The 257803-nt window shown below is 43.5% G+C and overlaps 7 protein-coding genes and 3 long non-coding RNA genes across 19 annotated transcripts; 3 read left to right on the forward strand and 7 right to left on the reverse strand.

Annotated features, from left to right (window-relative positions):
* Window positions 1-19390: 19390 nt before the first annotated feature.
* CRISPLD2 (cysteine rich secretory protein LCCL domain containing 2) lies at window positions 19391-47785 on the reverse strand. The gene is made up of 15 exons (XM_052686782.1): window positions 47407-47785; window positions 43134-43456; window positions 37970-38088; window positions 36139-36271; window positions 35915-36030; window positions 34276-34376; window positions 32961-33119; window positions 31966-32026; window positions 31296-31362; window positions 30259-30389; window positions 30080-30123; window positions 29340-29412; window positions 28881-28956; window positions 24846-24979; window positions 19391-22759 (listed from the first exon to the last, which is right to left on the reverse strand). The coding sequence occupies exons 2-15, from the start codon at window positions 43374-43376 to the stop codon at window positions 22705-22707; spliced, it is 1512 nt and encodes a 503-aa protein (XP_052542742.1). The 5' UTR covers window positions 43377-43456; window positions 47407-47785; the 3' UTR covers window positions 19391-22704.
* A 1175-nt stretch (window positions 47786-48960) lies between these two features.
* On the reverse strand, window positions 48961-50247 carry LOC128082568 (uncharacterized). The gene is made up of 2 exons (XR_008207725.1): window positions 50060-50247; window positions 48961-49318 (listed from the first exon to the last, which is right to left on the reverse strand). It is a non-coding gene; the product is annotated as an uncharacterized LOC128082568 (long non-coding RNA).
* A 2305-nt stretch (window positions 50248-52552) lies between these two features.
* USP10 (ubiquitin specific peptidase 10) lies at window positions 52553-96784 on the reverse strand. Its single transcript, XM_052686777.1, has 14 exons — window positions 96648-96784; window positions 80823-80891; window positions 78253-78298; window positions 73253-74278; window positions 68913-69004; window positions 68439-68548; window positions 67951-68006; window positions 66446-66549; window positions 65649-65748; window positions 64468-64648; window positions 60393-60558; window positions 57112-57256; window positions 56074-56139; window positions 52553-53704 (listed from the first exon to the last, which is right to left on the reverse strand). The coding sequence occupies exons 1-14, from the start codon at window positions 96666-96668 to the stop codon at window positions 53517-53519; spliced, it is 2370 nt and encodes a 789-aa protein (XP_052542737.1). The 5' UTR covers window positions 96669-96784; the 3' UTR covers window positions 52553-53516.
* A 98-nt stretch (window positions 96785-96882) lies between these two features.
* LOC128082567 (uncharacterized) lies at window positions 96883-100790 on the forward strand. The gene is made up of 3 exons (XR_008207724.1): window positions 96883-97875; window positions 99601-99737; window positions 100122-100790. It is a non-coding gene; the product is annotated as an uncharacterized LOC128082567 (long non-coding RNA).
* A 651-nt stretch (window positions 100791-101441) lies between these two features.
* Window positions 101442-118483, reverse strand: KLHL36 (kelch like family member 36). 4 transcript variants are annotated; one of them, XM_052686779.1, is made up of 6 exons: window positions 116352-116695; window positions 115809-115887; window positions 110637-111710; window positions 109667-109824; window positions 104098-104680; window positions 101442-102832 (listed from the first exon to the last, which is right to left on the reverse strand). In XM_052686779.1, exons 1-5 carry the CDS (start codon window positions 116693-116695, stop codon window positions 104125-104127), a joined length of 2211 nt encoding a protein of 736 aa, XP_052542739.1. In that variant the 3' UTR covers window positions 101442-102832; window positions 104098-104124. The 4 variants fall into 4 exon arrangements, with proteins under 4 accessions (XP_052542739.1, XP_052542740.1, XP_052542738.1 ...); XM_052686780.1 differs by lacking the exon at window positions 116352-116695 and adding an exon at window positions 118202-118483 and having other exon boundaries at window positions 101442-104680; window positions 115809-115890; XM_052686778.1 differs by having other exon boundaries at window positions 101442-104680.
* Window positions 118484-118598: 115 nt separating this feature from the next.
* Window positions 118599-136782, forward strand: COTL1 (coactosin like F-actin binding protein 1). The gene is made up of 4 exons (XM_052686786.1): window positions 118599-118754; window positions 118934-119016; window positions 127713-127870; window positions 135423-136782. Exons 1-4 carry the CDS (start codon window positions 118678-118680, stop codon window positions 135531-135533), a joined length of 429 nt encoding a protein of 142 aa, XP_052542746.1. The 5' UTR covers window positions 118599-118677; the 3' UTR covers window positions 135534-136782.
* LOC128082566 (uncharacterized) lies at window positions 120703-179413 on the reverse strand. The gene is made up of 4 exons (XR_008207723.1): window positions 179328-179413; window positions 171351-171486; window positions 133593-133682; window positions 120703-121284 (listed from the first exon to the last, which is right to left on the reverse strand). It is a non-coding gene; the product is annotated as an uncharacterized LOC128082566 (long non-coding RNA).
* MEAK7 (MTOR associated protein, eak-7 homolog) lies at window positions 179039-190737 on the forward strand. Of its 2 annotated transcripts, none has more exons than XM_052686783.1 (8): window positions 179039-179390; window positions 180593-180769; window positions 183082-183312; window positions 183939-184083; window positions 184682-185119; window positions 185593-185711; window positions 186859-187038; window positions 188265-190737. In XM_052686783.1, the coding sequence occupies exons 2-8, from the start codon at window positions 180602-180604 to the stop codon at window positions 188388-188390; spliced, it is 1407 nt and encodes a 468-aa protein (XP_052542743.1). In that variant the 5' UTR covers window positions 179039-179390; window positions 180593-180601; the 3' UTR covers window positions 188391-190737. The 2 variants fall into 2 exon arrangements, with proteins under 2 accessions (XP_052542743.1, XP_052542744.1); XM_052686784.1 differs by lacking the exon at window positions 179039-179390 and adding an exon at window positions 179476-179556.
* Window positions 190650-216036, reverse strand: ATP2C2 (ATPase secretory pathway Ca2+ transporting 2). Of its 6 annotated transcripts, none has more exons than XM_052686772.1 (27): window positions 212205-216030; window positions 208841-208948; window positions 208239-208355; window positions 206520-206609; window positions 206409-206444; window positions 206266-206327; window positions 205622-205730; window positions 205394-205543; window positions 205223-205291; window positions 204720-204795; window positions 204428-204494; window positions 203089-203213; window positions 200814-200911; window positions 200079-200180; window positions 199159-199248; window positions 198099-198200; window positions 197360-197516; window positions 195830-196000; window positions 195199-195296; window positions 195064-195114; window positions 194555-194721; window positions 193814-193882; window positions 193625-193741; window positions 192925-193072; window positions 192238-192333; window positions 191790-191931; window positions 190650-191121 (listed from the first exon to the last, which is right to left on the reverse strand). In XM_052686772.1, the coding sequence occupies exons 1-27, from the start codon at window positions 212301-212303 to the stop codon at window positions 191009-191011; spliced, it is 2829 nt and encodes a 942-aa protein (XP_052542732.1). In that variant the 5' UTR covers window positions 212304-216030; the 3' UTR covers window positions 190650-191008. The 6 variants fall into 6 exon arrangements, 4 of the variants coding, with proteins under 4 accessions (XP_052542732.1, XP_052542733.1, XP_052542734.1 ...); XM_052686773.1 differs by lacking the exon at window positions 212205-216030 and adding an exon at window positions 209321-209442; XM_052686774.1 differs by lacking the exon at window positions 192238-192333 and having other exon boundaries at window positions 212205-216032.
* Window positions 216037-216732: 696 nt separating this feature from the next.
* WFDC1 (WAP four-disulfide core domain 1) lies at window positions 216733-229488 on the reverse strand. Its single transcript, XM_052686785.1, has 7 exons — window positions 228876-229488; window positions 223234-223429; window positions 222693-222776; window positions 220758-220898; window positions 220334-220375; window positions 219810-219884; window positions 216733-218879 (listed from the first exon to the last, which is right to left on the reverse strand). The coding sequence occupies exons 1-6, from the start codon at window positions 229020-229022 to the stop codon at window positions 219826-219828; spliced, it is 669 nt and encodes a 222-aa protein (XP_052542745.1). The 5' UTR covers window positions 229023-229488; the 3' UTR covers window positions 216733-218879; window positions 219810-219825.
* Window positions 229489-257803: the final 28315 nt, after the last annotated feature.

The following is a 257803-nucleotide window of genomic DNA, read 5'->3' on the forward strand; positions in this document are numbered from 1 at the left end:
TTTTGAAAATAGGATTTTATATAACTCCAAGCCGAATCTGGAAATGAATTTAGTGGCTCTAACATTTTTCTGTATGAGTTCCCCAACTCTTATATTTATCAGCTTGGCCATATGGATTCTGCAGGAGCCACAATAATTTACAGTCTCTGAGGAACTGATTCCACTGTGTTATGTCCATACACTCATGCTGTAAACCTACCAAAGCCATTCATTTTCTTTGCTTAATTTATTGCACCAACCTCTGAAATTCCTCTGGATTCCTTCTAAAGCCTTCAGATAAACAACATAAAACAGAAAAGAAAAAAAAAAAGAAAAAGAAAAGGATGAAGAAGAGGAGCCTGTAATCTTCTAACACAGAATCCTTAAGGTTGGAAAAAGTCACCAAGCCCATCCCCAACCCATCCCACCATGGCCACGTCTCTCAGTGCCGCATCTCTGCAGTTCTTGAGCAACTACAGGGACAGTGACTCCATCACTTCCCTGTCAGTCTGTGCCAATATATGTGACTTGGTTAGAGAAGAAAAGGAGAGGAGATGGATTGCAACCCAAAGGTCATGTTTCTTGGCCCTTTGAAAGCTGTCAGAAGGATTGATAAAGCAAAGTCTACCCTGAAGATAATCATTTCCTATAACAATGACGAAGAACTGGGGATAACACTGGCAACAGAAAAAAGTCTCTTCATCGGGATAAAAGCCAGAACACTGATTTATTGCATGAGGAGGAGAGGATATTTTTTTTAACCAGGCCAATCTGAATCATCATAGAGGCAATAAGTTAAAAATAAAACCGGATCTTACGTCCTTTCTCAGTTTTGCTGGAGTCACTTGAACAGAAATTTGTTTGAACCAAGATGCCTGACATTACAGCTATTTTGAAAAGAAAGAATGTTTTTATTTCAGTTTGGTCAACCCCAGTGAGCTAACTCAGGTTAAAATAGAGGTGAGAAGACAACAAGAACACAGGAACATATGGATTGGGTCAGATCAAAGGGCTGGTGATGCTCAGGGGTCATACAAGCATGGGAGGTAGTGATTAATTCCCAAGCTATTTTCAGCCTTAAGAAACCCACATCTTTAGAAATGCCTGAAGTCAAAGGCCCCAACCAACGTGTTTAATGGGCCTATGCTTCAAAAGATAGCTCAGCCTTCACAATATCCCACAGAAATAAGCTCCTCAGCCTGGTAGAGGATTTGGAGACTAATTACAGCTGCTCTGCTAATTGAAACCCACTGTGTGGGCACCCCAGTTTCTTCAGCTGTAACAGCCCAAAGGTAATTAGGGTTATAGGCTGGGCTTGAATTTAAAACTCTAAACTGATTTGGAGTCCATGTTATCTTTTCTCCTTTTTCTTCATCCTTACTTCATACTTCAGGATGCGGAAATGAGCCAAGCCTAGGACCCTAGCACGTTCCAGGCTCCAATCTCCAGTTTTCACTTGAAATCAAGGGGAAAAAAAGCATAAATTTTTCAAATGGATGGTAACTGTTTATTACTCTACAGTGCACTAAGACTAATCTGGTAGCTGATTTCAAGAAGGATATATGACAGCTTTCTTCCGAGGCTGCATACATCCCTTCACTTTTCTTTCTTTTTCTTTTTAAAAATACTTCTGACAATTTCTTTCTTTGGCTTCTCAGGCCGTATTTTACATGTGTGGGCTAAGGACAGGCCTGGCTACATGGAAGGGTCACCATTCAGGATACAGATTAGGAAATAGAACAGTTTGTCAACATTTGGCCTAGACAAACTTCCAAAATATAAATACAGATGTTTTTATTTAAAAGAGAAAAAGTCCACATTCTCTTAAATGTTGAAGGTTGTTTTCTTTCCAATCTCATTTCTTTTCCCTGAATGTTCGGTACATTGGGTTCCATTGTTATCAAATTGAATCACATTTATGTAACAAAATGCAATTAGGAAATGGAAATAGAAATGGAGAGTCCATTGGTTTTGTGGTTTATTCAAGAAGTTCCTACTTTCAAATTGAGTAGATTTCACTATTTCTGGGAGTATATTCCCAAGTTAGAAGGGAAATAGAAAACCAATTAGAGTGTTATATAGAAGATAACTCATCTACTACCTCTGAGGACCAGACAATTAATCCACTTCCCTCAGAGCCTGACCTGTAAAATGATCAAAAAACATCTTCCACATGGCTGGACTGCTGTGGCTTAACCACAGTTTGCTGTGAGCTCTGATCCTGTGTAAATTGCACAATACCTTGATGAGATCTCACATTTCAGCAGCTCCTGCCTGACTAAAGAGAGTTCTTGTGACCTAGAAAAAATAAGCTAAAGCCCCTACAGTTCCACCTCTGCAACATACCTCTTTGCATCACAGTTCCCAGGCGTGCAGTGGGATCTCACATTACCAAAGCAAACTGCACAATAAATCACGCTTACCACCAAATGCCTGTAGTCCATGCCAACATAAATCATGCTAATAATCTAACAAAAGACTTTCAATGAATGGAATGATACAGCACTTGAACTGCAAGACATCAGTCTAATGTGCATCTCTGGTCTGACACTTTCAGTGACCTTTGGATGCTACCACCTTGACAATACCATACAATGAAAACTTCATGCCCCTGGGCTAATAACCCAATAAACTCACATCTTGTCATTGCTTCCTGTTTTGCAAAGGTTTTTCATATGTCTCTCCCCTAACAAAAGCAAAGGAGTTCATTTGCTATGTGAAGCACAGAGTAGACGATAGCCTTGGTTTGAATAAAGTAAAACCAGTGCTAGTGCTCCAACAAAGGACGTGTTGAGAAGTATAGAATCAGCACTGCGAGGAAAAGGTCTGGGGTAAGACCACCGTTTTATCGAGACAGGTGAAAAAAAGAGAATTCCATAGCTAGAAAAGCTGCATCAGTAGATAGGAAATGTGTGTTTGCATCTAAGATAACAAATACCATTATCAAGAAAACAGGAATCAGGAGCTCTCCACATTCCCAGTGAGGGGCACACAGAGAAATTGTCTCTTCAATGAACAAAACCAAGGTTGAGTATGATGACACATAGCTAGATGGGAGGGGACAGGCAGTGCTCCAGCACACTCTTTAAGGCAGAACAGGTATCTGTCCAACACAACCCAGCTGTACCTGATGGGGACAAGATGTCATGGACCTGGGCGAGGATCCAGAAGCAAATGGCATTTTGCTTCCCTCTGCAGCAAAATCCCCTTTTCTGGAATTTCTCAGTTAAGAGCCCCGAGCACATCGTCAGGCTTAAACAGTCTATGCAACTGATGCGCTGTTAGGATTATTTCCCTCCTTTACATCAAACATCCTGAATGAAGCAATAAATATATATATTAACATGTTCAGTCATCCGCCCCAGAGAAACGCTGCAAAAATTTAATTTTGGCACAGATGCAAAGGCAAACCAACCACAAGTAGAGCATGGCCTGTTTTCTCATGAGGACACTGTTTGCTTTCAATGACATTTTTGTTGTGAGACCATAATAACTGGGATACCTGTCTCGTGGGAGCAGTAGCAATTGACCTGAATGAGCCATGAGTAACATTTTGAGGTTTCTGCCATTGCAGAAAGGCTGGATTGTGTGTTGTGGGAACGTGTAAGCTGAGCACATCAAGTAGCATGACGCCTGAGAGATACTCTGTGGTCAGATTTCAATTAAAAAGTGGTTTTGATCCTCCATAGGATTTTGAGATCCTTTTTTAAAAGGAAATTAAATGTGGATTATAAAAAGGAGGAGACAGGACTACTCAATCTGTAACTTGGAGCTGAAATGTCAGAAGTAAAAACTTACTTTTGAGTGTCTTGCTAACACACACAGACGTTCCGAGGCTTTCAGCTGTTTCAGTTGTCATTGTGCAATCCAATCTGGAAAGAATTATTTATAATTAAAAAAAAAAAAAAAAAAAGCAAAACTAAACAGACTAGTAGCTGCATTTGCTGCAGCAAACACTAAAAGCCAGTATTACAGCATACAGAAGGAATGGCTGGAGGAGTCAAGTCCCCTACCTGGAGAGCAGTGGGTCTTTATACAGTATCCTGATATTGTGCTTAAGAAGCACACTGGCATCAGGGTCGCATTTGCACCCTTATTTACTGAACAGCAGCAAACGATGCCACTGAGGGAAGAGCCTACATTCCCCCAAAGTCTCAGCAGCAAAACTTCCTCTACACTATTGTAAATTTCACCCCAAAAAAATGCTGATTTTATCCCCTGCTGTGCCTTGTGCTTTGCAGGAGCAAAATTCTTGCAACACCTGTGCTTCTGTGATGCCAGGCAAACCTCGGGGGACATACCGAACTCCCAGCACACCAACGGCTCCGTTTTCTTAAAGAGGATGCAAATAACCAAGGATTGATTACATGACATACAACCGTGCTGGGCAATGTTCCCTGAAGCAATCTATCCCCCGTACCCAGATGGGAGCTGCTGCAAAAAGAGGACAGAGGTTGCAGCTAGCAAGTTATAGCAGAGATCTAGGAGACTGTAGATAATATTCCTAAAGCTTTCAGCTCTGTGTGCAGCTGTAGCACAGGAGGCAAACAGAATGTCAGTTGCATTGATAGAGGAATGTAATATAACTGAAAAGATTTGGTTATTACTGTACGAGGAAATTATAAGATCCTGTGCAGAGTATGATTTTGTCATGAAATAATATGGGAAATAAATTATATTGCTTCTCTAAGTTTGAGAAACATTTATTGTCAGAAAGAGTGGTGAGGCATTGGCAAGGGCTGCCTGGAGAGCTGGTGGAGTTACTGTCAATGGAAGCATTCAAAAAAAGAGTAGATTTCACACTGAGTGACATGATTTAGTGGGTATGGTGGGGATGAGTTGACTGTTGGGCTTGGTGAACTTTGAGGCCTTTCCCCACGTTAATTATTCTATGATTCTAAGATAGGAGATATATTCAGGACAATGGTCTTATTTCTAACAGCCTCTGTTAGATGCACCAGCTGCAACATTCAAGACAGTGATGCTTTGTGTCTGCTTGCCTAGTCTGGCTGCCAAAAACTTTCAAGCAAACCCCCAGAAAGTTTCCTGCCCTTCACAGCCACACACCAGCATCACCAGCACTGAAGACTGCTCCGGTGTCCGGCTCTGCAAAGCATCTCTACTTGGAAAAGGTTTCATTGCAATGCTACCAGAAATAGTCCCAAGGTGAACCTCAAAAGATAAACAAAAGGAAGAATCTACTTCTTAACATAAGGTAATGCTCAGGGTCACCTCTGGTGATGTGACCTCAGGTAACTTTCTTACCACTTGCAGACGTCACTCAAGGGACAATATTCCCAAAGCTTCTGAAGCAACAAACTGTGGCCAGCTTTGCTTCACCCTGAGATGCATTTCACGCTTTGCAACACGTAACCCAAATATTTTGCAAACATGACTTCAGCAACTCACCAATGAAAGAGAGGAAAACAAAACACAACTGTCACTAAATCAAGGCCTAATGTTGACTGATGAAAGAGATGACAACTACACTGTGAAGTCAAAAATAGAATAGGCTTTTTGATACACCTCCAAAAGTAGATAGCAAAAAATAACTGTCAGCAAAAACAGAGGCACTCACATTCATGAATGTATGGATTTGGACAGATGTCAAATGTCTGGGTGAGCAACACCCAGTGATTTGTCAACTAAGACTCAGGGATCCGTGCCATAACCACCAAGCCATAGCAAGCCCAGTTACAACACCACCCTGAGGTTCTCAGTGATAAACGTTTCTGCTATCGAGTTGCTTCAGGGAGGGAAGTAAGTCACCAAATGGTGCTCTTCCTGCTGTTAAGTGGCATATTTTAAAAGGCTGGTTGTTCACTGAAAGCCCTAGAAATTGAGCAGTTGTCTGAAACTTTGTGCCTACAAAAACATGGGTGCAGCATTTTAGATACCATTTATATTTTGTGAGGAAATACCTGATAATAATGTATAAAAAGCCAATGGAAATGGACATAGCAGAGGCTAGTTGAAGAGCTTCATGATGTTCTGGTCAAGCTTAAGAACAAGCTTCATCCTTTTCCATTTGACATAAACACAACACATCTTTCAGTACCTAATTATGACAAGAAAGGGAAAAAAAGCAACAAAAACAAGAGTGGATACAGAGACATAGGGCTTTATCAAAGCCTCATTAGAGGGATTTGCTATATTATTTGTTCTGAGTTTTACATATCAATCCCAGTTCTTCCACAGTATGCCACGACTGCCTTCAGCAATTCCACAGTAGCAGAGATTTTACACAATCCATTTGTGTTTTCCAGTACCTTCAGGAAAAAGAACAAAGAGAAAACTGATTGTGATTTTTGAAATAATCCCTATTGCTCTGTATGTTCAAAAGACCAGACCAGATTTCTAGCAGAGAAAAATTCTGCAAACAAGAGAAAGATCTGAAGGAAAACTGAAAGTGAGAAGAAAAATAAACTAAGGAGATCTATTTTATTCAGTTTTAGATCTCAAGTCTTACAGTTGAGCATTATCTGACTACAGACTCGTTCATTTTTGCCAAAGTATTTGGTTGTTTATCTTTTCTGCTCTGTTTGCCATGACATTTCTGGACTGAAAAAGGCTGTCTATCAAATTCATACCTTTCTACTCATTTCTTAACAAAGATCGGCTAATTGCATCATCTCCTCTCCCTGCCAAAGGGAGACTATCATTTTATTTGGCCCACTCCAACTTGTTTTCTGTAAGTCATGATATTTCTGGATGTTTCTGTCTCATTTGAGAAAATAAACTTTGAAAAACAGCATAAAATTTCCACAAACATAAGCTCATTTGAACCTTTAAAATGCTGTGTTCAGACGAGGATATTTCTCTTCACAATTATTACTCAGCATTTACCAGTAGCATATGAAAACAGACTCAGATTTTGTCTAAATCTCCTCAGATTCTATTACAGTGGACTTCAATGTAGCATTTCAAATCCTCAATGAAGAAACTGAGCAAAGCAAATGACAATGTTTGCTGACTTGGGGTATTTTGTTTTGCAGTTGATGCTGTCGCAGTCATACGTTAGAACAGAACATCCAAGAACTTCTCAAACTACCCAGAGTTTAGTTCCTCTACATAAAGAACACAGGAAGTATTTTGTGTTATCACTACTACTTCTATGCTTCCAGCTCGAATAAAGTTGTTTTCTTCCGCATCTCAAGTTTATTGGAGGAATCAAGATTTCTCTAGAAGATCATGTGGTTTTAGAGGATGCATTTGCCCTGTATACAGAGCCATATAGAAATATCCTACCTTCCTTGCATCCCTTCTTCTTGAGGCTTTTTGGAGGCTGCTGTGTGGATATACACTGGCTGTGGGTAATAGCACAGCTAGTGCAATATAATTATTTCTCACCAGACTTTCAAGTCTCAGTGCACATTTGTATTTGATGAGTATTTATTCTGGGAGGCTTTCCTATGTCTGAAGCCTTCTGTAGCTTCTATGTGCAAAGGCAAGACACAAAATGGTGGCTGTACCTCCCCTGCAAGGCGCCAAGCTTCTTTATTCAATTACACACAACTACTTTGAATAATGTGGTCTTGCTTTTTCCTTTGGGAAAGTCTGTTCTGCCCATATCCAAACAGGAACTCTTTGATGCTCATGGGCTGCAATGACACTGAGGCTGCCAAAGCCAACTGTCAAAGTGCAAACAAGAATAGACTCATTTGTCCCACCACAGTGTGCTGTTTGCAGACATTGCCCTCAAAGACATTTTGTTTGGATTCCTCTTTTCCATCAGTTACACAGCCTGGAAGAGAAGCTGGGTTACTCACACCACGGCTAGGTGGCACAGGGTGGCATCCTCTCCCTCTGCTGCTACAGGGCCAACAGCAGATCCACACAAGTCCCTTTGTAATAGCATGGACAGCTGCTGAGATAATGATAACAGGCCATACATACATCAGTGAATGTTTCTGATAGTCACTCATATCATCTCTCACTGATTGTACGAGCTCTGCTTGCATTCCACTGAAGCAGGAGACAGCATGAGCAAGTGGCCTAACACAGAGCTGGGAGAAGGTGAGGGTGTGTGTGAATATGTGAGATGTCTCCTCTCAAACAACTCCAAAACTGAGCCCAACTAGACTGAGCACTCTCTTAGCTCTCACCCATACATGAAGACAAAGCAAAGATGGATCCCTCCACAAAGCACAGAATTTTTGTAATTGTATTTACTGCCTATTGCTGAGCCTTACCTAAATCATTGCATTGAGATTTTAAGTTCAACCTCTGCCGAGGGCCATCATAAAGTGATGCTGAAAGCAAATCCTCAGCACAGGCTAAGCGAGAGTTTTGTTGCTTTTTCTCTTGGCGCTGCATTTGGGATGGCTACACAGACCCCAAGTGCTTCTACCAGGTGCTGGCTGAGCTGTGATCCACTCTGACACATCCTCTCCAGATCACTTCCTTTGGCTCCCAGCCCATCTCACTGTATCTTGCATCCCTATAAGCAATGAGGGGATGCCTCGTTATCACTCCAGTAGTGAGATGCAAATACATGGGCCCTGCTCCCGGGTCACTGAATCCTTGGCTATTTGCCCTTACAAATTACACTCTGCTTGCAGAAATCCCTAAATTCAGTTCTCACTGAGTGCTAGAGTCTAAAAACTTATTCTAAATCGGAAGAGCCAAGAATTTCTGCATCTTGTCATGGTCAGTTCACCTCCATGGGAACTTCCAGCAACTGCTGTGGCCATGGAGGGTTCTAACATCAGCTCCAGCTCTTATGCTTCAAACTCTATGACAAGCACTCTACTCAGCAACAACCATTTGCCATCACGAAAAATAATTTCTGTATAGTCACAGCTTGAACTTTGCATGGCTTGCTTAGAAGAAATAATAATACAGCCTGACCAAACTTTCATGTTTTCTGGAAAGATCTTGAGTTTCAAACCAATTGGGTATCCTAAAACAAACAAAAAAATGCTTGACAAAGAAGGGCTGCTTTTTGAAAGCATCACTGTTTCATATTTCAAAGAGAGAACTGAGAACACTTATGAAGGGTGTAGCTATTTACCAGGCAAGAGTGTTCTTATAAACAAAATAATATGAAACATATCCTCTTTGCTGCTCTGTTTTTTTTTTAATATCTTCCAGTGTATGACCATGTAGGGAGCAGAACAGAAGAGAAAACAGAGTTTCAAGAACTCTATTCCAAGAAGCATGTCACTAGATAAAGAAGGATTGCAATAGATAAAAAGGGTAAAGGACAAATGTGTGACTGAAGTGTATCTTAAATACTCATGACACAAGGTATTGGTTTCGATATCAGTCTCAAGACTTCTGCATGCAATCCAGTTGCAAAAAAAAAAAAGTGAAGAAAAATGAAGGCCAAGAGAAGAGTCCATTCAATGGACAAATGCACACAGGAAATCCTTTAACCTATTTGTCTGTCTCTTCACAGAAATTCAGGTCTAGAACTATGAAAAATACTTTCATGTACAAACTCATCCCTTGCAGATGACTTCCCAACAGTATATGGGGGTATTCATTCTTTCTGTTGAGGTGGAGAGGCTGTGGTGGGGCTTAACAGACAGCAAGGTGAAGCGAAGGAGCTGATTTGTTCTAAAAAAATCCAGAATTAAGTGGATTTCTGTAATTTCACATCTGGAGAACAGCTGAATTTATCCTGTGCTTCATCTGACCGTTTTGCCAGATTTCTGTTGTTATCAAGCTAACTTCTAGAAATAACATAGTAAGTGAGGAGTGATGCATTTGTTGACACTGTCCTCTTGATGCATCATATATCTCAGAGGAGCAAGCAGCCAGTTAGAAGAAATACCACGTGAAGTTTATTTCTGCTTCCAAGCTCATGCAATTCCCTGGGAGAGGACAGCTCTAGCTGAATCCTTGCCACTTTTACAACTGTAACAGCAAACTACCATCAACATGCATAACACATGGCTAAGTCTTGCAAGCCATACCAGGTCATATTCTGGACCTTGGAGAGTGATGAGATTGGTTTTTAGCCTTAATGTCCCAGATATGGGGTTGGGTTTATCATATATATAATATCATACATCTTTGTCTGTAAACACCTGCGGCCAAAAAGGAAAGTAGATACATCAACTCCAATGAGTTTGTGTCAATTTACACCACCACTGATACTGCAAAAGAGGGTTCACTGTGCCTTGAAAAACTGATTGTCCTATGCAAACACCAAACAAGTCATTTACATTTTCAGTCTCACAGCTCATGAGCAAGAACACAGTCTGAGCCATGTACTCAAGTACTGAAAAACTCAAAGCAGAATACCAGTTTTCTTTCATGAAGTTTTTGGGTTTTTTTTAATTGAAACTTTCCTTAAAGATTCTCATTCATTTGGCAAAGAAGTTGAACCAGGATTCCAATCGTATTTATGAGACACTAGAGACCAGTTATACAGATTTTCCAAGATATCAAAACAGACCAAAAGTTTTATCACAAGGAAGAGAAACTGTGTCTAATAAGGATGTGCCTAGATCAGAAATACCTCAGTTTGGTAATTGTCTGCTACTGCCTGAATTCATACCATGAAATGCCAGAAGACAAGGTGGTACATCTGCAAGACAGGTTGGAGGCAAAAAACAACCATCCCCAGACAAACTGAAGAAGTCTGCCAAGCAAAACATGAGTTTTTTTAGTGGTTAGACTGAGTGTGCTCTCATATTCCCATGAGAAAACTAAAATTTTCCAGGGAAAAAATGATTCCTTATTTAAAATGCCATGGAGTTCAAAAGACAGAGATTCAACTTTCCCATCAAAAAATACATAATAAGGAAATGGTTATCCCTCACACCATGTTAATGTGGGCACCAAAGCTCCCTGATGACTTGTACTTCTCTGCCTAGTGCTACACACAGTGGCTACTACATGCTTTCCTATCCACTGATCAAAAATCCAGCTTTCTGTCCCAGTCAGCATGGGGCAAAATAGTGACTAAAGATCTGAGTGCAGGCAACTGTCATAGCCACCACACTCATATCCTGTTCTCTGCAGGCCTTGATTGTGTATTTGGACTACTAAATGCTTTTCCAAGACACTTACCTCTTATTCCTGCCATAAAGCACTCAAAGATTATGCTTTGTGATGGGGTTGCAGCATAAGGCATGACAGCACCCTATTACCCTCTGACTCACTTGCATGAGGGTTGGCATCTAAGCCACCACATTGCCAACTAGAAGGAGTGACTGTGCTCAGGAAAAGGTACTTCCATGCCTTGAGGGTACCATCTGTGCAAGACACTCCATTCAGAGACCAAATGACTCAGTGCCCCAACATTGCTCCACAGCAGCCCACCAACACTCTGCAGTTATTTTAACAATAAGTCTAAAGCAGAAAGCAATAAAATAAATGAGGAAATGATTACCAACACAGTTGCAATTTAGTAAGCGGATGTTATGAAAACGTGCATCATGTGTACGTGAATCAGAGGCAGTGCAGTTTGCAGACCAGTACTTCCTATGACACCTGATGATCTTTTTCTTTACGTGCAATATCCCATAACAAATTGTGACCCTTTAATTAAGGAACCTTGTGGTGAGCCCCTATAACAGATCCCTCTCCACAGCTCTGCAGATGCAGGAGACACTGTTCATACCTTTTCCTCAGTGCCATCTTTAGCTGCACAACCACTATATGCATGAGATTTGATGTCATCTTTCATCCTGCTTTTTCTATGATAGACAGCATTTGTCCTGTAAATACATCTTCATCGGGGTGGCACCACTTCAGAAAATCTGCATTTTCCTAGAAAGGAAAAATGAAGGCTTGACTGTTACACGGCTGCTAATTCAGATCATGAATGCAAGACTGCAATTTGCTCAGTCTTGTTGTGTTTACTTTTCTGGCTGCAGAGAGAAAAAAAAACAAAACCAAAAAAAAACAACATCAAAAAAAAAATAGTAATAACATTTTGTGCCTGTGTTTCCCCATGTCCACTTGTTCACCACTGTGTTCACATGCCAGAGATGAGCAGCTAAACCTGGAGCAGAAATGTAATAACGGGCCCAGACTCTGTCGTAAAATGGTCTCATAAATGATATCCTGACAGTATTTTGTGAGTCTTTCTTTTATTTGTGCCTGGTACAGTGCTGGCTTCCTTTCCCAATCCAAACAGATATGGAAATCTGTATTAATTGTCAGTAGACTCATTAAAAAGGAAATGGTGATTCATTTTTACTTCCTCTTTAGCAGCTTTACTCCCACCTTATTCTCCACAAATGTATTTCCCCAACTGTTAACATGGTGTACTCCCAGAGCACAGCTTGTGCCTGAAAACTTGGAGACCTGTTCTACCTGTCCCTCCCTGCCACCATGGGGAGACAAAGAGAGGGAGGAGTGCAAAATGAGGGAGGATATTCAAGTCCCAAGGGCACAGAGCAGTGGCAGAGGACCATTTGCCTATCAGCAATAAAGAATAAAACTAAGGAAACTGCCGTTGACATAACAGCAGAAGCTGGGTTTTTGTCCAGGCCTGTAATCCATGGCAGTTTTCCAGGTTGTTCATGTCTCGGTGCTATTTGATCAGCTGAGTGAGCTGTTCCACTTCATTTTCTCTGAGGAAGGCCCAGTGGGAAGCCCTCAGTATGAAGCAGTAGAAACAATGACCTTGTTGTCTGCCCAGCCGTCGAGGTGGAAAGCTGCACATTAATTTCCAGAAGCCCAAATGTACGCTCAGGAAGAGCTGGGCTGCTCGTGGCTCTCTACCTCATGAGATATTCCCATTACTTTTCATTTGGGTGAAGCCGTGGTATCTCACAGAAGATGGCTTTCCTCATTGGAGGCAGTGCAAATGGTGACACTCTTCCACATGAAGCATAGAATCAAGGAATCATTCAGGTTGAAAAACAACCAAGAAGGCCACCAAGCCCAACCCCAACTCAACCCCACCATGCCCGCTAACCATGTCACTCAGTGACATCTAGTCTTCCTGAACACCTCCATGGATGATGACCTCACCACCTCCCTAGGGCCAGCCCAAGTCAGTGCATCACCACTCTTTCAGAGACAAATTTTTTCCTAATATCCAACCTGAACCTCCCTTGGAGCAACTTGAGGCCATTTCTCCTCATTCTATTGCCAGTTAACTGGGAGAAAATGCTTTCATGGAAAGGATGACAGGTATTATTTTGCTTACAGTTTCAGCAACAGAAATTCGCCTGTGAGACCTTTCAGTAGTAACTGTCTGGAGCAAGTTTGGAAGACACAGATTTATTTCCTAAACCCCTTGTGGCCCCAGATTAAGAGGGAAGATGAAACCATCTCAATGGGTCTTTACTGGCTTCTCAGTGCCAATGCTGCTCTTAGCTCATTAATGAATATTTACCATAGAGAAACAATGTGCTCTTCCTCTTCACACTGGAAAAAATTTAGGCTCAAAAGCAAAATCTGAGGAGGAATCTCCATTCTCCACCCCAGAAAGGGACCTCCACCTGCATTGCTGCGCCGTACCAGGAAGCTCTAGCCAAGATCTACAGATGGAAGAGCTTACGTGTGCACCAACTGCTCAGAGCAAAAAGTTCCCACAATGACTCCTTACAAAGCTGGAGGCTGGCTGAAAGAAGCTGAAGAACAAGAAACAAGATGGGACTGGGGACCACCTAAGCAGCAGCAGGCACCCTGCCGCCATGCTAGGCCAGCACCGCTAGGCTCAGACAGTGACTGAGCCTTTCATAACCAGCAGAATAAAATACTTTACTTCTGGGAGGAAGAGGAAAATGTGTTTGTGGTGGTTCAAAGCAGTGGGATCACCTCACATCCTGATTTCCACTCACCTCTCTGGTTTTTGGGGACTGGCTTGCGTTCAATGTCCATCACCAAACTGCCCTCAGATTTGACAAAAATGAGGTCTTAGACTCCGGTCTGAGTCTACATCATAGCCCTCCCACTCCGTTCCTCCAAATTTCTTTCTCTTTGACAGCTCTGCCCTGAGATTGCTCCATTTCGGCAGAAAAATTCCTCCCTCCACACCCAGACAACACCTCAGACTCCACCGTGAGCCAGCAAATGCCAACTACGTACCATGGCTAATTAAAAAAAAAAAAAAAACCCTAAAATTTTCCATTAATGTTTCTCAGTGCCAACAAACTTTTAAAAAGCCACACTTTCAAACATTAAAAAAAAAAAAAAAAAAAAAAAAAAAAAAGGCTGAAAGGGCTGTAATTTCAATTAGTAGATGTTGATTTTTTTTGGCATTTTCATCAACAAAAACTACTGTTCTCTTAAAACCACCTCACTTGAAAAAATGAGGAGGGGTTTGCTCTCATTCCATTTCCTTCTTGAATGTGACCAAAGTGCCTTTGGGATGGAGCAGTTGCATAAACTTCACTGAAATGTGTTTATTATTTTATTTTTTTTGTTCCCCAAAGATATGGCTGGCAGTGAGAAACCTCATCTATCTGCAATTTGCAAGTATGGAGCCTCACAGCACTCAGCCAAGCTGCTTTGCTGACCCAGGACCCCAGAACAACTCCAAGGCTGAATCTCAGATGTGAAAGCTTGGCTCACACAAAGCAATAAATAAACAAAATAAGTAAATAAATTAAAAAAAAAAAAAAAGAGGAACATATACCCGGTTCTGTAATACTGCATGTATAAAAGGCCTGTGTCACAAGATACCTGCTAATATCCCCAGTGTATGAATTATTAATATTTAGTACCTGTGACTCAGTAACATTTACTTTAAGAAGTATTTTTATAAAGTTTGGCCAGTTTTCTCGATGTAGGAGTTAATGGAGACTCCTGTTGTTAACGACCAGGGAGTCCTCCCTGAACAAACTTTTCTGGTTGCTGTTCAAACTGGGTTATGGGGTGCTTTTATGGCCCTAAACCTCTGACACTGAGTACTGAGGCTGCCAGCATCTCTACCAATGGCTCTGCTGAGACGCAGCTAATTTTAAATCTGGATTCTCAAGGCAAAGGCAAAACCTCTCTTTTACTGGCAAAACTGTCAGTCGAATGCTGTGTTGAGATTACGGGAACACACTGCAAGAGAGCACACACAATCCCTTTTTTGGATACTTGGCATTAATTTTATCTGATTCACGGATTATATAAGAGAGCAGAGACCTCACACAAGCTCCTTCTCCATCAGCATGAGACTGCCAGGGGGAAGCAGGGATCTCCCTGAACAAAGACTCATAGTCAGGCCACTCTGTGCAAGTGCCACCCCCAGCTGCCAAGGGAACAGAATGTGACCTGATCTAGCAGTTATCCTGAAGAAGAAGGAGCATGTGAGTTTTCTGGAGCTGTATCCTGAGCTGCCCACAATATTAACTAGAGTTGACTTTTAAACTCCTTGTCTTCGTCTAGACCGGAGGGTTGACCTTATAAAAACTCAAGTGCTTTCGTAATTTTATTGCTCTTGTTAAAATGGTTGGCACCCAAACCTCGATTGAGGGTTTGGGATTTCAAAAAAAATCATCTTTTTCTGATAAAGAATCTGTTCCCCGAGAATCTCTTGACTAGCAGTAAGCTCCTCAGCTTCGTGCGTCTGTTTTGCTGTCATGATTTAAGGCAGCTTAATTTCATTCGTGTATTTGGAAAGGCAAACACAGCCTGCTGAGCTGGCCAGATGCCCTCAGACACTTGGGATTGTTTCATGACTCTGAAGATGGGAAAAATATCCACGGTCTTCATCTTCCCATCAAAACCTTGTCCACAGACTGTGCTACATGTCTGGGGCAGGACTGGATCCCTCCACCACATTTTAGCAGTTAAACTCCTCTGCAACAACCAATACTTGGACTTATTTCTACACCCAGTGACACCCCTACATGGATGCCCTAAATTAACACTTGCCAGCACTTCCAATCAGTCTTTCTAGGTTTTTCCACCAGTATTTTACCTCTGAATTGGCAGGAAGAGGCCCAGGGGTCCCTTGGGGAACACACCTCAGGATCCAATGACTCATATTTCTGCTAAAAGACCTTTGGACATGAAAAACAAATGCCCTCTTCCCCTCCTGTAGTATTTTCACAGTTGTCAAGAGTCTTCCACTTTTCCTTTGCTCTCCACCATCCTTAGGGCTTTTTTTTAGCTCTCAGGTCACTTTCTTTGCATCCTCCCATACTTCTTGCAGTCTGTTGTTGTTGTTTTTTTTTTACAGTAGATATCATAGTTCATTAGAGAACTTAACAAAGCTAAACTAAAAGGATTCTCGCACATCTTACAGGCTCCATCCATCCTTGCACATCTCACACAACTGCTTCTTTGGCAGTAGTGTGACGTTGTTAGTGATTATTTATCTCAGTTGGGCTGAGTTACTGCCTTACTTTTTGGTCTCCATCTTTCATAATTCTTTGTATTACTATCCTCTGAGCATCGGGCAGTTTCTGCAGACTGTTTCTCCAACTCTCAGGCTGATCTCTGATTTCCAACCTTATCCTTCAGCACACTCTCCTTCTCAGCACCATGCTTTCCAACCCAGTAGAAATTTAATAACCACAGTCATCTCTGTTCTACTACAAAGATTATTAATGAAAACACTGTTCAGAATCAGGCTGAAATCACATCCACAGAGGATCGCTCTCCATAGACATAAACAGATCAAATGAAAAAGATTCGAACTCTAAGCCACAGAAAATTACTCTTCAGACATACAATTACTGACGCCTCGCATTCATCGGGACCGTATTTTGATTACAAACATGTCAAGTGAGATGGTATACTTCATCCAGTCAATCTGGGTTAGACATTATCCCTTCTGTCCTACTTGCAAGCCTGCTAAGCTGGTAGAAAAGAGAATTAGGCTGCTTTTATGATTTGTTTCTGGCAACAGGCACATCATCACCTGCCCACAGCTCTGCTATCTGCCCAACGCTCTAGGTTTTTCCCTTTTATAGGCTCATCTCTCATTCCTCAGCCTGAGTCGATCAGCTCGCACCATCCTGCAGTGTGTGTTTTCCCTAGTTGCCGAGGAGCAGTGATTACTTTGCTCAGCACAGAGGCATGTCGGGCTCAAGGATGGCTCCTGGGGAATTCCTGGCAGGCACTCCCAGCTTAGAGAAGTTTCACTTTCAAAATTGCCTTGGAAGGCAGCTTTTAGGGGAAGAAAAATAAGGAAAAAAACGAAGAAAAAATTAAAAAAAAACCTGATTCTCTTGCTCATTGGCATAGCTAGAAAAGGTGTTTTCTTAGCTTGCTCTGTTTCATATGTGCAAAAGATGGATGTGCCTTGAAAGAGCAGCTTCTGAAATAAAAACCTGAGGTTCTGCCAGGCACTTCTCAGTGCTGTATGCATTGACACATCCTCTCTTGGGGTCACCCACAGCCCCTAAACCAGAGGAGCTCCGAGCCTCTGAGAAGCAGCACTCATGAGTAAGGCATTCTTAAGCACTCAATTTTTGTTACAAGCCTGTGCTCCCATCTCCTTCAGTTTTTGGCTATAATATTCCACCTGAGCCTCCTGACTTTTAGCTCTCTATAAATAGCTTGTATTCAGTCTGTCACTTAATAGCACTATGAAGTGCTTGGCTACACAGTGGATGAGGGGGAAGCTGCATATAGCACTGGCCTGCTCCCATGGCACTGATGGTGGGAAGCAAACACTGCAGAGAAGAGTGCTGCATAAGGGAGACCTTGTCTGTTGATTTAACTCCATAACCCTATTTTAACCACTGTCAACAAGATATAAGGGAGGTTTCTATTTACACTGAGACTCCTTTACGTTGCTCTATCCACACCCTGAAGTGGCATAAATGTCTTCTAAGTGCCTTAAAGTAGGTCCTTAGTATAAATGAGAACCAACCCTGTCATTTTCAAAATGGCTGTGAAAACACTGCCTGCATCCATCCTATAAATGTCTCTGGGTTTTTGGAAGAACACCCATCCCAAGCCCATGCTATACATAGCCTCTGATGAGCTCTGCACGAGGAGGGACAGGCAGGAAGGCAGGTAACAAGATGTTTCTCCCAGAATGGGGAGCAGGAGAGCCTCTGCACCTTGGAATAAACTTTGAGGCAGCATTTAGCCCCAAATCAGAAGTACAACATAGGAAACCAGGAGTGCCATGTCTCCTTTCGACCTCTACCTTCTCTTGGATCAATGGGGTTTTTCCTCTCCTATCACTTACATTCAGCCTTCCATCTTTTACAACTTCTCCATTAAACCATGGACCTGAACCCTACAGCCAACTGAATGAAAACATATATTTTTCCCTCTTCTGCTCCAAGTGCTCACTTACCTGGCTTGCACACCTGATGTTTGGAATGAGAACACAGCTGCCTGCACTGTCATTCCCACATGGCACTCCCAATCACACCACTGTTTGGTGGATGAGCACTGGATTAAGCATGCTGCTCAAACAAGAGACAACAGTTAGCAAAATCAGAAAGAGCATCACAGTGTCAGGTGTCAATCCACAGAAAATATCAGCCTTCAGTTTTAATACATTGCTCCAGAGGAAAATGAGAAGCTAAATTTTGACCAAAAAAAAAAGTATTGTGGGGCTTTCTGTAGCACTAGCAAATTGGAATTGGAATAACTATCATAATCAGCAAGATGCTCTCTGCAATCCAAGCATTATCATGAGTTTTAATACCTATTTCTGCTTACTATTAATCTTTCCCAGCATAAGAGATTCAGATAAGAGATTTTCACCACAGAGGCAGTCAAGAAAGCAAGCAGAAACTGAGCATGAGCAAGTCCAAATGGACAGTTTGTAATTGTAGATTATCTCTACAACTTTCCTTCTGCAGAAATCACCAGCCCAGCAGTGCTGACAGTTGGTTCAGCTCTACCTGTAGCAGGCCAGCCCTGGACTACTGCAAACACTGCTGTATTTTATGCTGATCTTATTCCATATGTAACAGAAAGTATTTGTTTTCATGGCCCTCATGTCAAGCAGGACTCCCTCCAGTGGCTCAGCCTGCCTTTTTGGTCAGAAGCCATCTGGTGCTCGTTGCTTGGAATCTGAGTTATAAACCTCCCTGTCATCTTATTCTTTTAACCAAGATAGTATTGAATGAGTATGAAACAACTTGGTTTCATTTGTGGGACTGTGGGCACGGACGAGCTCAGAGAAAATTTCCAGAGGAGATCTTAAAAATCTATATACTTTTCCCTTAAAAAAAAAAAAAATTCATTTATTAAGAGTCTGATCAGGAAGAAGAGAGTTCATCTCATTCTTATTTTGCAGAATAACTTCATTAACCACTCTTATCCAACACTTCCATTTACTTCAACTTGTATATTACAGGGATTCAAAAGACAGACATGCAATTTCCTTTACTCCTAGGATGCGAAAAAGGATACGTCTTATTCCTGATAGGGTAAAGATTGACTTTTAAAGGTTTATTTGTTTGTCTGCAGAACAGCCTCCAAATATCTCAATCTAACATCTCCTGGAATTCTAACTCTAGTTCCCAGGATCCCAGCAATCCCAAATAGCTCAGGCTCAGTCTTCTCAATACAACCATTAATGACAAGAGTGGCATTCATTTGGGGGAGGTTTTATTTCACAAATAATTCAGAAATAAAAAGAAAAAGGGGGGAAGGGAGAAGGGAGCGAACAGATATTTTACAATTCTGTATTTAGAAAAAAATATATATAGTTTATAAACAAACACACAGCCCCTCGAAAAACATGCAAAGGCACACAAAAATTTACAAGAAACTTTTATACATAGGAAGTAGTAAAATACATCATTTTTCATAGAAAAAAAAAAAAGCAACTCTATGAACTGGCCCTAAATACATAGACTGCACAACTGACCAAGTACACGATTGGAGGCTCTTCAACCAACTGTTGGCTGAATGACTGCCGATGACTTAAAATGAAGAAGTTAATGGAGCTAGCAGGCCTGAGTGCATGCTGGCAGCTGGGTTAACTAGAACAACTACACAGCATCAGCTTTGCCATGAGTTTAAACAAATGCTTCAGCGTGGCTGCACCCAGGTGCGTTACTTGGCATGTGCTTACCAATCTGCAGAGCTAGGGTCTAAGGAGGAATGTGTCTGGAGATGTAAAGACCTGCTGTGTCTTTAAGCTGCATAGAAATATGTTAGGCTAAGAAATGTTTTGGTATTAGAAGTAAAATCAGTAAATATTTGGCTAAAAACTGGTACTGTCCCACCTATAGGTGAATAGTTAGCACACGTGATTACAAGTGATATATCATTACTGTCTTGGAGGACCTGATCGCACCTAATTCTGGTGGAGGTATGTTTAAATTAATAGCACCCAGGACCTCAAATAATATTTGCGTAGTAAAGTCACAATTTCTCTTTTGTACAACAAATACAAAAATAAACAGACAGACTTAAATTAAGACCAGTTTCTAAAAACCCAAACCAGTTGGCTGAAGATAAAAATATGCAACTTTAACTTGAATTAAGCATTTTAAGATATTTCTGTTGGAATGATAATTCCTACCTTTCTCTTTTTCCATCAGGTAGATACATCCCAAGCTATTTGGACTTGTATGTGCTCTACATTAATCCTCTAGGCTTTTCTTCAAGAGCCCTCACATTTATTTCCACTATTTTACAGCATACACAATTGTCACGGACAACATATTAGAGGTGGGATCCTACACTGGTTTTGAGGCATTTTATGTGCTCTTGCAATCTGCATGAAGTCAGTGGGAAGGAGGCCCCTGGATGCCTAATGTCATCTCTTACACTTTCCACTTCAGTCAATGGCCCTGTGGCTACCATTTGGCCTTTGATGGCCATAGATTCACGCTGCAGCATTTAACGGGCTCGAGCTAGACTGCATACAGCACAATTAATCACAGTGGGCACGAACAGGGAAGCCTTATCTCACTGCCAAGATCTCAAATGCTTCCAATCAGCAGTTTTTCTATGATATGTTCCAGCTGTTTTTAACATCATTTTACCTACTGAGAAAATACAAGTATTACTTCTTCCTACCTAAAGCTGTACACCTTGGAAGGCAATGCCGTAGAAACAAAGGTGAAAGAAAGTCATTTCTCTGTATCTCTCCGAAGGTAGGCCTGCTGTGCAGCCTTTGTGTTCGGAGACAACACAAAGCAGTTACAACTTCTTATTTTGCAAAAGGTCAGATTTCACAGAGAAACCCAACAGAGAGACAAATTAAGTGATAAATGTAATTTCCTCGCTGATTTCACGGCATTTGCACAATTTAAGAAGTGCTTAATTTTTGGTCTGTGTTTTGAAACAGCTTGAAGACATGGCTTTTAGATCTTCCTTGATTAAACTGAACACAGCCTGAGCCTAAGAATGGCTAGGAGACATCTGCCAAGTAGCATGAAGTATTTCCCAATTTGTTATACAATATTACAATCAAGTTAACAAGCAGAGAGACTCTCTGTTTACAAGGACTGAAGAACTAAAGTTTATGTTGCCTTCTCATGAACAGTGAGGTTACTGGATTTTGTGCATCAAAAGACAATCAGCCTTGTGTTTATACCAAGCCTGAAGTAAATTTCTTATGTGAAGCAAAGAATACTCTCTAGCCATAAAGAGTAGCTCAGGCCAGGCTGTTTTCTTGGCTCCTGAAATGCATTTGGATGCGTGCTCAGACATCGCTAACAAAACATTAAATAATGTCATGAAAATACCTATGGGTTTTGCAGAACAGCATCGTGGATGTTAAATGCTCAAGGGTACAGCATTTATACTGAAAGGTGGGATCTATCATTGTCAAAAACAGTGTAAAAAAACTCATCCATCCCAACTTACGTCATATCTTCCAAGTCTCAGAACTGCACACACAACAACAAAGAGCTTCACAAAGGTACAGTGAACATGCTTCCTACGGATGCAATCATTCCTAGCAAAAATAAGATTAACATTGTCTCTACTCTACTACTACAGATAAAACAACCAGCACTGCTGTATAAATACGCTGCATTTAACTGAAATTTTATTGTAAATGGCATGTAATATAATATGAGATGTGCCAGCACAGGAGCCCCAGTTCACTGACTTCTCATGAGTTACCAGACTTGCAAAGTACCTGCAAATGTTTGACCAGCAAACACTAAACCTGCTGTTGCGATTATGGGGTGGCCTCATTTTCTGCAGCAAGGATCTCTGCCACCATCTCATGTCCCACTCCAGTGCCCAGAAATCCCCGACGTCTGGTCGACAGAAACATTCTCTCCCCCTCCATACAACTTGGCCAAGTGCAACACCGCAGCAGCCAACATGGCGGCACCGATGCATCTCACCTCATTAGGAAAATACCAAATGCTCTCTTCTTTTGCACATGAATCACCAAACATAAACAAATCTCAATCTACTCAATCGCAGCCCAACCTCTCCCCAGAAGATGCAGCTTTTAAAACAGTTTCTCATTTCAGAAGGCCCAGCGCATGGACAGTTGCTCACTTCTGAGTCCGTATGTCATCCTGTCCACAGGAGAAGACGCTTCACACTCCAAAAAAGGCATCCAGGGCCAGGTCGAGATCCCTATGGCTGCTGTACATTGAGCCACTGCAGTTCTGTGCAGCACACCTCTCTCTTAAATTGAAAGTAAGAACAGTTTATCATTGCTGAATGCCCCTAGAGGAAAAAAAAATGCAAAACAAAAAGATACAACGCTGAACGGTGCGATGAGATGCAAACAGCTGAGTCAGAACCTGGTGTCCATTTTTTTTCTTTTTTTGTCTTTTTCTTTTTTTTTTTTTTTTTTCTTTTCTAATTCCCTGAAAGAGATTGGCAAGGAGGGTATGTTCAGAGCTGATGCTATCAGAGGAGCTTTCCTGTCTCTGGAGATCAATGGAGAGCTCTCCTGAAGAAACTTGCACCTTCCCTAGGAATTTACTGCTTCACAGCAAAAATTCGGAAAGCATTTCCATCTGAAGGACTCCTCAAGCTGGAAAAAAAGAAAAGAAAAGAAAACGCAATGAACCAAACATAGCATGGTAACTACAGGACGTGTGGTGCAAAAGACCTGCAGTCACCTCTGAATTTCTTTGAGATGCACTGATTCAGTCCCAGTAGGAGCTGCCGCAGGCAGGAGAAAGACAAAGGGTGAGAACGAAGAGGCAGAAATCTATCTGTTCACATCTGGCTTATGGTTTCAACAAAATAAAAAAAAAAAAACAAAAAACACAAAAAAACCTACATTCAAATGCCCACAAAATGGGCTGGGAAGCAAACAGCTCTCTTACAATGCTAGCTTTTATCTGGGGATCATTACGATGCCTATGGTTTGTGCATAAAGAGAAACATGTTTCACCAAAAGCAGTAGTCAATTAGGCTGGCAGGTTCCCAAGACTCATCTGGCCCATCTCCATGTGCCAGCAGTGGGAGCAGAGAGGCAACCAATATGTATTTTCATTTTCCATCTTCAGAGTTGCCCCCCAATAGATGGAGCAAAGGTTTGCTTGTGTTCTTGCCCCTGCTGTGCTGCACAGTTCCAGCAGAAGGGCAAAATGTCCTACCTCCTGCAAAGTGCGTGTACTAACAAGGGTGAAGATTCAGAAGATCTTCCCTTGTACAGAAGTAGATCTTGCCCAGTAGGCAAACCTGTCCACTACCTTTTTGGATGCATATCTTTACCAAATCTTATATCCTACATCCTGAAGTACCAAGTTCTCACCTTGATCTTTGAAATGATTCTACCATCCTGTGGGTTTCACAGCATGGAGATGCTCCTTATCACTGATTGGAAATAACACTTTCCAAATCTTCATACTCATCCCTACTGCTAGAGCATCTTTGGTTTCCCTCACCTCCCAAATCAGCAGCTGGTGCTCACATGATGTGTCACTGCTAAAGGGAGAGTCCATTCTTAGTTTTGCCAGAGCTTTTCATGCAAGGAAGAAGTTCTCTGTTAGTGTAAAAGATAAGCAAAAGAAGGACAAAGGTGGAAGAAAATTCATAGTAACTGTAGTTTTTGTGATGTAAATGCAAACTGAAAGCAAATCTGCCAGACTGCAGATCTGATGATCAAAATGCTGATCTTGGTAGCTAAACTCATATCTTATGCCTAATGCTTTCCTGTCTCAGCTTTTCTGCTTTGGCTTTTCTTTTCTGAGATGCTACACAGCACTTTGTGGTATTCATTGTTAGAATAAAAATATCAAACTTGTTCAGATTGCTTATGATTAATAAAAAAAGGAACCACACAGTGCAGTCAGAACCACGCCAATAGTGAGCAAAACACACAGCAGTGGCAGAAGTTATGTTTTCAAAGACAGAGAAATCAGCACCATCACATCAATGTGTGAAAAAGTGCATCACAAAATGAACCAGAAATAGAAAATGAGGAAGGACTGAAAGAGTTACAGTGACATAGCTGTGATCTCTATGGAGGTGCAGAGTTTTGGAGGCATTGATTTGACATTTTTCACCCAAACACCATGGTTAGACCAGAATAAGCTCTGAAAAATTACAAGGGTAGAAAATCCATCTTCAAAACCTGCCTGATCATCTCTGTAGGTGTTAATTTAGTCATCCTGCTTTTGGTGAGAATTAAGGAAATTAATTAACACGTCCCACAAACCAGAGCTCAATGCAGATCAAAGCACTACCCAGGCTGAACACTGCAGAAACACCCATGTTTATCTTTCAGATAAACAGGTTTGGAAACTTTCTTCTTCAGAATTTACCTCGTAAGCATTGTCCAATACTAACTGCTGGACTAATTACGACAGTGAATCTTAATGATATGGCAAGATGTATAAACAGTGTTGCATCCTTAAATAAAAAATTGCTTAACAGTATTTCACACCCTTCACACTGATCTGAGAGCAGTCTTTCACTTGTGGAAGGTGAGGGCAGGACAACACGCTCTATTTGCTTGAAATATCTTGAAATTCACAGTGATGCTCCTAAGCCGTGTTTCCACCCCAACAGCTTTGCTGGCTGTTATCTGCTGACTTTGACATAAAATTGAACGTACAATCGAACGCACCATTGAGAATAAGAGAAAAGTGCAAAGAAAAATGTCCCACCTCTCAGACTGGACTCCATTCTTTAAGGATCCGACGTAACTTTTCTTCTTTTCTACAGGCATCACATCCACAAAGCCACCTTCTTCATCTGCAATGACCCCTGCGTGCACTGCGCTTTTGCAGATACTGGAGCTCTGAAATATATGCCAGCATTTTCACTTACAAAAATCTGTGTTTTACATCTGGAGATTTACCTTCCTCATTAATATCATGTGTAAGAGGAGAATAAGAAAAGAGTGGAGCCAAAAAGCTATGAAACAATTCTGTCATTCTTAGGGATGGTCATGGGCCAAATCTTGTGGGTCCAGGTCTCAAATGCAGAATTGAAATGGCTGCAAGAAGATCCAGCACTGCTGCAGAGGACAAACAGCTGTTCCTGCAGCAAAGCTATGCCTGGGACACTGTCCAGGGCCAAAGCTGACTCAAGGGCAGATTTCCAGCCAGTGACTTTTTTGTCTGTACCGGAGAAACCACAGTGGTGAGACCTCTTTCCTATTGACCAGCCACCTTGGCACAGCTTATTCACCAGGTCTCTTGAAAAGTAGACACTCTTCCTGCATTAAGCTCAATGACCTCAAATTATCCCAGAGAATTTGTGTTCTTCTTTCTAGGAAAAACAGAATGGCTGCACCCACAGACGCGTAGGCTTTGGGTACCTGGATAGCCCCATTAGTTGTGTAGCCCCGTGTCCCAGTGTCCCACTAGTTGGATAAACCATTGTCCCACAAGGCTACACTGAGCTCAGGGGGATGTTAACACACCCCTGATGAAAAGATTAAGATTTCTCCATCACACTGCTCTCCTCAATGTGCAGAGTCAGAAGAGTAGGAGGAATACAAAACATGAACAAAAGATGACTAAGTTCCCAAAGCATCCAGGAAACAGAGCAAAAGCAGAGGAGGTTTAGGCATAGTATAAAACTTGGCTATCAACTCTCTAAAGGATTTACATACAGCAAGCTGGAGCAACGACAAACAAAAATCAGCTTTGCACAGGGAACTGCAGCAGGTGAAAATCCCAACTCCATAAACTCTCTGATGGCTAAAAACCGAACTACCACAAAACCAGTGCCAAGGGCAAACCTTCCCATCGCTTATGTACAATACAGATCGTTCCTTCTTGCAGCCATATATGGCAGGTTTGCCTTGTCCCCTATATATTTATCACTTTGGATCGCCTATCTCCTGGCAGATCCCCGAGTTTTGAGTGCCAATTTGGTATTTTACTTCTATAAATGGGCAAGGGAACACTCTGTTTAGAAGATACGCTGCAAATTTGCCCAAGTATGCAGTGGGAAATCTGCAAATCTAAAATCGGCTCATAAAATTAAGCTGTCCTGAATCAATTTGCAACACTCTCCACTGGGAGATATCCTAAACGACGTACTTCTGTTTTTTTCCAGGACTTGCTGTTCTGCTGCTTGCTCAAAGCTTTGACCAGAAGGCTTTTTATTGCATTCCCAAATCCTCCTCTTATCACTCTGTTGGATCACTGTCCTTTTCCATCCCAGTCCAAGTTTTGCTTTGATGCATTGCACACAGAGCTTTTGGAAGATGAGTCATTACGAGAATAAAGGTTTTTCCCCTCAAAGACAGAAGTACGACAACAGCACAGACAACGCATGGCTTTGCATGGCGTGGCCCCCTTTACATCTTCATCAACACCCATGCAGGTCTCCTGGGATGCTCTGAGAGCTTTTCCCGCTGAAGTGGACTCTGAAGCAGCCACCATAAAATGACAATACTTCTTTATAGTGGGCCATTAGCAAGAGACTGAGACTGTGCCTTCACCCATAATTTCCTCATTAGTGGGACTGGTTTAATCATTAAGTTCCTATCTCAAGAGGGTTTAGCCACCCAGCTTGGTTAGCACGGGTGATAAACATCTCCTTTGTTATGTAAGTCATCAATCCAGCTAATTGCCACAGAGTTGTGGATAAAGGGCCTTATCTCAAGAGCAGAGAGCCGTTTTCCCTCCCAGATCCATAGGGCTCCTGTGCAGAGATGAGGAGATGTTGCACTCCAGAGTCAGGCAGACCAGCGACAGTGTCTTGCAGAAATTAAAAGCTCTTTTATAGCCCTGATAAAGCTCCCTAGGTGTTCACACAGCTCCAGCATCTCCTTAGAACTGGGCAGCTCTTCAGCACAACCTCATGCTGATAGACACTTCTGTCCTTTCTCCCCCAGTTTTCTAACTCAGAAGCCTCACCATGAGGTTGACCATGCATGGTCATAGAATGGCGTGGCTTGGAAGGGAACTGAAAAGTCATCCAGTTCCAACCCCCCTGCCATGGGCAGTGTTTCCAACCACTGGATCAGGCACTGGATGCTAAGAGGCCAGAGAGCACCTGGAAGAGCACTGATCAGAGGCAGTGCAAAACACATCGTTTTCTTTTAGGTAACTCATTTAATTTGACTCAACTGGAGCACAATTCCCCCAGGGCCATGAAGGTGCCACTCCAGATGTGCACATTTGCAGCCCTGGAGACAAGCACTTGTCCCACCCAGCTCACTGTCTGCTTTAATTACATCTCAGCCAGGGCTGGGGTAAACTCACAGCATCCCTGCCTGGAGAGCATCCTGCTATACCTGCACACAGTGGCAAAAGACTCGGCCCAAATTCCCCCTGCTTCTTTCTCTGGATAGCTTTCCAGCCTGAGCACTCAGCAGTATCCACACCTCCCACCTTTTGCAATACACTTTTTACACCATCCTCAAACTCCTTTATCCTACTGGCTTATTTTTTCCATGTTTCTACTCATTCACCTGAAATCCAAAGTCCTTTCCTCTTTATACCCACAGCACACTATTAGCACAGGAGCCCAGAAAAAAAAAAAAAAAAAAGGTTAACCAAGCCCTCTAAGGAGGGACCAAATAGTCTTTCTCTTCCTCTGTTGTTTTTTTTTTTTTTACACATCCCCCTATCATGGTCCATGACCCAGTTTATGAATCCCCAAGGGGACGGTAGGAAATGGAACTTGGGCTTCATTGAAGGCCACTAATCCTTTTGCGTCAGCACAGATCAGGAAGAAATGCCTGGATGCTGGTCCTCACCTAAAACCCTGTCATTGCAAGCCCTGTTCAGGGGTAATCTGAGGTAGTGAAAGAAAGAGACAACTATTTCCCATTTCCTGCAGGCCAGAGCATGCGAGGAGGGGTAGGGCAACAACTGTACAATGGTTTTCCATGTGAGCAGAACAGTTTGTGCAGCTTGAGTAGAATAAAAAAAAACACATTTTCCCCTAATTATTGTATGATTTCCATAGGAAGTAGTTCTCAGGAATGTGCACAGCTCCACGTTCACCCCACATAGGGAATGTAGGAGCTCACTGGGACCCACGATCAGCCCAAAGCACGCTCCTGAGGCCAGACACCAGCCAGGGAGAGCTGGCATTTCCAAAGGCAATCTTAAGCAGAAAAAAAAAAAAGAGGCACCCGCAGATGGAAAAATGTTGAAACCCAGTTTTTAGAGGCCTAATATTAAGAGATTTCAAGAAAATGACTCTCTGCCTAGTTTTAGCATCAAGTCTCTGCTCATCCCCATGATCAGAGTTTAGAAAAACAAACCAATAAAACCAACTTGCATGCTTTCTTTCCACTGCTCCGTGCTGTGTTCTGACTACTCAAAAACACTGTTCAGCTCCCAGAAAGAGGACAGGAGGGGGAAGATGGACTATTTTTGCCAACAACATACCGTGGCTGAGTATGTAGGGTATATAATATAAGCCCATATGATATAATACCCCATGGTATTTATCTGTAGGTCTCTAAACACTTCAGCAAGACAAGACAAACACTACCACCATTTCACATCCATCACTCCCCAGTCACAGAGAGGTTAAATGACTCATCAAATCCCAGAAGAAGTCATTGACAAACACTGGAAGGGATCCCCAAGCTTTTCTGGTGCCATTTCTTCCTTCATGCACATTGACCCCAAGCCCGCACTGTGATAACCACGACAACTTTTGTTGCAGAGTAACCCCTCCTCAGACATCACATCACACAGTGCCATCAAGGAAAGGAGCATACTCACATCTGCATAAACGTTTGTGCCAAAAACCGGTGCCCAGTAGGATGGCTCATCTTTACAGTGGGCTGGACAATAAATCCTAGAAAACAATTTATTCAGATTTATTCAGGCTCAACAGGAAAGCAAGCTGCATTCTTAGGAGATTTCAAGTGCCTGCATCTGGTCTGCAGGTGGCAACAGTGAATCTAATTATTGGCTCCCCTCAGATGACTTTTGGTAGGTAGTGTAGAGCTTCAAATGGAGGGCATTTGAGGAGTAAAAGAGGGATTCATCTTCCACAGCATTTTCAAAGTGGAGTTCTTATAATTCCCAGACCCTTCCTGACTCATCTGGCCAAAAACCTCCATTCCTGTTGGCTCTCAGATTGGGGATCTCAGCAGCCCTGCTCCCCCTACCACCTCTCCTTCTCCCAAGCAGGGTGGGTTGCAATGGGACACAGGCTTGCTCACAGCACACACTTACCTTGGGCAATGGGTCGCAGGCTTTTTGAACTGGCACAGCTCAGCTACTGTGGTGTAGCAATCCAGTGTCTGTGCTGTGGAAATAAATACAAAGAGGTAAAATTACTAGGCCTAGTAGCCAAATCAAAATTATGATTCTTTGAAGGAGGGAGATTCACTCAAAAATATACAGAACCTGGGGACATTTAAAGAGTAGAACTCTACTGTATTTGTTTATGTACTCATCATAAGAAATTTTTGTAATTATGATGGGTCACACCTACTAACCCATTTCATACATATTTTGTGATTCATTATGCCTTTCCTTACACTTATTACATTAAATACTTTTTTTTTTTTTTTTCCCCCACTTTTTATACACAATTCACATATTAGACTCAGGCTTTCTTATAAGGAAGGCTTATCTTCTATCATATTACTACCAATATCTCACCACATTGCAGCTAATGTTTGGATCTGACCATGATCCATCACCAGAAAATGCTGTTGGAAATAGCCAGTTATGACCATTTTCTGCACCTTCCTTCCTCTTAGATCCCTACAGAAATTTTTAATATGTAACGGTGGAATTGCCCATAAAGGGTGATGGATCATCACCCTTCTGGGGTTTAGCTGTGGTATGGGGCCATTTCACATGATCGCTTAAAATGAAGAAGAGAACTGCATGAATGATATCTTCAAGCACTTCATAAAACTCCAGCAACAACAATTTCCTCTCAACTTGACAAACTCCACACTTACTTGCGACTTTGGAAACCATGAATGCATTGGAAGGTTTATTTTTCCTGCAAAACAAGCAGGGAAAAGTATTAAAAATACACAACATAAATTTACTTGAATCACTGTGAATATATATGAGTAACAAAAAACATTTGCTTGTATTGAAAGCAAATACAAAAACTTGTTCCCAGAGGTCTAACCTGAAAGATTCCACACCGTTCCTGGTAGACTTCACGAAGGCCGGCGTCCTCCCCTTCCTTGTAATATCAACAAGTCCTCCCTTGTTGTCCAAGATGCCATAGTGAATTGCAGCCCGACATATGCTTGATGACTGAGAAGAGCACAGCAAATAATATATGAAATAAATCTCACTCACAGAGCAGCACTGACCAACTGCTCTGCAAAGCATGAAGAAACAAATCACCAAATGCCAAATAGAAAATAACCTGATACAACTCTTTGGAATCTGGTTGTTAAATCTTACTCTCCTAACACAACCTTCATCTATTCCTATTATTACTATTATTTAAGCACAGCTTGGTTGGATGACAAAATATTTTTAAGTAAAAAACCGTACACTTAGATATAATTTAGAAGAAAAGCAGCACTGGAAATTCACAACCAGTATGAAATTTTTCCACTTCTCAACAGAACATTCAAACTCAAGATATTTCTGCTAAAACCACTTGCAGGAGGAGGATATCTGCAATCACACAAGTTGCAGGGCAAAAATATGACTTGTAGTCACAACCCAACTGCGAGAATGGGGAAAGCAACCATAAAATGCATAAATAGCCTTTTATATTCACAACCTTCCTTTGCTCCAAAAGTAGTTTTGATGGGAAAACAGTGCCAGCTCAAGATCCAACAAATCAACCCAGAATATTTCATTGTTTCAGTGTTTGTAGTGTGAAGTTTCTGTTCAGACTGACCACACTAAAAGAGACCCTTAGAAGAGCCTCCTAGTGATCCCCATCCATCGCTTCCCAGGGCTTTTATTGTTAAGGGCATTTACGACAGAATCAAGACTGGAATCACTTTGCCTTTCCAGACAGCTTCTTTTTTCATCACTAAGATGAGGAAAATACAGATAGTCTTTATTAACACCCAAATTATAGCAGCACAACCGGAAAATACAAAAAGCCAAATTACATCAAAATCATTGGCATTTCCCGTTTCTGTTATTACCACTAACTTCCCACAGATTACATCTATAAGCTTTTTTAAAAGTACTTACACTCTCGTAATAAAATGTTCCAAAGATCTTTCCCTTACTGTACAAGCAGCCAGCTGGGCACAGATACCTAGTGAAGATATATATCTTTGAGGGTGGCGAGAAAACAATTCAAGAAAAACAGACTTTGATTCTATTTCATTTAATAGTCATTCCATTCATTTCACGTAACTCTTCCATTTAAAAACAAGATTGCAAAATAACTACTTTTTAGAACAGTTTCTCCACCCTCCTTAAAAAACCCGACCAATATTTAGATTCTGTGGATTTGGTTTTTCTCCAAGTGATAAACTGTCCTGTTCTTTGCAGAAACCTTAACCAGAAGTTCTCAACTGCCTGGGAGGGGACGAGCCATGAATTATTGGTCTGGCTTAGACAGCAGTGGAACGCACAAGAAAGGCTCAGAAGAGATTCTGCCAACATTTATTAAATGATTTTGGACACCTGGAACTGTGGGTCATGATGGCTGCAGAAAAAACTGAGTCACTTTGCAGCTAGGCTTGGCTGAGGGCTTTATATTTAAAAAAAAAAAAAAAAATTAAGGCTTTTTTCAAAGAGATCTATTTAGTTACAAAAATAAATGTAGTATAGGCTACGTCTTGTTTGCATGGACCTCAACATTTTTAGCCCATTTTTTCCTGCACTGCTCCAATAGGTATCAATAAGACATTACCTGTTGCATGTTGAGCCTCTGCATTTGTCTCTCATCTTGGTCTCACAGGTAATGACTTGTGCTGGGGAAAAAAAAAAAAACACAAAAATTTAAATTAAAAACAAACAAACAAACAAAAAACACAGTACAACTTAAAAACATTATGTCATAAGAGGAAAGAGCCCACCACATCCTGCTTTGGGCACCATGCACCTTTCCAAGAAGTCTTTGGTGTAGCAAGGTTAAATCTTAACAGCCCGGAGCTGTTGGTGCCTTTTGATCTAGTTACCTAAAACAGGTGTTTTTGGGAGTATTAACAGCAAAGAAACATTTGGCAGCCAAAGGCTGATTTACAGCCTGAATTCTACAGACACTACTTTTCATTCTCCATTTAATTACAGACTCTCCAGATGCTGGTGGGTAAACTTGTAAAGGATGCATTTGCTTGTCTCACCTTGTTTTCAGAATGACTGGTCTGATGAACTGAACACGACTAAGTACTACCAACAGAGCATATCACTGCAGAAATCATAGAATGGCTTGGGTTGGAAGGCACCTCAAAGATCATCTGGTTCCAACCCCTGTCACAAAAAGTCTTTACAAGCAAGAAATAGAAAGGAAACCAACTAAAATCCCCAGAAAACTGCAAAAAGGGTAAATGCTGAATACATAAAATTGTAAATGAGGAATGAAACCTAAATGAAGAATGAAACTCCTAAATCGACTACTGATATGAAGACATCAATACTTTCTTTAGATGCTCCATCCCTGAAGGTGTTCAGGGCTGGGTTGGATGGGGCTATATGCTATCTGAGGTGCAATCTGATTTGGTGGTTGGCAACCCAGCCCACGTCCAAGGGTCGGAGCTGGATGGCCTTTGAGATCCCTTCCAACCCAACCATTCTGTGGTTCTGGGATCCTTCAAGAGCAGATGAGTATTGCACATTGATGTGCAGGTGGCTTTTCTATGTTTTGCTGCTTACTTCTGAAAGAACAAAAGCAAGAGACTGCCTTACTCATGTAGGAGCTGGAGGTGGTTTTCTTGGGCTTGATGGTTTTGCTGGGCTCATTCTCTGGAGGATGGAACCACACAGGCTTGTGCTCTGCGAGCTGTGGGGTTTCCACTTCGTTGGTCTCATCCGTCTCGGTGATGTAGGGGTCTTCGTAACGATAATCTTGTTAGCAAGGAGAAATTATAAAAAATAATTGCAGTGTTCACATCAAGTGGGAAATCAGATTTCTCTATCAGAATGGAGCTTCAGCCAGTCCTCCAGTGAAGCACAGCTCCTGCATGACCCCCACTGAGTCCCAGCTCGGTTGTCCACGGTGCCTCCATCACTCTCAGATCTCACCCCCCCATAGTGCCCCCATCTTTCACAGCCTCCCACTGCATAACCGACTGCCTGCTGTTGCAGCCCAGCGAGAGGATTTGGGAAATGAAGCCAGAAGAATTCATTCCACTTGGCCATTCCTCTGCAAAACCTTATGCTGTTTTCATTCTCATCAGTGAGGAAGGGGATGATGCAAAGAAATAGATAACAAGGCTCCCAACACAGCATTGACATGATGCACTCCAGTTCCCATCTGAATCCCAATGACCCCCAGCCCCAGGTAGAAAGAAATGAACGCAGCAAAATAACCCTCTGCTTTGGGCAAGCCTCCCAAGCATGGAGCTGCCTGCTTCTAAAATCCCAGCTCTTCATGAAGGAAAACACATGGCAAGGGAAAAAAAAAAAAAAAAAAAAAAAAAAAGCCCCTGATGCATGACCCCAAAAAATCCCACTTGCTCTGAGAGCAGTGCTGCTTCACTGGAGATTTCCCAGCAGCAATAATATTTTTCACTCCGTGTCTATCGACCACTATTCCAACAGAGCTCCTCCTCTCCTCCCAGAGACACGAATCGCTGTGTTTGATTTGCAGCCGTGAAAACCAAAGTGAGGAAAAAAAGTAGGGAAAAAAAAATAAAATAGAAAAGGGAATCGCTCGTCCCTGGCCAGGACCTGCCCACCCACGTCGCCTCCAGTAAGCGCTGGTGGAACATTCCCTTCCCAAACAAACCCTGTGAGGATGGGAGCGCTTCTGCCCACAGCCTGCCAGCCCCAAGCCCTGCCCCAGCTCCAAGCCAAACCCATGCAGCTCCTCCATCCTGCAATCGCTCACATTTTCACATTGAATCCGGACAAATCAGAGCCTTTCAGTTGATGATCTACCATTACACCACGATGCCTAGTTATTGAAGGTGGGTAATTAAAAGCCACGACTGGTCCTAATGAAACGTTTCCAGGTGAAAGCTGGCCCCTGCACAGCACACTGATCCCCAGCCCCACGTACCTTTGTAGCAGAGGTTGTTCTGGCACCCACCCCCGTAGCTGGGGGGGCACTCAGAGCAGGGGCGGCCGTTCTTGTATGGGGCTTCTCCAATCCAGTTGCCTCTGCAAGCACAGGAGCAATGCATGCTCATCAGATAGCCCTCCAAGCCCCACATTCTTCAGCCACTGAGACTAAGGGCACGGGGAAAATGGGTGTTTCTGTTCTCCATGCATAGATAAGTGTGGAAAAGACAGCTTGTCCCCTTTTCCATCCAACACTTGCTTTCAGCAATCCTGTCCGTCCAAGATACCAATCTCCCATCAATATCTGCAGCTCCCATGCAGCAGCACAGGCCAGGCAGGAGCACAACTCTTGCCATTGAGGAGCTGCTCCATTTTCCATCTGGAACCATCCCCAAGAGCAAGGTGCAGAAATCCACACCTCACCCCCTGCACAACTGCACGAGTCTGAGAAGCAGAGCAGCACTGCACCTTCCTTTTTGCCCGGCCCTGCAAATAATATTTCCTCTGAGGCTGCAGAAACATCATCCCAGTCTGGAGCAAAAGAACAAAGAGCAACCAAACAGCCCAGCAAAGCCTTGTGAGGAAAACGGTCTTCCTCATTTCACCTTCAAGATGATGGTTTTAGGAGTTTCCTCTAATGAATAGTGTGAAAAATCACCTTTAAACTCCACTGTGAATACTGTGATTTAGTAAGAAGACGTAGCTCAGCAGATTACTGCTTTTTCTCAAGGAAGTACCCAATAACAGAAGCCCTCCTTGGCCCTCACTGTTGCAAGCATTAGGGGCTGAGGAGGTTAATGGAGCTGGAGCTCAGGCTGTGCCTCTCAACCTTTTGGTTATTGCTCTTTCAGCCGTCTCCACCTATAAGGCTAGATGAGGACAATGCACACAGATGCCAGAGAGAAGAGATTAAGCAAAAATGGCAGAAAGAGAGTATTTTTCCATCCAGCAGGATGGCGTGCAGCGCATCGCAACTTGCAATGGGAATTCTGCAGGAGACAGTGGGATTCCATGCAAGGAGCAGGTTGCTGAATCCCAAACCGCCCAGCAGCATCAGTAGCCAACGTGGGGAGGAGGTTTCAGCAACACACCCACGGGCACTGCCTGGCTTGTGCTGCGAGCTCTGGCTTTGGCTGCTAGCCCTATCTCACACACCTTTTATCTCAGCATCATTCTGCCTTATGACTTCCAGTGGCTCTGAGCCACACACAGCAATTTCCCTATTCTTTTTTTTTTTTTTTTGGTAAGTTTTAAACTGTAAGCAACCCTACTATTCCTTCTGTAGCTGGGGCACAGAGGCCGCTGCTGGAAAGACGGGCAGCAGCATTAATCAGCCCCATCCCTTCCAGCTGCTGAGCCTCGCCTGGCAGCAAGCTCCACTCCAACCTCGCCATCTCCTGCTCTCCTTGCCATGGCAGCAACATCAAAGCTCCAGCCTGGCCCCAGCCCCTCCTTCACTTTTCCAGGCAATGCTCAGCAATGTTGAACCAGCTCCGTGCTGCAGTCTAAAGTAAAAATTTAAAGCCACAAACACCAGTCTAGACTGCCTGAAATCTCTTCCCCAGATCCTGGGCTAGTTAAGTAACCTTCCAGCACAGGGTCTGGGAAAGCAGCAGGGCCCAGCCCATCCGCCTTACTTGGGCGAGTAATTGCAGACCAGGTAGACGGCGTTCTCCCAGATCTCTCCCCAGACATTCATCTGCTTGCAGACGTTCACAGCACAGCCAATCTTGTTTGTTGTGGCCCAGACTATCTGCAAGGACAACGTGCTTATTGAGAACCCGCGAGACACGGGCATGTGTTGCAGTGACACAGGATGCAGAGGGGATGTGGAGTATGGATACAAATGCATCTCTTTTACCTGAGTGTAATGCGTGCACATGGGGCCTGTGCATTTATCTGGGCACCATGGGTTGCACTCATGTGGGTATGGGTACGAGTAATCCTTGACTTCATCATACCAGGATTGGACATGGAAAGCAGGAGAGCGATACCTGGAGGAGCAAAGCACAGGCATGGCTGAGAACACTCACCCCTCAAGTTATCACCAGCCCCTTTGTCATCCAACAGCACTTGTGCACTCCTGGCTTATTGCAAGGCAGCATCTCAGTTTTTAACACAAGCTTTGTGAATTTTACACTACGGTTTCTTAAGGCAAGTTTGTCTCATTGAGAAGGTGTTGCTTAAAAAACTCAGTAACGTGGGGAAAAAAAAACAACATCTCAGTGAAAATGTTAAAGATGATTTCTTCCCCAAAATTCACAGCTCGGTCTGACTTTCTGTATTATTTATAGGTTTGACATGTCCTTCAAACACCGCTGACCTGAGATGTCCTCCTGCCTTTTCCACCCAACTACATAAAACTTCTCGTTTGGCAGAGAGCTGTGTTTTGAAAGTAAACAGAAGTGAAGGTTTGCCAAACAGCTTCACCTGAAAGCCACCATGTACCGACTTCACCACCAGGCCATTTGCTAAATCTGGATGTCCACTAGCAGTTCCTACTATAAGACCTTTGACAGGAAGCAAGATTTTCCCCGTCCCGTCAAACCAAAGGGTAGTGCAGAGCACTTGGGGCTCTGCACGTGCTCCCCACCTTATTGCAGCTATTTCTTCATGCAGCAAGCTCCTGCGTGTGCTGCATGTACTTGGTGCAAACTATGCACAATGATTTGCAATCTGAGGCAGCACTGATGTTGCTTGTGCTGTTCAGGAGAACGTGAATGGTGTTAAAATTATCTGGAGAAATGCGTTGGCATTTTGTATGCTATGTACACAGTGAGCAAGCAGAGCAATCTGCAAATTCTGTCTCGAAGGAGAAGAGCATTTCAAACACTTTTTATTGCTTTCATCAGCTCACATGAAGCAGGCAGCCAGCAATACAAATGATATCATTACCAACTGTAGTTTGCTCTTCCAGCCAACTCTTCATTAAAAATCATTCATTAGAAGTGTTTTAAAAACACAAATCTCATGTCATTAAGTGAATACTTTCCGAATTCTATTTTACAAAAGAGGAAATTGAGGCAATCAAGTTAAGGCCCGTTCCTGAAAGCGCTGAGATAAAACTGATTTCTTTTTCCTCCCAGTGATTGCAGTGGGAGCAAGATTGGATCTACCACCATCAATAACCCATAGCAATCTTGAGCTTCTGTAGGACAGCCAAGAACAGTCTGATCTTTTGATTTTGTTTCCAATGGATTAACCACTCAACTTTCCAATCATTATTTAATTCTGCCAATACAAACGAGCCTGATATTTTTTATATCAGGCCAATTTCACACCAGCAAATTTCCATTACTTTCAACCAAGTTGTACCTGATATACAATAGCATAACTTTATGATCCATTAAAGTTTCCATGCACATACAAAATGTTTGCTTTACAAAGTAGGCTTGGCCTATAAAGACTTAATGACAGGGGCGTAACAATAAGCAAATTTCGCTGTAGGATGAGGAAGCAAATCCCTTTGTAAGTCTTAACTTCATCTTTCCCAGCTAGATTAACAAGTCTAGATTCAAAACCTTCCCCAGGAAGATGAAAAAAATAAATAAATGTGCAAAGTGATTTCAATAAAGACAAATTAAGAGCTGAGCAAATATTTATAGAAAATACAGCAAGAGAAAAATGGAAAGATTTAGATGAGTTCTCAACCAGCAGCAGTGGCTATTAGCGAGGAATTTCCCAGCTCTTACCTGCCCCAGTGAACTGCCAGGTTCTGACCAATGGATCTGATGAGGGCACTGGGCCCATGGTCCCAGATGCACTGCTGAGCCCAGGCGTGGGCTGATCTTTCCAGCTCATCGTCCCAAGTCTACAGGAAGGAAAAGAACAGGTCAGTTCATTCTCTTAAGAGCATTAGATTGAGAGAGTCAACCAGCAGCAATGAGTAGGGAAAGCGAGACTGAAGTACAGCTCATCCCTGGTGCCCAGCCTTGTGATGTCAGCACATTTCAGTGATGTACTCATACCTAAGAACATGTTTTTAAAGACAGCTGCCTACCACAGAAGCACAGGGCTCTACGGGGCCTCTTACTTTTCCTCCTCAACGACATGCTCCTTAGGAAGTACTCTGCATAAGTCAACGTAACAAATAGCTCTGGCAAGACCTCAAGAACTCAACTAGACAATCCACCCTAAAATACAGCGAGACATTCTTGGCGCATGGTTTTCTAACCCAGTCAAAAAATACAGAAATAAATAATCGGACATTCTAGTGTTTTCCTCATGGCACCCATATTTGACACCCGCAAGATTTACAGCACAAAGTGCCTCAGTGTATGATTTTCCATCTGTTAGCCATAACACTGGGACGTTTCCTTGCTCTCCACCCCCTGGGACTCCAACAGTGAATGTGCTCCTGCTCCCCACTACGGACACAGCCCACATCCCTAAACAAGGGATGAGTACATAACTGCTGTGTCAGTATGGGGCAGAACCTCTTGCTCCTATCTCCTCCACCCCTAGTAACTGTTGAGCCAACCGATGGATGCAGCTGAACTCAGAGGTGGCAAAATCCCCAAACTCCTAAGCCAGGATCACCCTCATTAAAACTGACATCAGGTTAGAACTGACAAATCCCACTGAAGCTCCCACTGAGGAAAAGGCCTCAGACGTCACTGAGTATCACCCAGTTACATGCCAAACGAGAGCTCAGATGCTATCCAACAGCAAATACGAAAGCAGTCTCCCTTGGCTTCATTATCCAGGAGTGCATTTGTTTTAGAGGCCAGACTTGCTGGATCTGGTAGACAATGCTCTGAATTCATTGTGTGATCTCTGACAGCTGCTCTATTCAAAGCAGTCCTAGGAGAATAATTTGTTGGGGTTAAAATATCATTGCACATTCCTACAAATAAAACCAAAAGGAAGAGAGACCATTCAGCTCCAGGGCCAGATTACAGCCCCTTCAGATGCTGCAACCAGCTGATCCTTTCCAGTTCCACCTTCTTGCATAAGAAAAGCAACTTCTCATCTCAGCCATATGAAAGGAGCTATCAGAAACCACTGGGAAGGCATTTAGGTTCTCAAACATTTGAAAAATATTGAGTGCTTATACTAAGCAAGCATCGAGCACAGTCTCGGGCAGTTCCAACTGGGATGGGGAATGATAGGAGATTGTTTGTCTCCTGGAGCTTGGTGTGTCTACACCATCTTCAGAAGGTAAAGTTGAGCTCACTGATCAAAGCTAACAGAACCTCTGAGAAGAGCTTATCATTAAGCCTCCTCAGCAAACTGAATTCCAGCAACATCCAGAGCTGCTCTGAGCTCAGCAGCTTGGCTTTGAACTCAGCAGCGGCCAAGCAAATTCTGCAAAACCCCGTGTGGACACAGCTCCGACAGTGGGAATGAAACCATTTTCCATCTCAGCCCTCCAACTCCTTGAAGGTGTATGAGATCCGACCCACCGCATCCACATTTCCAAACCTCTGTTCAGAGCAGACTATTGCAATTGTGCCCAGACACACAGCCTTTTGTGGTCTCCCACTTTGTGCAACAGGCAATGGCCGGCCACAGTCCGCCTTCCCATCCAACACACAAGCCACAGAAACTCTCCCAAGACGTTACACGCTGCTGGGACTTCAGACTTTCTAGCAGAGCCCTATTCCCTGCAGCCACAAAGGCGGAGGCTTCCAAGTCTCCTAATTTAACGCAGAGACTTTATGAGCAATAGGCTATTAAGTGGAAATTGATGTGAACATATGTTACATCTTCCTTTGATGCCTATGAGTAGAATAAATGAGGTTAGACAAAAGACACTCAACAGGCAATCGGGAGGGAGCTGCAGTTTTGCATGGCTTTGTGCTTGGTGAGTAGGGAAGCTCATTTCTGCAGGCGTCAGATTACAAAGCCATCCCATTTAAATTAGAGCTGTTATTTGCCTATTTCTTCTCAGACGCGAATGCGGTCGGGAGCCTGGAATAATTTCAGAGCTTAATAAACATTAAAAAAAATAAATAATAATAATAATAAAAAGATTTCAGACTTTTCCAGCTACACTTGCAGGAATTCTTTCTGCCAATATTCAAAGCAGTATCTATGAAGAACACCAAAGCCAGAGGAACTGTGTGTTCTACACTCAGTTTCTTATACCCCTTCTGCAACAATCTGGCAAAGCAGCTTCTCACTTTTTGGGGAACAAGGTTGCATTCAAATTCTTCCCTTTTTCCACTTAGGCTTTCTGCTATCAGACCACTCTGATCACAAGCAGCTCCCTTGTTTTGAAGACACCCACCAAGCCCATTACTGACTTCTCAAGCAGGGGTTTCTAAGAGCCTGTCGGTACACAAGATCCAAGTGATTTAGTACATGGATTGTCCTTATTCCTGCAGATCTGAAGCTGACTTTCAAAATCTGGTATGCACCATACGCGTAAAATATATACATTGCATCCGTATCTTATAGTGCAATAATCCTATAATGCAATTTAAAGCCTCTACCCTACTGTTAAGAGGAAGAATGAATACCCTGTATACAAAGAACTCTTTTTCTTCCAGCAGTCTGTACTGAGAACAATTTTGTTTTAACCATCTGTCTTTGGGCCTCCACAAGAGGAAAGATTTCTGCCTTTCATCACTGCTGAAAGCCATCTGAAAAGGTCAGGGTGTCTTAGGAACTGTTGCGTTGTTTCTACTCCGGTTTCATTAACAAGGAGTTTGCTATGGTCCTGGCTCCTGCACACCACTCTTGCATACTCCAAAGCCACAATGGAAGAGTTGCTCATAGAGCTGCTGTAGGATTTGAGCAACTGTACTGGGAAGATAAACACTGCTCACGCCTGGCCCATGACAAAGTCTGTATTTCAGTTTCCACCAAGGCTGAATACATGTGCTGGCTGTAAATTGACTATGCAAACCCAGCAGCAAAACTGTTTCTTTCTCCATTCCACCTTTATCCTATCTGCATATGCAGTAACTCTTTTGATCCCCGGGTGAGTCATGGGAGTTACTGTGCATTGCTTCCTTACTAATAGCCTCCTCTGACTGAAGCTCACTCGGCAGTAGAAAAATAGATCTTGTTCCTGGTTTATATTAGCTTCCTTTGTCACTCAAATACATCAGATACAGAACTGGGACATTCACAAAGCAGCGTTTGGAGACTGACAGGCAGTTCTACTTCGTTATCCACAAATCAGAGCAGCATGTCTCCTGTGATGCTCCACGCTGGCTCCAAAGGGAAAGAGAAAAGTTTATATACAGTGCTAAAGACAGACCATCCTCTTAAACAAGTTCAAATGAGAAATGTCCTACGCAGAACAAAGGATTAAAGTGAAATTCACATTCAGAATACACGCTGCATTTCCAAGTAACGTTGGGTAAACACGATGACATGAAAGACTGATTATAGCCTTTCCAAGGAGCACCGCCGTATACCCAGCTTCTTTCTTCGCAGCATATAGGGCCCTTTCATTTGCCCTCAATCGGCCATGAAGCCACTAGAAAAGCACACTGAGCAAAGACAAACATAAAAGCGCGACCGCGCTGCGAGCGTAAATAGCAGTCGGCCAGTGTGCAGCCCGCAACTGCAGCCCTCTCAGATCCTCCGAGCCAACCAAAACACGCTTGGCTTTCTCATGCCTCATGTTTACTCTCTGGAAATTAATCAAATCACCTCTTCTCTGGCAGCATCCTTTGGGCTGCCTGCTGGAGGATGGGCGCCTGCGGAGGAGGAGAGGCACAAGGCAGCGGTTCTTAGAAAGACATGTGATTTCTGACATGGGATGGAGCACCAGCGGTGCAACTGCTCAGGAGAAGCCACTGAAGAGCAATCATCCTTCCCTATTGCCCTCTGCTCGCTCTTCTCTTTTCCTTTTCCCTATAGTCACTACAGGGAGAATTTTCCATTTGCAGTATTCATTTCAGTGCAGCTGGCAAGAGACTTCACATTACAAGTGCTATTTCTCCTACCCTTTTAAACGCGGTCTTAACAAATCATTACTCATCCAATCTGTCAGCAGGAGCATATGGCTGAAGTCAGGCTAGCTTCAGTCATAACTATATTTGCACATTGGGAAAAGGCGCACACAAAAAAAGAAAATTATTTGCCTACATCATTTTCTGGCCCCACAGTATTTGGAGGGCTTGTCTAAAATAGCTCAAAGTAGGGTCTCTGGCATCAGGTGAGAAAAAACTATTCATCTGAATTGTTGACGGTAAAGGCATGTTTCATACCAATACTTCTAAGTTCTCCCTCTGAAGTGGGAGAATCCATTGACCAAACTTTTATTTTGGTTTCTTGAGCTACAGAAAGCCAATAGTGCTGACCCATCCACCTCTCAACTCCCCAGAGCCGTGCCAGCAACTTCCAGGGACTGAGCTCTGCAGATGGAGACAAATAGGAATCACAGAAATAAATGATCAGAGGGATTGGGTTGGAAAGGACCTAAAGACCACATCCTTTAAGCACTGCTGTCCTGAGAGCTGAGCAGATCCCCAGCAGTGTCATGGACGTGCCATCCCAGAACACCAGTCACAACAGTATGAAAGCTCTAACAGGGAAAACACGGGTTAAATTGTAGGGAAAAAATCATGCTTTTATGACATTAAGGTAATGGAAGAACCTGCTGAGGCAAGCTGTGGAATTGCCATCACTGGAGATGTGTCCAGGGCCGGGCCAGACGTTAGTTTATGAATAATGGAACCAGTCCCGAAAATATGCAGCGGATGGACGAGATGACCCTATTGCTGCCTGTTCCAAGCAAAACAACCCAATGATCTAAAGCATCGCTCACTCTGGAATGAAGCAGCACCAGGAAACCTCTCGAGAAAAGCTAGCTTCAGAGGAAATTCTGCACCTCTTGCACTATGACCAAAAAAAAAAAAAGTAGAAATAAAGCCAGGCATCAGAAGCTGTACTCACCATGTATTCCATATTGGAGGCTGATGGATACACTTGACCTCTTAATTTATTGTGGAGCATCAGTATCTCCTGTCGGTCTGAAAACAAAATGGCTCTCTTGGATCTGGAGTGAGCTTCCCCATCCTGATATTTGCTCAAAATGCTCTCCAGGTGACTCGAGTTGGGCAAAATAAAGCAGTGGGCTGCATTTGCCAGGAGCAGGACACATCCAAGAGGCAGGATCCAAGGCAGGGCAGGATCCATGGCTCTTCTACAGCGGGCAGAATTAGAATGAAGGCAGCAGAAGAGTTTCCTTTCAGGGTCTCCAGTGGCTCAGCACAGATCTGGACGTGGGGGAGAAACAGGCAGCGTGAACAGAAGATCTTGGTATGATCCCCACTGAAGAAGCCACACAACACAGATTTTTGCTTTAAAAAGATGCATAAAGTGTTATCATTCTCTTCTAGGACCAGTGGAACAGAGCACCAACGTGGGTAATGGGAATTCAAGTTTCTTTCCCCAGTGGTGTTGGGTTGGGAGCATTGCTTGGGAAGCACTCAGGCACGGTGCTGGGCACTCATCCACAAAAAGCAGTGGGGAGCACCCAGCAAAGCCCATCTGTGACTCTCTGCAGACGCAAAAAGGAGATGTTTGAAGCTATTTCCCCTGAGAGCAGTTGTAAAAGAGGAGAACAGATCTGAATACAAGGGAAAGTATAATTCCCAGGGAGGCGGATCGCCGAGGTCAGAGAGCAGCAGGAGCTATTTGAAGGCCCTGCTCTGCCAATAGACTGCAGCCGAGCAGCTGCCAGACCTCGAGCGAGCGGCTGTTTATGTGAAATGTCATCGTAACTCCGAATGCTCACAGTTCCTGCTGACAAATGACGCACCGGGGTGCTCGCTGACGCTGCCGTAGAGCGTTACAGCAGATGGGAGCATGGCCAGAGGGTGAGCTATGGTGTGGTGAAAAGCAGACGGAGCACCCAGCATCTCTCAAGCAGGAGATTAGGCGTTCCTAGGGCTGACCTGCTCAGTTTGATGGCTGTGTTTCATTCCCATCCACTTTCTGGCAAGATGTTGGATCTGTGAGGCTCCACCTGCCATTTCCCATTAATTCCTCCCTTCCTCTCCCTCCCTTCCCCACATTCTGTCCAATGAAGCTTGCGCAGCTCAGCTGGCTTTATTCAGATCGCAGGCAATTCAGGGAGGAGAGCATGGGCTGCTGTATGGCTATGTGGCCTCTTTAGGAGGGGATCTAAGAGCCTCCAGAACAGAGTTAGAATCATGGAATCATTAGTCTGGAAAAGATCTCTAAGATCATGTAATCCAACCCCAACCCATCCCCACCATGCCCACTAACCATGTCTCTTAGTGCCACATCTCCACACTGAACACCTCCAGGGATGATGGTGCACCACTTCCCTGGGCAGTCTGTGCCGATCCTCACTGCTCTGAGAATAAATTTTTCCAAATATCCAAACCTTATTGTCCACAAGAGGCAATAAGTACCCATGCAGACTGTGTGTGAGCACAGCATCCCTCTCCTTCAGGCTGAAGTTTGGAAGAAAGCTTCCTTATCTCTGCCTTTACGTCAGGATTTGGTTTTGATAACCCCATTACAAAGATGCTGAGAGTGTACCCAGATCATCGGGATCTATCAGAAAAGCTTCAACCCAGTGACACGGGGCTGAATACAGTCCCAAATCCCCTCCTCCCCACAACCAACAGCATCCACAAAGCAGAGCAGCTTTGCTCAGGTGGAGAAACTCTACAGTCATCCAGAAGCCCTGAAAATATGCAGGATGTCTTCACCAAAGAGCAGAAGTCTCTGTAATCAGGCAGAATGAAAACCAGCTTCTATCAGCCTGTCTGCAGGCAGAGCATTAAGCCCTTGCCGTGGTAGAACAACATAGGAATATATTTACTAAGTTTAGGTAACAGCTGATTGCCGTTTCCTGCAGAGCAAGCCCAACACATGCTCCTTGTCCCCAGGCACATCTAAAGACTGGGACGTTTGGTGGCCTGGGGGCAACCCCAGCTTTAAGCTCATTCCTGTCCCAGCCTCGAGTGCTGCCTTCCCCCGACTTTCTAACAGCGGGGCAGCAGAGCCGTCGCTTTGCTAGACTGTCTGACCCAAATCCCAGCAACAGTTCCTACTTTGAGGCACTTCCCTAAGAGTTTAAAAATAGATGCTCTGCCACCACCGTTTACAATGCAGCCATTTAGCACCGGCGATTTTCCCTGCAGCCTGCCCTGTAGGTAGAGCAGGAGGGAACAGGCAGCCAACATATGCTGCTGCTGTACCCCTTCATTTGGCCGGGTGCCCTCAGCTAAACAGGAGCCCGTACCCACCACCCATCTAAGGCAAACACTGAACTTACAGAAAGGGCAGCCTGGAAAGCCAGCTGCTGCTCCATCGCAGAGCCCCAGGACTGAGCCAACATGGCTGGGTTTGACCGGAGCTTTGCAACAAACAGTGCATTATTCCTGGTGATGTTCTTCCCTGCATCTTGCTTTGCACCTTCCCAAAAAGGGGTCATTTGAGCAGCCTTATTCACTTTGGGTGATCAAGACAATTCCCGTGCTTTGGCTGCAGGTGAGGAGCAGGGAACATCCAAGGGGAGGGTGAGGTGATGGGAGCAAAGAGAATCATGGAAGAATGAAGGTTTGAAAAGACCCCTAAGATCCCCAAGTCCAATCCCAACCCACCCCCCCATGCCCACTGTCCCTCAGTGCCACATCTCCACAGTTCTGAAACACCCCCCGAGCCTGTGACTCCACCACACCCCGGGCAGCCCGTGCCAATGCCCAACCACTCGTTTGGAAAAGAATTTTTTCCTAATATCCAACCTGAAAGAGCCGCAGTGCCAAAGGTTAACTGAAAGCAGCAGAGAGATGCTCACATTTCATTGAGTTCAGACATCCATCTGCTCACACCCCCGTCCCCACTCCGACAGCCTCATGCCCAGGTGCAACCAAACACTGGGCCATGTGTCAGAGCTCAGCCAGCCCAGCGCTGGGCAAAGGCTCCAGTCTGCACTAGGAACTCCTCATTAGGGAAGATGAAAAGCATATTTTGCCTTTGGGATGAGATTTGACATTTTTCGGGGAGAATGTTCAGCTGACAGTCAGCTGAGCGAGGCTCTGCTGTTATTTTCAAGGTTTTAGGAGCAGTGTTATGCTTCCCTTTAACTGCACCAGGCTCCTGATGCTGGTGCCAGGGACACATCTGGGAGTGCTCAGAAATGGGTGAGTCGGCAGAAAGCAGCTCCCAAATACTTTGCAAGGCAAATCCGAGCTGGGACAGCAGGAGCTTCTGCTGGGCTCCGAGGAAGTGAAAAAGCAGCACTGGACTTTGGAAAAGAGTATTTATAGAAAGCTATTTCCCCAGCTCAGAGCTGGAGCTGCATGTCACAGGGAACAGAGGAGCTGGGGGCTGGCAGGAGTGCTGCCTTCTGCCTTTCATTACGTCCTTGCCTCACCCTCACACAGCTATTGATCTTCAGCTGCCTCCTGGGGAGCACACAAGTGGGTTCTGCTCCTCCATATGGGAAACACATGCAGTCAAAGCATCCCGAGAGCTGGGAGTGATGTGTGGGACAGGCTGATGCTGCAGTGAAACACAAGGGCTAGCACCAAAAGCAGCAAAGCAGTGGGGGATCTGCCTGGGGTCAAACTGATCCCTGTACAAAAAATTCAAGTGAGGAAGCCACAATGGAATCATAGAATAACCTGGGTTGGAAGGGACCCATAAATCCAACTCCTAATGCACTTCATGCAGGAACTGAGATGCACACATTTAATGCTTTACAGAATGACCCCAGCTTCAAAAGAGGGGGACGACAAGATCCTTGGATTCAGCATCCTCAAGGCCACATGGAAACATCTGGCTCTGCCACTGCAGTCCACTCCCATGCAGCCCCAGTGGCTGAGATTCTATGCAAAACCACATGAAAAACCCACTAGAAACAGACACACCATGTGACAACACCGTGAAATTCCTTCTAGATGGGACTTCAGAGCCACACCATCTCCAGCTCCCTGGAACAGAATGGATGTGCCTATGGGCAGCCAATTAATTCATCATCCCTTATGTTGGTCAGTTTCCCCTCCACACGAACCCTTCCCATTCATTAGAGATAAATGCACATCAGTCCTTCATCAGCCTTTGCAAATCATACACTCAGACGGCTTGATGGAGAAGTTACTCACACTGTGCCAATTCGACTGCATAGAGACCCTCCTTGCATCCAAACACTCACCCCAAACCACAATTCAGATGCATGCAAACTCACCTCGTCGAGCACTTCTTAGGAAGCAGTCGCTCCTCCAAGCTTGCTGCTGGGAAATAAATTATATAGCTGCAATATTTCAGCGAGGAGAGGGAAAGGATGCAGGGAGCCCGGGGAGGTGTGGGGACGCGAGGTCTCGGCTCAGCAGCGAGCACCAACTGCGGTCTCGCAGAGCTCCCCAGTGGTATTTATGCTCTCCAGGCAAAGAGGACACAACTCTGGATCATCCCGTTTGGCAATCGGCCTGTAAAACAGAAGGGGAAAAAAAAAATAGAAAAAAAAGGAGGCAGGAGTAGAGGAGTGTCGCTTTGCATCGCACCGCTGTTGGAAGACACTCATTGGGGCGAGGAAAATTAGGACCGTCCTCCCAAAGGCTGTAACACAACACCCAGCAAGGAGAGGAGGAGGAGGCAGCAGCCCCATATAAGCGAGGTTACGCTCATTCTCTCTTCAAGCAGCTTGCAGGCAGAGCTGCTGCCCAGCCCTGCTCTCTGCCACGGGTATTCAGTGGTGATGAGCTTAGGGAAAAAAAAAAAACAACACCCAGATTAGGGTTTTTTTTTGCATGGGACAGAAGCCAGCTTCGTCCTCTCGCTGCTGGCTCAGCAATTCCCAGCACTCCATGGGAAAAGCCCAGCCATGCCCCAGCCAGGCAGCATCACTCCTTTTCTTCCCCAATTGGGCATCCGCTGAGCAAAGGCAGATTTCTATCCCTCTGAGGTCCGTTTCCAGAGCTCACCCAGCACTGACGTTCCTTGCACACAAATGCAGCTGTCAGCAGGAACAGCAGGAGCAAGCAAAGCACAGTGCAAGCTCACCTCTGCTGCAGGACACCCCAAGAGCCCAGTCAGTCCAAGATCAGCCTCCCAGCATGATCCTTCCCTGCGGTGTCAGCCCACATGCACTGTTGAAACGTGGTTTTATACTCTGAGAAAGGAAATGACTGAGCAAAAGATCTTATTTTTTTCTTCTTCTTCTTTTTTTTTCTTTTAATCAGACAAACAGGAAAAGCAAAGTGGTACCCTGAGTAATTACATAAGTGCATCACAGCACTCTGTGCAGCAGAGTGGGGTGGGATGCTACCACGACAGCACCCAGTCCTTCCTGCATGGTTCTTGGGGATAGAGAATCCTTCCATTCTTCTAAACAACAAATTATTTCTTTATGCAAAACAGCAGCCAATCTGATGTACAGTTTACGGGCTTCCAAGATTTTGCCACTAAGCACAGTTGTTTATCAAAGCTGCTCATTATCACATGAGCAAAGCAGAACGCCCCCCAAAATGAAGCCACATCCACGCCACCGCTGTTGATTTCATCTCATGCACCGTCGTCCCAAGAACTTCTGCAGAAGCAGCAGCAGATTCTCATTGCTTGGGGATCTTCAGCACTGGGTCGTGGCTTTTTACCCCCAGTGCAGCTGGGTCATAGAATCACTGATGGAAAGGGTTTCTGAGATCACCAATCGCACCCCACCATGCCCACTCACCATGTCAGTACCGTATCGCTCACACACATTCCAGTGTCCCCACTCAGTACAACACCAGACCCCTGCTGCTTGCTCTCACAAACGTATTTACTGAGAGTATTTCAGCACAAATTATGGACCGACAGCACACGCTCCATCAATCCCAACAGGCGATTCGGTGCCATTTGGGCAGCTCTCTCCCGTAAGGTTGAGATGCTGTCCCAACTGCGGGCCGTTCTAAGGACAAAACAGGGCTTTGCTTTGACATCTCTGCATCCTCCTGCTGCTCTCTTGCCGCTCCAGCAGTGCTGACTCACGGCCTCTGGAGGTGCTTCTCACCGTGCTTGCCAGAAAGTTGAGTTGCTCATTTAACCTCTCACATAGCAGCAACACAAATTATTTCCAGCTCTCTCAGGAATGCGGTTTTTTGTCATCTACACAAACGTTCCTATCGGAAATTATTCATACAATCATGAAGGCTGGAAAAGACCTCTGCTATCACCAACACACCCCACCATGCCCACGTCCCTCAGTGCCATATCCCCACGTGCACGGACAGTGACTCCATTGCTCCCTGGGCAGCTGTACCACTGCATCACCGCTCTTCCAGGCTAAGAAATTGTTCCTAATATCCAACACAAACCTCTCCCAACCCAATTTGAGGCCTTCACAGTTCTCACCCATCCTATGTCAATTTTCCATCAGCCCCGCTGCCATGCAAATATTTGGTGTTTGGGGTATTTTCCACCATACACCCATGCAGTCTCCCCATGCCCAGCAGCATTCAGGTATGAGCACAGCTTTAAACGATGCTTTCATTCATCCCATTTTGTTACAAGTCAGCACTTTCGGGTCCTACATTCAACCAAAGCCAAAACAATCAGAAGTTACTTTCAGTCACTCAGCATTATTACGGCCTTGATTATAACGTCTCGGTTTCATGTGTGGTAAAAGCCACATAAAGCAGGCTGTACATAAGTATATATTAGGAGAAGAAGCTTTTAATGCAATATCCAATGAATAGGGAGGAACACAGATTTCACTATTCGCCCCTAATTGAACACGCAGACAGCACGTCTTGGTTTTCAACCTAAATCCCCCTTTATTTCTTATTCCAATACGAGCTCAGCAATACCAGGACTGCAGCAAAGCGAAGAATGGGGAATAGACTCAAAGCCATGGCACTGACCTGCAACATCTGGCTCCAGCACTGAAGGGTGCAGTGAGATAACACAGCTGGAGCAAAGCAGGGATAAGAGAAAACATCTCGAGACTTGAATCTTCAAACCCTGTGCTACACGGCCAATGGTCAAACAAAAACGTCAGTCAGCAAGACGAAGAAACAAGCAGAAAAGCCACAAAAAGTTGACTGCAGAATGTAGGGGGCCAGCTTTCTTTTCCTTCCCCCTTCCCCCCCTTTCTCTTTCTTTTGTTACCCGTTTGCCCTCCTTTTCTCTCCTTTTCCTTCTTTCCCTCTCATTTTCTTCCCTATACTTTCCTTTTTTTTTTTTTGATCCTTGTCTCTCTTTTTTTTTTTCTCCTTTCCCCCCTCCACTTTTCCTCCTTCTCTTTCCCATTTATTCCCCTTACTCCCCTCTTTTTATTTCCATTTTCCCCCTTTCTTCTCCTTTCAAAAGAAAGCAACCACTAAAGTTCTCCAGCCCAAACCAGCTCAGAAGAATGAACCAAACTCTGACCTTCACAGATCCTACCCCAGAATAGGTGAATTGCAACCACAACCACCAAGCCCACTCTGTGCATTTGCTAAAACTCTCCCCGCATCCCTGGGGCCATAAAAGCCAAGGATTGTAACACAGGAACCCCTGAACACCCTGAGAACACTCACAGCATGCCACAGGAGCTACGGTCAGATGCACGGAGTCATCCACACATGGAACCATCTGGGTGTGCCACCACTGCCCTCTGCAGTGGTCTGCATACATGTACACATGGGAGAGCCCTATTGGAAGGGATCTGCTTGGCAGTGAGTGAAAAAGAAACACAATTGCTTTCATTATTAAAAGCTACAATCTCTCAGGTAAGTGAAAAAATGAAAAGCACAAGTTCTCCTGCCCCCAAAGAGCTCCAGGTATCGGAAGCCTTTCTCACCCCAGCCCATCAAACCATCAAACCATCCCTGATTCGTGCTGTGAGATTTTTCTAACAGCATCTCAGCCAATGAGATTTTCATCTTGGGGGAGTTTGAGGTGATTTTCCTTCTTTTACACAACTGCAGACAGAGCGAATAATTAGAGGGCTGCAAAGTTTGGAAGGATTTAATAAGGAAAAGAAACCGTGGTGGTGTGTGTTGATCAGACTTGCCCCATGGCTCGTACTGCTTTTTCCCCTTTTGAGTAATCCACTGCAGAATAAGTGCATTCGTAATATCCTTACCGAAAATCACAACAATTAATACCATCTGAGCAACCTCCATTCCTTACCAAGGATTTCAATGCTTGCCTTTACACTTGGCCATTACTCACACATAATTAACAACACCTGCAACCTGCCTGTAACAACCAAATGCACAGAGAGAGCAAACTGCACTTGGGCAGGTTTTTTTTGTTGGGTTTGTTGTTTTTTTTTTCCAGCATTCTCTGTTCCTTCCATATTTCCAATTCCTTTTATTTATTTAACACCTAAGGGGAGCTCCAGTTCCTTTCTATTGGCTCCAAACTTAGAAAACGGGCCTATGTGGGTCTTTTCTGAACAGAAAAGCTACAGGGCATCCAGCATTCGGACCCACAAGCTCAAAGCTTTGGGTGACACTGGTCAAAATCACCCTTTGTTGCAAGGACCCACTACCAACTAGCAATCACCTGCCCCTTCTGCTGGAAGGATGCATGAAACCCTCATTTTTCATGGTGCCATGGCACTGCAAGACGAACTGTTGCACAAAGCTGCTGCTGCTGTGTCTCTGAAGCAGTTGCTGCAATGCTAAGAGGTGCACAACAAGTCTACATTACCAGAAATGCCCATTTCACAACCTGCTGGAGATGCAGGTGAACACCAGATCAATGGCCTCCATCTTCTGGCAGCACAAAGATAGAAGTTCTGCAGTACAACTGAGCAGCACCAGTCGTTCCTACAAGAGAACAGCATAGAAAAGTCCTGTACAGGCCAGCTAGGCTTGCCCTGCCCCAACAGCTCATTGGTTCCTGCTGCAGGAGCTACGCATGTTAACAGCACAGCCCTGCATTTTAAATGCACCCAGGACTCACCATCACTTTTCTTTTTCAGGAAGCAGCCATGAATAAGCTTCCTGTCTTTTGCAAGGTGACTAATTCTTGCTTTGCTTGGGAGAAAACGCAAAGGGGAAGCCCATGTCAACAGACAAGTGTTGCAACCTAAGGCACTTACAGAGCTGCTTCCTTTCTCTTGAAAAGCCTTACATCACCTTACATGGAACCATTCAGGCTGGCATCCTGTCAGCCCTTCATGTAGGACACAGGGAGGATTCACTCCCCAAGGGCTGCAGCCTCTCCTCCCCGAGGTTGGTTACATCTGGATGCCAACAAATGGAACTCCTGAAGTTCCAAGGAGCTGTTAAAGACAAAAAGCACCTGCACTTCATTGCAGCAACATCACCTGTGCCCTGTAAAAAGAGCCACAAGGCAACGTTTAGGAGCTCAAGGCTAGAATTTACACCAGAGGAAAAACAAAACCCACACAAACACACGCCTTAAACCAACTTTGTGACTTTTATTGATGGGCGACAACTTTATACTTCTAGATATCACTAAACTGTGTACAATTAGGAACTCAACATTATAGGAGAGCAGACAGCAAAATTAAACAAAGCAGACTTAAAGAAATATCAATCTTAATTATTTTGCCCATTTTTTTTTTCTTAAATTTCATGTACACAGAAGCATAAATGCAGTTTGAAATTTCATAATAGCAATAAAGTTACAATCACCCATCTATATAGACTAACATCTTAACTCCAAATATTTGATCTGCAATGTGTACTTAAGCAGTTTCTCATCACACAATTATTAAAATGTGTCTTCCTATTAGGAACCAGCAACTCTGCATTTTGTACGTTTGTCCATTTTTGAAGCACGCAGGACCATCTCCATCTCATACACATTGGCTCATGTTTTACCACTTATCAAAAACTATTGGGGGAGCAGAGAGCACTTTTTTATTTTTGCTTTTTTTATTATTATTTTTATTTATTTTTTTTAATTTTAATTAAGTAAAGATAAAACATTTTCACAGAAATCTACAAGTTCTGTTGCTGGTGCAGCGTTTTCTTCTACTACGCAATTAGAAAGTGGGAATCAAATGCAAATCCCCTGTTTATTATCTTAGGATTCAGCATTAATTCAGATTTTTTTTTTAATTTTTTTTTTAATTTTTTTTTTTAATTTTTTTTTTTTAATTTTTGTCATTCACGAGACTCGAGTCTTTCAACCCAGCGACTCCACTTTGCAAAAGTCAAAGTCAACACAAACTACGTTGTGCACAAACCCACGGTAGCCTCCTTTTTCACTCTATCCCATAGTTGCAAGGGAAAAAAAAAAAAAAAGAAAAAAAGAGATTCACTCAAAAGAGCATTTACAGGAGAAGGAAAAAAAGTTAGTGATAGTTGGCGTTCTACAAAGCAGGTATCTTGCACACACAGCATAGAGGGAGAAGTTTCACAGCAGGTCAACTCGGCGGTAGTACAGGAGGTAGGCTGTGCGTTCTGCAGACGGCTTCACCACCTGGTACTGGTTGATCACCTTCACTGCCTGGTCATCGATGCGTAACCAGCCGTTGAGCCCGATTTGGAAGACGTCCGTAGTGTAATGGCCACCAGTTGCGCTGTTTCCGTGATGATAAACAACTGTGAAAAGAGAAATTTGTGATCGTACGCGACGTGGAATGGTTTTAATCTGAGACAGGAGAGGTTTAGGTTGGGTATTAGGGGGAGTTTTTCCACACACAGGGTGGTGAGGCACTGGCACAGGTTGCCCAAGGAGGCTGTGGATGCCCCGTCCCTGCAGGCATTCAAGGCCAGGCTGGATGTGGCTCTGGGCAGCCTGGGCTGCTGGTTGGTGACCTGCACACAGCAGGGGTTGGAGCTGGATGAGCACTGTGCTCCTTTGCAACCCAGGCCATTCTATGATTCTATGAATACCCACTGCCACATAGAAGCACGATTTAAAGTCGCATTCTGCTTTCTTCATAACATACTCATGATTCAACCAGGCAGTGCTACGTAATGCTTCTCCACCATACCGAATCTAATGATTCTGAAGGACACTGAAGTCAATTAAGAATGAAAAGCGCCATAACGCATTAAGCAACTTATTAAAACCAATCTACAGAACAGTCTATAAAGAAAACTAGAAAGTCTATAGATTATAGTCTAAGAAAGCCTATAAACAAAGGCTAAAGCACAGTCCATAAGGCAAACAATTGTAGAGCATTTTTATTCGCCAGCAAAATATTTGAAAATAAAAACCAGAGGGCATTAAAGCCACACAGCAGAACAGGGCACTGTTCAAACCAAGCCGATTGTAAAGCCAATTATTCCACCCACGATCATTCTTTCATTCTGTTCTTCACTAGAATTTTATTCTGAAAACAGGTTCTGTTGAAGCACCAATCTATAAATTTCCCATTTATTAGTTCTCAGTAATCTGCTTCAAATTTTGAATGGAACACAACTAACTGCTGCTGCTCCCAAAAGAGCACCAAACTGTCTTCTCTCCTCAATTACCGCCACATCCAAAATGTTTTCAGAACAGAGGGCTCAGCGGTCCTTACAAAAACCAAACCCCAATTCTAACACTGAGCATTCAGCATTATGCATGGACAGTGCCCCCAAATGGAAGAGGCTTTCTACACACATAAATCTAAGGATGCATGGAAGAAATTGCATTTAATTCTTTCTCAGAGCATGTGCCCATACCACACACTTAACAAGCCCACACAGAAAGCATTGCCATATTCTATCAGCAAAAGTATGCATTTACAAAACAGTTTCAAACTTCAATAGACCCAGTCTTCCTGTCCTAAAAGACACTTGAAACCTATCCCAAAGTTTTCTTCACTTGCACAAAACCAAACATTTTACAGTAATATCAAAGAGACAAAGTTTTTTGAAATTTACAAAATAAATCTGAATTATTCGTGTTCTAAAATTTATTTTAATCACTGGATAGTTACAATACCTGAAACTTATTTGTTCAGGTCACCTAAGCTCAGTGTCTATGGATGAGAACTCCTCAGCTGCCAGAAAACTATTGTATTTTTCCATAGGGGGAGTTAGAAATAATTAAGAGTGCAAACAAACTTCTTGAAGTCATTTTAAACACAGTCTCCAAATCTGCCCCATGAAAGTAACTTCCAATAAAATAAAATGAAACTGCCCAAAACAGTTCTGAGAGCCAGGTGCATTTTTTTCCCTCTGTAAACTCAGCGGTCACGAAAGTGGATCCAAATCACCAAGTCACATAAGGCCACCATTACTGGCACAGATTTGGTGACACAGAAGTTAAAATCTCTGGATTCTCCAGTTTATTATGTTCTCCTGTGTCAACAAAGAAGCAGGTGCAAATCGTAAACTGTGGAGGAGTGTTAAACCCCAGGAAATTCATTACTGCCAGAGACCGCTTTGTTCAGTATGAAAATCCTGCCCCTGCATACTTACGTGAGCTTCCAACCCTAGCTACCAATTTAAGGTATTTCACATACATTGCAGACTTAAAAACATCATTTCCTTACACAAATATCATCATCTCCTCCAAGCTAAACTTCTCCACCCACAGCATGCTGCTCACAGACTGCCAGCAACTCATCCTGAGGGCTCAACGGGACACGATGCCAGCATTCAAACAACAATTTCAATACACAGATGAAACATTATTCTGAAAACTTGGGCTATGTTTTAGGCATAGTTATACTGCAGCTGTATTTCAGCTGCTGCTATTTTTCAGGGTGGATCTGCTACAGAACTTTTGTTTGAGTTTCAAGCTGGAATAGTCAGCATGTAAATACAGATACAACATTACATGGGTATATGTGCATACACACACAGAAAAAAATCACTAAATAAGAGAATCTGACACCCATAAATTATTTCAGTTTAAAAATAATTTTGTAATTTATAGGAAATTATAATTTTTAAGAAAATATTATGTAATCCAGAACTCTACATGTACAGTTTGTATTTGCAATACAGGGACAAGAGGCACATAGATAAAATACCTGCAAAGAGCCGGTAGGTTCTTTGGCCTTTAAAAATTTTACTTTTCACACCAGGAGATAGTAGCTCTGGAGGAGGAAAAAGAGACACAAAGGCAACAGTTAGCAAACTCAGAAATTCGGTTTCAAGAGAGATCAATTATTTCTAACAGAAATCAACATTAGTAGAAACAGAAAGCTCATCTAAAACGTACATAACAGCCAATTTCAGGTCCCAAGTTATGGTGCAACTGCTGTTGTCAGTGATGGCAGAATCTACAAATATTCATTCTTTAAGACATTTTAATATTAAACAGTAAGCATAATGACAAAGTATATGTCTTGCTTGATGTGGAAGTAATCATTAATTTTCTTTTTTCTTGAGCTGGTTGCCAGATGAAAAAAAAAATGCATTTAACACTGCAGACTTCAGACGCTGGATATACGCAAGTTCTCACCCTTCATAAAACCAGCAGTTCTTAAGATATCAAGACAGACCTTTATCCATCACTAGCCTGCTTTCAGGCTCTATCTTCCATAAAATGTCTATCTCCTTTCACCAGGCACTGTTTGTTACAATGATTTGCCACTTCCAAGTGAAATCTGACATAAAAATACATAGAGTAGTTTGGCAACAGCCCTAAGAATGGACACGTCCTTTATTCAGGGGTCATGCCCAGTATTTGTTCTCACCAGCCTACATCCTTACTCCTTAGGTCTGCAGGAAGCTCTCACGTGGCCAACTCAATATCTAGGATGTGACAAAGGTTGTAAGATCTTTCATCATAATGTTCTTTGCACAGCAGTGGCCCAAACCAATATACAAGCAACATGAGATTTGTCAAGACTGAATCTCAGATAGCTAAATATATTCTTTTTATGGAGGGGAGAAAAAGCACAAAAGATATTCAGCAAAATTACTACATTTCTAGGTGGCAAGACCCTCCATGGAGAAGAAATCTCGTGCACAAAGCTGGGAGTAAAGAGGAGAACTGAAAGACACTAAGGAGTTAACGTTATCCTTCCCAAAACAAGGGAAACTTCTGTTAAAGACATCTTTACCTTTACTAATTTCCAGATCAACAGGATACTCAATATTCTTGATAAGCTTCTGACATCCGCCAGTCTTCTCATACACAAACCTCTTGAGGTGTAAAACAAGGACAGGGGGGAGTTCTTCTAGTGTCACTCTTCGACTGATCTCCACCTAAAAATACAGAACAAAGATGAATTAAATAGGATTTCTGCTGACTGCTCAAAAATACTACTTTAAAAGAGGAAGAATATTTGACTTTAACTGCACTCACACAAAGAAAGAAGTCTGTATAGCACAAGATGGTTTAGAAGCCAGTTTATGACACATGAAATAAGAGACCAGTGGTGTAACTGTTCAAAAATCATTTAAAAATCAATGAGATATCTGATATTCAAGAATTGCCTTGAAAAACAAAGTGAGTTGTTAAATAAGCTATCTAAAAACAAGCACCACCATGGTGAGGAGTTAGGGAAGGTTTCAGTAATGAATGATTTTTTTTTTATTTTTTTTTTTAAAGATATACCACATCCTGTAAAGATCCTGAAGAAAATATAGAGAGAAAACTATGAGTTACCCATTATTTATTTATTAAATATTGGCTTTTTTTTTTTTTAATAGTTACAACCCAGTAACCCAAAAAGTCACTGCCTGGAAATGTAAAACTGGGCTCAGAACTGCAGAACAAAAATGCTTCCCCTTCCTAGAAATTCTGAAGTAAACAATAAAAAAATAAAAAAATTCTCCAAGTAACTGCTTCAGGCTCCTCTAAGTTTCCAGATTCAGAAAAAAGCACCTGTATCCTTTTTATGGTAAATCATCAGCATACTCCTCTCCAACAGAGGACCCAATTCTACTACAGAGAGTGGAACAGAAAATCACCAGGAAAAACTATCACTCTTCTAAGCTTGCATACTAAAACTTAAGGCTCTCAGGATACTGAAGCAAGCAGGTTTTGCAGGGTGCATCATTTCCTCAGGGATTTGAGCTGATACATTTTACAAGAAATAATTTAACATTTCAAACAGAAATAGTCTCTACAAACTGTAAAATTTCACCTACATCTCAAGGGTTCAAAATATGCCTTTCTGCATCCAAAAAACATCTAACCACTGGCAACAGTGGCAGCTTCTCTGAGTCTTAAGAGAGGGGTTTTTTTGTGCTTTTTGTTGTTTTTTTTAACCAGCAGGCCAAACAGGGCCCTGTTCTTTTCCACTCAATAAGTGCCTGCTGGCACCCACCCATCCATCTTCCAGGAATAACACGCAGAAAAAGAAGCTCTAAGGCAGACTCTGAAAGAGAAGATGTGACAAGAAATGCACACAATTCTCCTATGAACTTAGGAGAGTTTGCATATTCCATGCGTTCTAGTGTGGAACAGCTGCTGTTTTCATGGAGCAAATCTGGAGAGGCTTTACATAGAGAGAAAATATCCTTGATTCAGAAAGTTATCACTATTTGAAGATTTTCCTGGAATTGAGGCTTCTCAAATCCAAAATTTGATTCAACTTTGTGCAGAACAAACCAACCAACCCCAAATACTTCACAGGTCCAAGCCCAGACCAAGACAGAAAGATACAGAAGAGTATCAGTGCAGCGGTTTAAGCAGCTGCTGTTCTCCTCTCTCAGTCAGAGCTGGTGTTTGGGAACGTGTGCCTGCACTTCAGCTGTGCCTAAAATCTCAGCTTATCTTGCAGATCACAGCAGCATTGTGCTCTGGTGCCAGGCTGAGGAGCAGCAGCTGAGGACCCAACGCATCCTGTTACCCTGAACACCAAAAGACCTGATTTCTGGTAGAAACATCACCAGCAAAAAGTGCTTCAAACGTTTGTTTAGTGAACACTGAGTCATTCCTGAGAAAATATTTGTGTAAGCCTCAAGAAGCAGTCTGAGAACTCCAGAGAATGTGAAGGAGTGAAGACTGCTTCAAAGGAGTTTGTGGAAGGTAAGAAGGAAAAGTAAACGAGAAAAGGCTAGCTTCTTACTCAAGTCTTCACTGCTGTTACAAAATATGAACAGGTCTGCAAATAAGAAAAAAGTCACTTCAAGTTAAAAATTAAGTTTTTATATGTATTTGGTGTTGAAATGTTCAAGACGAACTGACCTGCAAGACCAGAAAGAATCAGAATGGCATACAGAGCAAGAGAATGTCATTTCTCTTTAAACACCGAAGGAAACACCTATATAAGACACCTATTTATTTTCAAACACTGCAGGAGAAACTGATGATTTCCTCCTTATATTAACACAAAATTCTTATGATTAAAAAAATAAGCTAAGAACTCATTCACACATTTGGAAGATTATTCTTGCTGACAGTATGGCTTATGCCCACAACTTGACAAGAATACAATTCAGATTTTAAAAAAATCAGAACAAAAAATAAAGAGTAATAAAATAATAGGTTGTTCGTTTTTTTAGCTTTGTCAACAGTTTCTGAGTTCCCCACATGGAAAATGAAGATGAAATGCTTCTTCACAACATGCTTTGGCTTTCAAGACTATGCAGATAGTAATTTTCAATGCACCCACTGTTTTCACTACAATTTGTAACGTAAGAACAGCTCTTCTGACTTAACTTGTTTAGAAAAAAGTCTGAAAGACACAGTGAATGCCTGCATTTCTAGGCAGCCTCTAAAATCCATGCACACCGCAGATGAATTTTTTTAGCACTATATGCTCTAAGCAGCAAGACAACAGCTCATATGGGTGATGTTTGATTTATTAACCTGCATTGCAAGTTCTCAAGGTATATGCCAGAAGTATGTTTTTCTTCCCATGTAGTATTTCTCTATTGTAATTATTACTTTTCGATATCATATTGTTTGCAAAATATTATAAGCCATCAGCAGAGATGCACAGGGGTGCAGAACTGCTGCAAGATTCTTCTTCCAAGGCTACAGCGTGCTTTCAAGCAATGCTCTGAAGAGCTGCTCCTTTTAGTAAGATTCCTGGCAATCCCCAGGAATCAGTATGTTAAGACTAGCTGAAGGCATTTTACTTATAATAGTACATATTATTATCACAGTTTACTCTGTTAAATTAATAATATACTCAAGTAAAATCTTCAGAAAACGTAATTCACAGGCAGAGTTTTGTTTAGAGTTGGTTCTCTTCCTTGAATGCCTTTCACTGTATGTATTCAGATGCATTATGTTTTACTGCTGCAAGACACCAAAAAGGTTAGCATCTTTTTTATTAACACGAGGAGCAAGAGTTCAAGAAGCTATTTGTAAACCAAGAGCTGAGTAAAAACCCTTGAAAGAAGAAGTCTTAATATTTGACTGTAAAAAGGGGTCAACAGAACACACCTCTTGCTTGGTTTTTGTGGTATAACCCTGGACAGACTCTCTTGCCACCAGACTTTCCAATGCATCCTGGACGGTGCGTATCTTGTCAGACTGGATGTCCAGTTGCAGGGTGAAGAAGGGTTGCAGCGTTGCAGATTCTTTAGAACTCTGCTGGTAAACAACAGATCTATGGAGAGAGAAAAAACTGAATGTAAAAAAGGAAAGTATTTTTCAACAGTACAGAATCTTCAATTAAGAAGAAATCACTGTCTACATTGCTAACTCAGTCGACAGTTAAACCTGAACAAAACATACAAATACTAGCTTCAATAGCTAGCATCCACTTGATTCGGCAGCTTGAATCTGCTTTAATGCATTTATAATTAGTTTCATAACTCCTTAGAGCACACTGAATGGAATTATATTTTGATTATTTTATTTATGCAAGGATTTAAACAATTCTGGATAAGCATCAGTCACTTGAAGCTTCAAGCAAAGAAGTTTTTGGCCATGCCTTTAAAAGCCTTCAACCTGGGACACATTAAAACATATTACGATCAACTTTACTGAATTCCACCTGAGCTTTCACAAGGTTCTAACTTTATTCTGAACTGAAAAGAAAAAAAAAACAACAATTATGTATTTCACAGCACAGTTAAAGTTGATTTATTTTAAGAAGTCTCAAAAATTGGGAAAAGTTTACATATATACATTTTGTAAAAACTGTAAAAACAAAGCTTTAAAATCAAGTTGAAACTATACCTAACTGCATTCCTACCCAGGCCTCTATCTTTTGCTTTTCTACTGCTGAGCACAAAAATACCTCTGCTCTATGAAACAGATACTTCTGGCAAGTATGTTAAGAAAGCCAGCTCTTATTGCAGGGAGACTTTAAAATCATCTCAGCTCACAGCAAATTACTGAAATTATGCTTTAGGAACACATGACCAGAAATGCAAAGTACTGATCCATCTCCAATTTATGTTTTGCTGTAAAAAATTACAACCAAGTCCAGATTGTGCAATTAAAACACATGATTATTTCAGTCACTTCACTGTGTCCAGTTTCATAGTCACTTTGAATTGTTTGGCTAGATCTTGCCACATGAAATACAAACTACCCTCTGTTGAGGATCAACACTTCCTTCTCCTTCCAACATTTTCAATGTCCAGACTTTGTCCGTGCACTCCTCTATGCAGAAATGGGAGACTTTTGGAAAAACCATGTTAACAACACAGGGCATGAGATAATTTTTTGTAGGGCACTCAGCTGCAGCCTTTCAGCAGTGTGGCTTGGTGAAGATTGTTTTGTGCAGTGAGATAGCTCACTCTTCAACCACATCACTGCACTAAGTGCACTCTTCCTGTTTTCCCTGAAAACTATCAAGCATGACTCAAGAATTTATTTTCTTTTGAAAGCAGCACTTTGCACTGAAAAGTCCCAGCTGTTAAAAAATGTGATTTTATACAGCTGAAGAAATAAATTGCTTATTATATTCTTAAGCTTATTCTTAATGATAGTGCCTCACAAAGCTTGAAAGCAATAAGATAATTAACACAGCCATATTCCTGTAGGCAGGTTGAAATTTCTCTCAATCATGTATGAAATGCTAACATACAGGTGTGATTACTGCCAACTCCTATCCAAAGAGCCCCTGCAATTCAGGCCAAACCCCAAAGCAGCAACACACAGTCGATGCATCTTTAGACTGGCAAATACATATCCTTCAGAGGAAAGACAGCATATGAAAAACAGCACCATGTTTATTTCACTTAACGCTTCCTCCTTGGCTATATTTAAGGACAAAACCTTCAACATGGCAAGAGCAGTGTTTCAATAAACAAACCCTGCACTGTGTAAGTCCTGCTGCTTTTGGATACGTTCCTCAGCTCCTTTTTAAGCTAACTACTATTTAGTGCAATGATCACTAGAAAACTGCTACCAAATCCATGTATTAAAGATTCAATTACTAATATGGATGATATTCTGAAAAGACAATACCAAGGAAAAGCTCTTTCTTATTTTAGTTACCAGGACTGAAATGGCAGTTTCTTCAAAAATGTTATGCATTTGACAGCAAAATCTTTATTGGACTTTGGTTTTCCATTGTGGATGCCCCATCCCTGCAGGCATTCAAGGCCAGGCTGGATGCGGCTCTGGGCAGCCAGCTCTGCTGGTTGGTGACCCTGCACATAGCAGGGGGTTGGAACTGGATGAGCACTGTGCTCCTTTTTAACCCTGGCCATTCTATGATCAATTACTTAGTAGAATAGTTAGAAATTTCTATTGGTCACAGGAAAATACATTGCTGTCAATCTCACATACTGCAAGAGCTCTGCAGTCAGCAGTATTGTTTCAGGGTACATATATTTTTTTTTTTCCTAATGAAAACAGGCACTGCTCTCCTACTATATATGTTTTTTCTTTTACAAGTACTATTCATGGAAATATTTAGCAGGCCTCTAACTGGTTTGTGAACTAGTTTGTATAACATATCTCAAATTCACACAAGCTGAGAAAGCAAAAAGGACTCTGCATACTAACAAATCAGATCCTGACAGAACTGTGCATCACACTTACACCTCACGCTGCTATAAAAAATAAATTCTTTAAACCATTACACCCTGATAGGCATCTAACAGTCAAACGTAGACCCAAGGAGTGCTTAAAGTCACCCAGGCAGAAGGTGCCAATCCACACATTTTCCATTCCAGGCTTTTTCCATTTCGTCCCTTCCAATTTCTGATGCTTTCATTTGGTAGATTTCTACCAACATTTCTGCATTCAACCCTTCCTATCTCCACCCTCAGCCTCAGCAGAGGAAGCTTTCCAGCATCACAGCAGGAGATACTGTTTCTGCCGCAAATGGTGTGACCTAGTTTGGAGGCTAAATAAAATGGGTGTGGTGGAAGCAGACAACAGATGTTGCAGTGGTGGACTGTGTGGTTCTGTTGCTCATTGCAAGTTTTTGCCTTTTTCAGTATTACATTATTTGTTCTGGATTTCTGCAGAAGACAACATTCTCTACATCTTCCGAGTTTAATGGAATCATACATAGATGAAGATTCCAATCGTGATAAAAAAAATACCATAAGTGTTAACAATACCTTGGGTGCATGAAGATACCATCAATGTGGAATTGCAATACATAAAAAATTGGCAGGCAACCATTTCACGGAAAATATCATTTTATTTGCCAGCTGTCTGACTCAAATCCCTAAGGAAAAATTTCAGTGCGTTTCGTAGTCAGAAGGTATGAGCCCACATTATTCACACCTCTCAACTGAATATCTGGCAACACAGGGAGTCAAACACCAGCAATTAAGCGTCTGCCTCCAATTTAAAAATAATTCTTCAAGTCTAGCATTTTTGTTTTGGAATATGCTTTTAGTTATGTGTTTACATTGCTTTCGTATTAAATTATACATTTCTCCAAGCAAGTAATGAGGCATCCCTTTCAAAAAGTACTCTTTCACTATCTACCTTCTGCCTTCCTCTGGAAACAGGCCTGAAGGTAAGCAAAGGCCCACATTCTTTTCATTCCTGTACCATCTTGTAGAGATTTACATTTTTCCAAACTTCTCTGGCCTTTAACATTTTATTTATTAACTATTATATGTAACTTCTGTTCTTCTGGGAAGCACATGTGTTTAAACAACCACAAGTTAACTATTTCTTATTATTTAAATTCTTTTCCGGACGGGGTTTAACTCTCAGCTAATCTCACTATCCATGGAGTGTGGTCACAAGAATTTGTATACAATTTTTTTGGAACTCTTTAAATGTTAATATCCACATACAAAGCATACATTTCAAACTCCACCTCAATACAATTCAGGAGTTTTGTTCACTAAACTGATGCAGACTCTATAGTAATTGAAAGAATCTTTTGAATCAATTTTTTTTTTATTATTCTAATTATCCCTATCTTTGATTCACTTGCTAACAAATGCTTCACAGTAGAAATGTTCATCTGTCAAGCCTGAAGAAATTGTTTTCATCCATTGTGAAAAACAGAGCAAGAAAAGCAGAGGAAGAAATTATCTGCAAAGGCAAAGCAAGCTACAGTCTCAACAAGTTTTTAATAAGATACTACCTTATGTGACCACCAAAAATATCAGTTATTGGAGTCTGAACAAAGTCAGCCTGTCGAGTGACTGAGGATTTGTTGCGAGGTCCCACTTGCTCCCATTCATCCTCACTGCCTTCTCCTTGCTCATCTTGCTCCTCTTCCTCGTGAACAGCCTGAACCTCAGGGCCATTGGAAACGGAGAGTTCTTAAAGTGAAGAAAAATAGTTTTGTGTTTATTTTCTTTTCAAATAAAACATGCAAACCGATACAGAACTTAAAAGAAAAATATATATTAATTATTTTCAGAAGATAAAACTTTTCCAGAGATTACCCAGATTTCATAGGCCATAGATTTGAAAACGTAAATGAGAATGAATATATTCCTGGCCCTCTCACATCTGGGCATATCCAAGCATCAACAGAATGCAGCTCACTAATGACTGCATGTAAACAGATGCAGTTTTCTAATAAAGTTTCATATATTTTTAGTTATAAGTTTATGGAGTAGAAAAATAGAAAGTGAAGTGTTACTCTGGAAGCATAATTATGGCATTATTAAATACAACTCCTTTTCTGCACAGATATTTTACAGAGAACCCAAGGCTTAGCAAATATTATCTTTTCAAGTGCCAAAGTCAGGAGGCTAAAGAAGGTTTAGCACACAGCCAGAGAACAAAATACTGAATGATCATTTTATATCATTAAAAATTTCTACCCTGCTGAAGAGAAATTGGTAACTGGTGACCTGAACTCTGCACTTGGCTAAGGCTAACTGTGTTTTGTTTCACTTTTAAACGGGGACTCAAACATAAAGCCTCTGGAAAATAAAATGGTGTTTTAGACTACATACAAATCCAACACTTATTTCAAAGAAAACTTTTCTCCATCTTTGTCAGTAAGGCTTTTGAAATCATTTACTATGCTGTGTTGAATTAGCCATTAGTCTAGAGTCTCTACTTTCAAAAAGAGATCTTCTTCAACAGTGGTAAAACGCATTTCTATTTTCAAATCTACCATGGAGAGAGCCAAATCCCCAGTGAACAATTTTAATATCAAAATGAAGCCTTGAAAATATGGCATTCCATCCCTACCTCAACATCCACTCTAAAAACTTTTCTATATTACATAATTAACATAAAAATAGCGGAAACATTTTTACAGACAAATACTTGAATGAAATACAATTTGCAACAAAGAAAACTAACTTTCATTGTGTGGAGAGAGAAGTTTCTTTAGGGTCAGCATTTCTTCATGTAGTCCATTGAGAATAAATCCCAAGTATTCTTCAGCATCCTCTTGCCTGCCCTGAATAAAATGTTTCTTCAGTAATTGAAAGCATTGAAAATGCCATATAATGTAAAAGCAGATGAGACATTCAACTCCTGGCTTCCCTATTGATTTGGCAAGCTTAAAACACTGTAACCTAAGTAGCTTATATGAAAGTCAAAGAACATTTAAGTTTTACTATAATATCTGTTCATTCCTACTTCAAACAAAACCCAACGTGAGTTAGTAACCTACCAGGACAGTAAATACTTAATAAATGTAAGCAAGTTCATATTTGTGCAACTTCCTTTGGAATGAACACCAACAGCTGCAATCAAGCCGAAACTAAAAGACATTTTGGGTCATTATCTGTCATCCAAATTGAAACTAAACTTTAAGCAGTGTCTTAGCAGACCTCCAACCACCCCATGCTGAAAGCCAAGCATACAACTGCACATTGCTAAAATAAAAACCAATGTTATCTCCTCTACAAAAATAGAGGTTGTCCTGTTCCCCTTTTCTTACAATTCTGATACACCAAACTGTGCAACTTATCTGATAAACACCTTCATACAATGTACGACCTGTGGTAGTCCAGTATAATTACAATGAACTGCCAACTGGTTCATTTTAGAGATACTTTGGCACAGAAACTGATGTATGGCTTTTGCATTGTTCTAACGACAGCAACTGTCTTGTGATGCAACTACAGAAGTCAAAGATTGTGAAGTCACACCTTCTCTGACAGACTTGACTTGATAACCGTCAGAAGTCTATAGATATACGTAGGTTCAAAGGCAGCTCCTGGTCGGATGTCCCTCACAATTTTATCACCTAAAGCTGCAAGATAAAGAGAAGTACATATAAGTAGCAGCAGATAGAAGCTTTACTACATTCTGCTAGTGATGTGTGAAATAAACATCACAGATTTTGGAACCCAATATCATCTTTTATAAACAGTTTTATTACAGTTTCAGCCAAGTAACTCAAGTTCAGGATCCTTAAGACACAACTCCTGTGCACAACACTTTTCAGAAAGCAGCATTCTGCACTGACTTACTCATGGTCTGGAAAACTCAAAACTCTCTTTTTATATTCAACACTATGAAGATCACAAGAGTATCTATAACATCACACACACACACACACAAAATAGTTCTCCTATGCATGTTTTTTCTATTTAGTTCTTTTGCTTTAAAGTGTTTATAATTTAATGGCTCACTTTTCCTTCCTGCAAGAAGAAAAAAAACGACAAAAAAACCCAACCAAGAAACACTATGACCCGTTTGACATAAAAGTTCAACCTAATGGCAATAAAATGCATCAGAAAAAATACTTGAACACTAAAACACAATTAAAATGACCTAGAAGTAAAGTAAGTTGCATAAGACAGTAAGATTTGTTTTACAGAAACAAAACTTTAAAACAACAAACCACAGAAATGTCTGAACTGTTTGGAAATCACTGGAGCAACCAAGTCCTCATGGCATTTTCTTATAATGTTACATAAACACATTCCTGAAACTGATTTTTATTTCTATAAGTTTGCAATGTAACAGATTTGGTTTAGAGACAAAAGAATGAAACTTCTAAGAATGTACTTACATTGAAAAATACTCTATTCCTCACTATTTAACTGTCACTGGCCTTAAACATATATTATCAAGAATGATATACTTTCAAAGTTTTCATACTGCTATAGTACACACTTAGAATGCAGAAGAATTAAAAGGCATTGTCTGCAGGCATTCCCTAACTGCTGAAGAGATTTACTCTGGTCCTTCCTTCTTCTGAAGTCATGTGAGTGTTGAATAGTTAAGAAAACACAATTGAGCAAGCTGTTAAACAAAACAGCTGGAAATGCATGAAGAAGGAAATGGAATAAACACAGTGAATACCAAACAATTTTGTTAGGAAGGATATGTTCTCAGAAGACAGGCTAACAATCAAACAAACCCTTAAATAAAGCCCTATTCTTACTGTGCTTGCACACTGGGCCAAACGCACGGCCTAACACACATGATTTCTTTATACAAAGCACCAATAAAGAAAAACAAGCCACTGGCAGGAAACTAAATGTAAACTGAAAGATAGCAAGAAAACCTGAAGGGTTGAAGACCCACAAGGGGGATCAAGCATCAGCATTTAAAGGTCTGAAGTACACCACACAGCATGGATCTCTACCCCAATACTTTCCAATTGTGTTTTTAAGACCTTTTTTTCCCCCCTCCTCCCACTCACCTTGTTTTGCTTTAGGAGGTACAGGCATATTAGTGAACTCATTCATTAAACGAACACTGAAACAGAACGGAAGGAACAACTACACATGAGCAGCATGTTAAGACTCAAAGGGAAAAATCATAAGATTAGATCATTTTTATTACTGACAGCCAAAAATCCTAGACTACCAATACAGAAATCCAAATAAAGTTCAGACGAAAACTAACCAGACCATTGCTAACATGCTGAGATGGGAAACCAGTTCTCACAGCTCACTTTTGCACACAGAACACTAATTAAAAACTATACTAAAGCAAAAGGAAGTATCTGCCTTCACAACTCACACATAAAATACTAAGTTCATTATGAAAGCCAGCTGTCATTAAAAAAAAAAAGTCTTCTGTATGTATAAATAGCATTCATCAACTACAGTAAGCAATAATTTCTTAAATAATTCTTAATGAGCTTAATCAGATCACAGATTTTGTTTTAAAGAAGGAGCTACTTACAAACTGTCTATCATTGGTGTTGACGTACACGGCCGCTGTGATTTTGAATACATTGGAATGGACTTCATTAAATGATACATTGGAGGGCAAGCAACCAAGGCTTGCAGGGTCTATGCGGTGTCATTAAGGAAAGATTCAGAAAGCAACCTGCGTATCAACCAAATCACATTCAAGTAATATTAAAGATTATATGCAAACTTAATTCTTAATCCATTAACTACAGTGGAAACACTGGATGGTGAAATACTTCACAGTGAAGACGACTGCAACAGCTGCAGGGAACCCTGGATGCTCGGCTCAGTGATCCAACAAACCCCTGGACTTTGCAGATGCTGACATTAAACACCTGAACAGTAGCACAGCATGTGAAGACAAAGGCTTTTCTAGAAAGCTTACCAGATCCAACCAGGAAAAAAAGTAGAAAAATTAAGCACATTATATATTTATATATTCATTTTCCCAAGGTAAGGATACAGCATTGATGTAGCACCAGTTTCCTTTGTTGATCAGCCCTCGAGGTTGCAAAGACACTGGTTTATGCACTAGTTTTACATTTTCCAGTAATTCTGCAGAATAAGAAACGGTACATTTAGCATCAATTAAATGCACATGCTAGCAATCAAAAACAAACATTTGCTGAGGCATTACAAAATAATACACATCAGTCAACAAGATTCCCAAAAACTTTAGCAAGTAAAGCTGATATGGAAACATTGGCTTACAGATTTCAGTAGACATTAGCTTATGGCACAAATATCTTAAGTGTAAACAGCACAGACAGGTATTAGCACACTTTTCTGAACAGTGTTTTATTTACTGCTTCTCAGACTGACAGGATTATACGATAATATAATTCTCACTGTTTTCACACATTTGAATAGATCAGCAATGCAAGTTTAAAAATGAGAAATCACAGCACCTAAGTTTAAGTCTGTCGCAGTTATGAAGTGGAAAGCAACCAGGGGAGCTTTTCCTAGAAGTCTGACCTGTTGTTTGGGTACTTAAATAGAACTTGTTCAAGGAAAATATTGGATTTGGCACATTTAAAGTTTGGGAAAGATGGACAAGCAGCATGTGCAACTACACATACACACACAAAAAAATAATCACAGCAATTCCCTACTGGGAGGATTATTTGGTTTTATAATAAACACAAGGGCTTCTAAAGTTTTTCAGCCAGAGGGTGGTGAGGCACTGGCACAGGTTGCCCAAGGAGGCTGTGGATGCCCCATCCCTGCAGGCATTCAAGGCCAGGCTGGATGTGGCTCTGGGCAGCCTGGGCTGCTGGTTGGTGACCTGCACACAGCAGGGGGTTGGAGTTGGACGATCACTGTGGGCCTTTGCAACCCAGGCCATGCTGTGATTCTAAAGCCATCCTGCTACACACCGCACGGTGGTCCCTGCTGACAGTAATTCTGATTAAAACCAGAAGACAGATCTCAGTGCTCTGTTATACATGGAACCTGGCACCTGAAAGGGCACACAGCACAGCTACAGATGAAAACTCTTCCACATTGAGACACATTTGCCATGAAGTTGTTAACACTCAAGTTTTTCAGAATACACTACTAATGCAGCAAAGTTTTAAATATCTTGTCCACACCATTAAATCTTCTTAATATAACTAATCACTGTTTAAAATAAAGACAAAGACAGCGAATATAACTCTTACTTAACATCAACCAATAGCTTTGCAGGTTAAATGTATCTTTCCCCATCTCCTGTCACATCGAATAAAAATATTACCATGATTTTAGCATCCTCTTGTGGTCATAAAACTAAACAATGTCTAAAGCAACTGCAGTGAGTTTTCTTTCAACACAAAGATGTTTGTTTTTCATGATTACATTCCATACCACATTTTCATACCACATCTAAAATTAGGCAGTAATATTTACAAGAGCATCATAAAAAGGCAAAATACACTTACAATCACGAGAAAAGTCTCTTAAAGTGTCAGGACTGACTATAAAGCACACATCACTAACCAGAAGGAATTCACATCCCTTTTGTTGGTACGTAATTATGAAACATGGCTTTGGTTTGAAAACAGACCTAAAACAATGTTTCCATGTTTACTGTAGCACTGAATCTTTGTGACAAATGAAGCAATTCTTGCCTTATTTGCTGCAGTCTTGGGAAAGCAATGAATCACTGCAGCCTTCACAAATTTCTTTCAGATATTTGACGTTAGAGCCATAGTCAGTCCTACGGTCTCTTCTGAAACAAATAAATCCTAATTTCCCATGCTTGCTGAAACAACACGGTTTTTGAATGTTACTTCTCTCCACCACAGTTGCATCTCCCTGCAGAACTAAAGCCTGAGGAGGTGCCAACTTCTTCAAGTCCCCAGCAGTAACAACAGAGTTCTAAGAGCCATCTTCAATCTTTCCTACATGAGCTAGTATTAACACAAACTGGAAATATCATTTAGCCTTCTTCAACTTTACTAGGGACAAAGAGTATGAACTCTCTAGAATTTACAGATCCTCTTACTCCCTGCTACTATTCCCAACTACTTTTCCTTCATACTGTCTGCATGCACTTGATTTCTGTTCTAACACATCCTTCCACACTTATCTTTATTGGATTTTACCTCCTAATTTAAAAGCACTCCAGATTTATTCAAGATTTAATGTTTGTGTTCCTCATGTGAAATTCTGCCTGAAGCAAAACAAACTTTATATGCACTGTTGATTCCATCACCTACACAACAGAAGCACTGCAAGGAAACAGGACTTCAAATATCTTTTTAGATTCCCTCACTGAATTTTCCTGCATTTTCAGTTAAGTGACCATCCCTTGACTCCTTGCCAGATGCACACACAGCACATCTCAGCCACTTACTAAAACTGAGTAACATGAAGCCTATTCAAGTATTTTACCTACTAGCCCTGATTCTCACCTCTTTATCCTGTGAGCTTTCATTCACATTTGAGGATTAAGAAGCCACAGGCTTCTGCAGGCTGAATGAAATAGCAGCAAATTAATTTCAAGGTGCCTGTGAACCATTAATCCCCATGTAATCACTGGTGAAATTAATCTGTCTGTGGAAAAGACATTTTTGTTCTTGTCTCAAGCACCTGTTCTCAAATAAAAGCTGTACAGAAGGGCCTCAGAGCTCCAGCAGAAGACCTGCTCCTTTTGCTTGTTGAACTCAATTCATATCTGATTTGTACTTCTTTATGTATAAGCAAAGCACTTGATGTACTTCTTCCCAAGCAATTCTAACATTTAAAAAAAAAGAAGAAAATGAAGAAACTCCCCTCTTTCCACTGAGCAAGGCACTGTATACATGGAACACAGATCGTCAAGGAACCATTTTAAAGTGAAATCAGGTGCATGTGATCTAGAGTGTAACTCCTACCTAAATTAACCATGATGAGAAGATGGATTCCTTTCCACTGAGAAAGGATTGATAATCATATTATTCCTCTTCATCAGTGAAGGTGTAAAAGAAAACTGCATGGGAATACTGCTATGTCAATATACTAGAGACAAAAGAAAAGGCACTGCTCCCACCTGGTGGCAAAAAACTGTACAGAAACAGTCAATGTCTACAATGCTAAAGCTGCAGCAGCCCAGACAAGCCTACAACTGTGGTAGGCAGTTCTACTGTTATGGTTGCCACAAAACAGTCTTAAAATTCATCACCATCTGACAGCTGAAGTTTCTGAAAGCACGAAGTACTCTGCACGCTCAGGTTCTTACAAACCACCATACTTTGATACAGTCAACTGTGTTTGTGACACCCAAGTGAAAGAGACACAGAATTAGCTTTCCCCTCAATAGACAGTCATAAGCTGTGAAACCACTACTGAGTGAACAAGTGGATGAGAGGCAGGTACATGCTGCAGGCTGTTCTGAACAGAAATCTCCCCATCAGCTTCCAGTTGCAGTAGAAGAATGAGCTTCATCTTGATGTTGTCACATGTGAGCTGCTGCTGTGCTTGTAAATTAACTTCTGGCACAAATCAGTGGGATTTCACACAAGGTTTTCCACATGGACTATTTCACAATTTCTAAATAATTTTTTTTTTTGTGTAGTGACAAAACACAATTAACAGGCTATTTTTCTTCATATTTTTGCAGTTTCAGTTAGAAAACAATCACATTCAAGTTCTAGTATTTCTCATAACAACCACAGACAATACCAAGAGTCCAAGCCTTTATATCACATAATCTTTCTAAACGCACCCTTTGGACAGTTTCTTATGATTACCCTTTTAATAGACCACGATAACACTGTTTCTGAATAAAATAATATACTTTCAAATGGTTAAAGACAATTCCTCAATATTTGGAAGATGGATCATTCCAATAGCACGTCAATAAACCCAATGACTGTCTCCTGAATTGGAATTTTTGAAGCAGAACCTTCAAAATGCCAGCCATCACTTATGCTACTGTAAGCAAGCAAGAATTTCAGCTACTTTGGAATAAATACATTAACACATTTTGCTGCAAGGCATTATACACGATCTGCACTGGGTAATATGACACAAGCTTTTCTAACACGCCCTCCCTGCTACAATATCACACAGCTGGATGAAACTAGTCTGTTGTTTTAGAAATCACAGATCATTTAAACACACTGTTTGAAAAGCAGCAGTATTTTTACTGCACCTGGCTCAAATGATAACACCTTGCAATATTTACTAAGGTAAACAGCTCATTTAAAGTTACACCTGCCATAGCTGCATTCTAACAGTCACTCTAAGAACCTTCCCTATCAATACTGTACACTCCTGTTCACAAGCAAAGTTAATAGTACTCTTCTAACTGTAACATCCACTCGTGTGTAATAACTATACCTGCAATCTTTATGGCTACAGGATCCTCTGAAACTGGAACAGGCCCCTCTTTGACTTCAACCTGTTTTTCAGGGACCAGAGTAGATGTGGCAGGAGGGGTATACTTAGTCTCAACATAGACCACAGATGTGGAAGCAGAGGGCTTGGAATTGTGAAAAAGACTAGCCCACGACTTCGCAGGCTGATTAACAGGGACTGATCCTGCAACCGTGGCTGTTGCCTCAGTAGTAGGTGAAGCTTCCTCAGGCTTAGCTTGGTCTGAGTCAGTGCTTTCCACAGTGTGCAATTCTACCCCATTGGCAGCTGTGTCCTCACCAGAGGATTCAAGTGTTTGTCCATTAGTAACGCCATGACTTTCAGTAGTATCAGTACCAGCATAAGGCTGTACAACAGCTGTCCTTAAAGGGCTATCTCTGCCAGTCTCTGAGGGGATGCAAAACTGTTCAGAATTAGTAACCCTGCATACCTCAGGCTGCCCTGCAGTCCTGGTATTGTCTAGTGCGCTAGAAACAGAATCATCAGAAACAGCTTCGTGAACGAAGTCCACAGAATTGTCCGGGCTGTTGCAAGTCCTTGGGGTGGCCAGAGAGGGGATGTCCCCCGTCAGTTCCGTATCCTCAGTGCTGATACTGTTAAGTCCCGAGGAATTTGCGTGGCCATTTACAAGAGCTTCTGTGGGAGCCATGCCATCACTGACATCTTCCAAATAACTGTAGTATCCAGGGGGTCTTTTTTTCTTCTTTTTACGCTCCCTCTGTCCAAGGCCTCCAGACAAGCCGTCGTTTTCAGCATTAGAACCACTATCCAGAGTGAGGGTTGGGTCAGAGAACTGGCAGTCAATTGAGTTGTAGTTTGTTTCACCCAGGCTGTCATCAGGGGTTTTCTGAGCAGGTGCACAACTGAGAATGAATTCTGGAGCCTGAGGATTCAGAGTGCTTGAAATACTGTAGTCGGTGTTGTTTAGGACAGAAGATTCCGTTTCAATAACTTCATTAACACCAAATTCAATTCTCTGATATTCCTCCCCTGAATAAAAGAAAGTAAACCTGAGTTACTGAATGATATCCATCAAAAAACCACCAAAAAAAAAAAAAAAATCAAGAAAAAAATATATTTTCCTGCAACTCAGAAAACAAGCAACCCTCTCTCCAACAACAACCATTCTTATTCTTTGCATCAAGCCTAAAGTCCATTTCCAAAACATCATTTTCCTGAAATCTATGGAGCATTTCTTAAGCAGTTTGTGATTTTCAAAACTGCTGCACTGTTTGTGCAAGGAGCACCTGTTAAACTGACCCATTAAGAGCAACTTAAACCCAATGACATTAGAAATATTCTGAATTAAACTAGTTACTGAACAAGTTCGTACAGAATACAGTGCAATATTTAACCCCACATTTCTTCCAAAGTCAGCTTTTTCCACAGAAACCTAGAAAGCACAAGCCTTTGAAAGCTATCTCACATTTTTTCTTTTCCCTGGCATGTAAAGATTTATTATAACCATCACTAATTGAAAAATACTTTTAATTGTATGGAAACGATGTGCTTGCAGCTTTTTGAACTCTCTGCTCATCAATAATTTACCACGTTTTATGACAGCCAAATCCACAGCTAAGACATTGTGATGTATTTCTCACCTTAAGATCAGTCTCATATAACAGATAAACCCCACTGTAAGTCAACATTCAACTCATATGTACAGCCTGTGCTGAAAAACCAGTGGGTTGCATTTTATGAATTCATCCTGACATCTTCTTTAAAGAAATGAGACAAATACTCCCATAGTAAGCTGCAATATCACTGCATATTGTCAGTCACAAAGCATCACAATTTCATGGAATTCAGTTTTACAATGCACGTGCTCCAGCTACTGCCTAACTTATTTATAACTACTTCCATGAAGAGATAAAATTAATGAAATTTTGGCATCTCAGAATTGTTAAAGGTAAGTCCACACCGTAGTGCTTGCTGGTCATTTAGTTTTGCAGGTCTTTCTATGATACAAAGGTCGCTGTTTCAAGGACGTTTTTACATCCTATGTTCCCTCAAAAGATGTGAAGCTAAAAGGCACACCTCCAACTTCTAAGACTGTTATCTAAGGCTGTTATCTGTTATCCTCCTATGGAAGGACAGTGTCTAGAGAATATTTTGATACATAACTGTCAACAAAACTGTTCCAAAAGCTTTCAAGTGAAATCTAGAGAAATCATCTGGGAAAAATATTAACCAGAAAAAAAAAAAAAGTGAAATGCACAGCTTTATATAACACCAAATGAAGAGTAACACACATTCAACGTGTGCTGAGGTCCGATGCATGCAATAACAATACTACAAATTAACAAACAAACAAAAAAAATCAAGTAATAATAAACATTTTACATGATCAATATCTCACACAATTTCCAAATATAATTTCATGCCAATATAAAAACGTAAATACAGATGTTAAATGCTTTTCTCTCAATGCTTTATTTAACCAAATGAGAAGTAAACACATCTGATGTCTCAATCTTGCTGCCAGTTAGACTGAAGGAAACTTGAAAAGAGAGAGAAAAGTCTCTCATCATAATGGTTTGATTACTTTCCTACAGGGTGCTAACAAGAGCCTGAACTTCAGACCTGCTCAGCCCTCCCCACACACCTCAGTGAATGCATTTTCCAACACCACGCCTGCCAAGCCACCTTTCACCAATTAATTCTGCAGTCACTGCCTGTCACCAGAAGAGAGGGCTCAATTCTCTCTAAAATCAGCGGCTCAGAGGCAGGGAGGTGGGAAGATGCTGCTGATATCCACCTGAGAGGGAAGGGCTGGGAGATCTCAGGCATCACCTCACTCTGCTCAGCAGCAGCACTAACTGGCTCACCAGGGTTGTGCACAGGGTGACTGCTCACAACCAGTCACTGCTTTGTCTGCTTGCAAATGCAGGGCATAGGTTTTAAGGGACACTATTGCAGATTAGTTCATCTGCTTCTGTAGTAACTTGTTAGCTCACATATAAACTGAGAGCTAGTTCTCCACCTCTGGTGACGTGTAATATTCAACGATGGTAAGAACGAATGGCTGCACATTTCAAATTCCTACCAATTTCAAATGATCTGGAACTTGTTTCTTCTTCATAAATCTCAGTTTAAAAAAAAAATAACAATAATTGCTTTGAAAGAAAGACAGGGGTTTCCTTTTGTGAGTTAACTCTACCACAGCCCAAAGTGAGAGGTCTCAGGTATATCCTCCTCGCCAGCTCCTCCTGTAAGCTTCCATACCTGCGCTGCACAAAACTAACCTGGTGAAAAATAGTCCAAGAGGGTATTTTCTTCTGTTCTGGTGGACTAATCAGCTTACCATGGACTAGACAATCACAAGAGCCAACCCAGGGCAAGAAGAGAGCAGAAAACAAAATATGGCTTATCACTGAGCAGGAGGTTAATTTAGCTGAAGGCACAACATGAACTCCATTGGACAAAATCTAGCCAAGAGCACAACTGATATTCCAGCATTAAATACAAATTAGGAGATCGCAAGCAAGGAATTTAACTTCACACCTTACAGCAGGAATTAAATAATAAGCAGCAATAGCTACCCTACAGTTAGTCTACAGGCTGCCTGGCAGAAGCTCATTTGCCAAAAGATCATGTGAAACTCCTCTGAAAAATGAGGTGATTTTTTTCTATTTGTTTTGATTTTCCACTTGGCTTCTGGGCAATTTTGTTTCAATCTAGTTCACAATACAATTGGAGAATGGACTGAAACAGATGCGTCTGTCAGGAACAACATGACAGCATATTGAAACAAGTATCAACAAACGCTTCCAGGACAAAGTCTATGTACAATAACCAAAGCTGTGAACACTTAGTACTAATTAGTCTGAATATTAGAGCTTCAGCTGTGATTCGATTATTCCTAGTAAGTATTAACAAGTCTTCTAATTATGTAATAAAATTAAATGCTGAGATAAGTAGAAAAAATTAGGCTATGGAGTGACAACGTGGTCAGTACGTGTCGTCTCAATGTAATTACAAATATTCTGCATAAGCACAGCATTCCATTTTAGTTGCCACAGTTTCTTCTGCAGCCACCACAGCGATAACATACATGCACAATACAGTGCAAGCCCATTAAAGACACTTCTCAAGCAAAACCTAATTCACTGTCATTACCTAATCTCAAGGTTGGGAGGGACTCTCTCAGGATCTAGGAATGATCTGAAAAACATTTGTACAAACCAACTTTCTGTACAGCTTGTTAACATCAAAATCTATGGCTTAAATCCATAGTTAGACAAAGCAGGGTAAAAGAACTGGGTACCCCTGCCACCAGTACCAGTTTGGACCACCATAAAGCCCTTTTAATGAACTTGTCAAACTCCTATTTAAAATTACTTGGGATCCTAAAACTAGTCTTACACTACATATAAAGCTGCCTGATTTCCAGTAGTGCTTTCAAGCAGGGCCTCTTGTCCCTTTTATAACTATCTTATTTGCTTTTAAATGCAAGGCCAAAGTTGCTAAGCATAATACCTCATTCTTAAATACGTGCATTTGGGTCTCTGTAAGTACTTCTGAGAAATGTCCAGTTAAACATCTGGATTAAATGGAAGAAGATCTAGATGACATTTGTGTCATTCTCATTATGTCTGGGTAAATCCCAGCTTCCCTTATGTTCCCTAAGGTTCACAAAACAAACTCCAGTAGTTCCTTCTGTACAAGTTCACCAGCAAGACCAGCACTTCACAGTTTTACAGTTACATTCTACACTATTTGAGCAAGATGTTAAGATTGTGGCAGCACAACTGAGAAGTACATCCACGCTGATCGGCTGATGTTTAACACGACATCTTCAAACAGTCCCTTACAACATATGGGCTTAAAAAAAAGCAACCTGATGATACACTGCTGAGTTCTAATGAATAAAAACTAAAGAGAACCTGTACAGTTTTAGGGAAAGTTCCAAAACTACGTTTTCTCAAGTGGATGCTGAATTCTCACCACGATGAAACACTTACCTGTGGACTTAATGCCGCATGGAACTGTTTCATTGTAAGGGGGAAGCTGTATGAAGAAATGAAATAAATTCTCATTAATAACAGTTTCATTTGAAACATCTGGATACTTCAAGTATAACCCCGCTGTTAAAGTCTAATTTTCTGAGAGTGTGCCTTGAACTCATGGTTCTATATTTAGAAAATCCTTTACTGTAGCTTCAAGTGTCCTTGCAGATTACCACCATTACTGAAAGATAAAGATTATCTTGGTTACACACCATAGGCTCATCAACTTCTAAACCACTTCACCTCGCAGTATCAAGATCCTCCTTCGTCAACTCACTGCAGTTTTGAAAACAAGAAAAAAATCTTCCTTTCAAGTAAAAGCTGAAGCAAAGACAGACCATATCACTCAAGAAAGAATAAAAACAGAGCTTTATACAAAAGGTTTAGGTGTGAGTATCTTCGGACTCTTGACCTGGTTCAGCTACTAGCTGAAATGCTTCAAGGGTAACATTCTACCTAACATTGAAGTAATTAAATTTAACATAAACAAGTATTTCTGATGATCAATCTAAGCAGAACATAATCCCAGCACACAGAAACCATCTGGATTGTAAACTACTCCAGTATAAAACACTGGCACCGTTTTATGGACTTAAAGATTGATAGAACCTTTTCTATTGTACAATCAGAGGTGGGCAATTTCTAATACCTCCACTGCCTCTCCCTGGTCTTCCCCAGCAGGTGAATGCCTTCCCTCTCTTGTGCCTGCCACAGCTACACAGCAGCCCCACAGCTGCCTGGAGAACAGCTGAACTCCTCCAGTGGGAGACATAGGGCAGTTTGATGGGGCTATAATATTGATCTAACAGCACAACAAGTTTCAAGGGCATCCAGTGAAGTCTTTGCTTCCACAGAACTAAAAATCCTTACATGCTACCTATTTAAAGCACTGTGGACAATGGTTTATCATAGCTAGCTAGAAAATACTTATATAGCTACATTATTAGCAATGCACATAACAAGGACGTATATTGTAAAATCCATCTGTAAACAACAGAACATCTTATCAGTACATCAAATTTCCACATCAAAAATTAAAATGGAAGAGAGGCTCCAAGCTGTTAAGAATCCATAACCTAAATTAGCACTGAACACAGATTATATGTATTTTTACAGTTAAGGAAAAAAACTACCATTTAAATCTACCCTCCTCAGTCCACAATGAAACTTGTAATCCATTCCTTTTTCTGATTCCAATGGCTTACTAAAATAGCAAGTGGGAAAAAAAGACTAAAAAATACAACAGCCCACCTCCTGGTCACTATATACCTGGGTAATCACCACCACGTGTACAGAAGAGAGTTCTGAGTTTACTTGTTTCATGCAACCGGGTCATCTGAATAAATTCAACCAACTGATATCTGAGAGAACATATGTTCAAGAAGTTACCTCAGAAGAGAACTATAGACAACTTTTAGCTTTAATTAGTCTCTTGCCTCCAACAATAGGTAAGTAAGGGACTTCAGAAGGACACCAGCACCAACAGGTGCTGGGACTCCCAGGGCTGGCACTGTCCTCAAACACAATGTATGTCAAATACCACCTCAGTTTTATAATCTAGCTCTTCTTTTCCATCACCCAGATAATTAAAACATTGAAGTGAACCAGATCAAGGACAAATTTAAGGAACATTGTTCATCAGTTTTTGTTTTTGACAGCTAACCAGCAAGCAGTGCTCGCTCTTGAGACAGGTATTTGAAGCAGTCCTGCTTCATTTTACACTGAAGGTTCATGCTTCCTCAACATGCTTTGTGAGAGCAGCTTTAAAGAAGCTGAAATCCAACATTTTCACGTTAGGATACTTGCTGTGTGACACAAGCATCACGCTGCTGTTACTGTATTTAATGGTGAGGAAACATAATAAAAACCAGAAGAAACATTTTACCTGAAAATCTGTTCTACACTGCTTCCCATCTCCCAGAGAAGATACAAAACTATCCCTAAAGGCAAGTAGCAGTTATCTTTCAATTTCTGACCCACTGCCTACAGTCTCTAAGCATTTTTACTGCTGATAGAGGTATACTACACCAGTTACACATTCTCATTTCTCAGATCTCATGCACAGCCCTTCTGTTTTTTGAGTAGGTTTGATAATTAGAGTTTCTTTTGAAAATACTTAAAACACACAAAAAACAGCTTCAAAAGGCTCAAAAGATTTAGAAGCTCACCTTACTCACAACTAAGAACACTGCTGAAAGTTATCTACATTCACCTCTTCAGAAATAGGAAAGAAAAAGGCAATTAAATGGAGGTAATAGGGATGGTAGGGATGAATAACTCATTTTCCACATCTTATTGCTACAACGTCAGCTATTGCAGCTCTGAAAGATGACAGGAAGAAGACAGAATAATCCATTTCTTATTTTAAAAATTGACTTAACATCCTCATACATGAAGACTTCTGTTCGATACCTTCAGTTTGTAAATTAGCAAGCTAAGAGAATGACAAAAATTGCATAGTTTTATTTCAAATATATGCCAAGAGGTGCAGCTTTAAAATGTTGGTAAGGAAAAGTAGATCTTACCTCAACAGAGCAACGTGGAGTCACAAAGAACTGATTAAACTCATCAGGGCTGAACTCCCCGAAAATATACTACAAATAAAAGAGAAAAAAACGTATTTGTTAAAGAAGGACTTACATTCTGTGCAATTCATATATTCATACTAAAGTACCCTGTATTTTAAGATACTGGCAAACAGAATGGCTCATATGTTCAAAGCCAGAAACGTACCTGTTTGCATCCCAGCCCTCATTCTCCCTAAGTCTTTAGCAAACTATTTCAGCCACCAAAACTCTACACACTGCATTTTCCTTCAGACAAGAGAGGCAGCCACAGCATGAGCTCCAGCGCAACCCGTGACCAATTCTAAGCCAGCAAACAAGTGAGACACTGGAGTGGTGTCAGCTCACATAAGCCCCACACACCATCAGTTTTACCTTCTAGAACAGCACAGATACCCACACATCACTTCCCTGAGCAATACTACTACTGAGAGAAGTTTCGATGAAAGAGTCACATGGAGATGAGACGGGATCTTGCTTTCTTATCCATATATATTACTATGGATACTACATAAACCAAAATACGTATGGCAATGTAAAAATACTCCCAAAATTACAAGATTACAGTAGTGAAAAGCTAAACTTCATTGCTCCAAGAAATTCACAAAATTTCTTTTTAAGACAAAAATTAAGCTTGCTTCCAAGCAGAATCACATAGAATCACAGAACGGCCCGGGTTGGAAGGGACCTCAAGGATCACGAAGCTCCAACCCCCAGACACAGGCAGGACCACCAACCTCCACATTTCATACCAGACCAGGCTGCCCAGGGCCCCATCCAACCTGGCCTTGACCACCACTAGGGATGAGGCATCCACAGCCTTTCTGGGCAGCCTGTTCTAGCACCTCACCACACTCATAGTAAAGAACTTCCCTCTTGACATCCAACCTAAAAATCACAGCCAGTTACAGTTAAGCACTTGTGTTTTTCATAAATCAGTGAATCTACACCCCCTGACAAACATGGGCATCAGCTTGCAGAGCACGCCAGGCAGCAATCAATGATGTCAATGGCAACTCACAAGGTAGAGCAGGAATAATGCTTGGAGGAGAGCCTGGTCTTCCACAAATACCGGATTTGGGAATAAAGCTCTGTCATGACATCACAGAGTTGTGAAAATTTCCTATTGTAATGTTGGCCCTAGACCTACATTTGAAGATGCATAATCCCCAAGAGGCTTAATTCAGAGTTAAATCTGATCTACCTTCCAACTACCCTGCAACCTACGCACAAGCTTCCTGCTCCAGCTCCCAAGAAGCAATCCTCTCTCTTTCCAGCAGTACGAATTTCGCACTGCACTTCTCCTGCTGCTCTCCACATTAGCCACCTTTAAAGAACAACCATCAACTTGGCATTAAGAGCACTCAAGGATCCTTCAAATAACTCGAAAGCCTGGCGGTGAGCTCCATTTCTGCCACAGATAAAGAACAGTGTGAAAATACTCTCAAATTACGAATTTCAACTATCTTCCACCTGTAGCTAATAATAGAAAAGCAGATGGAAAACAACAGGCTCTCCTGCAGGGGGCTGAAGAAGAGGAGACTTTGGGGAACTCTTGGGAGAAACAAATCCACCTCTACCACCTTTCCACTGCTTCCAGACCTCTGCCTAGAATGGAAAAACAAGGCAGTAAACCTGGAGAGTACTGATGATCCGTTCCATTTTGCAACTCACAACTGCAACCAAATCTGACCATATGCCAGACACATATAATACGTTATTAAACCTATCCTAATGTTGTAATTAAAGGTCCAGAACTAAACTCAAAACATCCTTATGTAACATAAAAAAGCTGATACACACCAGAATCAGATACAACTGGAGTTCTGAGCTCCTGTTATCACAATACAAAGAGACCCTTCCCTTTGCCTCCCCCTTAACTATAATTGTGACACATTAGAACATTACACAAACACACTGCAGATGTAGTTTCTTTCAAAAGCAGTGTCTACCACTTTCCCAGTGTACTTTTTTCTTTCCTACAAGCTGAGAGTACTGGATGAGCCCACTGAAGCTGGCAGGGATTGAATTCCCCTGTGTCAAGTACACGCCTCCCAAAGTTCTGTCAAACATCTCTTTCACAGCAACACCCCCAGGATTTCTTAACAGTCATTTGAAACACCAATAAAATCGACAATAAAACTGAAATGCCCTTTTAAATTAATCCCTATAATTTGATTACAATAGTGTGAAATATGTCTGCATTCCAGCAAATTTTATGCCATTTTGAACAAAGAGTTCCATCAATGACATCATCTTTAAATCCTCAATGCTAACTGCCTGTGTTTGTACCACAAATTACAGAATGACAATTAACCAAATAAATCCTCACCAAAAAAATTTGTTTTCCATAGCACAGTAATAAAAGCAGAAGCACTTTTCCAGCTCTACCATAACTAATCTTAACTAAGCAAACAAAAGCAGCAGAAACACAACTCATTGCAACAAGGGGAAAAATACTCTCGGAGGACCCCAAAGGATCACAGTGCCTGACCTGCAAGCTCTTTCCATGTGGACTGTTGGGTATTTTTGCTGTGCTCTCCCTTAAGCACTTCCAAAATGTTACCTCCTGCCTGCAATGCAATCTCTGCTGCTGTTCCAGCACAGCCACATGAACCCTCTCCAGTGGAGCACGAGGAAGAGGAACACATTACACAGCTCTCGTCCTAGAAAAGTGGGTAGAAATAGCACTGCTCATGCATCATTATCTTGGCATCACCTGTGCAATAAGAAAGCTAGGAAAATGAAGTGTCAACTCTTGCTTTCAAGCAGCACTGAATTGGCTTTCATCTGATAACCAACAGCTTCAGATCTTGCAGTCAAATTAGTTTTCCAATTGCAAACGCTCCCACTTCAACTGCTTCTCCACTGGAGTAAAAAAAAATAATAATAATAATAAATGCAGTTTTTACTTGCTGGTGGCAAGAAATAATTCAACTCTATCTAAGCAGAAGGCATAACGAGTAAAGACTAGTTCACATATACATAAACTATTCAGCTATTTCACGTATACCACGAACTACACAATCTTGCTCACGAAGATGTCTTTAACTCTAAGTATGTTTTGTGGAAGTTCTCAGGATAAGCTGGAGTAGAGGAAGGAATTGACCCCTGCAGACAGTGCTGGCAACAGAAAGCTGTGCGTATGAGCACACCTGGGTGTCATCAGTAGAGAAAATACTCTTAAATCTTAAAGCTGTCCCAGCAGTACATAAAGTGCTTCTCTCACACCCTTTACTTCACACTTGGTCAAGTTTTCTTGAAAAGGAAAAAACAACCTTTCTTCAGCTTTCCTTCCTTTTGAGGCTGAAATCCATTAAGTCTTACCTTAGCACATGGACCATCGCTTGTTTGACACGAAGCCTTCTGATCTTTCAAACCCCATGAAACATATTGCTAAGGTGCTTAAAAAGCACAACACAAAATGGGCAAGCTCCCATATCCAGGAGCTGAGATCGACCACTGGCTGTCTTCACAGCTGTATCACAGCCAAAACAGCAGTATTCTAGGCAGATAAGTTTCTGGAAAGAAAAATGCTATGCTATCCTCCAGAAAGACTGAACAAAAAAAAACCCCAAACTACTAAATATTAAATTGTCCATTTTTGTAAAAAAGAACTACAGAAATAAGGTTGATTTAGGGGGGGAAAAAGCACATAAATGCTTTTAACAGTTGAAAACCCAATGAATTGTGAGCAAACTTAGCCCAGCTTTGAGACCTTTATCACTAGCCTGGAGCTTGGAACTAGAACATGAACAAATGCAGGCAGCGCCTGGAGACAGATCTGAGCTAGGTAAATGTAGGTCAGCACAGACCATGAGTCAGTGCAACTCTGCCTTCCTTCCATTTAAGCAATCATAGGCTTAACAAAATAAATAAATAAGAATGCCAACACTGCATGACTCTGCTCTCCCTTTTTTGTCAGTTAGGATTTCTTGGACCTTATTACAGAACCCCTACAGCTAAAGGAAGTTTGGCATTTTTCACACATCTCTGACTAGTATGAACACAAGCAGACCAATTTATCACGAAGACTCTATTTCAAATATGCACAAAAGCAGAGCAGGCTGTGCCCTTCCATTACCACTAGCTTTCATCAACCATGTACCATTTTAAGTGAGAACAGTGCACTGATCAATAATCATAAAGATATCTGCCAAAAGTCTGTCACCTTATACCAAAACCAATTCTCTTATGTACTCTCCTCTTTTTGTTACCAAAAATAAGGTATTTACTGGAATTCTTCCATTTCAAACAAACAGCAGCTGCCACAAAGAGTAACTAGCTTGAAGAAGCTGGCTATAGTTAGGGAGGGAAAGGTGGAGCAGAATAAAAATCATCCCATCACCTTACACAGACATCATTTACTTTATGAGAGCAGCATACCCTCCACACCCATGGGAAGACTCATTATCTTCCATCCTCCAAAGCAGGGCAGTTTCAGCAATGCCACCTCCATATTTCTCATTCACAGCTTTTCCCTCTGGAGATTTTCCTTCTGCAAAAAAGGAGGAGGCTCCGAACCAACAGCCACTACTTTACTTTTTAAGTAATGCTAGAACAGAGGTGAAGATTTTGTTTTTAATGAGAGCAATGCGCTTTTATCATTTACTTGGGAACCCAAAGCAATCACCCAGTGACAGCAGAGCTATAGCTTCACAGAGCTCTTCCTTTGCTAACACCAGCTCCAAACTGGTTGCTAGCAATTAGCAGACACCGAGTTCAATGCTCTGCTTGCACTAAACATGTTACTGCACGAGCATGCAAATTCTGAACTTTTCCAATAACGAAAACAAACAATAATCTGATTTACTACAGCACAACAAGCACTGCAAAGTGAAGCTGGAACATGAAGTTGTTCTAGAACACAGCCAGCCTAACTACTATTTTCTTGTGAGACAGTCAAAACAATCTCTTACTAATTTTATCTAATATTTCCCAGCAGAAATGCCTCAGTGTTAGCCCTTGTTCTTCTCTGCCAGACTGTAATCATTAAGGCTGTAACCTTTGTGCAAGATACCTACAGCAGAACGAAGCTCTGAGCGCACAGTAAAATTGGTTTTACATCTGGAGAATGATGTTTTGGCCACATAAAATAGCAAACTGTCTTTGAACAGCTCACACAAGCCCACCCAAATTCCAGACATACGATATAAACTGGTATTTCCCTGAAGTTTACAAAAGCTTTATTCAGCAGGTATTTTAGCAACTGAGATTTTTGGAAGGATCATTTCCAGCAAGCTTCTTTCCACTTGTGGAAGAACAAGCATCACATGTGCTCGCCCTCCTACCAGCTTAAGTTTGTAGCATGGAAGAAGGAGCACATTCCAAGCCAGGCAAGGCAGGATGCCCCTGGCTACCAGAACAAAGGCAGGCTACCCTGGAAGGGCTGCTAGCCAGCCAGCATCAAAGGTGCTTGACAGCACCCAGGCAGCAGAAAGTTCTTCTTCTTCTGTGCTTATTGTACCTGCTCTTACCTCGTAGGCAACTCTTATCTCCTTCAAACTTGCAATTTGAAATAAGAATAAAAAAACCAAACGCTCCATACCTCTAAACTTGGGCAAGGTTGTTAAGGTTACTAAAGAATTTTAAAAGAAGGTAGAGATATGGGAGGAAAATCTCCCTAGTTTTATGAAATTAAACGTGTTTGAATATAAGCACGTTTTGAAGTGGTTTAAGGAGATTACAATTGGCTTGATGAGGCCAAGGAGGAGGAAACAAGTGTTAAATGGATCACAGGATCAGAAGTTACCAGTGGAGACAGCACAGAAGAATGGAAAGAACTCATCTGTGCCTGTCAGAAATTCTCCTCTCCAAAAGCTGAAGTATCACCCAAAACTCTGGAACTGCACAAATGCATGACTGTCAGAAGTGCCTGTAACCCAACCACAGCAGCCTGCATCTCAGCTCGTGCTTCCTTCTCTTGTGAATTGCTCTATGAGCTCAAACAGCCGATGCCCTTTACAATGCAGTTACAGGTGCTAACCTTGTGAACACTACCAGTAGGACTCCAGTGGCACACTGTTATTTAAGGTAAGGAAATTACACCAAAAGGTTATGCTTCTCAAATAGAGTGCTCAAATGCAAAGCTGCATAAAAATGAAGACAGGTTGTATCTTGAGTCCTATTCATTTGTGTGCATTCAATACATTCTTTGCTCATTTCTACCGTTCACATCTTCTCAAAGGAATAATACTTCACAGGATCGATACAGACTCATCCCAGGGGATGATGTTACACCAGGCACTGCTCTTCCAATTTGTCAAGCAAGCTAAAAAACACACAGGGAAATAAAGAACTGTGGGAAAAGAATGGACAACTTCTTCATAACTGTTGTGGTGGAAAACTACAACCCATCCTCAACAGCAGCAGAACTGAACAAGTCACCCACACAACGCTTTTCACAAGCAATTACTCAAGGTAGGATTTAGGGTGGCTAAGATTAGGCAAGGTAAAAATTAGCTGTCTGGACTCTAACCTGACAAGCAACACAGATTAGCATTTCAGAAGGGAACTGAGCCCACCCAGCAGGGCTGCTGGGACTCCTCTAAAGGCCTGACAGAGCATTCAGTGATGCAGGCTGTGATGCTGAGCACTTGCAACTGTGGTTGCCTGAGACTTCACCTGGGAAGTTTAACATGAACCTCCACACGCCATGCAAAGTCCAACCAAAACCACACTGGCCACCAAAAATAAGACAGTAGACAACGCAGAAGCTAATGATACTCTGAGCCTACATAGGGGTAACTACCTGGCAAGGCACCACGCATTTAACAGTGGCAGTAAGAGAAAGCACTGCCTGACCATCAAAACCAAGTACCATCTGCTGCACCGCATTCTCCATAGGCACAGCTTTTGCTCTCCTCTTCCTCTTGCCACAATCCCAATCCATCCTTTTCTCCTGAGCCAACCCTGGCACACACTGAACAGATCAGCAAGATGATTCTCCTCAGCCACAGAAAGCTATCCAGGCTGCTTCTTCATGCTGGGGATCGGGATCAGAAATGAGGAGCCTGTACAAAGCAGAAGACCCAAGAGGTCGGGAGCAAGGAGTGACATTTTGCCCTCTGCAGCTGCACACTGCCAAAAACAGGTTGTAACCTTACAGGGAAACAGCTGAAAATGAAACAGCAATGTGGAGAGAAAAAAATAATAATAATAATAATAATAATCAGTAAATGACACAAGGTGTTTATTAAAGTAAAACATGACTAACCACATTAAAAATGTTACCTCTCCAGTGTTTTTAAGCTCTCTAACTGTTGACGTTTGACAGTAATTGAGCAGAGAGGTTCTTACTCGGTTGTCTCTCTGCAGGAGCTCAGGTCCCTTCCATCAGCTCATCGGGTGACAAATGTGCTGCTGGCAGACAGAAACTGAAGACACTACTATTGTTTTGATTCTCAGTACACATGCAGCCATCCATCTCCTCTCCCATCCTGACATGTGAGCAGTGGCAGGCAGAAACCTGAGAGAATGCAGCACTGCCCATGGCAGCAACTTCTATTCTGCAGGGGTACCGAAGTTAAAAAGAGAACTGGGACACCATGAGTGTGCCACCTCCTTCAGGGACGGTTTAACTGCTTAAGTACTTGTAGCACAATTTTATATACAAGACAGTTGTTAAAACAAATTCACAGACTAATGTAACGCTACAACTAAGTCACGGAATATAGGGATGTGAAACAGCCTTATTTTTAAATGGCAGCCTTAAAAACTGGATTTTTTTTTTTTATCCAATGGGTGCGACTATGGCAGCAGTTTTACTGAGTGATAATAACACTGTTGATATTAAAACCATTTTTAGGTGGCTTGTATCAAAAGAACATCACTGGCAGTGATGTAGCATTGCATCTTCCCTTACATGAAGTCTCCTGGTAGCACACAGCTTCCCTTTTGCACAAATGAGCAGAACACCAACCCAGCACCCCCACAGCCCTGCTCAGGCCCTCACCTCTGCAACCTCAGCACCTCCATCCTCTCCCCAGCACTCCAAAGGAGGTGAAACACTTTCAGGAACCCCACAAAAAGAGCAGCGGGTGCCACTTGATCAGCAGTGCTGGAGCAGCCCAGCAGCATGCTGAAGCCCAACCCTCACACTGCAACTTGCATGCTGTGCATTTATCATACTTTCTGCTTCCCAACAGCATCAATTTAAGCAGTTTTAGAAAGAATGCACTAACGTGAGTACACACTGACTTCCTCAGTGCCAAATGCAGTAAAAAAGAATGCTTGGAAATCATAAAAGCATTCAGTAAATAGAACCAGGCACTCAGCTACTGTCTGAATGGGCTGTTTCGTAAATACAGACAGAAAATACAAACCAAGTTTCCAATTACTGGGCTACCATTATCAAATATTGCAATTTGGCTTCTCAGTGAGCAGATCAGTGTGTTGGTTTCTGAAACTTGAAGGCAGCCTTCAAAGATAACATAATAAGCTTTTGTGCGCTAATCACAGGCATTTTTAAGGGCCGTCATAAAATGAATTTGAAGCACAAACAGTAATAAAAAAAAATTGGCACGCAAAGCAAACTGCTATTAAACACCTCAGCTCTCAGCTAAGCCTGAAGATTTTAAGCTACAAAACTCAGAATTCAGACTAACTGAAGTCATGCTGTCAAGGGAATCCATGCTCACACTGAAGGCAGCCCAGCAAACAGCCACGAGCTGCTTAGGGCAGCAGTGGGATCTCCCCAGCCCAGCACAGGCTCCAAGCACAGCACCAGCCATTACCAGCAGCACCACAAAGCACGTTAAAAACATCATGCACAACTGCCATCCTCATTCCAGGAGTCAGTGCCGATGAAAAGTCTGAGAGATCTCTATTTTAAGGATGCAATTATGGCAAATAATGGCCTTTACATGACAACCATTAGCTTTAAGTGTAATACACACCCATCACCCTCATCCACCCCATTTAAGACCACGTTGAAACACCAGCTCTGCCCTTTGCAGTCCCCTTTGACACACAGCAACAAGAGCGACTACCTCAATGCAATGTGATGCTTGGGACATGGGTAAAATTCAAAAGCCTCACAATGCCAACTTGTCAACATGGGCAAAGCCAACAGCTTTATTTCTGCTCTGAAAGCTGACAATTCCTCTTTCACCCTTTTTAGGACTCTGCCATGCCAACATTCTTTGCCAGTTGCAAATGCAGGATGATAACTTTATGTATCTCACTACTGAAGTATATTAACAGTGCAAACAGTTTTACAAACGCCTTCTTGTCTCATTTTCATGAGGACCTTTCATTATCTGCAATTCACAGAAGCTTAACCTGTGAAGGAACCACAGCCTGTGATCACAGCTTATAGCCAAGAAAATGAATACAGAGAATTGCCTAAATAAGTTGTCGTTGACTTTGTTTTTTATAACCATTAACTACTGCGTTCCATAGAACCTTTTGAACAGTGGCAGCTTTGGTTTTGTATCCTGAAGGCAGCAAAAGAACAGCAATTGAGGTTTTCCATGTTTTATGGACAGTTACAGCAGTTCTTTCTTTAGTAACAACCAGCTATTATTAGAGACCATATGATTCAATGGGTAGACCAAGGTTGACTGAACTCAAGAGAAATAGATTGCTCTTACAATTCAGCCATTAGCTTGTGCTGACCATGACTCTTTCTCCCTCTCTGCTCTATTTCCCCTCTCTTTTTATCACACCATGGTCCAAAAACATTGAGTATAATCAAACTAATTGTCTATTGCTACCTTTAAGCCACGCAGTGTTTTCCATCTGCCTCTTCACCCATCCCAATTCTTGCAGCAAGATACAAGAAGGTCACTATCTCACCTCCACCTCCCATTTGTTCCTGCCAGCAGTTCCCCTACTCCCACTGTGAAGAGTTAGCATTGAATTCATTTCCCCCTTTAAAACTCATGTGATCCTGACCAACCATGCAGCAGGTGCTGCAGGAACTTCGGCAGAAAACCAGGAGAGAGGATCCCACATTTGGCACCACAGTGCTGAGCACTGCCTTTGCACAGAGGTCAGTGTGAGCGAAGGGCTCGCTCCCGCCACGTGACGGCAGGGATCCACTCTGCATCTCGGGGCTCTTTGCTGCTAATATCAGTTGGTTTTAAGCCAACCTCAAACACGTGTGTTTTTGCAACAGTCTAAAGAGCAAACTATATAGAGGTCCCTACTGAGATAGCTATGTGCATATGGCAAAGCTACTGAGCACCCACAACACTGCTAACATTACCTTGACGCTGTAAGACCACTATGGGAAACATGTTGCTACACTACCTACGAAGGAATCCCGACTCCAACAAGACAAAACATTTTCATGACAAAAGCCTCTGCCTCTTTGCATGAAGGATATATGATTTCAGGGCTTTAAATTACACTTGTAAGCCCGCCAGCCTGCAAATTTGGTAGGGAGAAGCGATGCAGGCAGCCCGTGAATCACTGCAGCAGGCTCTGAATGTACAAAAAAAAACATGCCTGCTGCACTGAGGGAATGCAGCACTGCTATTTCTGCTGCTATGCTCAGTTCAGTTCAAACAGAGGGGAAAAAAAGTCTTCCATACGCAGAATTCTTTGAAAAAAGACTTCTTAAAATGCATCTTTTCTCAGAGCCTTTAGAGATGTTCCTCTATCTAGCTCTTCACAGATAGGACATCCTCCTTTTCCATCTCCAAGCCAAACCCCAATCACTGTATCAAACTGTTACCCAACCCTTAAGTGATTTTCCACTTGATGCTAACCTTACATTCAGCAAAGTTGACCCACGTGCCTTTCTTCCCAAACCAAATCCTGAGACAAACAATACACAACGCTTCCTTAAAACTACCATGCATTAATTCAAAAACAATACTGCAAACAGCCAAATTCCCAAAAGCACCTTTGTAAATTTCAGTTTATATCATGCTAACTTCTGTGACCATCGTGAAAACTTAAGAATGCTTTTCTTCAGTTTGTGTTAACCTTTGTTATGCTTTCCCATGAGGTGTTTGCTGACAGTGAGCCTCACACAATCACTTGGTCAGCACCGCTGTGATTTAAGCCACCTATTGCCCAGCTATAGGTGAAAGAACCTGACTTTGTGATGTGTGCTGAGGATTAATAGATCACAGAACAGCCTGGGTTGAAGAGGACCACAATGCTCATCCAGTTCCAACCCCCTGCTATGAGCAGGGTCACCAACCAGCAGCCCAGGCTGCCCAGAGCCACATCCAGCCTGGCCTTGAATGCCTGCAGGGATGGGGCATCCACAGCCTCCTTGGACAACCTGTTCCAGTGCCTCACCACCCTGTGTGTGAAAAACTTCCTCTTAATGAATATATCACCATGAGCACTGGTCTGGCAAAATCCTTTAAGTGTTTTAAAAACAATCCACATGGCACCGTTATTGGCAATAATGCTTAAAATACAGAGTTAAACCTATAAAACACAATTTCATAAATCAAAGCCTATAAATCCTATTTGAAATTATTAACTTCTTCATTATGGAACGTTTGTGCATATGTACGTACACACATACACTTTTTTCACCATGAAGCCTAACTCTTTGTTCCATAATCCCAAGTTGCATGTTTCATGATCACACATAAACCACCTCCATGGAAAACCGCAGTTCCAGCATCTTTAATTCTTTGGAATTGAACATCTACATTGCTGAAATGGCATTAGAGTGACAAATGACTATAATCCAGTGGCCCAAGGCCAGCAAGTTCTATTACAACAGCTTTGCCCGTTTTGTACTACACAGCACGTTGTGCGTATAGCACTGAGCAGCAATCAGACAGCACAGTTTACCTATAAGCAAAACCCCACTTAAGTTCACAGCTATTTTACCAGCTATACAAATGGAGAAAGCAGCCTGACTGCACGACTGCTAACAAAAGTTTATTTATTAATAAGTACTAGGTTCCATTCTAAAACGTCTCACTATCAGTGCTGCAAGTGAAATCTCACCGAATGTATAGGAGTGACTCACAAAAAGCGTACATTTCTTGCTATTAGTCGCATGCTGCCACACACCCGCCACGCACTTCCAAATTTAAGCTCTATGTCAGGTTTCCCAGACATCCTTTTTAAAGCCAACCAGCCCACTCTCCCACGCCGTACTACGGGGATTCACCATTCACATTTCAGAGAGACAACTGATACCTCCTGGCTACCTAACTCAGCTCTGTCTACAGCCTGAGCTCAGGGAAGCATGGAAGCCCAGGATGGTTCCATCAGCAACAGCTCTGGCAGCAGGACCTTCCCAACCAGTCCTGTGTCACGGAAGAGGGGCTCCTAGAACAGAAAAAAGAAGCCACCAATCCAGCTTCATCATCAGACCTTCAGAACACCAAAACTCAGCTCAGCTGTGACAGCAGAAGGCAATGTCCCTCCTGCAACACAGTGTTCCGAGTGCCCCCACCCAAGCCACAGCTTTCCATCCATTTTAGGAACTCAACTGACAGGATGCACACTGCCCTCTCTTCCAATCTTTCTGTCTGCAAGGACACACGGCATGAGACACATCTGCAGAGACACAAGGACAGCACAAGGAACTCCTCCAGCTGTAGAACAGACGGTTTTTTTTTGTTTTTGTTTTTGTTTTTTTGGGGGGGGGGGGGGGAAAGGACGCTGATTTCCCAATCAACACCACTCACAAACCTCAGGCCATACACTGCAGAGATGATACATGCCTGCAGACTTTTTCACCCCTCCAGAGCGAGCTCCAGCCTCAGGCATCCCACAGCACCATGTGCAGAGCTGGCTGCACTCAGGAGCCAGGTTCCAGTTATTCTGGTTGCCAGGCCTGGGTGAGCATGAGCAGCTCTCAAGCTTGTTCGGCTCCCTCTGAACACAAGTCCTACTGGTTTTTACTGGTGCTGGTTCTGGGGGCAACATGGGGCATTTCAAATGACACCGAGTTAATCTGACACCACCTGAACAGTGACAGAGCAAAACAAGCATAAATGATTCATTCTGCTACGGTATCCTTTCTTCTGCTTACCTTGTTTTCACAAGATTTGCAAATGAAGTGTCTGCATTAATGCACTCTATCAAAACGATAGGAGAGAGGCTAAAACAACTCTTCAGTATTACTGTTCCAAACAGGGAAACATTTCAGCTTTTCTCTTAAATGTCCTTCATGAGAAATGGTTTCCACTACGCTCAGCGTTAATCAGCTCCCCCTCTGCAGCACCACGCAGAACCTGTAGTGACACAACTGGTTTGTGTCTTGCTTGCCTCCAGAATTTTGAATACGCTCAGAATACGCCCAGAAAACCAACAGCAACACTTAAATATCTCATTAAATGATTATGAAATAATGGCACGGAATACAGAGGTACGAGCGACCGGCATTATCTGAACTGTGTTACCTCACTCTGATGCGCCTGCAGACTAGCTGGCCGTCCACATTTAATCCCTCCTTTGAAAATACACTATAGGGTCATGTTCCATGAATCATCTCTTAGAATGTGCAAAGCGACCGACGAGTGCTTCTGCATACTGTTACACGAACCCATCCATTGGCAGAAACCCTACAGTGCATTTTACCTATTTAGAGAGACTTTTCACTCACGTGGCAGAGCAAACGTCTCAACAACGGTGTGCTCCAATGAATCACATGGGAAAACTCTGGCCCAGAATGCAGCATTGTGACACGAACATAACAACTAAATTATAGAATCGTAGAATGACCTGGCTTGAAAACGACCATCTAGTTCCAACCTCCTGCTGTGTGCAGGATCACCAACCACCAGGCTGCCCAGAGCCACATCAAGCCTGGCCTTGAAATGCCTCCAGGGATGGAGCATCCATAACCTCCTTGGGCAACCTGTTTCAGTGCCTCATCACTCTCTGAGAGAAAAAACTATGTGGTCTTGTGCTTAGAATATAGCACATCAGCAAAACAACTTCATTTTTTCTACTGGTCTTCAATACTACCATCCTAAAATAAAAGGAAACATGTAAAATTGCTAAATTTATGTTCAGATTCTCCATCCCAGTGACCAGAACATTACTACCTTCCTTCAGTAGAATAGCAGTGTATTGCTCTAGTATAGATATCCATTTGAACCCCTCTTGCACCACTTAAATAAGCTGTTTAAATTAGAGGGGAAAAAAGAAAAAGAATGACACAAAACATTAACTGTAAGATAACTGGCAGATTCACTTCCTGAATTATTTACAAACTTAAACTGCAATCCTCACAAGACCAAAATATCTCTTTTTACCTAGAAAGTGCTTCGATTTAAAACAGCACACAGCAAGTTGCTACTGAAGATGAACATACCGTCTACTTTTAATTGCATCTATGCAGTGCTTCACACTAAACCAAATCATCAGCTCAGCTCTCCTCTTTCAATCCAAGGTACAGCAACTTAATTAAGTACAGACACAAAAATTTCATTTATTCTTCTAAATTGAGAAAATCTGCAACAAAGATGTCAGTCTTATCGAAGCGATACAGGCACTGCTGCCTGTACTGAAGGGAGACAAGGCAGTGAGCAAAAGAGCCTCTGCTTGGAACACTCAATCTTTTTGATAGACGCTGCATTCTAATTATCATTAATTAGGGCAGATGATGTACGGAACAGTGCTTCCTCCAGGTTGAAAGAAAAGCTAAAGGACACAAAATGTTGTAATTCCAGGCCATCACACTGTGTTTGAAACAAACTCCAGACACACAGCTGCCCTGCAAACACCCACCTACCAGACCCAGGTCCTTCTTCCTTGCCCAAGCATGAAGGAAGCTGGACAAGAAATACCACGAATACAATTTTCACCAATTACACGTTTTTCTTTTGAGGAAAAAACTCAGGCAGTGCTGCTAACACACTGCTGCTATCCACTATGTGCATACTGCAGTCACCCCGGGTTAAAACACAGAATACCAGATGATGCATCGATGTGTTTCAAACGCTCCGATTCCACAGAAGAATTCCCCACCGGAAAGCACGTGCTTTAACAGCAGGATTCATTTTACACACCAAGTTCCCTAAACTTTATCATTCACCAAACCCTGCGAGTTCACCTTAAGCGCACCGCAACGCACCAGACGCTGCCTCTGGTTGCGTGGAGAAAAAAAAAAGGGGGGGAAAGGGGGGAGGAAAAAAAAAAAAAAAAAAAAGCGTTACAAAGGCAATAGGAAACGCACCCGGTCGCTGCGTGCCATGCTGGCCGCAAACCCAGCAGCTCGCAGAGCCCCGGCCAGCAGCGCAGCTCAATGGGTGCGGGGGGGGGGAAGGCGGCCCCACCCCCCTTCCCGGCCCTTTGCACCCCAAAGCGCGGCGTGTTCGGGCGGGGGGGGAGGGAAGGGGGGAGGGGGAAGGATTACTTTACAAATCTTCTTATTCCCTTCCCATTATAGAATGGCTTCCATGCTGCCGTCCTCCTCTTTGCCCCCCTCCGAAAAAAGCCCGATCCACGGAAGCTTCCCCACCGCCTGTCCCCCCCCCATCCCCCTCCCCGCCGTGGCCGAAGGTGGGGATCGACACCGACTCCATCCCGCCCAGAGCTCCGCCAGGCCGCCTCCCGCTCCCCGCCCCGCTTCTTCCCCTCCCCGAGCACTGCCGCCCCCCCGCCCCCCTCGGGGCCGCCCCCAGCACGCGGGGCCGCTCGGCAGTGCGGTGTGAGCGCCGTAGCCCGGCCGCCAGCGGAGCCCCCCGCCGCGCCGAGGAGATTCAATGAAGCTGCAGAATCACCCTGGGCCTACTCCCGGCCACCACGCTCCCCCCCTCGGCGAGCCGCGCCGCGGGGCCCAGCCGCCCTATAGAGCCGCCTAGAATGCCCCGAGGCTCCCAGAACCGGAAAGAAGGGGCCTGCCGGTACCTGAGCGCCGTTCACAGCCATGACGGCCCGCTTCCTTAGGGAGCTCGGCGTCTCCCGTGCGCCTCACGCTGCTGCCCCCGCCGCCGCCATCTTCTCTCTCGCACGCACCAGCCGGGCGGGCAGGCGGCGCGCACCGCGCCTGCGCACAGCTCCGGATGGGAGGGGAGGGGCGGGGCGGGGCGGCTTGTGCGCACGCGTGTTCGGCGGGCGGTGGTGGCGGGTTGTGAGCGCGCATGCGCCGTGGATACTGAGGAGGGCGCGGGGTGGCCGCGAGGAAGGGGTGCGGGCGGCGGGAAGCGGAGTCTGTGGGTGCTGTGAGAGCGAGGTGGAGATGAAGATCTGCCTTCAGCCCTCCGGCGTCGTTCGGGGGCAGGCGGGCCGGAACTATGCGGGGAGCGCAGCGCCTCGTGGCTTGAGAGCCGCGGGCGGCGCTCGGTCCTGTCCGTGTGGGAAGGAGCGGTTACAGCTGAATAGTCTTCTGCTACGGGGAGCGGCGTTGGAAAAACACAGCTACTAAAGCAGCCGGCTTGCCCCGAGGACTAAATTCGATAGCTAAGCGCTTGGGTTCACGTCAGATTGCGTTTGGCTGCAGGCCACGTGCCTGGCGTCGCCCCAGAGGGGTGAGCGGCAAAAGCTTCATCCCAAATCACCACAGGGAATGAGGGCAGCGGTTGTTTGGGAAAAAATCACCAAGTGACTAAGCTAATCGCGTGATTTTGACAAGGCTGAGTCATAAGTGAATGCTGGGTTCCCCCCCAGGCAAGAATCTGTCAAAATTTATCGCTAATTTACTAACTTTTCTCCTGGAGTCCTGCAGAAGTCCACTGCAGTGTTGGAAAAAGCTTAACGGGGCTGAAAGCTGGAAGAGGTAAAACTTGTGGCTTTGGCTGAGGTTGACCAGAAATGCAAAGGAAACATCGCCCCCTCTTTATTCAATAAGGACAAATTTGTCTCTCGTTTTGTGAAGCACAGGAATGGGAAGGAACCACGCTCAATGATTTTCTGCATCGGTTTCTGTCCTTTTTCTTGACACGCCCTGCTACCACTCCCTGTCTTTTGTTTCTAGCAAGTGTTGCTCTTCTGTCCTAAGGCAGAGAACCAGCAGTGAAAATGGCTGTTTAATATTAAAAGGGAGAAACAAGAAAAGGAGACGAACATACAAACATGCACGGTTTTTGCATGCAGCATTTCCAACATCTGTAACCCTCCCAGGAGTCTAATTTACAAGGTAAATAATGGAGTGAAAATCCTGAAGGAGCTCATCTGGTTGAAGGCAAAATTTCCCTTCTGCCCACAATGCTGCCTGAGTAAACGGATGGTTTTTGCTGGAGAGATTGCCCCTTCCAACGGCTGAAAATACGAATGAGCACAGAGCCTCCCACCTGGAAACTGCTTATTTCAAATACCATCACTGCTGAAAGCCATTGCTGACAGTGAACGCTGAGACGTGGGCAGAAAGGATGTCACTGTCTGACAGTTCAGTAGCACCTAAAACACCCCCAGTTTTATCTTAGTACAGGCTTGGTGTAAAGTCTGTTAAAATTTTATCACAGTATTTTGTTATTTTTTCTGTAATTATTATTATTTTTTAAAAAAATCACAAATGAAGATTATGGCTATGGTAATCAGAAAGGATTGTCTGCTTTGTTTTTAAAAATTAGAAACGTTACTTAAAATGCCAGGAGTGAGGTTTCATACTGGTAGCAGCCTCATGCCTCTAAGTGGCACAGAAACAGTGTTGGGAAGGAAGCTCTTTCAGTTCCATCCATCCAGTTGTGTAGCATAAAGCACTTTCATTGGACCTCTTCTCATCTGCTTCTGGGTCCATTGGCTCCTTGTGCTTTAAGTTTTCAATAGAAAATCAGCTCACCCTAGGTCAGTATCCGGAGATGTCAGTGGTGTGGCCTGTGAAATGCAGCTGTGACAGACCTTCCCCAGACAGAATACGGTCCACAGAGACCTCATGAACTTTGCCAGAGGTAAATCCATCTGTTTTCACAGTGGTCATGGGGGCACAAAATTAATTACATGATATAGTGCTTCATGAAGAAGAAACAGAAGTCTCTGCCAAACCAGATCCTTTTTGCTGCTAATGGTGATAATAAAACATTCCGACAGACCTGATAAAGCTCTTCTTCTTCCCTTGTAGAACTTGCTTAGGTCACTGTTGGCAAGCATCTTTTTTTGGACAGCAGCTCGTGCACTGGATGGTATTCTACTGGGCAGTCACTCCTGAGGCTTTTCCCAAAGCATCACGCTTCAGAATATCACGAGTTCTGAAACATGCTAGCTGAATGATTATGACTTTTGAACTTTCCATGACCTAAACTGCACGGGCCAGCACCAGGCACCCAGGGTTTACCAAAGGAAATCAAGATAGCAGCAGAGCAGGAATGGTTACTGGCAGAGTAAACTACCAGTTTATTGAATAAAGTTCAGAACAAAACTGGATGTGTTATTCTGAAAAAACAGTAACAAAATGTTGCTTCCGAAATCCATATTCCCATGAATATAGAAAACTGCTACAAATGCACTTCATTTGTTGATGGAAGGAACTTAAGCATAAACTAGTTCAATTTAGCCTGAAACAATTTTCAAGCCTGGGCAAGTCTTTGACAGATCATGTAGATGCTTGACTCAATATATTTGTGTTTCAGTTACCTATGCAGACCCTTTGGCTGCATTATTTGTGTCTTGTCCAACCTTGTCTTAAATACAAGCTTTCTGCCCTCTCATGCAATAGTCTACTTCAGGGCTGCAATCTCCAAAGGACCTGCACTTCTCTGTCTTACCTTCCTTTCAAATTCTGTTCAACACTTGTCACTGAACTCACCAAAATAAAAACAAAGAAATGTTTACTCCAAAGCTGGAGATCCAGAAAAAGCCCATGTAATGGTAAAAAAATGCACGTGGCATCAACAAACCTGACACTGGACCGTGTCTCTCTCATCAGGAGTGGAGCTGCCAGAAAGGAAACCTTCAGAAAGGAGCTGAAGTTGGTTTATGCACAAACCTGCACTGCAGAGACAGCATCATCACCTGGTCAAGGCCTGTGTCTGCCCTGACTTTGTCTGGAGACAAACCAAAGCTGTAAGTTCATGATAATAATCACAATTAGAATCTACAAAGTTGGGCTTTTATTCTGCAAGGTAGATCGTTTCTGTGAAAGAACGCTAAGTGTTCAATTCTTTCTCTACATTCTCTAGAAGTGAGACCTTTTTTGCTGCCACTCAATAATACCGATTCCCAAACAGCAAGCAAAATACACCAGCACTTGAAAAAACAAGCAGTCTGATCTTTTACAGAGGAAAGACACACGTAGGCACATTTTTCTCGATGTAAGATTTCAGCCTGAAAACAAAAATATTTCATACTTCTTACTCAAGCTTTCAAAACAACTGCATCTCACATCATTTTTCCTCAGGGTATCCCAAGAGATTTTTGTTATCTAATGTTAGCATTGTTTTCTAACAGGCAGCAGCTCCCTGACGTGCTGATGCCGAGATGCATGTGTGGTGGAAGTGTAGGAAGAGAGAAACAGAGGGTTTTGGTTGATGTTCTGTGTCAGGTAAAATGTGTTTTCATCAGAATTTGGCAATGGGAGCCTTCTTTAAAATGAGGTAAAGCAGCAATTTTATCTCCCAGAGCAGGAAGAAAGCTGTGCTTCCTGACCAGAAACATTGTACAGAGCTTATGGATGAAGGCTGTGGAATGTTCAGAGCCAGGCTGATTCTGTAAGAGCAGTAGGATACTGCCTCTGCTCTGCCCATCCTACACATGCACAGAGGGCTGCTTGGACTGTGAGCATCAAAGCAGACATTCATTCATTCATCCATATTCTCCATTTCATTTGTGCAAAATTGCAGCGCACCGATTTCACAAAGCAGATCAGCGCTCAGGACCAGAAGTTACTGTGAAGCAGGATGTGCTCTTAGTTAACAGGCTCCTACCACTTCCCCAGTGATGCTGAGCCAAGTCCAGGCACACAGCGTCCACAGCGAAGGGGCACCCTGCCAGGCTCTGCTTTTAGCACTGCAGACTGCCCTGGGTCTGGCAAATGGTGATGAAATTTACAGCAACAACAGGTAGGATACCCCAGTGACCTCTGGTAGTATCAGATACACTCATTTATAGCCTTTGTTTATTTTGAAAAGAGGATAAATGGACCAGGAAAAGTAAAGCTTTGATGAGAACCGAGGTTATATTCTGCCTATGCAATTAAGCGTGGTGTTATGAAGTCCTAAACGTGTTGACCTAATCCCCATGGAACACTAATCTTTGAAAGCACCATAAAATGGATTGGGTTTTTGTAAGCATTGCAAAAGATGCAAAAAGTAATTTCTGACTGCCTGGTTTGGATGCAGAAAAGGTGGATTAGCCAAGGAATTTACATTTCTACTTCCAACTGTTATATTTAGCTCCTGCCTGCTGAAATGTTTCCATCATTACCAATGCTACCTAAAATAATTGCTCAAATATTTACAAATTCACTTGTTTCCAAGTTGTCAATAAGGAAAAGAACAGTTAAAACAATCCACAGGTCAGACAGTTATGAATACAATATTCTAAGCTGGGTTTATTTTTTTTTTCTAGACATTAATGTATTACACAAACACAATTAAATGGGTGGGAGGGCAAAGGAAATATAGGAACAGGCAATCCATTAACAAAAACAAAGCAAGGCCTTGACATTCCTTCTGTACTTACACATGAAAATGTCCCCTAAAGTTAAGTAGCTCTCAGTCATCATAGCTAGGATCTCAGATATATATAAAAAAAAAGCCTCACAACTCATTAATGTTTGTCATAACCAAATTTTAATTAGTTTTAGAATTTCAAAAAATGATTACCTCATGCAGTGTACAAAGGCCTTAGAACAAATTCATTAATGCAAATGAGATTAACTACTTTGGGTTTTTTTCTTTTAAACAAATAAGAAAAACAAAACTTCAAGGAGTTTCCAAGAAGTCATTTAAGCTAGTTTTCCTCAATCATTTTTGAGCACCTAAGAAGACACCGGTCACTTCCTTGCACTCCAGAAGTTCCTTCAGAAGTACATCTTTCAATGCAAAGAAGTTCTTGTAATATAACTAAGAGCTCTCTAAATTACAAGAGCTTCAAATGACATTAAGTGCAAAAATGTTTTCTTAGTGTTTTCCAATTAATGAGGTAAATAGTTGCTAAAAAAAACAAACCAAAACAACCCAAAGCCCAACCAACTAACCAAAACCAACCAACAAAAGCAACCAACAGAAATCCCATGAACAAAAACCAGGGAGTTAAGCAGGATATTAGCAGGACATCACCTCTATGTACACTGTATGGAAAGAAAAAGGCAAATCCGAAATACGTGGTTATGGTGCACAGGAATGATGTGAAAGGGGAAGAGAGGAGGAAAAAAACCAAACAAACAAAAACTAGAATCAATACTTCCCCAGCAGAATTTTAAACCAAACCACTCAGCAGATCCCCAATGGCTGAAAAGAAAATGTGTTTATTAACATGTCTGGTGAGCTGGACTATCAGTGGAGCGGCCACACAATGGTTACAATTATAGCTGACTGCCTGACAATGCTGGGAATGTAAATGCTGCTCTGACAGCTGCATCACATCCCAACCAACTACACAAAGACTAAAAGGGCCGTCCAATTAGGAGTTCTCACGGCAGCCACAATTACAGAGCAGTAGTTCCCCTACTCATATATTACATGGCAAACAAGACTGAGTTAGCAAAATGCGTTATAAAAAGTATAAAAGTTTTTAAAAAGTTTCTAAAAACTTACTCTTCTGGGAAGGAGAAATGTTAATCTGCAGCCTGGCATCATAACAATAACTGAAGTGGTTGTATCAGATTGCTGGTGATCCACTCCTTGCAAATCAGAGGTGCGTTTGTAAAATGCCCCAGGGTGAATGCCTGAAAGCCGGCCAGACAGTCGGGGAATTTCATTATCTACAGCACAATCAGCTGTGTTTGTAGAGGGTGAACTAACACTTGGGTCAGAAATCTCTTCACTTGGTAGGCAGAGAACAGCGTGAGACAGAGGATCTAACAGACAATTTTCAGTTTGGTCCTACTGTCCAGATCCCAAATGCAGTCCTGAGAGTATTTTAGGTTTCTTCCTATGGGACCTGCCTCGCTGGGGAAGGTGTTCTTCTGCAAGCTTGATGAAATGTGGCTTGGAATCCTGACAAAACCAAACAGAAAAGGCCATTCTCAGGAAAAGCCAGTTTGAATTTGAAAGACAAGGAAAGCATGAGCTGACAGCTAAGGTAAAAAAAAATAATCAAGTTTCTCTTCCACAGGATTACCAAACCCCAAAATTCATCATCCTGGTTGGTCTGCTGTTTGTCAGAAGGCAAATCTGGCCCCTGCTCACACTGGCTACTGGCCGTGACCACTGCGAGCTCCATTCAAAGGAAGCAAATCCCAGCTCATACAGGCTGGCAGGGCTGGGGAAGGACACACTCCTGCTCTGTGCTCACCTACAGAATCCTTCTGTCATTTCCCCACTCCTTGGAACGCTACTCAAGAATCCCCAAACTCATGGTGAACTCTTCCAATCCCAACTGGTTTAAAGCTCAGTAAAAACACAGCAGTTTCCATCCAAATCTTCAAATATTTTTTCTACTACTTTAATAGCTTTTTTTCCTCACTGCAGGGCATGTTTTAAAGCCTAAGAAAAACAAGCTCTCGTATCTAAATAGGGAAAATGTTGCAACAAGGCGTGCAAAATTCATATCACCTTCCCCAGATTTCAAAGTTCACAACGCTATCAATCCAAGCCCCAGTCAGCTCCCATCTATTCTTTGGCCACACAATAAGGCCTTCTTAATCTAAAGACTACAGTGGAGTTAGTTGCTGTTCAAGCTGATCTGACCTGCATTCACCTAAAGAAATACTTTCTTTGAATGCTCGAGTGTTCCAGAAATCTGATACTTAAAACTCAAAAATGTACTGTAAATGGCATCTAATGTTACTGAAAGAAATAATAAAAAAAACCCCAAGATTTACAACACTGAAGACCCATTTCATTTTCTTCTTAGCTTCTGAGCTCCTTTGAATTGCTCTGTAACTTCAAGCTCATCACTTTCTACTCCGCCTCTCACCTTTGTCATTATAATCCCAGCCAAAGATTCAACCTTATTTTTAAAATGTCAGCGTAACAGAATATGTGTGAGAATGCCAAAAACCACAGGTGACAAAAATTAATCCTCAACATTCAGGAGATTAGCATAACCTCTCTTGCCATATCACCCCTTACAAAGTAAAAGAGATTTTGGGGTGTTTTTTTTTTCTTGCTTTTGACCTTAAATGTGAGCTTAATCCAAAAAACACATTCACTGTACGTTTGTGAGGCTTCAGAAGATACCTTTTCCCCCTATTTAAAAAGAAAAATAAAGAATCAAGGTTAGAAAGAAATGATAAATACAAGGGTCCTTGGGAGCCCACCATTAAAGGGTGGTTATCCAGAAGCAGTCATCTTCCCCGATCCTGATGTTTTTTTGTTTTTGTCTTTTTCTTTTTGTCCTCTGTTTTGGGTTTCAGTGCACAGACGCATGCGGACACACCAGCAATCGCTTTGGGTAAATCAGTTCCTTTGTACCACTTATTTTTCTCCTTATCATAAACTTGGACTGTTTTGGAGAAGACCGTTTCTTCCCAGCTGTAGCCTCCAAGTATATAAATTTTGCCTTCCCAGACAGCCACCCCTGACTCACTGTTAGCTTGCAGCAGAGGAGCAACTCTGGTCCACTGGTTACATTGAGGGCTGTACGACTCCACGCTCAGAATGTCAAAACGAGCCATGGTTTCTATGTTGTCATCGCTGCCACCAATAGAATAGATATTGTCCTGTAAGGTGCACATGCTGTGCCACCCCCTGGCAGTGATCATTGGTCTCTTCTCCTCCCAGACATCCGTGCGGTAGTCGTAGCACAGCAGGTTTTTTCGGTACGGGCCGATTTGGTAATCGTGGCCACCTGAAATGTACACAAATTCCTTGTAGACTGTTCCAGCGTGGCCGTAAGTAAACCTAGGACAGACAAACAGAAACAACCCAGCTTAGTACTTAAGGATTTTAGCAAAATGCACAAGCATTCAACGAGAAGCAGCGCTGAAGAAAACAGGCAGTAACTAAAGACAGAATTCCTTTTATTTATGGGCATGATACCCGAGCTATCTACCTGCTGCTCTACCACTTCTGCTAAGCAGGTGATAACTTCTTTGGTCGCCCCAACACAAGGCAACAAGCTTCAATCACAGACCACCTTTCAAGTAAGACGAAACAAGATGATAGAAACCAACTTCAGACATGCTGTTTCCACAGGGCACAGAGAAAACCTCTTTGATCAGCTGTAATAAAGCTGCTGCAAAATCAATTCTTGAGGCTTTTCTTAACTTCACACTCAGATAATTCTAACCAAACCCTTTTGAGCTCTTAGAAGAGGAATGCTAAGTGAGGGACAGCCTTGGCTTCCTTGAACATACCCTTCCTGCACGTGCCTTTTTTCTCTCTTTTCTTTCTAAAAGAAGTAGCTGCAGTACCAGCCATGGCAAAATTGATAGGAAGAGCCCAAACAATTTAACAGTCCCAAGGCTGCAGAACAATGTATACTTCACCCTGCGCTCATGAGCCTCCGCTACCATCCTCTGTAGTCATGGTCTCAACAACTCAACCTCTATAGCAGACAAACTTATGTTAGCATTACTTTAGCCAGGAATGCTTTTGAACTGTGCCTCAACATGCTTAAAATTCAGTGTGGATAGAACCTGAAGGTGTTTTTATTTTGTAATGCAAGAGTTTGTCTCAGCTACACTAACTTCTTCCACACATAAACGCCAAGTGCTGTTATGCCAGGAGAATAGGTGCAATAGAAAGAAAGCCCACATTTACCCTGAAAGCATGATACTTTGGAGAACAGCTACAAGAAGCTCATTATTCTATATGTCTACCAAAACTTCTGATCCCTGACCAGTGTCTGAATCAGACATGTCAGTAAGCTCCTACTTCAAGAAACAGAACAATCGTTGACATGCTTGACCTAAGAATGCTGAGTGGCCAGGACAGCTAACAAGGGCTGATGCTTCAGAATGACACTGCCTGTTAGCCACCCAGAAAAAAAGGACAGGACTAAGGTGTTATGCAAAAAGACAACTCAAAAATTCCTCAAAAACAATCTGCCCAACTCTGGGAGAACAGCACTCATGCTTGGTATGTCTATTTGACACAAAATTCCCTGCGCACACACATTCCTACTTTTGCACCTGCCAGAAATGCTGTGGCAGGTGTAAGGTAGATTAGATGCATCTCTACCTTGTGTTGGTCTGTTAGGGACAAGAACTGGCAGCATAAGCCTCAGGTGGCATTGAATCAGGTTGCTGCAGATGCTTCTCTATATACACACGGATGGGTCTTAAAAGGTAGAGTATCTAGGAAGTAAGGATGGACAATGTTTGGGAAAAAAAACAGAAGATAAGAAAATAACCAGTGATATTTAGAGAAGTAGGATGAATATTCTCCTACAGTACCAAGTAAGAGGAATTCTATGCAAATAAGAAACAGGCACAATCCACTCTCAAGCGCATGAAGGCAGTCTAGCATAGACAGCTACAAAAAAAGCACTTCTGCTTTCCTTTTTGCCTCCATCCGGCAACGTCCAGTGAACTGCAATGGCTACAAGAGTAATTTGAAAAAGGCTATCCTATCTGAATCATAAAATTGGCCATCAACTTGTTATTTTCCAGTACAGGGAAATAGTACTGTTGAAATAGCTTAGAGGTGTTTTCACTTTGGCTGACGTATGAAAAGATCATTCAAAGTTGTACTCACACAGCTTTACATTAATAGAAACTGCATGAAACCTAATGCACAAATTGAGAACAATCAGTAAGAATCCTTTCTAGAAGCCATGTGGTTTCAACAGCAGTATTTCTAAGCGTGCAACACAACAGGACACTTCAATGCCATGGGTCCAGACATCCCCTGACAGAAAGCAGTGAGTGTTTTGGCAGCACCATCTATAAGAGTGGCCAGAAAAAAGATAAAGGCGTTAAGGAGAAAGAAGTTTCAATTCAGAACATCTATTAGAGCCAACTGCCAATTTTGAATCTTTCCCAGACATAACGCTGCCAAAATTACAGCTTCTGTCACAGTAACACCATTTGGTGAGCACTATCTACAATTTATGTTCTTAGGCAGAAGAAACCCCACGCACTTGGCCTAAGTTGATACAGCTTTGGGAATCCCCTACTCCAAGCAAAGCCCTGGCGAGCTGTGGTTGCTCAGAATCTTGATGTCCACCTGTTGCAACCATGCAAGATTATTCACGACACGACTAGTAGAACAGACACCAACATTTATTAACCTGTTCCAACACATTTCCTCACACAACTGCTTTCAGTTGTTCTGCCAAAGTTTAACCTGGAGCCACTCAATTAATTACACTGATGTCTACAGCAGACTTTTTCAAAGTCTACTCAAAATGAGAACACGTTGCACAAACCTCTGCTCTGCCAAACTCGTCAGTCACCGCCGTTCCCTCGTGGGCTAGAAACTATGTCAGCAACTGCTTCCAAAGAGCTTGAGAAAGTGCATAAAAAGATAGAGACCTCTCCTACGAATGGGAAAGCTCAAGACTCTAATGAGATTCAGGCAACATTCACTTGGAACAGACTTAGGTCTCACTTGTAGCAGACTTGGGCAAGGTCCATCATTTAGCGTGGCTAATGCTTCCTATGTCAAGCACCTGCCTCAAGATGCTGTGCTTTCTTTTCCAGAAGACAGCACTACTTCAGTCAAAACAACTTTGCTCCTTCCAAGGACGTGGTGAGGGAAAACAACGTTTTGACCATGTTGGGATGGGAAGGGGGTGGGGAGGAATATGAAGCAAAAAAGAGCCTGGAAAGGTCTTCCTTAGAGAAGCATTGCAGTTCCTGCACACAGTACTGTGGATGTAGAACTTGGAAATGGAGACTTGTGTAGCAAGGATGCAACCTCTGCCACGGCAAGCTATGACCCTTCCAAGAAGAAAAAAGTAATCACAAAGACAAACAAAACCCCTGCATTTTATGTATGTTCAGAGTAGAACCTTTGACAAATATATCTTATGAGAGTCCAACGTCACACAGCTCAAAGCAAACTATGTAAGCCAATACCCTAGAGCGATTTAACACTTCCCTCCAGCAACTGCCTGGAAGACAATTCCTCTTCTGAGAGCAGACAGAGACAACACCAGAGCCATGGGCAGGGCGCCTGTTTCTGCTGGCCATGTGCCTAAGAGGACAAAAACCTGCAGATTTTTTCTTCAAAGAGAAGATGACAGAAGAACACAGGAAACAAAAGGCTGTGCAGAGACAAGTCTTTCATCCCTCCAGCGCTGTCAGCAAACACATCTGAAGCACATCAGCAAAGGACTGCCCAGAACCCTTCCTGCAGCCAGTCTACTGCCAGTCACACCTCTCCTCGAGCTCCAGCAATATTTTTGTCCCTCCCTTAAGAAATGTCGTTCACTTCTATCCTGACTTTCCTTTCTGCAACCTGCATGAAGGAACAGGACAGAGCAGGCAGGAGAAAACACAGAACAACTTTGGGATGCAGCAATAACTTAAAATATTTGCAGTACTACAGCAGTTTATCAACCAGCTAAATCAACATAAGTGGGATGTCTCCCATGAGGGGAACTTTTGCTTAGGCAATCTAATAAAAAACAACAACAACACCAAAACCAAGAAAACCTCCCCAAACCAAAGTTCACTTTTAAATGCTGCAGCTGCAAAATTCTCAAAGCCAACACAGAGGTACTGGTAGGAACACGTGGACTGCCTCTTTTCAGACAGCCTGCTTGCCTTAAGCCAGCCGTGCAAGCTTCCCTCAGACCATCTAAATGCTGGGAAAAACATACCCAGGTCTGTTACAAAGTGTTTTTCCAGCAACATAAAGTGCATTCAGGTCATGTCCACATTTCATCAAAAATGTTACCAAAAAAAAGCTGTGCTACAATTTCTATGAGATGTTACTGCCATCTCACAGGTCATCCCAATTACTAGAAGGCTTTCCTCACGTGAAGCCTCTCAGGAAAGGCTGTGGTGCTTAGTCTCAACTGCTAGACCTGCCTGTGCGAGCAGAAGGAAACAGAGAAAGCATCCTGCTTCCTAAAAGCACTCAAGCCCAACTGTTAGCTTGGATCAGACTTGCTTTGCAGCACCTGCCCAAAACAGAACTGGGCAGCAGGCTTCTGTGCCTCCAGTGGCTGCCAATGGCTCTGCAACAAGGGGAATAGGGGAAAAAAATGAACTCCGAATTCAAATGATTCTAAGTGATTCTAAGAAAGCAGGTACTGCAGGTTGCAGACATCACAAAAATGCCATCCATACAGCCAACACCCCTATAACTTTGATGACTGAAATACTACAAAACCTCAGTAGCTGTTTGCAAATGAAACACTATTCTATCACACAAACAATTCAATATCCTGAACTGGTGTTACTTACAGTAAGAGTTGCACTACTAAAGACTTCCAAAAGCAAACCAGCTAAGTTTGTAACTCTGCACACATGGGGGAAGGGTCACATCTGCCAGAGTTATCTGGTATTTGAAATATAGGTAAATGTGGTTCATTTGCAACAGCCAATCTAAGCAGCCAGAGAGAAACATCTGACAGGACAACCACCACTCTGAAGAGACAAAGCAAGGCCAAATAAACTATAAAAGGCTTCAGCCAACATCTAATCAGTGCCTTCTGAAACTCAACTCCAAGAGACCTTGGGAAAAACGTTTCAAGAACACTAGAGCAAAATCACAAGATCTCTTCTGTCCTTCAGATGTTCCGCGGGACAGAAATTGAAAACACACATTGCTTGGAAGAGATGGTTGCTCAAATAACACATGCTGATAGAGTTTGCTACTTGCAATAACATGCTGGTCATATTGCCCCTTGCTTCCCTTCTAAGGATAGCCATTCATCATGTAAGCTCCCTCTATCCTTCAAACACAGGACAACCTTCCAAATATCTCCGTTACCTTGGCAAGCCTGCTATATAGGACCACGAATCCTTCTGAGGACTATAGGTCTCCACTGAAGAAAGAGCCCCATTTTCGTTCCTGCCACCAACAGCTACCAGCATGTCAGTTATAGCTCCCAGGTAGAAATCCACACGACGTTGTCTCATGGAGGCAACCTGCCAAGAAATAACATGTTGACATCTTCAAACACCTGGTAAGCAAGCTGACAGTGTACACTGCTGCCTGAGGATAATTGCTTCTTCCCTTTTATTTGAGAAGCTACCACTTTTTATCCATTACATTCATAAAACACTTGTGGTTCTTCCTGCAGGAGCACGGTACATTGCACTTATTCACAAAACAGGAGACAGCAGGAAGCACCTGAGCTCACTCTGTGAACGTTTCAGTTTCACATGGATGACCTGCCCAAACTCTGCAAGCGATGTACATTGGAAGCACTCCAAAAAACCCAACTGAACCTCACAGGATGATTGCTTCAAAACATAGGAACAATATCACGTTTTACAGATACTGCACTGGTTTCAGGGTTTTATGGCAGGACTGTAAGTGAATAAGTCACTCCAAAGCAGCACAGAAACGTTTGGCAAATATCAGAGATGTTTTCCCTTTGCATCGGACCCATCTCTTGTTTAGTTACATGTGCTACTGCTCAGAACAGAAGAGCTGTGCAGTCACATCTAGGTCTATTTTAGGTTACCTAAAGAGTTGCAGGTGGATACTGTCCAGGAATTCTACTGCTTAGATACCCAGATCCCAAGTGGAGTTGAAAATATGCATGCAGCTCAAGAGTTCAGGGCAGAATTTAAACATTCCCACCAAAGATTCCACTAAAATAACTCATTCTTTTTCCATTTCCAAGGGTTGGCACATTAGCTATTTTAACACATCCTTTCCTTCCACCAAAAAGATGAAAACACTCTGAACATTAAGAACTTCATACAGAGAAATAATACAGCTTAAGCCTCACCTTTATCCACTGGTTACAGCGGGGATCATACCTATATAGGAGGTTTGAAGCCGCATCCCCTCCGTTGTCTCTTGAAAAGCTGCCTCCGGCTATGAAGATGAAACCTCCCAGCACTGCAACACAGTGGTGACTTCGTCTGGCTGGCAGAGGGGTCTCTGCTACCCACTGCCCCTTTCTGACATCCAAGAAACAAGTATCATCACTCAGTTCCAGGCACCGTTCGGAAACCTCCCCCCCAACAAAGAGCAGCCTTTCCTCGCAGGTCCGCAGGGCTGTCCGCTTGTTTTGCAGCACTGGCTGAGCAGTGACGTTGTTATGGTAGTTTACTGCTTCTTCTATGAAGCCCTCACAGTTTGCTTCTTTGGGGAGAAGGGAGCACACAGCAGGTTTGACTCGATGGAGGAGATCGCTTTTAGGTATCAAGGGAAAGTGAATGTTATCCAGAACCTGGTAAGCCTCGTTCTCCCTTTCTGGGTACTGGGTAAGCCACTGCAAGGCAGCCTGCAGCAAATCATGCTCGCACTCCTGCTGCACATTGCTGCTGTCCAGATACTGGCACAGCTTCTGCAAGGAAACGTTCTGCAGGAAGTCTGGAGTGAAAGACAGCGTGCCAAAGTTCTGCAGGATGAAAGAATCAATGTAGGAGTCGAGGCGCTTCAGGTTGTAGATAGAGGCCAGCTCCTGCAGGTACAAATAGTTCTCCTCGCTGACTTCATTCTCCAGATACTCACAACAGAAGTCCACAACCTTCCAGATCTGCAGCAGGTGAGCTGTTTCGAGCACGTAATCAATATTGCCTCCATCCAAGGACAGCTCACTTCCGTAAAGAAAGTCCACCACAGCCTTGAGACCAATGTAAGAGGCTCCAAAAAGTTCAACTTCTTTTTGATGAGCTTCTCTCATACCAATGGTGAACATAGAGTTGAAGTAGTCGCTGCAAACAGCCAGGAGGTTCCGATGGGCAGGGACTCTCTGCTCATCCACAACGAGGACGATATCACAGAAGAGCCCTCGGTGCCTCTGTTCGTTCAGACTCTGAAGAACCAGACTAGAATGGTCATCCCATCTGTACACCTGGAATCAAAAAAACTACACATAGTCTCAGGTGTGTTATCCTCATCAAGAAGAATTTCAGCATTCACCAAGCATTTTCCCATTAGATGTATTTACACATAAGAAAAAGTGACTTCTGTTGTACATTGATAGCAAATTCTGGTTTGAAACTGTTGGCACCCAGCACACGATAAGCCCAGGTGCCTCTCCTCACTTGCAATGGCCTATGCAGGCTCTGCCTGCTTCCTCCTATCCATTTCAGTTATAATTCACTCCTACTTCCTCCACAGTGCTGCATCCAAACAGCCTCCCTGATGATTTACACGGGCACAATTTTCTGAAACTCTTCCACTCATTGTCTTCAAGATACAATGCTGACATTTCCTTTCTTTCCTGTCCCACAAACGACTTCTTACAGAGCTCTTCACAACTAAGCTACTGCCTAAAGAAGACACGCATACAGCAGTATGCCAAATTTTCCCTCAACCCCTGCACTGTTTGGGTTAGTGCTTGCTTGACAGCTGCCCCCTCCCAAGCCTTGTCAGCACTGTGCACTGGTAAGCTCGTGAGGGTAAAATTCCTCTCTTTCCTTATTATCCCAGACACACACGCTGCATTTTTGAATAGCTGTTTATTTATGTGCAAAGATGCACACATGAATAACTTACTCCCATAAGAAAACTATTACATGCTTCCAGAAGCCAGGTAGCTTTTGTTGTAATGAACAAGGCTAAATATTTCTCTTTTAAAGAAAGTGGAAAACGCCCTCTGTTAAGTGCCCTTCTGGGAATGTTCTGCCCCCAGGCATTCTTCCCACTGCTCTGTACCTGCCTCAGAGCTTTGGAGGCAACCTGTGTTCCCTTCCTTCTCACCTGCTCACCAGTCTTAAGAAGAACCAAATCAGAGTTATTTTGTCACCCCTTGCATGCCCTGCCTAACAGCTACAGAAAGAGCTGCATCGAGTGACACCACTCTGGGGCTCTTTCTTGCGAAGGAGCAGAATGCCTTATGGTACAGTCAGTTACCTTATGAGCTCTCTTAATAAAAGCCAGGTTAAATTAAAAGCAAATTCACAGCTTTAATTACCAATTCCCAAACAGATGGTTGTGAGAACATGTGAAATAAATGAAAGGAGGTAGAAAGGAAGCACGTCTTTACACTGTACCTACATGAGTTCTAAACAGCACTGGCTGTAAGGCTGGATCTTGCCCAGTTCTTCAGCCTGCATTCATAGAAATGACATCTTGTAAAGGTGCCTCAGCCTTTATCTACATTGGAAGTGGTCACACATGGACTGATGTCTCTTCAAGCTGCCCAGGCATTCAGCCTTTCCATTCCTAGGCTACGGATTCTCACTTTCTGCTCTGCAAATCCTAAATATCCTTGGCATTCCCTGATCCTAAGCAGAAATCACATGATTATTTCCATTAGGCCAAGCCATTAATGTGGGACAATTGCAATGGAACAACTTCTCTACCCACCTGGATGAGAAAAGTTCAAGCCCTAGGGCCAAGTTCTTTCCCCTGTGCTCAAACCTTACTCTAGATACTCAGTCTTGTATGTACAAAAGGATGATTACCAAATTACACGATAAGCAGGATTAACATGCATAGCTCACCACTGTCCAGACACGATGGCAGCCAATCGTCCAAAGTTAATGCCAATTTTGGGAGCATGACCTCCTACATCTGCCTTTTAGCAGCTGTGGTACAGCAGCAGGCAGGCTGCCAAAGATTAAACCCAAATTAATAACCAAATGTGTTGCAATAGTGATTGTTCAGCTGTGCAGCAGCATTTCCAAGCTAAACAGCAAGCTTGCTTCCCTAACACGACATACCCAGAAGCAGGCATCTGTGGTAAAACTGACCCTGGTCATTTACTTTCTAATTCAGGTCCAGAGTGTATGGAACAGCCCTCCACATACACCTGACAGCCTCAGCAAGAACCTGCGAGGGCCATGACTGCTCCCTGAGAGCTTCAACTTTCTCGCCTCGAAGCTGCTCCAAACAAACCAACCCACTGTATTTAACTTTTACATAAGAATTTGCTTTTCACATCCCCACCAAATGTCAAAACTTGACGGTTTCTCCATAATCACACTGTCATTGTTGACACTCGGGGCAGAGGGAAGTGCAGTACATCCAGACCTCTGTCTGCTTCTCTATTTAGACTTCGACTAAAGGGACTTTTACCAGATGTCTCAGTGACAGCCAACTGGTCTCCCTTGGGTTTTGCTTATGTTCTTGTCTAAATAATGGTGGCTAAGCTCCCACAAAGCTTCTGTTGGAGTAACTTTCTACACACAAACACACAGAGTTAAACCAACCCAAGTGATGGGGCTTCAATAAATAACTCTAAGTTTTCTGGGCCTAAACTCTTCAGTTTTCTCACCCTCTGCCTCATCATATTCTCTGAACTTAAGATGGTAACTTTGAGGGAACAGTAACACTGCCCGAGAGAGGCACCAGAAGAAAATACACAGGTTTTAAGCTTTAGAAAGTTTCATCTTCATGTTCCTTATCTTGAGAAATGAAGATGCTCAAGCAGAGTTCAGGGAGCAGAGGAGGTGGGAAGAAGAATAAAAGCAGTAAAGGACAGACCATACATTTGCAGCAGCTGTGGTGGAGGACAGAGGACAAGAGACAATAAACATCGCTCTGAGTCTGACTCACAGGATAAAGTTATCGGATTAAACCCAAAGCATAGTTGTATGTTTTTATAAGTCTTTGTAAGTGGCTGATCATTTCTCTGATATTCCCTAATGGCACCATTGTGCATAACGAGATTACACCAGGCTGCAGGAGTTGCCAGAGATTCCTACTGACTTAACCAGCTGTGCAGTCAGCAGCAATAATCCTGACCACAAACACACAGCACAACTTGTACTGCTCAAACCCGTGCTGCTGTGTGGAGCTGCTGCTACTTCAGAAAGCAAGCATAAAAATTGTGCAGCTGCTTCACACTTCCATTTGTACAGTGAGCAAATGACAGAAGCTGATAGCTGCACTTTTCTAAAGCAAGACAAATTTTATGATAAATACAAGCAGCTTTCACAAGCTATTACATATTATATTATATATAGGCCCCAGGACAGCTTCAGCATCATCCATAACACCAAGTTTAACAGAGTGACAGCTGCTGTCTAAACAAGAAAACAAAACAATGCTGTCAACTTAATTGATTTTTAATAAGATGAATCATTGGTACGTTCAGAATAAACTACGAAAATGGCAGGCAGGTCCAGCACCCAGGAGAAGATGACATTGCTAGGGATGCATTTAAAGATCTGTTCTGTTTATCCCTTATCTTTTGTTATTATAGCTTTCAGAATGTTAACTTTTTGGATTCAAAGATGTAATTAACTGTTAAAGCAGCACCAGGACTCTTGAGGGACGCAGAGGGACATGAGATCTGTCTCATTCCAGTTTGGTAACACAGATCTGGGCACTGAAAATTGTAGCAATTGCTGGCAGTGAAAGGTTCATTGCCTGCAGCACCCAGTGCTCACACCAGAACCAAATGTCACTGGTACAAAACAAAGTGAACGCAGTAATTAGTGCTATGTTAACAGCTTGCAAAGCCGAGGTCATCATCTTCAGCTCACCTGCAAGGGCCTTCTGCAGATTCCCAACTGGGGCCAATGGATTATTTCAGACAGAGATCTCATACCAAAACAATTACCTTTGCAAACCTAAGGAAACCCTGAGTTCCTCAGAACAGCTGCCTGTGGGATCAAGGCTCTCATCTACAGAATGAAGGTGACATCTAAAAGTAATCCTAGCTTTGATTTGGTGAGATGGGTCAATACGTAAAATTCCCAAAATAAATCTCGTTTAATGAGTGAAGCTTTGGCGCAGAGCAAACACTGCTGTGATGGTGTGGGTTTCTTTTCTAAGTTATGAGTCACGATGAGCAGCTCTTCATTCGCTGCTGCTTTTTTTCTTTAAAAAAAAAAACCAAAGCCATTAGAGAGCAACTTGCTTCTGAAATCAAAGCCTTGTGTGCAGGCACTCCGCTGCTCTCACACGTCCTTCTAACAGCTCAGAACATTCGCTTTCCATCCAAGCAGCGCATGGAAAGGAGATTCCCCTCACTTATTGGCACAGAACACAAACCAACCTTCGAGGACTCGCTGATTTTGTGCGGGCGGCAAATCCTGGTCTGCCTGGTGCTCTCCATGGCGGGCTGAGCCGCGGAGCTTCTGGAACAAAGGCAGAAAGAAGCGGTCAGCAGCGCACCTCAAAGCGCCGTAACAACGTTATACACCGATACGATCCATTCGCGGTGGGTGTTCTTTCTTTTCTCGTCAACGCTCATCGCGTCAACAAGTTGGGCGCCATAGGGCACAACCGAAGAGCGGTGCACGAAATACTGATGACACAGCGCTTACCCGCACCGCCCGTCCCCGCTACAGCTGCCCGGGGTAAGGACCGCTCCTTCCTGGGGAACACGGCCGGGCTCCGGACCCCGATGCCCACAGGTGGGGCAGCCCCAGCAGCGCCGACCCCGGCCGGAGGAACCGCGAAGGACCGGCGGCAGGACGAGCCCCAGGGAGGAGCGGCCGCGCCTCCCCGCTCCCACGGCCCGCAGAGGGGAGGAGAGCAGCGGGGCCAGCTCGGCTCGCCGGGCCGAGGGGAAGGGGAGGAGGAAGGAGGTCATTACCAGAGCTCGGCGCTCCCGCGGGGAAAACCCGCTCCGCCGGCCGCCGCGCAGCCGCCCCGCGCGGCCATGGCTCGCCCAGCAAACGCGGGCGCCGTGCTGGGCGCTCCGGGCAGGCCGGGGCCGGGAGTGGGACGGGCAGGAGGCAGAGCTTCGGCTGCTCCAACCCCGGAGCGGGCGGGGAGACCGCGCTGCGAGCAAATGGCGGCGGGGTGCTGCAGGGGCGGGATCCAGCGCGGCCGCGGAGGCGTCAGCGCGGCCCCGGTGCCGGCGGTGCGGGATGCCGGCGGTGCTGCCGGGCGCACGGGACACGCGGATGTTCGGAGTGCCGGCGCCGTTGCCCGCATCGTTAGGGTTGGAAACGATATCCAGTCCAACCAACGGCTTCCTGCCCAGCAGGAAAAAAGAGCCATGTGCAGAAGGTGGAAGTCTCCAAACTCCTGTATCAGGGCTCGCTGAAGCCAGAAATGCGGGTTATTTTCCCCTCCGTGCGTTAAAAGGAAAAAAAAAAATAATCCGTGAAAATGTGTTAAAGGCAAAGAAGCAAAGGGAAAGGGTCGGTCCTATGAGGAAGCATTGAATACGAGGGGTTGAATACAACCCAGTGAATGCAATTGGAACATTCCAGCTCCTGGGCCATAGCAGAGCTGATAGAGATGGAGCTTTTCTCCTTCTATGGGAAATGCCATTTTGGTCACCCACCATCCCCCAGGAAAGGCGGGGAGCTGAGGATGAGACAAGGACAGTCAGCTGGGACGTGTATAAATAGCAGTAGTGCCAATGGATGATGAATGCAGACTAAGAAAAAAACGTATTTTTTATGAGCACTCACGGTCAGCATAAAGACTTTAAATATATATATATATATACATATATATAGAAAATGTGTTCCAAAAGGAAATCAATAGAAATTCAGACCTATTAATGTGTGGTGATAGCATCATCCAGAGCCTACAGTATGGAGTGCCACGCACCTGCATGCTGTGTGCTACACCTGTGCTGCCTTCCCAAAGATTCCTCTGTCCCCAATGACATCACCTTCATCACAGCAATGCACTGCAGTAATAAGCTCACATTTGGGGCCCCGACTCTATAGCAAAGCTCACGTCATTCCAGAGCATGGAGGAGACTACTGGCAGGATTGGAGCTTCACACTGTGTGGCATTCAGTGATGCGTCCCACAGGTAACACAGGTGATCCTCCCCGAGGACTCTGGAAATGCTGAGTGGCAATGAGGTTTCTAAACGGTTCAGGCTTTCCATTTACAGACTATACAGACAATGCGTCGAATAGAAAAATAATCCCCCAAAACTGTAAAAAAATTGTAATCAATCTGAAAGAGATGGGATGCTTTTATCATGGAATGGTCTCTTTTATTATTAAAATTGCAAAATCCAACGTCCCGGGTTTGGTGGATTCTCACTGAGACGTGCAAGGAGTGGTTTTTAAGACTCTGGTCCTCAACATCTGGTGCGATCTATTCCAAGCCGAGGAGCGCTGCGCCAAGGACCCGTCTGTGCGTGCACAGTGCAGTCAGTCCTCACCACTGCGCCCCAAAATCGCCGTCTCCCTTTAGCGGACTGACTCACGGGTTTCTTTCCAGCACTGGAAGCGGAGCCCGGCAGGGGGAGATCTCCGCATCCGAATGGGGCCGAGCCGCTCGCAGCCGCCCAGCCGCCCGCACCTGAAGCGCTGCGGCCCCGTCCCCCCGAGCGGCCCGCAGCGGGCAGAGCCCGGCTCCCGTTCACCGCGGTGCCGAGCGGTCCGGAGCGCGCCGGGGCGGCTGCGGCATCCCGCACAGCGCGGCGGCACCGCCGGCATCCCCCGGCACGGGCGGGCAGCCCCTCTCCTACCTGCGCACCGCGCCGCTCCGTGCCTCCCGCTCGGCTACCTGCCGTGCGCCCGCCCCGGCTCGGGGCCCCGCCGCTGCTCCATCTTGCGCGGCGCTCCTCCTTCCTTCCTTCTCCTCCTCCTCCTCCTCCTCCTCCTCCTCCCTCCCGCAGGGGCTAAGCGGACACCGGCGGCCGCTCCGCGCATCACCGCGGCGGGCCCGAGAGCCCCCCTGCCCTCCGCCCGCCCAGCCCCGCATCCCCCCCCGGCTCTTGCATCACCCCCGGGCCCCAGGAGGGGCGGGCGAGGGCCGGCTCAGCGCGGGCCATTGGCAGCCGCTGCGCGGCGGGGGCGGGCCGGTGGCGGCAGCGGGTTCGGCTCGGCTCGGCTCGGCTCGGCTCGGCTCGGCGCTGCGCGGTGCGGTGCGGCTGCAGCAGCGGCGGAGGTCCTCATCTCCGCGCCGCTCCGCGGCCGCCGGCCCGCTCCCCCGAACGTCCCCATGGCCACCAAAATCGACAAGGAGGCGTGCAGGGAGGCGTACAACCTCGTCAGGGACGATGCCACCGAGGTGAACTGGTAGGTGCACCGTGGTGCCGGCATCTCCTGGACGGGCACCGATGCTCCTCTGTTCCCCGGCTCCTCTTCCCCCTTTCCCCGGGATGTTTTTTGGAATGCGTTCCTCCCCTTCTCCTCCTTTGCCTTCCATAAGGCTGACTTTTAAATCCCGTCTCCCTTCTCTTTTCCCCTTCCCAAAGGGTGACGTTTAAATACAACGGCTCTACGATCGTCCCCGGAGACCAAGGGGTAGACTATGAAACCTTTAAGAGGAAGTGCACAGGTAAGCTCCTTCCCGATGCCTTTGGCACATACAGGGGGAGAGATGGGAGAAAACTTGCGGGAATTGCAATTGGTGCTGCTTCCCCTGTCCTGCACGGTTGGGTTTCCTGCTGCCATGAAGCACAACTCCCTGCAGTCCATAGTTCAACCATTCCTTTGTTTCACCCCCGGACTTAAGATCCTTGGGGCTTTTTCCACCCTTTTGCACAATTTCTCATTGCTTCTCCACCATCACCAAGACAAAAGGTTCGATTAGCAGGAGTCCCATTGTTCGGCGCCGCGCTTTCAAAGAGTGACCTCTTGCCGACGAGCAAAGAAGCGTTCCGTTTTGGTGCCTAAAAATGAACTCAGACAGCTTGTTTTGCAATAAATGGTGCTAATGTAACCTCGTGTAGAAGGCTTGCTCAGATTTTTTCAGAAGGTGAAATCTGAGCTGCGGTTCTGCCCCAAACAATGCGCTGGGAACAGGCGGCTGTGGCACAGCACGACCCACCCGTGGGGCTCCGGGTTGAGACGTGGCAGCTGATCGTTCCACTGTCGGATGTGGATTATCAACAAAACCCAGGGAAAGCCAAAGATAAACAGAGAGATATTTAACTTCACCTGATCGCAACTTTCGATGCCTTTTACAAAGCTTTGACTTTGCTCCAAATAACTTCTGGGGGATGTGGGACAGCTTCTCCCCCGGCGTGGCTGCTGTTTAACAACACTGGTATGAAGCATTTGTAATGAACTGTAGATAATGCTGCTCTGCTGCCGGCAAAGCTTCCTCCCTCCTCTAGTTATAGAGCAAGTGTAAGGTCTGTGTTTTTATGTTATATTTGTACTGCAGAGGAGTTGGGTGCTGAACAATCTCTCCCTCCTCCAGGTGTGCCTGTGGCACTGAAGGCAAAGCCCCACGCCCATAGAAATGCCACTGCCTATTCCATGGGTCTTCCCTGCCCCGGGGCTTGGCTGCATTCACTGGGTCAGAGAGAAGGATTTCCAGTGACTTAAATGTGGGCAGGGTTTGGTCAGTTAAAAAATATCAAAGGAGAAAATATGTTGTAGCCTTTGCATTGCAGTTGGTGATCAGAAGGGTTCAGAATGCTCTGCTCTGACGTTTGCAGCGGGTTCTCACCAGGATTATTACAGCTACTCAATTCCAGCTGTTCTTGGGAGCTCTGCAGGGAAGATTCTCAAATCCTTTAGATGATGTCAGAAGAGCTGATGACGTATGTGGCAAAAACTCCTTCCCACCTAGCTCTTCATGTGCAATATTAGGATAAAAAAGAGCAGCCAGCATGCGGGGGGACCCAGGGCTCAGTGCTTCTGAAGTTCAGCCCAATGTTATCTCAGCATTGTTTTCCTGGAAGGTCAACAGCACCAGCATCAGTGCTGTGTTCTATGTCTCCTCCTGTGGCTGAGATAACCGAGTGTCTCCAAGTCCCTGGACATCTGAGGCTTGCAGAGGGACCTTCCCCATTTATTTCCCCTCATTTTTCAGGAGCTCATATCTTTATTTTGCCTGGACTGACTTTTGATGTTTTGTCTGGACTGGTACCCTCTATAGGAATGATTCTCATTGTCTCTGCCATAGCATGGGAATACTTTACATCAAGTGGATAAGCAGGAGGAGGGGCTTTGGCAGGGAGCAGTCGCTGGCCGGGCTGGGTTGGATGTGAAGAACAACTAATGGAGGAATGCATTACACTTTGGAACATGGCCAGTTTTGTTTTCTTGCCATTGCTTGCATGTGACAAACCTTTAAAAAACAAGGTATTAAAATAGACAGAGTTTACGGAAACTTTGATTTTTTATATCAGCAAAGTGGCAAGCTGGCCCCACTGCTGGAGTGTTTTTACAAAAAGGAATTTGCACACGTTTTAGGCATAAGCATGGTAATGGGAAGAGCTGAGTGAAAGGCACCAGTGGGGTTGAGGTGGCCCTTTAGACTTTGATGTGCAGCTCAGCCCTTGCAGCAGCTGGGTTCCCTTCCTTTCGCTCTTTTCTCATGCAGAGCTGTTGCTTGGCAGATGAGGGGCCAGGGGTTATTGGTTATTCCCCAACCTTCTCTGGAGCACAATCGCTGCAGGCCAGGAGAAGCAGGCAGGCTCAGGTCCCAGGCTCCTGGCTGAGCACCCAAAAGGATCTTCCTCCACTCACAAGTCAAGTGCAGCGCTTGCAGAGGGTGAGACCAGGTTTTGGTGCCTCCATCTGTGCAGCCTCCCTTTGTCTGGACCACTGGATTGAGAACAGGGCTCATGGGCAGTTGTCATTTCCTTCTCATCTGGAAGAAAGGTGCCAAATATTACTATGAAGAAGAGCTGGTTGGAATACTTTTACTGGAACAAAGTCACTAAGAAAGAGTAGGAAGGGCTGGGAAGAGCTGCTAGATATGATTCCCTCCTATTGCTGCATGTGCTACCTCAGCTCCTTCTATGTTTTGCTGGAGGAGAGAGGAGCTGCCACTGATGCAAACAGCTTCAGAAAACATGATGAAAGGATTAAAAAAACCCTGACATTAGAATGAACTTCCTTCCTTGTTTCAAATTCCTGTTTTGTGAAGAACACTGCCCCCAAAGCCACAAAGTGCTGCAGCTGCCTTGGGTAGAAGCTGAGCATAATTTGGTGGTTGAAGGTGAGAGCGTGAGCTGGAAACGCTCAGCGTGCAAAATGTCACCAGGAGCGCTAATTCATGTGGCACTGAGACCAGGGTGGCCTTTTGCACCGGTTTGGAGGACGTCTGTCCATGGTGGAAGTCTGCCTTGTGTGCTGGCAGAACCTGGGAGGTGCCGGAAGGGTTTGTTGGTAGCAGTGCTTCTGCTCACTCTTCTTTTCACGCAGCCCATGACTGAGTCTGTAAACCTCCTCAGGGAGTGAGAGAGGCTGAGGACAAAGGAAAAAGTAAGAATTTGCTTGAAATCGCTTCTTTTAAATAGAGCAGCAGCTGAAAATGACCACGTTAGGAGTCAGCCCTGCAGAGCCCCGTGTTTTGCTGCTCAAGGAAGGCGGTGCAGATGGAGTTGATCAGCCACGGGGCTCTTCCTCTACTCTCAGATATGTGTTGCACATGGGAACCGTGCTACATGTCCTGGGGTGGGGGCTGTATCTTCCTAAGCTTTTTGTACTGGCAGAAAACTTTAAAGTACTGTGTACTTAAAGTATTTTCACACTTGAAGCATTTTCAGTCCTCTTCTGTTGAAGATCCCAGTGTGACACCTGTGCTGCATGCACAGCCTCATCCTTGAACCTTTGCCTATCAGTCACTGCCATGCTGTTGTTGGCAAGGTCCGTATGAGCCCACAGGATGACAGAGACATTTGGGCTGTGAGGCTGTAGGCACTGCTTTAGTCTTCTCTGTCCTCCAAAGGCAGCCCAAGAGGTGTGAACACCTCTCCAGCCTTTCCTGAACGAAAGCCATCAGGCTGGTTTAAACCACTGACACAGTCAAGTTCTTATTAGGAGATTAGAGGTGGCTGCTGATGGCACGTCCTCCTGCAGTCCTGTGTAATGACCAGCCTACGTGACTGCACTGGCCTTTGGGTGACCCAGAGAGTCTGGAGACCATAAGTTAAGGGCATTAATTGCGTCAGGGTCATTAAACGCAGTGTAGACACCCCCTGTGTCTTCTGGCTGAGAGCTGTTTTGGTTGGGTTTAGCAGCACAGATTACCTCGGCACTAAACAAGGACTTAATTCAGGGCTTTCAATCCATTTGACTTCACAGTTGCAGCTTTTCCCTTTGCAGATGGCTTGGGTCCAGGCATAGCTTTCATTTGGTGTTCAGTGGTACATGGACATGAGTTCACTTAGGCAAAACGCTGAGCTGGTGAACTGGAAGCCAGAAAACCAGATAAGAGTTGAAGGTTATTGTACAGAAGGATGTTAAGCCTTCTGGGTTTTGTTGTTCCTTAAGTTTCATCACTGGGCTGGCGTTGCTGTTGCTGAGAACAGCAGGATGACTTAAAACTGAGATACCAACGTAAACCACCAGGCAGAAACATCCGCTTCAACTTTGGGGTGCATCAGTGATACCTGGCTGCACGGACAGCTGGGTTCACTTCCCATACCACAGAGCAGCAGAGCATTGCATGGCCTCTGTCTGTAGTTTATTTTAATGTCTTTTTTTTCATCCTGTCATTTAGTAGAGAGATGGGAAGACTGTTTCCTCCGTGCCACATGTGAGCACTTGTTTCTCAATGCATCTCTGACAAAAGAAATAATGAGCCTTTTCTTTGGAAAGCCCCAGCGCAGATAAATAATTGCGATGACAGCATGAAATGGGATCGTTATTCATGTGTCTGAAAAGATCAGACCAAAAACACACTGTGCATTCAGTGCGAGGAAGAACTGGAAATCTTTGGGCTGAAATAAATACCCTATAAAATCGTTCCTGGTTGACACAGAGAATTAGGAAGAAAATAGTAATGGGACTTGCTTCTGGTACAAATGTGGGCTTATGACAGTTGCCCTATAAACACTGGCCTGTATATAAAATTTAGGAGTTAAGATCTGAGAGAGAGATCACCAAGATTGCATTGGCACCTTAGGATGGAGTTAAGAGCTGTAAAAATGCACAAGGGGTGACGAATTAATGCACACCTTCCTTCCTTCAGGGAAGGAGACAAACTTAGTGCAAGCCAATGCCAGCATCCTGCCTCCACATGGCAGCAGGGCAGAGAAGGGCTGGCATTGTCCCCAGGGCAGCTGTGGCTTATCTACCAGGATGCTGCACAGCAGAGGGAGCAGGAGGAGCTTCTTCTTTATGCACGTGTGTCTGGGTGCCCTGCTCAGCCATGGTTGGTGCCCCAGCTGTAGTTCTGCAGTCAAACCTGATGTATTTGTCTTGGATGGCTTAATGAACATGCTTGCGTGGTGCAAGGCAGTATTGCAACAGAGATGCACAGGCTTCAGTACAGGGACAAAAACAGTGTGCTGAGAGGTTGGGATGGGTTCTGTCTGCACCTCCAGCCACAAGGCTGAAAGGGTGGTCAGAGAGGTGGAAAACTGACAGGCTGATCTCACATAAACCCAATGAAATAAGTCCTTCGCACAGCCTGTGGGCACTGCCAGTAACTCACTGTGGGGAGAGCACACACAAGCAGTTCTTCCCATGGGCTGCGTGCTGTGTCACCCTGATGGAGCAGGCAGGTGAAGCCAGGAGTGTGGCCATTCAGTGCCACCACAGGAGGCATTCAAGGCCAGGCTGGATGTGGCTCTGGGCAGCGTGGTCTGCTGGTTGGTGACCCTGCACATAGCAGGGGGTTGAAACTAGGTGGTCACTGTGGTCCTTTTCAACCCAGGCCCTTCTTTGATTGTATGGTGATGTGAGAGTGGATTTCTTTCTTGCAGCTGATAGCTTTAACTGATGAGTCAGTGCATTCTAACCCAATGGGAATTTTTGTGTAGAGCTGAAACAAAGGGTTTGAGCGGATGAAAAAGAGGAGAATGCCATCAAGGAAATCTCTGCAGCTCCACATCAAGCTTTGTTTACAGCCAAAGGCAGTTTAATCAGTGTATCTGGGAAATCCTGCATCGTAAGGGGCTTGGAGAGAAACAATAACTGAAGTCCATTAAGGCATTTGTTGTACTTCTAATTGTTTGTATAGCCCTCTTGCCTTGCCGTGCAACTGCACTTAAGGGAATAGTGATATCAGTAGGAATTAAGGTTAATTTCTGCTGTGTGTAACTTGTGAGATCTTCTCCAATAAAGCTGCTATTTCCATTCCACCCAGAACTATTAATAATATCCTTTAATTGCTTCTCTATGCCCTGAAATTTGTGGCTGAGCGATGAGGAAGGTGGCTGTGTAGAGCTAGGCAGGATTTCCTCCTGCAGAGGAAACCTTCTGTCTGTGATTTGTTGGATTCCCTCCACATCCAGCAAAATTCCTTTTTTTTTTAGGAGGGGGGATGGGGTGGGAAGGAGAATTATTAACGCCTTGAGGTTCTGAGCAGAGCCAGCACTGATGGCACCGATGGCTCCCAGCGCAGCAAGGTGATCTGGCAGGGCAGAGCCCATTAACTGTGAAAGAGAAAAATCTGGGAGCATAAAAGAAGTCCTGCTTTGATCCCGTTATCGCTCGGAACAAGCTTCAGACTCATCGTGAAACTCAACTGCTTCTGCTCAGGGATTTTCATCAGGAGGGTCACATAACCAGGCTGAGCCAGTGCTAAGATAGCCCGCATCTGTCCTGTTGTCCTGTTGGGAAAGGAGACAGGCTGACTGCTAAGGGCTCTGATTCACTTTCCCTCTTGGCTTCACCTGCATCTGCTGAAGAGCTCCTCAGCCACTGCAGTCACAGACCGGCACGCTAAGTTAAAGCATGGTGCACTGGAAGTCTGCACTGAATACACTGGAAACCTGCCTCAGGCAGGGCAGTGACTCAGAGCCCACATTTAACCTGCAGTTGCTCATTAAACTTACTGGGACCTAACACCATGAAGTAGTTGTTCAGCCACCCAGTGCAGGTGTTCTGATAGCCCACATGGAGCTGCTGGGTTTGGCTCTGGGTGCTGCCACTGATCGAGCTGCTTTCAGACAGGATGGGAAACTCCATCGAGAAGCAAATCCTGCTGCTTCCAGCGATCCCTGGGTTCATACTGACAGATCCCTAGTTTGGATTGTTCCCATTCATTCTACTTTTGCATTAGCTTTATTTTAAAGGAGTAGATTCCAAAGCAGGCTTCAGGCTCTGTAACAGCCTTTAGTAGAAGAACAGGGATCAAAAACCTCCACACTCAGAATGGAAAGTGATTATCCACGAGAAGGGCTGTGACACAGTTACAGAGCTGTAGGGGACAGGACTTGGTGTCATTAAAGTGCCTTCCAGCACTGAGTTCCCATAGGAACCCCAGTACAATTCTTAGCAAAGCGTGGCCTCCTTTCCTGTCAGATCTGGGAAAGCAAAGTCTTCTTTCCATAGAACTGTTAATAGTAACGTTTGGGGATTTGCTGTCTCTCTTCACCTTGGGTATTTCCTGGCTGTCTGTTCATTTATGGCTCTAATCAATCTTGGCAAGAGGATTTACTGTCAGGAGCAGGAGTCTCACCGTAGGTTTGGTGCACTTGCCCAGTAATGGGGCTTCTGAGAGGGAAGTTTTGTTTGCCTGCTCTATCTGTGCACTTGGCTCTTCTGGTCTGCCAGAAGATCCGTCTGAGTAAGAGCTCTCTTTTTCTTCATTTCAAATCTCAGATCTTCAGAAGAGTTTGTTTGAAACGCTCCAGCAGGCTCACACACCCCTACATACATTTTCCAGCTTTCCCCAGTACTCCTCTGTCAGTGGCAAAAAACAGAGAGAACAAAACAGGAGAACGCAGGTGTTTGGCTCCTTTTGGACTTTAAAACTTGACGACATTCATTAAATGGAAGTTGTCTTTACTGACACTTTGGCAAAACACGGCGTTTAAGAATCTGAGATGTCATCTTTCAGAGAATATTCCCTTTTTTTTTTTTCCTAGCAGCATATTTTCTGGGGATGAGCAATTCCCAGCTCCTTTTCCCCATTCCCTGGAGCTGCCGGGGCTCTTGTGACCCTTCCTGGAGCGTGCTGACCTAAGGGATGGAATTTTGGCACGTGTCACTGCACCTGGAGTCCGTGTTCTCACCTGGCAGCAGTCGAGACAGCAAGTACCTACAAAGCACATTGAACTGGTCACAACAAGCGTAACCAGAATGAACACGATTCTTCTCAAACAGCAAGTCTGTTCTTCTATTTTGAGTCATCTCCCTTCATTAAAAAGGTCTTGAGCGCCCTGTAACAGATGCAGTAGCTATGATTAGATATATTCCACGATTGCACAACTGTCCATCTGCTCTGCTTCTCTGCACAGTCCTGGGTAAGGCTCCAGCATCCTGCGTGCCACTGAGGCTGGGACAGGATGGATGGTGTCACATGCTTATCAAGTGTCTGTTATCATGCAGGAGTCCAGCAGCCTCAGTGGACGAGCTGCTATGCAATGAAGGTACAAACTCTTCCAAAGAGTGTTCAAGGTTTTTACACATAGAGCAGAACTAAATAACTCTCATCTGGTCTGATATGGCAGAAACTGGATGGAAAGCAAAGATTTGAACATTTTTTAAATCCAAGGCCTTTGTCTACAGGGCTTGGGAAAGAGTAGAAAAGCACATCTGGGGAAGCAGCTTCAGATTTGCTTTAGATACTTCTACCCTCCTCTTTTTCTTGCAAACTCACACTCCAAGTGAGCCAGAAATGTTGCTGAAGGGAAAGCAGGAAAAGGATCAGATTTGCACAGTGGCCAGTTTCTGGGTGTATTTTATAAAAGGCGATCTTGATCTGGCTATTCTCTAATAGACAGGCTGGGAAATCACTTTCTTCTCTTCTTGAGCAGTGACCTAGAGATGAATGATCAGTCTGAATGTGTAACTTGGGTTAGCTCTGGGCTGAATGTGTAACCAGGCTGAGCTCTGTGCTCTCAGACTGCCTGTTGATTGTGTGTTAGCCATTTCCAAACTCATTAGCAGTGCACTAGTGAAGCATGGGCAAAACCAGATTCTTCCCAGTCGTGCTTTGCCAGCAAAGGACACGTGAACAGAGCTCCTGTGTTGCCCTGTTAGTCCAGCACAACGCTGTCATAGTGCAGTATCAGTGCTCTTTGGTCTTTAATCTGTGAGCAATGGTCTTACTGCAGAAAGCAGTGAGGGGAGGATGTTCCTGGTTTTAATCACCTTGTTTCTGTTGCTTTGTCCCTCCAGATGACGTTCGATTGTTTGGCTTTGTCCGATTCACCACCGGTGATGCCATGAGCAAGCGAGTCAAGTTTGCCCTCATCACCTGGATTGGAGAGGATGTCAGTGGCCTGCAGAGAGCCAAAACCGGCACCGACAAGACTCTGGTCAAAGAAGTAGTACAGGTAACCCTTCTCAGCCAGTTCTCATTGCTTTTAGCTCTGCCAGCATCAGCAGGAGGTGAGAGAGGGGGAAGCATTGAGTCATGCTTCATCTTATTGATTAATCCTTTAAAAAGAAGACCGTTTCTTATTGCCTGACTTCTTACTAAGAGGACTTGACATCTGCCCTTCGAGAACTCAGGCATAAAGAAGCACCTTTGAACTTAAACACATCTTAATTATTACCAGAGGAGAGAACACGCGCTTCCCCCTGTGTTGCCATTAAGAAGTTTCTTATCTCTTTCCTTGATAAGAAAATGACATACTATCAAGTGGTAGAGAACAAAGCATTATTAAGTTAAGCAAATAAATCTAAACAGAAAGATCTGTGTCTGTTTTTAAACTTTTCCTTTGAGGCCTTTTGTCTCTGTGCAGTGAATTCATGGACACAATCAAATGGAGTCTAAGGTCCCTAGCAGTACCAATTAACCGACGGCTTTTAATAGCTAACTAGGTTTGAATAGTCTTCTGTTTGACTGTGGGCATATCAGAGAAGAGAAATGTGCTTGGTGCACACCTTGGAAGGACTGTGCTTGAATTGGATGCCCCAGCAATGTGCCCAAGCTCTGTCAAAGTGAGGAAAAGCAAACACCTACCAGAGAGAAGTGAAGGGTGGAAGGCTGCTGCTGGAAAGGCAGAGATGACGCTCGTGTTCAGCACATGTATTCTGAAGAGGCATTTAAAATAAGATTAGCTCTTTCAATGAGACCTAAGGCCAGTTGCTCAATTCCTTATAAACTGGTCATTCTTGCTGCACCAGGAGAACAAGCTGAATATTGCAATAATTTCCCTTAATTATTTTGCTCTTGATGATGTAAAGATATCTTCCAGTAGGACCACATGGAGGATGAGAACAAAGCCCCCTCAGTTCATTGGTATTTTGTGTGATAACAGAGGATGTTTAGATAGGGAGCATGAACAATATAACAAAATCTTCTGAAAAAACAACTATGCAGAGGGGCTCCTTTTGAAAAGAAACTTCCATACTGATACCTGTGAGACAGGACAGCAAATCTCTGCTTATGTGAAGCAGCTGAAACTGCGTTATTGCAACTGGGGAGGAAATCATAGAGTAACTAATGAATGATTCATATTAGAATCACTAAGACGAAGATTTTTAAAAGATGTTTAGACAATTTATTTCTGTTGGGCTGAGTAGCATTCCCAAATTCTGTTCTAAGATCTGTCCCTTAGGTCTGCTATGGATGATTTGCAATTCCACTTGTTTCACATTTGATTAGTAACTTGTGTGAGTTAAGAATCCAGTGCAACATGAACCATCCCTGGCTGCTCGTGAGGAGACTTCTTTGTACAGCAGATAAAAGCTTCCAGTTCTGTGATCTATGGGAGAGACTGGCTGGGCTTACAGAACAACACATCTCCAGTTTGAGAAGCGAAACTTCAAGGGCGTTTGCCATCTTGTAATATCTGCAAAAGCTAACTGGAGCTTTTTATCCACGACCAAAGCACCACTGTGAGAGGAGCCTGCTTTATACTCTCTGATATGTTGTAGATGCACTGATGAGCTGCGGCTGAGCTCTGCTCAAAGCTGAACGAAAGCCAGCAAACATTGTTCTTCCACCAAGAGGCTCAAAGGGAGAGAGTCAGCTTCAGTACCTCCCAGCAAGCAGAACCCACAGAGCTGCATCTGTAGGACGAGGAGAGTTCACACATGGTGATTATTAACTGTCTCCCAGTAGCACCTGCCATAAGGAAAACCAGAGGGATATTAACCGTTGAAGAGTAGATTAGGGGCTCCTGAGCAAAAGGATGCAATGCTACAAAGCAAGGAGAGGAACTGGGCTCTTGCCCTTGCTTTTGTATTCCTCCCTTGGATGGGGGAGCAGGTGCTGGGAAGGCTGTGGGAGGTGGCTGGGGAGTGGTGCTGCTGGTCAGTGGAGGAGGCTGCCAGGAGATCTCTCAGGAAGCAAGGACAATTGATTTTTAGCTGTTACAGCTATAAAATTATAGGGATGGATCTCATCAGATACAAATAACTGTATTTCCTCTGAACAGTACTAGCTGAGAATCAGATCTTACTTATTTGGAAATGTCCTCATTGACTCTTTGATGTTGTTGGAAAGAAGGCTGTGCATTTCTTTTGAATTGCAGAAAAAAATGCATTTCTCATTTAAGGAACACTGAGTAGCACTTTTCACGGCCGTTTATTTTCTCAGATGCAGCCTGTGACTTGGTCCAAGCAGTTCAGCTGCAAGGAGGTTAGAAGTAAGGGCAGGACCAGGAGCAAAACGTCCAGCTAAGGAACTTATTTGACAAAACAGTAATCCCACGATGACTCCAGCTAAAGGGCTTCGTTTGTTTGAGTACACAGAGCCACTAACTGTCATGCCAAGGCTGCATACAGATGCCAGCAGATACCAGCTAAGCAGAAGGACTCCGGGAATATTTTCTGCTTGGCTACAAAGGAGACCATCCAAAACTGGTCTTAAACTCACCTTTTATGTTCCTGGCAACAAAGACATCTCTGCCTTTTCCCTTCTTTCCCTTCTTCCCAGCATGGCACAAGCCATGGCCCACTCAGCATTAGCACAGGAGACTCCCTCTGCTCCAGCTGTTTTCTAACCTCCTTTATCCCAGAAGCTCAGGAGACACAGAATTCTGGCCTGAGCCCAGAATTCAAAGCTGTTGTGAGCTGCTCAGTGTGGTTATCAACGCCTGCTAGCATGAGGTGCAATTCAGCCATAAAAATTTCTGCAAAGTCCAACCTGGCAACGGTGGGTTTAAGTACAGGAGAGTCAGGCCTCCCAGTAAATGGCCTCATTCACTCTGGGGAGAGGCAGAAGGATGAGATTACATGCTTTCTTTTGAGTAAGGACAAGCTCAGACCCTGTGGTTGCAGGGCTGGGAGTGGCAGTGCTGCCATGGAAGGGTTGGGATGGAAAGGCTGGAGAACTGAAATCAAGACTTTGTTTCTCTGAACGTTGCTTCCTCTCCACAAACTTGTTTCCCTTCATGACTGCACTTCCTACCAGGTGATTTTAACCCTTCATTAGGCAGTGTGGAGCTCTTTTTCCCAATGGGACTGACTTCCCCTGAAGAGCTGTTTGAGCAAGGGACTGACCAACCTTTGTCAGTTTGCCTTCCATAACTTTTCACTCCTCTCTGTTTTCTCCAGCACTCCTGCCCCCACAAAATCATGTGCTCTATTATTTGCATAAATCATATTCAAAGTGAAACAGTTCCATTTCTGTGAGCAAATATTCATGGCATTTGATTCATTATTATTTTTGGTGAGGAATTCGCCCGACTTTAGTGATGTCAACAAGTTTGCCAAATTCCTGCTCTGGAGCTCATGGTCAGATCTTCATCTTCCTTGCCTGTTTCTCTTTCCTCCTGGGCTCCTCACTGCACTGATGCTGCTGTCATGATGAAGGACCCACTTACAGGGTTATTGTCTTTCACCAAGGGCAAATAGACCGTATCTAATGGTCTATCCATGTATGTGCACTGGGTTTCTTATGTGAGTATGGTAACTTAAACAGAAAATGATTTAATAGTTTTCTGTTTTTTACAATCAGAAAATCAAATTCATATGTGGTACTGCTGGGAAGGGAAACAGAATTGCACTTTTTGACAGTTCTCTTCTGGTTTATTGTGATGACCATACCAAGTGGATATGGATGTACATGAACTCCTACTCCTGATTTAGAGAAGGTGGTGACTTTATAAGTAACAGAAGTAACTTCTTTAAGTAGCCTCCCATCACCCCACATCTGAAACACAGCCCTGTGACTTCCCCAGTGGGATGCAGAACGGGTAGGAAGAATTTGCAGATCAGCTGAAATGCAGTTTCCACTGCTGTGAGATGTGTTTGCCAGAGGTTAGAGCTGGCTTCTCCCAGTGGCTGGAAATGATGTGTGTAAAAGTTGGCAAGGTATGAAATGGAAGAGAGGAGTTTTGCTGATGGCTTGGACTCCCTTATCTGATTGCAGCACCAGGTTGGGTGCAGCCAGAGTGGAGGGCAGTGGTGCTGTATTGCAGTGCGTGTAACCTTGTGGCTCTCCTTGCTCTGAGGGAAGCCCTGCTAGAACATACCTTTGCTGCAGCCATAGCACATTTCTCATCTTCCTACATAACCTCAGGTCTAGGACTCACACTATGCTGGGAAAGAAACTTGGACTATGGACTCTGTCAGCTCCTCTGAAGCAGTACCTTATGCATGGAAAACAAGATGTCCAATGGATGGGAGCAGTGACATTAAGCAGGGTGGATCTGAGGATTTTGAGCATCAGTGGAGGCCACAGCAAGGCCCAATGTAAATAGAAACAGCAGGTAACTGCTTGACTACCTGGCACCATCACTCACTGCTAAGAACCCCTGTGTCTATAGACGATACGAGGATTTTCCTCCTGGCTGCAGGCCTACCCATGCTGGGATTTATAATGGCCTCCGCAGATCTTTTTGGTACAGTATCTGCACCAGGCAGATTTTCCCTTGGCCAGCTCAGGGAAATTTTATGACCCCAGATGCTAAACATTCAGAGCCTGGATTAGGCAGAAAATCTACTCCACCTTTTTGTTTTCCTCCTTAAAGTTGTCTGGAAGAGAAAGTCTGGACCGACCTTGCTGCACAAATTTCACACCTCCCAGGCTCTGCTTTTGTGACCTGGCCTGCATGGTCAGAGCCCCTTCTCTCCATAGTGGCACATGTCACAGCAGACTGCATTGCTTAGCTGTAACCCTCGGCTACTCAGGCACAAAGGGAAGCAAGTGCCAGGTTGGTATATTGAAGAGCCATGTGTAAATTGCACTTTCTGTGTCGCCTTCAGTGATTTAAGAGGCAAAGCATAGCACTGTGGTTACTGGCATGTTGTGTGAGTGATAAATGGTGTCATTGTTTCAGTTATCTGCAGGCTGCTGGTGACTGGTGTGAACACAAAGGCTGGGATTCTGCAGGGCTTGCTGTGGTTGTAAAAAGCTTGGGGGTAGGGGATGAAGAAAAGGAAGTAGAGGGGGTGAAATGAAGATGCTTGTCAGCATAGCGAGGGCTCAAGCATCAGAGTTATGCATCATGCCTTAGGCAGCTACAAGTATTCTGCAATTCACTTGAGAGACATTAGATAATGGCTTTTGTGAGGGAAGAAACACCATGGACTTTCCCCACCCCTAAGAGAAAGAAGCTCTTAAGGAAAATCTTGTGGCAGAGCAGAAAGCTGACTGAATCAATGCTGGCATTGCTGCTAGCTACTCAAAGCTCCAATCTTTTCTTGAGCTTTGTCTGAGCCAGTCTGCTGTGATCAGTTATAAATAACTGCAGATGACAGTCACAACAAATAGGGACCATTGCTTGGTTCAGCTAACATCAGACCTGATTAAATCAGCTGGGAGTTGTTTTTTTTTCTGGCATTTTCAGCAGGATCAAAAAAAAAAAGAGTGAACTCTGGTAACATGGCCCTTGGCTGAAAAGTGCTGCTGTTGACCCTAAGTGTTGGTCTCCAATCTGAAGCCACAGCCTTCTTGCCCTGATGGTACAGGAGTCATCAGATGCTTTTAACAATCTTAGAACGCTTCCGTGCTTCCCTTCATCTTATGATTTGTGCCCCGCACAAATCTTCACAAAGCTCAGCCCCAGAGAACTCAGACAGTTCAGACAGTTCAGAGCAATGAGTGGCTGGAGAAAGGCCAAGCACGATCCCAGAATCAGGAATGCTAGGCAGTAAACTCACCACAAGCACCTTCTCCCTTGGGGCCAGGCTTGATAGGACGCCGTGGTGGGGGAGAGCCATTGTGAAGAACCAAAGGAGTCCCTACAGCACCTGCAAAGAGAAAGGAATAAACTTCTGTTATTTATAGCAGTGACCCAGATTGCTCTGTGAGGGCACAAATCTGGCACAAGAGGTGGCCCCGTCAGCTAAGAGGATATTGAAGAGTGGCTGGGAACATAACCCATCTGGCCAACTGCTGGGGGGAAACTATTCCAATCTGGTGTCCCGGTGGCTCTGACATGAAATAGTGACTGACCCCCATGGGGCATCACCCAGGAATCGTCTGGTAAGTGTCCACTTGAGAAGTGTCCAGTGTTTGAGTAATTATAATTGCTGGTGCCTGGAACATAGCTTCCCTCTGGCCATACATGAGTGGACTTGCAGCCTAATTTCAGATACAGCTTAATTCTGCAGACCAGGCATTAAAGGAAAGCCTCCCTGCTTTATAAAATATGTTTTTCATGGAACCTTTCTCAGCAAGGTTATGGGCCTGACTCAGTTGTCACTGAAGTCAAGCTAGCACTGAAGCCATGTAATCGCATACATGATTTTTTTTCCTAAATAAACACTTTATTTCCCATTTCCCCTGAACTCTGCTAAGACATGGATGAGTGCCTGTAGCATCTGTCCGTCCTCACACCAGAAAAGCTGAACATAGGTTGAAGCAGAGCAGACAAGGCTCCTCCTAGCTACTATAAGCCTTTTTTTTTTCCCTAATCAACCCTTCAGCAGTGAGGATTTCCTACAGTGTGAAACAGGATCAGTGCAGCATGGGGTCTAATGGGGAGGGAGCTGCTCTGCTCTCCCTTCCATTCTTCCACCGCATGAAAGAAGTGCTGGGGCTCTTTCAAGCTGCATCCTTCTCCACCCCCTCCTTTACCCAACTGCAATCCCAAACAGAGACCCTCGAGACGATACCAAATAAAGAGCTCTCTCATGGCTGAGAGCCTGAAACCAATTAGAAACTCTCTCTGCTATAGGCACTGTGCAGTCCTGGTCTCAGAGATCCATCCTGAGAAAGGTTTTCTCTGTTCCCAGCCTCACGTAGCAGCATGCTGCCTAGGGCTTGCCTGGCTCACACTGCTACAAAGAGCCTTCGAGCAGCCAGCGAGCTGCCCTGCAGTACACAGTGCATTAACAGAGCGTGTCCTTAAAGGTCACCTGGGATCATTAGACCACAGAGCACTCTGGAGCTTATTAACAAAGCCTTTCTAGGACAATATCTTGGTTGTGGACATGATGTGAATTAGATAGTTCAAAGGAGAGGTCAGTAAATCTACCAAAGTAGACTTATATGCTCTTGGTAGCATCTGCATGCTGCTCTGCCTTTATCAAAGCGTCCTTCATCCATCCGGGGGTATGGCTTTCTTTTTAGGAGAAGGGCTCCCAAAAAGCACTGGGACACCAACAGGAATGGTGACATGGCCAAGGCCATGCTGAAGGTTTGTGGCAGCTGTCAGCTCGTTAGTTTCCACACTACTTAGGGAACTTGACCTAACCTTGCTGTGCACTTCTTGCTAGGACAAGCTACTGCACAGGGCAGGATTAGCTCTTGCAGCTGGTGCCTGTAGAAGCAGACCCATAAAATTGCTCAGTGTTGAGTCACAGAGTTGTAGAATGGCTTAGGTTGGAAGGGACCTTACAGATCGTTGAGCTCCAAGCCCCTGCTGTGGGCTGGCTGCCCAGGCCCCATGCAGCCCGTCTCCTCCAGCACCTCCAGGCATGGGGCATCTTTACACAAGACTGGACAAGCATCCTCTATTTAACAGGCTTTTTCTTTACCTCTTGCAGAACTTTGCCAAAGAATTTGTGATCAGCGACCACAAAGAGCTGGATGAGGACTACATCAAGAACGAGCTGAAGAAGGCCGGGGGGGCTAATTATGATGCACAGACTGAGTAACCACAGGAACCTCCTGGCACCAACACCCGGATCTCCAAGGGAGGGGAAGCACAGCAAACTAACACAGCTGAGAGATGAGGCAGCTGAGCCCCCAGCTTTCTGTGTGCACTCCTCAGAACTCCCTTTCTTTGAACAGCGGACTTCTATTCTCCATTCCATCTCATCAAACATTCCTCTTTGGGGTTCTGTTCCCCCCCCCCCCTTTTTTTTTAACTCATAACTCTTTCCATGTTCTCGCATCTGTGGAATTTAAGTTTTGCTCTGCTTTGGTCCATATTCAGCACTGTGTTTGTAGCAGCTTGCCATCCTGTCTTTCTTTGTCTGCATGCATGTGTGTATGTATTATTTAGTTGGGCTCAACCTCTGAAGGGAGAAAGTTTTGGGGGAGTTGTGATCATGGATTCTTTTCTTTGTTTTTTTTTTCTAATTGGTTCTCACTGATACTTTTGGGAATGATATTTTTGTCTGATCTAGGCTCAGGTCAACACGAGTTGAGTGCACTCCAACTTTGATTAAACTGTCTAAGCTTCAGCATCCAGCTCAGAACTGATCTAGCAGCTTAAAGAACAAAGTGAACAAACAGCAAACCTTCATCTCTTAATAAATGGGAATAAATTTGCCTTAAACACTGCTTGACAGTTGCTATGCTACGTGCTACATCTCTACCCCTCCCTCTTAAAAATAAGATCCAACGCGATCCGAATGTGGGGGTTTTGTTCTTTTCTGAAGGTATCATGGCACAGTAAACCGGGGGGGCTTAGAAATGTCTGAACATTTGTTCACTATTTTGTGTACTTTGGTCTCTGGGTTTGTATTTGACTTTCCAAACGCTGGGGCTCAGGAGGTGAAGCCGAAACGCGTCGATTTCCTTTTGAACATCTGCATAAATGGCAGCCGCTGAATCCTCGCAGCCTCCTCTGCCCGTGAGCCCATCTTTGCAGCTCAACCCAACAGCCTGAGCGATGCGGGGCCGCAGGCAGTGCCTCCTGCACTGTGACCGAGGGATGCAGCATGGAGCTCCGTCCCAGCCAGGCTGAGACACCCAACAGCTCGGGCTCAGAGATGACCTGGGCGCAGTTTGTTTGGTACCAAACTGTCAGTTTGGGGGCTTCTCTGTATGGCTTTCTTTCTTTTATTCCATCAAAGGTAATGGTCCCCAGAATCATGTGTAGGGGAAAACTGTTGTACTGAGGCTTGGAAGTCAGCGCTATAAACCCATTATGGAAATAAATGTTTTTCAAGAACAGTTCTCAGAGGCTCTGTCGTTATTCTGTCTTCCCTGCAACAACAACCCTGTATTTAGGAGCTCTCTTAATCCTCGGTGTAAGGCTCTGAGCTCTTGCAACCTCAGTGCTATTGGGAGAATTAAACATTGGCTTAAATGTAAAATAATTCTGGTGCCTACAGCCCTTGCCTGCTCTGAAAGCAAAGAGGTGACCATGGCACATCTGACACACTTCTGTTCAGCAGCTCTGTGCCTACATTTCCAGCACCAAAATGCCAAGTGGAAATTGTAATTAGGTCAAAGAGAATTTCACACCCATGTAAAATAACCATAGAGAGCTTGGGAGCAGATCTGGGAGTAAGAATGACACTTGGAGTGAAGCTGGGAAGTTTCCTGCACAGACTTCCATGGGGCATTACCATTCTGGGACCAACCTTACTGAGCTTTGCACTGAAAGGAGGGAAATAATGGTTATTTTAACAGGGCTGACAGCAAAGAGAAGCATAACGAAAGGGAAAGAGCTTTGCAGAGAGCCTGAGACACTCTGGGGCTTTGCCTCACTGCTTCAGTGGCCACAATAAACTTTTACGTGACAGATTGTGGGGTACAACTGAGAATTTCTACAGATTATCAAAGATTTGTTTTCTCTGTTGGGGCCATTCTTGCCCAGGGCTGACAGCCCAATGCTGATAGAGCTGGGAGGGGAGGCACTCCAGTTGCCCTTGCCTTGGGTTTTCTCCTCACTTTGCAGTGGGTGTTCAGAGCATTCCTGCATGATAACCATCCCATTTACCTCAGTCATTCAAGCTCACAAATCCCACATTGCTCTCTGGATTGTCCCTGGGGTGTTCTCATGCACATGGTCACATTGTGACCACAGGAAGATGGGGATCACACTGTGAGCTCAGCAATTGCATAAGGAATATAGGATACTTCAGAGAAAAATGAGGAAGACAAGGAGCTACTCATCTGTGGTAGGACACCAGGACAAATCCTTATGGAAAAAACAAGCCCAGTGAGTGACACTGATAACAAACAACTAGTCATTTTACTGTTGTTTTCAGCCTCAATTTCATCTTCTCGGGTGGGTCCCCAACCACACCATCCTGCAAATGCTCTGAAGAACAGCAGCACAGTGGCAGCCAAGAGAATCACGGTCACACTTGTGGAACCTGCAGTCAAGTGCAACATTAGCTGTGTCACTAAGAATGCTGTGGGCGCATGCCCAGCCCCAGCTCTGCTCAGAGCACGTGAGCATGCCCCCCAGGTGGCTGCTTTGCAGTACCTGGGACAAAATCTCATTCAAGAATCTGCTATTCCCCTCCGTCTGTGTGAGTGATTTCTCTAAGAGCAATCTAAACTACAGAAATTAAATGGCTTTGCTTATAAAATGCTGCTGATACTTTGCCAATACTAAAAAAATTTTTACTTTCCTCAAGAGAGTGATTATTGGTAGGAAGTCAAACCCTTCCCAAGCCTGCAATGGGAGCAGCTCAGCGAGCACAGGGTGATGGGCCTGGGGAACTCACAGCCTCCTCTGCAGGCTGAAATCTACCTCTGGGCTCTGCTCTTCTTGGCTACAAAAGCACCTTCCCCACAGTGCCTGTACGCATCATCCTTCCCTGTTAATAATTAAGAATGCAAGAAAGAATTCACAGCCCTTATCAGAACTGTGCTGATAACACTGCATCCTGGAAGTTATGAGACATGGATTTGCCTTTTCATTTTTAAGGTAAAGTGCCCTGCTTTGCCTCCAGTTAGCATTTGCAACCTGTTTTTGCCTTAGCAGCCTCTCCACTGGGTTTTAAAGACCCTCTGCTGCACAAAGGCTTTGGGGCCACGTTCCAGGAGCCTACTGTGCCATATGTGCCATATGCCAGGGCTTGGGGCCAGGGGTGCCTCTGGCAGCAGCTGGGGCTGTGCCTGGAGGGGAGCAGCCGGAGACAGCACAGGCTGCTTTAGATTTGGCATCGCCAAAGGATTTTCTATTCCTCCCCCCAGGTAATGGATGCCAGGCAGCACCCACTTTTAGCAGTGAGCTGAGCACAATATCCTCCAGCATCTTCTTGATGAACACAGAAGATAACTATTTCAGCAGGTCCTGGTGGGAGGTTTTTATGCAGTATGGGCAGATAATGGGAGGGGATGGGGGTCAATGATTGGCCCCCAGAGGAGGTTAGGGGGTCGTGGAGGCCAATGGATAGAAAAAAGGGGAATATTGTGGTTTGAGCATGGGGGACAAGCAGGGCTGCTGTCAATCAGAGTAGCTGCAGCACACTGGAGGGCAAATTCTGCCCCCGAGGAGTAGGGGGGTTGGGACAGAGAACAGCAGAATCAGGCAACCCCATGGAAACTGGCTTGTGGAAATGGCTGGCTGTGCTCTGCCTTGGTTTTTATAGTGCTGTCCTATAGAGAGCATTATGCCAGATTACTGGCTGATGTTAATCAGGCTCCGCTCTACGGCTTCCTGGGGTGAGCTAATCTCTCCGGTTTGAGCCCTCATGGTTCTTTAGCATCCCTGGAGGGGCTGCAGACAGGTGAAGAGGAACTGTGAGACGTTTTGTGTGTTACAACACACAGCACAGAGGGCCACGTTGTTCAGTGGCTGTCAGTCCAGGAGCTGTGCTCCAGGTGTGACAAGGTGGCTGTGGTTCTGCTTACTGCTGGCACACCACTGTCCCTGAGCACAGAGCTGGGAGCAGCCAGGAGATCTCCCTGATTTCCCCAGGTTGTAGATATGGGCTTGTGGAAGAGCAATATAACTGCTCTCTATTGAGCTACTAAATTACATCCCCCCCAGCCCAAAATGTCACACTTTGGGGAACATGCTGGCATACGATGGGGGCAAGGTGCTAACACAGTCCTAAACTAAGGCTATGGGCAAGTGAGGAAAAACACAGAAAGAGGTGTTTTAATTACAGCATGATGAACTTGGTAGGAATAAATGCAATAAAAGACCATTCACAAGTCATGGGGGCCTTAGTCCCTATAGGGTATGGTCTTTGCTTGTGTGATTTGCACCTCTGCTGGCAATCCATGTGCTAAAAACAGAACCTCTCCAGCTTTCCCCACATCTGTTTCTGGTCTGGAGTAGCTCACTTTGCTCACGAGGACCAATGGATTTGTGTGAGTCTGTCTGTGCTGGGAAATGAAATCTTCCCAGATATTTCATCTTTCCTCCCTCCACCATCAAAATGTCCAATAAGGTTTTTCATTAACCTTAAGACATCTCCAGAATGAAACCGTGTTTCCATGTAAATACAGCTGAAGGGGAACAAACAGCATCTGTTCTGCAAATATTAAATGCGGGCAGTGGATGAATAGACTGATCTCCTCTATCGTGATTAGCCACATTTCTGCCTTGTAATTTTGGCTTATCACTCAGCAGAAACTGTAATCAGGATGTGATACATCCTATTGGCAAATTACAGCCAGGCAGCTGTCTGAGGCAGCAGCTGAACCCTTCAGTAATTTCAGCAAGGTTTTATTGCAGCCAGGGCAAGGCTCCAGTCAGTATATTAGCAGCGTGCTTTAAAAACAATAAGGGTTGGAACTCGTCCCACTGAAGTTAATTCTGACGTTGCTTTCCATGGGAAGATGTCAGAAATCCAGCAGGTCTCAGGGGTGTCTGCAGCAAAGGTAGGGACTGGGAGAAGCACTGTACTCTTTTGCACATTAAAAGCGATTTTGTAAAGGAATGGCTTCAGATTGTTTGGATGATGCATCATCATTCCCTGCAGTGCCCCCAAAGCCGCTGTTTCCAATGGCCTTGTGCTGGGTGTCGTCAGATATCATATTTTATGTGGAACTGTTTTGACTTTTCTACAGCACTGTGACATTTTTACAGTTTCGATGGAATCACGTGGCTGATGGAAAACATCCCAAATAGCCAACAAAAAACACACGAAGCCACAAGTAAGCACTTCCTTTTCCTTTCAGCTCTCAGTTTGGCAGGAAGCATCTTGCATCTAGCTGTGCCATCTTTCTGAGACACTTAGGCAAACCTAATGGAGAATCCTTACGCCTCCGGAATCGCATTGCTGCTGGGATAAAATGGATGCAGGTATGGAGTGACCTGATAGAGAATCTCAGTCGCGACTGTACAGAGTAGCACACCTTACATTCAAAGCACAAGAAAATGCATTACCCTCATCTTGCTTTTTTACAAGTGACAACCTGTCAGATGAAACAATAAATCTGCTAGCTGGCCTCTGCTGCCCCAAACCTCTTAAGGCTCCAGCTCGTGTTTGTTTCTGAACACTCTCAGCCAACATTTCATTTTCCTCTCGTACTGATACTTAATGCCTTAAGTGCTTGGAAAGATAAACACTGTCTTTAAGCAGCACAATCTCTTGATCAGTTTATCTGAGGATTATTACACGAGTGCACAGAGGAGTGAGTCATAAATTGAGCACATTTTTGTCCCAGCTGGTGATTTCATTGGGACCAGTGAGATTGTGTATTCCAAAAGAACCATGAAAATGGGACACGGAGGAGATTCAGCTAACAGTTTTGTCCAGTTAACAAAACCCACTGTGATGGGGCAGCAAACTATGGAAGTGTGGCCCACGCTTCCTGGTGCTGGGGGGTGGAGAGAAAAGATGCTTTCCTGGGATCAGATAAAGATACACTAGCCTTTGTTAGCAACAGTGCTCTTTTTCCCTTTCAGTGCCATTTTAATAGATTAAGTTGTCTGAAGAAGGGTTTATGACTTTTGCCAAATGCTACTTTCAGAGCAGCCAGAAAAGCTGATGTGTCCCAATGGGAAAAGAATATAAGAGATGAAGTGGAATTAAACCAGCACGAGTTCATCTTCTTAAATCCAAACCAGACAAGAAACAATGGTTTGGAAAGTTTGGTTTTGGTGCACGTTGGACCAAAATGTAAGAGTCTGAATGATGTGCTGGGGAAAAGCTCCAATAGAAACACCAGGGCAGATTAAAACAAGGGGTGGGAGGCACTGCCAAGAGCTGCCCCCAATCAGCTTGCAGAGCACTGTGACAAATGACAGTGATTAGAACTTAAAGTTTGAAGAGTCCAGTTAGGGCAATTGCCAATCAACTGATGTTCCATTAATGCAGCTGTCCCTGATATCCTAATGATGCTCTGCTTACAACCTTCCGTTCTGCAAGGGTATTCTTCTGGTGAGTTTTAAAATCTGGTGAGTGAAGAAAGTTCATGTTCTGCATTCGCCAGCTCACAAACACCCCACACAGGCCAAAGTTCTCTCAGAATTTAGCTTTACTGGTCATATAAACCACAACAACAAAACAGCTCTGACTTCAAACTTCCTTTCCAAGCTTAACCAGTCCCAAGATTGCTCCCTGCTGACACACTTCCATGCCAGTCTGCAATTTCTCTCTTATATCTGTTTGCAACTTGTAAAACTGACCTGCAGCTGTGATCCAGCAACGTTCCCATGTGAAGAGTCCTGGTATTTGAACTGAGTACAGCTCTGCATTTATAAGAAGGTTGACAAAATTACTACCCAGTAATGATTCATCTTCTCAGATATTCACAAATATTCTCCCAAATTCACATTTTACTACATTATTTATACCAACAGATGTCGAGGCAAGAACACACTTCAGTTCTTCCTGAAAACTGGCACTAATTTTAGGTAGGGAATGCATCTTCCTAATGAAAACCATGTCAGAGGCAAGGATGTTTTCAAAGCAACCGATTCTGGCATCTTACACTTTGAAACTAAAGCCATTTCTTTTCTGAAAAGATTCCATAAGACTCACACATACTTAGGACAACAAAAGATCTTTTTGTGTGTGTGTGAAAGTTGACCCATCACTGGACCAAGAAATCCAAGCTAACAAACAAATGTGCAATGATGGTAGATCATTTGGGCACTTCTCTACAATGTAGGTTCTCGGACCATTCATAGCAGTCATTTTTGAAATTCTTTCCTTTTGAAAGGTTCTTTGTGAGGGAAATGTTGCTTAGGTTGAATCAGGGATATGGAATGGGAACAGAGTCCATTTTCTTATTAAACAGAGTACTTTTCATGTTATAAGCATGACAGAGAGTATACATCACAGCCTGAAGTTTGATATTTGAATCCACAGCTAGACTTGACTTCCCACTCTATTCCAAGACATGAGTAAGGACACATCTGCAGTTTATATTCTGCCCCATTCAGAGGCCACTGACCAGTTCAGAAAGAACCTGAGAGCTTCAGATTCAGCATCTTGGCTGTGAACTGGTGTATGAACTGGGCTCAGGAAGACCTGGAAAGACCTGGGAGAGCTGAGAGCCCTCAGATCCACCCAGGGAGCTCTCAGATTTTCCAAGAACAGAAGTAGAGAGCAGTGGAGACCTGTCACTTACTGCAGCCTCCTTGGGGCCAGACATCGTTAGGTTATTGCAAGCAGAATCTAACACATTTCCACAATTTCTTCATACAGTGCCTCCTATCCCTCTGTCATCTGATAGATACAAGCTCTGTTTGTTATCCCAGCACTGAGATGGTGCCTTGCTATTCTCTTTAACAGAACTAGAAGCTTTTCCACTTCACCAGGATTTCCGATCCAGACAATGTTCGAACAGTTACAAATGATAAATATTATCATTTATATGTGTTATAAGAGCATCACCAAAGAAAACGTCTTACAAACAGTGATCAGGTTTCTGTGCTACTTCTTACCCTTTCAGAGCTAAAGATAATGTTCTTCATTTCAGCAATGGAGTACAGAAGAAACAAAAATAACCTTTTGTTACAGGTCACCTGGTCCTACTTTCTGTTCCTTTGGATTAAGTGGAAAAGAGCAAAACGGACTCAGAGCTGTGATTTTTTTTTATTGTGCATTCAGAGTTTTATGTTAGATTCAACGATGTGAATTATTACTGAACTGCATCTGTTAAAGAAACCTGCCCAAGTAAGATCAGCACCTACTGGCTCCAGCTCAGCTGCAATCCATAGGCTTTTTACCATCAATATTTATATGATCAGACGTGAGAGCTCTCCGTAATGGGCAGGCAGACACAGTGTGTCTGTAAATGAAGCCAATGCTTTTCAGCCTCTAGCAAGACTGTGTTCTTAATTAAGTATGAAAAGGAAGGATAATTTGATTCAGAAGTAATGTTACCTCTCCTCTACCTGGGCTCACACCAGAAGGTACATTTGCTTTTGCCATTATAAATCAACCACTCAGTGCATTAAGCACACATTTGTGATGCTCAGAGCTTCCTTTCTATGCCAGCTAAAAACAAGAGCAGATGAATCTAGAGCACGGGGCCAGGTGTCCTGAACTAGTTTTCAAGCAGAGAGTGCTACAAAGAGAGGGTTGGAGGTTGGGCATCACGCTGGGTGTCTATTAAATTTAAATGGTGTTTCTCAGCACGATCAGCAAGTCAAGATGCTCTACTTGATGAGCTCAGGAAGAAACAATCAGCAAAAGGGATGGATTGCCACGCTCTGAGTTTGACAGCTTCATAGCTGCCATGTGGCTGCACGTTGGACTTTCCTTGCAGTGCTATGGCTTCACACTGACTCAAGGAGCAGCTTAATGCCAGCAGTGATCTGTCCCCACTGATGCGATTTCCTCAGCAGCTGTAACCAACTGCTTGATGCTGCTCTTCGAAAAGTATCCCACACACAGAGGCAAGGCTTTTTTAGGCTAACTTAGGAATATACAAGTGATTAAATGATTATTTTCTTCCTTCATAGATCTTTGCAATGCCTTTGAGAAAGGCTTTAAAGGAGACCAGTATCACAGAATCATAGAATGGCTTAATTTGGAAGAGACCTTAAAGATCACTGAGATCCAACCCCTCTTCCACAGGCAGGGTTGCCCCTGACCAAGTTCTCCATACTTCTTTGCTATTCAGTGATAAAGGAGAAGAATACAGAATTCCTGAACCTCCTTATCTCCTGTCTCATTTTCCATCTTAGATTACAGGGTTCAGATCAGCGCAGATAGAGCAGAGCAAGGGTCGAGCTGCTAGATGCGGACTGGATCACAGATTCCTTGGTGGGAGAACTACTTTTCTGTGGGTCCATGATGCTCCCACCATGATAGGTATTTTCAGTAGAAGGCACAGCACTGTGAGCCAGCCTGACAAAGGAATGACAGTGCTCAGAAAAAATAACTGACCCAAAAGGCATCACCGCAGGTGATGGAGTAGATGATGGCATCACAGAGAAAATGTCCAGAACGCCCTGAGAAACAGATGCATGGGGAGACTACTTAGAGTTAATGAGAAGATTGCTAGTGAGAAAACTAATTCACCAGCCACAATTGTCAGTGTGTCCAACACTCAAGGAAAATTAATATTAACATTTATTAACAGGCATGTATTTTCTCCCTCATTGAAGCTCTTTCTTCTATTTCAGCACTCTGGAGTGCTCAGATAGCCCAACTCTGACTATGAATCCCAGTAGGAGGCCATTTCATGAGTCTCTTTAAGATAAAATATTTCTACAAACATGGAAATAAAGCAATATTCCATGGTCCTTTCCAAAAGAAACAGCATCAGAGAAGTTCAAAAAACCTCTTCTGATCATCACAGTCCCTTTCTCACTACTGAAGGATGTAGGGCTCCAGACTGTCTGCCCAAAACACAACCGACAAAGGTGCAGCTGTGGTGTGTGATATATGATGATGGCAATCACTGAGACTCATCTGGGGAGCCTGACTTTCATTATTCTGTTCCACATCCTTGCTACTGACCCCACCATGTGGGTAGTTTCAACGTATTTTGTCTGCTAAAGGGCCACAAAAAGAACTGGGGCTTAAGCTTCAGCTATTACATCTGCTTTCCTGCATTCCTTGAAGGTAACAGAAGAACCTGCTTTGTCTGCACTAGTTTAACAAAAAATCCCCTCTGCTCATCTATTCTCAATCAGTCCAAAAATAATTATCCCTTGACTGGGTTTGACTGTAATACAACCTGCCCATCTGATTCAAGAGTTCAGGTTGTTCACAGAATCATAGAGACCATAAGGAGAAGACCACCAAGGTCCAGTCCAACCATCAACCCATCACCACCATGCCCACTAAACGATGTCCCACAGTGCTGGATCCCAAAAGAGTACACGTATAACAAGATGTGAAATTGTGTCTTTCCACTGACATTTCTATTATTGTTGTTTCTTCAAGAAATAAATAAGAAATCAAATAAATGCAAACCATTCCACTTATTCTTTGTTTTGTTTTCTTCAATGCTAAGTGGAATTGACACAATGCAGGGTGGTGGGGGATTGGTTTTGTAGAATCAGCATGTTCCAGGGAACTTATATCCCATAGGAAAATTCATCCACTCACACTGTGTTCTATTCTTGAAAATGCCTCAATTTTTATCAGTTCAGCTTTTCTATTCTGGATTATATTTCTCTCTGACAGGAAAAAAACATCTGTCAACATCTGAACACCCTGCTTGTAATTGGAAATTTAATCCAGCATACGATATTTTTTCTTTTTCTAGAACAATGGAGAAAAAGGCATTTGGGACATATTAATGGTACTAATATGAATGTGTTTCACATGCTAGGCATTGTTGGATTGCCATGGCAATTGTCTCCATGGAGATTTCTAAAATATTGATTCCTGGGTGCAATTGTAAACGTTTTTCCTATTGAACAGAGACTTGTCTGGAAATCCCCAAATCTGTTGATAATAGTGTATCTATGTGGCGTTGGGTTTCAAAGGAATTAGAACCAACTTGGATGCAGTTCTGATTCTACATTCCCGAGCTGTTGTAGGAACCCTGCATAGTCCATTTTAATTCACTTTCACAGTTTTCACTCACCATTAAAATTACAATTATTCCATTTAATGTAGTTAAAAGACGATGACAAGAAATGGGGTGGCTCAGAATTTCTGCAGCTGTTAGTATTTAGAGTAAATAGCCAACAATTACTGAAGACCAAGACTGAATAAAGAGCCTTATAAGACACAGGCTTTCACACCATAATTTGCAGACAATGAGGATTCCATGGACTACTTCTAAGGGATCCATGATGCACTAATAAGAAAAGCAATTGTGGGCTTAAATTCACTATTCAGGGACCACGCTTCTAATAGAAAAACCACAGCTCAGAAATGACTGAGAACCTTTGCCATGGGATTGATTTGCAGCTATGTATGTGAGTAGCAGGACTCACTTTTGCAAGCAATGATTTATTTCACAACGAGTCAAAGAGGGAGTGAGATCCCATCACAGCAGTGTGGGAAGAAGCAGGCTTCAGTTTTATTCTTGCTTCTGATGTTCAACTATTGCCTAACCTGGGGCACACTGCTTTTCCTCTCCTTGCCTCTGCTGCTCCCCATCCTCCCTAAGTCTTGTGTTTTTCTAATGGAATTTCTTCAGAAGAGGGGCTGCATCCCATTATGTATTTACCCAAGGCTGAGCACAACAGAGCTTCACTTCTGCTTAGAACCTTCGCCAGCAGAACATTTCATATGGCTCTGGGCAGCCTGGTCTGGTGGTTAGTGACCCTGACCACAGCACAGGGATTGAAACTAGATGATCTTTGAGGTCCTCTTCACCCCAGACCATTCTATGAATAGTTCCACCCAGTCATATTGCCTATACACAGCAGTCATTTCCATAACAAAGAAACAAATCTTAATTGTGATCACTGTACACACCTGAGCATATTTTTCTTCCGAGCAATCTTTCTTCTGCCTCCCTCCAGCTTTGCAAACCCCACAAGTGCCCATGTTAACTCTCCATCTGCAGGAGCACTAGAACAAACTGCCCCTACAGCCCTCTGAAATTATTTCTCTGGGAAACCTCTCCCTTGTTTCCAGTGATGCCATGAGAGAGCTGCAAAATCGTCCTGGCTATTGCGGATGTGATGTGAGATTCATGGTTATTATTATTTCTATCATCACGAGGATTTAGCAGCACAGTCTGAGGCCCACAGAGAAATGTCCCTGGTTAGTGAGGCACCTGTGTCACACAGTGAAATGGGCAATAAAACTTATAAAACATGTCTCTGAGAAAAGCTTTCTTGCTCAAGTACTAGAAACAAAAAGCACGGACTGTTTTGGGCCACAAAAATATCCAGAAAAAATCAAGAAAATTTGCAATCAGGCGTACACTCTTGCTCTCATTAGGAAACCAGTTTGGAACAGCTATGTGCTTTACATGGAAATATAATTAATTTCCTTAAAATCAGATGCTATTACTCAAAGGAATGAGTTCATTACATCAACCATTTCAATTTGCTAATCTTCTTGCTGTGAGAAAGCACTTAAATTATTCCAGTCCTGGCTGCTTCAGCCATTTGTGTAGATTTTTATGCTACCAGCAAATGTTGGGATGGGGCCATCTTAGGAAATATCTTCACGTGATGGAGTGAAGATGAATAGTTCTCCATTACAGCTACTAAGCTGATGGTTCACAGCTGCTTTCTTGTTTGGCAGTATCTCCTTAGAGTCCTCAATCTTTCCAGAACTTAAAGAAGAATTCCTTACAGGGATTTGCCTGAGCAGCTTTGCTCAGTTCCCTGCTGAAAGGACCTGCAGAATTAACTACCTGGACATCCTCCCAGAAAGCACTGGTTCTTTTCTCAAGCATCTTCCCATGCTTCTGGCCCAACATCCTGCTTCTGTGATTGTTAATACCAGAGCTCTGCACTGCTGATCTGCCAGGATTACACATTTGATATGGATCAGGCATTGGCACGTGACTGTATTTCTGATGAATTAGCTGGAGTGCAGAATGCTACTTTCCCATAGCCTAGAAGGACAATTTCTGATGGAATGAAGGAGTTTGAGCAGCAGTAGCAGGAGATGCTTCACCTACAAGTGAGGCTTCTGGTCCAGTGTAAAAATTACTTTTTAATACTTCTAAACATGCAGGTTTGCTTACTTTGCATCGGTGCTGTATGGCATGACTCTTCTGATCTGAGACAAGGAGCCCTTAAGCTGGATTTATCGTACTGCTGAATCCTGACCTCAGGGATTTGCAAGGGAAATGAGCCACAGCCAAGTGCCAAAGATTTAAAGGCAACTTAGAAGTGGAATCTTGGCCACATTGAAGTCAATACTCTTTCTTGGAAGAAAACACTTGATTTCTGAAACATGAACTTCCTGTAGGAATATGTGGGCTGGGTTCAGTGAGGCTTAAATTTCTGTTCTGAATAGTCAAGGAGAAGAATACTCACTCCTGGAGTGATGAAGAGCCCATTTCACTCTGCATGTAGGAAAGGGGTGGGAGCAGACTCATGGGGATCCTGGGCATAAACATGTTCCCAGCCAGCCTTTCTTCTGACACAGCCACTGCAGCATTTATGCCCACCTACTGTAATTTACAGCTCCTACGTTTGCAGTGTTCAGGCATTAGGAAACACCAACGTGACGTAGCACAGGTGTCCTTCCAGCCAGTGGAGAAGCAGCCTGAGCTGGGTCAAAGCCATTCCTACCTGTCTCTCCCTCACATCCCTTTTCTATACAGACTGAAAGTCCCAAAATCTATTCCGCTGCAGAAAGAAAATATTTTGGAAGAGAGAATATAATGTGGCTTGTAGCTACTACTCACATATGTAACTGCTATGTATAACTGCTATATAACTACAGGAAGTGCAAAGCACCCCTCTGAGATGCAGTGAAATCTTTCATTTGGTTTACATAGCAATTTCTGCTTCTAAATGCCCATGGGTAACGTCTGGGACCTGAAGCCCTGCACAGTGCTTTGTGGTTGGGGCCACTCTGCAGGAGTGGAACTTTCCACACACTCCACCCTGATTTATTCTAATAGGACTTTCTTTTCTACTTTGTGCTGAAGATTCAAGCAAGTACAATTTTCATTTTGAATTTCAAGCAAGTTCAGATTATAAGAAAATGAGTGTTGCCATTCTTAGCAAATTCTCCATTGCCAAATTTTGTGAACCACTAAACCAGCTGAGTTACTTTTTAATCTTACTTTGATTACAATTGAATTTTCTTTCAAACAATAAATGATCTTAGCTGGGAAATGATTTGCATTAGTAGAGTGCACTGGTTGACTCAGAGGCAAGTTAATTACGGAATACAATACAGAAAATCTTTGCCTACATGAAAGAGATTGCTACTAGAAGAAAAAGAATAGGTGTTATCTCTTTTAAAACTAAATTGCCTGGTACAGAGGTTGGTTCTTTACTCAACATAAGATGGACTTTAAATGAAATGAGGAAGGAAAAGAGGAAACAAGACTGAGAGGAAATTGGGAGAAATAGAAGAAAAAATACATTAGACAAAACAGAAAGTCTAAAGGAGAAAGGGTATTTTTTTCTACAGTGTTCCAAAGACTCCAGGGGAGGCTGTGGTAACAGTGACAGATGCAAGGAGGGAGGACAGAACTGAATTGTGTTCTGTCCAGTACTCTGCTGGCTTAAGGAGCTTCTGCTGTGGTTGCAGTCATTAAGTCAGAGCAGGGCTCTAACTTATGCCAAGAAGAGGAAGTTCTGAATCAAAACAATTTCTATGCAGTTACCACAGATGCTCTTGTAATTGTGTTTGGAAGCAAGGAAAAATCAAAGCCTCAGCCTGACCAGACCAGGCTGAGCCTTGCTTTCAACTTTGAGTATCTACATGCAGAATGTATAACTGCCAAAAAGAGCTTTAAACACTAGTGGATATAATTCTGCCTTTGTGTTGATCCCTTCCAGATTACACATGCAGATATTAATTATGGAAGTATATTTACCATAGGTACAATTAATTACATCAATTACTTGTGCTTACGGGTACAAAAGTGTGTCATGCCAAAGGTGAGGGAGAGACCCCAATGAAATCCTCAATGTGAGCTCCTGGCCCTGTGTTGGGATGGCAGCAGCCTCTTTGACAAGACTTCTGGAGAACCTTGCTGCAGATGGTAACATTTGTTCCAGTATGGGACCACTCAGAACTGGAAAGTGCTCCCAGACTTCACTTCTTGGGTCCAAAAACTTTGTATAACCACGGGAATTCACTCAGAGAAAGAAAAAATAAAGATTATGTGACACCTTTCCCATAGCTGTGTGTGCAATGCATGCTTACAAAGACTGCAATTGTTGTAGGGGTCATTCTGTTTAATCTCATGTATAAAAGGCCTAAAAAAATGCTGTGGTATCTGAAAAACTCACGTATGATTTCATATCAATACAACAAACATCAGGATAGAAAACTATAACATTACAGTTATAATGATGCTATCAAAAGCCTTGGATATTATGTGCTAGATGGGTGCCTGTGCTTTCTTTTATTATTTGTTCCTCATTCAATCCTTCATTTATTCAATATCTGGGAAACAAATAGCATGTGAACCATGCAACACTTCATCTGCTATTCCCCCAAAGCTCAGGATGGTTTGATTCATTTTTGAACACACCTTTAGTTCTAGGTTAGACAAACTGGTAATGACAGCTTTTTAGAGCCATTTCAGCATCTCACATAAAAACAGATTTAAGTCCCTGCATCTCACAGTACATCACTTTTATTGTCTGTACAGCAGATCTGGGCATTCTCAAATTCTCTGCCTCTCAGCCTGCCCTATTCTAAACCACCGCTCCGATCATAAATAAAAAGAAAGCTGTTCATGTAAGTATCCAGAGATTTATGGGGGTCCAGGAGTGAAGCAGACTTTGTTTTAGAGTGAATCACTAAATGCTTTATGGCCTAGTTATTACACAGACACAATTTTCCAAACCTTTCCAAGCTGCATGCAGTGTATGCACTGGGGAAGTCCTGTGCTCTGTAATGCTCACCTCTAAGAGAACCACTGAAAACTAATTTCTTTATGGATGCAAGAGGTTCATCTATAATCCTATAATTCAAGCAATGGACAAGATCAGATGATGCCAGAAACCAGGAATGTCTCCATAATTAATTCTCTGAAAACAACAAAATAGATTGAAAGATGTCATTAAAGGTGCAATTTAACCTAACGAGCCATCATTTCAACATAAAACAGCTTGGCTCAGAAATCATTGCCAGTTTGCATCTGAGTCTAGACTTCCCTTGCATCTATACTGGCAAAGGCGATGAATGGGTACAGGCTCGAGGCAACATGTGGAGATTTCCACGATGAAGGATAGGGCCACTCTGTGTGGAACTGATCCTAAAATGATCCTGATGTGTCCCAGAGCAACAGAGAGAGCTTTTAGACAGATAAACCTCAAGGAGCAGTGGAAGAAAAAAATATTTTTCTTCTCAAGATACAGTTAATTGCAAAGGAGTTTTGAGCAAGAGCAAAATACCCAGCATACATGGGCACTAGCTTAAAGCAGGTCTCTCAGTTGAATACCACCCTGACATTTGAGAGCTGACCTACTAAAACTTTACCAAGGGATGGAAAACTTTGTCCAAGAGCTTTATCCCACTTTGGAAATTGGGGTTTCAAAGCCACTCTGGTACATGGCTTTGTTGCCCAAGCCAGCTGGATATAAAGCCATCCATGCTGTGACTGGTGCCAGTGTTGACATCGCTATGTGGGATACTGCAGCAAATATAATGCTGACCATGTTTACATACACTTGTCATTGCTTAACGCTGCTTAATTAACAGTGTACAGAATGCCTTTGGGACATTCTTCTGCCCGAGCAGCACCACGGAAAGGGCAAGTCTTGTATAGGATCAAAGCTGGAGTAGAGCTGAGGAAGGACAAGAAAAAACACCCCAGTGAAAGGAGACGAGGAGTGTTTTCAATCCCTAACTTGCCAGCAGTAAATCAGTATTCAGCAGACAGAAGGAGGAATGGTTTTCTTGTGCTGAAGCACTTCAAAACCAGTTCTTGAGAAAGTGTTTCTAAGCATGCAGAGAATGGCTGAAGATCTTGAAAGAAAGGGCTGCATTCACACCAGCTCTTGGCTCTCGCAAAGATTTTAGCTTTCTATGACCTCATGTCCTCCTACTCTTCTATTACTACCATCCAAAAAGAAATATTTTCATCCAACTGGCATCCCATGTAATAAAACAAGCCAAGATCTTTGTGAGGGGTACTGTGTTAACTGGTAAACTGGGCATTTTTCTGGGCTTCAAATGCTCCCAGCTCTGATTTATTCCCTCATGTGACGTTTATTCCCAGCACAGCAGCACTAGCAGTCACAAAGGGCTGCACCAGGGAAGGTTGGGTGGTTACCAGGGAGAGCAGGATCCTGGCGAGGTAAGGCTGGGGCAGAACATCCAGAGCTCCCCAGTCCCGTGGAAGGCCTCACATGGTGATGGTCAGAGGCTTTGGGGAGGGTGGTTTTCCTGCACCAGCAATCACAGCCCCATCACCCTGCTGGTAATGAAAGGTGAGCTCTGTTTCCCATGATCTCAGTTCAGCAATTTGTGCAGTTTCTTCCCTTTTACCTGGCAAAAGCATTCGGGACTATATATGAAGAGTGGCACAATTCATTTTGTCTGCTAGAAACCTTGGGTAGAATCAGGACCCAGCTTATTTCCCTCACTTTTTAGCTCATCACAGAGTCTATAATTCCCCTTAAGCCTTGAGCTCTTTCAAAAAATTAAATCATTTAGTTATGTTACTGATCATTTTCTTGTTTTCCCTTCCTAGATTAAGTGGGATACTACCTGTACAGCACTTTGAAGATGTGAAACTGCTTATTACTATGGTCTGAAAATAAACGGACGTATAAAGTTGAAGTACATAAACACTGTAACACCCAGACAACACCAGGGAGGTGATGGTGGAGTCACCATCCCTGGAGGTGTTCACAGAGATGGGGCACTGAGAGACACGGTTAGTTGGCATGGTAGGACTGGATGGGGTTGGACTAGATGATCTTACAGCTCTTTTCCAACCTTAATGAATCGTAAGGACACGGAACATCTGACAGATTTCCCTGTTCTCCAGTAACTGAAGAATTGTTGTGCACTTAGTGACAGTGCAATATAGAGCAGAAAATACATTCAGGTCAGATGTCACAGTTGGGGAGGGGATACTGAAGGTGAGAAAATGGTGTACCACAATGGCACTTGTTTATCTTCTTTTATCTCGTGGACATAATCCAATTTGGGGAAGGAATGTACTGTGAAACAGGAGTCTTACCTTCACTATGAAGCTGTTGAGGGCTCCTGGGACTGAACCTGAACTATGCTGCTTTCCCTATAGGTTTTAAAACTTGTTTGCTCCTTGGAGGCCTCCCTTTTGGCTCTTAGGAGGAAAGTGCTAATTGCTCTGTAACCAGCCCCACAAAGGCCAAATTAACAGCTATGCCTGCCAGCTAGGAATGGGTCACTCTGCTCTGCCCAGAACTGCAGACCCTGAGGATGGGTCTCATGATTGTGACTAAATTTAGTAAAAATGTTGTAACTTGGGTCCTGTTTTCTCTCTTCCTGCGGAACATCCCGAGTCACTTCTGTGACACTTGTCCTTTTGGAAAGATTTCAGTCAAACCAACCAGAAGAGCAGAGCAGCCTCAATTAGAGTTGTTTTTCATTGCTTATATGCCTTGCTGACCTTTTACTGAATCCATTAACACCGGTCACTGTGACACTTCAATTTTCCCAAACAGCAAGAAATCAGCAAGCCAAGGGCCCCAGCTGCAGCTCTGCAGCACTGTGCAGTGAGGGTGCATCTGGGCTGTGTGTGTGCAACTGAGTGCACAGTGCCTCCCCAGATCACAACATGACAGCACCCACAGTGCATCGCTTCACCTCTGAACTCAGCTTAACAACATGACTTTAAGCTGTGTTTTTCTAAACCCCAGAGGAGCTCAGAGAGTAGGAACAGCAATATACGCAGAACTTTGATTCAAGGGTCTTGCACCTTCTTTATAAAGAGCTTTTCCAGAGTATTAACTGCACCTGGAGCACTCCGTGCTTCTCTGACAAAAAACCAGGTCTGCTCAACCAATGCTTTTATAATCCTAAGAACCTTTTGATAGGATTATTTTTTGCCCATTTGAAATTAGGTTTTGAAACCTCTTACAAATGAGCCATCTGAACTGATAAGAATGAAAAATTAGCTCAAGTGCTTATCAGAGAAATACCCAGACAGCCGGCTGCTGCTGTGCAAGGAACAACAGCACTGAGCCTGGAACAAGAAACACCAACATCTCTTCAGTCCCCTTCCTGCATCTACACAGGAAATTGTGTGAGCACAAGTCAAAGAACGTATCGCAGAGCTCTGAGATCTGACCTCTGCTCAACCCCAGAAATGGAGAGGCTGAGTACGTGTTCCTGTTTTTCAGCAGGTTGGGGGAATATGTATGAAACAGGTTGTTTGTAGCTCCTAAATGTAAGGATAGGAACAGAAATTCAGCTCCTTCCTTGTGCAACATAAAAAAGGAGCCAATAAAAGTTGAAAAGATGTTGGTTTCAAGTCTAGAACAGTGATAAGGAATAAGGAACACTGTTATTTTAATTTCCCATCTCTAGGGTAACTGACAGGGCACTCACTGCACTGCTCACTGCTTTAGGCATTACAAATACCTTCTACATGAACTCCACCATACGTTGAGTTTACTGTGTAATCACACAAAAGCCAAGAAAACATGGAAGAAATGGAAACAAATATTCTAATTTCAGATGTTAGTTTTGGAGCTAAACAGACCAAAGAAAAAAAATCTGTTTTCACTGACTGGTTTTTTTTTGTCAGCAGAAAAGCAGTGAGTGGGAGGAAAATACTCCCTCCAGTGACAGAGGAGCTCTTCTGGCCTTTTGTTCTGTGCTAGAGCTGCGCCTACTCCCTCTTACCTGCACCAACTCTGCTCCATGCGCGGATAGAAGAACAAAGCGCAGATACTGTTTCTCTAAAACCTGACTTATTCCCAACAGTACTGGAAGACAGAGTGCCTTTTGCTGGATCTGTCATGCATGGATCACACCATGAAGCAAAGCATCCAGGCAGTGGATGGGATGGCTTTGGAAGGCGTTTCTCTTGGAGCTATCACTGGATTTTTGTCATGGGACTCATCTCGACTTCCACATTTGGCCCTAAAGGAGAAGTTTCAGTGTGCAGACATATATCAGCTCTTCAGCTCATTTTCCTGGTACAAATGTGGTATTTTGCATCATTTCAGTAACAGAGATGGAAGGAAAAGATGAAAATGGAATCAAACTAGATGAAAGCAGTGTTACAGATGGACGTGCCTACAAGGATGAAAGGAAGGAAATGGCTCAAGATGATGAGAGCCTCTTTGGTTGTGTCTAACCTTTGGGGACAAAACGTATGACCTGGGATAGCTCCAGAAAAGCCTCTTCAGTCTGAAATTCTGACGTTTTCTTGCTCTATGAATGTGAGAAAATTGGCTGAGGCCACTCCAGTGTAAGTAAAGTCTCACCGGATAAAAATGGTATTTTAAATTGTTTGGTTTTTTTTTCTCCTCCAGAATGATGCTGTGAGGTGAATCCAGGTAAACACCAAATGATTCCAGTTCCATTAACCACACGCCCTGCACTGATATTGACTCCGAGAAAGCATGATAAATTTGACACTGAACATGAGTGACATGCTTTCACTCATCAAAGATAAAAGGCTGGAGAAAGACAACATCACTATGGTTATCATCATCAACTGTTTAATGATGATGCAGTTCTGAAAATGCCACTGTAACACTTTCCTCCTGTTGAACACTCAATAGTGGCAGCAGTGCTGTAAACTGTTAATCGTTTTTCTCTTACATGCACTTCCCATTGAAGAAAGTCTTCTTGCAGTGTTTCTTCTTTCTCAGTCCCTTTCAGAAGATATGGATGTGTTATTTCAAGTCAGTGCTTACATAAAGAAAGGGCTTTACTGAACATTTGGACCTGGGAGACCAAAGGTCTTTGATAGCTCCTTAGTTTCTCAGAGCTGAAGCATGAACCTAGTGCACTGAAACAAAAGCAAAAATGATAATGCCAAGAATAGGCAGAGTTCAAGGCAGATTAATTTGCAAGGGGGTTTTCCACTTCTCTATCCACTGAAGTACAGAGGAAATAAAAAACAACCTACTTAGATTACTCATGAAATCAGTAACAAAGGCATTCTGGAAGCCAACTGAAAGTGACTGCACAACCTCTCCTCAGTTTTCGTAATCATAACTGTCTCTGGAAAACACCACAGTGGGCTCTGCTTGGGGTGGGATAGATGCTTGATGAGTCCTTCTCAGAATCACAGGAGTGCTTTATTCAAGATATTAAACCATAGACTACAACGATTCTTGCATAGATTGCAAGCAGTTTTAATTATATTATGTTCTTATTTCAAGGAATTGGTGACCTTACTTGGCATTCACAATTCACACTTTTGCTAGCAACAAAGAAAAAGGTCTGTGATTTTAAAAGATGTTGAGTCAAGTTTGTCCACAACCAAAGCATCAGGGAATGACCTGTCCCATTTTGTGCATCATTTCTCTGAGTTTGACTGTTTAAAACAGCAATTGCACCTGTGTCTGAGCAAAGAACAAGACCTGTGTAGCCAAACATATATAATTCATGGTGGCTTTTTACTACACTAATGAAAGCACAATGTCTGAGTGCCTGCGATCTGACACAAAACAAGAAGTTTTTACTGTCAGTGATTGCAGCTCTACTTTGGGCACTATAAGGAAAGAAGAGAAGGAATGTCAGCACGGCTGGAGCATTGATGAGATTGCATTTTTTCTTTTACACACACATTCACTCACTTTTCCACTCTCCTCCCATAGAGCTTTGGCATACTCTACTGCTACATTTTTTGCCTGCAGCAGCTTTTCTCTTCCTCTCCAGTCACCCTCCCACTTCCCATCCCATCCTTCTTCAAATCATGAGTTTTGACATCCATTTCCCTTCTGACCCTTTCCCACATCCATTTCTTTGTTTCCTGTACTTATCCCTGGAATGTTGGTCCCACCTTGCTCTTTTCCTGTGCTTGCCTGCCTGGTGCAGGGAACCTGCCAGGAGCACAGGTCATAGAATGAGCCAGCAATGTGTGAAAAAGGGCAGGTAAGTAGCATGTGAAGGATGAGATTTAGTAAAATAAGTAGGTAACAGCAGTGCAAGTAAGTACATACTTCACGCTCAGAGCAGACATCAAGATGTGGAAGGAGGCCTGGTTAATTTAGTTAATGTTTGATTCAGCTGATAACCCCAGGCTGATCCACCAGATCTGCTCCATCCCTCTGCAATCTCCTCAGGCCTCTGCCTCGTCTGGGGATTGTCATAAAAAATCAAGCATGGTTAATCTCACGTTTTGCTTCATGCTGGGTGTGCTGGTCTGTCTGTGCTGAGTCCTGCTGGAGGACACACAGTTCCAGGACCCACTGGTGTGCTGCAGGTACAGGCTGACCAGCTGGAACCAGGAACAAGCTGTAAATGCTCAGCTGAAGTGTTCATTACCCAGTATTTGGCAGAACTACCAGCACTCTCCAAAGTCAGCGGTGAATGCCAAGAAGTGCTGAAGTGCTGTGAGCACATCACTGAGTATGCATCTATGCTAAGCAGCCAGATTATATCTAATGCATATCTGATAAATGTCAACCAAAAATAATTGAAGTAGATGCTGTAAAATGTGGGCTAGATTTACTAGCTGCCTTCCCACTTTATCCCTACGAAAGGGATTGTTAAGTTTATAAACATGCCACAATGTACTCAAGATATGCTGCATCTCCAGCCACAGCTAACTCAAATGAAACACAAAGTCTTGAAGAGTGCACATAGCAGCAATTGCTCCTTTAGGATATCAGACCAAAAATAGCATCCATTTGAAACAACAAGAAGAAATTAGGCCAGGAGAACATAATTACCCACGCTGGAGTTTGTCCAGGTTACTTGGATTACTGCTGCTAAAGAAAGCAGGAAGGGACCATCAGTGAGCAGAAGTGATTAGAATCTGTGTTTAGAAAAAGCTTTTAAAGATACTAATGTGAATTAAGCATCCCATTTCAACCAACTTTTGGTACGAGCCAGGCATCTGTTTCATTAAAATCTCCATTTTAGGCTGTAGCATTCAGCAGCTACTTTCTGGTTACAGCAGTAAATGTAATTCAGCTTTTGCCTAAGGTTTAAATGCAAAAAAATTATATATCACAGAGGTTTTCCTGAGTGAAGAAAAATGATATTAAGTGCTAAATAACTGTCAGCTAGACATTTCTTTCTGCCCTTTGTTTTTGGGCCCTCTGTGGTCTCAGTCTTGCAAGGAACTTCCAGACTGAACAGGATTAAGGGCCCTCATTCTTACGAGCTCTAAATTGATATCTCCAGCTGTAAACCTATCACAAAGTCAACCAGTTCCCTCAAACCCACTGCAATATGCATCTGTAACATACAATATATTTCCAAACATAGGTGAAAAGGATAAATGGGTGATTTGGTAGAATATCCCAGCGCATAGTTCTCTGCATTCCAGCCTATTTTGGTCAGCCCGACCTGCTCTATTATAATCTGTCACAAACCAACACTTCTCTTTGCCTTCTACACACTGAGCTTTCAAAGAAATTAGAAATAGTGGACCTCTCATTCCCAGAACAATATTTATAGCTAAAGGAAACTGAAACAGACTCAGGCATGCTCAGTGTTGAATAATCCCTGTCAATTTCCCTCTCTGTGCTGCCTGTCCCTTGCAGATCTATCTGCTGTGTTTGCTGACTCACAAATCTTTCAATGTAGCAGACTTAAAAGACTTTATTATAAATACACCAATAATCTGAGCTGTTGCTGCTGCTATCTGCTAAGCTCCTGCATGGGGCTCTGTAATAATGAGCTCTTATATTCCTTTATTTTTGACGAGGGAGATGTAAACTGAATGGATTCTATTATTTTTTTTTAATCAGCCATCTGCCCTGTAGGATTCTACAGCTACTTATTCCTGCTTTCTGGGGAAGAGATGGATTGCCTTGCTTGTTTTGCCTGCAGACAGAAAAAAGGCAGTATGAGCAGGACGGCACCACTACGTTGACTCCTGGTGAGACTGTGCCTCCAGCTCAGGAAGGAGGCACTGACTTAAGCATAAGCTTAAGCATAAGCAGGGGAAAAGGAAGTCATGCCAAGCCTCTGGCTAGCAAAAGTTCATTACCAACTGTTCTATCTGCAAGGCTTCACTGCCCACCCTGCAACCCAGCACAGTTCATTCATACTTTTATTCAGTGGTGCTAATCAAGAAAGTTAATTATATGTCAGCCAGGGTTCACAGTGGCAGGAATCACAAAATTAGAAACCACCTCCCACCCCCTCACACTTCTGTTCCGCTGGCCCCAGAGTATTACTAATCCCCAAACACCTATTCAGTTTAATTGAGCCCTTATAGTCATGGCAAACATGCAAATTAGACTTTTGGCCCCTAATTTGCACAAGCTCCAGGGTCTTGCACATTAAAAGCCTTTACAGATCTTTCAGAGAAAAGGTGCCAAAACTCAGCGCCAATTTGTGGTGCCACCAGAAAGGACAGTTAGTGCTGTCCTTGGTTTTCACATGTTAGCGTGTGAAAGAGACACCAGAACACGAAACACTTTGATGTGGTTAAAACATTCTACCTTGGATTTGTGCCCAGAAAATGTAGTTCCTTGTTTACTTTAATGCAAAGTTAATAGGACTGACACTAGAATTTTTGCAGGACTGTTCTGCCCTGCAAACACGTTGTGTGTTTGAGGTGGAAGGGTCTTCGTTCATACTCTGCAATGTTCATTGCTAGAAATACGATGTGAGAGCTGCTCAAACCCAGCGTCTGCACAAAAGATCTTCCCACAGCAGGCACTGAAGGCGCTGCTGAACCAACCTCTTGATTTAACAATCATCCAAGGGCATGACTAAGTACTGTACATTCTGTTCTTTAAAGCTCAATCAGGCAATAACAATGAAATACCTCACACCATCTTAATTTTCTTTCTGCTGGTAATTCCTCAGATTGTCCCCATTTGCTTTTGGCCTGAACTGCTACTTCTGTTCAAAACTAAAAGAAGGAATTAAAATCTCTTTCCATCTGATCCAACAAGTACAAGATAATCAAAGCCAGATATGCCTGGAAGCTCACGCGGCATGTTTTCTAGTGAATTGAAAAAGTCTTTCTGGCTGAATAGTGCCTATTTCCTGTTTGAGCTGCTGTGAGGCAGGAAATCCCCCCACCCATCCAGCTGGCTACGCTTTCAGCCAAAGGATGTAAGTGCAAATGTATCGTTCCATAAAATGTGCACACCACACCCATTTATGTAAAGGACAGACTTAGAGGGATTTGTTTCAACAAATGGACAAAGTCAACTGAGATAAATCAGGAAAAATCTGGAGCATAGCAATAAAGAAAGCTCCGCTTTCAGTCAGTTGATCATCTCATGGTAAATTCTGGTAGCAGAAAGGTGAACTGAGCAGCCACAGAGTCCCTGATAGCACCGAGTTTGACTCACCGCAAATACAGGAGATATTCTCCCTCATGGCACAGAAAATATTATCTGTGTAGGAACTCATCCTGTCCATCAGGGACATGAAGGCCAGTGAGTTGAAGAAAAATGCTCTTTGCACTCTAGTCTAGAGGAACATGTCTGAAGTGCAACACGATGAGAGGTCACCAGGAGATATTCCTCTACACTGAGGGCAAGCAAAGGAATTCCCTGAATCTCCTGCTCACCACAAAGATCATCAGATGGACAGAGCTTTGTGTGAACACCCTATTTGCATAAGTGGGACAAGGATAAAAAATTACAAGTCCAATTATGCCACCATGAAAAGATATCCACAGTGGGACCAAGCAAGCAAGCAGATGGCCAAAACCATCCCAACCCAAGGAGGAGTCAAATAAGTTCCCACCCATGGAAGCTCACAGTACTCCTGCAGCCTGTGTCAAGAAATGAGCATGGAACCAATGAGTTGTTTCTGCAGTCAGGTCAGTAACCTTTGGAAGCAGGCCGTATGGAACAGAAACATGAAATAGCTTGGGTTGCAATGGACATCAAAGATTATCAAGTTCCAACCCTCTGCTGTGGGCAGGGTTGCCAACCACTAAATCAGGCATCAGATCACATTGCCCAGACTCCCATCCAACCCAGCTTTGAACACCTCCAAGGATGGAGCATCCACAACTACTCTGGGTAATGTAGGCGAGACTAAGTTCTTTTAAATCACTGCCTCCCCATGATTTAACAGAGCTCATCTCTCAGAGCCCTAGAATTTTGCCACAGAGATTTCTTGCTGCTGTGAGAGTGCCTTTCCAAACAGGGTAAGGCAAGACTGACAGCTATAGACCTGAGCCCAGCAAGGCAATCTGGAAGCGAGCAGAACCATCCAGCTGGGTGATTTCATTGCAAGGATCCTGCTGATTTAAGTAATTGGAAAGCAAACACCTGATATTCCCACCGACTCCAGGAGCAGCTGCATTTGCTCAGCGTTGTGAAACCAAGGAACAAAGGGCTGCTAGTGCACAAAGAGGCCGTGATAACACTGCTATAGGCCCATCTGCTCTGAAGTGATTTCTGTGATGGGGAAAATGGGAAAGAAGAGGAAGAGAGAAGAGCCCTTAAAGCTTGAACCTTTTTGGGATTCAGTATGAACCCTTCACAGTTTGTGATTGGGGTTGCCATAGCAATCCCGAGCCTTTTTGAATAGATGTAGATCTGAAGCAACACAGAAGTGCCTTTTAAACACAAATTCTTCTTTTGAAGCCCCTTCTCCCTGTGCTTGCTAAGCCACCTTCTTTGGATAGGGGCAGAGAATACAAGCAGAGGTTGCTCAGCACCCAGCAAAGCTGCCCTTTTGAGCAGGTTTTCAAGGTCTTTCTGTGGTCTTGCTGGAGCAAAGCAAACCTGAGATCCAGTGTCGTGCATGGTGAATTCATTGGGAATTTAAGCCGTCTTCAAGCAAGACTGAATCCTGGATTGAGGTAAAAAAGAAAGCAGTGCTTCACTTCTAAAAGTGCCAAGATTGGTTCTGCAAAACTCTGCTTACAGCAACCAGCAGTCGTTGGCTTGCTGGAATACATGCAACACCTCAAAGGGAGCCATTAGCTCCCAGGATACACAGAAGGTGATCACATTGTCCTGCAGGCACTTTCTGTGGGGTCCTATAAAAAAGAAAGCCTGCAGCTCTGCGCTGTTAGAAGAGGAGAAAGATCTCATAGCAACTCCTTTTGTGCAACTTTCAAATAGAAATTTAGATTGGGGAGGAGGAGAGCACAGGAGGCAGGTGTAAAACCACAGCCATGACACATCTCTCTCCAGGGTGTTTGTGTTTTCCTCACATTTCTTGACTCCTTCATCGTTGTTTGTGTGGAGGTGAAGCCAACACTTGAAAGTTTCTGATTGCTAGAGAAGACACCAGCAGCTACGGTTCCAGCTCAGCATAGCTTCAACATAAAAAAGGTCAAAGCAGCCAGCTCCACAGAGCTGTGAGGCCTGCTAGGATTAAAAGGAAAGACTCTCAGAGAAGCTGGTATAGACTTACTCTTCAGCAGGTTCCCCAGCCTTCAGGGGACTTTGCCATACAGCTGATTTTGGTGCATAAGTCAGGTTGTGTTAATGGGGCAGGATGGCAAATGCAATGACTTGCTTCTCCTCAAACAGGCTTTGTGCATCTGATTTAGTGCACTTTAAGTGGAGGTTCTCACCTCAGGACTGTTTGGAGAATATAGTTCTGAAGACATTCTGAGGAACTCCTGGGAATTGAGTGACACTGGAGTAAGATACTGGGTAACGTGGCTGTAGGAACTGACTTAGTGCAATCTGGACCAACCTCTTGTGCCAGAAGAAGCATCTACTGGCCATTTGGTTAACCCAAGCTAAAGGAAAAAACAGACCGTGCTGGGAACAAAAGAAAAAGATAAAAAAAGAAAAAAAAAATACTTTTTAGGCTAACCAGTTCTCAGTTCAGGTCACTGGCTGGTCAACCAGGGAGTTGCATGAGTTGGCATTGCTGTTAAGAGAAAAACACATGCTGAACTTCCTCTCTGGCCTTTGGATGCTACTCAATTTTTGACACATCACAAGTGATGAAAGGCCTGGTGGAGAGTGAAACCCACAGCCCTCATTCAGGCTTTGGTGCTGAATCTACACAAAAGCAACAGAATCTACTCCTGGTACATGGCTGGAAGAGGCAAATTATGATTCCTAGAGGAATCTTCATCGTAAGCAGAAATGGATTTTGCCCCTTTGTTCATAAAGCTTCTGAGGAAGTAACATTTTCAGTGAAAATATCAGACCTCGGAAGGGGAAAGAGTTCTCCTCCATTAGCCAAAACCTGTGCATTTGCCTCACTTGAGAAGTCAGCACAGTGTGGCTTTCAGGAGATGCTGGAGTGAGGCTGAGTAACACTTGAGACATCATCCCTTTATCGGGATGCAGGCCATTGTTTTCTATAGATTCATATACATTTTTATTCTGTTACCATTGATTTTCCCAATTCTGACTCTAAAGCCAAACAGCCTGTGTTGCTAAACACCCAGCTACAAGAAACAGCTTTTTTAATGAAGCCCCTGTTAACCCAAAATGGTGGCTTTCTAATAACCCCCTGGACTCAGCATGCTTTGTGTTGCTGCAGCCCACAAGAGCAGTTATTACACACATTACAGTGGATATTGCATTAAACATCTGCTGTATGAAATCAGCAAACTCTCCAGCTGAGCAAATTGCTGGGTGGTGTTGGGTCTGTGTTTGGCCTTGTGGTCATTCACTTGACTTAAAAATAAAATAAAAACCCTACCATACATGCAAGCCTTAACAAGGGACTCCACTGCACGCCAGCTGTCAGGATGAGAAAAGCACTGTAATTGGAATGATTAAAAGCTCACAATGGCAACAGACATGCTGCTTCACTTAAGGTGGAGTGAAACTGTCTGTTAGGAGCATTATTGCTGCTCCATACAGCCTGCCAAATTGGCTCAGTCATCTTTACCTCAATGCTTAAAATTCTGCAAAACAAAGCCCAGCAGCTTGGCACCTCCATAAGCACCTCTAATTACTACTGGGGAACCAAAGCATAAAGGGCTCTGATAAACTCCAGTTGTACAAAGGGTCTGTGTATTAAGAAGTACATATGCTTCAATATTTTACTAAAATACTGTCAATTCTGGCACGTCATCCCTCAGGTGACCGTGGGAGGGCTCACATTTAATGTTACAGTGCAGGAGCAGTGGTCTGGGAAGAAGTTTCCACGAGACTGATAGAACTCAGTAAGATCTCAGACAACACCAGTGGGCTTCTGCAGGTGAATCAGCCTCTATCACTCCCAGTTGACTCAGGCAGTGTGGATGTGCAGGATATCTGCATCTTCTCTGAATTCTTTTGGAAAATAGCATTTCACTTCTCTGAAGCATGAAGGAGACCTTGAGGAAAAACAGTGCTGTCCTATCTCTCAATGCCTTTTCTCTCTATGCACATTTAATGCTGGATAAAAATAGCTTTAAACCATGGGTTAAGTAAGCTTCTTACAGTCAAGAAACCTGTTTCAAGCAGACACAGAGAGGCACAACTAAGGCACCATAAAAAGGCCTTAGGTTCCAGTGGCTGTAAATGGAAATATCATCCTGGTGTCGCTGCTGGTGCCCAGGAGGGAACTTACTGACACTGAAACACAGACTGCAAAGAGCAGAGTAAGCATGAATGTGGAGATGTTTGTGAACATCTCAGTTCTCCTTTCCACGTTTCTTTCTCAAGATCAGACTAAGTTCCTTTTCAAGACTAACTGGAAGCTTTGCAAATGAAAACCAACAACCAAAAACAAACAAAAAAAAGGATTGACATGTTGACATGCAGAATAGATTTAGATTTTCATCTTTTCCCTGTCTCAGGGATACATCAGCAAAGGGGAGTAAACTTACAAGTTGGACAAGATCTTGGCTACAGAAGTATTGTCTGTGATCAGGCTATTTCCATGGCTTAGTATTTGTTAGAGAGCTTAAAAATGAAGAATTTCTGTAGACACCCACTTCAGTTACTTCAGTTGTAGTTATTTCTGAGTTACAGTTCAAAAGTGAGGACAGAGAACAGAAAATGAGAGTGCTTGCTGCATGAAGCACTACAGGTCTGCAAATTACTTAGGGTGTCAAAAGGCAGCTGGGGAAGCCAGACCACTGTCTTACTAAACCTAATCAAGAGTGCACAAACAAAAGAGGGTTGACCGAATTAAGCAAAATATTTGGAGAGCTGTTTCTACCACACTATTAGCCTGGTTTTCAGGCAAGCTTGTTTGCTTCATATGCCTAATTTTCCCATCAAACAAACAAACAAAAAAAACCACTGAAATGGTTCAAAGAGAGTTCCTTGCCAAAGTCAAAGCAGAAGCCAAGGCACATTAAAGTCACACAATCCTTCCAAAAAGAGATGCTCCCAGACCCCACTCTCAGCATCATGGGTGCTTGGCATTGTTACAAATAGGGTCATAGACCAAAAGAGCAGGGAGCCAGAAGAAAATAAGGTGGGTAGACAGATTTTACATGTACTGATTTCTTGTGCACTCCCTTCACAAAACAGAAATTGCTTCCCAGATTGGGCTGCACCTTCCTACCAAACAGCCCTTCTTCAGTAGGTCTCAGTGTTGTGCTTTCTTTTGTGTGCTTTTGGAAGAGCTGCAGTAGTTTTTCCCTGTTGATTATAGAGAGCCCAGCCAGCATCACAAACAAGTCCCTCAGACCACAGTTATGTGATTAAAGACTTCATGTACTGCCACCAGCTCATGGTAATGTCGCTCATCTCTTCCTTGCAGGTTCCCACAGCATGAACCTGTCAGGAGACTGATCTGTGTGGCTTTAACATCAGGTGGTTTTTAAGCTGGATCAGTTCCCTGATCCACTTTGCAGTACAACAAATTCCTTTGACGAAACCAAAAGGGAAGTACAAAAACAGGAGCAAGAGAAAAAGGAAGGGAAAATAAAAGGGGCAGGTACACAGTAATCTGGCATCACCACGAGTAAAGTCATTCTGGTCATAGAATCCTTACAGAAATCACATTACTGTGCCCCAGACAGAGTTAGATATTAATACTGCTGACAGAGAGTTGTGGAAAGCTGCTTGCACCCTTGGCCTCAGAAGACTTGTGCTTGATAAATCCTCACTCAAGAGAGCTACTGAGCAGCCATCCTTTCTCAGCATGACAGCGGTTAAATACATCAATAAACGAGGAATATCGTATGAACTCTGTACAACACAGGCACGACTGCCACTAACAACATAAACCATCTAATTGGGAAGACCTGAAAGTTTAAGGACACCCATGTTAAGGGGGGGAAAAGAGGGAATTTACAATCTAGGCATGATTTTGGGTCTCAGAGCAAAAACTACTGGGGAAACTTTGTGGCCTCCATCCTGCACTATGCAGTTTAGAGCATTATGATCAGTTTACTCACTTCAAGAATTAATGTGCAGTGGGGCACACAAGAAAATAGACTTCTGAAGAAAAACCAGCAGTAAACAGATTTATCAGAATGACGATGTTCAAGGCAAAGCAAACAGATGAGGTGCAGGCTGTGCCTCCACACACTGTGCTGGTGGCTTCTTAAAGGCAGGACTGCAAGTTCTCTGCCTCAGACTAACCAGTGCACAAGGACACATTTGAATGTGAGCTGCCTATTGCCTCAGTAGAAAGATTAAGCTGATGAATGCACTTTATGCCACTTGCAACCCCTCTGCGTAAGGCTTAGATTGCTCATCTAATTTTGCTGCCTTTCTTTTCACACCTATTAACAGATCTTTCAGAGAAACTTTTAAGCATTGCTTTCAGTGGGAATTTTGCCTTCCAAAGCACACTGGACTAGGTGTATAGGTGCTATGAGGATGCTGCATGCAGTACAGTAAGGAAAAGGTGACAAAAAAAAGGGAAGGGAAGGGAAGGGAAGGGAAGGGAAGGGAAGGGAAGGGAAGGGAAGGGAAGGGAAGGGAAGGGAAGGGAAGGGAAGGGAAGGGAAGGGAAGGGAAGGGAAGGGAAGGGAAGGGAAGGGAAGGGAAGGGAAGGGAAGGGAAGGGAAGGGAAGGGAAGGGAAGGGAAGGGAAGGGAAGGGAAGGGAAGGGAAGGGAAGGGAAGGGAAGGGAAGGGAAGGGAAGGGAAGGGAAGGGAAGGGAAGGGAAGGGAAGGGAAGGGAAGGGAAGGGAAGGGAAGGGAAGGGAAGGGAAGGGAAGGGAAGGGAAAAAGAGCATGATCTTTTTTCACACAGAGGGTGGTGAGGCACTGGAACAGGCTGCCCAAGGAGGCTGTGGATGCCCCATCCCTGCAGGCATTCAAGGCCAGGCTGGATGTGGCTCTGGGCAGCCTGGGCTGCTGGTTGGTAACCTGCACACAGCAGGGGGTTGGAACTGGATGAGCGTTGTGCTCCTTTGCAACCCAGAATTTATGATTCTGTGATAAGTGAGAAATTCAGAACAGGAAAACACAAACTGAGCACCACGAAGAAAATCTCCCAACCTTGATTCTCACTTTTTGCATTTAAATGCATGACTAAGAACACGGCCAGCTATTAGCTCCAGAAACTACTCAATTCACAAACCTAAATACCACCTTAGAGAAACTGTCATTTCATAGATCACTTACTTTCAACGCGCACAGCTTTTTAGCACTTACTTATTCCAATAGTTTATGAATAATTTCTAACAACAAATCCATCTGAGAACTTTGCATTTTGTCATCAAACAAAGGAAGAGGCCAAATTTCTCAGATAAATTAGTTTTAATGAATTATTCACCAGAGTTTGCTGTACAGGGAAGCAGAGAACAGTTCTACCTTGACAGACAGAAGTAGAATAATGATCTAACAGATATTTTCCCATTGTTTGTTTCTACAAGATAAAAGGATAGAAACCTCCACGTGCATCATCCTTCTCTACCTTTAACACCAATAGGACCTAAAGCAGATTCAACATACAATAAAATAGCTGCTGACACAACACTCCATCGTGTATTTTTACTGCTTCTAGTGCAAAAACAACAAAAGGAATCCTTATAAATTTAAAGGCCAATTGCAACAAAACGTCTCTGAAGTCTATTTTAAAGCGCTTGTCAGGGACTGGTTTGCCTTCAGAGCATTCCTCCTAGCAGCTCTACCCCAGAGCCCATTCAAAGCCAATCAATCACTCTGTACCTTCATCTTCACCGCTTCCTCTTAAGCAATAGCTGGAAATGGCCCCATCTGCTCTAAAAAAAAATAAATCAAAGAGCAGCAGCTGGCAATCAGTCCTCTCTCCCAGCCTGTGAGACTTAGGGATATTGTCCTGAGCAACTCAGTCAAAATTAATTATAACTTAGAAGGAATTAATTACAGGCTATCTTTATTTCATCTCTATTGTTGCGCAGACAATTGTTTAGCTATTCCTCACATGACTTGGTAATTACAGTAAGATGAAACCGTTTGAGATGTCCTGATGTCCTGTGATTCAGGCTTACTAAAGTTGTGGAGGTGGGGGAAAAACACCCATTGTTAAATCTAGAGCAGAGCTACACATGCAAAAAGATCTGTCGGTTTCTGTTATCGCTCTCTTGTAGCATCAGAAAAGTTGCTTCACAACAATGTGTTTCAGTGAACTCACATGAGAAAACAAACAGAAGCTTGCACAGCTGCAAGAACACAGGTCTTAAATCAAAGAAACCTCCTGAAATGTAGGAATCAGTATTTGTACCTTGTGCCATGGGATTTCTTCCAGGCACTTTAATACCACTCCAGATCAAGGGGCTCTAACCAGCACCTCCACAGCATCCTATGAGGGCAGGCCTGTGCCTAAAAGCAGCACAGATGCTTCCCAGACTGGTGGGACAGCTAAAAGGAAAGGGTCTCATCAGGACTGAAAAGCAATGGTGGAGTTCTGTATCTGATTAGTAACCAGCACTCTTTCTACTGACTTTTTTTTTTTTTTTTTTTATCCTATTCTACTGATAAGATTCTCATATGTAATAATACAGAAAACATCTGAGAACAGCTACAAATTAAAAAATTGTAATTTGGTAAAGAGAAAACCCACCCATGTAGTTGTCATCTGTTGTAGTGACTTTTCTCTATAAACACAGAAAAGCTGAATTCAGCTAAAATAAGAATCTCTTCCCTTTGGCTTTGTGGTAGGCTAAACAGAAGATGACACTCCCAATAGACACAACTGCTTCACACTTCCAGAGGTAATAAATGAAATATCCACTGTTGTAACTGGCAAATGCAGGCTTGGCACTCCTGGGAATTAAGCAAAGCTGAGACTATGGCACAAAAGTGAAGGTAAAGCTGAATGCTTAATTTACGTGGTGCTGCTACTAGGAAGATGCAGAGGCCCTAAGTCACAAAGAGACTATTTTTAGAGAATGAATTCCTATGAAATTACCATGACTTTCAGATGTATAATACATGAGGGCAGGAAGGTCTGGGCTCAATCTGGCTTTTCTTCCAGCGAGAGCTTCCTGACAGAGCTTTTACATCACCAGTCAGATGGCAACCTCAAGTGAAGGAAGGAAACAGCAAGGAGAACTGGTTCTTCTAGGGAGTGCCAGACTTCTCACTTAAACACAGGAGCTACATGCTTGGAAATCAGAAACCAGCTTGTTTTCTGGACATGTTACCAGAGCAGAGCCGTGCCAGGGGAAGCCTACCAAAGCATTCCAAGTTAAACTCAATTCTCTGCACCAATGCAGCTCTCTCTGCTGCTACACCGCTGATTTTCCCATGCCATCAATTATGTTATATTCAGCAGAACTGGAAAAACTTGAATAATTAAAAACAAAATCCAAACATATGTGTTTTTTAACACATGTGTTTTTTATCTTCCCAATATGTAACTGGTTTAATGACTAGCAATTTTGTCTAAATTCAAGCTGGCCACAAAATGTTCTCCATAAATTAGCAAAAACTTATTGAAATGTGCATCCAGAATCCTCAGTACTTCACACACTGCTGTTCAAAGGTATATTTCTCATTTTAATCTAAATGGCCTAGGACATTTACAGTTCCTGCTGCATGAGAAGGGTATTTAAATACTATGTGTCCCAACCAACCACATGATAAAAAATGTTTCCTGTGTTTAATTAGAAAATAGATGAGATGAATTTATTTAAAATGGTACTCAAAGTAAGCAATTAAGTGCTTCACTAAATAGGAGCATGTGCTGTAGATCTGCCCTTTCATTACAGGCGCAGTTTCTAGCTTTCTAGTACCAGACAGGAGCTTGTAGGCATTGCTTTAATAAAAATATGCTATTTCAGAATATTGTGATGTATTTCTGCTGCCTCTGGGGGACTTAAGCTAATACAGCCTATTATCTGGCCTTATAACATAGAACTAAGTGTGCAATTAATTGCCAATCTGTAGTGGATTATGGGAACGTTCCAGATGGATGGGGATTTATCACAGTATTTTTCACCAGCAGCTACTGCCATTTCCTACATCTCAGACACTGCACTTACAGGAATACGTTTCTTTCTCAGGTTCATCTTTTGTGCAAGAATTTCCATTTCCTTTTGACATCAGAGACAACAACTCAAGATGTACCACAAAGCACCAGCGAGATAACACAATATTGCTACAGCACACGTTTCTTTGTGATCAGACACACAATAGGACGTGTGGGCTGAACGCTCCCTCAAGAAATGAAAATGCAATCAATTGACTCAGTTAATATTTTGCTCTGTGGGAAAAACTCCATCAGACAATCTGGAATTTCATTAATCTGTGGCACTGCATGAGCTGCTGCAGCCTAAGAACAGGAAGGCAGCTTTGTGCTTTATTCCCCCTGTGCCAACACTCCTTAGCAATTCAGGAGCAGGGGATGATGTTAATGTCTGCAGCATTCCCCTCCAGTGCTGCTGAGGTTAGATTAAAGCTGGGCTGACATACCTGGAGCTGCATTACAGGTGGCTGTGCTCCGACGGGAGGGAAGCTCTCCTGGATGCTGAACCCAGCCTACAGCCCTTGGCAGCACATGGCCAACTGGAGCAGGGGTATTTGGCACACTGCTCTCTCAGGAACTGTTCTGTAAGACATTCAAATACAATGTTTTTGTTCACAAACAAGTTTACATGGTTCTCTTTCTACTGTAGGGGTAAGTATTGTTGTTCCTCAGACCACCTAGGTTGGGGTGAATAACAGATCACTTTCAAATAGCACGTGTCATATACCTGCTATATGCTATGTTCTCAAGACTTCCATCTTCTCCACTCACTATAAGTACACAAGCAGGCTACTAGAACACAAAGACAAGAGTTGCATTCTTGCTGTTGGTCTAGGTATACAGTTCCCTAACAATGAATAGCTTTCTGCTTTTTCCACACACTCAGCAAGTATCAGAATTCTTGTAAAAGCTTATAAACGCATATTTGGACAGACCACAGCTTAGCTCAGTAACCTAATACTCATGTGAACTGCATGCTGCGCTTTAACAATTTTCAGTTTAATGCAATTTAAGATGTGCATCTGACTAAAAAGTAAAGCATCTTATTCTCACAGCTACACCTCAACCTTCTGCTGACTTCCCTCCCTTCAGAGCTTGCCACCCATTTAGTTTCAGATGGAGAGCCATGTCCCACTCCCCACCCCCTCCTTAAGCTTCCATCAACAGACCCACATGTACTCACTGATCTCCAAATTGCTTTTGCCATGTGTTAGCATTAATAATTAATGAAACCAGCTGATGGTTCCAAGTGACCTATTCTCCTGTGAGGGCAGAGATGAGCCAGAGAGAAGAGAGGATTCATTTCTGAACCTCCAATTTCAGTATTGAAGTTCAAAAGCAATACACCGTCAGCAACGTAAATCTGTTTATCTCAAGAGATCAGGTTGTTCTGAGAGGTGGCGAGAACTGCCCCTCAGCCTAAAAAGCAGATATTGCCATGCTCAGGGCTTCTTACACATAAAATATCACACTTTCCTTCAGTGTGTGACATTTCTCAGGACTTTCTTGACATTTAAGTACCATTCAGGCATTTAATAATAATCAGGAAGAGAAACAGAATGGGAAAGAGAAACAGAATGAAAGATTAAAGGAAATGAATATGTATAGGGTATAAAAAAGAATGAGATGCTGGTACACAATGGAAACCACAGAGCCACAGAGCGGAGTGGGAGGGCTTGTGTTCATTAAGTGTTGATACAATGGATTTAAACAAAATTGAATAAAATCCAATTTAAATGCTAGAATAAAAAGCCTTGAATGATCAGCTAGGGAATAGCATGGCTTTCTGCCTCTCAGAGGTCAGATCACTGGTTGACCAACAACAGCTGCAGATGGTCTGACAGCAGACGCCTGCAGGAATTAAAAAATTACAGGGTTAGAGCAAATCTGCTGCTTCTTTTTCACCCTGTTCTTTGCTTCCATTCCTCTTTTTCTAGCAAAAGAATTGCTCTGTAGTACACTCACAAAAACACACCTATCACAGCTGTGATGCCAGAGCTGCTATCTTATTAATTTTTGTCATGTTTCAGATTACGTTTGCTTCTATATGTGTGAGCCTAAGAGAGTTGTATGCAATTGTAAACAAATAATTGATTCTTGAGCAATCAGACAGCAAATTCTTCCACTCAGAAAAAGCAAATAAAAAAAAAATACACTACAACTCATAATTTTCTTCCAAGTCATGAGAAAAGCTTTCCCAGAGATAGCACTGCAGAGCTTGTTAGCAGCCTCCTGTTAATGTAGACTCTGTGCTTAAAGATTATTTAGGGAGGACTAGCTCGTGTTACATTTATTTCCTCTAAACTCACCCTGGGCTACGTGAAGAGCAGAATCAGTGACCATCTGGGGGAAGCTTCACACAGTGCCACAAACAAAATCCAGAGGCTGAACAATTTCTGTGCAGCCACCCCATGTCACGTGCAGCTGTACCACAAGAAACAAAGACAAACCCAAACATGCAACAGTCGTGTCTTCTGCAAATAAAGAATAAAGAATTACATGCCCGGGGATGTGAAAAGCATGGAAGTGCCCAATGTGTGATAAGCAAATCAGAGAAGGAAAAGTTGGTGTTTGGAAAGACAAATTGGGTATTTTTTTGCTTTTTTTCCAGTTGTGTCTGCTTTCTATGTCCTTACTTTAGTCAAAGCAAAAATGACTTGTTCCCCATTCTCCAAGTCAGCCTTTACAGCCTGCAAGAGCTTTCTTAGGAGTCATCCAAGTGCCACACTATCAGTACATTTTTCAGCAAATGACTCACTTTTTTAATCCCCTGTGCGTAGGGCACAGAAAACACGTGCGTTTATATTGCTTCTGGTTGGCTGTGCAGCTAGAAATTGTACTGCTGTGACTTCATCCTCACCAAGGGACTTGCTGTTACAGCAGGCTGATCATCATGTTTTAGTCATGACAAAAGGGAAAACCTGTGCGTGGCTACTTAAGGCAATCACTCAACCACTTTTAGTATTGTGGCATGATATTGATTTGCTATTAACAGCGCTTGGCTTTCAATAATGCTTATGGCACTCTCATCCTACCACGAGGCACACGAAGCATTTCATAGTCAGGCCCTAAGAGTGCTTTATTTAGGATTGTGTGCTTATTTTAGGATTCAAAGATTAGCCTCTAACAGATAGATCTCTTTAGGACAGTACAGATGAAGCGTGCTTACCAGAGGTATTCCTGCATTCTGTCTTCATGGAGAACAGTTAACCTACATTTTGATTTTCCACTCAGAAAGATGGGCTGGAAACTCCAGCTGTCAGATTGAACACTTGGAGCATCCCTGCACTAGTTAAAGGAACAGCTTAGTGGTCTCTCATGCTGCTCCCAGATTAATCTGATATTGTTATGCCATAATACAATGATGCTTTTCTATACTGATTCACAGCATCTTTCATTCTCCAACACCAGCCTACATTAGGAACTATATTGTAAGCAAAAGACAAACATTTCATCTGCACACTTGGAGATGTCTACCACCCACTGCCCAGAGCTGGAGGTATCCGTGTGCTTCTTCTTTGTAGATTTGCCTTCAAGACCCCCGTTTTGCTTGCCCATCACATTGTTACTGGAAAGGGACAGCAACTCTTTCCCACCCAAGATGAAGGAAGGGAAAGAAATAGCCTCAAAAATCAGCCTTGTTGTCATGGAAACCAGAACAAGGATTTGGGAGGCCAAACTGGATGCATTTATAAATCAGAGATGAAAAAAATCCCACACATTTATAACAATACCTTCAGTGGGAAATGTCTTTAATTACAGCAAGTCAGGCCAACAACAAACTCAACAAAAGCTACAGCGTAAAGAAGTGAGTAATTACTTTCTCTAAATGAACACAATGGCTTTAGAAGCAGTGGTAGTACCCATGTTTGACAGAGAGGCAGAGACAGCAGTAGCCATAGAAGCAGTTTACTCTTCCTAGGTGGCATAAGGTGTTTGTAACTCGGTTCTGGTGATGCCCTCACAATTGCCAGCCAGGTGGCTGTGGTGGCCATCCATTAGCTGCTCCCAAACACATCCAGTGGCTCACCTTCTTCCCTACCCCCATCCTCCTGAATCTCCTCTTGCCCACGTCAGATGCCAGCATCTCTGGCAAAGCTTGTTGGTTTGTGCTCTGATCTGTGACAGACCTCTTGTTAAGTGTTGGAAATCACTGCTTTAAACTGCAACTTGAGCCCCATCAGGGGACACACACACTGCCAGCCAGTTCCAGCAGGCAGGTGACTTACACAGCAGCCTTCAAAGCTATCACAGCTCTCTGTTATGATCTTGATCTCTTGATATGGTACCTTACTCAGTATAAGTGCACGTTATGCTCTCGAGTGTGTAATGCATAATAGGGCCCAAGCTGTGAAAAGCCAATCTGATCTTCAAGACTGCTCACTGTACTGTGGAGAATGGCAGGATTTATGGTTTAAGTCCATTTGTTGTTAATGACAGTTTCACCCTAATAGAGCAGGGCAGTACAACTGGAAAACGGAATGTAGAAACAGCTGGTAAGTTCTGGAAAGCATCTGTGAGAGACAGATCAGCCACACTCATTTCGTGGGATTACTGGACTAACCACACAGGGAATAAAGACAGAAGATGAAGCAATTTATTGCCCTACATCCCTCCCTGTGGCACTGGTAGCCGGGACAGCTGGACCACATAGGAAACTGATCCAGCAAGAACTGCCTTGGCAAGGACTGCAGTGGGCAACAATCATCCATACGATCAGTGGTATTTCTTTGCTCAGGGCAAAGTAAGCTAAGGACTTGGAACTGCCAGCCACACTCACATAACCTGGACAGAAATATGGAAAGCAATCAAAAAATTCCTCCACATCAAAAAGTAAACTATACTGCACAAGAAGAAAAATAATCGGTTAAATTCAGCCCATCTGGTAGGGATGAAGCAACATGTAACAATTAAAGCAGTGAAATACTAGCTGCACAAACACCCTAAAACTGCAAGTTTATTAGATTAGTTCATAGCTTTCAAAATCACACGAGCCCTGATCATGTCTGCATCACTTCTTTTCAAAACCTCAGAGTTCACCATGCAGCAGATGACAAAACACTGGTTTCTGGTTGCACGGTGGGTGTAAATACTGCACAGTGCCAAGAAACACAGCTGTCCTGCTGAAAAAGGCTTCCTTCACCAGTAACTACAAAACTAAGATGTTTGTAAGGATTTTTCTCCCACTGCTTGGAGAAAAAGAGTCTGTGTGTCTTAACAGAGGTGAACAAGGGTGAGAATGGGTTCAGGAATGTTACAGAGATTTTCCCAGCTCCTACTCAAACACTTGTTTCCCAAATACAATGCTCTACATTTGTTTGATTTCTTCACTTCATTTCCACCTTATTGTCCCTGCTGGTGTTAACGCTTCCAGGCTTTTGGTTCAGCAGACCAAACAGTCTGACCACAGGAACACAATGGTGACAGCATGCTGTGAGACCATCCAAACTCATACAGGGCTCCAAAAATCTGGGCCACGGTGCTACTGCTATGAAAAACACTGCCCACATTCCAAATGCAACAGATGACATGCAGACTGTGCTCCGAGGAGCTGAGACCTGAGATCCTCTGCTTCTCATCCTGCAGTACAGAAACAGCCAAATTTCCGAAAAGCTTCCTTATTAGAACAAACCCTGTGAACAAATGCACAGATTGCATATTTCTTGGAGAAGGTTCCCTTGTCAAAGGGATTTGCCTTGTTAAACTATATGAATTTATATGAAGATTACAGCAGATGGCTTCTTAGAGAAAAAGATCTCATCTAACTGGGACCATAAGGCCTGCTATGAAAAAAACTTCTAAGTACCACATAGCAAACTACGATAAAAGCAGTTAAAATGGCCAGTGTTAGCATCCCAAAACTAGAAAGTGGCAGAGTTCAGGACAGCTTGTTTTGGAGACGGACCCAGGAAATGTGAAGGAACTTGCTTTTGTGTTTAAGGCAAAGGAAGCTACATGCAATCACCTCTACTGCTATTTACTTTTTACATTATATCTAATTACTACAAGACACAGGAAGTGTTGTCCACTGATACAAGTTAGATTTACCCCAGGATAATGAAGAACAGTCTATCTCACATGATACAACTGTGATAGAAACTTCAAATGCCTCACATAAATAAAAGAACAAAAACAACTATAAAATTCTATCCTGAAATAGAAAAGCATCCATGGTCAGTATAATGGAAACAGGGTTCAAAGGGAGCTTCTCTGCACAGCCAGCACTCATCATTTTTCCTCATTTTTCCCCTGTTACTTACATCTTTAACAACAGGTAAAAAATTAAAATGAAAAATTGTTTGTAATAAGCATTTCCTTCTCACAGCAGCAGCAAAAGGATAACATGATGCTGAGCAACAGAGACTGGCTGAACTCAGCACACAACAGAAGTAGGCTGGAGCACTGCAGTCTTCCTGTAGACACAGAGGCTGTTTCTTGGTGACATTAGTTAATGAGCTGTGCAGAAAGCTTTTATCCCACCTGAAAGTACATTTTTTAGGATGCTGCATATCATTATCTTTACTCATGATCAGATCAAACTCTTCACTGCATCATTCTGTTGATTTTTTTTTTTTTTGCCTTTTATAGAAGGCAGTTGGTGACTACAGGCAGAGGTTTTGTAAAGGGAAGTAGGGAGACTTGCAAAACACAGCACTTCCTTTGTGACTGCCTAAGGGTGCAGTTCTGACTAGTCAGGCTCTTTCTTTTAGCCATATATGGCAATCTCACTAAAAACAGAAGGCAAACCAGGTAAGCAACTGTAAGGCAAGGGGTGTGACAGGAGCCAATTAAATGTAGAGCTGAATAATATATGTGTAAAAGGGCAGCGGTGTGTAGGTCTAAGATGATACCTTTTGCAGTCAGTTTTGTGCTATAGGATGAAGTGGGCTAAGCCTACAACCAGTTTGATCAAGTGTTTACATTTCTGCAGGATTTCACATACAGTTACCGTACGTCGTTTGCAAAAAATAAAAAGCAAGTTTGCGATTAAAACAGCCCACACAGAGTCTAACAGAATCAACAAGAAGTACAACTATGTTTGTGTTCAGTAGACCCTAAAACACGAACAAGGTCTTTGCAATCTAACTTCACTGTTTTTTCAGTTCAGTGCCAAAAGCAATGTAAGGTTCTGCAATATACGGTGCTTAAAATGCTGAGGAATAATTGGAAAGTTCAATGAATGGAACGTGTTTCCTTCATGCTACTTAAAAAGCAGTTAGAAATTAGAGTAGGGGGACTGGAAAAGAGTTTTGAAACCCAGTGTTTTTTTGGGAAATATAGTCAATATTTGTCTACGTTTCAGGTTGTGATCTTGTAGTGCTTTCCCTGAACAAGAAGTGCGATTATTAGAATTGCTGGGAATTAAAGCTATCTAGGTTTGCCACAATCTTGGCAATCAAGTGAAATCAGAACAACTCAATTTCATACCAGTCTAAAATAAAAATGGTTAGAAATTATTAAATATAAGAGTTTGGGACCTTGAGAGTGTGCTTTTTGCATTCTATAACCAAACTCACACCAGTTGCTAGTTCACAAACTGGCCGCAGAGATTTACAGAGCTCTATTTTGTCCCCTTTCCTCCACTTTCCAACACAGCAGTAAATTCCTGAATGTCCTTAAAAGGCCTTATGGTGTATTCTCTCTTTCTTACTGGTGGAAACAAAGTGACTTGTAAGAGTTCAGCATCTAAAAACACACTTGAGGAAGTGATTAGTCATTCACAGAGCGTTGCAAATGACTGCACTCATAAACCAGGTTTCTAGCTTGATTTTATACGCTCTTGGTGCAAAAAGGTTGTGAAAAGGTGTCAATCTGTGACCTGCCAGCTCTCCCACTATAGGAGCACAATGCGTGTGATTTACTGCTAGTGTCTCGTGGCTGTAAGAATACATGTGCGCTGTGGAGGAGCCCAGTATTACCAGGCAAGTGACCAAACGCCATCTAGCAGCTGCAGGAAGATCTTTGCTGACTGACAGGGCAAATAAACCGAGTCACCTCTGTTACACACGGGCAAGGCCTGAATAAAAAGGGCAAAACGTGGTTGTAAAAAGCAGCTGCTTGGAGTGAGGAAGGCCGGATGTCCTTTAGGAGCCACAATAGTTAAACAAGAGAGGCCATGTGAGGCACGGTGCTGACTGCTGAACTGGTGCAAGGTCAGCAGAAGCAGAATCTCTAACCCTGCATTTCTAGAGCGAGGCAATGCCACATGGAGCTACAGTATGGAGTGCAACCTGAAGAACAAGAGACAACGCAATCGCATCTGAGACTGTTCACAGAAATACCATCTCTTTAGGCATCAACTCATTAACGCTGATACGAACCGGAGCACCACAGCAGGCCCAGCTTGAGAGACGCACCGCGAGCGAGGAGGACGGGCAAAGAGATTAAAATAATTTACGACCAGAGCTTTTGTTTCTACATACGTGCAGTCAATCATCGCGAGGACGCATCCTCGGCCGTGCTGAAGGGCTCGGAGCGAGCTGCACGTAGCTTTAACGCACACCGCCACCGCGCGGCTGCGAGGCGGCACCTGCTGTGGCCGCAGGGGCGGAGCCGCGTGCTGAGGGGCGGCCCCGCTCGGCGCCATTCCCGCGCGCAGCCGCAACGCGTTGCTCGGCGGGCGCCAGTCGCTGAGCGGGGCTGTGCGCAAAGGTGCGGGGCGCGACGGGCGGCGAGCGGGGCGTGAGGGGGCGCCGCGGGGCTGCTGTGGGTTGGGTAGGAGGACGGACTCGGCGTAATGCTTTTTTCGCTATTAAACAAGATCAGAGTGGAAGTAGCAGCCCTGAACCGAAAGCGAAGTGCCGGAAGTGGTGTGGAAATGGAAAGCAAACCGCAAAAAAGGGCGGATGGTGCAGTTTGTCTTCCGTGTGCGGCTGTGCCCGTAAGACGGGGACATGGAAGGCTGTGCTGCCGTAGTGCAGCTCGGGATGCCGGGCACGCTGCTGGGTCTGTGCTGCTCTGAAAGCTCGTGCGTGTGGCCCAGGCAAACCCCCAGCCGTTCAGTTAGTCGCTGTAATGCGGGTGAAGCCCGAGACACTGAGAGAGGTTATAAGCGTAGCGTCAGATGTTTAAACAAAACACACGAAGGAACCCAGCGCCTTGATGCTGTGGGTGGCAGCTGCCAACTGGTCCCGCAGTCATGTGAAGCCATGAGGTGGTGCCGTGTCTCCAGTCGTACCCTAACTCTGTTCGCCCCCCTTGTTTCCTCACGGATTTCTGAGTCAACTCATGAAGAAAAACTCCTCATGCGATCTTCAGAGTGATGGTGCTGCAGTGCTGTGTAATGTTGGCAGGCGCAGCTTCAGTCTGTTAATGCAGCAGGAAGATGCAGCATCATCTGGCATAAACAATCCATAAGTAGGCTGTTACCTTCGCCTCACTGATGTATTCCAGCTGACAGGCTCACGGTCACTTTGTGCGAGCTGATTTAATCATTAAATCATACTAGTTTTTCCATTTGAGGCCTCGATGACGTTTGAGTTGGTAGACAGGGTGGTCTAAGCAGAGAGCTGACTGTCCTTTTTTGTCACAGTTACTGCTACACGGTTAACAGTAGTTTCTCATCAAACTCATTCATTTGCTCCTCTTGTAGAACTTGCACTGGTATGTCAGGCTGCTCTGTGTGTCTCTTGTGACTGTTGTGATACCGTTCTGTGTTTGCGTTTATTTTCCTTTCCCTTTGCTTCAGGTTGAAAAGATGGGAAATGCAGAAAGCAATGCCTATCGGAACCACCTTTCCAGGTTTCTTCCTGAGGAGCAGTCTGATGTTGATGGCGTATTTGATACCTTAGCGGGATCAAGCAGCTCAGCAGCAGCCAAAAATGGAAAAGCTATGAAGAAAACTGTCACTCTGGAAGCACTGAAGGCAAGAAAATAAATTATTCTTGATACATCTGGAACAGTATATTGAATGCAGTTCTAGAAAAGAATTAAAGACATGGCAATAATTATTTTTAAGTCTTAATTTAATAATATTTTGTGGTAGGACACGTAGTTAATATTTTCTTACAGATTAAGCTGAGAAATGACTTCTGAGTTGGTATTTCTCTCCTGAGTCTTCCTGTTGCATCAATTTCTAGCTTTCCTGATCCTGAGATATGCTGGGAGGTATGAAAATACTTTTACAGAATCTAGAAAAGTGGGAGGAATGCTTTTCCCCCAGGAGTCTGTACGTGTAATTTATTTATGGATTTTCTCAAGCTGTCACATCTCTGTTTTTGACTGTATCTTTCTCCTTCAATTGCATCGCTATCTAATGTTCTCACTTGCATCAGGAGAGAATTCAATTTTGCTTGATTAAGCTGTAGCTCCCTATTTTATCTAATTAGTATATGTTATGCTCTCTGATTACCTTCGCATTGATATTCTAATCAAGAAAGAAGTAGAAAATGATTCATTGTAATATTTCATAACTTCAGTTAGATAGGAATCAAGTGGCCAAATGAATGTAGTATTAAAGTGCATTGGTACATACGCTACCCAATTAATGGACTCAAATTAGAACCACGTGAGAGATACAGGATATTTTAAGATATTTAACAATGCATCTGCATACAGACCAGCTTCAACTTCCTTCCAGCCTGGCTGTTTGTCAGCTCTCACCAGTTTGAAGCAGTGTTGCTGCTGCCCAGTCTTTCAATTCTAATACCTCCTTCCATGAATCTGGTCCTTGGTGACCTGGAGGAAGTTCTTTTTCTGGCTTTGGCCTCTCAATGGGATTTTTGATGAACCTTTGCCTATTCCCTTTGCTTTCCCTTTTGCTTGCCAACTTAAATCTTTGGACAGACTGCGTGGAGGTGCCTACTTCCTCATTACAGGGGTGATTGCAGTGGTGTGCCTGCATTGTAGGCTCCTGAGATTGACTGATACATGGCATATTTGATCTAGCAAGTCTGATGACATTGGCTGGGCCCCACTTACAAACTCTGGTAAATTCAGCTTTAGTACAAAGAAGCTGCGTGGCTTCTGGGCCAGAGCAGGCTGCACTGCACAGTTGGAAAGCAGAAAACGTAGGTATCTCTAGATAATTACTTGAAGCCCTTTACAACAGGAATTCTAAGGTGTCAGAGATGTGTGTTTGTTAGATGTTTTCTAAAGCTTCCCTTCCTACTGTTCTACTTCTCTTCACCTGCCCTGTTCCCCTTGAGTCTGCTCTTGGAATAACTGTAAGCATAACAAAATAGTGCAGCTAAGTGGTGGGTGGAAAGGATATGGAGTGGGTGGGTAATACTGCAGTGTGTCCAGTGTCATGTTTTTAATGTTGTTTCCTGCTGCCTATGTTACTTTAGGCTCATGCAGTGCTGCTAGAAAGCCTCTTGAAGGCAGCTGTACCCCCTGTGACTGTCCCTCCCTCTACACGAAGCTTTCTATTGTGTGTGACTGTGGCTTTACTAATTCTGCTTCTGCTGAAATCAATGGGAGTTGTACCACTGACGTCAGCAGAAGGAGGGTAGAGCTCAGCACGTTACATCTCACCCTATAGGCACAGCAACAGCCATTAACATCAAATAGGAACATCCCTGGTGGCTTTGATAGGGGTGGTATTGAGCCAGCAATAGATGGGTAATAGCAGCTCTGCTGAATTGATCAGGAGTGCTTTTATGGAGGTGGGGCTCTGCTGATTTTAGTGTAGTCCCCACTGGGCCATGCCTCAGGTCATGTATTCAGCATGTTCTGCACTGTGCCTCACACAATGAAGACACTGTAATAATATCCTAGCATACAGATGTGTTTTAGATGACTTATTTTTAAGCCCTGTCATTAACTGGAACACTGTGAATACTTCTTGAACACGGATTCAGATCTCTTTGTGGTGTTGTAATGTGTGCACACGAATTGAAGTCTAACTGAATTCAGTGGGCCAGTCACACAGCTTAGGTGACCAATCCCTGAATTCAACTGTCTTAGCATTAAGGATGCCTTATGAAACTCAGATGACCTCAGTTCTGTTCCACATGCACTGAGTGAAAAACATTGCCCACTGCCTGCATTGTCATGAGACCCAGTCTGAAGATGCATAAAAAAACCTTTCTTCTGCTTGTGATTTCTACTCATCTGTTAATAAAAAAACCTTTGCTCATAGCAGTATATCTCAGTGCACGTTAACTGTGTTCTTCATTTCAAAAGTATGTGTTATTCATTTAAAAATATACATTCTTTCTGTTTTTCTCCTTGTAGGCATATATGAGGGAACCGCTGCCAGAGCAAATGACTGTTAGGCTGTACAATGGAATGAGAAGTATTGACCTGACTGGAAAATCGTCTGCACCCAGTGACCACATTGCTAAGGAGCAGTTTGTAATTTTCATGTCCAACCTCTTAAAAGGAAATGCAGATGAGAAGATTACCATAATAATGAGAATGATCTCCTCCACAGAAGGACCTGTGAAAGGCAAGGAAATCCAAGAGGTACACCAAAAGCGAAATGCATGTTTTGGGGGGCAGTAAGAGAGCACAGGCTTTGGTAGGTAATCTGAAGGTAACCCTTAGGACGCAAGATGATTCAGAACAGATTCATGGCTGTTTTTCACTCTGCTGCTGGTCTGCTGATATTGGATAGATGGCGTTGGCTGGAGTCAGCAAAGAGCGAGGTGTGGTTGGTGCTTCTGGGAACTGAGCTAAATGTAGCATTAGCCACAGGGTAGATCAAGTAAATATCTTTTGCAAAGTAGAATTCATCAGTGGCTTCTACCCTGCAAACCTTCAACCCCTACCCATCTTTTGCATTCTATTTTACAGGGACAATTTGGGATGTGATATTTAAAAACACACTTTTCAAGCCTTATGACACTGATAAAGTAATTACAGAATCACAGAATTACAGAGGTTGGAAAGGACCTCTGGGGATCACCAAGTCCAACCCCCCTGCCAAAGCAGGTCCCTTGGGTAGGTTATTTCTGACTTCATGAGAGGAGATGCTTCTGTCATGGGGATTACAGCATCAGTACTGCTTGGCTTTGCCCTTAGAAAGTCTTTGGAGCACTGTGCAGCGTTATTTAAGAAATGATGGCATGGTGATGTTTTAACCTTTTAAGTTCACAGAGGATCTGATCAAGTCTGTAGTCCATGTACTGAGCTACAGGAAGGAGCTGAAAGGTTGGAATTTGGAGAATACCAGGGATTCTGCAGGTGGAATAAAGGCTCTGTCTTCTCAGCTTCTATCAGAATTGAAACTTGCAGGTAAGCAACACTGATGTAGTACATCCCAAAACATCACAGAGCTTGCATGATCTCTAATCTCAAAAGAAATTTGCTCTCTGTGCCATAATTCAAATGATGAGACCTGTTTTTCTAAACCTAGTGCTTTGAGAATAACTTGGGAACTTTTGATTATTCTAGCTTTCTCCAAAAATTCAGGATTGAAGTCACAGTTTAAGCAGACATGCAAACCTGTTTTACAAGTATCTGACCTGCAGGTGACTTTTTGATGCATCTGCAGATGTTTTCTGATTGTATGTCATTTTGCAAAGCCCAGACTTACCTTTGCACTGTTGCAGTAATAGATTTTGCTGTTTTCCAAAGAACATCTCATTTGTTGTTATACTGTGAGCCCACATGTTTTAATTATTACAACCCAACCAACGTCACAGCTGATGTTTCTCAGTTCTGTGCATGCATCTGCTCGATGTAGCTGACAGCTACACGAGTCTCTGCCTTTTTGTACATGATTTTATGTCTAAATAAACGAATATCTTTTTTATACTTAAAAATGAACTGATTGTTTTTCTAAAGGAAAGTACAGTGCAGCTTACTACTGTTTCCGTGTCTTATTATTTAGATGGGACAAAAGCTGTGAGTCCTCAGCTGATGGAGATGAACTTTGACAGAAGTGTCATTGAGGACTGGGTGTACCGAGTTCCACAAATCTCAGCTTTCCTCAGCGTTGTTATCAGGCAGGGCCTCCATGTCCTGCATTCTCTCCCAGACCAAACCAAAGACATAGTCAACCTGGTTCCAGGCTGCAAAGGCATCAAAGGAAGAATTGTCAGCCTCTTTGACATCCCATCTGTCATGTACATCAACTCCCATTTGCCTGCAGAGCTGCAGCATAAGTGGCGGCTTTTATTTTCTTCTAAACTGCATGGAGAAAGCTTCTCCCAGCTGTGTGCACACATAGTGAACAAAGGTCCCTGCATTTTGATCCTAAAGGATGTAGATGGCTTTATCTTTGGTGGCTTTGCATCTCACTCCTGGGAGGTGAAACCACAGTTTCAAGGTAAAACTCACTTTTTTTTCTTCTCCCTGTTAATATCTCACAGTTCAGGAAAACATTGCTTATTCTGCACAGGTACAAGGATCCAGTCTGCTTAATGGATATTGTCATTTTATTTTCATAACAGATAGCATTTCTAATAGCTTAAGTGTATTTTCCCGTGTCAAAAATAACATTCATTTTGGAAGTGTGTTAAACTACATGCCAAGTTCTTGCTCTTGTGCCTGGCCAGGCATATTGCTGAGGAATGCTTATCGTTTGTCTGTCATTTGATAAGACTTTTAACGCTGCAGGACGTATTGATCATGCTCTCCTTGTCAGTCAAATCTGTCAACTCCTGTAGCTCCATAGGTGAGAGTGGAAGCAACACAGCATGTGTTGAAGCAGCGTTTAAACAACGCGTCCAGCAGATGGCAGTCTTTCACTTCAGAGCTGCTGAGCCGGCGGTCTGACCTCAGATGTTTTTCTCTTTGCAGGTGACAACAGATGCTTTCTGTTTTCTGTTTTTCCCTCTCTTGCTGTGTATACATACACAGGATACAATGACCACTACATGTATTTGAACCACGGCCAACAGACAATGCCAAATGGACTCGTAAGTACTGAGAAATAACAGTTCAGAAGTTGGATTTATGGCTGAGTTTTGGAAGTGTTTTGTTTTTTGCTTCTATTACTTTGAGCTGATTTGTTTCACTTCCTTTTTCTCTGAGGATGTTTCCATTCTTTTCTATGCTAGTTGTCTCACAGTTACTAGGAGGACTATTATTATTTGCTGCATGAAATCATCAGTATAAGGCATGAACTGTGGATACCAATGAAGAACTGTCTGCAGTTCTAATAGAGTTCTTACTTTTCTTTATGGTTGGCATGTATACTGAAGTACCACATAACTAGGATAGGCTTTGTTCATGTCTGGCCCAAGCAGGTGGGCTTGGTGAAGGTTTGGGTTCTGGAGATTATGGCAACGATGTGTGTTGGGTTTTTTTTTCCCCAAGTTTTTTGGGAGAACTGGCAGCATCTGTCCACATTATTGAAAAAGCAGGAGCTGGCTGAGCTGTGGAATGGAAGAGCTTTGTATGGCTGTTCTCATTGCCACAGTGATTGTTTTTTAAGTGATGGAATTAGAGCACAAGAGTTTTCTGTAGGCTGCTGCTGCTGTGTGGGTCCAGCGGCAGAAACTCCCTTGACTCAAATCCATGAATGAGCTCCTCAGATGCAGAGGAGTTTCTGCAGAACCACAGAACGAATTCTATTTGGAACAGTGTTTTACAGATCCGTTGTGTTATGTGCCCTAACTCTGGGAACTGCAGGAGACCGAGATAAATTTGCAACACAGAAAACAAACAGCATCAAATTGCGTTACCCATTTCTGTAGTTACTTTTCTGGATGGAAGAGATGCAGCTAAACCCAACGCTTCCAATCTGTTTAAAATGGAGCTGTCAATCCATAAACAAAAGCCAGTGAGCTGCATTTCTGGCACAAGGCAGAGCCGAAGTCCTTGTAAATCCTGATATTCTGTAAAGCACACAGGGAGGGCAGCATCACGCGGGTAAGTTCTTATTTGTCTTCAGGAATGCTGGATCCGTGTACAGATCAGGTTCACTCAGAATATGTTTCCAGCTACCCACTGAGCATGGCATAAATACAGAACTTGGCAGCGTACCAAAGCCTTGCTTTCATAACTTGTCTGCTCTGTTTTACATGTGTAGCAAAATGCTCAACGTGCTGCTTTTGTTTACAGGGCATGGGCGGGCAGCACGGTTACTTTGGACTCTGGGTGGACAGTGATTATGGGAAGGGACACAGTAAAGCAAAACCTCGATGCACCACCTACAACAGTCCTCAGCTGTCAGCTAAAGAGGATTTCACACTGGATGCCTTGGAAGTCTGGGCAGTGGGAGACATGCCTGAAAGTGCAGAGGTTGGTGAACAGGGCTGACAGCTGTGAAATGGTGTCGAATTGGAATGGGAGGAGATGGGAATGAAAAATGTGCAGTTTCGGTTTTCTCATTAACACTGGCTCCCTACTGTAATGAAGAATGTTTTCTTTAACTCAACATTTTGTTCCAAGAAAATTGCAAAACAGTGAAACGGATGGGAGTTCTAGTAAGAAAAAGGATCAGGAGCTGTGAGGTGATAGAAGAACAATACTTGATTCAGAATTTCTAGAGGCCTTTCTGATACAGAGGAATGGCTTCAAGGGAGGAACCTCCTTGGAGGGGTTGAGTGAAACCCAGTGTTTGTAAAACAGAAACAAAGGCCTAGAAGTGCAAAAAGAAGTCTCAGCTAGAGCTCAGGAAGAGAACTGAAAGAAGCAAAACGTTTCTTTATCAGTGAGTTGCAACTTACTGTTGTTTTGCAGTAGATTAGCCATTTATAATCCTTGCAGCTCCAATCTCAGCACTTCCTTATCTAACAGAGACTAATAAAAAAGCAGCAGGAGCTGCATTTAAACAGCTGATACTCTGTATAGAGCAGTGATATTTGAAGTGCCTAGGAAACCTGCTTTCAGCCGGGATACAAAGAGAGAGCTTTGTTGCTTAAATAGTTTGTGATTAGATTTATGTCAGTCTTTCTGCACCTGGCTTATCCCTGGCAATTAGTATGAGACCTCTTTCCTGTCTCCTCTGTCCCTGCAGTTCATTCTCTTATTAAACTGTCTGTTCTGCACAGTTGCTTGGGTTTTTGTTTTTTTTTTTTATGGCTGTTTTTGTTTTAATTTTATATTTCTTTTCATACTAAATTAATGTATCCTGTCTGCTCACTGGACACAAAGAATTTCTGAATAGAAACGGAACAAATTGTTTACAACAACTGTTGAATTGTACTTGAATCTATTCCTTAAAAAAGAATTCACATCCGTGCTGGAAATTGAGGTCAGGCTCATAGCTTGAATGAACCTGAAACAGTCCAACGTCCCATCAGACATTTTGTTCTTTCTATTTTGTCTATTTGTTCTTACTATTTAGTCGCTTGATGTATCCCAGTGAATCTTAGATGCCTTACTTGAAAAGAATGCTTGCTTCATTGTGACAAACTTGCAAACCACATTTCTTGTGGACTTTTGAGTGTGTCTCTTTCTGTAGCTGAATACTGAATAACTCACAGTGACAATGTAAACTGACTTTATTTTATTTTGCTTTACAGACTAAAGGTAAGAAGAGTATCCTGGATGTAGACCCTGAGGCTCAGGCCTTACTAGAAATGACTGGGAAAAGTCGGCACAGCGAAGGTTTACGAGAACCTCTCGAAGATGAAGATGATGATAACTGAAAGGATTTGCTCCTCCATGTTAATATTCCTCTTTTTTTCCCCCTTATACTTCCTTAAATATCTAGAGCTACCCTTAAGCCTCACAATTACACATTTAGGGTTCAGTGCAATATTTCTGCCTGAAGGGTTTTAAAAAATTAACTACATACTTCAGAGATACCTATAATTAAGTGCCAGCTGACTATGAAGAGCATTCCTACTAGATCTGAATTTAAAAACAAAAGTTACTGACAGTACTGCATACTGACTTGGGGAAGAACTGATGTGTAGTTACATGAAAACGTGTGGACAAGACATCGATTAAGGCACTTATACCTCATCTACATGTATTTATTTGTATGCAATCAAATTAGTGCAAATTTTATTATAGCTTATGTTGGTAAGCACAGAAAAGTCTCATGATTCCATATGAAGAATGTTATTAATTTGCTTTGCTTCAGTTAAATCAAGCAACTCTAGGGGCTGTAAGAGGGGCAGAACTCTTAAGAATACAGAATCCAGTTTGATGGTAATACTTGGATGAATTTCACTAAATATGATTCTGCAGAAACCTGTTGTTTTTAAACATAGTAAAATGAAGCCAATGCGTCAGTCAGTCATATTTATCCTAAGAACAAGCAAACCCTGGGCTCCTGGAACAAACATACCTCAGCAGAAATTCCCTAGGGAGGAAGGTGCCTTCTGTAGTGGCCTCAAGTGGTGTAAAAGATGGAACTGTGAAATGGATTAAGCAAGAAACATCCACAGGTAATCGTGAATAATAGCTGCACATAGCTGTGGATAAATAAATGAATGGAAGTCAGGCTTATGCCTTTAACTCCTGTAAAGAAGACTACCACACATTTTATTTCCACATACTTAATCAACATTGCTGTATCACAAAACAGATGACAAAAGCATGAAACGTCACTTGCAGGTTGGGATTCTGATCGTGGGGCATTCATTTGTTCTCTTCTATGTGGTCTTTTCCTCCTTCTGATGCTTTTTATAGAGAACCAGATTTGAAATTCCAGATAATCTGCAATTGTGTCTTAATGTAGATCGCACTTCTTTTAATTAAGGTATATAAGCATTTGTCTTTGAGAGGACAGCACAAGAAATCACTCCAGCCATATATCCTGCAATTCAGCTGTGCATTCAGTGCCACTTATAAGTGGTGTACAATAGAAAATGCTGTGCAGACAGCAGCTCATTACATGATGCTTTCTGTAATCGTGGCAGTGCTGACTTCTGTTTTATTGTCAAACTCCCACCAAACACCTCAGAAGTATTCTTTGCTCAGGCCCCATCAGCACTTACTAAGTACTGCCGAAGCAGAGAGCAGGCAGACACAGCTGAATTTCTGCAGTTACACAGTAAGTAAACACTCAACTTACCTTTTTCTCCCCCATAGTGAAGCAGAGACTTTTTCTTGAAGACAAAAACCACTTGTAAGGATATTTTTAAAACAGCAAGCATGGAGGGTGAGTTGCACAAAGCTGTTCTTCACCAAAAATTATTACAATTGCTGAGTTTTCTTCAAATTAAACTGTGTCAGTGGAGCTGGTTCTTTCTAAGCTATGAATTGAAGGTGTAATCCTGTTTAAGTATCAGCTTGTGGAGATTGGCATAGCATTTTGAGCTCCAAAATTCTGTTTTATGACAAGATAAGAGTCTCAGGCTTAAACTTATCATGTTAAGTGGAGAAGACTGATACCACAGCAATTGCAGCAGATATCAGTGAAACACTACTTACCCAACCCAAGCAGTTGGGATTGTTCAAGATGGGCATGGAATAATCTCAACTTTCTTTTTTTGGATTGAGCAATCTGTGTTTAACACATCAGTAAACGTCCAGAAAATGTGCCTGTTCTCAGCAGCAGGCTTGATCTAAACATCTCTCACTTCCATGCAGTTGTTGATCCAACTTCAAAGCTCAACATCCTGTGCTCTTGTGAGAGTAAGCCTCTTCCCCATTGAACCCATCCACCACTGCTCACCAGCTCAGCCAAACACTTTGCTCCTTCTAGTTACACAGGGACAAAAGAACCACTGCAGTGTTCAGCAGAGGCTGACAGGAGTGCTGCACTTTAACTTTCAACTCTCTGTTTGAAAACTCACCCCAGATTCCTTTAGAGTCTGGTTGGATCAAAGCTAGGGATCATGGGATCTGGAAACGCTACGGATTGGTGATAGAAGTGCTCACAAAGGCAGCTCTTTTCAGCTAATTTAAAATAAAAAGATGGGTCTAAATCAAGAATCTTCAGATACTTCTGTGCATCATTTTGAAACATAGAATTTTATTAATAAAAATCACTGTGATTTAAATAAATAAAACTTCAATTTATGCACAATAGATTTTTCTGTACAGGTGTGAAACTGCGTTACTCTGTTTGGGGGCTACCAGCATTCTCAACACAAAGATCAATGTTATAAAAATATACCTGATCTTGCTTTAAAACAGGAGTCATTCCAGAGATGTCTGTAGACAGCTCACGTAGCTTATGTACAGTGCACAAAAGGAACAGACTGGAGTGGGAAGAAATGTTTGGTACAGATTCACTGGGGTGTCTTCGGAAAAGATGCTATTGTTAGACCAATGCATTGAGTTCCCCAGCATCACAGCTCTGCTCTGGGCATCAGTTACTGCATTCCTTGGTGTGCTTCTGGTGGCAGCAGTGTTTTTCACAGAGTTTGACCAACTCAGACACGATGAAAACTGAGGAAGCCAGTCCAGTAAGAAAGAGCAAGTCTGTAGAGAGGAAACAGAGCGTGGGCAAACACAGCTGGATTTCGTGTTGGGCTGAGGGCCATCCTTCAGTACATACCTGTTCTGGTGCATCAGCACAGAGGTACAGCCTAGCTATGCTCGTGGTAGTTGTTGAATTGGAATAGACTTGTCTACTGTCTTGTCTATTCTTGTCCACAGTGACACGCAGTCACAGCTGGTACAGCCTATGTGATGGCTGAACATCACTGATCATTTAGAATCACTGAACCCCACTTCCAACAAAGTTCCTAATGTAAATACGATATAATTTAACATGGTAGAGTTTGCTCAGTCTGATTCAGATGGTAAAATATGCATTGCATTTCAACTCAGCAACATTTACCGAGCTTTTTGCAAAATGAAGCGACTGCATAATGATCCTGGATAGATTTATTTAATGAAAAATCATCAGACAGAGCTCATGGAAAATCTCAATCTGCCTGCGTTTATGTACAGTAAATCAAAATTGAAAACCTGGAATATCATTAACTACAAGCATTTTTGTGTAACTGCTTCTCTGTATTTAGGTATACGTGCCACTGCCTGATTGCTCCCACCAGCAATCTCACGGGAGCTGTCACGTAGCAACTCTGCAATTCCACCTGCTTTCTGAAGTAGCTGAGAAGATAGATACGTATTTTGTAACTTACCTAGCACTCCTAAGTTCTCTGTCTGGAAGATCTTCTGTAATGGAGGGACGTATATAACAGCCAGCTGTCCCAGAAATGACCCGAGCACAGAATACAAGAACATGCGGTTTCGAAAAAAGCCTATTTCCAGTATCAGCTTTGTCTAGAAAAGAGGGAAAAAAAATAAAAGGAAACACAGCATTTCCCAATCTCCTGTTGGTATTTGAACGTCAGGCCGTGTCTTTGCACATAAACTCTGCCACTATTGGGAGTACTGAAGTTACATGAATGCTAACTCGGACAAGAGCTGGACAGCTGAAAGCATCACAGTTGAACAACGATGGGTAGCAAAGATGATAAAAATCACACTGCTCTGAAGGACTGTTAAAAAAAGCCTTCCCATGCAAAACGTTTGCATTCTAGTGGGTTTTCTTCAGACCAGAAATTGTTGCTGATACGACGATCTCACCTGAGAGCGACACGTCAGAGCATTGAAGAGGTCAAAAAACACAAAACACGTGAAAGTCATGGTTGTGGTCCGGGGGGTTATGCCACCTTTAGGATTCTGAAAGCACACACACAGTTCCAGGGGTTAGGTTAAGCCTTGCAACAGTAAGTCCATGCAATAGGTGAACTAAACATTCCCTGTAACGGTCCCAGGCAGTTCAAAGTACAGTCAAGTAAAGGAATAAATCTACTTCTAGTTAGTACAGGCAGCATTGATTTCTCCCTGCTAATTGCTGGGTTTATGATCTTATCAACCCTATTTTTAACTGATGCAGATTTTGAATGAAGCATATTCTAAACTGAATTATCTACACCGTTACAGCACTAATAATTTTAATTAACCAAAATGTGTAGTACTTACATGCTTGATATTCTCTACATCTACAGAACTCTAGAGGCAAAAGCTGCCTTGGAGTGCTGGAATCGTTTCAAGTCATAGTTTTCTCATTCTAGATAGAAAGGGTCAAATAAGAGACAAAACAGGAAGGCAGAAACAGAGCAAGGACTCTGGCTTCCTAACACTCTGCCCTTACTAATCCTTTCCCATTGGATGTATTTCAGGGAGTTAACGTGTACTGCCTTCAGAAATTGCCCTTCACTTTGTTCTGCACCCTGATGAAAACAAGATACGATTGCAGATTTTCCTCACCTCCTTCCAGAAGACAAAGAGGGTTCCACTAATGATAATTAGAGCTGACATGAAGATTTTCAGGATCAGTGATTTGCTGAGTATAGTGTCCGTAATACATCGGGGTGGCTGTTTGATTGTATCCTTATCAACAGGTTCAACTCCCAAGCTGCCTCAAATAGAAGAGGAATGCTGCATTTAGTTAACACAGGTTGTCCTGAGATGATACTGCTGGTAAGAGAAGATGGATCTGGAAGATTAAATTCTTTTAAATAAAGCATGAGAGATGCCAGTGTTCTGGCAATGTTACATAAGGCTGTATTATCTGTGAGAGCAAGATAAAGGGCCTTTTTTGTTTTGCAAAGCAAACTGCTACAATGACATAATATTAAGCTATCATAGTGCATCGTACCCATACATCATCATAGAGAGAAAGCTAGGGGTAAGATTTCAGCCAACATCCCTCCCATAATGAAGATGCTGTAATTAGCAGTTCAATGAGGTTCTTGTATCTTGTGATTTTGGTTCCACCCCAAAACAGGAAGATGTCAAGCCTCAAGTAAGAAGCAAGTAAATAGCTTCAGGAGGGACCAGAAGGGAATACAAGGACAGCTTGTCTTATTTAGCCATCAAGTGATTGGCACAGCGATAAGAAATCATAACAGCTTGTGCTCCTAAGCCAACACAAAGCTGTTACGTTGCTTATTTGTCTCTTTTATACCTTTGGGCTGGGGGCCCATCCATGATGATGTTGATCCATAAGATCTGCATGGCATTGAGTGGATTAGGTAGGTTGAGCACTGTTGACAGAGTAATTAAGCTCAAAGCTGAAATGCTCCTGCAAAGCACAAAAGGAGGTTTAGTCTGCGTGGCCTTGCTTCCTCTGCAGTTAAAGCAAACAAGAACTCACGTGCTCAGCTGGAAACGGACAAAGTTTTTTATGTTGTAAAATATTCCTTTTCCCTCTTCTATTGCGTTCCTGGAAGGGAAGGGAGAATGCATTTAATAACTAACATTAACAGTGTTTCACACAGAGCTCTTCCTATGACACCTGAAGACAAGTTACCTTCTCCAGCTTTTATCTCAGCTGAAATAAAGGCCTCAGCTTAGAAAGAGGAGAACAATGTATCTTCTCAGTCAGAATGATTTTATCAGGACTAATCAATCTGAAAACTGTGGTTCACGTGGCCAGGTCTTGGTTCATAAAGCAAACACGTGACCTATTATATCCTCACTCTACTCTACCTTCTGCGCCTGTTGTTACAAACCAACGGAGTGTTGCAAATTATGCATCTTTCCTCTGAACTTCTTGCACAAGGCAGAGGGAACAAGTTAAGATTACCCAGACCTGTAGGCACTTATAAATCTCCAGGTAGCTACAGTAACTGAGGAATCTCTATAGCTACAGCAACAAGAAGCCAGGGCTTTCAAGTGAAAGCTAGGTTTGTCACCACCACCCGAAACAAAAAAGTTATTGCAGTACATGCAACTGAAAGTGAGCCAGGCCCCGCTGAGGAATTCATCTCCACTTACACGTCCTGCCTCTTGTGATTTTCCCAGGGCTAGTCACATAACAGCCTCATTGCAATGGATAGCCAGAAAGCACCTGAAGTAAGAAAGGGTCAGATACTAAGGAAGTCTCTGAACCTACATTACTGTTGAGAAGTCATCGTCCACAAGGATCATGTTGGCAGCCTCTTTGCTGACATCTGTACCCGCCTGCCCCATGGCAATCCCAATATCAGCAGATTTCAGAGCCACAGCATCGTTAACACCATCTCCTGTCATTGACACAACGGCACCAGCTCTCTGCAGAGCCTGTGGGGGAGAAGAGAGGAGGGACTCTGAAGCCAGGAGAAGAGAAGTCCTGTTGGCAATCGCAGGGCACTGAACAGAACTGCTGCACAGTTTTGAATGCAGACTGCTTGTCAATACCAAGCATAATACTACTTGCATCTCCCAAATGACCCAGGAGAGGTGGGCAGCAGAAGCACTAATGATATTGTTGTAAGCAGTGCCAATGCTTTAGCTTTGGTTTTCTGGTCATCTAAGTTTGAGCTGATCTTGTCCTGGGAGACCAGGTCATTGACACAACTCCTGAGGCCCACCCTGTGCCTTATTTTTGCCAGGTTTACAATGGATTTGAGAAACTTTTAGTACCTTTATGATTTTTAGCTTATGCTTTGGACTTGTTCTAAAGAAAATGGAAATCTGAAAAACAAAAACACATGATGGTATGAGATGGATGCTAGTGGAGATGGAACAAGGCCTTGATACTGTGCTCAAAACCATTACGTTTTTGACAGTTGATGAGAGTTCTGACTCTGCCACTTGATCCAGCTCTTCCCCGGACATGGCTTTCAGTTTTCCATTGCAGAGACCAATATTCTGCCCTGCAAAGAGAAACCCAGAATAAGATCCGCTCATCAGCTCTGGAAAAAGGCAACATTTCCTGACTCGAGGAGCAGGGGCAGCAATTTAAGAGCTGATGAAGGCAGTCACCCTGGCAGTGTGGAAGCAATGCAACACTCAGGACTGGAGCTGGTACTGTGTCCAGCCCTCTCCTCTCTGCTGCTTGCACAGCGTACTTCTAAAGGCAGAAGGCAAAAATGGGAAGCACAGATGCTCACACTTGGAACATTAGCAGAGTCCATAATCCCAGCAAGGCCATTTATCTCATTTAAGGACATTAAGGCTGAGATTTTGCCATTTCTTGCTCTAAAATAGCACAAATCTACAGGAATTTGGCCCATAGTGCACAGCTGTTTTATCACTGCATTTAATATTTGTTTCAGTGGAAAAGGCAGGAAGTCAGTGATATTTAGAGCCTCTATTACACAAAGAACGATACAGATAATCATTGACAGGTAATGTAACACAACACTGGACTGATCTGACAGAGTAGGAAGGAAACCAGGTTCATTACCTATAGCCACAGCAGTTTCCAGGGCATCTCCAGTTATCATCTTTACTGAGACACCAGACTCAACAAGGACCTGCACAGCTTCTTTCACTCCAGCCCTGGGGGGATCAATTATTCCAACCAGGCCCAAAAAGGTCAGTTTGCCAAGTTCTGAACCTGAAGCCAAAGCGAGTACTGGAAACAGAGGAGGGGAAAAAAAAGACAACAAAGCAAAATTACTTATAATTCATTTTCGTACATTAAAATGAACACTTAGGGGAGATCTTAACTTTTCAGTTTTCCAACTGAAAAAGTCATTCAAGCCACATATTCAGATCTTTTTATATAGGAGGCTCAAAAAATTGCTCTGCTTGAACAGCATTTCTGTTTCCTACATTTCCCTTACAATTTATTCCTATCTGATTTAAATACCTACTAAGTCTTTCCTAAAAGCAGGCAGATTGAGACAGTGCAACATTAGAGCAGACACTATTTAAGTGCTGTGTAAAACAATAGTGCCCCTGTGAAAACAGAAGTGTTTGAGGTTTGATTTTAATCTACGATTTGAGAAATAAATCTGGTGAAACTTTCATCATGTGAAGCAAGGCTTCTTCTGAGCACTCTGCTTCTGTTCTCACTGCCCAACCCACATTGTCCAATTGGTCCTGAATAACTCCGGGATATTTTGCCAGGTGTTCAGGGCAGCATTGCTCTGACGACTGAATCACAAGCTCACAGCAGCTGCCTCAGCTAATTGCTTTTCTTTTGGAAGGTGATTTGCCATTCACAAGCCAGATTTAGATATTGCCAAGCAAGCTCCGTACACCAGTTACTAAGCAGAAGATGCAGGACTGGAGAACACATACATTAACTACATCTTCCAGACCTCGCTGCCAAGACATGTTCTCATTTACTTACATCCTGAGAACACGCGAAGGAGATGAAATGTCTCTGTTACTGTGTGAAAGTCTAAGATGTTTCTGATGTGATCTTTCAGCAATGAAGGAAATGCCACATTTGTAACAAATTCTCCACTTCGTGCACTGACATGAAGTCAGGATCAAAAGGAAATCATTACGTTTGGTCCTAATAAAGAATTGAAATAAGCATCAAATGAAAATGTCAGGGCCCAAATCCATGCTCTGATCTCCCTTCACAGTTGCTTTTTGTTGCTCTTAAAACAGCTCTTCAAAGCAAAACTTGGCAGAGCACTGACTAGATCAGGTGAAGCTCTCAATGCAACTTTCACTCTGTAACTCAGATGATCACAGCGCTTCAGGGAAGAGAAACATTCACTGGTACCAGTGCTTATTTTCAGCTCCTTTCAAGCTCACTAAGTTAAATCCAGCAGGAAGGGAAAAAAAAAAAAGGGAGAAAAAAAGAAAAGATTAATGGTAACCAACATCCAGCACACTAAAACCCTTGCTAGACTCTGACACGTACCATGGAGAGATCATGTAAGTGATGCAAAGGGTTAAGCCTCTGCCCATCCTAACCAAAACTGAGCAGGAAGGTATTGGGGCATAACAAGGGACACAGGCAGCAAGGACTGACCTCGTAGACCTGAGGAGCCCATTCTTTTCTCTTCCTGCTGGTAGGAGGCTTTCTGCTGAGGTGTGAGCATTAGTGAGATGCCACTGCTGTTATACATAGTGCAATGTCGAATCACTTCTTCAAATGCCCCTTTCATGAAGTAAATATCTTCCTGATCCTTTAGAGGGAGAAGATAATGTATTTTATCAAAAGAAAAAAAAGAAAGAGGACATTAAAAAATACTGGCAATGCATAAAGCTTTTCATCTGATACAGACAAAGTCCTTTCCTTGCTCTTTTGCCTGTTTCATAACATGCCCACCTGCAGGTGTTATTTATAGGATGCAATGGCTTTGCTTGGGCCATTTCTCATGCTCAGCCACTGCAGACACAGCCTGATGAAAGGGTATGAGTTGTTCACCCAGAGAATATCATCAGCTGAAACAAGCTCCTTATTAAGCAGGGAGGGAAGAACGGCCAACATTTTCTTCCAAACATCACATCTCCCTTCTCCTGCCAGTTTTCACCAACAGCTTCTGTTTTCCTGATCAAACCACTCCACAAAAAGAATTCTCCTATTCGAGCACAGCACTACCAACTAAAATTACACCCAAGTCAGGAATTCTGAGGTTTGCTCAGTTTCTCCTCCTGATACACTTAACTTCTGAAAGCACTGTTTGCTGAAGAGATACCATTTCATGCCCATTGTTGAAGTGCACAATTAGAAACACGAAACCAGCCCACAGGACTGCTTGCTTTACCTGATTTTTCAGTGTGCATTTCACAGCCATCCACTTTTGTTCAGAGCTAAACGGAATTTCCTTCTTTCTTGCATAAATATCTTTTATGTCAGCTAATTCCATCTGAAGTACAGTAAAATAAGAAGAGCACTGTAATGCTGAACAATGCCAAAGCTTGTCTTTACTTTTTATGGCACAGATTATGTCAGGAACTGACCATGTACTTCAAAGGCAGTTGTGTTTTATAGAGCACAAGAGAAAGCATTGGGAAGAGTAGAATCTCTATTTCAAAAAGATCTTTCCCCTTGGTGCCTGATATGGGATAAACTAACCCCTAGTTCGAAGCTTTTGCAAGAAGCACTGGGCTCTGCAAGAGCACTAACCATGGAGCTACACTGCTGTCCAGGCCCTCAGTGGGGCTTTGGATCAACTTTGTTAGAGTTACAGGCTTAACATGAGGAGCTAAACCAGATGTCTGCATTGCTTCATCAGCCACCTGCTGTAACTTATAGCCCACCTGAGCTCAGAGGGCCACAAGTTCTGCAGGGTTGATCTGATGATTCCTTAGGTGCTTATGGCCTTCTGTCTCTGAGTATGAGTACAACATTCATTCAAAATTCTTATTTTACATAATCATGTTCAGAACAATGTAAACAGCTACCAAATGATCCAAACCCAGGGTGGCCCTATGCTATGCTTTCCGGCATGGCCAGTTCTTGCTTGTTTTTCACACTCGTCTTCCTCCTGAACTCTTAACTTGAATCCAGAGGAAATGTAAACAGACATTTTGGTTTGAGCTCAGAAGAAATCTATGCAGAATAGCTGCACTAATTAACCAAGCAAAACAATTACTGCTGTTAGCACAGAAGCTCGGGGAAGGTGTTTGTCCATGACAAGAGACTTACATGGGAGAGGTGTACATCTACAACCCTGGGAGAAGAGAAAAGGAAAGAAAGGATAAAAGCAGTCTGCAGGCTTTGAAGAAGTCTGATCACTGCTGTCAGACTTTACAGGTCCAGCTTTTCTTTTTTTATTATTTTTTTTTTAAATTCTGGAATATTTTCAATCTCAGCAATCTTACCTTCATTGCGAGAGCAAGAAGAGCTCCTTCCGTGGGCTGTCCTATCACACTGTTTTTCCTGATAATGGCATTATTGACCACGCAGCCAGCCTAGAAAAAGGGAAGTACTCACATGGCTCATTTCTTCTAGCACTAAATTAATAGCTTTTTCCATCTCTTTCAATGAAATAGAGAGAGATTGCAGAATGAAAGCAACCACATCCCAAAAGATGTACTACTCCCTATAACTGCATCTCCTGAGATAAGTTCTTGTGCTTTCTAAACCTGCTTTATCCGCAGAATGTACCCTTTTTTTGGGTAAATTTTACATTTTGGACAAATAAACCTGAAGCAAAACTCTCTCTCTCTCTCTTTATATATATGTATATCAAACTAACTTCAGAAGTCATGAAAACTCAGACCTTCCTACCATTGCTGCTAATGTGCAGTATGGGTACAGTAAAGCCTAACCTCCATTTGAGGCTCCAGCTCAGATCGTTTCACTGTTCAAACACTCCACCTCAGCCTACACTCAAATGCCCAAGATTATATTTAATGCCAACATGAAATCCAGAGACTGTGGCAGTGCATTTACATATTGATTGCACAGCTGGCTCAAGTCTAGAGTCTGTCTACATTAAAAACCTGAATGTGGTAACATTAATTGCCCTGTCCTCTGCCAGAATCCTAGCTTGTTCCAAAACATCAGTGACACTCAACTTGATGACTCTGGCCTTTCCCTACACATCTTGATTGCTGCCTTTCACCAATTAGCTTCACGTTTCACATCATGACTACTTGGAGAATTTCTCCCTGACTGCACTCACCAGGCAGCTTGTTTAAGTTACAAAAGAGATAGCTTCACACTCTTTACCCAAAACAATCTATGCTAATTAAAACTGAATGCAAATAGGACAAGCTGATTCATAACTTATACTCACCTCCACTAGTTTCCCAACTGAGACGTTGGAAAATTCTTTAAGTATTTCCTTTGATGGCAGAAGAGAAACATTTCCTTCTCCATTGTAGCCCACCCCACTGACCTGAGGAAAGGAGGGAGGGAGAACAACTTTCTCAGTGCCAGACAACACCACACCACGTCTCCACACACTTCAGGAAATTTCTGATTTTGAAGGGATTTTTCTTTCTAGCTCAAGGCAACGCTGCTGGTAACGAATGTATATTAAGAAAACATAAGGACAAAAAGAATCAGCTCGTCTTCTGAGCTCAAGTTCTGTGGAAGTGCTGTGCAGCTCAGTCAAGAGATCTTGTTCTTTGGTTGCAGTGGGTTCACTGGTATTGTTAAAGCCCTGATCATGCCTGCATTTATCAACTCTGCAAGCAGGTAAATGAGCCAAATATTAACGCACTCATAATAAATATTCCTGTAACAGATAGATCCACAAGGCTCAACAGCAGATTTCAGTGTTTACAATTGCAGAGAACAGCAGATGAAGTCAATTTGTTTATGTTATCTGAGTGGCTTTTATACAGGCAGAGCTGGGGCTGCATGCCTCTCCAGCACTGCAGAAGTCCCTTCTCTTTGATTGAACCAGCAATGAAATGCTTTTTTGGGACTGACTCAACACTCCATATTTGGGCTTCACAGAACTAAAAGCAAGTCAGCCCCACTGAGCTTGAATAGGAAAGCCCATATCTCATCACCACCTCCATACCTCTGCCTGGAAGCCATCTGAGGTCACAAGTCGAGTCACTGTCATCTCATTGGCAGTCAGAGTGCCCGTCTTGTCTGAGCAGATGACATTGCAGCAGCCTGATGCAAGGAAGTTTTTAAATCAGAACTCATTAAGTTGTAAGGAAAGGATGACAGGAAAAGAATTTGATTATGCTTCATGGTATTGTGCAAGTAATTTGGTTGTGAGATGCAGTAGGAGACATCTGAAGATGTCTGCATTGTCTCAAGCATCAGGTCTCGAGCAGCCAAAGAAGACCATCATCTCCAGGAGGTGACCAGCATATCCAGGCACTGCATGCCAACAGAATGGCTATTATTACTATGTTCCAAGAAGAAGTATCAAATTCTCACTCCACCACATGCTTCCTCAGATGGGCCGTTTAATTAACCTTTGCTTCCCTATCTCTAAGTCAGGAACAGCACTTTCCCACCTTCCCAGAGGGTTGTGATGCTAGAAGTGTTGAAAACTGCAGCAAAAAGCACTTTAAAATCCAGCTACAAGTGGGAGCTGCCCCACTCACTCTTTGCTTTGTGACAATAAAGCATGTTTATACCAGGGCCCATTTACAGCAGAATACAGCGAACAAGGGAATGAGAATAGTTAACACCATTCTATTTTCCATTCTCAGAAAGGGAAAAAAGATGACTTTAGCACAAAAGAGAATCAGACTTCAGCTCCATTTGAAGTCTGAATATCTTCCCTGGCTCCAGAGGTGATTGTACAGTTTAGCAAAGACTCACCAACATGATTTCTAGGTAAGAGCCTGGAGAGAATAAAATAGATTGGTCTGTGAGTAAATTAACTGCAGTTTTGACTTGACTAGCTTTTCTGTGCTATCACCTCTAATATTTCATTTTCAATTATTTACAGTTACAGAACCAAGTAAAGCTGGAGGATCATGGCCTCAAGTTGCACTAGGGGAGATTCAGGTTGGACACTAGGAGAAATTTATTCTCTGAAAGAGTGATCAGGCACTGGAATGGACTGCCCAGGGAGTGGTGGAATCACCACTGGAGGTGCTCAAGGAACATTCAGATGTCGTACTGAGGGACATGATCTAGTATGGAAATATTGGTGGTAGGTGGATGGTTGGACTGGATGATCTTGGAGGTCTTTTCCAACCTTGGCGATTCTATGATTGTTTTTCTCCCTTTGAGAAGTTCACCAGACGCTGTACAATTTAGGTATGGAGAGTACAGTTTTTTCCACTTCTAGGTCACCTGGCGGAGTACCTGACATCTTACAGCATGTCTATTTGGGCGCAACCCTTCCAGAACAAAATTCTTAATGAGATAAGGCAGTCTCAGATGTCTGGGTCAGGGCAAGTACAATAAAATCAGAGTGATAAGATTCTTTAACTGCAGAACAAACAAGGGCAGTTCAAACAATAGCAGCATTTCAAAGGCAGACAAATCTTAGCTGAAGATCCAGCTGCACAGCAGATATCTTGAACTACCTGGGCCAGGCTTGGCACTTGGTGCACATTTTAAGAGTGGTACTAAATGCACAACACATTTTCCCCTTCATATAATTGCCATAGTGACCAAGGTCAGAATAGCAAAGCCTGGAATACAGTGACCTGGGGATGAGGGCCAGTTTGAAGATAAGGAATACTTTCAAAAGAGTTTATTCTGCCCCGTGCTGCGAGAGTGAGCTGGATGCCTTCTCAACATCCTCTCTTATCCCTACTTTCCACAGCCCTTTGAACACGAGGGAGATGGCTACACAGACTACAGGAAAGCCAGATAGTTTTGTCTATGCCATCAGGCTCAACTTGAGGGGCTGCAAGGCTTTTTAGCCAGACAGCAGAGAAGTGGATGGCAGGGACCTGCAGGATGGTCCCATGGAATGGGGGAAAAGGAGAAACCCAGCCTTTCAACTCAGAACAGGCGAGGCTGCAGAGTACTGCTCCCCACGGGCCACTGTCGTGGGATGGGTTGTAGCAGGAGGAAGATGTCACAATTGATTTATCTCTGCATCACTCCTAAAAGATGACAGCACTTGATCAAGTTACTGTCACTAAAGTAAGGGAAAAAGGTGAGGAACATGAAGTAGCATTTAAGTTTGAGTGGGTTGCTCAGGCCCAGTAAGCATATTCCAAGATAGAATACACATATTTTCATATTAAAATAATAAGTAATAAAGCAATTAAATAAAGTAATAAAATGATAGAATAAAAATCAAACTGAGGCTCACTTGGCCTCAGCTGAGTTTGTACGAATGACCAAAACCTCTGGCTCCTCTGCAAACTCACCTAAGGTTTCTACGATGGGCAGCTTCTTCACAATCACTCTTTTCTTGGCCATACGAAGAACACCCAGCACCAGTGTCACAGTGACCACGATGGGAAGGCCCTCTGGGATGGCAGCCACTGCCAGGCTGGGGGCAACAGAGAGAAAATGGTTTCAATGTATTGGTCAGACTGCAAGTGTTGGCCAACCATTGCAAAGGGACATCTCTGTGGGGTGAGTCTTCCTGCCTACATAGCACATGTGAGTGGAAGTGGGCACTGCTAACCACTGGGACTGCTGAGAAAAAAAATAAAAAGCAAGATATCTATCCAGCCCTTCAACATTTTCCTGGGTAATTTTGACAAAGCATTCACTTTTCTTTTTCATGTGGTTGAAGAGCATTAACTTCTGGTTCAGCAGGGATTTAGAGGTTGGATTTCATTCACTTGGATGGAACATAAACATTCCCTGACATCACATCTCATCCCACAGCTACTGACTCCCGTCCATACACAGCCCCACATCTCCTATATGTGGGTACAAACTACGTCAGCTGCCCAGATATCTCTATGCTGTGCACACTGAAGGGGGCCAGCATTAAAGCCCACAACAGCTGGCATGCTAGGAAAACTCAGACGCTGGCCATATCTCTCCTTCACTCATTTCCTTGGGTAATTGAGCACTTCCACGTGTCTCCAAAGCGTAACCAAGGAGGACTTTCAGCCACGAGCTGCTCCCCTACATTCAGAATTTACTGCTTTTCTTTGCCACCACACCTCATTCCCTGTTGCTCTGTTGTCCCCCCATCTGTAGTATTGTTTATATTTATTTATTTCCATGGAAAGCTTTTCTAAAGGACTCATTTGAGAGTCATGACAACATCAAACGATAGATTTTATGGGCGCTACTAAAAACACATGGTTTGTTTGATTAAGAGCTTGCACATGCATTTCAGGTCCATAAAATACACATTCCTGTCATTATGTGTAAATCTAGAAAGTACAGCAAAGGTTAATATTTGCTGTTGTTACACTCCCACTGAATTCATAGTACAGACAGGAAAGGACATTCATGGCAAGATGAGCTGGGAAGTGCCAGTGAAGATTTTCAAAATACCTGGTTCAGAGAAAGTAAGGAAGAATATATTTGAATGTAATTGATTTCCAAAGACATCCATGCTTCTTTTTCTGTTAAACTCAATTATAAAGCCAACGTCGATCACACCAGGTGCAAGATCAGCATGTACTTCAGAAGGACCTTATGCAAGCTCTCTTCTGTGAAGTGCCCATTGTTTTGAACAGAAAACTCCCTGGAATGTATTTCAGTACAAATCAAAGAGAAAAGGAGCTTTCAAATCCTTACCTAACTCCAATGGTGAACATGCTGAGAAGATGCTTTCCTTGTAACCAGCCAATGAGCATTATTAAACCTGGCGGGGGAAAAACATCAAATTAAAAACACTGAGAAAAGTATACCTCTCCAATCTGCTTTAGCTGCTGTTGAAGAACGAATTATGCAGCGAAGCCCCCAGATCTCTGCTTCCACCTCCCAAAATCTCAGTAATTCCCACCAAGTACTTTTAAAAGCAGCAGCCCTGGATCACAGAAGGCTCTCCCAGCTCCACACACAACTGCGAGCATTGTGTTCAACTCACCAATTATGCCAAAGGAGAAAAGGGTGAGTTGCTTCCCCAGTCTGTCCATGCTTTTTTGGAGAGGTGTTTTGGGAGTCTGGAAACATGAAAGAACAGCTGTTTTTCTTTGTGCATTATGAAAGATGAGAAGATGAAGGTAGGGGCAGAATGATAGCCCCACACAGACCTATCATTATTACTGTGGTCCTTACAACTGCCCCATGTTGCCCAGTGTTTACCCACTCCAAACCTGAGATCAACAGTTGATTAGTTTCTAACACCTCATCTGTGTTTGGTTCAGAGATGCAGCCAGTGAAAGCATGGCATGTGTACAACTAAAAATTGATATACCTACAGGAAGTGGAGGAAAATAAAGAAAGAAAACCAACCAACCAAGAAGTCACGTGGTTCAGGCATCTCTCAGTCACGCAGGCATTCAACAGCAGAGACAGATCTAACGCATTAACCCCCAGCAGTGCTCCCCCTCATGATTCACCATTTCCAGAGTGACCCAGAGACTTTACCTCTTCAGCTTGCATCATTTTGAACACCTCTCCAAACTGTGAATTTTCACCTGTCCCGATAACTACACCCTGAAAAGAGGAAAAAAAAGAAAAGAAAAAAGAGATGAAAAATCTTTTAGATAAGATTCTGTGGCTAACATCAGGGAAAAGACTGGGGGTGAGAGGACTCACTTTTCCCTTCCCATATCGCACCAGGGTCCCCATGAAAACAACATTGCTCAGAGTGGTTATGTCTCCAGCTTCTAGTAACACACCATCAGTCTTGTTGCAAGGCTCAGCTTCTCCTGTAAAACTGGATTCATCCACCAACAGATCTGTAACCTAAATAAAAACATGTAATTTCTTGCACTGGTAACACACCCTTTCAAAGCTGGCCCTTCTCCACGGAGCTGCATTTACCTCTATTAGCCTGAGGTCTGCAGGTACCCTATCACCAACAGAAAGATATATGATATCTCCAGGCACAAGCTCTCTTGCTAGAAGATGCTGCAGTTTTCCTTCCCTCAGGCTAGATTAGACAAATGGAAAAAGAAGAGAGGAAACCAGGCTGTGAGCTCATTATTCTTTCTGCAGGCTCAGGAATGACAGGCAGGAAAGCAAGAGCTCTGCCCCAAGGATCTTGGGGTGTAAATAACAAAATCTGCACTAAACATAGCATCATAGAATGCTTTGTGTTGGAAGAGACCTTAGAAATCATCTTTTCCCAACTCCCCTGTATGGGCAAGGACACCTCCCATTAGACCATGAGAAGAGAGAGTTCCTTCCATCTTGCTCAGTTTAAATTAGTGAACAGGTGGGTACATCACAGAACATTTTCATGTCACCAATAAATGACATGAGGTCCCTATTAGTTATGCTGCAGTGCTGTCTCCCCAGAGCTTTCTCTTCTCCAGGCTGAACAACCCCAGCACTCTCAGCCCATCTTCATCTTGCAGACACTGCTTTCTCATTACACCAGCAATGACCTACAGTCATATTCCTTGCCAGCCAGTCCTGCCCCATAACCCATAGGACTCATACCCTACCAGCCAGCTGCGCCTCACCAGTTGCACTCAGGAGGAACCAACTTGTTCAGCTCTTCCAGAGACTTTTCAGAACGATACTCCTTTTAAATCAGAAAGGAAAAGAAACCAAGTTAGGTGAGCAGCCTGCTGGGGGCAGTGGGGCTGAGCCCTGCTTCACGTACCTGGATGAAGGCCACGGTGACCACGATGAGCACAGCCTGAGGACAGAGAGGTGTTACAGGCACTTTGGCTTTGGGAAGCAAAAGGCTGGGGAACAGGAGATGTGCACCTACCATGGTGATGCTCGCAGCATCCTCGTACTCCTTAGTGATGACGCTCACCAAAGCGGAAGCCAGCAACAGGAGAATGAGGGGATTTTTAAACTGGAAAAGGAAGCAAAACGAATCAGAACATAAACATGGTCTGAGTTGGTCTCAGAGTTGTTCAGAAAGGGCTGGAGATGCTGTCTGGCTGCAAGGACCTTCCTATATGGAGTGGGTGCAGTGTTTGTAGTCAGATTGGGGTCCACGAGGACAGCGCTGAGGCTCACACCAACACACACCGATGTCCCCACTTTCCCCCACCCTACACAGGCAAGGTTTGCCTTTTCAGACACCTAGGGCAGGGCTAGCACTGAAATCTCCTTAGAGGCATGACAGGCACGGACAAAGCCTTTTATTGTCTTTTAGAATTTGATACTAGAACTCCTATCTTTTTTCCCCCCACCCTCCCCTTTTCTCCTCATTAATCTGCCAAGCTCTGCCCTGGTCACAGGAGCCAGCACTGTCAGGTGTTGCAACCCCCATCCTCCAAAATGGGAAACATCACCAAAATCAGCAGCAGAATGGGGAAGCCACGCATGATGGGAGAGTACTGTCACTTTCTCCTTCACTTGTGGCAAGGATTTTAAGGGCCCTGCTCCCACATGCAAAAATCACCACTCCATTTAGCTAGCATAGGAACTGGTAGAACTAAATGGCACTGAATAATTTGTTTCATGTCCTCAAAGGAGAAATAATTTGTTAAGGCAGTCAAGGAAGAGTCAAAAAACAAAACAAAAACCAAACAACCAAACCAGCATCTCATTTTTTTATTGAAAATAAAAGAATCCTTGAAGAGATTGAGTGATCTTACATCACTTACATCAAAGCAGTAAAAGTGCATTGATCACACAGGAAAAAAAGGATAATCCATGAAATAAAAAGCAAGCCTTCCAAAACAAAGAGAATCTTCATTACCCAGTTAAGACAACACCAAAGGGAGCAAAGTAGCAATAATAAAAATTAAGGAAATAGCCAAACAGTCAAATTGCTAGCTGAAAACAAATAGGTAAACAAAACCACTCTTCCTATTTGGTTAAAAACCTCAAAGAATCACAGAATCACCACTGTTGAAAAAGATCTCCAAGATCATCCAGCCTGACATCCATCTACTGCCAACACTGCCCCACTACACCACGTCCCTTAGTACCACTCCTAAACCTTTCCTGACCACCTCCAGGGATGGTGACTCCACCACTCCCTGAGCAGAGGAAGTGATCTTCCAGAGAACAAAAATTAACAAAAATTCCTTGGAGAGGTGAAAGATGCTTTCAATGTATATGAGAGTATTTAAGAACATTCAAGATAAGCTGGCTGGGGAAAACAAAGACAGCACATCCACCTTCTGCCTGATTCCTTGGGTACAGCTGGCTTTCCCAAACCTTCCCTGATTTTATCGCTTACCTTAAAGAGAACAGATGCGCTCAGAAACCAGTTCACTGAGCTATAACTTTTGATTTGTGGGCTGCATGGAGATTAAAAGGTTTATTTTTATTTTAAGATGTTATCTCCAGGTTAAATGAAGCCGCATCTGCACCTCACAATGGCTTTACTGTGGGAACAGTTTCTGGATCTGGGGCACATCCTGTCCCAGGGCTGAATTCATGGAATGTTTCAATATAGACACTTGCCCAAGCCACCCCAGTTAGGGGCTGCCAGCAGGAACCAGGAATCCATGCCAAAAATACTTACCTGGTCCAGGTATTTCTTCCATATAGGCTCTGTTGAATCTACTGAAAATTCATTCCAGCCATGTTTTAACCTTCGCTGCAGCACAGAAAACTCAGAGAGACCAGTCTGTAAATCAACCTAGCAGGACATCAAAGTAAAACAACATTACGTGGTGTAGGATACTCACAGAAAACTACAAAAGCAAGTCTAAACATCAGACTCTCACTTCGCCCAGGAGCAAAGCAAGAGAGACTGAGAACCTCCCTCTTGTGCCTCAGTACCTCTCCGTCCATCTCACTGGCCATAAGCAGCAGTCACAATGCCAGGCATTGCACCCAGCCCTGCCAGGGTCAGCATCCCTGCTGGGGACCAGCAACTCCACTCAGCAGCAGCAATGCTGTGAGCAGGGGATGGGGGCAGAGCTGGAGCATGAGGCCAGGCTGTGAAGTCAGCTGAGGGTGATAAAACCAGGAATTTTGTCTCTGAAATTAAACTTGCTCTAAAAAGCAAGTTTGAAATATTTTGTCTGCACTCGCACGATGATTTTTAAGGAGCTGCTGGTGATTTGGGTCAATAGCTGCACAGCTATTGTTATGTTTCTGAATGTAGCTAAAATCCCTTACGTTTAAGGCTTTAGCCAAGTCTTCTTTATGGCATTTACAAGCATCTTTTGGTAGCAGAACTGTCACTTCCTTCTCCTGTTCAATAACTTTCAGCTCACACTCCTGGCTCTGCAGAAAGGAGATAAAGCACTTGTTAGATGAGGGCCCCATCAGCAGAAACCATTTAGCATTTCTCTACTCCTTCCTCAACCCCATTCTCTTATCCTATCAGCCCTGTAGTCCCATAGGTAACAAAACCACATCCCCACTACAGCACTTTATAACACTCCTTAATTAATCCTCAGCCCCAAAGTCAGGTGCACCTCATTGCTCTACAGCCCCAGCGTTCACCCCAAGGTTGCTAGGAATGCTGGCTCTGTCCCTGCAGGCAGGAGATCCTTCCTGTGGGGGTGGGAGAGCAGGACATTTGCTGTGCTGTCAGAATGACCAACAACATCATTACACTCAATTCTGTTTGGTTATTAGGCTAAATTTGCTCACCCCTGTGTACATCCAATGGTCAGCTCATCATTGCAATCCCCTCCAGCTGCTTGGCAGAGAGGGGCAGGCAGGGACTGGGACCAACTGAGTGGTTTTCTATCAAACTCTCACAATGACTGAGGTGCTGCCTGGGTTGAAAGGCTGTCTGAACCTTCTTTAGGGTTGTTATCGGCTGGCAGAAAGCAACACGATTAGGAGCTGAATTGCCAAAAGACAAACGTGGCAGTGCTGTGGGTAGGAAAGCATGAGGGGCCCTGTTGTTTGCAGGGATCCCACCCAAGATAAGCATTTTGACATGCCGGAGATACCAGTGTTTCCCTCTGTGTTCTGTGCTCAGAGAAAGGAAAGCCTAGTTCTCCTTGTTAAAAACAAAACCAACCTGCCAGGGGGAAAAAAGAATGGTAATGGTGAGCTAGGACGATCTCTGCCCCAACAGGAGGAAGCAGACCCTGCCTCCATCGCCTCCAAGTGAGAGAAACCAGCCTCATCTTATGGAGCTTATGGATTGATGAGAGGTGATGGAGGATGGGAAGCGGCACAGGCACGAGGCAATGTGCCTACAGTTTTACACTGCTGGTGGAGCAGCCAGGTCTGCCAGCTCTATCACTGGTATTTACCTCAGGAAGGTGTGGAGAAGAGGAATGATGGAAGCACATGTGTGATGTCTGAGCACCATGGCTGCTGTGAATGAGTGCTTTTACTGCTGTGAGCTAATCCATAGCGATCAGCCTGTGCCTGGCCATGACTGCCTATCAGCATGGTGTGGCTTTTACTCCCAGGACAGCTCCAGTGATGTACAAGTTGGGAGTATGTTTTGCATCGTTTTCTATATATGTTTTAAACCAGATGTGGGCTATCAATATTAACAATTCACATTTTCAGCCCTTTATCCCTTATACGTAACTGAAGCACAACAGAGTGACATCATACAGCTGGGCAACAAGACACAACAAAACCACAATCAGAATTTACCCGTTATTTTGCAAGCTCAGGGGATGCTGGGGGACAGGAGAACTCTGTGGCAGAGCTGTGCAGCTGCCTGCCCTGTCACCTCCATCCCTGACCCCAAAACAAGCCATCAATTGTTATGCAGCAAGGGGAAAAGCATGGGGCTCCTGGACCAGTCTGTATGTTGTAATCTGGTCATAAGTGGGCTAAGTTGTTTAGTCTAACAAGAGGTCCTTTAAAGCCTTAAGCAGAAGCCTTCTTGTGTATTCTTCATGCTTATTGAATGAAATAAGCCCACCTCAACCCTGAATGGAGGACAGGGCTGGGTAGTGTCTGTGCTCAAGGCTTTGGCTCCTGAGACTCGACTGGATTCAGTGCCACAAGGGAAAGGACAGAAAGGGTTCTGCAGATGCAATGTGCATGGGGTGTCAGGGAAATGTGAGTCATTTACCAGGCTAAATCACAGCCTGGGAATATGCTGCTGATACACCAAGTTGTTCAAGCCATGGCGGTTACTGGGATGCTTACAAAATACAAAGAATTGTTGGGTGAACTTAAATAGAACAGCTTGGAAATTTTCTTTTTGAGGGTGTAATAACTGTGCTATTCATTACTCCACCCCACAGACCAGCAGTGATCCCAAAGACCTTGAAGCAATTTCTATTCGTGACAGCATTATTAGAAGCTTTCCTGGTGTGCCCCTAAATGACATCTATGAAGGCTCTGGAATGAGATCCCTCCTGACATCCTCCAGCCCCTGCAGAGCTGTGCTGCAACAGCTGCCTTGTGTTCACCACCAAGGACCTGCTTGAAGCCACTGGGCTTTCACATCTCTGCCTACTTGCCATGCCCACAGCAGAAACTGGTCATCCTACCATGCTATGAGCATGTCACACTCTGCAGGAGCAGAGCTATAATTCAAGCAGGGCGTACATCTCACAGTAAATATGTATCACTGTTTATTTTGGCACAGCAGCAGAACAAGCCAGCCTAATTGCTGGAGGCACTGTGACTGCACAGTGTTAGAAACCTCAGCCTCCCATCGAAACAAGACTGCAGACACTCGCAGCCTCAGCTGCATTGCTCTCTCCTTGGGGTCTGGGGCTGTGCTTGAGGAGCACGGAGCAGCACCACACACTGTGCTGCTATGAGGAAGAGCTCAATGCCTTGCTTTCTTCTCTCTGTCACGCTGATCAGCCCCTCTGCTGGAAAGACAAGGCTCTGAAAGGCTCAGAGGATTAGCAGAAGTGATATCTGAGAACAGGCCTCAGCCAGATGATCGCAGGAAAGAACCTGAGGATCTGGAAGCGTATGGATGGTTTTGTTGAGAATGGACTAAGGGCAAACCCTGCATGCTGAGGATCGGGTTCATGTGGGAGAGCACCGCATCGCTCTGATGTGTGGGAGAAAAGTGTGTCTTGAGCAATGGAAATCCCTGTGCTGAGCAAGTGTGGCAACAAAAGAATCCCAGCCTGCAACTTTTAGTGGAGAAAAACCAACAGTAGCAACACATGTGACAGCTGAACCACTGTGCTTTGACCCATAGGCAGTAGTGATAAGAGGTGGTAAAAACCAGCATTCGTACATCAGCATCTTTCAGGAAAAGCGAGCATTGTGAAGCAGGCTCCTCAAGCTGAGCCCTGCAGCCCAGCTCAGTGCAGCAATGCCCAGGAGCAGCACAGGGAACCCACGGTGGGTGCACTGCCCAGCTACCCACAGACCCTGAGCGGTGTGCACTGCATGCAGCCCACAGAAACAAGCCCCCTCCTCACCCTGCTGCCTGGCAGACATCGTTACCCCCATCCCAGCTCACAGCCACAGCCTCATCACACACTCCCACGGCACAGAGCAGATCGGCAGGCAGAGGCGACAGACTGAACCCCAAGCACAAAAAGTATTTCGGCAGGTCCCAGCAAGGGCTTTGGGAAATCCTCACCTCCTCTTCTGGCTCGGTGCTCCCAAGGGGCTGATATTTCTGTACGAAGCGAGCAGATGGCCGTTTGGGGAAGAGTTTGGCGAGCACTCCTTCCACCATCTTTGCCGGGGCGGTGGGAGCACCCGGTGCCACGGGCACTGCTTGGATTGCCCTGCAAGCACAGGGCTGTGGTTACAGGCAGGGAGAGGCAGTGTCACCTGCTGCCAAGTCACGCCTTCGGCTGCAGGTGCTGGAGGGAGGCTGCACACCCTTCGCCCACAAAGCCAGAGGAAGCCTGTCTATGTTTAAGAGAGGTTGTGGCGATACGAGAGCGTGGTGTGTGTGTGCACAGCACCTGGAGATCACACTGAGAGCTTAACAGCTTGGATTTTCTTCTGCTTGGGCACCGATGCATGGCGTGTGTGTAAGGTGAGCCCCCACCCTGCTCAGGTGAACCCACTGTGAGTTTGTGATGCTGATTTATTAAATAGCGTGGTCGTTCATCTGCCAGAGGGGAGTGTTTTCTTGGTGGATCTCAACATATGGATGAGGTTAACCAGCTGTGTACTTTGGGAGATTTACAGCTGCCTGTCAGGGAGCATCATGCTTGGGTCTGCACCACGAAACCTACACACTCCCCCAGGCAGTGTGACTGCAGGGCTCATGAGGTTTAAACTGTCCCTCTGGGGTAGGCAAACTGTGGGATTAAATCCTACCTCTCCAGGGAAAGCTGTGGTTAGGGAACAAACGTCATTCCCAATTAAAGGAAAAGAAATGGTGCCATTATCTGCAGAAGAACTGTTTTCTGCCAGCACCCCAATCTACCTGTGATGCCCAAAGCCTGGCCAACTTCCAACCACTGAGCCTTTCAGTGCAGCCTTACTTGCATCTTCCAGGTCCCAGCTCCAGCAAAAATGGAGGAGCCCTAGGGACACCCCACATGATGCTGTAAGGTGCAGGGAACACTTGTTTCCAACACGCCATGCTCCACTGCAGCAGCCTGGATTGAGGATTCCTTTCCAAAGGCTGAGGGAAGAGCAAAATGATTGGGAAACACTGCAAACAGCCAGTCTCTTGTAAAACAAGGCTGGGACTTCCTACTTCTCTCGGCTCCCGATTGAGAAATGCTTTCTTAATGACCCGAAGCGGATGCGTCAGGCAGATGAAGGAAGTTCCTGCATCACTGCAACAATGTTCCTTCCCATGGGAAAACAGCCAGGATCATGCTGGGCACTGGTTTTCAGGCAGTTCACATCCAGGTCTTCAGGGCCTTAGTCAGGGCTTGAAGGCAGCCAGGGCTCTCAGAGGCACTGGGAAGGTTCAAAACTTAGCAAAATCTATAGGAATGAGGTGGCAAATTATCCCAGCATTCCACATGCATTTGACTACTTTCTATCCTTCTGTGGCTTTTGCAAAGAGCAGAATTGCATCCAGCTAGCTCTACCATGGTCCTGATAAAAAGAGAAGGCACTACCTCACAAGAAAATGCATCCCTCTGCTCATCTGAGCACGTTTGTCACGGGCACAGCCTTGGGGTCCTGTTGAATCATCCCTCATGTCCTGATAGAAAAAATGTGAAAAGCATTTCCTCCCTGTCTGTGCTTGGAGGAAAGATCTGCCTGAGCTTGTCCTTGCTTTTCTGACCCCCAGACCTCTCCCATCACCTATACAGCCAGCACATGGCAGAGGAGCAACCAATAGGCAAAACCTCAGCTCCTCCCAAGGCCAGCTTTGTGCAATGTGTGTGGGTTGTACAATCCCAAGTGCGGCTTTTGTAAGCCAAGCGCTGCTGACAACGCAGCTAATTGAGCAACAGGCTCTTGTTGCTGGTTTCCTCCTATAACTTCCTCCTCTTGGCACAGAGCTGCTGCTTGTGGAGACACACGTAGCTCAGTACTGAATAAACAACCCAGAGAAGAACAAAATCCTGAGTGTATGTAGGGTACAGAGGCCAACATGCCTCAGCCCAGTGAACACTGGGGCACCCACTGGGTGCTAAGCACCGAAGTCAGGCAGACAGGTGACACAGGATTGTAGAATATCCCATGCTGGAGGGGACCCCAAGGATCATGGAGTCCAACTGCTGGCCAGGACTAAATTGAATCAAGAAAAGAAAGCAATACTGATACAAGCTGTTTTTCTTCATTCTGGACTAACACATTTTTCACACTACAGAAAAAAAAAACCACCATAGCAATTATAGTTTTTTCTATTATTTCCTATTTTCCTATTATTTTTTGTTACTGTGAGGAGGAAATGTTTCGCTCAGAGGGTGGGGAGGCACAGGCACAGGTTACTAGAGAAGCTGTGGATGCCCCATCTCTGGAGGTGGGGCCCTGGACAACCTGATGGCAACCTTTGCCCATGGAAACTGGATGATCCCTTCCAACCCAAACCATTCTATGATTCTATGATTCTATGTGCGAGCTCGAAAAGTTACCTCTGGGTGCTGCTTTCTGTCCAAAACAGAGCATTTTGGGCTCTGGCTTGTGTGAGACAAGCACAGTCTCCTTGTGAGCCCCTCTGTGGGGAACAAATCAATATCCCACCCCAGCCTGGCAGCATGGAGGCTTGATCCAGAGGAAGATTTGTCAGCAAAGCAGCATAGGCAGAAAGCTGGCTAAGTACCACAGAGGGCTGCTTTCTTCACAGAGGCCCTATGGATGGTGCAGGATCTCTGCAGCATGAGGGTGGCTCAGTCTCCTTCACCTGCTTCCCTCTCCATATTCTGGGCTGGTTACACTTTTGCTCCTCTTCTGCCACCTTGAGGGAAAGAAACTCTGCTGCATGGGATGATGGAGTTTGCTGCTGCTCAGGTGTCCAAATATTCTGCTTTCAGGTCGAGTTTTTCCCATGCCCCTGTGCAGAATAACCACTGCTGCCTGTGGGAACAACGACCTGCCCACACGGGTCCTTCTTGGCACATCCTTCAAATGAAAAATCTCTTTTGATGAGAAAAAGAGAGCAGTGTGTTGTGCAGCCTATTGTGCACAGCGAGGGGTGGCAGAGAAGAGGGGTTTTTGACTTGAAAGCTCGCAACCTGTTATAACAGCAAGAAATTAAGATATAGGCAACGGTTCCTTTCCATGTTTTCCAATGCTGTTGATACAGGGCAGATAATAACCTGGCTTCATTATTACTCAAGATCTGCCCCTCGTTTTGTCACTGGAAAGGGGAATTTTTCTAAAATCTCTTGGTTTCTGCTCGCACAGCCTCTGCTGCTTAAGCTGGGAGATCTGTCTGGTGGGGTGGCCCTGGCCAGGTGCAATGAGCCCCATCATTCCTGCCTCCAGCACAGAAAATGCCAAAAAGCCTTGTTCCTTCTGCACAGCTTTTCCCATAAGGTTCTTGATACTCTGTCTGCACAAGCTAACGACAAGGAGAAAATGGTGGGAAGAAATAGGGCTTAACCTCTGTAGACTCATCAAGAGAAGGTGTCTTTAAACGGGCTTTAAACAATGCAGAAATCCTTTTAGGTTTTCCCTGCTGTACCCTGTGAGTCCAGAACAGAGCTCTCCTCTGTGATCAGAAAAAAAAGGAGTAACTTTTAAAACACAAAGTGCTTCACAACCATATTGTCAGGACTCTCTGCCATTAGGGAAATGAAAGGCAGGGGTATGTGACCTCTTTCGTTCTTGCACAGTTTGCCAGAGGCAATCGATGCTCACCTGACACCACCTCCAGAGAAAAGTCCAGCTTGAGTACACAGTGTGGGATGGTAGAGCAAACAACCCCCATGAGCAAGTCCTGCTATGTGTGCCAAGGCTCCAAAGACTCTTCCGTATGTTGTCTCAACCTTATAGACTTCTTCACATTGCATGGAACTGTGGAACAGCCTCCTGAAAGTAGCCAAGCCCCTCCTGCACCATCGTCCTTAATGGTATTCTGAACTAGGCATGTAAAAATCACAACATTTTGTTGTAGTTATTCTCATATTTACAACTTCTGCAGACTATTGACCTAGTGATGCACTCTGCAGTTTTACTGCAGATCTCTGACTTGCTAGATATCTGTTGCAATGTTCATCCTTCTGTGGGCTCCAGCTGCTGGGCTTTTGGATGTGCTGCTAGCACTTCAGTGTCATTCAGAGCCCAGCATCAGCCTCTCGTTTGCTTTTCCACTCTTAGAGGAAGACTTGGCCTCCCACAAAGCTGCCTGAGCAGCTGCCTGTGCAGTGCAAAGCACCTGAGCTGACAGCTAAAGGCCATCCGGCAGTGAATGACATCTCAGAATTGACACAGATGTCATTGGGATAAATGCCCAGTCCACTGAAAAGGTCACCTTTTATCTGCCTCATCAGCCCTGCTCTCCTCATAGCACTTTCCACCAGCCTGAGCAGAAGAAGATTCTAAGAACTTCTGCCCCACAGAGGTGGTCCCTCCAGAAGAGGACACTGGTGGTGGTGGATGTATTTTTGGATCTGACACATCCCTTCCCTTGGAGAAAACTGTCTTCCTGTGTTTCCTCAGCTTCCTTAAACTCTGTTCTTTCTTTTCAGAATTTAAAGCAAAGCACCTGTCAAGAACACACAACCAAAACTAGGCAGAGCTGGAAAATATCCTGGTCACGTTTTTATTGAGCACCAAAGTGGCAGAACCTGCACCCATCAAGCATAGGATGCATGTATGGGGAAGGGTCCACCCGGCTCTGCTGCTGGTCCTCAGCTCCCACGGGGCAGAGCAGCTCCAGCAATGGCAGCAGTGATGCGTGAGGATCCAACGGACTGCAGGCATTGCCTGCAGTGATACTTGTGAAGTTGATCATAGCACCAAACATGCTTCAAGGTGTACATGGGGACAAGGAAAACAACCTACATTCCCTATTTCCTACTGAGCTTCGTGAAACTGCTGCTAAGCCATTTGTCTTTGGAGAGAAGAGTAGATGAAGACAATCATTTGGTGTGTGCCTCCCTTCCAACTCGATGGACAGCGCTGTCGAAAACACAGCATTTATGCAAGCTGCTTCTGGAGCTTCTGTTGCCAGATCTGACAGCTGTTAACTTAAAAAGAATTAACTTGAAGAAGCAAACACAATAGCACCACGAGGAAGGGAGACGTCTTTGATAACATCCAGTAAATTCATCAGGAACACTTTGCAATTGGAAAAATATCTTTACCAACTCATCCAGCAAAGTTGTCAGGTATCTGCTTTCTCCTGCTACAAAATAACAGCCATTGCAGTGAATGCATCCACTAAAATAAAATGTATTCTTGGATCAAATTATAGAAGTAGATCTGTCTCAATGTGGTGTTGTATTTAATAGCTAGAGCTTGGAGCAAAGGAATGGAGAGTGGAAAGCAATTCAACAAATGAAAAGATTTAGGAAAGTGTGGAGCCTTTCATCTGTTCTTTTGCTCCATAAAGCACTGAGGAACACGTCTGTTTACAAAAGGAAACGGAGAGCAGTTTGGAAACTTTCATCTCTCCAGCTGCAAATGTCATATGCAGAGTACCAAGTGTTTTATGAGCATCTGAGCTTTAGCTTAAGCCATTCTGTGAATGGAAAAAATCTCACAGTTTGTGGGAGAAGGCAAGCAGTTCGTATTTGTGAATTGGGTATTTATAAACACTGCTACTATTCTGCATACTCAAATGCTAATTTTATGCGTGCAGATGGGGACGTGTACTAAGCAAGGGAGCCAAAATACCTTCCTTTGCCTAGCAATTTTGACTGATTTGTCAGAATTAAATGCTATGATCCCTTTAGGAGCATCCATAGAAATGGAAAACATTCACAGAAAATGTGTTTTCCATTTCACAGTGCTAAACAGCTATAAAAAGCTGTAAGGCCAAAACACAAATAACATGACCCTAAGGACTCATGGATTTGACATAAAGGTACAGGACATCCAGAGAGCAGCAGCCCATCTGCCACACAATCCTTCTGAATGCATGTATTTATCCTGATTTTGCTTTTCTAAGATGTGCACAAATAATCCAGACTTCAGCCCCACTGCTGAGGTTTTGCAGGTACAAAAGGGCAGACACATTATTTGGGAGTATTAACTCAGGTGGCTAAAACAACTTTAAAAGGTTGGCACGTGTCTCTAACAGCTTAGATATTGCAGAAAGAAATCTATTCATTAGCTCACAGCCTACAATTCACCAGACTGAGAAGCTTGAGGAAAGTCAGTTAAAAAAATATTTTAAAAACCTGTTTTTCTCCTGCCTCCTCACATCCTTAAGATTTAAGAGGAAATCTGGTTTCTTGATGCTTGTGAGAAGACTCACGTAAAGTAGTTGTCTGAGATAGGCAGGGATTGGACCTGATGTAGAGAGCTCCTTTAGTCTTCATCTTGACTTTGTCATGTTACTTAATGTTTTTATACTATTCAGTTGTGTTGACAGTGAAATCCGAATTGGTCACCTAAGACACATAGAGAGCAGGCTGTGTGCCAGCAGCCTGACAAGGGCACTGTGGTTTGCAGGTGTTCCCTCTGTGGTATTTACATTTCTTCAGTGGAAAGGCAGCTCATAAACGGTGTGGTTTCTTTCAGGGATCACATTCCTCCCCATGCTGACAGGCTTAAAATCTGGACTCATCCTGTTTCTTGAAAATTCAAAGTCTTTATCGTTGATGGGTGGGGATCAGGGTAATGCTGGAGATGGCCTCATGGAGATTTGGGACTAGAATTCTTCCAAAACGTAACTGTTGAGTAAATCATTCCTTGAAAGCTGCTTAATAGAGTGGTCCAGCTGGGTGAAAATTCAAACAACAATAAAGGAATTAAAATATTTATCCTTATGAGGGTGTTTGTATAGAACTTGTCCTTACGTAGCCAAGGAATCTTAATAGTCATCCTGACGTAGGTACAAGAAAGACACAATTAGCTGCTTTGTTTTCATAACTGACATTAAACTTAATTTAGTTTTAAAGTGAAGCTAACAGTGTTAAGAATACCAACCTGGAACAGAATCTTTGCTATAATAAATATTTTCAGTCTTGCCCAATTCAAAGGCTGATAAAAAGCAATGGAGCACTTTCAGCTGGCTTTGGTCTGTTCAGACACGAGTTCATTTGCCTGAACTGGTCACAGTGTTGAGGACAACTGTTCATGCACATAAAGTTACTCCTTTAAGTCATCCACCTACGTAAGCAAGACTGACCCTTACTTACAACCCATCTGGAATAAAGCTTTTACTTTCTTGCAGTATCACTCATACCTATATTAAAAGAAGCCTCTAAATAAAAAGTTTGAAGTCTTAAACCTCACAAATTTTTGCAGCACTTTTCACCCTGAAGATCACCCCATCCACTAAATGCCTTGAAAGCAAGGGGTTCTCAAGAAAATCAGGTTCACCTTGTGAAATTAGAAGAAAAAGTGAGAGGAGGAGAGTAGAAGTTGGGAAAGACATCAACTTCTCCACGAACATTTTGCAGAGCTCTCCCCACAACGCCTCAGGTTCTCGGGATAATTCTACAGCACCACCTGTTTGTCTGCAGAAGTGTTTGAGCTCTGTTCTTAGAGCCTGAGGGATGCATCTGTGCAAAGGATGGAGGTGTTGTCCTTACAGTGATGTTTTGATGAAAGGTAATTTCAGCCTCAGGCAACTTTTTCTTTAAATAAGTGCTTACTAAGCACCAACGATTTCCACCCAGCTCTCCCTTTTCTCACACACACTTACCCAGGCATACTTCTGATTAACCCAAATGCTTCTGCTGGTTTTTCACATAGCCGACCACATTGTTGGAATTGCTGCCTGTAAACAAAACTCTGTAAGGTCAGATTGCAGATTAGTCTGCAGCAAAAAAATAAGGATTAGAAATAAAAAGCTAACTTGCTTGGGAAAAAAGACTGGTTTTGACTGAGTTCCGTATCTATCTGCAATGAATCCAGAGCCATGACCAAAGCTCCAAAAATAGACTTTCAGATAACAAAAGGTTGTAGCATTGGGTGTTTCTCAGCCCTTAGGTGGGAACCCCTAGCAGAAGGCTGTATTATTCAACAGTGTGTCACAGCTGGCAATACTGGTTCCCAAGAGTCCCACAGTCAAGGCAATGCAGATCTGAAAACAAAACCTTCTTGACCAAGGCACGGAGCCTTGAGATTAAAGAATATCTTTTTGCTATTTGCAGACCTTCATTTCATAAGCAGCAAATTCACCATAAACAATGCAATAACTATGAGGCTTTCATGCCAATTGCTTACCAAAATACTCCTTGTAATACTTATGCCTCAGGTTGCGTCCATCTGAAAAAGAAAGTACATAATGACAACACACCAGCCAGCCTTCATCCTCTGAGTGGGCTACTGTAATGTTCTGTCCTTTTCAGCAGCTATGAGTCAAGGAATCACAGCTTTCCACAAATAAAAGAAAATCTGCTTAAATTTCAAACTGGCTATTAGTGATCTACAAAGTTCAAGTTCCAGATGACTTTTTTGGTTTACCATTTATATTGTTATTTAATCTCCTAGAAGTAGCCAATGTTTAAGAACCGCACAGCTATATATTATATTAGGGAGGTTAATAAAGGAAAAGATATGAAATAATAAAACCAAAGCCCAAACCCCACATCTTACTGGTGTCTGCTTGACAGAAGAAGAAAGGAAGGAAGGTTTCCAGTCAACTGACCTGGATTTCCACGGAGCTTGATGCATTGGCCCCTGTTAGGGATTCCTTCAGCTGTGTTGCCAGGGTTGATGATATGGCACTCATACCCTGTGGGGCAATGCAGAGGCTCATCGCCATCCTCAGTGGTGCTGCAGGCCTCAGCTGCAAAAGAAGCCTGAAGGTCATAAACTGTGGCTTTATCACCCACAGGTAAACAAAACAGGACAGCACAGCCACTTTCTTCTGTGCCTCCTCCCAGACAGGATGCTTCCCCAGACTGCTTCAGACCACTTCCCAAGCAAGGCTACCACAGAGCTGACACCTCCAAAGACATCTGGCACAGTGGAAGATCAAGTTCACACCTTACACAAAACTTGATGTGTCCAACTCAACACGGGGAGTGCAGACCAGCCCAACTATTGGTAACACCACCCTACCCACAGCCTGCTGTGCGGGCTCTGTGCTGGACAGCAGTGGAAATAAACCACTATTGGTGGTCTCTCGTGGGTGCTCTCACCATGCTGCTCTTGCCTCCAAGCAGCCATACCTCTGTTCCAGTGTTTTGGTCTGGGTGAGGAATTTGGAGAAATACAAGCAGGAAGCTGGCAGTTTGCTGCTTTGTTCTTTGCTCCACACCCAGTATGGTACTGAAGAATCTGAACCTCAGATGTGACTCATTGTAGAGTACAGCAGCACCACCCCTTGTTGCCTACAGAGGCCTCCAGCACCTTGACTCTGGATATCCAGCAAGTGTGGAGCAGAATAAGAAAGTAAAGCAGGTCTCACAGGCTGTATCTGCATACATGAAGTGTACAGGCTATGCCAGGACACTCCACCCTTTCATTTGACAAGAGTTTTAATTTTAAGAACCTCTGCTGTAATTCCCATGCCATGACTGATGGGTCTTACTTCACCAATTACTCCCTCGAGCTGAGATAAGGTGACAAAATAAGAATAAATAATGCAAGCGTGACAGGGATGGATGAGGAGGGACCCATTTAATCTTATTTCTAGAAGTGCAACTCCAACCAGCTGGAGGCAGAACTTTCTCTTGAAGAACTGGGTGTTTCCATAATGGATGAGAATCAAGGTTCAGTGAGTCTGATAGCATCTGTGTAGGACCAAAGAGGGTAATTTATTGGCACTACCCAAGTCTGACTAAAGCTGATCAAAAGCTGGAACAGACTTTCCATCATGAAATTGAGAACTTCAGGCATCCTATACATTTCAAGATGCCTCACAGAAGAAAATTTCCTGCCTCCCTACTGTCTCATTGCTTCCTTTTGAAATATATTTCATATTTGAAAAGCGTAATTAAAAGAAGTCCTTTCTCTATGGAACTAAGAAGCCCAATCTCATTAGCAGTCCCCAAGCACTGATGCTCCCAGAAATGTCAGCCTCACTCAGCTCTGCAGCACTTTGCCAAGGCTCTTGTTTAATGTATTCCCTTGACAAAAGAGCTGGGGTTGAGATCCCATCCCAGGGCAGCAGTCTGCCCTGCAGGCTATGGCATCTCCTAACCTATGTCTGCCCACAGTTCATCAGGCAGCTGGTGGAAAATACTGTGTAAACCAAGAAAGTTTTTTCTAAAAAAAAAAAAAAGATATATGTAATTCTACTTATTTCAAGAATGGATAAAAATCCCATTCCCAGGAGTACACCTAGTGCTCTGCTGCCTCCAAGGTCTCCCCTGTGTGCTGCACTTGGTTTTGGAAGGGCAGATCTGATCAGGCTCTCCTAGCACAGGATTTCCGGCCAAACCCATAAAAAGCAACTGATTTACTGCACAAGAAACTATTTCCCTGCACAACACAGTGTTACATGAACAGAAACCCTAGACAAACACCAGCAGCTCCAGCATGTCAACAATACTGGCAAGCCGTATGACAAATATATTATTTACTGTCTTTTGCATAATCACTCATCTCATGGAAAAGACAGTGAAATGTACTGTACCTTGTAAGACTTCCTCTGGGCCATCCAAAAGCCACCCGTTTCCTCCCAGCCAGCGAGGTTTGGGCTGAACCAACCAGTCCAAAACTGTAAAAGAAACAAGAAACCACAATGTTGAGGCATGCTCCTATGGAAAAAAATCACAGATATTCTACTGGCAGTGATGAAGCTGCTGGTATCCTGAAGGACAGATCTGAATGGATCCTCCATCCCCACTGCGTGGAACAGATGAGTTGGTTGCCTGGCTCCTGTGAGCACTAACTCAGATTGAGATTGTACTTTAAAATTTTTGAATATATAATCCCAGGAAAATAACCAGCTTCATGTGCACTGGTGGACATTGTGCAGCATCAGCTGGTTGATCTTAGCTCATTTTGGATTCAACAGTCACCCCAAATTCACCTCCAAGAAATCAGAAGTGCGGAACCGAAGTTTTATCCTTGACTCCCACTCAAAGGATGCTTCAAACCGGCAGCCTGTGATGCTTGGGGATGCCCACCAGAATCTGTACACGTTTCTCTCTACCACACCTGGCTGGCAGTACCTGGTGGGGGCTGCACAGACTCCAGGCAGGCGTAGATGCAGCCGTTGTAGCAGCAGCGCTTGTGCCTCTCGCACTCGGAGTCGGAGCGGCAGCTGGGCACCTCGCAGGCTCTGTCTGGCAAGGTCTGGGGAGGCGGTGGGCAGCGGTCGTTCTTCTGGTAGTGGGCACTGTGAGAATGAAGAGGGTACTCATAATCCTTGCAAAGAAAAGAAAAGGAAACAAAGGTTTGGCATAAGGCGGATACCAAACATCCCATCAGTTGAAACAGAAGGATTTTCAGTGTTGGTCTCAGGTACTTTCTAGGCAGGAAAAGTAACTGTTCTGTTTCCCCAGCCCTGACTTCAGTGTGCTGGAGATAGAGATATGTGACCACATTAGCACATTTCTTTGGAAACACCAAGCCATCAGACTGCTGTGTGGAGTTCATTAGTAATTAAGGTGACTGCAATGGCAATGAGGAGGTAGAAATCCTTAAAAGTGGGCATCATCGTGACAAGCATCCCAAAATGCTCCTCTGGTAAAGCAGCTGAAATATGACATTGTTATGCCTTGTTATGAGATTACATCCCCAGAGTGACCTGGAGCTAATGGTCAGGTAGTGCCTGTCTCTCACATAGGCTCCCTTTCCCCTGATCCCATCCTTTTGGACCAGAACATGGAAGGGAGAGGTTCAAAGCCTTTCAGGCCTGTCCTCTGTGGGGTCTCGAGTTGTTAAATTGGAAACCATTCTTAAAACCAGAGGTGATGTGGGTGAGATCTGTGGGGGCGATGGCAGTTCATCACGAAGCAAATGAGGCTGTGCTGAGCTACAGCAGAGAGGAGCCCCACTGCTCACTGCACACAGAAAGGACAGGGAGATGTAAAGAGGATTAACAGGCACAGGATTTTACCAGGAACATTTGTAAGAGGCAGCATTCAGATATTATCCGTGCTGGTGGCATTCAGCAAGAAGCCAGCTCCCCTTTCAGAGCTGAATCAGCCAAGCCTGTTCCTTTCTCACCCTTGGTTAAACTGCTGAGCTTGAGCTTAGCTCTCCAGAGCATCACACAGTGCTCATAAAGGGCAAAAATCAGATCTATTAACACACATTAACAAGCTCTAGTCAAATCAAAAGACAAGTTCTGGATTTGCCCTTTTAACAGAGCAAAAGGAAGAACACGGAGCTGCCACCTGCTCACTGGGTTAAGAGCTCTGTAAGTACTGGGCCCCACCACCCTTGTGTTTCAAAATCAGTGACAAACCATTGGGGCTGTTATTCCAAGAAACAGTGTGGTGCAACTGTCCTCGAGGGAGTCTCCAGAAAATTTCAACACCAGGCTGTGGATACATCTGATGAGACTAATATCTTCCTTTAGCTATTCTGCATTCCAACTGCCAAAAGCTCCACACGGCTTCTGTGGAGCATGTGTGTCTCTGCAAAACAGCATGTCCCCACATGTACTGCCCAAAAATATGTCCTGGGAGAGGCCCCAGGAGGCAGCCTGCACTCATCCCACATCCACAGGCTGAACACTCCCTTGGTAGGTTGAATACATCCAGTATGGTGTAGAGCTCGGAGGGACAAACATCGACTGTCACTCACATCTCTCACATCTCTTAGGATTGCTTGCAAAACTTCTGCATTCCCTGATGGATCTCTAAGGGGGCCACTGCTCCAGGGACAGACTGCTGGCCCAGCTGAGCACCAAAAGAAATAACAACGCATATTATTTCTGTTAACAATGGGAGAAGTTTTACTGCCGTGCTCTGCCACGTATCGTATGTAGGACATAATGGCATCGCTAATGTGGTTGCTTTTCCATCAGAGCTGATCCCATTTCTTTGAGTGACAGCTAGGGAGAAATGGACAGCAGCACATTTCTCAGCTGCCTGCTTTGCAGTGACTGAGTCAGGAAATGCACGAGTACAGAGCAGTCAGGACGAACAAAAGTTTTAATTTATGGAAGAAGGTGTACAGAAGGAAAATCCATATCCTGGTTACATCTATACCTGGTTATGTGTGCGAGTGTGCATGTGAGAGACAGAACTGCTATTTATGTTTCCATAAACCACAGCCTCCGCCCTGTGCCCACTATCAGCCAGCTCCCATTGCCAATACATTTTTTTCCTTCTGTTTTTGCCTTCATTGCTTACACACAGTGAACATGAAATTGCCCCCAAAGGACATTAAGATAGCATTTAACAATAAATCTATGCAGTTCCAACCATTTCATAGATCTCCTTGTCTGAGGGAGCATGCATCCCAAAAGGTCACAGCTTACCACTCTATTACTGAAATGTCAGCTGCAGGCTCAGAGGCAGCTATCAAAATAAAACTGGTAAATAATGGATACATGGAAGGAAAAAACCCAGCGTTACGGCAGTGGCTTTACAAATGATTCAGAAACCAAGAAGCCAAAATCACAATGAATAGTCAGCTTAATGAATGAGATTTCCATTGGGGAACAATGCAAAAGTTTCAGCCAAATTCCTCTGCACTTCTGACCTTGTTGCCCATTTCCTCTGATGTGCTACTGCTCTTAATCCCTCTCTTTCTAAAACTCATGGCCAATAAATTATTTTCGTGGACTTGGTCTAATGAAACTATTGCCATCAGTTTATGCCTGCTGAACTCTCAGTGGGAAACAGGATTCCCTCATTCACAAAACAGCTGGCTGCAGAAGACTCCAGGTAGGGGCTGCAAGGTCTCCTTTAAAAGCTCTCCTAAGACCTTGGGTTTGCTTGGAGCACAGCTTGGATTTATCATTTTTACAGATTGTGACAACTGTCAAAATTTCTCCCTTAAGGAATATTTTTCCATTCAGGAGGCAAATTGTTTCCTATGGTGTTCCCCATTAATGCTTCCCATTAAATCATTTTTATGAGAAGATCTGCATTAGAGCTGTACAAACAGAAGGTAAGGAGGAAAGTTCAGGGTTCAGCTAAGAATGCTGGAAGTCAGCATACATGATCAGGAAAAATTTGAATGCAACCACTCACTTTCAACCTGTATTTTTAATAGTGACTGTGAGATGCAGCCTGCCTTCAAAAAATCCCACATCTCTTCTCTTATGTGCACCTGAATCTGGGCGCTGGGCTTGTGTCAAAGCCAAGTTCTCTGCTCACACATTACTCCTAGGCACATGATAAGTAAGCTAAGCTGGCAGACAAAGAGCCTATCTCCATGCAGATGTATGATGGCTAGCTGGAGAGTAAGTAAATTGTTGGAGGAACGTTACAGCAGCTGCAAGGAATCTTTCGTTACTGGAAATCTGTACAAGAAGGCTTGTAAAGGGGGATTTTTTCCTAAAATGTTTGATGTAGCTGACACTGGAATAAATTCAAGACTGCCCCAGGTTTTCCCAATAGACACGTGGGTGTCTTGATAACAAAGTAAAGCCCATTCCCAGCTAGTTCCCTTCTCTGCCTTCCAGGAGCATTCCCCCAACTGTGCAGGGAGTTGCAGAACCCCAGCTGCAAATCACTGTGCTTAGTGAGGTCTCTCTGGCTGTAAAATAGACAAGTTTGCTAAAAGCTGGAAGCCCAACTCCTCCATCGCACTCTGACTGCCATTTTTCCTTCTCACTGCATTCCCTCTCTTTCCCCTGTCTCCATTACCACCCAACTCCTTGTCACCAAGTAAACCCTTCCTCAGAGCCCATAACAAACAACTCCAAGGCAGTTCCTGACCACAACACCTGCTCATTGTTCTGCAGCCACTGGTTCAGTGAACACATTCCTTCTGCTGTGGACTTGGATGTTTTCATGGAATCAGAATTATTAAGGTTGGAAAAAACAACTAAGGTCATCAAGCTCAACTACAAACCCATCACCACCATGCCCTCTCAACCATGTGGATTCAAACACCACTTCCTCTCACCTCCTCCTTTCTCCCTTTCAGCCCTTGCCCATCTCCCTCTGGGTGTCTCCATTTGTTATCCCCCTACACTGACTCACTATCAGCTGTTTCACCTGCAGCCTCTGCTGTCCTAACTGTAGGGAACAGAGAGCATTTGGTAGAAAAGAAAGCCTCTCTCTGATGCACGGGGGCTGCCAAAAAAGACTCTCGTGAAGAGAAGAATGGAGGGAGGACAGCCTTCCTCCTTACAAAAGAGGAGAAGGAAACAGAAAGGCATTTGCTGTTTTCCCTAGATAAAACGATTTTGTCAATATGAGCCATTCTAGCAAGCTTGCCAGATCAGTAGCACCTGGATTCATGGCTGCCAGAAAAAACAGCCCTTTGAAGAAGCACGGATTGAAAGAGGAGGATATATCCTCAGGGGAGCGGGCTGTGTGCCTCTGCACAGCACATTATCTGAAGATCAACATGTAAATACGTGTTCTGCTCCTGTCCTGTTTCTCTGGGTCACTGACACTGTGATCCTACTGAATTTGAGCTTCACGTTGAAATACGACAGAGGAACATACTAATAAATATGCTTTCCAATGAGCAATTTTGGATGAAACACAGCTTTTCACTTCATCATTTTCCAAATAAACTGCAGAGCAGACACTCCATCCCAAGAGAGGCTGCAGCGAAACAAAGTTCTGGCTGGAAAATAATGGGGTACCTTTTAAAACATTAGCACAATTTTCCTGTAAAATTTTGAGGAAAGGGCCATATTTCATGTCACCCAGTGTGGGCAGATGATGCACGTCACACTTCTGAGGCAGCAGTCACACAGACTAACAGTACTTATTCCCAGATATATTGCTCCAGATGAAATGGGCCAAAAAACATCCACTCAAAACACAAAGCTGCTGTGTGTGGCTGCAGAAGGCAGGTGGAGGAACTTCCCGTGACACAAGGAGCTGTTTATGCACATGCAATGGCTGTAAAATGCAATTAACTAAGAGAACACAGACAGCCTGAGACATGTCCCCATGCCATTTGAGTAGCAGGAGCTTTGGGTCAGCGTTGGCTTTTAAGGGTGTAAGTTGGATTTTCAAATTACTTCTTCTTTTCTTTTTTTTTCTTTCTTTTTAAGCAACAGGTCCTGAAAGTCAGATAGCAAATCATCTTATTTCTTTTCTCCTTTCCTCCATGGCCATCTCTCGCAGTTGTTTGGCCCAGTCACAGCACAGTGACACTCAGCACACTTTTTTCCTCTATTCTCAGTAACTTGTTGCTGCTCCAGTTTCAATTCCAGTGCTATTACTCCATGGCAGATTTGGAAGAGGTGGTTGTGCTCAGTCCCCCACTGGTGAATATCACAGGGCTCTTGCTCTCCTCTGACATACTGGGCAGTCACTGAAGTGCTCCAGTTGAAGATATTTCCCCAAAGTTACCCCAAAAAGCAGTGGAAGAACAGGGCAGGGAACCCTTCTGGAGATAATGACGTTATCCTTTTTGCACTAAATCTGTTCCCAAACACATCAGTTTTGCATTCCCCATTCCTTCCCTTGCTGCCCTATGATGCTTCTAGGAAAAGCAGCAATGACTGCAGCACCGATGTGTTTTCGGCACGCTGCACAAGTTTCCTATCACAGCAGCTAGGTGGCAAAAGTTTCGTACAGCTTGAGAAACTTCATGCAGCCCTTTTATAAAAGAGTTGGGGTGTGGATTCAAACTCTCCTTATTCTAAAACACAGATGTAAAGCAAAATTCCATCTCACGGTGAGCACACCCAGCCCCCCAAACCGCCCCACCGCAGCCTACTCACATCGTATTTCTCTGTCATTTTCAGATGCAGAGCTCGTTTCCAGAGATTCCTTGCACAGCCTGAGTCTGCCAGCAGAACTAAGACACAAAAAGCCACAGCGAAGATCTTTTTGCAGAAAGGCAGGTCTGACAGCATCCTGGAATCCATTTTCCCAATGAGAGATCAAGTAGGGAGCTCGGCTTCCCAGGATCCGGGCGATTCAGTGCTGGCAAGGAGGGAGGGAGAGAAGAGGGAGGGAGCGTGAGGGCTGCTGGCTGGAGAGCTCTGTGCTGCACGGCTTCTGGGAAGGGAAAGGGGGGAAAAAAAAGGAGCCTGCAAGCAGAAGCCAGGAGCTGCTGTTGAACTTCTTTCCACAAAGTTAGATCAGGTTCTCGGCTCACATGTTCACACAAAGCACACGCTCTCCTTGAATGATAGATGGGAAGATTACTTGGAAAGATTATTTTTAGACCTTTGTTCCCAACATCTGGCATCCTCAGAGAGTCCCATTCAAAGCCAAAGCGTGGGATCAGATGACAGCTGCCGCAGGGGGAAATAAAGGTCTTGGAGGGGTGGGCTCACAGCAAACAGCTCACCCAAACTTCCCCACTACTCAGCTCTCCCTTTGTGCGCTTCCCACTGTGCCCCAAGCTGTGGTTTTGGATCGTGTTTTGACAAAGTGAGAACTCCGTATGAAGACTGCTTGAAGGAAATGACTTAAAGACATGATAAACATGCAGAGGCTTTAATTAAACCAAGTTGACGTTAGCTTTCTGCAAATGATTTTGAAGAAGAGGAAGATGCGGTCAATGGGTAAAAATAAATCCATGTGCACGGGTGGGGAACTGGGAAGGAAGGCACTTCAGAAATGACCACATGGAAAGTGAGGAAGGGGCCATGAGTCAGCCCATGCCTGACCATGGGAGGGACAGCCAGCCTGGTTGTGTGGTGTGAGACACGTATATGGACACTGAGGTGCCTGGGTGTCCAAAGGGACAACCCTAAGGGATCAGGCTGAAAGCATCACGCACGGGCAGGGACAAAGGTAGGTGCCAAAGAGCAGGAGAGCAAGGTACCTGGTGCATAGATAGAAGCACATACATAAACGTCAGCTGAAATCAGGAGTTGTGCTGAGTTACTGAAAGGCATGCTCAGTCTATCCACAGAGGAATATATCGGTACCATCAGTCTTCTATTTGTGGCTTTATTTGTTATCGCTCAGAGGGCTCTGTCTCATGCAACAGGATGCCACCAATTCTTCTTAAAAACAAATGTCCCTTGTTCCCTGCAATGTTAATATCTGCAGCTTGACAAAGCACCTTTCGAGCACAACCAGGAGCTCCCACCAGCATTCTGACTGCCGAGTTGTAAAGAGACAAATGACACAGCTAGGTCAGAAGAATAAACAAGGCTTTTTCTTACAGTATTGCTACTTAATTTTAGTCTTTGTGCTATTTCACTTGTCTGATCTCTTGCTGAAACTTGAACCAGTGTGAAATAACTGCTCACAATAAATCTCCCTAATTTCATAGTTGTTCATTTCATAGACTTGCAATCTGGACTTGGAACAACTACTTCTAAAGATTAATAGCTACTACAGGCAACATTTACTGGCCCTAATTTTGGCTGATATGAAGTTTTGCCATTTAGGCAGGAGAAAGTACTGTCTGTCAATTACAGTATGTATGTAAGCTGAAGAAGTGTGGATTCTCCTTGAAAGAACGTATTCCAGCAGATAGTCATGATCTTCATATAAAATCAAAGCTAGTGTTGTGGTATGTATGTCTCCCACACATCACACTTTTCATCTTTACCTCCCAAGGCACCACATACAATGCCTGGATTGAATTATTCCAACTACCAGCTGGGGAAACTGAGGCATAGGTAAAGGATGGGCTGAAAATAAACTGCCTATCTTTGTGGCCAGAATCCCAAGGGTTACAAACAGTGCAGGCTGAGCTGAAGCCTTGTGCTTCAATGCTCAACCTTCATATCTGATAGAGAATTCTTCACACCATCCATTTCCACTCCTCACACATTTCTACCCCTATCCTTGGAAAATGGGCAAGGGATTTCAGTTTTTTATAGCATTAAGAAAAACTGCTTTAGCTGGAAATGTTGGACAGAATATATTTCTTGGCTTTTGGAAATTTTTCTCCTTGGTGGTCCCTGGCAAGGCTTTCTTCCCAAGTCCTGTCAGCTGGAATAAAAGAGATAAGTATAAAGGTGAATAGGGTAGTATATCAGTGCTTTGGTAGTATATCAGTGCTGAGCAATTAGCTTAGTGAAGGTGTTAAAATGAAAATCTATGCTCCCAAGCAGCCTGACTGACAAGGTGCAAACTTGGGTGTGAGCCCAGCGGAAAGCACATTTTGTACTAGTGCAAGTTTCCAGAGTGCCCAGCTGTGCTATTTATCATAAAACCATTTATTCTTATACCTGTCCAGGGAACACACATACATTGCCAAGTTATCTCTGCTTCAAGATTTGTGGTGTAGTTCCTCACACAGAATTCCCACTGTCTCTAAGGATGTTAAATGAGATAGCCTCATTCATCACTAAGAAAAGGGTCATCTTCCATGTACGGATCTGTGCAAATCTCCATTCCACAAAAGGCTTCAATGGGGAAGATTCTGCAGTCACATGAACTGCAGTCAGATGATGATGTGGGAACGTGGCTGAGACTTGAGCATCTCCTCAGGACCTGAGAAACCTTCAGCATCATATGTTACAGCAAGGAGGAGCTGAGGGAGATGAATGCGTGTTGAAGGGCTGGTGTTTTATCCAGCTCGGAGAATAAAGGCTCTTCTGGAATCACTTCTGCTGCCTGATTGGAATGAATTAATAATGGTTTTTAAAAATGTTCTCTGGGAGGTTCTGAAAAGTCACGGGGTGTTTGTGCAGCCAGGAAAAATGCCTTTGTCCAGCCAAAAAGCAAGGCAGGTCAGCCCAAGCCGAGACTTCCCCTTTCCCAGAAGAAAGATCTGACTTTTAAGGAACAATTATGTCAAAGAGAGTTTCCTCAAAGCACACAGCTCCGGCAGCACAGGGTGACTCATTTCAGCATGACACAATCACCTTCATGCCAGGGGCTGCTGCAGTTCTTTATCTGTGGATTTTACAGGCTTGCTGCTTCCTCACCATCCTTGCACCAGTCCTGCTGCCAAAAGCACAGGGCAATGCTCTCCTAGCCGTCAATCAGGCTCGGGGCTGTTGATATTAACAGGTCCTGTGCAAAGGGAAGCTCAGCATGCTCTGCCTCTCCCCATGCCCTTCAAAACCAGACTGCAGATCCCTGCAGGTGCACACCCAAGTGTTTGGATGGGCGTAGCTGTGAGAAGAATACAATGTCCCTGAGAGGTAACACTGGAGATGCTGCTGCCCCTCACCCAGAGGGTTATTTTAGGGCCAGCTCTACAGGAAAACACCAAATCTGGGTTTTCAGTGTGGGTTTGCTCCTTCTGTGAGCAGGAAGAGCTGGCCATTGTGTCTGTGCCAGATGTGTGCTACCAGTGAGGTCCCACAGGAATTCACAGGATGAAATACAAGATCAAAGCAATACAGAACACAGGCAGGTGATTCTCCTTAAGCATCTTGCCTAAAGTACTCACAAAAAGGTCAATGTTATGTGGCCTCAATCCATTTGGAAAGGCCTATAAGGAACAATAAAAAGTGTTTCTACTTTTAACTAGTTTTATTGCGTATGAGATATAAATTAAGCAGATGAATGTTATTAGAAAAGCAGTCTCCTGAATACTACATCCCACTAACTAAATTAGCAGGAAGTCTTAAAACATATAATCCAAACATGGCATTCATTATGAAGGGGGAAGGTACCTTGCTGGGAGAAGGCTGCCAGCCTCTGCAGTGCAGTGTGCTGAAAGCTGTGTGCCAGGGGAAAGCTCTGCTGAGTCCGAAGAGTTCCCCCTGGGTAGAACTCTGAACCATAGTTCTAGTCCACAGCAGCTGAGTCACGGACTGGAAATCTCAGCAAAATGCTCCAGGAGGACAGATTGCATCCTGAAATGAAAGATGTGGAGCGTTAATGTCTCTCTGTGGGTTCAGAGGGATTCGACAACGAATTCACAGCCCTCTGCTGTGCTCTGTGTAGCAGCAAGGCTGGGGTCCCCAGGAGCAGAAAGGCTGAACCCTGGCTGCTTAAAACATCAGATCTGCACTCTAGGGATTCAAATCAGGAAGACCATGGGGGACATGATATACTGCTTGGACCATGGTAAGGCATAAGTCAGAGCCAGGGACCATGCAATTGTGGGGAGCACACATAAACCCAGCTAAGAGACATGCGCCATTGGGAAAACAGGGATCTTACACGAGACAATGAAGCAGGGGTTATTTGATGGCTGGAGGTGTCTGATTCCCTGCACTGACCCCTGATGGCTTGCTCAGGCCAGACAGTTTGGTTTGGGGGCTGCATCTCTGCAAGTCTGAAATTTGCCTGCCTGTAATCCTGAGACAGATAGTTTCCCATTACAAAAGTGCCCTGCCTACATCCAGAAATAGCAACTTAATACACAGTGTGCTTGTCAGTGGCACCTGCAAACACTGAACCAGGCAGATGTCATTTATACATCATCGTGGTACTTGTAGAGGAAATCTTTCACCATAACCACACACCATCAGAGATGAACTCCCTTGTACTCTACTGTGGCTGCTCAAAGGCAATGAGCACTTTGGCAAAGGCAGCAAATGATTTTCCATGACCAACCACAATGCAAGTGACTCGAGAGCTCTGTCTCATTATGTCAGCTCTGGGGGTGCACCAAATCTCTCCAGAATAGCTAATGGTGGCGTGCACCTCAGGCTGTGCTTCCATCACCCCACAACCTCTGTGCTCAGGGAGCATTGCTGCAGCTCTGCAGCCATACAGGGACACTAAGACTTGAAGCTGGTAACATTGCTTTCAAATTTCTTACATGAGATCCAAGGATTTGGAGTCACATTTGATGTATTATTCTGTTGCTCTTAAGGAGTTTGCTATGAGAAGGCAGACAGTTTTTCTTATCTTCTCTTCCAAGGAGAAGGGTTAAATAAGTTATAGAAAATCCCACTTGCCTTTGACCTCCTGATAAAGGCCTTATCTAAAGCTGGCTGAAGATGAACAACTGTGTTTTGAACCACTGCAGACTGAACTTATCTGGGAGCATTCCCTTTCATGTCCTTCAGCAGATTGCCTGGAATGCAGCACACATGTTTCCATCATCCACCTGGTCTGAGGGCACTTGCAGGCTTTCTCCTGTCCAACAGCTGCGCTAAGTGGGCTGGATCTCATTCACTACCAGCTCCTGGTGCCTGGACAGAGATCAGACTCTGCATCCCATCCCTGTGCTCTCCCTAGGCAATGTTTTGAATCTTCTCTTGGCTTGGGCTGTGAATAAAATTAGGTGCCATCCCAAAATCAGAAATCGAGTGACAAAAAACCAGCACTGCAAAGCAAAACCTTCCTGTGAGAAAGTTCCACGAACTGCTCTCTGCCACCCACACGTGCTCTCAAATGCCTGAGGATCAGCCTTCTCCAAAAGCCTTCTGGGCAGTCAGGAAGCTCCTACAAGCTTTGGTGTGGCAGGAAAAACCCAGGAAACATCAGAGAGTGTCCTTGTTTTGATCTACGTGCCTCTAATTAACAGGAGGTATCTCATAGCTTGCATCTTGGCTCATATCATTTCCTTGCAAAGCAAGGCACTTTTTTAGCAGTCAGCTTAATTTTTTGAAGGTGTGGGAAGAAGTATAATAGAAGGGGTTTCTTCCCCTCTGGTCTCTGTGTGAGGTCTCTGAGTGATGGACCTGAACAGAAAGGTTTAGTATTCCAGCTGAATTCCTTCTGAATAGCTCAGCAGATGGAGAGAGATACAAGATTTTCCATCTTTTATCTCAGCACAAAACTTTTCATCTGAATAGAATCTCTTTAATGAGAAAGTCATTGTCCTCCAGTGAGCCGCTCATTTTTAGGATGACAGCAACTTGCATTTTCCACAGATGTTGCCTATTATGGTGTTTCCCATTCCTGACATAAAGGGGGAACATGAAGGTACTTCAGATACACTGTGCCTCGGCTGCAGTCAGCCGGTGCCGTGCTCTCACTGTGCTTCCAGGCTCTGCTCTAGTGCAGCTGCAGTAAACTATCTGGGCAGGGCAGAGACAGAGAGCAGAGAAGTATGAGTGGTGTTTATACTAAGGAGAGCAGCAGCATGAGAAATGGTGACATCTCGCTTACAAAGCCAGTGTTTTGAATACTGCATGGATACTTTGGCAATGGGCGTCTCTATTTCTGTAGCAAAACAATCTGGAAATTGTTAGCTAAGCACAAAGCAAAAAACTCTAAACACCCAATTAGCAGCAGGCAGAGAATAGAAGCAGTGCTTACAACCTGACTGTAGAGACCTGGGTTCTGTCATTACTTGGAAGGCGTGAGGATGGCCACATCTCTAACTCCCATGAGAGTTCACTCCCAGCTCTCACAAGACAGCTGCTGTAGCCATCCACCACGTGAATTCAATATGCTGGAAATGGTTTGTTCAGTTTTCGTTCAGTGTTCTAGTTAGATGTTATATGTTATATAATTACATGTGCTATATAATAATGGAATTATACATAAATTTAAAAATAGAATTCCATCTCCAACATGTTTTTGGTTTGCTCATAACTCCCAGCCTGCTCTCCTCCACTCCCCCAAAGTAATGCAGCAACATCATCACATCTATTTATCTACAGTCTCTTGGTACATGATAGATCCTTCTGCTGCAGGCTACTTCATATTTGCAAAGCAGGTACGCAGCTTGCCAGAGTTTGAGTTTAGATTTAAACTCATGTTTTTCCCCCTCGGCACAGTTTTGGCTTCCTTAGGGTTCATTTTTCAGAGATTTCCAATCTGCAGCAGTTCTGGACGTGTTCCAATGGAAATAATTTCTACCAAGCAAGTCATCATATTTTTTATCCAGGCTAGCTCCAGACATGGCAGCTTAAGCCCTCTGTGAATAGGTATCTAATTAGGAGGAGAAGGAGAATGTGCTCAAGGTATCTTAGAGACCATTAAGCACATAAGTGCTTTGGTGGACTTTGTGCTTTGGTGACTTTGTGACTTTGGTGGATTTTGTCTGTGGAATCACAAATGTTTTACCAGTCTACACTGAATGGTGTGACACAGGTGTCAAAGTGAGGGGCTGCCCCTGCATTAGGCTGTGAGACTTGTCTTCACTTGGGGTCACTGGAGCCCCAGCACCGTTCAGGCATTACAAAGGTCAAGGTTTCTCACTGATCTCTCTTTTTAGCTGAAGTTTCCAGTGTCAGGCCTTGAAACAGGGAGCAAGGGAAAATGCTGTACCTCAGGCAAAAGAGAGGAAAAGACAAGACTCTCCGAATTATTATCAGGACAACTCCAGAATGGCACAAACCAAAGAAGAACATCTGGTTTATCTGGACCGTTCTTTTAGCACCTTTCCACAGCATGGGACAAATATTTGCAGTTGACTGGAAATGAGCTTCAGATCCCCTTCCAAGTCTACCTGTCTTCCAAAGCCATTAAGCTGTCCTTGAGTGTAACCAGCCCCATTACATCACTTTTTGTTTTGCTCAGTCTTCTCAAACAAGCTGCATTATTTCATCATCTGCATTTTCTTTGGTCTGAGAGTGTTATGGAGATTGGAGGAAGCAAGCAGTTAAAAATTCAGTAACTTTTTCACAGTATCCCTATCTTTTCTTTGAAGACTTGAACTTTTTTCCCAACTTACATCCAACAAGTTCTTTGGCATGAGAAAGCTCAGATGAGACTTGACTCCTTAATTACATTATTGGCAGACTGTGGCATTCCTTTGTTACTTTCCTGATATAAATCCCATAAAGAGCTGAGAAAAGGAGAATGCCGGATTAATTTAATCATCACTTCCAGCGTGGTTAAATCCCAACTCCTTTATTGTCCACATACCTTCTGGTGCTTTGAACTTCATCTTTCCTACCTACAGTGAAAGCCTCTCCCACCGTACTGTTTTTTCCTCTTTATGTCAAAGGAGTGATGCAAACTGAAGTTTATGCACTGAGAGTAGGTGAAGACTCAGTAGCTTGGAGAAGAAAATTTAAAGCTTTCCTTATCCCACAAAGTCCTTCAGTCTTCAGCTGATGGCTGAAGGCCACCTCCCATAGCTCCAGGAGCAGCTATAGATACTTTGCAAGGAGGATGCACAGCACTGTCAAAAGTCAGTGCTGGAGCAATGAGTTGCCCAGAGATTTTGGGAAGCAATGAATCTTGCAAGCCCCATATTCAAGTTTTATGTGTATGCATGTGTATGTAGAGCAAAGATCCTTCTCATGACAGGTAATGGAGACAAATGCTGTACAGTGTGTTTCATCTGGGGCCTCAGTTCAGCAGAACCTACAGTTATTACAAACTTTCTGTCTCAATTAACTCAGTGCTTCTGCCAAAGAAAGCCAGGACATGCTGTTTGCAGCAGGGCAGATTTACTGTTCTGTGCAGACTTAACCAGCTGTTTCAGACTGTGACTGAAAAGTGATGGCATTTACAGTTGAACTTTTCCAGACTCTTTATTGAAACGTAATAGCGGAAGTGTTGGTTGTGTCTCCTCATCTCCGGATACGTCTCCCTCAAATTTGAAGCCTCCCCTCTTTGTCTCGAGGGATGAAATTGCAGTTACCAAATTAGCTTTGTAGAAATCCTGTCTAGCTTCATCTAGGTTCTCATTCCTTTAGCTCTTTTCCTGGCTGGGGTCAGAGTCCAAAGCAGCCTTTGCAAATTGAAGCATTTGAACATAAGGCTCCAAGGGTGGAGTCCATGGGACGGACCCAAGGATCCTCACGGGTCTCTTCCAATTTAGGACATTCTATTATTCTGTGAAGCAATTTGCATCCTCTGCATGGCTCTTTATTGGACAGTTACCAGCTGGATGAGTGGTTAGTCCTGCTCCTACAAACTCCACAGAAGGCCTCTGACTCTCTAAAACATAGAATCACATAATGGTTTGGGTTGGAAGGGACCTTAAATATCATCTTCCCTTCTCTGCAGTCATGATTCTCTGCGTCAACACTGACAAAGCAAACTCTAAAATGTGCCTCGAGCTGGATCTTCCCAACTAGCAGCCTAGGATTTGTTGCTTGAGAATAGGTCTCATTTGGAGCTGTGGTCTTGAATTCCCATACAGGCAGTTTTTTATACTGCTGTTATTAACCTAAATACCTCAATAATCAGCTCATATACAATAACTGTGAATTATTACAAAGCACTCACCGTCTTCAAAGGTCTATTAGTGAAAACAGATTGAAATTTTGAATCAATAGAAGGAAGTTATTCAAATTAAGAGAGAGTGAAGACTAATTATCCACTCCTGCAGTCTATGCTATAGAATGGCACCATTACACTCATAAGAAAACATTGGAATTTGGGTCAGAAATGCCATAACTTCCACACAGGTCACACATGACCTGGCACAGCAGCCAACCTCCTGCAGTCTTCCCCTGCTTGGAAGAAAACATGCTGCTCTCCCTCCTCTATACATAGGTTTATGGTTACTTGTAACACGCTGTTACCCTGATTGATCTGAAAGCGATTATCTCCTAAGAGATTACAACAGATACTAACTGGGAATACAAACAACTTCCTTCAAGTGAATTTTTGCAAGATTGGTGAGAGTCTCAGCCAGCAATTTCCAAGCTGGCTGCTGGGACAAATGCAAAGTCTCAGGAATGCGTAAGTAAACACATTAGGCACAATGCATCCATTGGAGCAATGATTCATTAAACAAAGCAGCCTCTGGAAACATGGAGAAAGCATGTTCAACACAGATAATAGCTTTACCACTCCAAAAAAGGAAAGTAATTATTTTAAGTTCACAGAATCACAGAGTTGTCACTCCTTACAAATTGGCCACCTGAAAATGTGTACTTTAGATAGCAGTACTCACTCTGCATATCACAGACCTGAATGCCAATATATTTCATCAGTTTTCTAGTTTTCAGGAAAAATAAAAAAAATAATAAAAAGAATCCTGTCAACTCCAATTCTCTTCACTTGGAATGGGAATTTCAAATAATCACAGAATTGCAGAATCATAAAATGGCTTAGGTTGGAAAGGACCATAAAGATTATTGAATTCCAGCCCTACTGCCATTGAGAGGTTGAGTTTGCTGACCAGTTTCAAGAGACAGTTTCACCTTCTCTTTGTTAAATACTAGCCTCAAGTGGCTTAAATTTCCATGCTCAGTGGAGAACAGAAGTATAAAATAAATTCTGGATTCTTTGAAACGTGAGCAGTGTATTTTTGAATCATGGCTCTGAAAACTAGCTGCCTGTGGCCACCCTGCAAAGCAGGACTTGCTGCTCAGACCCGAGGCAGAGCCCTGAAGCTGAGGGGTTACTGGCAAAACCAATGAGACAAGGAAAGGGTTCCAGCAAGCCTCACCGAGCCTGCAGATCCATAAGAAATCTTGGCCATAGCCCTGCATATCTTGGGGCATGAGTAATGTCTGCACTTCTGCCGTTACTCTGGTCTAACAAATGCCAGGCTAAATGGCTAGACCATTACCCTGCCCGCTATGGGATGGATCCAGCTCCCACTGGAGCCAGCTGGAGCCTCTCCATGGCTGAAGTGGGGAGAGATTGGCCCCAGGGTTGCTGTTGTTTGCCCTTCTATGGTGCTCACTGCCTCCCTCCCACTGTGCAGGGACTCAGAAGGAGCCCAAGGTCAGGAGATGAGGGCAAACCCTGGAGTCTGCAGCAATTCCTTGCAAGGGACAGAACTCCTATTTAAGGAAAGGAGAGAAACTGAGAGGGTTTTATGACTAGGTCCAGAAAGAGGCAAAGAAAAACACCCATGTAAGCAGTTCAAACCAAAGCAGATGGTCTTTGAGTTATAGTCAGCCTGTCCCTTGAGAACTGCTGGATGGCAGTGCCAAGGTGCACCCTAAAACTTGTTTGTTTGAGAAAGTTTCATCCGCTGACATTGCAAGTAGGAGGGTAATACTGGGAGGTCTCACTGCAGAGCAAGGGTTTTTTCCTCCAGCTACTGTATTGAATCAACACAAGGACGGTCCCCACCCAAAAGCTTGGAATTAATCTTGGAATCTCTGTTCCCCAGGCTGTAATTTTCGACCCCCTTTGGGAAGAAGGGCTGGTAGAACGGAAACACTGGAAACCTAGAGGAGCAGTGACGGTTGACAGGAGACCAGTGCTGACAGCAGATGAGTGTTTCCAAGATGTAGGGATGAGCAAAAGGTTTTGTTTACAGACTCTTAGGGCTTCTCTGGTTCAGGGCACTGAAACGTAATACAATCCCACTCCCTTCCCACCCAGGATAGCAGTAAGGGTTTCCAGTGCAATAGGAATCAAATTCTAGTTCACAGACTCCAAAGATTATCTGAGGGCTCCACATTCAGCTCTCTCTACTTGGCCTTCAACTTCATGCATGCGGAATATTTTGGGATTGATTCTCATTTATGATCAACTTTCCCTGCTGTTTGGATACATGCTACAGAAAACAGCAAATAGGAGAGAAACCCCAGCCCTGTAAAATAGGAATGGGGGAGATTGAAGTCAGAAAACTGACAACAATGTAAGAAAAATCTAAAACTGTTTCTAATTCATTTTTTCAAGTGTCAAGGTTTCAAGTTATGTCCTTTCTGATTTAATTTTCCCAATTAGTGGCAGATCCTCAGCTGGGCAAACTGCTCTGGTACCACTGTATTTTAGGACGTATTTTGTTCCCACCACAAATGAAACTGCTATTGATTTTCATGGCTTGGAGTTTCCAGCATCTGTGCTGAAATCTGTGGGTTTCACACTCTGCAGGGGAGCAAATATTGGCTTCAGACACAGTCTTCATTGAGGTTTTTATGCAAGGAAACATTCCAATAGCTCAAAGGCTTCATTAAAAAAAAATGCTGGTTCTGCTGCAGATTTCAGTTAAGACTTACTCTTTCCTCATGTCAGTACCAGCAATATGAAATAAAAATGGCAAAGGGTTCCTTATTAAATTCAGAGAGGTGAGGTCAGAGGTTAAGAAGCTCTGGAAAACAGGAATCCTGAGGATGCACGTCTGGTTCATGTCTGATTTGGAAAGTTGCTTTGTTTGAGCCCTTTTAGTGATGGGGTTCACAGAATGGAAACAATGGCTGCTGACAGATATGAAGAAAAGCCCTACATCTGAGAAGAGAAAGAGAACTGAGATTCCCTCCCTGGGCAGTGGAGATTCTGCCTGTCTTTTGGTGGGAGGAGCTGCTCCCTTGGGATCCCAAAGTCAAATATGTCACTCAAGCAACAACAACAACAGCAACCAAACTGGGAGATCTGATATTATTATTTCAAATCATTGCAGATGTAAGGACGACAAATAAAGACACAGATTCTCGTGGCTTTCTCGATGAGGAAACACAGTAGTCTGCCTATTGATGCTCTGCAAAAATCTGACAGGCCACTCAGTGTCAGTGCCAACAGATGCTGAGGACTGGAAAAAAAGTGTTTGGAAACATGTGGGAGTGAGAGAAAACACCTCCCCTGCCTCTAAAGGGTGATGCCATTATATTCGAGACTGTCTCTCTGCATTCTTCTCTCCCTAGAGTAAACAGCTTTCTTATTTCTACCTTCACTGCCCTGCGCTGCTCTGATTGCTGGTAGGTGCAGATGGATGGAGCTCCAAAGGCAGGAGCCCCTTGGTGCTGATCCTGCAGAGATGTTGGCACCTGGTCTGCTGCAAAGAGCTCCTCCAGCTCTTCTCCAGGTCGGGGACAGGCATTCACAGGCTGTTCCATTTAAAGAAAGAGCCAGTGTGCATTCCTCTTGGATACAAGTTAAAATATCTTCCGAGAAAAAAAGAAATCGGTGTTATTTTCTCTCAGATACGTTGTGTAGGAGTATAATAGGGATATAATTACCTTAAATCAGACATAGACCACATAAGAAACAGATATTTGTTCCTTTTAGAGATTAGGGAATCTTGCAGACTGCCTAATAGGAAAACAGGCAATGTATCTTAGCATATCTAGCATAAAGCACATTAGAACATTGCTCAGGAAATAAGTAGATTTTATGACTTTTAAGAACAAAATATATAAAGTTTTGATCTTTTTTTTTGTTTGTTTTTTGTTGTTGTTTTTTAATTAATCATAGACTATAGCCAGATTTCATTTATTTTCAAAATTTCTAGCCTCCAGTATTTTTTTTCTGGCCAGCTACACCTTCAAGGCTCTGGGCAGCCTGGTCTGGTGGTTGGCGACCCTGCCCATGGCAGGGGAGTTGATACTAGATGATCTTTGAGGTCCTTTCCACCCAGGCCATTCTATGATTCTGTGATTCTAGTTCTGCCTGGTGGTTTGAAAGAACAGAGATTTACACCCAGCGCCCACGACACAGCCATCAGCAGCCACCCCTGAGTGGCCAAATGAGGGTTTCTAGTTCAGCACTTCTGAAGAGCTGCTGAGCATCTCCTTGAACACGTCAAAGCTGAAACCAAAGCTGAAAGGACCAGGGGCTGCTTCCCAGACGAGATCAGTCCCAGGAGTACCATTTTTGCCTTTTTATTTGACCTTGTGTCCTAAAGCCGGCTCAGGAGAGGCAGGAACCTTAAAACATCCTTCTGGCCTCTGCTTAGGAGAGATTTTCTGGTTCATTAAAGCCTTGATGCATTAATGGCCTGTGTGTGATTTCAGAGACTGGTGCGCCGAGCTCCTGCAGCTCAGGCCTGGAGCTTGTTAGTGTAATTTTCTAAAGATTAGCAAGCATTGATTCCACTGGGCAGCTGTGGGGAAATGCTGTTAATCTCTCCTGACCGCTGCGGCCATGCATGTTGGTGGAGGGCACCTGCTGGGGTCTGCACTGCTGCAGGGAGGTGCAATTCCCAAGGAAAGCTTTTCCTTCAGAAAGAGTGCATCGAAGCACTCGAGAATCATTAGGTAACAGCAGCTTCTTTGAGTCAGATGCTTCATTTTGCTTCCCTCAGGTTGTCTGAGACCTGGAGCCTTTCCCCTGAAAACAGATATTGGCTTCAGTTCACTTTTGGTAACATCATAGGGTCAGACAGGCAAGAATCAGGTGGAATTTTATGTGGTGGAAAGACAGCATCTATATTTTAACACAGATTACTTGTGTATAATCACACAGTAGAAAAAAAAAACCAACCTGGATAATTAAATTTCCCAGCCAGAAGGTGGAAAGTACTAAAGCTAAGCAGAGGTGGTAATTCAATTTTCTGGTTACAAAACAGGACATCCTTGGTAGAAATAAGGAATGAGTGCTGACTCCTGGACCAGTATTTACAAACCAGATCTCATGGCATACATATGTGTACAGTATTTTGTAACACACAGGGCAACAAAGTGCCAAATTCTACATTAGGGCCACCGAAGGCAGGTCTTGGATGCTAGCTGACGTGTTTTTAAAGCTTTTTATCAATGCTATATGAGACATGGAGCAAAGGATCTGAGCACTGCCCTTCAGTTCCCCTTTCCCAGCACACAATGACTGTGCCTGACCTACAGCTTTACACGGGTTAAAGGCCAGCAGAGCCTAACCACAAAATGCTATCAGCTGTATGTCAGCCACCTCCAAAATAGGGAAACAAGGAAACCTAGAAAGAAAAAAGCAAAGCGCATCAGAAAGGACAAATTGTTTGGACAGCCCAGGCATTGTTTTTGTATCTTCAGCTAAACGGGGGAAATGGATTTGTTGGTCCTGACAACAGAGCCCTTTGTAGGCTGCAGGAGAAGAGACCCTGGGGGCTGGAGAACAATGGGCTTCCCATGACACAGGGATGGATTGCCTTCAGGAAGCGCGTGTGCATTGCTCCGAGTGACTGAATTCCAGAATTGCTTTTTCAGGATCATCTAGTTATATTACAGACTCTATCATGGGCCTTTAAGTGGCCACAATCTCTTTTACCGCAGTAATGGAATAACCACTGCTTAAAATGATGAGTATTTTTTTAATATGGGCTCAGCAGCCAGCACTGGCGTCGTTCCTCTTGGACAGCAAAGACAGAACGCCGATTTGCTGAGTGGGGCAGCCCAAGAGCTGCCCAAATGTGCAAGAACAGAGGCAGGATCAAGTGTAAATCAATTCCTTCTTTTCAAACTGGCCTTTTGCTAGGGTGGATTAAAATCTCCTCTTTATTTACAAACATCAGCTCACTGAATAAACGACTGAGGGCTGTAACTGTTGATCTATGGTAAGGCCATCCGAAACATCAAAGCAAAGGCTGGTGGTGAGGAAGGGCTGACAAGCCATGGTAACTTGCCTCTCTTCCTTCCCAGCTCGGCACAGCAGCAATGGCTCAATCAGTTCAGCTTCTGTGAGCATATTTTAGCAGCATAGTTTGCAACTTTTATGGGCTGAAGATTAAATACCAAAGGCAGTCTTGACGGCAGCAAGCACAAATCTCCTGAATTCCTCAGCTCCACAGTGCTGTTTGCTTCTATTCAGTGAATAAATATGGAAGGGCAGACACAGGAGATGAAGGGGAGGTGAGACCTGGGTTTTGGAGCACGATGCTGAAGGCACTGGGCTATTTAGGCCCTCTGGGCTGAATTTAGCAATTAAAGCCACTGGTGCAAGAAGTCAAAATGGCTTTATCAGTATCATCAAAATGATATAAAATTCCTGCTCATTCCTCACTTTATGTTAGTAAAGAGATTCCTATATCCCCTCAGTCTTGGGACACAATTGAAGATGCCCCCTTCAGGTTCACCCTCTGATTTCCCAGGCTGCAGATCCCCCAGACACCAATCAGCCACTCTTCCCCATCAGTTTTGATTTTCCTCAGTCCTATTCGAATCAAGACAGTTGTTGCTTTTCATTTCATTTTGCCCTTTCCCTCCCCTTTCTGCCAGGTTAAAAACACTAGAAGGAATAATTCATATTTTCAGATAAAATCTTCCACCAAACACCTCTGACTCCAGAACTGGGGCACTTGCAATAGATTTCAGATTCACACAAGAAATTACTCTCTTTTTTTCCTTCAAAAAATTAACACATATGCAAATCAAAGCTATCAGTGACTTAGATTCTCATCAGAAACCATAAATAACTACACAAGCTATTGACAGAAATACATATTGAAAACAAGTTTCATGTCCCCTAAAAGCCACAAAGCAGACTAAAAGGAGGGGAAAAGTTGACAGATTCCTCTTGTTCCCATTCCTTTCATAATTCTATCTACTCCATTCTCCTATCCTACCTTGACATTTACCATCTGCACCCAAATGGGCACATTTCCACCAACGAGAGAGGACAGGCACAATCTAGAAGAACACTTTTCTTCCCTTCTGTGTCTGACTACTGACATCAGCTGTGAATGACACTTGAGCAGGGTTTGCAGCACATATTTGCCTAAATATAGCAACCCAGAGTTTTCACAAAACTATCAAGGCATCAGTTTAACCTGGTGTGACAGATTTGTTTTGCAGTCATGAAAAACTTTGGACTAACTATCACATTCTTACGTGCTGACCACTGGACAATAATGTGATATGGTCTCAGCAGTCCTTTCCCTTGCTACACGGGCAAATACTCTGACACAAAGTAAGTGTTACAATATTCTCAAGACCTCTTAGCTCTGTTCTTTCTTTGCCTTTTGAACCAACGTCCTGTCTTAGGTCCTTGCATTTCTATCACACACAAACACCAGAGGGCCACCCACCTGTTCCTGTGAAGTGCTACACATATTTCCCACATTTTGAGAGCAACCCAAAGGAAAAAAATCAAACTATGCGCACTGAGTGTTTCAGCAATCTTCAGGTGACGTTTGCTTACATGTGTAAAAGCAGAGCAGTGTTTGCAGAAGGCTTCAGGCACACACTTAACCTCAAGTGGGTAAATCTCACGGAAAGAGGGCTGCCACTAAAAACTGCCCATGTGCTTAAAATTACAGGACTGTAGGGTGCTCCTGGTTTGAGATCCTGGACCACATAACACAGAAAGGAAATCTGCCAGGCTTCAGATGAACACAAGGGCCAATTTAATCTCCTTAGAAATGTGCGGCTGACTTGATACAGATTTTCTGGTGCACAGATCAAAGAAAGATCTGGGCTTTATATACACTGGGCTAGCACGTACTTCCACATGTGAAACACGAGAAAAATGGAACAAATGCAACAAAACAAGGATTGGGATCTCAATCTCCACAAGATTGCCTACATTTTGTAGAGAGGCTTGGCTGCTGGCTAGCAGCAAGGAGTGGGGAGTGCAGGAATTTTGTTGCTGTCTTGTGACTGCCTCACACGGCCCACAGAGAGCTGCTGTAACTCCTGTCATGAGCATTTGCTGCCTACTTCTTTAACCTCCTTGGAAAAATGGATTCCTTCAGCCTCCTGGGAGAAGTGGTTATGAAGAAGTGATTCCAGATGGAAGAGGGTGGCTTTTGTCTTCATATCATCTGTATGGCTCATATGGCATTCGCTTAGGGAACTAGGTGACAAGTTGTATAGCTCTCTGAGGTCACTGCTGAAATCAAAGAGTAAGGAAAAGAGCTGGCTTTGAAGCTTGTGGTTTGTTTGGATTATCTCTGCATGTAAGCATGTGGCATACTGCATGGCCCCTTGCATGAGGGAGTCCCAGAGGTGTCCTCTCAGTAGTGTAAACTGGGACAGCACAGCCCAATCAGCCAGACCCTTCCATCAGCCTGTCCTCTTGTCCCAGAGGAGACAGGAGATAGCCTTGTGCCTGCCTGGATTGCTGGGTCGGGGAAATAAAGTAATAGCGTCTGCGGGAGAATGTAAGTGGCAGGACAGAAATGTGCTCAGAGCAAGAATCTGAGGATTTGGTATTTTTGTGAGCTGTCATAAACCAGGAATCTGTATTCTTCCCCAGACAGGTCCCTGACAGCAATCAATAACGAGAAAAATGAAGTGAACTGTTGGCAGCAGGATTTAATATCCCCTCAATACGGTACTTTGTTTTATTTCTCTGTCTGGCTGTCATCTACTGGGACAAGACCTGGGAGAAGGGAAATAAAATCCAATTTTTGTTGCATCTTCCACAGTAGGAGCAAATCTATCATAGGCCACGAGGTTGCATCACTTCAACAAATAACTGCTCTGTCCGCTGCCTGTCCCCACCCCCCAAATTCTTGAAAACCTCTAAAGTTTACATGTAGTTCTGCTTTGACCTGGAAAACAAGAGATGTCTAATCTACCGCTAAGGATTAACTTTTCCAAGGTGCATTATTTAACTCATTACTTCGGTGCTCAGCTGAACTGTCAGATTTGGTCTCTGTTGTGACACTTGGAATAATCTCCAATTAGACACAACAGATTGTGCTGGGAAACCAGACAGAAATCAGCACCGAAGCTGAATGGGCAGGCTGAGCACAGCCCGTGCTCGGGTCACCCTGTTTTGCATGACTGGCCATGACAAGATTTGCTGGGAGGTATGTGATGTGGGCCAGCAGAGCAATGCAGGTGTCAAACCCTCGGCACACTTGCTGTGCAATGTGAGGAGACAACAGGCAAATCCTCAGTGTAGTACAAAGGCAGGGGCTGTCTTAAGGGCAAATGCTGGCTTTCCGCTGACTGCAAGGAAAACAGCTGCCTCTTTCTGTGAAGTCACAACAGTTTCCTCATGGCAGTGAGATACTGGCATTATCTGTGGTATTAAAAGGCAACAAAGGGCACAGAAGCATTTGTTTGTCCAAAACAAAATGAGATCTAAGAGTTGGATGCTCCCTGGCACAGCTAAGATTTATTCTGAGATCTGTTCTGACTGCAGAGAGGCTTCAAAGCAGTGCTTATCTCAGGGAGGGGTGGTGCACCCACAGCCAAGGCTGCTTTACAGAGCTGTGTAAGACCTTTCTGCTCCGAGTGTTTAATAGGACAATCCCCATTTCATCCTCAAATCCACTGTAATTTTCAGAGTACCAACTGAGATGGCTTATGCTGAGATTTGCAGAGGTTTTGTTGCTGTAATTTTGTTTGAACCCTCATTTAAGACATTGTGGATGTTTCCTTTACAGACTCTCCACTCCCTCTACCAGGAAAACATGTGTTTAGTAAATAGCTCTGATGACATGAAGCACTTTTTATTGTTTGAGTTAAATGAACGTAACAGACTTAATTAGTTACACATTTCCCAAGCAGGAAATGGGAAACCATTAAAACCACTGCACTGAAATATCCTTCAATTAGTGCTTCTTCACACATGATTTCAGTTTTATTAATCTGCCTATTCCCACAGGCAGGGTGTGCATGCACACAGTGCAACCAAAGCACTGACCAGATCAACAGGGCTCCTGGTTTCGTGGTTCCACCACCACAGTTTGGGAAGGAAAACTGGAAACTGGCACGCCACCCAAATCATTGCTGACCCATCCACTAACCAATCCTACCACTGCTTTTGGTGCCTCACTTGTGGTCAGTACTAGCCAAGAAGAGAAGGATCAGGAATCAGAGCCCCTTGGATTAAAAAGGGAAACTGAAGCCATGCAAAACCTGGATCTCTGGTGTGTATCTGCTTTCCTGTCACCTACAGCTCAACAAGCAACATCTGACCTTTCGGACAGATTTTCTCCATAACAAGGAAAGAAATAAAAAAGGCACAAGGATAGAGGATGAGCACACAGAAAGCCTTTTAATTTGTGTGAGTTCAGAGCAATATGGTCAGAGGATAACAAGTATGATGTACTGCTCATATCAGTTCAGGGCCATGTTGAAATAAACATAGCCATTTAATTAATGAATGTACTTAGAACAGGGAATAAAGAGATAAAAATCACTGAGAGGTGTAATTATTTTGACAGATGCAGCAAATAAGGTCCTGTAATTCCTCATGGAAGGATCAAACTGAGCTCAGGGAAATGCAGCCATTCCACAGACAGGCTCTCTTTGGGGCTCTTGTGCCTTGGCCATAAGGGCTGGAATTTGTCCTTCATTAGGACTTCATCCAGGGAAAATGGAGAGAGGTGACCTCATGCCACAAACACTGTGATGTAGGTTTGTAGGACAGTTCTCATAGATGTGCTTTTCTGGGACACTGAATTCACCCCTATGCTAGTGCAAGTATGTACAGCTGGCCACAGTCTCTGCTTCTAGCTGCTCTGTAAACATCATCTGTGCTGACAGGTTTTGCAATTACTTAGCAAGATATAAGGAAGGGGGGGTGGGGGGAGGAATACAAACTTACTATATCTTTCAAATGGACAATGTTTTAGTTTCATGCCTTTTTCTTCTAGTGGCAGCCATTTGAACCAAGCCTCCAGCCAGGCCCATGACATCTTAATCTTAATCTTAGAAGACATCAGGATCTAAATATTTAGATGTTTCTCTTACATTACTGATTACTGCTCCAGGCTTCCCAAGTGACAGATCCACGCACTTTACTACATGGTGAGACACACTGCGTTGGATGGCAGCATCACAGTGGGGCCAGGCTCTGCCCCAGAACAGCCAGCTGTTTCTGCACTGCCCCTGCTTTTGAAGCAGCTGGCTTGCAGGTCTTTAACTCTGCATGGCACGTTGTGTGGAAACTTCTGCAGTGGCGATTGAGAAGTCAGAGCTGAAACTTTCTGGAGATATCTGCCACTTGGGATGAATATAGAGACAAGCACTATTTCTGAGTGAGGTCTGATTGTGTTTGGAAATTAAATCTATTTGCATAAGCTCTTTGCAGCTTAGCAGCCACGGATAAACCTGCTGTAAACCCGAGCAGCATTACTGCTTGTTTGATATTGAAAACTGCAGACACACATTTTCTAATTTCAGGAAGATGTTTACTTTCCTATTTGATAGCATCTTGCCTTTTCTGATGCTTCAATTCTTCCATTTCCAGATACAATTGATTCTTCCATTACTTCAGTCATATCAAATATTGTGAAAGAAGAGTTACACAGAAATACTTTGTTAATAGTACTCAGCAGGAACAATTCAAAAAGCATTCTAAAAACTCTAAAAGCCACTCAGAAAAATAGATAAGACTCATTTAATTTATTTTAGTGATGCTGCTATTGTCATCTTCAAATGTCATACCATTTTCTCTTCTTTAAAAGCCAATTGAGAATCTGACTGCAATTCTTTTAGCCATTTTGCTACAACTGTTGATCTAACTTGAAAAGATGAGTGTTTTTATTGCACAGAAGATGTCACAATAGAAACAGCCTTGCTCTAGAATACAAGGATCCTCCACCTTTTAAAAGCGTGGCTTGGTGCAGCAAACTGAGATTAGCCTGGGGATTTGGAGCCATGTTACAGTATCACTGGGAGATGCTTTGGGCTAGATAATTAAGAATGTTTTAGCAATTTCTTAAGTATCCAATTGTTCAGATTAAAAAAAAAAGAAGAGTTGTTTTCTTTTTCTAAAATGAAGACACTGCAGTGTTCATGCATATAATGCTTTCTTAACAGCAGGAAGAAGATACCTAGTCTTTGTTGCCCATGTAATGACTCATGAAAACATCTGCATATGCAGGCTGAGGTTCAGGAGGGCAAGTGATGATTGATACAGAACTCCCACGAAATGGAGACTGGGACCTCAGCAGCATCTGGGTGTCTAGCTGGTTCCTGGTTTGCTATACTACTTGCTAGTGTAGGTATTATGAGTTGCCTGGGATACCACCTATTTTTCTACCTTTTACAGCATTGATTAATGTCAGCTAAAGACTTTCCACTCACTTTCACATTCCATTGACAATTTCTGATTCAGATTTGTCTCCAGAGGCATAAACCACACGTTCTACACAAGAAAATGGCATAGAATAAAGGCTGTGAGATTTTAAAATCTTTATCCCACATTTATTCTTCTACATGGATAACCTGACACTGATGTACTGCCTTTTTTCTCCACTGAATATCCATCTGAGAATAGAAGACACTACACAGATACTAAAAGGCCTCTTAACATTGGCTGAACTGCTTAAGATGAAGGACTTTCTCCCAGAAACTTGTATGGCCTCTCCTACCTTAAAAGAAAATCTATCCATGTTTCATTGACAGCTAGAAACAGTACAGCTGTAGCAGGTGCTGCTACTGCATTAACACAATATCATGAAAAAGTTCTTAGGATAAATTTCTACAGCAGCCATTACCTGTCCTCAAAGCTGTCAGACTGCAGCTGAAATGAGGGAATTGCTCCTCTGATGTTCATGCAGAGACATTCCATAGTTGAGCACTTCAGACACTGTCATGTAAGGCAATCTTTCTTCCTAGATGAAAAAAGTAGGCAAAAATGGAAGGAAGTTACTGAACATGTTTGTCATTAGCCATACGAAGCTCTACAGGATAAGGGCACACATATCCCTTTACATGATGATGTGAAAAAGCACTCAGCTATATTAAAATCATGACTTCAAAGAAAAAAAGTACACTAAGCACAGGGGAAGCATTTCAGCAGATCTCATACGGAACAAAATATTTGCTGAGTCTCAGGCAGACCTACTACTACCATCACCACGGAAATACCCTCTTACAAGCTTGCTGGAAATGGTGGGGGCTTCCCAAGAATATTCTTAAAGTTCATCCTAGCCCAGCAAATCTGCTTTGCAGACACCTCCTCTTTGGTTTCCCCAGGCTCCCTCACTGCCCTACACAGCTAGCTAGGAGACCTGCCCTCCAAACACAACGTGGGAACAGCTGGTAGGGATATATTCAAACCTTTATACAAAAAATAAAAGCAACACATAAAAACCAAAATAAACCAAAACAAACAAACACAAACGCCAATCACACTGCGGTGCTACGAAAAGCACCTGATTATAACCTTTGTTCATCTTCAATTAACCTCACAGACAAAACAAGAAGTCTAGTCCAGAAGTGCTGATGGAGCAAAAGGCAAAACACAGCTAGAAAAATCTCCATTGCTGCAGAGCTACAATGAGCAAAGTGGAAAAGAAACAAACCAAATCCAACACCTGTATCTGCCATGTTAGCCTGACACATCACTCGCGGAAAACTCCTTTTGTAGCAGGCAGGCATTTATTGAGGCACACAGTGCACTTTTGAAGAGAAGTTTTAGCAGCTTAGCAGAGAGAGAAATAAAAAGAAGAAAAAGATGAGTTTTTTCATATGCTGAGTGTTCGGAGAACTCTGCAATGAAGTGTGGAAATAAACAACTTCTTGCAGATACTGCCCTCATGCTGCCTTCTAATTGAACTACATAGATCAAGGAGTGCTGCAGGAAGAGGAAAACAATATGGTGAAGAATTTAAATGAGTCATAAGAAGAGATTAGCAAAGTTGCAGTCAAGTCAGGATACTGTTGTAAATATCACTGATCATAGATTTTGGCATATATTGCCTGCATCAATTCATACAGGCATGACCCCAAGCCTGGCTCCACATCCTTTACTCCTTTCTTGTATGTTAAGGATGTTACTGCAGATCACTCTTGTGTGAGCCCTCACTCCTGGTGTAGCATCTGCACACACAGATAACACCTGCTTAGATAACTCCAGTGCAAGGCCTGGGAAGCCATGTCCAAGGCAGCCAGCTCATGGGGTGTAAAGCCCTTACAACATGCACTGAGGCCTGAGAAAGAAATCCTCTAAAACTTGGGTCTCCCCATCTCCCTGTGAAGGGACCTTGTCCCATCAGCTTTTCCCTCTCCTAAGCAACAGAGGTTGCAACACATCCCTTCTTCTCACTAAACACAAGCACATATTCCTAAAAAAACTCTGTCTTCAAAGAGGGCAGGCTCTCCCCAGGAACAACCCAACTGCCCACAGGCGAAGGAAAGCACTGTGTTGTGTTTTCTAATTAACTACTCCCTATTGTGACTCACTCACAGTCAGTCCCCAGCTCTGCTCCTACTCCCTGCTTCTTCAGCTCACCTGGCTGTTTCATCCCCAGGGGCTCAGCCCGCAGTGTCAGCACCACGTACAAATAACCGCAGATCCCCGGAGCTATCAGATAATAAATAATTATATTGATTGTACCCCAAAGAGTCCCAAACCCCAAAGGCAAAACCAGAGTTCCACTGAAGTCAGTGGGAGTTTTGCCAGAAAGCTCAATGCTGGCAGCTTTTCATCCAACATTTCTTTCACATTAGATTTAATTAGAGGTCAGTAATGAGGTACTTTTAAAATCCTCCACATCTGGTGAAAGAGAACCGTGATTAGAGTGTACAGTTATAATTCACAAATTGGATTGTTAGAACTAGTTTTCCTCTGCTTTTTTTCCCCTTCTTTGCCAGGAATAACACAATTAAACTCAGCGTCTCCATGCATAATCCAGTCAGGAATGACCAAAGGATGGGGGTGCTGCAGAAACCTGCTGCAGACTGCGGAGGTGGAGGCCTGACTGAGGGTTCTCCTTTCAGTTTTGATGAAATTCTGATTACTTTACTTATGGTGCTTTACAAATTACATATTAACAAGTCATGCCAGAAGATGCCTTCAGATGGAAAAGAAAGTGAAGAGGCGGTTAGTGGAAAAGAGTAAACACCCTTTTTCCTCCATCAGGTTAATGAACACAGGCATTTTTCTTGCCAGTGTCCTCAGCTCAAGGCTGTGCTCCTGGGAAATGAGCACCCTTCAGCATGCCAGAAGTGAAGGGGCTTTGGTTCTGCTGCAGGATCTGCAGAAGCCCACGTGGTGACACAAGCCCTGCAATGCCATGCCCCACCGTGATGCCTTGCTGCCTTAGTCCTGATCATGCCTAATAGTGAGCTTGGTTAAGCTCTACATTCAACTACTACAACATTTAATTCCCATCCGAATGACTGAGTCTGACAGATCTCTCCCTGAAAACATCCAGGAATTAGGAACTGAATGGAGGAGAGCATTTCATTTATTTTATGACACTGAGCAGCAGTAAGAAGGTACAAACACCCAGAACTGGATGTTGTATCGGAGCGACCAGCAGTGCTTGTTCCAGAAAATGGGTTCTGGGAAGAATCCACCCAATGGCTTTGCAATCCATGCAGTGACGTCCACACATGGGGAGGAATACACTACAACAGGGTGACACTGCTGGTACCAAAGATGATGATGGAAGATGCACAAGAAGAAAGTTGCCCTTGTTCAGAGAGTAGGGAAAACGGGCTGCTGACCAGAGGAAGAAATCAGGAATGTAATTTCATATTTCTTGAAAGCAAAACAGGAGGTTTTATATTTTGGCATTCCATAGGAAGCTTTTTGTTTGATTTCCTAAGCAAGCATTTACTTGTTCTTATTCCTTCAACATTCCAGGTCAGAATGAAACTAAAGACTGGAAGCTGAGCTCAGCATAATTCTGCAACATAAACCAAAGTCAGGCACTAGCTGCAATAGTGGCTGGAAATGTGGATTTCATTTCCATTTGCTTTCCTGAGTAAAGGCTCAGTGGCTTTCATTACCTTTTGGAAGAAATCACACTGACTCCAACCTGATTAGAAGGGGAAGCCAGTAAATTTAACATGGATTATGGGATCACTGTCTGGATTAAGCTGACCAGAGAATGGCTTCAACCTTCACTTTCACAAAATACAATAGTTTCCATTTATGGATGCAAATGAATGCACAGTGTAGTTATCCACAACCATTTTTTATCTCCCTTCCTCGAGGATTACTTCATTCACTCAGAATAATAAGCAATTAAAAAGTGGGCTGTAAAATCTGGTGATCTGCATGGCTTTAGCCACAACCTGTTTCCCAGCAGCAAATGTTTGCTGTCCCAGGGCACAAATCATAGAGACAGGAGGCTATGGCCAGAAGCGTGCTGCAGCCATGGGAAGGACAGACACACATCCAAAGGACACAGAAGGGCCTTCCTTGGATGCAACCCACACTTGAATCATAGCATCCTTAGAGTCGGAAAGGACCATTAAAGGTCATCTAGTCCAACCCACCTGCAATGAACAGGGATATGCACAGACTGCTCTTCAAATGGCCTTTGCTGCTTCTGTGGGAGTGTGGACAGGTGGCATTGTTTCATTATGCAGCTCAGAAGAAATATCGAGTTTCTAACCTGCTCTTGGTCACTTAACAACAAAAGGAGCGATGATACTCAGCGTAACTGTAAGATCAGGTGTTGTCAGTAGCCCAGTGCAAAGTGTAGGCCCTCATTCTGCCCTGGAGGTATCATAATTTCATCCTTGTCAAAGTACAGCTTGTGCATAACTACCAATGTCACACCCACTGGAAAAAAAATAGATCTTGCATTATCCATGCAACGTGAGATACTGTCAGCGATGCTGAAGGAACTTCGACTGCTGTGTAGGCTATTTAATGCAATCAGGCTCCCATACAATTTACATGAGCCTGTTATTGGCATCACCTGAAATCTGATTAAAACCACAAAAGAGCTGTTACCCTTGCATAACCCTTCCTCTGCCTGGGAAGTACCTATCAATTTTGCAATGAAGGGACTCGCTTCACTCCTCCAAAATGCTCCTGGAAATATGCAACTTTCAGAAAACAGGATGAGGCTTTGTGTTCTGATGAGCAGCTGAGCAATCGCTGTACCAGAATTTCATGCTCTAACTAGAAATGGGCATTATGGTACACAAGCTTCCTCAAACACTTGGAATTTCTAGATAGCAATGGGACATTTTGGGACCTCTCACCTCTCCTGATGGCAAAACTCCTGGGAGCACAAACATGGCCCAGAAGAATAGAAAACCTTCTTCCACTTTCTCTCTTAATCTCCACTAAATCCCTTTACATTATGTTGAATTAGATAACAGGCAGGGCATTAACATTTCTGCAGATAAGAAATAAGCTGCCCTCAGTTAAACAGACCCTATTATTTATATCCATGTGAGCAATGATCATGGTTTAGAAGATTCCACTTGCCTGGTTTTTTGTTGTTTTTTTTTTTTAATTTTAAATCCATGTGCATATTTCAAATAAACTTGTGAAGCTGCAGACAGAAGTTATTAGAGTAATGGGAAAAGCCTGATGGAACAAAGCTGATCCAGAATGTGGATTGAGGAATATTACATAACTATAAAATGTTTCCAGAAAGCAAGTGAATAGTGCCCTGAATCTGCAAAGATGACATCACTGCCTCCTAAGAACTTAATTCCCACAGATCCATTGTATCTTCTTATTTACAAGGGAAGCACAGAGTGAGATGGTCTCCAAATGCAGCCATTAGGCTTAGGAAGGGCTGCTGCCTGTAAAGGCTTCAGGTTGAGTCAATGGCATATTAATTTCTTTGCTTTCAGTTAACACGTATGGCAGGAGTCAGATATTTCCTTCTGCCTACTTGAGGTGAGGAAGATCTGGACAAACGACCTGAAATAACTTCTTTGATGAATGGTGTAGAGAGAGTATGCTGTAGTTTTTCTGAATGTGCTTATTATGGTAAATCATTTGCTCTAACAAAGGAAGATAGACTGTCAAGAGATAAACACCTGTGGTTATTCAACCTGTATATTTAGACACATAAAATGCATCATTTGCTTAATTTTCTGTTCCTGAGTGGAAACAGATTATTCCTCTAACAACATTTGCCAAGCATCTTCTTGTAAAATCGAGCACTTGTGCACCAGTGTGGAAAGAAGGAACAGGATCATGTAAACAAGAGATCCCCACCCAGACTGTGGCATTTTAGCCACTACTTTGGGTTCTCCTGCTGACTACTCTCGGCCGTGCCACGTGCACAGACTGTTCTCTCACTTGGATACCCTCGCAGCCAAAGAATCAAACCTGCAAATCTCCTGTCACACCTGCAGTTCCAATAAACCCATTAGAAATCCCAGCTGCGAAGATTTCACAGCATCAGGCAGGGAGATCACGTTAATAAGTTACATCTACAGTGTTTAAGCCCCGTAAATCTCTGCAGGAGCGATTATGCGCTCAGCGCTTGCTTCAAACGGCACAAGGCGGCACAAAGGCAGACGAGCAGAGGGAAGGCATCTCCCCTTGCCTCCTTAGGGAGCAATCTGCTCAGAGAATCGTTTGCTGCCCGAGCCCCAGAGAAGCCTTTTGTGCAGCCAAGTGAAGAAACAGCCTGACAGACTGCTCCCTGTGTCTAATCCTGCAAATCAGGACCAATAATCGTCTTAACTGTTCAGCAGATCTATTTTTTAATGAGTACCACCCACTGTCTGACTTTCAGCTCCTGACTCCAGATGTGAAGCTATTGGCTGCTGGCTAATACTGGACTTTCACTGGGACCGTATAATCCAACAGGATTATTCAGTGAGATGCTTCCCTCTTGCTCTTACATAACCAAGGGGACCTTTCTGATTTATCACCACAATCGAGTTTTCTAAATTCAGGCCAGAAGAGCTGTACACTGATGTTTATCCATTTATGCACACAGCAAGCATGCTGGACTCAGATAACTAGGCTTCTCATTTAAAGCCTTCTGTGCTTCAGTAATTGTTGCAATTAAATCTCAAATAGTAACACGTCTCACTTATCACTAGAATCAATTTTTCTTTGAAAAAAGGAAAAGCCCTAAAAATAATCCCAGCCTACACCCTCTGTAACTCTTAGGGTTACGACGTGTAGTGCATTGCATCCGATGACAGCTGCATTTTGAAAGATACACACACATGGAGATTAATGTCACCTGCCAGAATATCAATTTTCTTTGATTTATAGGAACTCACACTGCTTTCCTTCAACTGGGGGAAGAAATCCGTCAATGTTTTTCAAGTGCCACATGAAATACCTCCGTTGTGACAAGAAGTGGGTGGGAAGATGTTTCCTGTTATCTGAAGAACTGTGAGATTTTGGAAAGGTTTCCTGTTGTGTGCCAGGACAATCCAACCACCCTTGGGAAATCTTCAGGGAAGAGAAATCAGATTTCTTGGTCAGGGTTACCAGTCCTTTCAGAATTAATGATTCTGTAGGGCTCAGTTACCTGAATGTCTTATGGTGCTCCAATTAAAACAATCCCCTCAAGCACAAAGCAGGGAGGACCCCATGCCATGGCCATGTGTGAGCAGTGGGGACAGATGGCCATGTTACCCATTTGATGGAGAACACACACGTTTCTGCCCAGAAATCTTACAAATATTAAATATTTCCTCATTGATTAATCAAGGAAAATAGTGTGATGGTATTTTAATTTGTGAAAACTTAC

This window comes from Tympanuchus pallidicinctus, unplaced genomic scaffold (genome assembly GCF_026119805.1).
Source record: "Tympanuchus pallidicinctus isolate F22 unplaced genomic scaffold, pur_lepc_1.0 scaffold22, whole genome shotgun sequence".
Classification (NCBI taxonomy): Eukaryota; Metazoa; Chordata; class Aves; order Galliformes; family Phasianidae; genus Tympanuchus; species Tympanuchus pallidicinctus.

Bases quoted from the DNA above. Each gene is read 5' to 3' on its own strand.
- CRISPLD2 (XM_052686782.1), bottom strand. From the start codon at position 43,376: ATGGATCCTGCCCTGCCTTGGATCCTGCCTCTTGGATGTGTCCTGCTC. The intron at 32,027-32,960 runs GTAAGGCAGTCT...TTTTTTCCCCAG, and splicing joins CACCTCCAGCTCCTACATGA to CACAAGTCATTACCTGTGAG. The intron at 29,413-30,079 runs GTAAGTGTGGAG...TTATTTCCACAG, and splicing joins CATGGTTTCCAAAGTCGCAA to CACAGACACTGGATTGCTAC.
- USP10 (XM_052686777.1), bottom strand. From the start codon at position 96,668: ATGGCTGTGAACGGCGCTCAG. The intron at 74,279-78,252 runs GTAAGTGTTTCA...TCTTTTATTCAG, and splicing joins ATGCGGCATTAAGTCCACAG to GGGAGGAATATCAGAGAATT. The intron at 64,649-65,648 runs GTTAGTTTTCTT...CTTCACTTTAAG, and splicing joins TCTCTCTCCACACAATGAAA to AACTCTCCGTTTCCAATGGC.
- ATP2C2 (XM_052686772.1), bottom strand. From the start codon at position 212,303: ATGGTGGAAGGAGTGCTCGCCAAACTCTTCCCCAAACGGCCATCTGCT. The intron at 205,292-205,393 runs GTGAGTCCTCTC...TCCTCTTTTCAG, and splicing joins TGCGATATGGGAAGGGAAAA to GGTGTAGTTATCGGGACAGG. The intron at 198,201-199,158 runs GTAAGATTGCTG...ACTGTACTTCAG, and splicing joins TTCTTGCTCTCGCAATGAAG to ATGGAATTAGCTGACATAAA.
- COTL1 (XM_052686786.1), top strand. From the start codon at position 118,678: ATGGCCACCAAAATCGACAAGGAGGCGTGCAGGGAGGCGTACAACCTC. The intron at 118,755-118,933 runs GTAGGTGCACCG...CCCTTCCCAAAG, and splicing joins GATGCCACCGAGGTGAACTG to GGTGACGTTTAAATACAACG. The intron at 127,871-135,422 runs GTAACCCTTCTC...TACCTCTTGCAG, and splicing joins TGGTCAAAGAAGTAGTACAG to AACTTTGCCAAAGAATTTGT.
- MEAK7 (XM_052686783.1), top strand. From the start codon at position 180,602: ATGGGAAATGCAGAAAGCAATGCCTATCGGAACCACCTTTCCAGGTTT. The intron at 180,770-183,081 runs GCAAGAAAATAA...TTCTCCTTGTAG, and splicing joins TCACTCTGGAAGCACTGAAG to GCATATATGAGGGAACCGCT. The intron at 187,039-188,264 runs GTTGGTGAACAG...TTTGCTTTACAG, and splicing joins ACATGCCTGAAAGTGCAGAG to ACTAAAGGTAAGAAGAGTAT.
- WFDC1 (XM_052686785.1), bottom strand. From the start codon at position 229,022: ATGGATTCCAGGATGCTGTCAGACCTGCCTTTCTGCAAAAAGATCTTC. The intron at 220,899-222,692 runs GTACAGTACATT...CTTCTTTTGCAG, and splicing joins CCCAGAGGAAGTCTTACAAG to CTGAGGCCTGCAGCACCACT. The intron at 219,885-220,333 runs GTAAGCAATTGG...TTTTGTTTACAG, and splicing joins GTATTACAAGGAGTATTTTG to GCAGCAATTCCAACAATGTG.
- KLHL36 (XM_052686779.1), bottom strand. From the start codon at position 116,695: ATGCGGGCAACGGCGCCGGCACTCCGAACATCCGCGTGTCCCGTGCGC. The intron at 115,888-116,351 runs GTAATGACCTCC...TTGTTCCAGAAG, and splicing joins CGCGGGAGCGCCGAGCTCTG to CTCCGCGGCTCAGCCCGCCA. The intron at 111,711-115,808 runs GTTGGTTTGTGT...TTTTGATTCCAG, and splicing joins AAATCAGCGAGTCCTCGAAG to GTGTACAGATGGGATGACCA.